Here is a 264246-nt window from a genome sequence, read left to right as displayed (position 1 = left end):
GGGAATGAAGTCGAGGGAGCCGGGCTATTCTCAGCAGTGCACACATGCAGGAAGAGAAGGAAAGAGCAAAGGGAAAACAGATGGAATGCAATTGCTAAAGAAGGCAAAAATCTTTCATTGTGAGGCCACAGAGTGGAAGAGGTGTTGGAGTGCCTTTCCTGGGAGATCCAGCACTAAACTGTCCATGGTCCTGGAAATCCTGCTCTTGCTTGAGCAGGGGAGTTGAAGCACTTGCACTCCAGAGTTTCTGGCCAAGTGGAAGAGTTTGCTGGGAGGGTTCAAGAGTCCTGGTGGGGAAGAGAGTTCATCAAGTGTGTACTGACATGAAAGACTTTACCAGAGCTGTGCCTGGGAGAGCTTTGATGTATCAGGTGATGGGTGTGTGTCATGTTCTGGCAGGTGTCCCATCCTGTGCTTCCTTTGCCAGACTGTTTTATTAGTTGTTTTTACATATCTGTGAGGGAAGGTGTTGTTGCACATACCCCACCCCAATGTCTTGTTGAGCTGTGAAATGTGCTTGGTGAGGATGTGAGATGACTGGAATTACAAAAGAACAGGGGGCGTCCCAGTCTTTGATGCAGGACAACTTTATTGAGGCAAAAGAATGAGAAGACAGGAGAAAGAAGAAGGGATCCAGTGTGACGAGCAAGTAGGGCAACCACCAGGCAAGGTGGAGCTGTTGCCAGAACCCCAAGTTGGTGGTGTCAAGGGTGGTGCCGAGGGTCCTTAGCAGATGTAGCCACCCCTTCTGCCATAGCAGCCCAGGCCACCCAGCCCATAGCCAAATCCACGGCCATAGCCAAGGCCATAGCCAAAGCCACCAAATCCACCAGAGATGGGCTGTCCCTGCACACTGAGTTCACTACCAACAGCAGCTGAGGAGGTGGATCCGACAGCGGTGTTCTGGGGGAAGGAGGTCATGATGGGTCCTGGCAGGGTGACCAGCACAGAGGAAGGCTGGATGACAACGCTGGAGTCCTGGCATTGCAGGGCACAGGGCTCGTTGCAGCTGTTGGCCAGCGGGGTGGGTCCGCAGGGCTGGCAGCGGTTGTAGCAGGCCATGGGTGTGGTGTGGAGGGTCCCTGGAAGAGAGAGGGGTGTGAGGCAGGGCAGGGGTGTGGGGGTGTGAGGGGCGGTGATGCAGGAGGGTGAGGGAGTGTGGAGGCTGTTGTGGGGCTGTGGGGAGGTGTGAGGGCTGCTGAGGCTGGGATCGAGCGTGCTGGAAGAGAAGGGCCTGGGGGTGCAGGATCAGGAGGGTCAGGGGCTTGAGGCTCACCTGGTTGTCAGCAGGAGCAGAAGCAGAAGGTGTGAGGAGAAGCGTGTGAGGGAGAGAGGCACTGAGACAGCTTTTATGCTGGTTGTGGAGGGGCGGGGCAGCCTTGGGCCCTGCCCTCGGGGCATTTTGGAGGAGCATCTCTTGGCTGGCCCAACCTTGCAAGTCATGAGCTGGGGAGTGTTTTCATTCATGCAATCCTGCAATTCTGTGCTCTCCCCTTGAGGCTGTGTCCATCTGACCTTGGTGGCAGAACCTCTTAATCCAGAGAATTGGTGACCATTATCTTGTTTATGACATTAGGACATGTGGAAGATTCAGCCAAATCTTAGGAGAATTGGGGTATTGTCAGTGAGGTCCTGCCATGGCATGTTGACAACAGGTCCCATCTGAATTCTTCTCTTCTGCCTGGAAGAGCTCCCAGCTCTCTCAGCTTCTCTTCGTTTTGAGGATACCCCAGTCCCATCAGTGTCATGGTCTCCCTGTCGTGTTCTTGGTCAATCATTTCTATCACCTTGTTCCAGTGTGGGGCCCCACCAGTGGTGGGGACCAGGACAGTCCACTCCCTCAACCTTTCTAAAGCACCGGCACATGGGTTTGAAGGGTGGATTAACAAATGGATGGGGAATTGTGCTTTTCATGTGTCTTGCTCTCCTTATCCTTCACCATTTTTCCTTTCCATGGGTCAGTCACAGTCCAGCACTGGGACTCCACAGTGTGACCTTGCTGGTCCCAGCTGAGACAAGTGCTACGGGATGAACCAACACAAGACTTTGGGGAGCATGGAAGGCCTTGCTAAATCACAGGGATTGCTTTCCCATCTCCAACAGGAAAGGCTAGGAATACAGACAGGCTCTGAGTGTTGGCAGCATGGTGGGGAGGCAGAGAACAGCATGGAAAGGGCAGTTCCTCACAAGCAGTGCTCCTGCAAAGCCAGACCAGCCTGACAGTGATGTGATGGTTCAGGACCCCTCTTCACAATGCTCCTGAAAACCAGAACACACCAATGCCATGGGGTGACCTCACTGATCACACCCTATGCCCCTAAAGCTTTGGTCACATCTTCAGCCCACCATGACACACGCCGTCAACACCTGCCTTTAACCTCTAAGACATTTCAAATCTCCTTCCAAGGTCAGATGGACATGGCCTCAAAAGAAGGACATGGAGTTGCAGAATTCCACACAGCAACGCCCACACCATGGCAGAGGAGGGAAGAGGACCACGCTGACCAACCATTAGTAATTACTGGGTTTTGCTTGCAAGAAGAGATTATTAAGACTAAAAGGATATGAGATATGAAACCTTATGGCTTGAATGTGGAATAAACAAATTGACATGACAGACCAACCTGGGAAAAAAGGGATCAAGCCGAGCTGGTTCTTTGTATAATGGATTTCTTAATGAGGACAAGGAATATGCTTTAAATGACAGAATACGACATGTCGTGTAAAGATGAGAAACCTGAATGGACCGTGACACCAGAACAAGTTCAACCAGGCCAGCCTCTACTTTTCCAGATCCTCTCTCTTGATCCCATTTAGGACACAAGACCATGAGCTCCCTTTCATCCATAGGAACACTCCTACGTGCTATAACATTTCCAAGCAATTGCAGAGTGACCTCCCCAGGACATCAGCAGCTCCCTCAGCATTCCTGGGTGCAACACAATGACTGATGGAAATCCAGTGGCACAGAACAGAGTCCCAGTCTTCAAAAGGCACCCACAAAACACAGCACACCAGTGCCACAAAATTACCTCAGTGATGATATCGCAACTCTGCTGTGCTCTGGTTGTTTATTCATCCTGACCTGTCATGTATTGAACATTCAAATCGTCCCAAATACCAACCCATGAAAGCGGCCGCCAAGGTCAGATGGAAATGGCCTCAGGAGCCGGTCATGACACTGCAGAATTCTGTGAAGGAAAACACTCCCCAAAAACACTCCCCACCTCATGACTCACCAACTGGGCCAGCCAAGAGCTTCAGCTTGCAAAATGCCCCAAGGCCACGGGACAAGGCTGTCCCGCCCCTCCATGACCAGCATAAAAGCTGGCCCCAGCACCTCTCTGCCCCACACACTTCTTCTGACACCTTCTCCTTCTGCTCCTGCATACAACAAGGTGAGCCTCAAGCCCCTGATCCTCCTGCTCCTGCACCCTGGCCCTTCTCTTCCAGCACGCTCAGCCCCAGCCTCAGCAGCCCTCACGCCTCCCCACAGCCCCACAACAGACTCCACACTCTCTCACCCTCCTGCATCACCGCCCCTTCAACCCCTCCACCCCTGCCCTGCCTCACTCCCCTCTCTCTTCCAGGGACCCTCCACACCACACCCATGGCCTGCTACAACCGCTGCCAGCCCTGCGGACCCACCCCGCTGGCCAACAGCTGCAACGAGCCCTGTGCCCTGCAATGCCAGGACTCCAGCGTTGTCATCAACCCTTCCCCTGTGCAGGTCACCCTGCCAGGACCCATCATGACCTCCTTCCCCCAGAACACCGCCGTCGGATCCACCTCCTCGGCTGCTGTTGGCACTGAACTCAGTGTGCAGGGACAGCCCATCTCTGGTGGATTTGGTGGCTTTGGCTATGGCCTTGGCTATGGCCGTGGATTTGGCTATGGGCTGGGAGGCCTGGGCTGCTATGGCAGAAGGGGTGGCTACATCTGCTAAGGACTCTCAGCACCACCCCTGACACCAGCCATCCACTCCCTGGAACACATCTCAGGCACTGAAGGCGCCTCTCTGGGCCGAGGCTCTCAAACTGGCTCAGCGCTTCCAGATCCTGCCCTCAGGACACCAAGCAAGGCAGCAGCCAAGGGGCCAGCCCGGGCTGCCTACAAGCATGGCCCATCTCCCTTCTTCATTTTCTTCCACTGGCTGCTCTGCATCGCCCCTTTGGCTCTGTCCAGTCCCCTCTGCTGCAAACCCCTTCTCCCAAGCCAGAGACCATTGGCCACCTCTGCTGGGCTGCTCCCAGTGTGGGGCAGGAAGGCTGTGATGCTCTGGCCAAACCTACTGCAAGCAAAGGACCTCGGCTGATGGTTGCCCTGATTGCACCTCAGCCCAGTTAACCTTCCACTGACTGCTCCTGCTTTTTCACTATTTTGTCGCAATAAAGTTTTTCTTGCATGACAACTACAGATGTCCGTTATCTGAATGGAGGTCGTAATGAAGTTGGTGTGAAACTTGTTTCCCTTTTAGTGCCCCATAGGAGAGCAGGAATCCAGAGTCCAAGTGTCTCCAGGAGAAGTTTAGGTTGGATATTAAGGAATATTCCTTCATGGTGAGGGTTGTCCTTCCTGTCACAGACTGCAGAGGGTAGTGGTGGAGTCATCATCCCTGCAGGGATTTAATATCCCTGTAGATGTGTCACTTGGGGACATGAGTAAGTGGTGGTCTTGGTGGTGTTGAGGGAAAGGTTAAACTTTATATTTTAAATTTAGATCTTTTTCAAGAAAAAGGTTTCTAAGATCTGGCTGTTTAGTGGTGGATTTCATAATCCTGCATTATCAGTTGGACTCAATTTCAAGGGTCTTTTCCTGCTGAACTGATTCCAGGAAGGTCGGTGGCACCTGTGCAAGGGAGCAGAGGCCAAATGAGAGTGGCAGCAGGGGAGAGGTGAGCCAGGTCTTTGGGGTCTTGAGTCGTGGAGAGTGCCCAGGGCTGAGGCCACTCCTCTTGGAGGATTTCTGTTCAGGAAATGGCCCTTGTCTGAGCTCTGTGTCAGCTCTGTCCCAGTGACTCGGCCTGGGCATGAGGAGAGAGCTGTGGCTGCTGTTGAAGTCAACCCTTTTGTGAAGCCTTTGAGGCTCCTTGCCATTTCACGCTCCCAGAGCAGCCGAGCAAGTCTGGGTTTCCTGAGAGTGCAGTGAGTGGGCTGCGAGTGGCTAAGGGGCTGTGCCCAGAGGCTGCAGATCAGTGGCCCAAAGTGCCAATAGAGGCAAGTCTCAAGGGAAGTAGGTCAAGAGTTGTATCCATGGGGCCAATCCTGTTCAACATCCTCACCAATGACATGGGCAGTGGGACTGTTGTCCCATCAGCAAGTTGGCAGATAATGGAGCGGCTGAGGGTTAAAGGAATCTCCTGAAGTTCAAGTAAGGGAAATGTGAAGTTCTTCATCTGGTCAGGAATGGCACTGGGCCCCAGGTCATGCAGGGGGCTGAGGCTGGAAAGATGCTTTGCTGAGCAGGACCCTGTGGTGCTGGTGGAGAGCAAAGGGACCACAAGGTCTCAATCCTTTCCTTCCTTGAAAAGGCATCACCACTGCCCGAGATAGGTTTCAGACAGTTCTTGTCATGAAGTTGGGAGAAGTGGCCTTTCCTCTCTTTAGCGCACTGGTGGGGTCCCGTGTGAGGTGGTGTGGGCAGTTCTGGGCTGCCCAGGGAAAGAAGCACAAGGGCTTAGTGAAACAAGTCTAGATCAGGGCTACCAAGATACTGAAATGGCTGGAGAATCATTCCTAGAGGATTGAGAGAGCTGAGACCGCCAGGGGACAAGGATGGACAGGAGGGTGTCATCAGTGTGTGCAAATCCCTGATGGCAGGGATTGAAGTTGAGGGAGCCCGGCTGTTCTCAGCAGTGCACACACAAGGGGGAAGAGCACAAGTGAAAACAGATGGAATTCCATGGGCAAAGAAGGCCAAAGAATCTTTGAGTGTGAGAGTGGTCACAGTGTGGAAAAGCGGATGGAGTTTCTGTCGTGGGAGATCCAAAACTGAGCTGGCCATGGTTCTGGAAATGCTGCCCTTGCATACTTTGCTTGAGCAGAGGAGAATGAAGCACTTGAACTCCGGAGCTCGTGCTCAAGTGGATGATGGTGTTCCTCCTGTTTGCTGGGCGGGTTCAAGAGTCCCACCGGGAAGAGATTTTGTCAAGTGTGTGCTGCCAGAGAGAGACTTTGCCAGAGCCATGCACAGGAGAGCATGGATGCGTCAAAGCGTAGTGGGTCCTAGGTTTGTGTCATGTTCTGGAAGGTGTCCCCTCCTCCCCTGCTTCCAGTGCCTGTCTTGGTTGTTACTGGTGTTGATATCTTTGCTAAGAGAGGTGTTGCCTGTCTTGGTGGTTACTGGTGTTGATATCTTTGCTAAGAGAGGTGTTTTGGTTCTTTTCCATCCACACCAATGGCCTGTCTGGCATTGTGCTGGGTGTGGATGTGAGCTCATTGGAATTCAAAAAGACAATGAGGCATCTCAGGCTTTGATGCAGGAAAACTTTATTGAGGCAAAAAAAAAAAGAACAGACAGGAGAAAGAAGGAATCCAGAGTGACGCACAAGCAGGGAGATCATCAGCTGAGGTACTTTGCTTGCAGGAACTGTTGCCAGAGCCCCAAACTGGTGGAGTTAAACGTGGTGCTGAGGGCCCTTAGCAGATGTAGCCACCCCTTCTGCCATAGCAGCCCAGGCCTCCCAGCCCATAGCCAAATCCACGGCCATAGCCAAGGCCATAGCCAAAGCCACCAAATCCACCAGAGATGGGCTGTCCCTGCACACTGAGTTCAGTGCCCACGGCAGCCGAGGAGGTGGATCCGACAGCGGTGTTCTGGGGGAAGGAGGTCATGATGGGTCCCGGCAGGGTGACCAGCACGGGGGAAGGGTTGATGACAACGTGGGAGTCCTGGCATTGCAGGGCACAGGGCTCGTTGCAGCTGTTGGCCAGCGGGGTGGGTCCGCAGGGCTGGCAGCGGTTGTAGCAGGCCATGGCTGTGGTGTGGAGGGTTCCTGGAAGAGAGAGGGGAGTGAGGCAGGGCAGGGGTGTGGGGGTGTGAGGGGCGGTGATGCAGGAGGGTGAGGGAGTTTGGAGTCTGTTGTGGGGCTGTGGGGAGGTGTGAGGGCTTCTGAGGCTGGGGCTGAGCGTCCTGGCAGAGAGGGGCCTGGGGGTGCAGGATCATGAGGGGTAGGGGCTTGAGACTCACCTGGTTGTCAGCAGGAGAAGGAGGAGAAGGTGTCAGGAGAAGTGTGTGAGGGAGAGAGGCTCTGGGCAGGCTTTTATGCTGGTCGTGGAGGGGCGGGACAGCCTTGTCCCATGGCCTTGGGGCATTTTGCAGGCTGCAGCTCATGGCTGTCCCAGCCTGGTGAGTCATGAGGTAGGGAGTGTTTTCGTTCCTGAAATTCTCTAGTTTCATGTTCTGCCCTTGAGTCTGTGCCCATCTGACCTTGGCGGCAGCTTTCATGAGTTGGTGTTTGGGAGGATTGGATTGTTCAATGTGTGTCAAGGAGGGCTGAATAAACAACCAGAGCCCTGGAGATTTGCAATGTCATCAGTGATGTCATGTTGTGGCTCTGGTGTGCTGTGCTTTGTGCGTGCCCTGTGAAGACTGGGCCCCTCTTCTGTGCCACTGGATGTCCATCAGTCTCTGTGTTGCCCCCAGGTACACTGAGGGATCTGCTGATGTCCGGGGGAGGTCGCTCTGCAATCGCTCAGAAAGCTCCTGGTGTCTGGGAATGCTTCCTGATGGATGAAAAAGAACTCATGCCCTTGTGTCTTGAATGGGATCAAGAGAGAGGATATTTAAAAGGGGAGGTTATTTAGGCTGAACTTGTTCCAGCGTTATGATCCATTTGCATTTCTCAAGTTTACATGACAATGTACTCTGCCATTTAAACTGTATTCTTTGACCTTGTTAAGAAATCCAATAAACAAACAACAAACTGGGCTTGATCCCTTTTTTTCCCAGGCTGGCTGTGACATCAATTCACTTATTCCGCATTCAAGCCACAAGTTTCATAACTCATAACCTGTAATTGTTAATGTTGTGTTCCTGTATGCAAACAACCGATAATTACTAACGGACCATCAGTGAGCTCCACTGTCCTTCTCTGATGAGGTAGGTGTGTGTGTATTTGTGGAATTGTGCAATTCCATGTCCTGCTCCTGAGGCCCTGTGCACCTGTGGCGGCAACTTTTAATTGCAAGTATTAAGAGGTCAAATTCTTTTGTTGATGGTTCACGTCAGGGGAGGCTGAAGATGTGACCCAAGCTTTGGAGAGGTGGGATGTCATCACTGAGGTCACCTTGTGGCCCTTGTGTGCCATGGTTTGTGGGTGCCTTCTGAAAAGTTACCCCCAATTTCTCACAGTGCTGACTGGCTGGTCTGGACTTTGCAGCTGTGCCAAGGAGGAGGTGTTGCACCTTCCATTGCCTTCCATCCGTCCATGCATTTATCCCAGTTGGCAAAGCCTGACATCAGACCTCACCTTTTTGTTTGGACATGCTCAGTGGGTGCTTGGGTGATGACACTCTTGCCTCAAAGGCTTTGATATCCAGGGCCGTTTGGGTCTTCACTTGGGCTGATTGCCATGGTCTGAGGCCACTTGGAACTGTCTGAATGAGGATTTGGAGGTTGCCCAGGGTTGTTGGAGGAGAACATTGCATAGTCCCCAACAAGCCAGGCAAGTCCAGGTTGTGTCAGTGCCCAGCATAGTGGCCTGAGAAATGTCTGAAGAGCTGGACCTGGAGGCTTGTGGTCAGTGTCCCGAAGTCCTGATGGAAGCCAGGCTCCAGTGCTGCAGCCCAGGAGTTGGATCCACTGGGCCAACACTGAAAACCTGACGGGTTCTGGACATTTGCTGGAGCTCAGCATGGGCAGATGCCAAGTGCTTTTTCTTGGGAGGAGTCATCCCAGGTAGGAAGGAATGTCTGGGTATCAGTTGGAACAATTCTTTTCTTCTCTGAAAAAGCCTTTGTGGTTCTGAGTTAGAAGAAATGGAGCAGGAGGTGTCCTTGTATCATTGTGGGAAAAGGGACTCCCAGTCTCCAGATCAGAACTGGGGAGAAGTGTTGTAATGAGGCAGTGGGAGGTGACTCTTGGTGTCTCCTGAACACTGGTGAGGTCCCATGTGAGGTGTTGTGGGCAGCCTTTGTCTCCACAGTGGGAAAATGGAGTTGATTTAGTGAATCAAGACCAGTTCAGGACCCCCAAGATTCCAAAGAGGCTGATGAATCATTTGTAGAGGAGAAACTGAGAGAGCTGGGACTCCCAGGGCACAAGGGTGGACAGGGGGGTGTCATCAGTGTGTGCAAATTCCTGATGGCAGGGAATGAAGTCGAGGGAGCCGGGCTATTCTCAGCAGTGCACACATGCAGGAAGAGAAGGAAAGAGCAAAGGGAAAACAGATGGAATGCAATTGCTAAAGAAGGCAAAAATCTTTCATTGTGAGGCCACAGAGTGGAAGAGGTGTTGGAGTGCCTTTCCTGGGAGATCCAGCACTAAACTGTCCATGGTCCTGGAAATCCTGCTCTTGCTTGAGCAGGGGAGTTGAAGCACTTGCACTCCAGAGTTTCTGGCCAAGTGGAAGAGTTTGCTGGGAGGGTTCAAGAGTCCTGGTGGGGAAGAGAGTTCATCAAGTGTGTACTGACATGAAAGACTTTACCAGAGCTGTGCCTGGGAGAGCTTTGATGTATCAGGTGATGGGTGTGTGTCATGTTCTGGCAGGTGTCCCATCCTGTGCTTCCTTTGCCAGACTGTTTTATTAGTTGTTTTTACGTATCTGTGAGGGAAGGTGTTGTTGCACATACCCCACCCCAATGTCTTGTTGAGCTGTGAAATGTGCTTGGTGAGGATGTGAGATGACTGGAATTACAAAAGAACAGGGGGCGTCCCAGTCTTTGATGCAGGACAACTTTATTGAGGCAAAAGAATGAGAAGACAGGAGAAAGAAGAAGGGATCCAGTGTGACGAGCAAGTAGGGCAACCACCAGGCAAGGTGGAGCTGTTGCCAGAACCCCAAGTTGGTGGTGTCAAGGGTGGTGCCGAGGGTCCTTAGCAGATGTAGCCACCCCTTCTGCCATAGCAGCCCAGGCCACCCAGCCCATAGCCAAATCCACGGCCATAGCCAAGGCCATAGCCAAAGCCACCAAATCCACCAGAGATGGGCTGTCCCTGGGCACTGAGTTCACTACCAACAGCAGCTGAGGAGGTGGATCCAACGGCGGTGTTCTGGGGGAAGGAGGTCATGATGGGTCCTGGCAGGGTGACCAGCACAGAGGAAGGCTGGATGACAATGCTGGAGTCCTGGCATTGCAGGGCACAGGGCTCGTTGCAGCTGTTGGCCAGCGGGGTGGGTCCGCAGGGCTGGCAGCGGTTGTAGCAGGCCATGGCTGTGGTGTGGAGGGTCCCTGGAAGAGAGAGGGGTGTGAGGCAGGGCAGGGGTGTGGGGGTGTGAGGGGCGGTGATGCAGAAGGGTGAGGGAGTGTGGAGGCTGTTGTGGGGCTGTGGGGAGGTGTGAGGGCTGCTGAGGCTGGGATCGAGCGTGCTGGAAGAGAAGGGCCTGGGGGTGCAGGATCAGGAGGGTCAGGGGCTTGAGGCTCACCTGGTTGTCAGCAGGAGCAGAAGCAGAAGGTGTGAGGAGAAGCGTGTGAGGGAGAGAGGCACTGAGACAGCTTTTATGCTGGTTGTGGAGGGGCGGGGCAGCCTTGGGCCCTGCCCTCGGGGCATTTTGGAGGAGCATCTCTTGGCTGGCCCAACCTTGCAAGTCATGAGCTGGGGAGTGTTTTCATTCATGCAATCCTGCAATTCTGTGCTCTCCCCTTGAGGCTGTGTCCATCTGACCTTGGTGGCAGAACCTCTTAATCCAGAGAATTGGTGACCATTATCTTGTTTATGACATTAGGACATGTGGAAGATTCAGCCAAATCTTAGGAGAATTGGGGTATTGTCAGTGAGGTCCTGCCATGGCATGTTGACAACAGGTCCCATCTGAATTCTTCTCTTCTGCCTGGAAGAGCTCCCAGCTCTCTCAGCTTCTCTTCATTTTGAGGATACCCCAGTCCCATCAGTGTCATGGTCTCCCTGTCGTGTTCTTGGTCAATCATTTCTATCACCTTGTTCCAGTGTGGGGCCCCACCAGTGGTGGGGACCAGGACAGTCCACTCCCTCAACCTTTCTAAAGCACCGGCACATGGGTTTGAAGGGTGGATTAACAAATGGATGGGGAATTGTGCTTTTCATGTGTCTTGCTCTCCTTATCCTTCACCATTTTTCCTTTCCATGGGTCAGTCACAGTCCAGCACTGGGACTCCACAGTGTGACCTTGCTGGTCCCAGCTGAGACAAGTGCTACGGGATGAACCAACACAAGACTTTGGGGAGCATGGAAGGCCTTGCTAAATCACAGGGATTGCTTTCCCATCTCCAACAGGAAAGTCTAGGAATACAGACAGGCTCTGAGTGTTGGCAGCATGGTGGGGAGGCAGAGAACAGCATGGAAAGGGCAGTTCCTCACAAGCAGTGCTCCTGCAAAGCCAGACCAGCCTGACAGTGATGTGATGGTTCAGGACCCCTCTTCACAATGCTCCTGAAAACCAGAACACACCAATGCCATGGGGCGACCTCACTGATCACACCCTATGCCCCTAAAGCTTTGGTCACATCTTCAGCCCACCATGACACACGCCGTCAACACCTGCCTTTAACCTCTAAGACATTTCAAATCTCCTTCCAAGGTCAGATGGACATGGCCTCAAAAGAAGGACATGGAGTTGCAGAATTCCACACAGCAACGCCCACACCATGGCAGAGGAGGGAAGAGGACCACGCTGACCAACCATTAGTAATTACTGGGTTTTGCTTGCAAGAAGAGATTATTAAGACTAAAAGGATATGAGATATGAAACCTTATGGCTTGAATGTGGAATAAACAAATTGACATGACAGACCAACCTGGGAAAAAAGGGATCAAGCCGAGCTGGTTCTTTGTATAATGGATTTCTTAATGAGGACAAGGAATATGCTTTAAATGACAGAATACGACATGTCGTGTAAAGATGAGAAACCTGAATGGACCGTGACACCAGAACAAGTTCAACCAGGCCAGCCTCTACTTTTCCAGATCCTCTCTCTTGATCCCATTTAGGACACAAGACCATGAGCTCCCTTTCATCCATAGGAACACTCCTACGTGCTATAACATTTCCAAGCAATTGCAGAGTGACCTCCCCAGGACATCAGCAGCTCCCTCAGCATTCCTGGGTGCAACACAATGACTGATGGAAATCCAGTGGCACAGAACAGAGTCCCAGTCTTCAAAAGGCACCCACAAAACACAGCACACCAGTGCCACAAAATTACCTCAGTGATGATATCGCAACTCTGCTGTGCTCTGGTTGTTTTTTCGTCCTGACCTATGTATTGAACATTCAAATCGTCCCAAATACCAACCCATGAAAGCGGCCGCCAAGGTCAGATGGAAATGGCCTCAGGAGCCGGTCATGACATTGCAGAATTCTGTGAAGGAAAACACTCCCCAAAAACACTCCCCACCTCATGACTCACCAACTGGGCCAGCCAAGAGCTTCAGCTTGCAAAATGCCCCAAGGCCACGGGACAAGGCTGTCCCGCCCCTCCACGACCAGCATAAAAGCCGGCCCCAGCACCTCTCTCCCTCACACACTTCTTCTGACACCTTCTCCTTCTGCTCCTGCTCACAACCAGGTGAGCCTCAAGCCCCTGATCCTCCTGCTCCTGCACCCTGGCCCTTCTCTTCCAGCACGCTCAGCCCCAGCCTCAACAGCCCTCACGCCTCCCCACAGCCCCACAACAGCCTCCACACTCCCTCACCCTCCTGCATCACCGCCCCTTCAACCCCTCCACCCCTGACCTGCCTCTCTCCCCTCTCTCTTCCAGGGACCCTCCACACCACACCCATGGCCTGCTACAACCGCTGCCAGCCCTGCGGACCCACCCCGCTGGCCAACAGCTGCAACGAGCCCTGTGCCCTGCAATGCCAGGACTCCAGCGTTGTCATCCAGCCTTCCTCTGTGCTGGTCACCCTGCCAGGACCCATCATGACCTCCTTCCCCCAGAACACCGCCGTCGGATCCACCTCCTCGGCTGCTGTTGGCACTGAACTCAGTGTGCAGGGACAGCCCATCTCGGGTGGATTTGGTGGCTTTGGCTCTGGCCTTGGCTACGGCCGTGGATTTGGCTATGGGCTGGGAGGCCTGGGCTGCTATGGCAGAAGGGGTGGCTACATCTGCTAAGGACTCTCAGCACCACCCCTGACACCAGCCATCCACTCCCTGGAACACATCTCAGGCACTGAAGGCGCCTCTCTGGGCCGAGGCTCTCAAACTGGCTCAGCGCTTCCAGCTCCTGCTCTCAGGCCACCAAGCAAGGCAGCAGCCAAGGGGCCAGCCCGGGCTGCCTGCAAGCATGGCCCATCTCCCTTCTTCCTTTTCTTCCACTGGCTGCTCTGCATCGCCCCTTTGGCTCTGTCCAGTCCCCTCTGCTGCAAACCCCTTCTCCCAAGCCAGAGACCATTGGGCACCTCTGCTGGGCTGCTCCCAGTGTGGGGCAGGAAGGCTGTGATGCTCTGGCCAAACCTACTGCAAGCAAAGGACCTCGGCTGATGGTTGCCCTGATTGCACCTCAGCCCAGTTAACCTTCCACTGACTGCTCCTGCTTTTTCACTATTTTGTCGCAATAAAGTTTTTCTTGCATGACAACTACAGATGTCCGTTATCTGAATGGAGGTCGTAATGAAGTTGGTGTGAAACTTGTTTCCCTTTTAGTGCCCCATAGAAGAGCAGGAATCCAGAGTCCAACAGCCTCCAGGTGAAGTTTAGGTTGGATATTAAGGAATATTCCTTCATGGAGATGGTTGTCCTTCCTGTCACAGACTGCAGAGGGTAGTGGTGGAGTCATCATCCCTGCAGGGATTTAATATCCCTGTAGATGTGTCACTTGGGGACATGAGTAAGTGGTGGTCTTGGTGGTGTTGAGGGAAAGGTTAAACTTTATATTTTAAATTTAGATCTTTTTCAAGAAAAAGGTTTCTAAGATCTGGCTGTTTAGTGGTGGATTTCATAATCCTGCATTATCAGTTGGACTCAATTTCAAGGGTCTTTTCCTGCTGAACTGATTCCAGGAAGGTCGGTGGCACCTGTGCAAGGGAGCAGAGGCCAAATGAGAGTGGCAGCAGGGGAGAGGTGAGCCAGGTCTTTGGGGTCTTGAGTCGTGGAGAGTGCCCAGGGCTGAGGCCACTCCTCTTGGAGGATTTCTGTTCAGGAAATGGCCCTTGTCTGAGCTCTGTGTCAGCTCTGTCCCAGTGACTCGGCCTGGGCATGAGGAGAGAGCTGTGGCTGCTGTTGAAGTCAACCCTTTTGTGAAGCCTTTGAGGCTCCTTGCCATTTCACGCTCCCAGAGCAGCCGAGCAAGTCTGGGTTTCCTGAGAGTGCAGTGAGTGGGCTGCGAGTGGCTAAGGGGCTGTGCCCAGAGGCTGCAGATCAGTGGCCCAAAGTGCCAATAGAGGCAAGTCTCAAGGGAAGTAGGTCAAGAGTTGTATCCATGGGGCCAATCCTGTTCAACATCCTCACCAATGACATGGGCAGTGGGACTGTTGTCCCATCAGCAAGTTGGCAGATAATGGAGCGGCTGAGGGTTAAAGGAATCTCCTGAAGTTCAAGTAAGGGAAATGTGAAGTTCTTCATCTGGTCAGGAATGGCACTGGGCCCCAGGTCATGCAGGGGGCTGAGGCTGGAAAGATGCTTTGCTGAGCAGGACCCTGTGGTGCTGGTGGAGAGCAAAGGGACCACAAGGTCTCAATCCTTTCCTTCCTTGAAAAGGCATCACCACTGCCCGAGATAGGTTTCAGACAGTTCTTGTCATGAAGTTGGGAGAAGTGGCCTTTCCTCTCTTTAGCGCACTGGTGGGGTCCCGTGTGAGGTGGTGTGGGCAGTTCTGGGCTGCCCAGGGAAAGAAGCACAAGGGCTTAGTGAAACAAGTCTAGATCAGGGCTACCAAGATACTGAAATGGCTGGAGAATCATTCCTAGAGGATTGAGAGAGCTGAGACCGCCAGGGGACAAGGATGGACAGGAGGGTGTCATCAGTGTGTGCAAATCCCTGATGGCAGGGATTGAAGTTGAGGGAGCCCGGCTGTTCTCAGCAGTGCACACACAAGGGGGAAGAGCACAAGTGAAAACAGATGGAATTCCATGGGCAAAGAAGGCCAAAGAATCTTTGAGTGTGAGAGTGGTCACAGTGTGGAAAAGCGGATGGAGTTTCTGTCGTGGGAGATCCAAAACTGAGCTGGCCATGGTTCTGGAAATGCTGCCCTTGCATACTTTGCTTGAGCAGAGGAGAATGAAGCACTTGAACTCCGGAGCTCGTGCTCAAGTGGATGATGGTGTTCCTCCTGTTTGCTGGGCGGGTTCAAGAGTCCCACCGGGAAGAGATTTTGTCAAGTGTGTGCTGCCAGAGAGAGACTTTGCCAGAGCCATGCACAGGAGAGCATGGATGCGTCAAAGCGTAGTGGGTCCTAGGTTTGTGTCATGTTCTGGAAGGTGTCCCCTCCTCCCCTGCTTCCAGTGCCTGTCTTGGTTGTTACTGGTGTTGATATCTTTGCTAAGAGAGGTGTTGTGGTTCTTTTCCATCCACACCAATGGCCTGTCTGGCATTGTGCTGGGTGTGGATGTGAGCTCATTGGAATTCAAAAAGACAATGAGGCATCTCAGGCTTTGATGCAGGAAAACTTTATTGAGGCAAAAAAAAAAAGAACAGACAGGAGAAAGAAGGAATCCAGAGTGACGCACAAGCAGGGAGATCATCAGCTGAGGTACTTTGCTTGCAGGAACTGTTGCCAGAGCCCCAAACTGGTGGAGTTAAACGTGGTGCTGAGGGCCCTTAGCAGATGTAGCCACCCCTTCTGCCATAGCAGCCCAGGCCTCCCAGCCCATAGCCAAATCCACGGCCATAGCCAAGGCCATAGCCAAAGCCACCAAATCCACCAGAGATGGGCTGTCCCTGCACATTGAGTTCAGTGCCCACGGCAGCCGAGGAGGTGGATCCGACAGCGGTGTTCTGGGGGAAGGAGGTCATGATGGGTCCCGGCAGGGTGACCAGCACGGGGGAAGGGTTGATGACAACGTGGGAGTCCTGGCATTGCAGGGCACAGGGCTCGTTGCAGCTGTTGGCCAGCGGGGTGGGTCCGCAGGGCTGGCAGCGGTTGTAGCAGGCCATGGCTGTGGTGTGGAGGGTTCCTGGAAGAGAGAGGGGAGTGAGGCAGGGCAGGGGTGTGGGGGTGTGAGGGGCGGTGATGCAGGAGGGTGAGGGAGTTTGGAGTCTGTTGTGGGGCTGTGGGGAGGTGTGAGGGCTTCTGAGGCTGGGGCTGAGCGTCCTGGCAGAGAGGGGCCTGGGGGTGCAGGATCATGAGGGGTAGGGGCTTGAGACTCACCTGGTTGTCAGCAGGAGAAGGAGGAGAAGGTGTCAGGAGAAGTGTGTGAGGGAGAGAGGCTCTGGGCAGGCTTTTATGCTGGTCGTGGAGGGGCGGGACAGCCTTGTCCCATGGCCTTGGGGCATTTTGCAGGCAGCAGCTTTTGCCTGTCCCAGCCTGGTGAGTCATGAGGTAGGGAGTGTTTTCGTTCCTGAAATTCTCTAGTTTCATGTTCTGCCCTTGAGTCTGTGCCCATCTGACCTTGGCGGCAGCTTTCATGAGTTGGTGTTTGGGAGGATTGGATTGTTCAATGTGTGTCAAGGAGGGCTGAATAAACAACCAGAGCCCTGGAGATTTGCAATGTCATCAGTGATGTCATGTTGTGGCTCTGGTGTGCTGTGCTTTGTGCGTGCCCTGTGAAGACTGGGCCCCTCTTCTGTGCCACTGGATGTCCATCAGTCTCTGTGTTGCCCCCAGGTACACTGAGGGATCTGCTGATGTCCGGGGGAGGTCGCTCTGCAATCGCTCAGAAAGCTCCTGGTGTCTGGGAATGCTTCCTGATGGATGAAAAAGAACTCATGCCCTTGTGTCTTGAATGGGATCAAGAGAGAGGATATTTAAAAGGGGAGGTTATTTAGGCTGAACTTGTTCCAGCGTTATGATCCATTTGCATTTCTCAAGTTTACATGACAATGTACTCTGCCATTTAAACTGTATTCTTTGACCTTGTTAAGAAATCCAATAAACAAACAACAAACTGGGCTTGATCCCTTTTTTTCCCAGGCTGGCTGTGACATCAATTCACTTATTCCGCATTCAAGCCACAAGTTTCATAACTCATAACCTGTAATTGTTAATGTTGTGTTCCTGTATGCAAACAACCGATAATTACTAACGGACCATCAGTGAGCTCCACTGTCCTTCTCTGATGAGGTAGGTGTGTGTGTATTTGTGGAATTGTGCAATTCCATGTCCTGCTCCTGAGGCCCTGTGCACCTGTGGCGGCAACTTTTAATTGCAAGTATTAAGAGGTCAAATTCTTTTGTTGATGGTTCACGTCAGGGGAGGCTGAAGATGTGACCCAAGCTTTGGAGAGGTGGGATGTCATCACTGAGGTCACCTTGTGGCCCTTGTGTGCCATGGTTTGTGGGTGCCTTCTGAAAAGTTACCCCCAGTTTCTCACAGTGCTGACTGGCTGGTCTGGACTTTGCAGCTGTGCCAAGGAGGAGGTGTTGCACCTTCCATTGCCTTCCATCCGTCCATGCATTTATCCCAGTTGGCAAAGCCTGACATCAGACCTCACCTTTTTGTTTGGACATGCTCAGTGGGTGCTTGGGTGATGACACTCTTGCCTCAAAGGCTTTGATATCCAGGGCCGTTTGGGTCTTCACTTGGGCTGATTGCCAAGGTCTGAGGCCACTTGGAACTGTCTGAATGAGGATTTGGAGGTTGCCCAGGGTTGTTGGAGGAGAACATTGCATAGTCCCCAACAAGCCAGGCAAGTCCAGGTTGTGTCAGTGCCCAGCATAGTGGCCTGAGAAATGTCTGAAGAGCTGGACCTGGAGGCTTGTGGTCAGTGTCCCGAAGTCCTGATGGAAGCCAGGCTCCAGTGCTGCAGCCCAGGAGTTGGATCCACTGGGCCAACACTGAAAACCTGACGGGTTCTGGACATTTGCTGGAGCTCAGCATGGGCAGATGCCAAGTGCTTTTTCTTGGGAGGAGTCATCCCAGGTAGGAAGGAATGTCTGGGTATCAGTTGGAACAATTCTTTTCTTCTCTGAAAAAGCCTTTGTGGTTCTGAGTTAGAAGAAATGGAGCAGGAGGTGTCCTTGTATCATTGTGGGAAAAGGGACTCCCAGTCTCCAGATCAGAACTGGGGAGAAGTGTTGTAATGAGGCAGTGGGAGGTGACTCTTGGTGTCTCCTGAACACTGGTGAGGTCCCATGTGAGGTGTTGTGGGCAGCCTTTGTCTCCACAGTGGGAAAATGGAGTTGATTTAGTGAATCAAGACCAGTTCAGGACCCCCAAGATTCCAAAGAGGCTGATGAATCATTTGTAGAGGAGAAACTGAGAGAGCTGGGACTCCCAGGGCACAAGGGTGGACAGGGGGGTGTCATCAGTGTGTGCAAATTCCTGATGGCAGGGAATGAAGTCGAGGGAGCCGGGCTATTCTCAGCAGTGCACACATGCAGGAAGAGAAGGAAAGAGCAAAGGGAAAACAGATGGAATGCAATTGCTAAAGAAGGCAAAAATCTTTCATTGTGAGGCCACAGAGTGGAAGAGGTGTTGGAGTGCCTTTCCTGGGAGATCCAGCACTAAACTGTCCATGGTCCTGGAAATCCTGCTCTTGCTTGAGCAGGGGAGTTGAAGCACTTGCACTCCAGAGTTTCTGGCCAAGTGGAAGAGTTTGCTGGGAGGGTTCAAGAGTCCTGGTGGGGAAGAGAGTTCATCAAGTGTGTACTGACATGAAAGACTTTACCAGAGCTGTGCCTGGGAGAGCTTTGATGTATCAGGTGATGGGTGTGTGTCATGTTCTGGCAGGTGTCCCATCCTGTGCTTCCTTTGCCAGACTGTTTTATTAGTTGTTTTTACATATCTGTGAGGGAAGGTGTTGTTGCACATACCCCACCCCAATGTCTTGTTGAGCTGTGAAATGTGCTTGGTGAGGATGTGAGATGACTGGAATTACAAAAGAACAGGGGGCGTCCCAGTCTTTGATGCAGGACAACTTTATTGAGGCAAAAGAATGAGAAGACAGGAGAAAGAAGAAGGGATCCAGTGTGACGAGCAAGTAGGGCAACCACCAGGCAAGGTGGAGCTGTTGCCAGAACCCCAAGTTGGTGGTGTCAAGGGTGGTGCCGAGGGTCCTTAGCAGATGTAGCCACCCCTTCTGCCATAGCAGCCCAGGCCACCCAGCCCATAGCCAAATCCACGGCCATAGCCAAGGCCATAGCCAAAGCCACCAAATCCACCAGAGATGGGCTGTCCCTGCACACTGAGTTCACTACCAACAGCAGCTGAGGAGGTGGATCCGACAGCGGTGTTCTGGGGGAAGGAGGTCATGATGGGTCCTGGCAGGGTGACCAGCACAGAGGAAGGCTGGATGACAACGCTGGAGTCCTGGCATTGCAGGGCACAGGGCTCGTTGCAGCTGTTGGCCAGCGGGGTGGGTCCGCAGGGCTGGCAGCGGTTGTAGCAGGCCATGGGTGTGGTGTGGAGGGTCCCTGGAAGAGAGAGGGGTGTGAGGCAGGTCAGGGGTGTGGGGGTGTGAGGGGCGGTGATGCAGGAGGGTGAGGGAGTGTGGAGGCTGTTGTGGGGCTGTGGGGAGGTGTGAGGGCTGCTGAGGCTGGGATCGAGCGTGCTGGAAGAGAAGGGCCTGGGGGTGCAGGATCAGGAGGGTCAGGGGCTTGAGGCTCACCTGGTTGTCAGCAGGAGCAGAAGCAGAAGGTGTGAGGAGAAGCGTGTGAGGGAGAGAGGCACTGAGACAGCTTTTATGCTGGTTGTGGAGGGGCGGGGCAGCCTTGGGCCCTGCCCTCGGGGCATTTTGGAGGAGCATCTCTTGGCTGGCCCAACCTTGCAAGTCATGAGCTGGGGAGTGTTTTCATTCATGCAATCCTGCAATTCTGTGCTCTCCCCTTGAGGCTGTGTCCATCTGACCTTGGTGGCAGAACCTCTTAATCCAGAGAATTGGTGACCATTATCTTGTTTATGACATTAGGACATGTGGAAGATTCAGCCAAATCTTAGGAGAATTGGGGTATTGTCAGTGAGGTCCTGCCATGGCATGTTGACAACAGGTCCCATCTGAATTCTTCTCTTCTGCCTGGAAGAGCTCCCAGCTCTCTCAGCTTCTCTTCGTTTTGAGGATACCCCAGTCCCATCAGTGTCATGGTCTCCCTGTCGTGTTCTTGGTCAATCATTTCTATCACCTTGTTCCAGTGTGGGGCCCCACCAGTGGTGGGGACCAGGACAGTCCACTCCCTCAACCTTTCTAAAGCACCGGCACATGGGTTTGAAGGGTGGATTAACAAATGGATGGGGAATTGTGCTTTTCATGTGTCTTGCTCTCCTTATCCTTCACCATTTTTCCTTTCCATGGGTCAGTCACAGTCCAGCACTGGGACTCCACAGTGTGACCTTGCTGGTCCCAGCTGAGACAAGTGCTACGGGATGAACCAACACAAGACTTTGGGGAGCATGGAAGGCCTTGCTAAATCACAGGGATTGCTTTCCCATCTCCAACAGGAAAGGCTAGGAATACAGACAGGCTCTGAGTGTTGGCAGCATGGTGGGGAGGCAGAGAACAGCATGGAAAGGGCAGTTCCTCACAAGCAGTGCTCCTGCAAAGCCAGACCAGCCTGACAGTGATGTGATGGTTCAGGACCCCTCTTCACAATGCTCCTGAAAACCAGAACACACCAATGCCATGGGGTGACCTCACTGATCACACCCTATGCCCCTAAAGCTTTGGTCACATCTTCAGCCCACCATGACACACGCCGTCAACACCTGCCTTTAACCTCTAAGACATTTCAAATCTCCTTCCAAGGTCAGATGGACATGGCCTCAAAAGAAGGACATGGAGTTGCAGAATTTCACACAGCAACGCCCACACCATGGCAGAGGAGGGAAGAGGACCACGCTGACCAACCATTAGTAATTACTGGGTTTTGCTTGCAAGAAGAGATTATTAAGACTAAAAGGATATGAGATATGAAACCTTATGGCTTGAATGTGGAATAAACAAATTGACATGACAGACCAACCTGGGAAAAAAGGGATCAAGCCGAGCTGGTTCTTTGTATAATGGATTTCTTAATGAGGACAAGGAATATGCTTTAAATGACAGAATACGACATGTCGTGTAAAGATGAGAAACCTGAATGGACCGTGACACCAGAACAAGTTCAACCAGGCCAGCCTCTACTTTTCCAGATCCTCTCTCTTGATCCCATTTAGGACACAAGACCATGAGCTCCCTTTCATCCATAGGAACACTCCTACGTGCTATAACATTTCCAAGCAATTGCAGAGTGACCTCCCCAGGACATCAGCAGCTCCCTCAGCATTCCTGGGTGCAACACAATGACTGATGGAAATCCAGTGGCACAGAACAGAGTCCCAGTCTTCAAAAGGCACCCACAAAACACAGCACACCAGTGCCACAAAATTACCTCAGTGATGATATCGCAACTCTGCTGTGCTCTGGTTGTTTATTCATCCTGACCTGTCATGTATTGAACATTCAAATCGTCCCAAATACCAACCCATGAAAGCGGCCGCCAAGGTCAGATGGAAATGGCCTCAGGAGCCGGTCATGACACTGCAGAATTCTGTGAAGGAAAACACTCCCCAAAAACACTCCCCACCTCATGACTCACCAACTGGGCCAGCCAAGAGCTTCAGCTTGCAAAATGCCCCAAGGCCACGGGACAAGGCTGTCCCGCCCCTCCATGACCAGCATAAAAGCTGGCCCCAGCACCTCTCTGCCCCACACACTTCTTCTGACACCTTCTCCTTCTGCTCCTGCATACAACAAGGTGAGCCTCAAGCCCCTGATCCTCCTGCTCCTGCACCCTGGCCCTTCTCTTCCAGCACGCTCAGCCCCAGCCTCAGCAGCCCTCACGCCTCCCCACAGCCCCACAACAGACTCCACACTCTCTCACCCTCCTGCATCACCGCCCCTTCAACCCCTCCACCCCTGCCCTGCCTCACTCCCCTCTCTCTTCCAGGGACCCTCCACACCACACCCATGGCCTGCTACAACCGCTGCCAGCCCTGCGGACCCACCCCGCTGGCCAACAGCTGCAACGAGCCCTGTGCCCTGCAATGCCAGGACTCCAGCGTTGTCATCAACCCTTCCCCTGTGCAGGTCACCCTGCCAGGACCCATCATGACCTCCTTCCCCCAGAACACCGCCGTCGGATCCACCTCCTCGGCTGCTGTTGGCACTGAACTCAGTGTGCAGGGACAGCCCATCTCTGGTGGATTTGGTGGCTTTGGCTATGGCCTTGGCTATGGCCGTGGATTTGGCTATGGGCTGGGAGGCCTGGGCTGCTATGGCAGAAGGGGTGGCTACATCTGCTAAGGACTCTCAGCACCACCCCTGACACCAGCCATCCACTCCCTGGAACACATCTCAGGCACTGAAGGCGCCTCTCTGGGCCGAGGCTCTCAAACTGGCTCAGCGCTTCCAGATCCTGCCCTCAGGACACCAAGCAAGGCAGCAGCCAAGGGGCCAGCCCGGGCTGCCTACAAGCATGGCCCATCTCCCTTCTTCATTTTCTTCCACTGGCTGCTCTGCATCGCCCCTTTGGCTCTGTCCAGTCCCCTCTGCTGCAAACCCCTTCTCCCAAGCCAGAGACCATTGGCCACCTCTGCTGGGCTGCTCCCAGTGTGGGGCAGGAAGGCTGTGATGCTCTGGCCAAACCTACTGCAAGCAAAGGACCTCGGCTGATGGTTGCCCTGATTGCACCTCAGCCCAGTTAACCTTCCACTGACTGCTCCTGCTTTTTCACTATTTTGTCGCAATAAAGTTTTTCTTGCATGACAACTACAGATGTCCGTTATCTGAATGGAGGTCGTAATGAAGTTGGTGTGAAACTTGTTTCCCTTTTAGTGCCCCATAGGAGAGCAGGAATCCAGAGTCCAAGTGTCTCCAGGAGAAGTTTAGGTTGGATATTAAGGAATATTCCTTCATGGTGAGGGTTGTCCTTCCTGTCACAGACTGCAGAGGGTAGTGGTGGAGTCATCATCCCTGCAGGGATTTAATATCCCTGTAGATGTGTCACTTGGGGACATGAGTAAGTGGTGGTCTTGGTGGTGTTGAGGGAAAGGTTAAACTTTATATTTTAAATTTAGATCTTTTTCAAGAAAAAGGTTTCTAAGATCTGGCTGTTTAGTGGTGGATTTCATAATCCTGCATTATCAGTTGGACTCAATTTCAAGGGTCTTTTCCTGCTGAACTGATTCCAGGAAGGTCGGTGGCACCTGTGCAAGGGAGCAGAGGCCAAATGAGAGTGGCAGCAGGGGAGAGGTGAGCCAGGTCTTTGGGGTCTTGAGTCGTGGAGAGTGCCCAGGGCTGAGGCCACTCCTCTTGGAGGATTTCTGTTCAGGAAATGGCCCTTGTCTGAGCTCTGTGTCAGCTCTGTCCCAGTGACTCGGCCTGGGCATGAGGAGAGAGCTGTGGCTGCTGTTGAAGTCAACCCTTTTGTGAAGCCTTTGAGGCTCCTTGCCATTTCACGCTCCCAGAGCAGCCGAGCAAGTCTGGGTTTCCTGAGAGTGCAGTGAGTGGGCTGCGAGTGGCTAAGGGGCTGTGCCCAGAGGCTGCAGATCAGTGGCCCAAAGTGCCAATAGAGGCAAGTCTCAAGGGAAGTAGGTCAAGAGTTGTATCCATGGGGCCAATCCTGTTCAACATCCTCACCAATGACATGGGCAGTGGGACTGTTGTCCCATCAGCAAGTTGGCAGATAATGGAGCGGCTGAGGGTTAAAGGAATCTCCTGAAGTTCAAGTAAGGGAAATGTGAAGTTCTTCATCTGGTCAGGAATGGCACTGGGCCCCAGGTCATGCAGGGGGCTGAGGCTGGAAAGATGCTTTGCTGAGCAGGACCCTGTGGTGCTGGTGGAGAGCAAAGGGACCACAAGGTCTCAATCCTTTCCTTCCTTGAAAAGGCATCACCACTGCCCGAGATAGGTTTCAGACAGTTCTTGTCATGAAGTTGGGAGAAGTGGCCTTTCCTCTCTTTAGCGCACTGGTGGGGTCCCGTGTGAGGTGGTGTGGGCAGTTCTGGGCTGCCCAGGGAAAGAAGCACAAGGGCTTAGTGAAACAAGTCTAGATCAGGGCTACCAAGATACTGAAATGGCTGGAGAATCATTCCTAGAGGATTGAGAGAGCTGAGACCGCCAGGGGACAAGGATGGACAGGAGGGTGTCATCAGTGTGTGCAAATCCCTGATGGCAGGGATTGAAGTTGAGGGAGCCCGGCTGTTCTCAGCAGTGCACACACAAGGGGGAAGAGCACAAGTGAAAACAGATGGAATTCCATGGGCAAAGAAGGCCAAAGAATCTTTGAGTGTGAGAGTGGTCACAGTGTGGAAAAGCGGATGGAGTTTCTGTCGTGGGAGATCCAAAACTGAGCTGGCCATGGTTCTGGAAATGCTGCCCTTGCATACTTTGCTTGAGCAGAGGAGAATGAAGCACTTGAACTCCGGAGCTCGTGCTCAAGTGGATGATGGTGTTCCTCCTGTTTGCTGGGCGGGTTCAAGAGTCCCACCGGGAAGAGATTTTGTCAAGTGTGTGCTGCCAGAGAGAGACTTTGCCAGAGCCATGCACAGGAGAGCATGGATGCGTCAAAGCGTAGTGGGTCCTAGGTTTGTGTCATGTTCTGGAAGGTGTCCCCTCCTCCCCTGCTTCCAGTGCCTGTCTTGGTTGTTACTGGTGTTGATATCTTTGCTAAGAGAGGTGTTGCCTGTCTTGGTGGTTACTGGTGTTGATATCTTTGCTAAGAGAGGTGTTGTGGTTCTTTTCCATCCACACCAATGGCCTGTCTGGCATTGTGCTGGGTGTGGATGTGAGCTCATTGGAATTCAAAAAGACAATGAGGCATCTCAGGCTTTGATGCAGGAAAACTTTATTGAGGCAAAAAAAAAAAGAACAGACAGGAGAAAGAAGGAATCCAGAGTGACGCACAAGCAGGGAGATCATCAGCTGAGGTACTTTGCTTGCAGGAACTGTTGCCAGAGCCCCAAACTGGTGGAGTTAAACGTGGTGCTGAGGGCCCTTAGCAGATGTAGCCACCCCTTCTGCCATAGCAGCCCAGGCCTCCCAGCCCATAGCCAAATCCACGGCCATAGCCAAGGCCATAGCCAAAGCCACCAAATCCACCAGAGATGGGCTGTCCCTGCACACTGAGTTCAGTGCCCACGGCAGCCGAGGAGGTGGATCCGACAGCGGTGTTCTGGGGGAAGGAGGTCATGATGGGTCCCGGCAGGGTGACCAGCACGGGGGAAGGGTTGATGACAACGTGGGAGTCCTGGCATTGCAGGGCACAGGGCTCGTTGCAGCTGTTGGCCAGCGGGGTGGGTCCGCAGGGCTGGCAGCGGTTGTAGCAGGCCATGGCTGTGGTGTGGAGGGTTCCTGGAAGAGAGAGGGGAGTGAGGCAGGGCAGGGGTGTGGGGGTGTGAGGGGCGGTGATGCAGGAGGGTGAGGGAGTTTGGAGTCTGTTGTGGGGCTGTGGGGAGGTGTGAGGGCTTCTGAGGCTGGGGCTGAGCGTCCTGGCAGAGAGGGGCCTGGGGGTGCAGGATCATGAGGGGTAGGGGCTTGAGACTCACCTGGTTGTCAGCAGGAGAAGGAGGAGAAGGTGTCAGGAGAAGTGTGTGAGGGAGAGAGGCTCTGGGCAGGCTTTTATGCTGGTCGTGGAGGGGCGGGACAGCCTTGTCCCATGGCCTTGGGGCATTTTGCAGGCAGCAGCTTTTGCCTGTCCCAGCCTGGTGAGTCATGAGGTAGGGAGTGTTTTCGTTCCTGAAATTCTCTAGTTTCATGTTCTGCCCTTGAGTCTGTGCCCATCTGACCTTGGCGGCAGCTTTCATGAGTTGGTGTTTGGGAGGATTGGATTGTTCAATGTGTGTCAAGGAGGGCTGAATAAACAACCAGAGCCCTGGAGATTTGCAATGTCATCAGTGATGTCATGTTGTGGCTCTGGTGTGCTGTGCTTTGTGCGTGCCCTGTGAAGACTGGGCCCCTCTTCTGTGCCACTGGATGTCCATCAGTCTCTGTGTTGCCCCCAGGTACACTGAGGGATCTGCTGATGTCCGGGGGAGGTCGCTCTGCAATCGCTCAGAAAGCTCCTGGTGTCTGGGAATGCTTCCTGATGGATGAAAAAGAACTCATGCCCTTGTGTCTTGAATGGGATCAAGAGAGAGGATATTTAAAAGGGGAGGTTATTTAGGCTGAACTTGTTCCAGCGTTATGATCCATTTGCATTTCTCAAGTTTACATGACAATGTACTCTGCCATTTAAACTGTATTCTTTGACCTTGTTAAGAAATCCAATAAACAAACAACAAACTGGGCTTGATCCCTTTTTTTCCCAGGCTGGCTGTGACATCAATTCACTTATTCCGCATTCAAGCCACAAGTTTCATAACTCATAACCTGTAATTGTTAATGTTGTGTTCCTGTATGCAAACAACCGATAATTACTAACGGACCATCAGTGAGCTCCACTGTCCTTCTCTGATGAGGTAGGTGTGTGTGTATTTGTGGAATTGTGCAATTCCATGTCCTGCTCCTGAGGCCCTGTGCACCTGTGGCGGCAACTTTTAATTGCAAGTATTAAGAGGTCAAATTCTTTTGTTGATGGTTCACGTCAGGGGAGGCTGAAGATGTGACCCAAGCTTTGGAGAGGTGGGATGTCATCACTGAGGTCACCTTGTGGCCCTTGTGTGCCATGGTTTGTGGGTGCCTTCTGAAAAGTTACCCCCAGTTTCTCACAGTGCTGACTGGCTGGTCTGGACTTTGCAGCTGTGCCAAGGAGGAGGTGTTGCACCTTCCATTGCCTTCCATCCGTCCATGCATTTATCCCAGTTGGCAAAGCCTGACATCAGACCTCACCTTTTTGTTTGGACATGCTCAGTGGGTGCTTGGGTGATGACACTCTTGCCTCAAAGGCTTTGATATCCAGGGCCGTTTGGGTCTTCACTTGGGCTGATTGCCATGGTCTGAGGCCACTTGGAACTGTCTGAATGAGGATTTGGAGGTTGCCCAGGGTTGTTGGAGGAGAACATTGCATAGTCCCCAACAAGCCAGGCAAGTCCAGGTTGTGTCAGTGCCCAGCATAGTGGCCTGAGAAATGTCTGAAGAGCTGGACCTGGAGGCTTGTGGTCAGTGTCCCGAAGTCCTGATGGAAGCCAGGCTCCAGTGCTGCAGCCCAGGAGTTGGATCCACTGGGCCAACACTGAAAACCTGACGGGTTCTGGACATTTGCTGGAGCTCAGCATGGGCAGATGCCAAGTGCTTTTTCTTGGGAGGAGTCATCCCAGGTAGGAAGGAATGTCTGGGTATCAGTTGGAACAATTCTTTTCTTCTCTGAAAAAGCCTTTGTGGTTCTGAGTTAGAAGAAATGGAGCAGGAGGTGTCCTTGTATCATTGTGGGAAAAGGGACTCCCAGTCTCCAGATCAGAACTGGGGAGAAGTGTTGTAATGAGGCAGTGGGAGGTGACTCTTGGTGTCTCCTGAACACTGGTGAGGTCCCATGTGAGGTGTTGTGGGCAGCCTTTGTCTCCACAGTGGGAAAATGGAGTTGATTTAGTGAATCAAGACCAGTTCAGGACCCCCAAGATTCCAAAGAGGCTGATGAATCATTTGTAGAGGAGAAACTGAGAGAGCTGGGACTCCCAGGGCACAAGGGTGGACAGGGGGGTGTCATCAGTGTGTGCAAATTCCTGATGGCAGGGAATGAAGTCGAGGGAGCCGGGCTATTCTCAGCAGTGCACACATGCAGGAAGAGAAGGAAAGAGCAAAGGGAAAACAGATGGAATGCAATTGCTAAAGAAGGCAAAAATCTTTCATTGTGAGGCCACAGAGTGGAAGAGGTGTTGGAGTGCCTTTCCTGGGAGATCCAGCACTAAACTGTCCATGGTCCTGGAAATCCTGCTCTTGCTTGAGCAGGGGAGTTGAAGCACTTGCACTCCAGAGTTTCTGGCCAAGTGGAAGAGTTTGCTGGGAGGGTTCAAGAGTCCTGGTGGGGAAGAGAGTTCATCAAGTGTGTACTGACATGAAAGACTTTACCAGAGCTGTGCCTGGGAGAGCTTTGATGTATCAGGTGATGGGTGTGTGTCATGTTCTGGCAGGTGTCCCATCCTGTGCTTCCTTTGCCAGACTGTTTTATTAGTTGTTTTTACATATCTGTGAGGGAAGGTGTTGTTGCACATACCCCACCCCAATGTCTTGTTGAGCTGTGAAATGTGCTTGGTGAGGATGTGAGATGACTGGAATTACAAAAGAACAGGGGGCGTCCCAGTCTTTGATGCAGGACAACTTTATTGAGGCAAAAGAATGAGAAGACAGGAGAAAGAAGAAGGGATCCAGTGTGACGAGCAAGTAGGGCAACCACCAGGCAAGGTGGAGCTGTTGCCAGAACCCCAAGTTGGTGGTGTCAAGGGTGGTGCCGAGGGTCCTTAGCAGATGTAGCCACCCCTTCTGCCATAGCAGCCCAGGCCACCCAGCCCATAGCCAAATCCACGGCCATAGCCAAGGCCATAGCCAAAGCCACCAAATCCACCAGAGATGGGCTGTCCCTGCACACTGAGTTCACTACCAACAGCAGCTGAGGAGGTGGATCCGACAGCGGTGTTCTGGGGGAAGGAGGTCATGATGGGTCCTGGCAGGGTGACCAGCACAGAGGAAGGCTGGATGACAACGCTGGAGTCCTGGCATTGCAGGGCACAGGGCTCGTTGCAGCTGTTGGCCAGCGGGGTGGGTCCGCAGGGCTGGCAGCGGTTGTAGCAGGCCATGGGTGTGGTGTGGAGGGTCCCTGGAAGAGAGAGGGGTGTGAGGCAGGGCAGGGGTGTGGGGGTGTGAGGGGCGGTGATGCAGGAGGGTGAGGGAGTGTGGAGGCTGTTGTGGGGCTGTGGGGAGGTGTGAGGGCTGCTGAGGCTGGGATCGAGCGTGCTGGAAGAGAAGGGCCTGGGGGTGCAGGATCAGGAGGGTCAGGGGCTTGAGGCTCACCTGGTTGTCAGCAGGAGCAGAAGCAGAAGGTGTGAGGAGAAGCGTGTGAGGGAGAGAGGCACTGAGACAGCTTTTATGCTGGTTGTGGAGGGGCGGGGCAGCCTTGGGCCCTGCCCTCGGGGCATTTTGGAGGAGCATCTCTTGGCTGGCCCAACCTTGCAAGTCATGAGCTGGGGAGTGTTTTCATTCATGCAATCCTGCAATTCTGTGCTCTCCCCTTGAGGCTGTGTCCATCTGACCTTGGTGGCAGAACCTCTTAATCCAGAGAATTGGTGACCATTATCTTGTTTATGACATTAGGACATGTGGAAGATTCAGCCAAATCTTAGGAGAATTGGGGTATTGTCAGTGAGGTCCTGCCATGGCATGTTGACAACAGGTCCCATCTGAATTCTTCTCTTCTGCCTGGAAGAGCTCCCAGCTCTCTCAGCTTCTCTTCGTTTTGAGGATACCCCAGTCCCATCAGTGTCATGGTCTCCCTGTCGTGTTCTTGGTCAATCATTTCTATCACCTTGTTCCAGTGTGGGGCCCCACCAGTGGTGGGGACCAGGACAGTCCACTCCCTCAACCTTTCTAAAGCACCGGCACATGGGTTTGAAGGGTGGATTAACAAATGGATGGGGAATTGTGCTTTTCATGTGTCTTGCTCTCCTTATCCTTCACCATTTTTCCTTTCCATGGGTCAGTCACAGTCCAGCACTGGGACTCCACAGTGTGACCTTGCTGGTCCCAGCTGAGACAAGTGCTACGGGATGAACCAACACAAGACTTTGGGGAGCATGGAAGGCCTTGCTAAATCACAGGGATTGCTTTCCCATCTCCAACAGGAAAGGCTAGGAATACAGACAGGCTCTGAGTGTTGGCAGCATGGTGGGGAGGCAGAGAACAGCATGGAAAGGGCAGTTCCTCACAAGCAGTGCTCCTGCAAAGCCAGACCAGCCTGACAGTGATGTGATGGTTCAGGACCCCTCTTCACAATGCTCCTGAAAACCAGAACACACCAATGCCATGGGGCGACCTCACTGATCACACCCTATGCCCCTAAAGCTTTGGTCACATCTTCAGCCCACCATGACACACGCCGTCAACACCTGCCTTTAACCTCTAAGACATTTCAAATCTCCTTCCAAGGTCAGATGGACATGGCCTCAAAAGAAGGACATGGAGTTGCAGAATTCCACACAGCAACGCCCACACCATGGCAGAGGAGGGAAGAGGACCACGCTGACCAACCATTAGTAATTACTGGGTTTTGCTTGCAAGAAGAGATTATTAAGACTAAAAGGATATGAGATATGAAACCTTATGGCTTGAATGTGGAATAAACAAATTGACATGACAGACCAACCTGGGAAAAAAGGGATCAAGCCGAGCTGGTTCTTTGTATAATGGATTTCTTAATGAGGACAAGGAATATGCTTTAAATGACAGAATACGACATGTCGTGTAAAGATGAGAAACCTGAATGGACCGTGACACCAGAACAAGTTCAACCAGGCCAGCCTCTACTTTTCCAGATCCTCTCTCTTGATCCCATTTAGGACACAAGACCATGAGCTCCCTTTCATCCATAGGAACACTCCTACGTGCTATAACATTTCCAAGCAATTGCAGAGTGACCTCCCCAGGACATCAGCAGCTCCCTCAGCATTCCTGGGTGCAACACAATGACTGATGGAAATCCAGTGGCACAGAACAGAGTCCCAGTCTTCAAAAGGCACCCACAAAACACAGCACACCAGTGCCACAAAATTACCTCAGTGATGATATCGCAACTCTGCTGTGCTCTGGTTGTTTATTCATCCTGACCTGTCATGTATTGAACATTCAAATCGTCCCAAATACCAACCCATGAAAGCGGCCGCCAAGGTCAGATGGAAATGGCCTCAGGAGCCGGTCATGACACTGCAGAATTCTGTGAAGGAAAACACTCCCCACCTCATGACTCACCAACTGGGCCAGCCAAGAGCTTCAGCTTGCAAAATGCCCCAAGGCCACGGGACAAGGCTGTCCCGCCCCTCCATGACCAGCATAAAAGCTGGCCCCAGCACCTCTCTGCCCCACACACTTCTTCTGACACCTTCTCCTTCTGCTCCTGCATACAACAAGGTGAGCCTCAAGCCCCTGATCCTCCTGCTCCTGCACCCTGGCCCTTCTCTTCCAGCACGCTCAGCCCCAGCCTCAGCAGCCCTCACGCCTCCCCACAGCCCCACAACAGACTCCACACTCCCTCACCCTCCTGCATCACCGCCCCTTCAACCCCTCCACCCCTGCCCTGCCTCACTCCCCTCTCTCTTCCAGGGACCCTCCACACCACACCCATGGCCTGCTACAACCGCTGCCAGCCCTGCGGACCCACCCCGCTGGCCAACAGCTGCAACGAGCCCTGTGCCCTGCAATGCCAGGACTCCAGCGTTGTCATCAACCCTTCCCCTGTGCAGGTCACCCTGCCAGGACCCATCATGACCTCCTTCCCCCAGAACACCGCCGTCGGATCCACCTCCTCGGCTGCTGTTGGCACTGAACTCAGTGTGCAGGGACAGCCCATCTCTGGTGGATTTGGTGGCTTTGGCTATGGCCTTGGCTATGGCCGTGGATTTGGCTATGGGCTGGGAGGCCTGGGCTGCTATGGCAGAAGGGGTGGCTACATCTGCTAAGGACTCTCAGCACCACCCCTGACACCAGCCATCCACTCCCTGGAACACATCTCAGGCACTGAAGGCGCCTCTCTGGGCCGAGGCTCTCAAACTGGCTCAGCGCTTCCAGATCCTGCCCTCAGGACACCAAGCAAGGCAGCAGCCAAGGGGCCAGCCCGGGCTGCCTACAAGCATGGCCCATCTCCCTTCTTCATTTTCTTCCACTGGCTGCTCTGCATCGCCCCTTTGGCTCTGTCCAGTCCCCTCTGCTGCAAACCCCTTCTCCCAAGCCAGAGACCATTGGCCACCTCTGCTGGGCTGCTCCCAGTGTGGGGCAGGAAGGCTGTGATGCTCTGGCCAAACCTACTGCAAGCAAAGGACCTCGGCTGATGGTTGCCCTGATTGCACCTCAGCCCAGTTAACCTTCCACTGACTGCTCCTGCTTTTTCACTATTTTGTCGCAATAAAGTTTTTCTTGCATGACAACTACAGATGTCCGTTATCTGAATGGAGGTCGTAATGAAGTTGGTGTGAAACTTGTTTCCCTTTTAGTGCCCCATAGGAGAGCAGGAATCCAGAGTCCAAGTGTCTCCAGGAGAAGTTTAGGTTGGATATTAAGGAATATTCCTTCATGGTGAGGGTTGTCCTTCCTGTCACAGACTGCAGAGGGTAGTGGTGGAGTCATCATCCCTGCAGGGATTTAATATCCCTGTAGATGTGTCACTTGGGGACATGAGTAAGTGGTGGTCTTGGTGGTGTTGAGGGAAAGGTTAAACTTTATATTTTAAATTTAGATCTTTTTCAAGAAAAAGGTTTCTAAGATCTGGCTGTTTAGTGGTGGATTTCATAATCCTGCATTATCAGTTGGACTCAATTTCAAGGGTCTTTTCCTGCTGAACTGATTCCAGGAAGGTCGGTGGCACCTGTGCAAGGGAGCAGAGGCCAAATGAGAGTGGCAGCAGGGGAGAGGTGAGCCAGGTCTTTGGGGTCTTGAGTCGTGGAGAGTGCCCAGGGCTGAGGCCACTCCTCTTGGAGGATTTCTGTTCAGGAAATGGCCCTTGTCTGAGCTCTGTGTCAGCTCTGTCCCAGTGACTCGGCCTGGGCATGAGGAGAGAGCTGTGGCTGCTGTTGAAGTCAACCCTTTTGTGAAGCCTTTGAGGCTCCTTGCCATTTCACGCTCCCAGAGCAGCCGAGCAAGTCTGGGTTTCCTGAGAGTGCAGTGAGTGGGCTGCGAGTGGCTAAGGGGCTGTGCCCAGAGGCTGCAGATCAGTGGCCCAAAGTGCCAATAGAGGCAAGTCTCAAGGGAAGTAGGTCAAGAGTTGTATCCATGGGGCCAATCCTGTTCAACATCCTCACCAATGACATGGGCAGTGGGACTGTTGTCCCATCAGCAAGTTGGCAGATAATGGAGCGGCTGAGGGTTAAAGGAATCTCCTGAAGTTCAAGTAAGGGAAATGTGAAGTTCTTCATCTGGTCAGGAATGGCACTGGGCCCCAGGTCATGCAGGGGGCTGAGGCTGGAAAGATGCTTTGCTGAGCAGGACCCTGTGGTGCTGGTGGAGAGCAAAGGGACCACAAGGTCTCAATCCTTTCCTTCCTTGAAAAGGCATCACCACTGCCCGAGATAGGTTTCAGACAGTTCTTGTCATGAAGTTGGGAGAAGTGGCCTTTCCTCTCTTTAGCGCACTGGTGGGGTCCCGTGTGAGGTGGTGTGGGCAGTTCTGGGCTGCCCAGGGAAAGAAGCACAAGGGCTTAGTGAAACAAGTCTAGATCAGGGCTACCAAGATACTGAAATGGCTGGAGAATCATTCCTAGAGGATTGAGAGAGCTGAGACCGCCAGGGGACAAGGATGGACAGGAGGGTGTCATCAGTGTGTGCAAATCCCTGATGGCAGGGATTGAAGTTGAGGGAGCCCGGCTGTTCTCAGCAGTGCACACACAAGGGGGAAGAGCACAAGTGAAAACAGATGGAATTCCATGGGCAAAGAAGGCCAAAGAATCTTTGAGTGTGAGAGTGGTCACAGTGTGGAAAAGCGGATGGAGTTTCTGTCGTGGGAGATCCAAAACTGAGCTGGCCATGGTTCTGGAAATGCTGCCCTTGCATACTTTGCTTGAGCAGAGGAGAATGAAGCACTTGAACTCCGGAGCTCGTGCTCAAGTGGATGATGGTGTTCCTCCTGTTTGCTGGGCGGGTTCAAGAGTCCCACCGGGAAGAGATTTTGTCAAGTGTGTGCTGCCAGAGAGAGACTTTGCCAGAGCCATGCACAGGAGAGCATGGATGCGTCAAAGCGTAGTGGGTCCTAGGTTTGTGTCATGTTCTGGAAGGTGTCCCCTCCTCCCCTGCTTCCAGTGCCTGTCTTGGTGGTTACTGGTGTTGATATCTTTGCTAAGAGAGGTGTTGTGGTTCTTTTCCATCCACACCAATGGCCTTTCTGGCATTGTGCTGGGTGTGGATGTGAGCTCATTGGAATTCAAAAAGACAATGAGGCATCTCAGGCTTTGATGCAGGAAAACTTTATTGAGGCAAAAAAAAAAAGAACAGACAGGAGAAAGAAGGAATCCAGAGTGACGTACAAGCAGGGAGACCATGAGCTTGAGGTGCTTTGCTTGCAGGAACTGTTGCCAGAGCCCCAAGCTGGTGGTGTTAAACGTGGTGCTGAGGGCCCTTAGCAGATGTAGCCACCCCTTCTGCCATAGCAGCCCAGGCCTCCAAGCCCATAGCCAAATCCACGGCCATAGCCAAGGCCATAGCCAAAGCCACCAAATCCACCAGAGATGGGCTGTCCCTGCACACTGAGTTCAGTGCCAACAGCAGCCGAGGAGGTGGATCCGACAGCGGTGTTCTGGGGGAAGGAGGTCATGATGGGTCCTGGCAGGGTGACCAGCACGGGGGAAGGGTTGATGACAACGTGGGAGTCCTGGCATTGCAGGGCACAGGGCTCGTTGCAGCTGTTGGCCAGCGGGGTGGGTCCGCAGGGCTGGCAGCGGTTGTAGCAGGCCATGGGTGTGGTGTGGAGGGTCCCTGGAAGAGAGAGGGGAGTGAGGCAGGGCCAGGGTGTGAGGGGCTGTGATGCAGGAGGGTGACGGAGTGTGGAGTCTGTTGTGGGGCTGTGGGGAGGCGTGAGGGCTGCTGAGGCTGGGGCCAAGTGTGCTGGAAGAGAGGGTCCAGGAGGGCAGGAGCAGGAGGGTCAGGGGCTTGAGACTCACCTTCTCTTCAGCACAGGAGGAGAAGGCGTGAGGAGAAGTGTGTGAGGGAGAGAGGCACTGGGCCGATTTTATGCTGGTCGTGGAGGGGCGGGACAGCCTTGTCCCATGGCCTTGGGGCATTTTGCAGGCAGCAGCTCTTTCGTGGCCCAGGATCGTGAGTCATGAGGTGGGGAGTGTTCTCCTTCGTGAATTCTGCAATTCCATGTCCTGCTCTTCTGTTTGTGTCCATCTGACCTTGGCAGCAGCTTTTAATTGGGAGCTGGTAATTGACAGGGATTTGATTGTTCAGTGTATGTCAGGAAGGGCTGAATCAACAACCAGCACCCAAAAAGGTACAATGCCATCAGTGAGGTCATTTATTGGCACTCATGTACTGTGGTTTGTGGGTGCCTTGTGATGACTGGGCTCCTCTTCCATGCCAATGGATGACCATCAGTCATTGCATTGCACCCAGGAATGCCAAGGGAGGTGTTGATGTCCTGGGGAGGTCACTCTGGAAGAGTTTGGAAAGGTCACGGTACCTGGGAGCAGTTCCGGATAGAGGAAAGAGAGCTCATGACCTTGTGTCTTGAATGGGATCAAGAGAGATGATCTGGAAAATGAGAGGCTGTTCAGGCTGAACTTGTTCCACTGTTATGGTCTATTTGTATTTTGGAATTTACATGACAGTATACTGTGACATGTAAAGAGTATTCCTTGACCTCATTCAGAAATCCAACAAACGCGGCCCGATCCCTTTTTTCCCTGGTTGGCCTGTGACATCAATTACTGTTTTCCGCGTTCAAGCCACAAGTTTTCATAACTTATAACTTGTAAGTCTTAATGTGTTGTTCCTGTGACAACAACATTAATTACTAACGGAGAACCAGTGAGTTCCTCTTCCCTTCTTTGTCATGGTGCAGTTGTTCCTCTGTGGAATTGTGCAATTTCACGTTCTTCTCCTGAGGCCGTCTCCATCTGACCTTGGTGGTAGGTTTTAGTTGTGAGAATTAGAGACCAATGTGCTGTTGTTGATTGTGCGTGTCACGACACATAGAAGATTCAATCACAGCTTAGGAGAATTGGGCTGTCATCACTGAGGTCATGCCATGACATATGTACAAAATGGTCCATTTTGCATCCTTGCCTCCTGACTCAAGGAACTCCCAGCTTCTCCTCATCTTAAGGATATCCCAGTCCTGTCAGTGTCGTGGTCTCCCCGCACCGGTCTTGGTCAACCATGCCCATGTCCTTGTTCCTCTGTGGAGCCCCACCAGTGGTGGGGAACAGGAGGGTCATCTCCCTCAACCTGCTTGTATTTCTTTTCCCAATCCTGTCAGGGTAACTGCTGGAGCTTTTCTCTGCAAAGTATACAGGGCCACCTTACGATCAATTTATGAAATTTCAGCCCAGAACACCAAACATGTCCCGGGCAGCATAGAAAGAGGTGTAGCCAGGAGGAATGGCTGAGGAACCAACTGATGACATGAGACAACACCCAAATTCCGATAGGCTTTGTTTGCACCTTCTACATTCAAGAAAAAAACAGTACCAATCCATTGGCCTCTACTTCTCTGAATTAAAATCTGCGGCCAAGGTCAGATGGACACGGACTCAAGGGAATTGCAGAATTGTGGGAAGGAAAACACTCCCCAAATCATGACTCACCAGGCTGGGCAGGCCAAGAGCTGCTGCCTGCAAAACGCCCTAAAGCCATGGGACAAGGTTGTCCCGACCCTCCACAACCAGCATAAAAGCCGGCCCAGTGCCTCTCTCCCTCACACACTTCTCCTCACGCCTTCTCCTCCAGCTCCTGCTGACAACAAGGTGAGTCTCAAGCCCCTGATCCTCCTGCTCCTGCACCCCTGGCCCCTCTCTGCCAGCACACTCGGCCCCAGCCTCAGAAGCCCTCACGCCTCCCCACAGCCCCATAACAGACTCCACACTCCCCACATCCCTCCCGCATCACTGCCCCTCACACCCCCACACCCTGGCCCTGCCTCACTCCCCTCTCTCTTCCAGGGACCCTCCACACCACACCCATGGCCTGCTACGACCGCTGCCGACCCTGTGGACCCACCCCGCTGGCCAACAGCTGCAACGAGCCCTGTGCCCTGCAATGCCAGGACTCCCACGTTGTCATCAACCCTTCCCCTGTGCTGGTCACCCTGCCAGGACCCATCATGACCTCCTTCCCCTAGAACACCGCCGTCGGATCCACCTCCTCGGCTGCTGTTGGCAGTGAACTCAGTGCCCAGGGACAGCCCATCTCTGGTGGATTTGGTGGCTTTGGCTATGGCCTTGGCTACGGCCGTGGCTTTGGCTATGGGCTGGGAGGCCTGGGCTGTTATGGCAGAAGGGGTGGCTACATCTGCTAAGGGCCCTCAGCACCACCTCTGACATCACCAGCTCGGGGCTCTGGCAACAGCTCCTGCAAGCAAAGCACCTTGGTTGATGGTCGCCCTACTTGCACCTCACATTGTATTCCTTTCACTTTTTTCTCCTGCCTCTTCATTCCTTTGCCTCAGTAAAGTTTTTCTGCATCAAAGCCTGAGACTCCTCGTCTTGTTTTTTTATTCCCATGGCCTCACATCCTTACCCAGCACATTCCACAGCTCAACAGGACATTGGGGTACATGGAACAGACGAACAACACCTTTCCTCACAAATATGTAAAAAGAAGTAATAACAAAGTCTGGCACGGGAAGCAGAGGAGGGGACACCCTCCAGAACATGTCACACTCACCTTACCTGATACACCAAAGCCTTGGACACGTTAATGCTCTCCTGGGTACAGCTCTGGTAAATCTTTCCATGCCAGCACACACTTGATAAACTCTCTTCCCACCAGTACTCTTGAACCCTTCCAGCAAAAAGAGTCACAAAATCTTCTGCTTGGGCAGAAACTCTGGAGTGCAAGTGCTTCAACTGCCCTGCTGAAGCAAGAGCAGGAATTCCAGAACCATGGACAGTTCAGGTTTGGCTCTCCCAGGACAGCGACTCCACCACCACCAACTCTTTCACTCTGTGGCCACCACCACAGTGAAAGATTCTTGCCTTCTTTGCCCAGGGAATTCCATCTGTTTTCACTTGCCCCCAAGGCCTCTTGTCCTGCAAGTGTGCACTGCTGAGAACAGCCGGGCTCCTTCACTTCATTCCCTGCCATCAGGGATTTGCACACACTGATGACACGCCCCCATCCACCCTCATCTCCTGGGAGTCCCAGCTTTCTCAGCCTCTCCTCTATGAAAGATTCTCCAGCCCCTTTGGAGTCTTGTTGTCCTGAGATGGTCTGGATTCACTACATCTACTTCATTTTCACCCTGAGGAGCCCAGAACTGCCCACAACACCTCCCATGGGACCTCAGCAGTGCTGAGCAGACCACATAAGCCACTTCTCCCTGCTTGGTCATAACACTTTTCCCAATACTACCCTGGATATATGGGGTCCCTTTTCCCACACAGGGACACCTCCTGGTCCTTTCCTTCTCAATCAGAACCACAAAGGCTTTTTCTCAAAATAAAACTATTGTTCCAGCAGAAACCTAGACATTCCTTCCTACCCAGGAAGACTCCTCCCAAGAAAAAGCACTTGGCAGCTGCCCTTACAGAACGCCATCGGATGTCCAGCACCTGTCAGGTTTTCAGTGTTGGCCCAGTGGATCCAACTCCTGGGCTACAGCACTGGAGCCTGGTTTCCATCTGGACTTTGGGACACTGACCACAAGCCTCCGGGTCCAGCCCTTCAGACCTTTCTCAGTCCACTACACTGGCCACTGGCACAACCTGGACTTGCCTGGCTTGTTGGGGACCATGCAATGCTCTCCTCCAAAAACCCTGGGCGACCTCCAAATCCTCTTTCTGACAATCACAAGTGGCCTCATCTGTTGGCACACAGCCTCCGTAAAGGTCCAAAAGGGCCCGGATATCAAAAGCTTAAGAGCAAGAGGAGCACCAAGACACCCACAGAGCAGTCTACAGAAAAGGTCAGGTCTAGTGCCAAGCTTGGGCAGGTGGGAGCAATGTGACGAGGGATGAAATGTGAGGGAAGAGGCAACACCTCCAGTACAGCTGCAAATCCCAGAGCAGCCTGACAGGGCTGGGAGGGAATCTCCTCTTCAAAACTGTCTTGGGGTGACTTCATGATGTGTATCCCGTATCACTGCTCTATGCCCAGAAATTAATTCTTGTACCTTTCTATGCCTTTAAACTGAGCCTTAGAGGAGGAAGGAAAAACTGAGCAAAACTTTTTCAAAGCAGTTTGCAGCTTGTTCAAGGTCACACAGAGATAGCAACTTTTTTTCAGCTGCGGCAGGGGAGGGAGGAGGCACCCGGTTTGCTGCTTCCCTGTCAGCTTCTGGCCAGTTTCAGCTTCTTTATCTCCAAAGGGAGACTGAGAGTTGAACTTTCTTTCCTTCCCTGGAATTTTGGATTTTTTCCCTTTTTCTGTGGACTGCTTCAATATCAGAACACATCGGGAGGACTTTCCACCAAGCACAGAGGGCCTGGCGCTGGGCCAGGCCCCAGCCCTGAGGAGACCAAAGGGAGGACTCTAACACTTTCCCAGGTATTTTCTCCACAGTCAAAGATTTTATCATTTAGCATTATTTTCCTTTTCCCGTGTGTTTGTTAAAATAAATAGTTTTCATCTCCTTCACTTTCCTTCACGGAAAATTTATTCTTTCCTGAACCTGGTGGGGGAGGGGTGGTGACCTGCCTTCTCTCAGAGGATATATTTCTAAATTTGGCCAAACCGGCACAAAAACACATCCACAAACCACAATACATGAATGTCATGCAGTGACCTCACCCATGACAACCCCACCTCTCCAATGCTTTGGTTGTTTATTCAGCCCTCCCTGACACTCAACTTCCATGCAAACCCTCCCAAATACCAACACACACCTTAAAAGCAGCTGCCAAGATTAGAAGGAAAAGGAGTCAAGAGCAGGACATGGAATCATAGAATTCCATAAAGAAACACCCACGTCATGACAGAAAAGGAAAGAGGGGCTTGCTGACCATGAGTTAGTAATTATTGGGTTTTGCTAACAGGAACAAAATATTAAGACTTCCAAGTTATACCTTGTGGCTTGAATGTGGAATAAGTGAAGTCATGTCACAGAACAACTTGGGAAAAAAAGGGATCAGGCCAGGTTTATTGTTTGTTTCTTGATTTCTGAATGAGGTCAGGAAATACTTATTCGGCAGAGTACTTTGTCATGCAAAGTTGAGAAATCCAAATGGACAATAACAATGGAGCAAGTACAGCCTGAACAGCTTCTACGTTTCCAGATCCTCTCCCTTGACCCCATTCAAGACACAAGGGGATGAACTGTCTTTCATCGTTCAGGAACTGCTCCCAGGCACCGTGACCTTTCCAAGCAGTTGCAGAGTGACCTCCCCAAGACATCAGCAGCTCCCTCAGCATTCCTGGGTGCAACACAATGACTGATGGACATCCATTGGCACAGAAGAGGAGCCCAGTCATCACAAGGCAACCACAAACCACAGCACACCAGTGCCATGAAATGACCTCACTGATGACATCGCAATTCTCTGGAGCTCTGGTTGTTTATTCAGTCCTCCCTGACACACACTGAACAATCCAATCCTCCCAAAGGCAACCACTCACTTTAAAGGTGCCACCAAGGTCAGATGGACTCAGGGGGAGGACATGGAATTGCAGAATTCTGTGAAGGAAAATACTCCCCACCTCATGACTCACCAGGCTGAGCCAGCCATGAGCTGCAGCCTGCAAAATGTCCCAAGGCAAAGGGACAGGGCTGTCCCGCCCCTCCATGACCAGCATAAAAGCCAGCTCAGTGCCTCTCTCCCTCACACACTTCTCCTCACGCCTTCTGCTTCTCCTGTGCTGACAACAAGGTGAGTCCCAAGCCCCTGATCCTCCTGCTCCTGCACCCCCAGGCCCCTCTCTTACACCACACTCATCCCCCCTCAGCAGCCCTCACGCCTCCCCACAGCCCCACAACAGACTCCCCCTCAAACCCCCATGACCCTGCCCTGCCTCATTCCCCTCTCTCTTCCAGGGACCCTCCACACCACACCCATGGCCTGCTACAACCGCTGCCAGCCCTGCGGACCCACCCCGCTGGCCAACAGCTGCAACGAGCCCTGTGCCCTGCAATGCCAGGACTCCAGCGTTGTCATCAACCCTTCTCCTGTGCTGGTCACCCTGCCAGGACCCATCATGACCTCCTTCCCCCAGAACACCGCCGTCGGATCCACCTCCTCGGCTGCTGTTGGCAGTGAACTCAGTGTGCAGGGACAGCCCATCTCTGGTGGATTTGGCTTCGGCCTTGGCTATGGCTATGGGCTGGGAGGCCTGGGCTGTTATGGCAGAAGGGGTGGCTACATCTGCTAAGGGCTCTCAGTACCAGCCCTGACACCACCAGCTTGGTGCTCTGGCAAAAGCTCCTGCAAGCAAAGCACCTTGGCTGATGGTCGCCCTACTTCTACCTCACACCAGATCCCTTCTACTTGTTTCTCTTGTCTTTTCCATGGTTTGCCTCAATAAAGATTTCCTGCATCAAACCTGAGCTGTCTCCTCATCTTTCTGAATTCCGATGGTCTCACCTCCTCCCCCAGCACAATGCCAGAAATAAACAAACCATTAGGGTGAATGGAAAGGGGGCTCAACACCTTTCTTAGAAAATATGAGACCGTGAGTAACAATCAAGACTGGCATGGGAAGCAGGGATTGAGGGGTGACACAAGCCCATCACCTACTGTACCAAAGTCTTTGACACAAGAAATTTCTCTTGCTCATGGCTCTCTCAAAGTGTCTCTGTGCCAGGACACACTCGAAAATCTCTCTTCCCAGCAGGACACTCTAACCTTCCCAAATAATAAAATAGGAACCTCATCCACTTAGGCAGGAACTCTGGAGTTCAATTGGTTCATTCTCTTCTGCTTGATCAGAGTCAGCTAAAGCCAGGTTTCCAGGACCTTGGACAGTTCAGTGTTGGATCTCCCAGGACAGACTCCACCACCTTCTTTTACTCTGGGACAAAACTCACACTGAAAAAGGCTTTTCTGCCTTGCCCATGGAATTCCATCTGTTTTCACTTGTGCCCAAGGCCTCTTGTCCTCCACATGTGCACTGCTAAGAACTGCTGGGCTGCCTCGACTTCATTCTCTGCCATCAGGAATTTGCACACACTGATGACACCCCCTTGTCGATCCGTGTCTCCTGGGAGTCTCAGCTCTCGCAGTCTCTCCTCTAGGAATGATCCTCCAGACCTTTTGGAATCTTACTGGCCCTGAACTGCTTTTCTTTCACTAAATCTACTTCATTTACACATGGCAAGCCCAGAACTGTTCAGAACACCTCACGTGGGACCTCACCAATGTTCAGGAGACACCCAGAGTCACCTCCCATGGCCTCATCACAACACTTCTCCCCAGTCCTGATCTGGAGACCGGGGGTCCCTTTTCCCACAATGGTACAGGGACAACTCCTGCTCCATTCATAAGATATGAAACTTTACGGCTTGAATACAGAATAAGTGAATTGAAGTCACAGACCAGCCTTGGTAAAAAAGGAATCGGACACCATTAGTTGTTTGTTTTTTGAATCTCTTAATGATGTCAAGAAATACAATGAAACGGTTCATTGTCATGTAATTTTCACAAATCCAAATGGACCATAAAAATGAAACGAATCCATCCTAACTAGGGCCTGGTTTTCCAGTTCCTCTCTCTTGATCTCATTCAAGACAAAAGGGGATGAGCTGAGTCCTCACATGGCACCCACAAACCACAGCACACAAATGCCGCAATATGACCTCACTGAAGATATCGCACATCTCCTGGGCTCTGGTTGTTTATTCAGCCCTTCCTGACACACACGGAACAATCAAAAGCTCCCAGAGACCAACTCTCACTTTAAAGCTACCTCCAAGGACAGATAGACATGTTTCAAGAGTAGGACATGACACTGCCAAATTGTGGGAACGAAAACGCTCCCAAACTGAGGACTTACGAGACTCAGCCAACCAAGAGCTGCTGCCTAAAAAATGCCCCAAGAGCAGGGGACAAGGCTGTCCCATCTCTCTAGGACCAGCATAAAAGCCGGCCCAGCGCTTCTCTCCCTCACACACTTCTCCTCACACCTTCTCCTCCTGCTCCTGCTGACAACCAGGTGAGCATCAAGTCTCTGACCCTCCTCCTCCCACACCCCTGGACCCCTCTCTGCCAGCACGCTCGATCCCAGCCTCAGCAGCCCTCACGCCTCCCCACAGCCCCCCAACAGCCTCCACAATCCCGTGGCCGTCCAGCACCGCGGTCCCTCGCACCCCTACACCCCTCTGCCCTGTCTCAATTCTCTCCTTGCCTGCAGGAACAAGGTCCCTGGAAAGGTGTTTACAAAGGAAAAGGGAAAAAATGCACTGGCAGGGCAGGTCCCAATACCTGGCAGAGCTGCAAAGCCCAGACTAGCCTGACAGGGCTGTGAGGAAAACAGGCCCCTCTTCTAAATGCAACCACAACCAGTGGCAGAGGGTGACCGATGACACCCCACCCCTTCAAAGCTTGGGTCGCTTCTTCAAACTGCCCTGACATGCCTCCTCAGCAAAAGAATATTTCTCTAATACTCCCACTTAAAAGCAGCCGCGAAGGTCAGACGGACACGGTCTCAAGAGCAGGACATCAAACTGCACAGATGTGGGAAGGAAAACACTCCCTGCCTGAAGATTCACCAGTCTGGGCCAGGCAAAAGCTGCTGCCTGAAAAATGCCTCAAGGGCATCGGCCGAGGCTGGCCCGCCCCTCCACAACCAGCATAAAAGCCGACTCAGTGCCTGTCTCCCTCACACACTTCTCCTCACACCTTCTCCTCCTGCTCCTGCCGACAACAAGGTGAGTCTCAAGTCCCTGACAGTCCTGCTCCTGCACCCTTGACCCCTCTCTGCCAGCATGCTCGGCCCCAGCCTCAGCAGCCCTCACACCTCCCCACAGCCCCCCAACAGCCTCCACAATCCCATGGCCCTCCAGCACCATGGTCCCTCGCACCCCCACACCCCTCTGCCCTGTCTCAATTCTCTCTCTTCCAGGGACCCTCCACACCACACCCATGGCCTGCTACAACCTCTGCCAACCCTGCGGACCCACCCCGCTGGCCAACAGCTGCAACGAGCCCTGTGCCCTGCAATGCCAGGACTCCAGCGTCGTCACCAACCCTTCCCCGGTGCTGGTCACCCTGCCAGGACCCATCATGACCTCCTTCCCCCAGAACACCGCCGTCGGATCCACCTCCTCGGCTGCTGTTGGCACTGAACTCAGTGTGCAGGGACAGCCCATCTCTGGTGGATTTGGTGGCTTTGGCTACGGCCTTGGCTACGGCCGTGGATTTGGCTATGGGCTGGGAGGCCTGGGCTGCTATGGCAGAAGGGGCGGCTACATCTGCTAAGGGCCCTCAGCACCAGCCCTGACACCACCAGCTCGGTGCTGTGGCAACAGCTCCTGCAAGCAAAGCACCTCGACTGATGGTCACCCTTATTGTACCTCACACCATTTCCCTTCCACTTGTTTCTCCTGCCTTATACTTCTTTTGCCTCAATAAAGTATCCTTGTAACATAGCCTGAGACGTCTCCTCCTCCTTTGTTCTACCAGAGCTCTTGCAATTTCACCTAGCACAAAGTCAGGAGTCAACAGCCCATCAGTGTGGGTGCAAAAGGGGCCACAAGACCTCTCCTTGGATATCTGTCAACAGCAGAACCATCCACTGGGTTTCCAGAATAGAGCTCAAGCCCTTCCTTTTCCCAAAGCCTTGGACACACCAATGCACTTGTGCCCATATCTCCAACACAACCTCTCCATGGCAGCAAACATTTGTCCAACTCCTCTCCACCGGGAATCTCTGAACATGCCAGCGCTGGAATCCAGGAGTGCACAAGGAACCTGGGGGAATCAATTAGTTCAAGCTGACCTGGTGCCCAGACAAAGCAACCAGCCTTCCCTCAGCTGCTCCTCACAGAAATGGTTCTGTAGATTCTTCACCAACATCCTTGTTCTTTGGACATCCTCGAGCACCTCAATATCTTTCTTGCTCTGAGGAGCCTAAAACTGAGCTCAGATTCAGGGTGTGGCCTCACCAGTATCCAATACAGTGGGACAGTCACTGCCATGGACTTGCTGGCCCCACTATAGGTGATAAAAGCCAGGATGCTATTGGTTTTCATGGCCATGGGGATACATTGGACCATGTGCAGCGACCTGTCGACCAGCACTCCCTGATCCTTTTCCCATGGGCAGCTTTCTAGTCACTCCTTCCCAAGCCTGGAGATTTAAGTATTTACTACATTCCAAGTAAAAATCATCCACAGCCTTTCCCTCATTTACTGAGGAGGTCACATCATCACCTCAGGTGATGAGGTTGGTCAAGAAGGATCTGACTTTGCTAAACTCAGGCTGGCTGGGCCTGATCACCTGGTTGTCCTGCAGGGGCCATTAAATACTCTCAAGATGATCTGCTCCAGCAGCTTCTGCAGCACTGGCCTCAGACTGATAGGCCTGGAGTTGCCCAGACTCTTCTTCTGGCCCTTCTTCTAGGGGAGAATCCCATTTGCAAGCCTCCATCAACTGGGACCTCCCCAGTCAGCCAGGACTGCTGGCAAAGAATAGCAAGTGGCTTGAGAGCAGTTCCACCAGCTCCCTCAGAGCCCTTGGGTGTATCCATTCAGTGCCACAGACAAGTCTATCACTGACCATTCTCATTGGATTGGGAGGGCTTCATTCTGCTCCCTGGTGAGGAACTTTCTCCCTCAGCAGGACTCTGTGCCCATCCCAGGAAGCACAATCACACCAAAGGGAATCACTAGTGCTCAAGGAACCTCTTGGACGTGACCAAAGACTCATCGTAGAATGGTTTGGCTTGGAAAGGACCTTGCGGACTCTCTCATTCCAGCCCCTGCCGTGGACAAAGACATCTTCCACTATCCCAGGTTGCTCCAAGCCCTGGCCAACCCAGCCTCAAACACTACCGGGGTCGTGGCAGTCATAGCTTCTCTGGGCAACCTGTGCCAGGGCCTCATCCCCCACACAGGGAAGAATTTCCTCCCAGTATCCCATCCTACCCTCTGGCAGTGGGAAGAAATTTCCCCTTGTCCCATCCCCCTCTGTTTGTGTAGGAGATCGTGGAATCCAACCCAACCTGCTCAAGCAGGAACTGCTCAACAAGGCTGCCCATGACCACGTAAACTCAAGGTTTAGTAACTCAAGGCCATTTTCACTTGTGCCATCACTTGCTAAAAGGGAGAAAAGAGCAACAAGAGTCTCGCAAAAGAACTTTTCAGAAAGCTGTGGAGAGAGAGATCTCTCCTCTGGCTGCTTTGTCTGCATCTAAAAATCCACAGATCATACAACCACTACTCAAAAGTCTTGTTCTCCAGATCCCTCAGCAGCTGTTCCTTGAACGTGTCATACCAGAAACACCAGGGTGTCAAAGCCAGAGCAGAAGCAATGAGAAAGGCCGGTCAGAAGGACAAGTCTGGCCACCTGGTGGTGATGTGGGGAGGAATGACCATGATGGAAGGATCAACTCCTCACACATGGCAGAGCTGCAAAGCCCAGACCAGTCGGACAAGGATGCAATAGAATGGGGCCCATTCATACAACACACCCACAAACCAAACCACACAAGAGCAACAGGATGGCCACTCTGATGACACCGCTAAGTTATTGTTGTCTATTCTGCATTCTCTGACATGCATCTTCCATGCAAATCCTGCCAAATAAAAAACTTTCATTTCAAAGCTGAAGGTCATATGGACACGGCATCAAGAGCAGGACATCAAACTGCCAAATTGAGGGGAAGGAAAACACTCCCCAGCTCATGACTCACCAGACTCGGCAGGCCAAGAGCTGCGGCCTCCAAAATGCCCCAAGGCCATGGGACAAGGCTGTCCCACCCCTCCACAACCAGCATAAAAGCCGGCCCAGAGCCTCTCTCCCTCACACACTTCTCCTCACGCCTTCTCCTTCTGCTCCTGCTGAAAACAGGGTGAGTCTCAAGCCCCCTGACCTTCCTGCTCCTGCACTCCCTAACCCCTCTCTGCCAGCATTCTTGGCCCCAGCCTCAGCAGCCCTCACGCCTCCCCACAGCCCCACAACAGCCTCCACACTCCCTCACCCTCCTGCATCACCGCCCCTCACACCCCCACACCCCTGCCCTGCCTCACTCCCCTCTCTCTCTTCCAGGGATCCTCCACACCACACCCATGGCCTGCTACGACCTCTGCCGCCCCTGCGGACCCACCCCGCTGGCCAACAGCTGCAACGAGCCCTGTGCCCTGCAATGCCAGGACTCCCACGTTGTCATCAACCCTTCCCCTGTGCTGGTCACCCTGCCAGGACCCATCATGACCTCCTTCCCCCAGAACACCGCCGTCGGATCCACCTCCTCAGCTGCTCTTGGCAGTGAACTCAGTGCCCAGGGACAGCCCATCTCTGGTGGATTTGGTGGCTTTGGCTACGGCCTTGGCTATGGCTATGGGCTTGGAGGCCTGGGCTGTTACGGCAGAAGGGGTGGCTACATCTGCTAAGGGCTCTCAGCACCACTCCTGACCCCACCAGCTCAGTGCTCTGGCAACAGCTCCCACAAGTAAAGCAGGAGATGGTTGCCCTAACTGCACCGCTGATCAACTTCCTTCAAATTCTTTCTCCTTTCTCTTCAGTTTTTTTTTTGCCTCAATAAAGCTCTGTTGCATCAAAGCCTTAGATGCTTCCTCTGGTTTTGAATTCCAGTGGTCTCATATCCTCACCCAACACAATGGCAGGAATGAACAGGCCATTGGGGTGGATGGCGGAGAGGCAAAACACCTTCCTTAGTAAAGATGTCACCATCAGTACCAACCAGGATCAGCAAGGGATGTAAGGGAGGCGTGGGACGACCTTCCAGAACATGACACAAGCCCATCACCTGATACATCAAAGGCTTTGACACATCAATGCTCTCCTGTGCATGTCTCTGGCAAAGCCACTCCATGGCAGCACATACTTGACAAAGTCTCCTCCCAGCAGGACCCTCTAACCCTCACTGCAAACAGAAAAACAACATCATCCACTTGGACAGGAACCCTGGGGAACCCTCAAGCAAGACAAGGATTTCCAGGACCAGGAACAGTTCAGGTCTGGATCATCAAGGACAGACACTCCACCACCTCTTCCCATCTCTGACTACCCTCACAATGAAAAGTTCTTGCCTTTTGTGCCCATGGAATTCCATCTGTTTTCACTTTCTGCCCTTGCCCTCTTTTCCCTCATGCTTGCATTGCTGAGATCAGCCAGGCTCCCTCAACTTCATCCCCTGCAAACAGGAATTTGCACACACTGATGATGCCCCCCTGTCCAGCCTTGTCTCCTGGGAGTCCCATGTATCTCAATCCTCTGTGAAAGATTCTCCAGCCCTTACTTTACCTTGGTGGTCTTGCACCGGTCTTGCTTCAATAAGTCCATGGGCTTCCTCCCCTGGGGAGCCCAGAAGTGCCTGCACACACCCACCTGAATATTGAGGATGTTGATCAGTGTTGGCTCCATGGATAAGACTCTTGACCTACTTCCCTTGAGACTTGACTGCACCTGGACTTTGGATCGCAAGGCTCTTGGTCCAGAACGTTACACATTATATAAACATAACAGTTGACTTCAGTGATCACTTACATGACCTGTACATTCTGAGATAGTCTGGGATGATGCCATAGGAGACACTGTAAAAACCCTTGGTAAAAGCTGGAGGTAAACACCAGCCATGTCTCTCCCATCATCCACAGTTAGCTGTTCTTCTCTGTAGGTAACACAGAGGTCACTAATACAGGATTTTGCCTTCCAAAATTCATGCTAACTTCTCATTATCTTCTTCTCTGACCTGCTCTTGGCAGTGCTTTGCAGAAGAAAAAAATTGTCCCATCCTTGTCTGCAGGAACAAGGTCTCTGGAAAGCCATGGACAAGGTGGGAGGGAGTAAAAGTACTGGAACGGGCAGGTCCTAATGTCTGGCACAGCCGCAAAGGCCAGACACGCCTGGCAGGGTGAAGAGGGCCCCTCTTCACAAAACACCCACAAACTAAATCACACAGGTGCCAAAGGGTGACCTCACTGATGACACCCATATTTTTCCTAAGCTTTTGTTGTTTATTCTGGTTTCTCTGATGCCCATCTTCAATGAAAACCTTCCCAAACACCAACTCTCACTTTAACGCTGCCACCAAGGTCAGATGGACACCGACTCAAGGGCAGGATATGGAGTTGTACAGTTGCTAGAAGGAAAACATTCCTCACCTCATGAATCGCAAGGCTGGGCCAGGCAAAACTGATGATTTCCATTCAGGTACCTTGAAAGAGTTACAAGGTTACTCTCTTTTTCTGAAAATTTAACATATCCAGTTCCTTCAACTGCTCCTCACATGTCTTCTTCTTCTTATCCTTCACTGGCTGCCATGAACAAGCACAAGACTTTGGGGAGCATGGGAGGCTTCCCAAAATACCTAAATGGGATTGCCTGCCCATCTCCAGTGTGTGGATACAAATATTGCTGCTAGCAAGATTTTTTCCCGCTTCTTTCCAGTCCCGTGAGATACTTTTCTCTCTCACAGAAGATATTTGTAGACTTCTATAGAATAGGAACACCTGCGGCCTTGCAAAGCCTTGTTTATAGTACAGTAGAAAAATATTTTGACAACGGATGTTTTAGGAATTTAGCCAATCACCCCAAGGGATGGCTGATCCTTTGGCTAATTGGATTATGAAGAAAAAAGTCTATAAAAGAGTTGTAAAATAGTTAAATAAATCAATCTTGCTGCACAACTCCTGCCTGTTGGATCTCTCTTTGCCTCCCTACCACTGCGGGACACCATGATACCAGTGGGAAAAGCCTGGCATATAGACAGGTTTGGAAAGTTGGAAACATGGAAAGGAGGGAGAGAATGAAATGGAAGGGGACAGCCCACACCCCCAGAAGAGCTGCAAAGCCCAGACCAGCCTGATGTGGCTCTGGGGAAATGAGGCACCTCTTCACAAGACAGCAACAAACCACAGCACACAGGGCGATCTCACTGATGACATCTCATCTCTACAAAGCTTTCATCATGACTTCAAACGCTCCTTGAAAAACATCATCATCATCAGGTTTGATCACTGAAACTCACACATTAAAGTTGCCATCAAGGTCAGATGGACACAGCTTCAAGAGCAGGACATGACACTGAAGAGTTGCAAGAAGGAAAACACTCCCAACATCATCACTCACCAGGCTGGGCCAGGAAAGAGCTGCTGCCTGCAAAATGCCCCAAGGCCATGGGACAAGGCTGTCCCGCCCCTCCACAACCAGCATAAAAGCCGGCCCAACGCCTCTCTCCCTCACACACTTCTCACACCTTCTCCTTCTGCTCCTACAGACAACTAGGTGACCTTCAAGACCCTGACCCTCCTGCTCCAGGCCCCCTGGCCCTCTCTGCCAGCACACTCAGGCCCCAGCCTCAGCAGCCTTCACACCTCCCCACAGCCCCACAACAGCCTCCACACTCCGTCACCCTCCTGCATCACTGCCCCTCACACCCTGGCCCTGCCTCACTCCCCTCTCTCTTCCAGGAAACCTCCACACCACACCCATGGCCTGCTACAACCGCTGCCAGCCCTGCGGACCCACCCCGCTGGCCAACAGCTGCAACGAGCCCTGTGCCCTGCAATGCCAGGACTCCAGCGTTGTCATCAACCCTTCCCCTGTGCTGGTCACCCTGCCAGGACCCATCATGACCTCCTTCCCCCAGAACACCGCTGTCGGATCCACCTCCTTGGCTGCTCTCGGCAGTGAACTCAGTGTGCAGGGACAGCCCATCTCTGGTGGATTTGGTGGCTTTGGCTACGGCCGTGGCCTTGGCTATGGGCTGGGAGGCCTGGGCTGCTATGGCAGAAGGGGTGGCTACATCTGCTAAGGACCCTTGGCACCACCCCTGACACCAGCCATCCACTCCCTGGAGCACATCTCAGGCATTGAGAACGCCTCTCTGAGCCAAGCCTCTCAAACTAGCTCCGAGCTTCCAGCTCCTGCCCTCAGGACACCAAGCAAGGCAGCAGCCAAAGGGCCGGCCCAGGCTGCCTGCAAGCATGGCCCATCTCCCTTCCTCTTCTCCCACTGCCTGCTCTGCATCGCCCCTTTGGCTCTGTCCAGTCCCCTCTGCTGCAAACCCCTTCTCCCAAGCCAGAGACCATTGGGCACCTCTGCTGGGCTGCTCCCAGTGTGGGGCAAGAAGCCATTGATGCTCTGGCCAAACCTACTGCAAGCAAAGGACCTTGGCTGATGATTGCCCTACCTGCACCTCGGACCAGCTCCTTTCTAGTGGATGCTCATGACCTTTCACTGTTCTTTCGCCTCAATAAAATTCTCTTGTCTCACAGCCTGAGATGTCTCCTCTTCCCTCACGGGCACACACTGGCACACTTTACTCTTCCGGTTTATCCCATAAAGTCTTCACTTTCTTGATACCAGGTCTGGCTACACTAATGCAGGTCCATCCCTACTGCTGATACAAGCCCCTCCTGGGCGGTGTGTTCACATTGTCTGGACACCATTTACTCCAGCCCCACATCCTCTTCCATGACGATCTCCATATCAGCTCAAGTAGGTCCATAGCATCCTTATTTTCAGGTCCCAGAATTGAAAGCACAACTCCAGTCTCACCAGAGCAGAGTAGAGGGTCAGAATCACCCCCTCACCTCTTGCCCTTGCTGTGGGGATGAGCCCAGGACATGGGGGGGTTTTTCTTCAGCACATTCACATGGCTGGGTCACATCCAGTTCTTCATCCAACAACATCCCAAGTCCTTCTCTGCGGGCATACTCTCAATCAACTCATCACCAAGCCAATATCCATTACTGACATTGCTCTGATCCAGATGCAGGATCTTGCACTTTGTCCTGTTGACCTTCATGAGCTTCACACCAGCCCCTCTACCCAGCCCCTCTACCCAGCCCATCCAGAACCCTCTGGATGCCATCCCTAGCCTCAGACCATCAACCTCACCACTCACCTTGGTGTCACCCCAATCTTCCCAAGGGGGGCACTCAAACCCACTCTCCATGTCCCTGGAAAAGATGGGAAGTTATAATGGTTCCAGTATGAGTCTGTGGGTCACCACTCATCCCTGTTCTTCACACAGGGGCATGGAGACATTGACCACAACTCTTTGAGTGAGACCATCCTGCCCATTTCTTATCCACCAACAAGTCCAACCATCAAGTCCACATCTCTCCAGGTTACAGACAAGGATGTTGTCTGCAACAGGAACAAAAGGTTTGCACAAGTCCAGCTACATGATACTGGTCCCTCTTCCCTCATCCACCCATGCTGGAACCAATACCAACTCACCAATCTGTTGCCAAGGTCAGATGGACACTGCCTCTAGAGCATGACATGGAATTTCAGAGCTGTGGGAAGCAAAACACTCCCCTCCCAACCTCACGACTCACCAGGCTGTGCAAGGCAACAGCTTCTGCCTGGAAAACGTCCCAATGTGATGGGCCAAGGCTATCCCAAACGTTCAGCCCCGCATCATCCTCAAGGCTGTACTCTTGATCTTCTCCAGCAGAGTCTTCTCCTCCTTATTTCCAGTAACTCAGAGATGAACAGAGTTCACCAGTATAACCAGTGAGTAGCAGAGGGGCAGAATCTCCTGCAACTGGATTGGAGAAATCACAAATATGCAGGATGCAGGCAGGGTGATGTGAGGGCATTGAGAGCAGCCCCAAGGAGGAGCACTTGGAGTGTTGGTAGATGATGAATTGGATGTGTCCCAGCCATGTGCGCTCGCCAACCAGAAACCCTCCATGTCCTGGGTTCATCCCCACAGCGTGGGCAGGACAAGAGAGAGGGGGAACCTCACCATCTCCTCTCTTATACTAAGACCAGAGTTCTGTGTTGAACTCTGAGCCCCCAAAGACAAGGAAGACATGGAACCTGCTTGAGTGGATCTGTAGATGGGCCTGGAAGATGATGAGAGTCAGGAAGTTATACTGGTTCCAGGATGAGTCTGTGGGTCACCACTCATCCCTGTTCTCCACACAGGAACATGGAGCTGTTGGTGTCCAGAAAAGTAAACACGCCACCCAGACGGGCTTGTATCAGAGGCAGGGATAGACCTGCATTAGTGTATCCAGGCCTGTGATTCAGTAGCTGAAGGGTTTGTGTGATGATGCACTGGAAGAGCAAATTGTGCCAGTTGGTAGTAGAATGGGGAAACATTTCCTAAAAGAGGTACTGGTGCACTTTCTCACCCACCCCAGTGGGTGAACCCTAACCCTAACCCTAACCCAATCCTGGCTTATTGCTGAGTGAGATTAGAAGAGTCTTCAGGGAAGAAAGAAGAAGGAGTCATCTTAAAATATGATGCAGGAAAACTTTATTGAGTTAGAACACAGAAAGGTCATGAACAGCAAATGGAAGGGAGCCAGGCTGAGGTGCAAGTAGAGTGGCCATCAGCCAAGGTCCTTTGGTTACAGGAGGTTTTGCCAGATCATCAATGCCTTCCAGCCCCACAGTGGGTGGTTGGTGTTAAGGGTGGTGCCGAGGGCCCTTAGCAGATGTAGCCGCCCCTTCTGCCATAGCAGCCCAGGCCTCCCAGCCCATAGCCATAGCCAAGGCCATAGCCAAAGCCACCAAATCCACCAGAGATGGGCTGTCCCTGCACACTGAGTTCAGTGCCCACGGCAGCCGAGGAGGTGGATCCGACGGCGGTGTTCTGGGGGAAGGAGGTCATGATGGGTCCCGGCAGGGTGACCAGCACGGGGGAAGGGTTGATGACAACGTGGGAGTCCTGGCATTGCAGGGCACAGGGCTCGTTGCAGCTGTTGGCCAGCGGGGTGGGTCCGCAGGGCTGGCAGCGGTTGTAGCAGGCCATGGGTGTGGTGTGGAGGGTCCCTGGAAGAGAGAGGGGAGTGAGGCAGGGCCAGGGTGTGAGGGGCTGTGATGCAGGAGGGTGAGGGAGTGTGGAGGCTGTTGTGGGGCTGTGGGGAGGCGTGAGGGCTGCTGAGGCTGGGGCCAAGTGTGCTGGAAGAGAGGGTCCAGGAGGGCAGGAGCAGGAGGGTCAGGGGCTTGAGACTCACCTTGTCTTCAGCACAGGAAGAGAAGGCGTGAGGAGAAGTGTGTGAGGGAGAGAGGCACTGGGCCGATTTTATGCTGGTCGTGGAGGGGCGGGACAGCCTTGTCCCATGGCCTTGTGGCATTTTGCAGGCAGCAGCTCTTTCGTGGCCCAGGATCGTGAGTCATGAGGTGGGGAGTGCTCTCCTTCGTGAATTCTGCAATTCCATGTCCTGCTCTTCTGTTTGTGTCCATCTGACCTTGGCAGCAGCTTTTAATTGGGTGCTGGTAATAGACGGGGATTTGATTGTTCAGTGTATGTCAGGAAGGGCTGAATCAACAACCAGCACCCAAAAAAGGTACAATGTCATCAGTGAGGTCATTTTGTGGCACTCATGTGCTGTGGTTTGTGGGTGCCTTGTGATGACTGGGCTTCTCTTCCATGCCAATGGATGTCCATCAGGCATTGCATTGCACCCAGGAATGCCAAGGGAGGTGTTGATGTCCTGGGGAGGTCACTCTGGAAGAGTTTGGAAAGGTCACGGTACCTGGGAGCAGTTCCGGATAGAGGAAAGAGAGCTCATGACCTTGTGTCTTGAATGGGATCAAGAGTGAAGATCTGGAAAACGAGAGGCTGTTCAGGCTGAACTTGTTCCACTGTTATGGTCTATTTGTATTTTGAAATTTACATGACAGTATACTGTGACATGTAAAGAGTATTCCTTGACCTCATTCAGAAATCCAACAAACGCGGCCCGATCCCTTTTTTCCCTGGTTGGCCTGTGACATCAATTACTGTTTTCCGCGTTCAAGCCACAGGTTTTCATAACTTATAACTTGTAAGTCTTAATGTGTTGTTCCTGTGACAACAACATTAATTACTAACGGAGAACCAGTGAGTTCCTCTTCCCTTCTTTGTCATGGTGCAGTTGTTCCTCTGTGGAATTGTGCAATTTCACGTTCTTCTCCTGAGGCCGTCTCCATCTGACCTTGGTGGTAGGTTTTAGTTGTGAGAATTAGAGACCAATGTGCTGTTGTTGATTGTGCGTGTCACGACACATAGAAGATTCAATCACAGCTTAGGAGAATTGGGCTGTCATCACTGAGGTCATGCCATGACATATGTACAAAATGGTCCATTTTGCATCCTTGCCTCCTGACTCAAGGAACTCCCAGCTTCTCCTCATCTTAAGGATATCCCAGTCCTGTCAGTGTCGTGGTCTCCCCGCACCGGTCTTGGTCAACCATGCCCATGTCCTTGTTCCTCTGTGGAGCCCCACCAGTGGTGGGGAACAGGAGGGTCATCTCCCTCAACCTGCTTGTATTTCTTTTCCCAATCCTGTCAGGGTAACTGCTGGAGCTTTTCTCTGCAAAGTATACAGGGCCACCTTACGATCAATTTATGAAATTTCAGCCCAGAACACCAAACATGTCCCGGGCAGCATAGAAAGAGGTGTAGCCAGGAGGAATGGCTGAGGAACCAACTGATGACATGAGACAACACCCAAATTCCGATAGGCTTTGTTTGCACCTTCTACATTCAAGAAAAAAACAGTACCAATCCATTGGCCTCTACTTCTCTGAATTAAAATCTGCGGCCAAGGTCAGATGGACACGGACTCAAGGGAATTGCAGAATTGCAGGGAGGAAAACACTCCCCAAATCATGACTCACCAGGCTGGGCAGGCCAAGAGCTGCTGCCTGCAAAACGCCCTAAAGCCATGGGACAAGGTTGTCCCGACCCTCCACAACCAGCATAAAAGCCAGCCCAGTGCCTCTCTCCCTCACACACTTCTCCTCACGCCTTCTCCTCCAGCTCCTGCTGACAACAAGGTGAGTCTCAAGCCCCTGATCCTCCTGCTTCTGCACCCCTGGCCCCTCTCTGCCAGCACACTCGGCCCCAGCCTCAGAAGCCCTCACGCCTCCCCACAGCCCCATAACAGACTCCACACTCCCCACATCCCTCCCGCATCACCGCCCCTCACACCCCTCACACCCTGGCCCTGCCTCACTCCCCTCTCTCTTCCAGGGACCCTCCACACCACACCCATGGCCTGCTACGACCTCTGCCGACCCTGTGGACCCACCCCGCTGGCCAACAGCTGCAACGAGCCCTGTGCCCTGCAATGCCAGGACTCCCACGTTGTCATCAACCCTTCCCCTGTGCTGGTCACCCTGCCAGGACCCATCATGACCTCCTTCCCCCAGAACACCGCCGTCGGATCCACCTCCTCAGCTGCTGTTGGCAGTGAACTCAGTGCCCAGGGACAGCCCATCTCTGGTGGATTTGGTGGCTTTGGCTATGGCCTTGGCTACGGCCGTGGCTTTGGCTATGGGCTGGGAGGCCTGGGCTGCTATGGCAGAAGGGGTGGCTACATCTGCTAAGGGCCCTCAGCACCACCTCTGACATCACCAGCTCGGGGCTCTGGCAACAGCTCCCACAAGCAAAGCACCTTGGTTGATGGTCGCCCTACTTGCACCTCACATTGTATTCCTTCCACTTTTTTCTCCTGCCTCTTCATTCCTTTGCCTCAGTAAAGTTTTTCTGCATCAAAGCCTGAGACTCCTCGTCTTGTTTTTTTATTCCCATGGCCTCACATCCTTACCCAGCACATTCCACAGCTCAACAGGACATTGGGGTACATGGAACAGACGAACAACACCTTTCCTCACAAATATGTAAAAAGAAGTAATAACAAAGTCTGGCACGGGAAGCAGAGGAGGGGACACCCTCCAGAACATGTCACACTCACCTTACCTGATACACCAAAGCCTTGGACACGTTAATGCTCTCCTGGGTACAGCTCTGGTAAATCTTTCCATGCCAGCACACACTTGATAAACTCTCTTCCCACCAGTACTCTTGAACCCTTCCAGCAAAAAGAGTCACAAAATCTTCTGCTTGGGCAGAAACTCTGGAGTGCAAGTGCTTCAACTGCCCTGCTCAAGCAAGAGCAGGAATTCCAGAACCATGGACAGTTCAGGTTTGGCTCTCCCAGGACAGCGACTCCACCACCACCAACTCTTTCACTCTGTGGCCACCACCACAGTGAAAGATTCTTGCCTTCTTTGCCCAGGGAATTCCATCTGTTTTCACTTGCCCCCAAGGCCTCTTGTCCTGCAAGTGTGCACTGCTGAGAACAGCCGGGCTCCTTCACTTCATTCCCTGCCATCAGGGATTTGCACACACTGATGACACGCCCCCATCCACCCTCATCTCCTGGGAGTCCCAGCATCCTCAGCCTCTCCTCTATGAAAGATTCTCCAGCCCCTTTGGAGTCTTGTTGTCCTGAGATGGTCTGGATTCACTACATCTACTTCATTTTCACCCTGAGGAGCCCAGAACTGCCCACAACACCTCCCATGGGACCTCAGCAGTGCTGAGCAGACCACATAAGCCACTTCTCCCTGCTTGGTCATAACACTTTTCCCAATACTACCCTGGATATATGGGGTCCCTTTTCCCACACAGGGACACCTCCTGGTCCTTTCCTTCTCAATCAGAACCACAAAGGCTTTTTCTCAAAATAAAACTATTGTTCCAGCAGAAACCTAGACATTCCTTCCTACCCAGGAAGACTCCTCCCAAGGAAAAGCACTTGGCAGCTGCCCTTACAGAACGCCATCGGATGTCCAGCACCTGTCAGGTTTTCAGTGTTGGCCCAGTGGATCCAACTCCTGGGCTACAGCACTGGAGCTTGGCTTCCATCTGGACTTTGGGACACTGACCACAAGCCTCCGGGTCCAGCCCTTCAGACCTTTCTCAGTCCACTACACTGGCCACTGGCACAACCTGGACTTGCCTGGCTTGTTGGGGACCATGCAATGCTCTCCTCCAAAAACCCTGGGCGACCTCCAAATCCTCTTTCTGACAATCACAAGTGGCCTCATCTGTTGGCACACAGCCTCCGTAAAGGTCCAAAAGGGCCCGGATATCAAAAGCTTAAGAGCAAGAGGAGCACCAAGACACCCACAGAGAAGTCTACAGAAAAGGTCAGGTCTAGTGCCAAGCTTGGGCAGGTGGGAGCAATGTGACGAGGGATGAAATGTGAGGGAAGAGGCAACACCTCCAGTACAGCTGCAAATCCCAGAGCAGCCTGACAGGGCTGGGAGGGAATCTCCTCTTCAAAACTGTCTTGGGGTGACTTCATGATGTGTATCCCGTATCACTGCTCTATGCCCAGAAATTAATTCTTGTACCTTTCTATGCCTTTAAACTGAGCCTTAGAGGAGGAAGGAAAAACTGAGCAAAACTTTTTCAAAGCAGTTTGCAGCTTGTTCAAGGTCACACAGAGATAGCAACTTTTTTTCAGCTGCGGCAGGGGAGGGAGGAGGCACCCGGTTTGCTGCTTCCCTGTCAGCTTCTGGCCAGTTTCAGCTTCTTTATCTCCAAAGGGAGACTGAGAGTTGAACTTTCTTTCCTTCCCTGGAATTTTGGATTTTTTCCCTTTTTCTGTGGACTGCTTCAATATCAGAACACATCGGGAGGACTTTCCACCAAGCACAGAGGGCCTGGCGCTGGGCCAGGCCCCAGCCCTGAGGAGACCAAAGGGAGGACTCTAACACTTTCCCAGGTATTTTCTCCACAGTCAAAGATTTTATCATTTAGCATTATTTTCCTTTTCCCGTGTGTTTGTTAAAATAAATAGTTTTCATCTCCTTCACTTTCCTTCACGGAAAATTTATTCTTTCCTGAACCTGGTGGGGGAGGGGTGGTGACCTGCCTTCTCTCAGAGGATATATTTCTAAATTTGGCCAAACCGGCACAAAAACACATCCACAAACCACAATACATGAATGTCATGCAGTGACCTCACCCATGACAACCCCACCTCTCCAATGCTTTGGTTGTTTATTCAGCCCTCCCTGACACTCAACTTCCATGCAAACCCTCCCAAATACCAACACACACCTTAAAAGCAGCTGCCAAGATTAGAAGGAAAAGGAGTCAAGAGCAGGACATGGAATCATAGAATTCCATAAAGAAACACCCACGTCATGACAGAAAAGGAAAGAGGGGCTTGCTGACCATGAGTTAGTAATTATTGGGTTTTGCTAACAGGAACAAAATATTAAGACTTCCAAGTCATACCTTGTGGCTTGAATGTGGAATAAGTGAAGTCATGTCACAGAACAACTTGGGAAAAAAAGGGATCAGGCCAGGTTTATTGTTTGTTTCTTGATTTCTGAATGAGGTCAGGAAATACTTATTCGGCAGAGTACTTTGTCATGCAAAGTTGAGAAATCCAAATGGACAATAACAACGGAGCAAGTACAGCCTGAACAGCTTCTACTTTTCCAGATCCTCTCCCTTGACCCCATTCAAGACACAAGGGGATGAACTGTCTTTCATCGTTCAGGAACTGCTCCCAGGCACCGTGACCTTTCCAAGCAATTGCAGAGTGACCTCCCCAAGACATCAGCAGCTCCCTCAGCATTCCTGGGTGCAACACAATGACTGATGGACATCCATTGGCACAGAAGAGGAGCCCAGTCATCACAAGGCAACCACAAACCACAGCACACCAGTGCCATGAAATGACCTCACTGATGACATCGCAATTCTCTGGAGCTCTGGTTGTTTATTCAGTCCTCCCTGACACACACTGAACAATCCAATCCTCCCAAAGGCAACCTCTCACTTTAAAGGTGCCACCAAGGTCAGATGGACTCAGGGGGAGGACATGGAATCGCAGAATTGCAGGAAGGAAAATACTCCCCACCTCATGACTCACCAGGCTGGGCCAGCCAAGAGCTGCAGCCTGCAAAATGCCCCAAGGCAAAGGGACAGGGCTGTCCCGCCCCTCCATGACCAGCATAAAAGCCAGCTCAGTGCCTCTCTCCCTCACACGCTTCTCCTCACACCTTCTGCTTCTCCTGTGCGGACTACCAGGTGAGCCTCAAGCCCCTGACCCTCCTGCTCCTGCACCCCCAGGCCCCTCTCTGCCAGCACACTCAGCCCCAGTCTCAGCAGCCCTCACTCCTCCCCACAGCCCCACAACAGCCTCCACACTCCCCCTCAAACCCCCATGACCCTGCCCTGCCTCACTCCCCTCTCTCTTCCAGGGACCCTCCACACCACACCCATGGCCTGCTACGACCTCTGCCGACCCTGTGGACCCACCCCGCTGGCCAACAGCTGCAACGAGCCCTGTGCCCTGCAATGCCAGGACTCCCGCGTTGTCATCCAGCCTTCCTCTGTGCTGGTCACCCTGCCAGGACCCATCATGACCTCCTTCCCCCAGAACACCGCCGTCGGATCCACCTCCTCGGCTGCTGTTGGTAGTGAACTCAGTGCCCAGGGACAGCCCATCTCTGGTGGGTTTGGCTTTGGCCTTGGCTATGGCTATGGGCTGGGAGGCCTGGGCTGCTATGGCAGAAGGGGTGGCTACATCTGCTAAGGGCTCTCAGTACCAGCCCTGACACCACCAGCTTGGTGCTCTGGCAAAAGCTCCCACAAGCAAAGCACCTTGGCTGATGGTCGCCCTACTTCCACCTCACACCAGATCCCTTCCACTTGTTTCTCTTGTCTTTTCCATCGTTTGCCTCAATAAAGATTTCCTGCATCAAACCTGAGCTGTCTCCTCATCTTTCTGAATTCCGATGGTCTCACCTCCTCCCCCAGCACAATGCCAGAAATAAACAAACCATTAGGGTGAATGGAAAGGGGGCTCAACACCTTTCTTAGAAAATATGAGACCGTGAGTAACAATCAAGACTGGCATGGGAAGCAGGGATTGAGGGGTGACACAAGCCCATCACCTACTGTACCAAAGTCTTTGACACAAGAAATTTCTCTTGCTCATGGCTCTCTCAAAGTGTCTCTGTGCCAGGACACACTCGAAAATCTCTCTTCCCAGCAGGACACTCTAACCTTCCCAAATAATAAAATAGGAACCTCATCCACTTAGGCAGGAACTCTGGAGTTCAATTGGTTCATTCTCTTCTGCTTGATCAGAGTCAGCTAAAGCCAGGTTTCCAGGACCTTGGACAGTTCAGTGTTGGATCTCCCAGGACAGACTCCACCACCTTCTTTTACTCTGGGACAAAACTCACACTGAAAAAGGCTTTTCTGCCTTGCCCATGGAATTCCATCTGTTTTCACTTGTGCCCAAGGCCTCTTGTCCTCCACATGTGCACTGCTAAGAACTGCTGGGCTGCCTCGACTTCATTCTCTGCCATCAGGAATTTGCACACACTGATGACACCCCCTTGTCGATCCGTGTCTCCTGGGAGTCTCAGCTCTCACAGTCTCTCCTCTAGGAATGATCCTCCAGACCCTTTGGAATCTTACTGGCCCTGAACTGCTTTTCTTTCACTAAATCTACTTCATTTACACATGGCAAGCCCAGAACTGTTCAGAACACCTCACGTGGGACCTCACCAATGTTCAGGAGACACCCAGAGTCACCTCCCATGGCCTCATCACAACACTTCTCCCCAGTCCTGATCTGGAGACCGGGGGTCCCTTTTCCCACAATGGTACAGGGACAACTCCTGCTCCATTCATAAGATATGAAACTTTACGGCTTGCATACAGAGTAAGTGAATTGAAGTCACAGACCAGCCTTGGTAAAAAAGGAATCGGACACCATTAGTTGTTTGTTTTTTGAATCTCTTAATGATGTCAAGAAATACACTTAAAATGAAACGGTTCATTGTCATGTAATTTTCACAAATCCAAATGGACCATAAAAATGAAACGAATCCATCCTGACCAGTACCTGGCTTTCCAGTTCCTCTCTCTTGATCTCATTCAAGACAAAAGGGGATGAGCTGAGTCCTCACACGGCACCCACAAACCACAGCACACAAATGCCGCAATATGACCTCACTGAAGACATCGCACATCTCCTGGGCTCTGGTTGTTTATTCAGCCCTCCCTGACACACACGGAACAATCAAAAGCTCCCAGAGACCAACTCTCACTTTAAAGCTGCCTCCAAGGACAGATGGACATGTTTCAAGAGTAGGACATGACACTGCCAAATTGTGGGAACGAAAACGCTCCCAAACTGAGGACTTACGAGACTCAGCCAACCAAGAGCTGCTGCCTAAAGATGCCCCAAGAGCAGGGGACAAGGCTGTCCCATCTCTCTAGGACCAGCATAAAAAACTGGCCCAGTGCTTCTCTCCCTCACACGCTTCTCCTCACACCTTCTCCTCCTTCTCCTGCTGACAACCAGGTGAGCATCAAGTCCCTGACCCTCCTCCTCCGGCACGCCTTGGCTCCTCTCTGCCAGCACGCTCGATCCCAGCCTCAGCAGCCCTCACGCCTCCCCACAGCCCCACAACAGCCTCCACACTCCCTCACCCTCCTGCATCACCACCCCTCACACCCCCACACCCTGCCCTGCCTCACTCCTCTCTCTCTTCCAGGGACCCTCCACACCACACCCATGGCCTGCTACAACCGCTGCCGCCCCTGTGGACCCACCCCGCTGGCCAACAGCTGCAACGAGCCCTGTGCCCTGCAATGCCAGGACTCCCACGTTGTCATCAACCCTTCCCCCATGCTGATCACCCTGCCAGGACCCATCATGACCTCCTTCCCCCAGAACACCGCTGTCGGATCCACCTCCTCGGCTGCTCTTGGCAGTGAACTCAGTGCCCAGGGACAGCCCATCTCTGGTGGATTTGGTGGCTTTGGCTATGGCCGTGGATTTGGCTATGGGCTGGGTGGCCTGGGCTGCTATGGCAGAAGGGGTGGCTACATCTGCTAAGGACCCTCAGCACCAGCGCTGACACCACCAGCTTGGTGCTCGGGCAACAGCTCCCACAAGGAAAGCATCTCAGCTGATGGTCACTCTACTTGCATGTCACACCAGATTCCTTCCACTGTCTGCTCCTGTCTCTTCATTCCTTCTGCCTAATAAAGTTCTCTTGCATCCCAACACAACAGATCTCTCCTTTTTTTCTTCCAGTAGTCTCACAATCTCACTTTACACAAACCAGGGCTGCACAGACTCTCAGGGAAGGTGGAAAAGAACCACAAAAATTGTCATAGCAAAGATGGCCCCTCCAATACAAACACAGAAAGCCAGGGGGAAACACAGGGGTGGGAAATTCCAGAACAAGTCACAAGCCCATCACTTGCTGCAACAAAGGCTTTGACATAACAATGCCTTGCTCAGTGTTCTGGCAAAGTCACTCTGTGCATAATTCCCTTACTCCTGTCTTGTCTCTATTTCTAGGAGGCCTCTCAAGGCATCAAGCACACACTTGACAATCTCTCTTTCCAGAGGGACTCTCAAACCCTCCAAAAAAGCAGTTAACGACATCATCAACTTTTAGAGAAACTCAGGAGTGCAAGTGCTTCCATCCCCTCTGTTTAAGCAGGCCTACCCAGAGAAGGATGTCCAGGAGCATGGCCATTGGGCATGGATCTCCCAGGACAGAGACTGCTCCACCTCTTCCACTTTGTCACCACCCTCACACTGAAAAAGGATTCTCTGCTCTGCCCATGAAATGCCACCTGTTTTCATTCATGCCCTTGCCCTCTTTTTCTTTACATGTGCTGAGAACAGCCAGGCTGCCTCGACTTTGTTTCCTGCCATCAGAGATTTGCACACATTTATGACATTCCCCTGTCCATCCTTGTCTCCTGAGAGTCCTGAGAGCTCTCCAGCCTCTCTAGGAAAGACTCTCCAACACTTGCATTATCCATGTGGTCCAGAACTGATCTTGTTTCACTAAATCCATGGGCTTCTTTCCCAGGGTAGGCCAGAACTGCTCGCACCAACCCACATTATTGTTGAGGAGGCTGAACAGCATTGGCTCCAGGAACACAACTCTTGAGCCAGCATCACTTGAGACTTGATTTCATCTGGACTTTGGATCACAAGCCTCCTGGCCCAGCCTGTTAAATATTTGATAAATAATAGCAGTTCACCTCACTGACCGTTTACACCACCTGTACATTCTTGGATAGTTTGGAATGATGCAGTAGGAGACAGTGTCAAAGACAATGCTAAGAGGTGGAGGTAAACACAAGCCATGGCTCTCGCATCATTAACAATAAGATTTTCTTCTCTGTAGGTAACACAGAAGTCACTAAGATACAATTTTGCCCTCCAAAATCAACTCTAACCGCTCCTTTTCACCTTCTTGTCCAACCTGCACTGACAATGCTTTCCAGGTGAAAATAATTGTCCCATCCTTGTCTGCAGGAACAAGGTCCCTGGAAAGGTGTTTACAAAGGAAAAGGGAAAAAATGCACTGGCAGGGCAGGTCCCAATACCTGGCAGAGCTGCAAAGCCCAGACTAGCCTGACAGGGCTGTGAGGAAAACAGGCCCCTCTTCTAAATGCAACCACAACCAGTGGCAGAGGGTGACCGATGACACCCCACCCCTTCAAAGCTTGGGTCGCTTCTTCAAACTGCCCCGACATGCCTCCTCAGCAAAAGAATATTTCTCTAATACTCCCACTTAAAAGCAGCCGCGAAGGTCAGACGGACACGGTCTCAAGAGCAGGACATCAAACTGCACAGATGTGGGAAGGAAAACACTCCCTGCCTGAAGATTCACCAGTCTGGGCCAGGCAAAAGCTGCTGCCTGAGAAATGCCCCAAGGGCATCGGCCGAGGCTGGCCCGCCCCTCCACAACCAGCATAAAAGCCGACTCAGGGCCTGTCTCCCTCACACACTTCTCCTCACACCTTCTCCTTCTACTCCTGCTCACAACCAGGTGAGTCTCAAGTACCTGACCCTCCTGCTCCTGCACCCCTGGCACCTCTCTTCCAGCATGCTCGGCCCCAGCCTCAGCAGCCCTTACACCTCCCCACAGCCCCACAACAGCCTCCACACTCCCTCACCCTCCTGCATCACTGCCCCTCACACCCCCACACCCCCCTGCCCTGTCTCAATCCTCCCTCTCTTCCAGGGATCCTCCACACCACACCCATGGCCTGCTACAACCTCTGCCAGCCCTGCGGACCCACCCCGCTGGCCAACAGCTGCAACGAGCCCTGTGCCCTGCAATGCCAGGACTCCAGCGTCGTCACCAACCCTTCCCCGGTGCTGGTCACCCTGCCAGGACCCATCATGACCTCCTTCCCCCAGAACACCGCAGTTGGATCCACCTCCTCGGCTGCCGTGGGCACTGAACTCAGTGTGCAGGGACAGCCCATCTCTGGTGGATTTGGTGGCTTTGGCTACGGCCTTGGCTATGGCCGTGGCTTTGGCTATGGGCTGGGTGGCCTGGGCTGCTATGGCAGAAGGGGCGGCTACATCTGCTAAGGGCCCTCAGCACTACCCCTGACACCACCAGCTCGGTGCTGTGGCAACAGCTCCTGCAAGCAAAGCACCTCGACTGATGGTACCCTTATTGTACCTCACACCATCTCCCTTCCACTTGTTTCTCCTGCCTTATACTTCTTTTGCCTCAATAAAGTATCCTTGTAACATAGCCTGAGACGTCTCCTCCTCCTTTGTTCTACCAGAGCTCTTGCAGTTTCACCTAGCACAAAGTCAGGAGTCAACAGCCCATCAGTGTGGGTGCAAAAGGGGCCACAAGACCTCTCCTGGGATATCTGTCAACAGCAGAACCATCCACTGGGTTTCCAGAATAGAGCTCAAGCCCTTCCTTTTCCCAAAGCCTTGGACACACCAATGCACTTGTGCCCATATCTCCAACACAACCTCTCCATGGCAGCAAACATTTGTCCAACTCCTCTCCACCGGGAATCTCTGAACATGCCAGCGCTGGAATCCAGGAGTGCACAAGGAACCTGGGGGAATCAATTAGTTCAAGCTGACCTGGTGCCCAGACAAAGCAACCAGCCTTCCCTCAGCTGCTCCTCACAGAAATGGTTCTGTAGATTCTTCACCAACATCCTTGTTCTTTGGACATCCTCGAGCACCTCAATATCTTTCTTGCTCTGAGGAGCCTAAAACTGAGCTCAGATTCAGGGTGTGGCCTCACCAGTATCCAATACAGTGGGACAGTCACTGCCATGGACTTGCTGGCCCCACTATAGGTGATAAAAGCCAGGATGCTATTGGTTTTCATGGCCATGGGGATACATTGGACCATGTGCAGTGACCTGTCGACCAGCACTCCCTGATCCTTTTCCCATGGGCAGCTTTCTAGTCACTCCTTCCCAAGCCTGGAGATTTAAGTATTTACTACATTCCAAGTAAAAATCATCCACAGCCTTTCCCTCATTTACTGAGGAGGTCACATCATCACCTCAGGTGATGAGGTTGGTCAAGAAGGATCTGACTTTGCTAAACTCAGGCTGGCTGGGCCTGATCACCTGGTTGTCCTGCAGGGGCCATTAAATACTCTCAAGATGATCTGCTCCAGCAGCTTCTGCAGCACTGGCCTCAGACTGATAGGCCTGGAGTTGCCCAGACTCTTCTTCTGGCCCTTCTTCTAGGGGAGAATCCCATTTGCAAGCCTCCATCAACTGGGACCTCCCCAGTCAGCCAGGACTGCTGGCAAAGAATAGCAAGTGGCTTGAGAGCAGTTCCACCAGCTCCCTCAGAGCCCTTGGGTGTATCCATTCAGTGCCACAGACAAGTCTATCACTGACCATTCTCATTGGATTGGGAGGGCTTCATTCTGCTCCCTGGTGAGGAACTTTCTCCCTCAGCAGGACTCTGTGCCCATCCCAGGAAGCACAATCACACCAAAGGGAATCACTAGTGCTCAAGGAACCTCTTGGACGTGACCAAAGACTCATCGTAGAATGGTTTGGCTTGGAAAGGACCTTGCGGACTCTCTCATTCCAGCCCCTGCCGTGGACAAAGACCTCTTCCACTATCCCAGGTTGCTCCAAGCCCTGGCCAACCCAGCCTCAAACACTACCGGGGTTGCGGCAGTCACAGCTTCTCTGGGCAACCTGTGCCAGGGCCTCATCCCCCACACAGGGAAGAATTTCCTCCCAGTATCCCATCTAACCCTACCCTCCGGCAGTGGGAAGAAATTTCCCCTTGTCCCATCCCCCTCTGTTTGTGTAGGAGATCGTGGAATCCAACCCAACCTGCTCAAGCAGGAACTGCTCAACAAGGCTGCCCATGACCACGTAAACTCAAGGTTTAGTAACTCAAGGCCATTTTCACTTGTGCCATCACTTGCTAAAAGGGAGAAAAGAGCAACAAGAGTCTCGCAAAAGAACTTTTCAGAAAGCTGTGGAGAGAGAGAAGATCTCTCCTCTGGCTGCTTTGTCTGCATCTAAAAATCCACAGATCATACAACCACTACTCAAAAGTCTTGTTCTCCAGATCCCTCAGCAGCTGTTCCTTGAACGTGTCATACCAGAAACACCAGGGTGTCAAAGCCAGAGCAGAAGCAATGAGAAAGGCCGGTCAGAAGGACAGGTCTGGCCACCTGGTGGTGATGTGGGGAGGAATGACCATGATGGAAGGATCAACTCCTCACACATGGCAGAGCTGCAAAGCCCAGACCAGTCGGACAAGGATGCAATAGAATGGGGCCCATTCATACAACACACCCACAAACCAAACCACACAAGAGCAACAGGATGGCCACTCTGATGACACCGCTAAGTTATTGTTGTCTATTCTGCATTCTCTGACATGCATCTTCCATGCAAATCCTGCCAAATAAAAAACTTTCATTTCAAAGCTGAAGGTCATATGGACACGGCATCAAGAGCAGGACATCAAACTGCCAAATTGAGGGGAAGGAAAACACTCCCCAGCGCATGACTCACCAGACTCGGCAGGCCAAGAGCTGCGGCCTCCAAAATGCCCCAAGGCCATGGGACAAGGCTGTCCCACCCCTCCACAACCAGCATAAAAGCCGGACAAGAGCCTCTCTCCCTCACACACTTCTCCTCACGCCTTCTCCTTCTGCTCCTGCTGACAACAGGGTGAGTCTCAAGCCCCCTGACCCTCCTGCTCCTGCACTCCCTAACCCCTCTCTGCCAGCATTCTTGGCCCCAGCCTCAGCAGCCCTCACGCCTCCCCACAGCCCCACAACAGCCTCCACACTACCTCACCCTCCTGCATCACTGCCCCTCACACCCCCACACCCCTGCCCTGCCTCACTCCCCTCTCTCTCTTCCAGGGATCCTCCACACCACAGCCATGGCCTGCTACAACCGCTGCCAGCCCTGCGGACCCACCCCGCTGGCCAACAGCTGCAACGAGCCCTGTGCCCTGCAATGCCAGGACTCCCACGTTGTCATCAACCCTTCCCCTGTGCTGGTCACCCTGCCAGGACCCATCATGACCTCCTTCCCCCAGAACACCGCTGTCGGATCCACCTCCTCAGCTGCTCTTGGCAGTGAACTCAGTGCCCAGGGACAGCCCGTCTCTGGTGGATTTGGTGGCTTTGGCTACGGCCTTGGCTATGGCTATGGGCTGGGAGGCCTGGGCTGTTACGGCAGAAGGGGTGGCTACATCTGCTAAGGGCTCTCAGCACCACTCCTGACCCCACCAGCTCAGTGCTCTGGCAACAGCTCCCACAAGTAAAGCAGGAGATGGTTGCCCTAACTGCACCGCTGATCAACTTCCTTCAAATTCTTTCTCCTTTCTCTTCAGTTTTTTTTTTGCCTCAATAAAGCTCTGTTGCATCAAAGCCTTAGATGCTTCCTCTGGTTTTGAATTCCAGTGGTCTCATATCCTCACCCAACACAATGGCAGGAATGAACAGGCCATTGGGGTGGATGGCGGAGAGGCAAAACACCTTCCTTAGTAAAGATGTCACCATCAGTACCAACCAGGATCAGCAAGGGATGTAAGGGAGGCGTGGGACGACCTTCCAGAGCATGACACAAGCCCATCACCTGATACATCAAAGGCTTTGACACATCAATGCTCTCCTGTGCATGTCTCTGGCAAAGCCACTCCATGGCAGCACATACTTGACAAAGTCTCCTCCCAGCAGGACCCTCTAACCCTCACTGCAAACAGAAAAACAACATCATCCACTTGGACAGGAACCCTGGGGAACCCTCAAGCAAGACAAGGATTTCCAGGACCAGGAACAGTTCAGGTCTGGATCATCAAGGACAGACACTCCACCACCTCTTCCCATCTCTGACTACCCTCACAATGAAAAGTTCTTGCCTTTTGTGCCCATGGAATTCCATCTGTTTTCACTTTCTGCCCTTGCCCTCTTTTCCCTCATGCTTGCATTGCTGAGATCAGCCAGGCTCCCTCAACTTCATCCCCTGCAAACAGGAATTTGCACACACTGATGATGCCCCCCTGTCCAGCCTTGTCTCCTGGGAGTCCCATGTATCTCAATCCTCTGTGAAAGATTCTCCAGCCCTTACTTTACCTTGGTGGTCTTGCACCGGTCTTGCTTCAATAAGTCCATGGGCTTCCTCCCCTGGGGAGCCCAGAAGTGCCTGCACACACCCACCTGAATATTGAGGATGTTGATCAGTGTTGGCTCCATGGATAAGACTCTTGACCTACTTCCCTTGAGACTTGACTGCACCTGGACTTTGGATCGCAAGGCTCTTGGTCCAGAACGTTACACATTATATAAACATAACAGTTGACTTCAGTGATCACTTACATGACCTGTACATTCTGAGATAGTCTGGGATGATGCCATAGGAGACACTGTAAAAACCCTTGGTAAAAGCTGGAGGTAAACACCAGCCATGTCTCTCCCATCATCCACAGTTAGCTGTTCTTCTCTGTAGGTAACACAGAGGTCACTAATACAGGATTTTGCCTTCCAAAATTCATGCTAACTTCTCATTATCTTCTTCTCTGACCTGCTCTTGGCAGTGCTTTGCAGAAGAAAAAAATTGTCCCATCCTTGTCTGCAGGAACAAGGTCTCTGGAAAGCCATGGACAAGGTGGGAGGGAGTAAAAGTACTGGAACGGGCAGGTCCTAATGTCTGGCACAGCCGCAAAGGCCAGACACGCCTGGCAGGGTGAAGAGGGCCCCTCTTCACAAAACACCCACAAACTAAATCACACAGGTGCCAAAGGGTGACCTCACTGATGACACCCATATTTTTCCTAAGCTTTTGTTGTTTATTCTGGTTTCTCTGATGCCCATCTTCAATGAAAACCTTCCCAAACACCAACTCTCACTTTAACGCTGCCACCAAGGTCAGATGGACACCGACTCAAGGGCAGGATATGGAGTTGTACAGTTGCTAGAAGGAAAACATTCCTCACCTCATGAATCGCAAGGCTGGGCCAGGCAAAACTGATGATTTCCATTCAGGTACCTTGAAAGAGTTACAAGGTTACTCTCTTTTTCTGAAAATTTAACATATCCAGTTCCTTCAACTGCTCCTCACATGTCTTCTTCTTCTTATCCTTCACTGGCTGCCATGAACAAGCACAAGACTTTGGGGAGCATGGGAGGCTTCCCAAAATACCTAAATGGGATTGCCTGCCCATCTCCAGTGTGTGGATACAAATATTGCTGCTAGCAAGATTTTTTCCCGCTTCTTTCCAGTCCCGTGAGATACTTTTCTCTCTCACAGAAGATATTTGTAGACTTCTATAGAATAGGAACACCTGCGGCCTTGCAAAGCCTTGTTTATAGTACAGTAGAAAAATATTTTGACAACGAATGTTTTAGGAATTTAGCCAATCACCCCAAGGGATGGCTGATCCTTTGGCCAATTGGATTATGAAGAAAAAAGTCTATAAAAGAGTTGTAAAATAGTTAAATAAATCAATCTTGCTGCACAACTCCTGCCTGTTGGATCTCTCTTTGCCTCCCTACCACTGCGGGACACCATGATACCAGTGGGAAAAGCCTGGCATATAGACAGGTTTGGAAAGTTGGAAACATGGAAAGGAGGGAGAGAATGAAATGGAAGGGGACAGCCCACACCCCCAGAAGAGCTGCAAAGCCCAGACCAGCCTGATGTGGCTCTGGGGAAATGAGGCACCTCTTCACAAGACAGCAACAAACCACAGCACACAGGGCGATCTCACTGATGACATCTCATCTCTACAAAGCTTTCATCATGACTTCAAACGCTCCTTGAAAAACATCATCATCATCAGGTTTGATCACTGAAACTCACACATTAAAGTTGCCATCAAGGTCAGATGGACACAGCTTCAAGAGCAGGACATGACACTGAAGAGTTGCAAGAAGGAAAACACTCCCAACATCATCACTCACCAGGCTGGGCCAGGAAAGAGCTGCTGCCTGCAAAATGCCCCAAGGCCATGGGACAAGGCTGTCCCGCCCCTCCACAACCAGCATAAAAGCCGGCCCAACGCCTCTCTCCCTCACACACTTCTCACACCTTCTCCTTCTGCTCCTACAGACAACTAGGTGACCTTCAAGACCCTGACCCTCCTGCTCCAGGCCCCCTGGCCCTCTCTGCCAGCACACTCAGGCCCCAGCCTCAGCAGCCTTCACACCTCCCCACAGCCCCACAACAGCCTCCACACTCCGTCACCCTCCTGCATCACTGCCCCTCACACCCTGGCCCTGCCTCACTCCCCTCTCTCTTCCAGGAAACCTCCACACCACACCCATGGCCTGCTACAACCGCTGCCAGCCCTGCGGACCCACCCCGCTGGCCAACAGCTGCAACGAGCCCTGTGCCCTGCAATGCCAGGACTCCAGCGTTGTCATCAACCCTTCCCCTGTGCTGGTCACCCTGCCAGGACCCATCATGACCTCCTTCCCCCAGAACACCGCTGTCGGATCCACCTCCTTGGCTGCTCTCGGCAGTGAACTCAGTGTGCAGGGACAGCCCATCTCTGGTGGATTTGGTGGCTTTGGCTACGGCCGTGGCCTTGGCTATGGGCTGGGAGGCCTGGGCTGCTATGGCAGAAGGGGTGGCTACATCTGCTAAGGACCCTTGGCACCACCCCTGACACCAGCCATCCACTCCCTGGAGCACATCTCAGGCATTGAGAACGCCTCTCTGAGCCAAGCCTCTCAAACTAGCTCCGAGCTTCCAGCTCCTGCCCTCAGGACACCAAGCAAGGCAGCAGCCAAAGGGCCGGCCCAGGCTGCCTGCAAGCATGGCCCATCTCCCTTCCTCTTCTCCCACTGCCTGCTCTGCATCGCCCCTTTGGCTCTGTCCAGTCCCCTCTGCTGCAAACCCCTTCTCCCAAGCCAGAGACCATTGGGCACCTCTGCTGGGCTGCTCCCAGTGTGGGGCAAGAAGCCATTGATGCTCTGGCCAAACCTACTGCAAGCAAAGGACCTTGGCTGATGATTGCCCTACCTGCACCTCGGACCAGCTCCTTTCTAGTGGATGCTCATGACCTTTCACTGTTCTTTCGCCTCAATAAAATTCTCTTGTCTCACAGCCTGAGATGTCTCCTCTTCCCTCACGGGCACACACTGGCACACTTTACTCTTCCGGTTTATCCCATAAAGTCTTCACTTTCTTGATACCAGGTCTGGCTACACTAATGCAGGTCCATCCCTACTGCTGATACAAGCCCCTCCTGGGCGGTGTGTTCACATTGTCTGGACACCATTTACTCCAGCCCCACATCCTCTTCCATGACGATCTCCATATCAGCTCAAGTAGGTCCATAGCATCCTTATTTTCAGGTCCCAGAATTGAAAGCACAACTCCAGTCTCACCAGAGCAGAGTAGAGGGTCAGAATCACCCCCTCACCTCTTGCCCTTGCTGTGGGGATGAGCCCAGGACATGGGGGGGTTTTTCTTCAGCACATTCACATGGCTGGGTCACATCCAGTTCTTCATCCAACAACATCCCAAGTCCTTCTCTGCGGGCATACTCTCAATCAACTCATCACCAAGCCAATATCCATTACTGACATTGCTCTGATCCAGATGCAGGATCTTGCACTTTGTCCTGTTGACCTTCATGAGCTTCACACCAGCCCCTCTACCCAGCCCATCCAGAACCCTCTGGATGCCATTCCTAGCCTCAGACCATCAACCTCACCACTCACCTTGGTGTCACCCCAATCTTCCCAAGGGGGGCACTCAAACCCACTCTCCATGTCCCTGGAAAAGATGGGAAGTTATAATGGTTCCAGCATGAGTCTGTGGGTCACCACTCATCCCTGTTCTTCACACAGGGGCATGGAGACATTGACCACAACTCTTTGAGTGAGACCATCCTGCCCATTTCTTATCCACCAACAAGTCCAACCATCAAGTCCACATCTCTCCAGGTTACAGACAAGGATGTTGTCTGCAACAGGAACAAAAGGTTTGCACAAGTCCAGCTACATGATACTGGTCCCTCTTCCCTCATCCACCCATGCTGGAACCAATACCAACTCACCAATCTGTTGCCAAGGTCAGATGGACACTGCCTCTAGAGCATGACATGGAATTTCAGAGCTGTGGGAAGCAAAACACTCCCCTCCCAACCTCACGACTCACCAGGCTGTGCAAGGCAACAGCTTCTGCCTGGAAAACGTCCCAATGTGATGGGCCAAGGCTATCCCAAACGTTCAGCCCCGCATCATCCTCAAGGCTGTACTCTTGATCTTCTCCAGCAGAGTCTTCTCCTCCTTATTTCCAGTAACTCAGAGATGAACAGAGTTCACCAGTATAACCAGTGAGTAGCAGAGGGGCAGAATCTCCTGCAACTGGATTGGAGAAATCACAAATATGCAGGATGCAGGCAGGGTGATGTGAGGGCATTGAGAGCAGCCCCAAGGAGGAGCACTTGGAGTGTTGGTAGATGATGAATTGGATGTGTCCCAGCCATGTGCGCTCGCCAACCAGAAACCCTCCATGTCCTGGGTTCATCCCCACAGCGTGGGCAGGACAAGAGAGAGGGGGAACCTCACCATCTCCTCTCTTATACTAAGACCAGAGTTCTGTGTTGAACTCTGAGCCCCCAAAGACAAGGAAGACATGGAACCTGCTTGAGTGGATCTGTAGATGGACCTGGAAGATGATGAGAGTCAGGAAGTTATACTGGTTCCAGGATGAGTCTGTGGGTCACCACTCATCCCTGTTCTCCACACAGGAACATGGAGCTGTTGGTGTCCAGCCAAAGTAAACACGCCACCCAGACGGGCTTGTATCAGAGGCAGGGATAGGCCTGCATTAGTGTATCCAGGCCTGTGATTCAGTAGCTGAAGGGTTTGTGTGATGATGCACTGGAAGAGCAAATTGTGCCAGTTGGTAGTAGAATGGGGAAACATTTCCTAAAAGAGGTACTGGTGCACTTTCTCACCCACCCCAGTGGGTGAACCCTAACCCTAACCCTAACCCAATCCTGGCTTATTGCTGAGTGAGATTAGAAGAGTCTTCAGGGAAGAAAGAAGAAGGAGTCATCTTAAAATATGATGCAGGAAAACTTTATTGAGTTAGAACACAGAAAGGTCATGAACAGCAAATGGAAGGGAGCCAGGCTGAGGTGCAAGTAGAGTGGCCATCAGCCAAGGTCCTTTGGTTACAAGAGGTTTTGCCAGATCATCAATGCCTTCCAGCCCCACAGTGGGTGGTTGGTGTTAAGGGTGGTGCTGAGAGCCCTTAGCAGATGTAGCCACCCCTTCTGCCATAGCAGCCCAGGCCTCCCAGCCCATAGCCATAGCCAAGGCCGAAGCCAAATCCACCAGAGATGGGCTGTCCCTGGGCACTGAGTTCACTGCCAAGAGCAGCCGAGGAGGTGGATCCGACGGCGGTGTTCTGGGGGAAGGAGGTCATGATGGGTCCTGGCAGGGTGACCAGCACAGGAGAAGGGTTGATGACAACGTGAGAGTCCTGGCATTGCAGGGCACAGGGCTCGTTGCAGCTGTTGGCCAGCGGGGTGGGTCCGCAGGGCTGGCAGCGGTTGTAGCAGGCCATGGGTGTGGTGTGGAGGGTCCCTGGAAGAGAGAGGGGAGTGAGGCAGGGCCAGGGTGTGAGGGGCTGTGATGCAGGAGGGTGAGAGAGTGTGGAGTCTGTTGTGGGGCTGTGGGGAGGCGTGAGGGCTGCTGAGGCTGGGGCCAAGTGTGCTGGAAGAGAGGGTCCAGGAGGGCAGGAGCAGGAGGGTCAGGGGCTTGAGACTCACCTTCTCTTCAGCACAGGAGGAGAAGGTGTGAGGAGAAGTGTGTGAGGGAGAGAGGCACTGGGCCGATTTTATGCTGGTCGTGGAGGGGCGGGACAGCCTTGTCCCATGGCCTTGTGGCATTTTGCAGGCAGCAGCTCTTTCGTGGCCCAGGATCGTGAGTCATGAGGTGGGGAGTGCTCTCCTTCGTGAATTCTGCAATTCCATGTCCTGCTCTTCTGTTTGTGTCCATCTGACCTTGGCAGCAACTTTTAATTGGGTGCTGGTAATAGACGGGGATTTGATTGTTCAGTGTATGTCAGGAAGGGCTGAATCAACAACCAGTACCCAAAAAAGGTACAATGTCATCAGTGAGGTCATTTTGTGGCACTCATGTGCTGTGGTTTGTGGGTGCCTTGTGATGACTGGGCTCCTCTTCCGTGCCAATGGATGTCCATCAGGCATTGCATTGCACCCAGGAATGCCAAGGGAGGTGTTGATGTCCTGGGGAGGTCACTCTGGAAGAGTTTGGAAAGGTCACGGTACCTGGGAGCAGTTCCGGATAGAGGAAAGAGAGCTCATGACCTTGTGTCTTGAATGGGATCAAGAGAGATGATCTGGAAAATGAGAGGCTGTTCAGGCTGAACTTGTTCCACTGTTATGGTCTATTTGTATTTTGGAATTTACATGACAGTATACTGTGACATGTAAAGAGTATTCCTTGACCTCATTCAGAAATCCAACAAACGCGGCCCGATCCCTTTTTTCCCTGGTTGGCCTGTGACATCAATTACTGTTTTCCGCGTTCAAGCCACAAGTTTTCATAACTTATAACTTGTAAGTCTTAATGTGTTGTTCCTGTGACAACAACATTAATTACTAACGGAGAACCAGTGAGTTCCTCTTCCCTTCTTTGTCATGGTGCAGTTGTTCCTCTGTGGAATTGTGCAATTTCACGTTCTTCTCCTGAGGCCGTCTCCATCTGACCTTGGTGGTAGGTTTTAGTTGTGAGAATTAGAGACCAATGTGCTGTTGTTGATTGTGCGTGTCACGACACATAGAAGATTCAATCACAGCTTAGGAGAATTGGGCTGTCATCACTGAGGTCATGCCATGACATATGTACAAAATGGTCCATTTTGCATCCTTGCCTCCTGACTCAAGGAACTCCCAGCTTCTCCTCATCTTAAGGATATCCCAGTCCTGTCAGTGTCGTGGTCTCCCCGCACCGGTCTTGGTCAACCATGCCCATGTCCTTGTTCCTCTGTGGAGCCCCACCAGTGGTGGGGAACAGGAGGGTCATCTCCCTCAACCTGCTTGTATTTCTTTTCCCAATCCTGTCAGGGTAACTGCTGGAGCTTTTCTCTGCAAAGTATACAGGGCCACCTTACGATCAATTTATGAAATTTCAGCCCAGAACACCAAACATGTCCCGGGCAGCATAGAAAGAGGTGTAGCCAGGAGGAATGGCTGAGGAACCAACTGATGACATGAGACAACACCCAAATTCCGATAGGCTTTGTTTGCACCTTCTACATTCAAGAAAAAAACAGTACCAATCCATTGGCCTCTACTTCTCTGAATTAAAATCTGCGGCCAAGGTCAGATGGACACGGACTCAAGGGAATTGCAGAATTGTGGGAAGGAAAACACTCCCCAAATCATGACTCACCAGGCTGGGCAGGCCAAGAGCTGCTGCCTGCAAAACGCCCTAAAGCCATGGGACAAGGTTGTCCCGACCCTCCACAACCAGCATAAAAGCCGGCCCAGTGCCTCTCTCCCTCACACACTTCTCCTCACGCCTTCTCCTCCAGCTCCTGCTGACAACAAGGTGAGTCTCAAGCCCCTGATCCTCCTGCTCCTGCACCCCTGGCCCCTCTCTGCCAGCACACTCGGCCCCAGCCTCAGAAGCCCTCACGCCTCCCCACAGCCCCATAACAGACTCCACACTCCCCACATCCCTCCCGCATCACTGCCCCTCACACCCCCACACCCTGGCCCTGCCTCACTCCCCTCTCTCTTCCAGGGACCCTCCACACCACACCCATGGCCTGCTACGACCGCTGCCGACCCTGTGGACCCACCCCGCTGGCCAACAGCTGCAACGAGCCCTGTGCCCTGCAATGCCAGGACTCCCACGTTGTCATCAACCCTTCCCCTGTGCTGGTCACCCTGCCAGGACCCATCATGACCTCCTTCCCCCAGAACACCGCCGTCGGATCCACCTCCTCGGCTGCTGTTGGCAGTGAACTCAGTGCCCAGGGACAGCCCATCTCTGGTGGATTTGGTGGCTTTGGCTATGGCCTTGGCTACGGCCGTGGCTTTGGCTATGGGCTGGGAGGCCTGGGCTGTTATGGCAGAAGGGGTGGCTACATCTGCTAAGGGCCCTCAGCACCACCTCTGACATCACCAGCTCGGGGCTCTGGCAACAGCTCCTGCAAGCAAAGCACCTTGGTTGATGGTCGCCCTACTTGCACCTCACATTGTATTCCTTTCACTTTTTTCTCCTGCCTCTTCATTCCTTTGCCTCAGTAAAGTTTTTCTGCATCAAAGCCTGAGACTCCTCGTCTTGTTTTTTTATTCCCATGGCCTCACATCCTTACCCAGCACATTCCACAGCTCAACAGGACATTGGGGTACATGGAACAGACGAACAACACCTTTCCTCACAAATATGTAAAAAGAAGTAATAACAAAGTCTGGCACGGGAAGCAGAGGAGGGGACACCCTCCAGAACATGTCACACTCACCTTACCTGATACACCAAAGCCTTGGACACGTTAATGCTCTCCTGGGTACAGCTCTGGTAAATCTTTCCATGCCAGCACACACTTGATAAACTCTCTTCCCACCAGTACTCTTGAACCCTTCCAGCAAAAAGAGTCACAAAATCTTCTGCTTGGGCAGAAACTCTGGAGTGCAAGTGCTTCAACTGCCCTGCTCAAGCAAGAGCAGGAATTCCAGAACCATGGACAGTTCAGGTTTGGCTCTCCCAGGACAGCGACTCCACTACCACCAACTCTTTCACTCTGTGGCCACCACCACAGTGAAAGATTCTTGCCTTCTTTGCCCAGGGAATTCCATCTGTTTTCACTTGCCCCCAAGGCCTCTTGTCCTGCAAGTGTGCACTGCTGAGAACAGCCGGGCTCCTTCACTTCATTCCCTGCCATCAGGGATTTGCACACACTGATGACACGCCCCCATCCACCCTCATCTCCTGGGAGTCCCAGCTTTCTCAGCCTCTCCTCTATGAAAGATTCTCCAGCCCCTTTGGAGTCTTGTTGTCCTGAGATGGTCTGGATTCACTACATCTACTTCATTTTCACCCTGAGGAGCCCAGAACTGCCCACAACACCTCCCATGGGACCTCAGCAGTGCTGAGCAGACCACATAAGCCACTTCTCCCTGCTTGGTCATAACACTTTTCCCAATACTACCCTGGATATATGGGGTCCCTTTTCCCACACAGGGACACCTCCTGGTCCTTTCCTTCTCAATCAGAACCACAAAGGCTTTTTCTCAAAATAAAACTATTGTTCCAGCAGAAACCTAGACATTCCTTCCTACCCAGGAAGACTCCTCCCAAGAAAAAGCACTTGGCAGCTGCCCTTACAGAACGCCATCGGATGTCCAGCACCTGTCAGGTTTTCAGTGTTGGCCCAGTGGATCCAACTCCTGGGCTACAGCACTGGAGCCTGGTTTCCATCTGGACTTTGGGACACTGACCACAAGCCTCCGGGTCCAGCCCTTCAGACCTTTCTCAGTCCACTACACTGGCCACTGGCACAACCTGGACTTGCCTGGCTTGTTGGGGACCATGCAATGCTCTCCTCCAAAAACCCTGGGCGACCTCCAAATCCTCTTTCTGACAATCACAAGTGGCCTCATCTGTTGGCACACAGCCTCCGTAAAGGTCCAAAAGGGCCCGGATATCAAAAGCTTAAGAGCAAGAGGAGCACCAAGACACCCACAGAGCAGTCTACAGAAAAGGTCAGGTCTAGTGCCAAGCTTGGGCAGGTGGGAGCAATGTGACGAGGGATGAAATGTGAGGGAAGAGGCAACACCTCCAGTACAGCTGCAAATCCCAGAGCAGCCTGACAGGGCTGGGAGGGAATCTCCTCTTCAAAACTGTCTTGGGGTGACTTCATGATGTGTATCCCGTATCACTGCTCTATGCCCAGAAATTAATTCTTGCACCTTTCTATGCCTTTAAACTGAGCCTTAGAGGAGGAAGGAAAAACTGAGCAAAACTTTTTCAAAGCAGTTTGCAGCTTGTTCAAGGTCACACAGAGATAGCAACTTTTTTTCAGCTGCGGCAGGGGAGGGAGGAGGCACCCGGTTTGCTGCTTCCCTGTCAGCTTCTGGCCAGTTTCAGCTTCTTTATCTCCAAAGGGAGACTGAGAGTTGAACTTTCTTTCCTTCCCTGGAATTTTGGATTTTTTCCCTTTTTCTGTGGTCTGCTTCAATATCAGAACACATCGGGAGGACTTTCCACCAAGCACAGAGGGCCTGGCGCTGGGCCAGGCCCCAGCCCTGAGGAGACCAAAGGGAGGACTCTAACACTTTCCCAGGTATTTTCTCCACAGTCAAAGATTTTATCATTTAGCATTATTTTCCTTTTCCCGTGTGTTTGTTAAAATAAATAGTTTTCATCTCCTTCACTTTCCTTCACGGAAAATTTATTCTTTCCTGAACCTGGTGGGGGAGGGGTGGTGACCTGCCTTCTCTCAGAGGATATATTTCTAAATTTGGCCAAACCGACACAAAAACACATCCACAAACCACAATACATGAATGTCATGCAGTGACCTCACCCATGACAACCCCACCTCTCCAATGCTTTGGTTGTTTATTCAGCCCTCCCTGACACTCAACTTCCATGCAAACCCTCCCAAATACCAACACACACCTTAAAAGCAGCTGCCAAGATTAGAAGGAAAAGGAGTCAAGAGCAGGACATGGAATCATAGAATTCCATAAAGAAACACCCACGTCATGACAGAAAAGGAAAGAGGGGCTTGCTGACCATGAGTTAGTAATTATTGGGTTTTGCTAACAGGAACAAAATATTAAGACTTCCAAGTCATACCTTGTGGCTTGAATGTGGAATAAGTGAAGTCATGTCACAGAACAACTTGGGAAAAAAAGGGATCAGGCCAGGTTTATTGTTTGTTTCTTGATTTCTGAATGAGGTCAGGAAATACTTATTCGGCAGAGTACTTTGTCATGCAAAGTTGAGAAATCCAAATGGACAATAACAATGGAGCAAGTACAGCCTGAACAGCTTCTACGTTTCCAGATCCTCTCCCTTGACCCCATTCAAGACACAAGGGGATGAACTGTCTTTCATCGTTCAGGAACTGCTCCCAGGCACCGTGACCTTTCCAAGCAATTGCAGAGTGACCTCCCCAAGACATCAGCAGCTCCCTCAGCATTCCTGGGTGCAACACAATGACTGATGGACATCCATTGGCACAGAAGAGGAGCCCAGTCATCACAAGGCAACCACAAACCACAGCACACCAGTGCCATGAAATGACCTCACTGATGACATCGCAATTCTCTGGAGCTCTGGTTGTTTATTCAGTCCTCCCTGACACACACTGAACAATCCAATCCTCCCAAAGGCAACCACTCACTTTAAAGGTGCCACCAAGGTCAGATGGACTCAGGGAGAGGACATGGAATTGCAGAATTGCAGGAAGGAAAATACTCCCCACCTCATGACTCACCAGGCTGGGACAGCCATGAGCTGCAGCCTGCAAAATGTCCCAAGGCAAAGGGACAGGGCTGTCCCGCCCCTCCATGACCAGCATAAAAGCCAGCTCAGTGCCTCTCTCCCTCACACGCTTCTCCTCACGCCTTCTGCTTCTCCTGTGCTGACAACAAGGTGAGTCCCAAGCCCCTGATCCTCCTGCTCCTGCACCCCCAGGCCCCTCTCTTACACCACCCTCATCCCCCCTCAGCAGCCCTCACGCCTCCCCACAGCCCCACAACAGACTCCCCCTCAAACCCCCATGACCCTGCCCTGCCTCATTCCCCTCTCTCTTCCAGGGACCCTCCACACCACACCCATGGCCTGCTACAACCGCTGCCAGCCCTGCGGACCCACCCCGCTGGCCAACAGCTGCAACGAGCCCTGTGCCCTGCAATGCCAGGACTCCAGTGTTGTCATCAACCCTTCTCCTGTGCTGGTCACCCTGCCAGGACCCATCATGACCTCCTTCCCCCAGAACACCGCCGTCGGATCCACCTCCTCGGCTGCTGTTGGCAGTGAACTCAGTGCCCAGGGACAGCCCATCTCTGGTGGATTTGGCTTCGGCCTTGGCTATGGCTATGGGCTGGGAGGCCTGGGCTGTTATGGCAGAAGGGGTGGCTACATCTGCTAAGGGCTCTCAGTACCAGCCCTGACACCACCAGCTTGGTGCTCTGGCAAAAGCTCCTGCAAGCAAAGCACCTTGGCTGATGGTCGCCCTACTTCTACCTCACACCAGATCCCTTCCACTTGTTTCTCTTGTCTTTTCCATGGTTTGCCTCAATAAAGATTTCCTGCATCAAACCTGAGCTGTCTCCTCATCTTTCTGAATTCCAATGGTCTCACCTCCTCCCCCAGCACAATGCCAGAAATAAACAAACCATTGGGGTGAATGGAAAGGGGGCTCAACACCTTTCTTAGAAAATATGAGACCGTGAGTAACAATCAAGACTGGCATGGGAAGCAGGGATTGAGGGGTGACACAAGCCCATCACCTACTGTACCAAAGTCTTTGACACAAGAAATTTCTCTTGCTCATGGCTCTCTCAAAGTGTCTCTGTGCCAGGACACACTCGAAAATCTCTCTTCCCAGCAGGACACTCTAACCTTCCCAAATAATAAAATAGGAACCTCATCCACTTAGGCAGGAACTCTGGAGTTCAATTGGTTCATTCTCTTCTGCTTGATCAGAGTCAGCTAAAGCCAGGTTTCCAGGACCTTGGACAGTTCAGTGTTGGATCTCCCAGGACAGACTCCACCACCTTCTTTTACTCTGGGACAAAACTCACACTGAAAAAGGCTTTTCTGCCTTGCCCATGGAATTCCATCTGTTTTCACTTGTGCCCAAGGCCTCTTGTCCTCCACATGTGCACTGCTAAGAACTGCTGGGCTGCCTCGACTTCATTCTCTGCCATCAGGAATTTGCACACACTGATGACACCCCCTTGTCGATCCGTGTCTCCTGGGAGTCTCAGCTCTCACAGTCTCTCCTCTAGGAATGATCCTCCAGACCCTTTGGAATCTTACTGGCCCTGAACTGCTTTTCTTTCACTAAATCTACTTCATTTACACATGGCAAGCCCAGAACTGTTCAGAACACCTCACGTGGGACCTCACCAATGTTCAGGAGACACCCAGAGTCACCTCCCATGGCCTCATCACAACACTTCTCCCCAGTCCTGATCTGGAGACCGGGGGTCCCTTTTCCCACAATGGTACAGGGACAACTCCTGCTCCATTCATAAGATATGAAACTTTACGGCTTGAATACAGAATAAGTGAATTGAAGTCACAGACCAGCCTTGGTAAAAAAGGAATCGGACACCATTAGTTGTTTGTTTTTTGAATCTCTTAATGATGTCAAGAAATACAATGAAACGGTTCATTGTCATGTAATTTTCACAAATCCAAATGGACCATAAAAATGAAACAAATCCATCCTGACCAGTACCTGGCTTTCCAGTTCCTCTCTCTTGATCTCATTCAAGACAAAAGGGGATGAGCTGAGTCCTCACATGGCACCCACAAACCACAGCACACAAATGCCGCAATATGACCTCACTGAAGATATCGCACATCTCTTGGGCTCTGGTTGTTTATTCAGCCCTTCCTGACACACACGGAACAATCAAAAGCTCCCAGAGACCAACTCTCACTTTAAAGCTACCTCCAAGGACAGATAGACATGTTTCAAGAGTAGGACATGACACTGCCAAATTGTGGGAACGAAAACGCTCCCAAACTGAGGACTTACGAGACTCAGCCAACCAAGAGCTGCTGCCTGAAAAATGCCCCAAGAGCAGGGGACAAGGCTGTCCCATCTCTCTAGGACCAGCATAAAAGCCGGCCCAGCGCTTCTCTCCCTCACACACTTCTCCTCACACCTTCTCCTCCTGCTCCTGCTGACAACCAGGTGAGCATCAAGTCTCTGACCCTCCTCCTCCCACACCCCTGGACCCCTCTCTGCCAGCACGCTCGATCCCAGCCTCAGCAGCCCTCACGCCTCCCCACAGCCCCCCAACAGCCTCCACAATCCCGTGGCCGTCCAGCACCGCGGTCCCTCGCACCCCTACACCCCTCTGCCCTGTCTCAATTCTCTCCTTGCCTGCAGGAACAAGGTCCCTGGAAAGGTGTTTACAAAGGAAAAGGGAAAAAATGCACTGGCAGGGCAGGTCCCAATACCTGGCAGAGCTGCAAAGCCCAGACTAGCCTGACAGTGCTGTGAGGAAAACAGGCCCCTCTTCTAAATGCAACCACAACCAGTGGCAGAGGGTGACCGATGACACCCCACCCCTTCAAAGCTTGGGTCGCTTCTTCAAACTGCCCCGACATGCCTCCTCAGCAAAAGAATATTTCTCTAATACTCCCACTTAAAAGCAGCCGCGAAGGTCAGACGAGCACGGTCTCAAGAGCAGGACATCAAACTGCACAGATGTGGGAAGGAAAACACTCCCTGCCTGAAGATTCACCAGTCTGGGCCAGGCAAAAGCTGCAGCCCGCAAAATGCCCCAAGGCCATGGGACAAGGCTGTCCCGCCCCTCCACAACCAGCATAAAAGCCGGCCCAGTGCCTCTCTCCCTCACACACTTCTCCTCACACCTTCTCCTCCTGCTCCTGCCGACAACAAGGTGAGTCTCAAGTCCCTGACAGTCCTGCTCCTGCACCCTTGACCCCTCTCTGCCAGCATGCTCGGCCCCAGCCTCAGCAGCCCTCACACCTCCCCACAGCCCCACAACAGCCTCCACAATCCCATGGCCCTCCAGCACCATGGTCCCTCGCACCCCCACACTCCTCTGCCCTGTCTCAATTCTCTCTCTTCCAGGGACCCTCCACACCACACCCATGGCCTGCTACGACCTCTGCCGACCCTGTGGACCCACCCCGCTGGCCAACAGCTGCAACGAGCCCTGTGCCCTGCAATGCCAGGACTCCAGCGTCGTCACCAACCCTTCCCCGGTGCTGATCACCCTGCCAGGACCCATCATGACCTCCTTCCCCCAGAACACCGCCGTCGGATCCACCTCCTCGGCTGCTGTTGGCACTGAACTCAGTGTGCAGGGACAGCCCATCTCTGGTGGATTTGGTGGCTTTGGCTATGGCCTTGGCTATGGCCGTGGATTTGGCTACGGGCTGGGAGGCCTGGGCTGCTATGGCAGAAGGGGCGGCTACATCTGCTAAGGGCCCTCAGCACCAGCCCTGACACCACCAGCTCGGTGCTGTGGCAACAGCTCCTGCAAGCAAAGCACCTCGACTGATGGTCACCCTTATTGTACCTCACACCATTTCCCTTCCACTTGTTTCTCCTGCCTTATACTTCTTTTGCCTCAATAAAGTATCCTTGTAACATAGCCTGAGACGTCTCCTCCTCCTTTGTTCTACCAGAGCTCTTGCAGTTTCACCTAGCACAAAGTCAGGAGTCAACAGCCCATCAGTGTGGGTGCAAAAGGGGCCACAAGACCTCTCCTGGGATATCTGTCAACAGCAGAACCATCCACTGGGTTTCCAGAATAGAGCTCAAGCCCTTCCTTTTCCCAAAGCCTTGGACACACCAATGCACTTGTGCCCATATCTCCAACACAACCTCTCCATGGCAGCAAACATTTGTCCAACTCCTCTCCACCGGGAATCTCTGAACATGCCAGCGCTGGAATCCAGGAGTGCACAAGGAACCTGGGGGAATCAATTAGTTCAAGCTGACCTGGTGCCCAGACAAAGCAACCAGCCTTCCCTCAGCTGCTCCTCACAGAAATGGTTCTGTAGATTCTTCACCAACATCCTTGTTCTTTGGACATCCTCGAGCACCTCAATATCTTTCTTGCTCTGAGGAGCCTAAAACTGAGCTCAGATTCAGGGTGTGGCCTCACCAGTATCCAATACAGTGGGACAGTCACTGCCATGGACTTGCTGGCCCCACTATAGGTGATAAAAGCCAGGATGCTATTGGTTTTCATGGCCATGGGGACACATTGGACCATGTGCAGCGACCTGTCGACCAGCACTCCCTGATCCTTTTCCCACGGGCAGCTTTCTAGTCACTCCTTCCCAAGCCTGGAGATTTAAGTATTTACTACATTCCAAGTAAAAATCATCCACAGCCTTTCCCTCATTTACTGAGGAGGTCACATCATCACCTCAGGTGATGAGGTTGGTCAAGAAGGATCTGACTTTGCTAAACTCAGGCTGGCTGGGCCTGATCACCTGGTTGTCCTGCAGGGGCCATTAAATACTCTCAAGATGATCTGCTCCAGCAGCTTCTGCAGCACTGGCCTCAGACTGATAGGCCTGGAGTTGCCCAGACTCTTCTTCTGGCCCTTCTTCTAGGGGAGAATCCCATTTGCAAGCCTCCATCAACTGGGACCTCCCCAGTCAGCCAGGACTGCTGGCAAAGAATAGCAAGTGGCTTGAGAGCAGTTCCACCAGCTCCCTCAGAGCCCTTGGGTGTATCCATTCAGTGCCACAGACAAGTCTATCACTGACCATTCTCATTGGATTGGGAGGGCTTCATTCTGCTCCCTGGTGAGGAACTTTCTCCCTCAGCAGGACTCTGTGCCCATCCCAGGAAGCACAATCACACCAAAGGGAATCACTAGTGCTCAAGGAACCTCTTGGACGTGACCAAAGACTCATCGTAGAATGGTTTGGCTTGGAAAGGACCTTGCGGACTCTCTCATTCCAGCCCCTGCCGTGGACAAAGACATCTTCCACTATCCCAGGTTGCTCCAAGCCCTGGCCAACCCAGCCTCAAACACTACCGGGGTCGTGGCAGTCACAGCTTCTCTGGGCAACCTGTGCCAGGGCCTCATCCCCCACACAGGGAAGAATTTCCTCCCAGTATCCCATCTAACCCTACCCTCCGGCAGTGGGAAGAAATTTCCCCTTGTCCCATCCCCCTCTGTTTGTGTAGGAGATCGTGGAATCCAACCCAACCTGCTCAAGCAGGAACTGCTCAACAAGGCTGCCCATGACCACGTAAACTCAAGGTTTAGTAACTCAAGGCCATTTTCACTTGTGCCATCACTTGCTAAAAGGGAGAAAAGAGCAACAAGAGTCTCGCAAAAGAACTTTTCAGAAAGCTGTGGAGAGAGAAAAGATCTCTCCTCTGGCTGCTTTGTCTGCATCTAAAAATCCACAGATCATACAACCACTACTCAAAAGTCTTGTTCTCCAGATCCCTCAGCAGCTGTTCCTTGAACGTGTCATACCAGAAACACCAGGGTGTCAAAGCCAGAGCAGAAGCAATGAGAAAGGCCGGTCAGAAGGACAGGTCTGGCCACCTGGTGGTGATGTGGGGAGGAATGACCATGATGGAAGGATCAACTCCTCACACATGGCAGAGCTGCAAAGCCCAGACCAGTCGGACAAGGATGCAATAGAATGGGGCCCATTCATACAACACACCCACAAACCAAACCACACAAGAGCAACAGGATGGCCACTCTGATGACACCGCTAAGTTATTGCTGTCTATTCTGCATTCTCTGACATGCATCTTCCATGCAAATCCTGCCAAATAAAAAACTTTCATTTCAAAGCTGAAGGTCATATGGACACGGCATCAAGAGCAGGACATCAAACTGCCAAATTGAGGGGAAGGAAAACACTCCCCAGCTCATGACTCACCAGACTCGGCAGGCCAAGAGCTGCGGCCTCCAAAATGCCCCAAGGCCATGGGACAAGGCTGTCCCACCCCTCCACAACCAGCATAAAAGCCGGCCCAGAGCCTCTCTCCCTCACACACTTCTCCTCACGCCTTCTCCTTCTGCTCCTGCTGACAACAGGGTGAGTCTCAAGCCCCCTGACCCTCCTGCTCCTGCACTCCCTAACCCCTCTCTGCCAGCATTCTTGGCCCCAGCCTCAGCAGCCCTCACGCCTCCCCACAGCCCCACAACAGCCTCCACACTACCTCACCCTCCTGCATCACCGCCCCTCACACCCCCACACCCCTGCCCTGCCTCACTCCCCTCTCTCTCTTCCAGGGATCCTCCACACCACACCCATGGCCTGCTACGACCGCTGCCGCCCCTGCGGACCCACCCCGCTGGCCAACAGCTGCAACGAGCCCTGTGCCCTGCAATGCCAGGACTCCCACGTTGTCATCAACCCTTCCCCTGTGCTGGTCACCCTGCCAGGACCCATCATGACCTCCTTCCCCCAGAACACCGCTGTCGGATCCACCTCCTCAGCTGCTCTTGGCAGTGAACTCAGTGCCCAGGGACAGCCCGTCTCTGGTGGATTTGGTGGCTTTGGCTACGGCCTTGGCTATGGCTATGGGCTTGGAGGCCTGGGCTGTTACGGCAGAAGGGGTGGCTACATCTGCTAAGGGCTCTCAGCACCACTCCTGACCCCACCAGCTCAGTGCTCTGGCAACAGCTCCCACAAGTAAAGCAGGAGATGGTTGCCCTAACTGCACCGCTGATCAACTTCCTTCAAATTCTTTCTCCTTTCTCTTCAGTTTTTTTTTTGCCTCAATAAAGCTCTGTTGCATCAAAGCCTTAGATGCTTCCTCTGGTTTTGAATTCCAGTGGTCTCATATCCTCACCCAACACAATGGCAGGAATGAACAGGCCATTGGGGTGGATGGCGGAGAGGCAAAACACCTTCCTTAGTAAAGATGTCACCATCAGTACCAACCAGGATCAGCAAGGGATGTAAGGGAGGCGTGGGACGACCTTCCAGAGCATGACACAAGCCCATCACCTGATACATCAAAGGCTTTGACACATCAATGCTCTCCTGTGCATGTCTCTGGCAAAGCCACTCCATGGCAGCACATACTTGACAAAGTCTCCTCCCAGCAGGACCCTCTAACCCTCACTGCAAACAGAAAAACAACATCATCCACTTGGACAGGAACCCTGGGGAACCCTCAAGCAAGACAAGGATTTCCAGGACCAGGAACAGTTCAGGTCTGGATCATCAAGGACAGACACTCCACCACCTCTTCCCATCTCTGACTACCCTCACAATGAAAAGTTCTTGCCTTTTGTGCCCATGGAATTCCATCTGTTTTCACTTTCTGCCCTTGCCCTCTTTTCCCTCATGCTTGCATTGCTGAGATCAGCCAGGCTCCCTCAACTTCATCCCCTGCAAACAGGAATTTGCACACACTGATGATGCCCCCCTGTCCAGCCTTTTCTCCTGGGAGTCCCATGTATCTCAATCCTCTGTGAAAGATTCTCCAGCCCTTACTTTATCTTGGTGGCCTTGCAGTGGTCTTGGGCTTCCTCTCCTGGGGAGCCCAGAAGTGCCTGCACACACCCACCTGAATATTGAGGATGTTGATCAGTGTTGGCTCCATGGATAAGACTCTTGACCTACTTCCCTTGAGACTTGACTGCACCTGGACTTTGGATCGCAAGGCTCTTGGTCCAGAACGTTACACATTATATAAACATAACAGTTGACTTCAGTGATCACTTACATGACCTGTACATTCTGAGATAGTCTGGGATGATGCCATAGGAGACACTGTAAAAACCCTTGGTAAAAGCTGGAGGTAAACACCAGCCATGTCTCTCCCATCATCCACAGTTAGCTGTTCTTCTCTGTAGGTAACACAGAGGTCACTAATACAGGATTTTGCCTTCCAAAATTCATGCTAACTTCTCATTATCTTCTTCTCTGACCTGCTCTTGGCAGTGCTTTGCAGAAGAAAAAAATTGTCCCATCCTTGTCTGCAGGAACAAGGTCTCTGGAAAGCCATGGACAAGGTGGGAGGGAGTAAAAGTACTGGAACGGGCAGGTCCTAATGTCTGGCACAGCCGCAAAGGCCAGACACGCCTGGCAGGGTGAAGAGGGCCCCTCTTCACAAAACACCCACAAACTAAATCACACAGGTGCCAAAGGGTGACCTCACTGATGACACCCATATTTTTCCTAAGCTTTTGTTGTTTATTCTGGTTTCTCTGATGCCCATCTTCAATGAAAACCTTCCCAAACACCAACTCTCACTTTAACGCTGCCACCAAGGTCAGATGGACACCGACTCAAGGGCAGGATATGGAGTTGTACAGTTGCTAGAAGGAAAACATTCCTCACCTCATGAATCGCAAGGCTGGGCCAGGCAAAACTGATGATTTCCATTCAGGTACCTTGAAAGAGTTACAAGGTTACTCTCTTTTTCTGAAAATTTAACATATCCAGTTCCTTCAACTGCTCCTCACATGTCTTCTTCTTCTTATCCTTCACTGGCTGCCATGAACAAGCACAAGACTTTGGGGAGCATGGGAGGCTTCCCAAAATACCTAAATGGGATTGCCTGCCCATCTCCAGTGTGTGGATACAAATATTGCTGCTAGCAAGATTTTTTCCCGCTTCTTTCCAGTCCCGTGAGATACTTTTCTCTCTCACAGAAGATATTTGTAGACTTCTATAGAATAGGAACACCTGCGGCCTTGCAAAGCCTTGTTTATAGTACAGTAGAAAAATATTTTGACAACGAATGTTTTAGGAATTTAGCCAATCACCCCAAGGGATGGCTGATCCTTTGGCCAATTGGATTATGAAGAAAAAAGTCTATAAAAGAGTTGTAAAATAGTTAAATAAATCAATCTTGCTGCACAACTCCTGCCTGTTGGATCTCTCTTTGCCTCCCTACCACTGCGGGACACCATGATACCAGTGGGAAAAGCCTGGCATATAGACAGGTTTGGAAAGTTGGAAACATGGAAAGGAGGGAGAGAATGAAATGGAAGGGGACAGCCCACACCCCCAGAAGAGCTGCAAAGCCCAGACCAGCCTGATGTGGCTCTGGGGAAATGAGGCACCTCTTCACAAGACAGCAACAAACCACAGCACACAGGGCGATCTCACTGATGACATCTCATCTCTACAAAGCTTTCATCATGACTTCAAACGCTCCTTGAAAAACATCATCATCATCAGGTTTGATCACTGAAACTCACACATTAAAGTTGCCATCAAGGTCAGATGGACACAGCTTCAAGAGCAGGACATGACACTGAAGAGTTGCGAGAAGGAAAACACTCCCAACATCATCACTCACCAGGCTGGGCCAGGAAAGAGCTGCTGCCTGCAAAATGCCCCAAGGCCATGGGACAAGGCTGTCCCGCCCCTCCACAACCAGCATAAAAGCCGGCCCAACGCCTCTCTCCCTCACACACTTCTCACACCTTCTCCTTCTGCTCCTACAGACAACTAGGTGACCTTCAAGACCCTGACCCTCCTGCTCCAGGCCCCCTGGCCCTCTCTGCCAGCACACTCAGGCCCCAGCCTCAGCAGCCTTCACACCTCCCCACAGCCCCACAACAACCTCCACACTCCGTCACCCTCCTGCATCACTGCCCCTCGCACTCCCACACCCCTGCCCTGCCACACACCCCTCTCTCTTCCAGGAAACCTCCACACCACAGCCATGGCCTGCTACAACCGCTGCCAGCCCTGCGGACCCACCCCGCTGGCCAACAGCTGCAACGAGCCCTGTGCCCTGCAATGCCAGGACTCCCACGTTGTCATCAACCCTTCCCCTGTGCTGGTCACCCTGCCAGGACCCATCATGACCTCCTCCCCCCAGAACACCGCTGTCGGATCCACCTCCTTGGCTGCTCTCGGCAGTGAACTCAGTGTGCAGGGACAGCCCATCTCTGGTGGATTTGGTGGCTTTGGCTACGGCCGTGGCCTTGGCTATGGGCTGGGAGGCCTGGGCTGCTATGGCAGAAGGGGTGGCTACATCTGCTAAGGACCCTTGGCACCACCCCTGACACCAGCCATCCACTCCCTGGAGCACATCTCAGGCATTGAGAACGCCTCTCTGAGCCAAGCCTCTCAAACTAGCTCCGAGCTTCCAGCTCCTGCCCTCAGGACACCAAGCAAGGCAGCAGCCAAAGGGCCGGCCCAGGCTGCCTGCAAGCATGGCCCATCTCCCTTCCTCTTCTCCCACTGCCTGCTCTGCATCGCCCCTTTGGCTCTGTCCAGTCCCCTCTGCTGCAAACCCCTTCTCCCAAGCCAGAGACCATTGGGCACCTCTGCTGGGCTGCTCCCAGTGTGGGGCAAGAAGCCATTGATGCTCTGGCCAAACCTACTGCAAGCAAAGGACCTTGGCTGATGATTGCCCTACCTGCACCTCGGACCAGCTCCTTTCTAGTGGATGCTCATGACCTTTCACTGTTCTTTCGCCTCAATAAAATTCTCTTGTCTCACAGCCTGAGATGTCTCCTCTTCCCTCACGGGCACACACTGGCACACTTTACTCTTCCGGTTTATCCCATAAAGTCTTCACTTTCTTGATACCAGGTCTGGCTACACTAATGCAGGTCCATCCCTACTGCTGATACAAGCCCCTCCTGGGCGGTGTGTTCACATTGTCTGGACACCATTTACTCCAGCCCCACATCCTCTTCCATGACGATCTCCATATCAGCTCAAGTAGGTCCATAGCATCCTTATTTTCAGGTCCCAGAATTGAAAGCACAACTCCAGTCTCACCAGAGCAGAGTAGAGGGTCAGAATCACCCCCTCACCTCTTGCCCTTGCTGTGGGGATGAGCCCAGGACATGGGGGGGTTTTTCTTCAGCACATTCACATGGCTGGGTCACATCCAGTTCTTCATCCAACAACATCCCAAGTCCTTCTCTGCGGGCATACTCTCAATCAACTCATCACCAAGCCAATATCCATTACTGACATTGCTCTGATCCAGATGCAGGATCTTGCACTTTGTCCTGTTGACCTTCATGAGCTTCACACCAGCCCCTCTACCCAGCCCATCCAGAACCCTCTGGATGCCATTCCTAGCCTCAGACCATCAACCTCACCACTCACCTTGGTGTCACCCCAATCTTCCCAAGGGGGGCACTCAAACCCACTCTCCATGTCCCTGGAAAAGATGGGAAGTTATAATGGTTCCAGCATGAGTCTGTGGGTCACCACTCATCCCTGTTCTTCACACAGGGGCATGGAGACATTGACCACAACTCTTTGAGTGAGACCATCCTGCCCATTTCTTATCCACCAACAAGTCCAACCATCAAGTCCACATCTCTCCAGGTTACAGACAAGGATGTTGTCTGCAACAGGAACAAAAGGTTTGCACAAGTCCAGCTACATGATACTGGTCCCTCTTCCCTCATCCACCCATGCTGGAACCAATACCAACTCACCAATCTGTTGCCAAGGTCAGATGGACACTGCCTCTAGAGCATGACATGGAATTTCAGAGCTGTGGGAAGCAAAACACTCCCCTCCCAACCTCACGACTCACCAGGCTGTGCAAGGCAACAGCTTCTGCCTGGAAAACGTCCCAATGTGATGGGCCAAGGCTATCCCAAACGTTCAGCCCCGCATCATCCTCAAGGCTGTACTCTTGATCTTCTCCAGCAGAGTCTTCTCCTCCTTATTTCCAGTAACTCAGAGATGAACAGAGTTCACCAGTATAACCAGTGAGTAGCAGAGGGGCAGAATCTCCTGCAACTGGATTGGAGAAATCACAAATATGCAGGATGCAGGCAGGGTGATGTGAGGGCATTGAGAGCAGCCCCAAGGAGGAGCACTTGGAGTGTTGGTAGATGATGAATTGGATGTGTCCCAGCCATGTGCGCTCGCCAACCAGAAACCCTCCATGTCCTGGGTTCATCCCCACAGCGTGGGCAGGACAAGAGAGAGGGGGAACCTCACCATCTCCTCTCTTATACTAAGACCAGAGTTCTGTGTTGAACTCTGAGCCCCCAAAGACAAGGAAGACATGGAACCTGCTTGAGTGGATCTGTAGATGGACCTGGAAGATGATGAGAGTCAGGAAGTTATACTGGTTCCAGGATGAGTCTGTGGGTCACCACTCATCCCTGTTCTCCATACAGGAACATGGAGCTGTTGGTGTCCAGCCAAAGTAAACACGCCACCCAGACGGGCTTGTATCAGAGGCAGGGATAGGCCTGCATTAGTGTATCCAGGCCTGTGATTCAGTAGCTGAAGGGTTTGTGTGATGATGCACTGGAAGAGCAAATTGTGCCAGTTGGTAGTAGAATGGGGAAACATTTCCTAAAAGAGGTACTGGTGCACTTTCTCACCCACCCCAGTGGGTGAACCCTAACCCTAACCCTAACCCAATCCTGGCTTATTGCTGAGTGAGATTAGAAGAGTCTTCAGGGAAGAAAGAAGAAGGAGTCATCTTAAAATATGATGCAGGAAAACTTTATTGAGTTAGAACACAGAAAGGTCATGAACAGCAAATGGAAGGGAGCCAGGCTGAGGTGCAAGTAGAGTGGCCATCAGCCAAGGTCCTTTGGTTACAAGAGGTTTTGCCAGATCATCAATGCCTTCCAGCCCCACAGTGGGTGGTTGGTGTTAAGGGTGGTGCTGAGGGCCCTTAGCAGATGTAGCCGCCCCTTCTGCCATAGCAGCCCAGGCCTCCCAGCCCATAGCCATAGCCAAGGCCGAAGCCAAATCCACCAGAGATGGGCTGTCCCTGGGCACTGAGTTCACTGCCAAGAGCAGCCGAGGAGGTGGATCCGACAGCGGTGTTCTGGGGGAAGGAGGTCATGATGGGTCCTGGCAGGGTGACCAGCACAGGAGAAGGGTTGATGACAACGTGGGAGTCCTGGCATTGCAGGGCACAGGGCTCGTTGCAGCTGTTGGCCAGCGGGGTGGGTCCGCAGGGCTGGCAGCGGTTGTAGCAGGCCATGGCTGTGGTGTGGAGGGTCCCTGGAAGAGAGAGGGGAGTGAGGCAGGGCCAGGGTGTGAGGGGCTGTGATGCAGGAGGGTGAGGGAGTGTGGAGTCTGTTGTGGGGCTGTGGGGAGGCGTGAGGGCTGCTGAGGCTGGGGCCAAGTGTGCTGGAAGAGAGGGTCCAGGAGGGCAGGAGCAGGAGGGTCAGGGGCTTGAGACTCACCTTGTCTTCAGCACAGGAAGAGAAGGCGTGAGGAGAAGTGTGTGAGGGAGAGAGGCACTGGGCCGATTTTATGCTGGTCGTGGAGGGGCGGGACAGCCTTGTCCCATGGCCTTGTGGCATTTTGCAGGCAGCAGCTCTTTCGTGGCCCAGGATCGTGAGTCATGAGGTGGGGAGTGCTCTCCTTCGTGAATTCTGCAATTCCATGTCCTGCTCTTCTGTTTGTGTCCATCTGACCTTGGCAGCAACTTTTAATTGGGTGCTGGTAATAGACGGGGATTTGATTGTTCAGTGTATGTCAGGAAGGGCTGAATCAACAACCAGTACCCAAAAAAGGTACAATGTCATCAGTGAGGTCATTTTGTGGCACTCATGTGCTGTGGTTTGTGGGTGCCTTGTGATGACTGGGCTCCTCTTCCATGCCAATGGATGTCCATCAGGCATTGCATTGCACCCAGGAATGCCAAGGGAGGTGTTGATGTCCTGGGGAGGTCACTCTGGAAGAGTTTGGAAAGGTCACGGTACCTGGGAGCAGTTCCGGATAGAGGAAAGAGAGCTCATGACCTTGTGTCTTGAATGGGATCAAGAGAGAAGATCTGGAAAACGAGAGGCTGTTCAGGCTGAACTTGTTCCACTGTTATGGTCTATTTGTATTTTGGAATTTACATGACAGTATACTGTGACATGTAAAGAGTATTCCTTGACCTCATTCAGAAATCCAACAAACGCGGCCCGATCCCTTTTTTCCCTGGTTGGCCTGTGACATCAATTACTGTTTTCCGCGTTCAAGCCACAAGTTTTCATAACTTATAACTTGTAAGTCTTAATGTGTTGTTCCTGTGACAACAACATTAATTACTAACGGAGAACCAGTGAGTTCCTCTTCCCTTCTTTGTCATGGTGCAGCTGTTCCTCTGTGGAATTGTGCAATTTCACGTTCTTCTCCTGAGGCCGTCTCCATCTGACCTTGGTGGTAGGTTTTAGTTGTGAGAATTAGAGACCAATGTGCTGTTGTTGATTGTGCGTGTCACGACACATAGAAGATTCAATCACAGCTTAGGAGAATTGGGCTGTCATCACTGAGGTCATGCCATGACATATGTACAAAATGGTCCATTTTGCATCCTTGCCTCCTGACTCAAGGAACTCCCAGCTTCTCCTCATCTTAAGGATATCCCAGTCCTGTCAGTGTCGTGGTCTCCCCGCACCGGTCTTGGTCAACCATGCCCATGTCCTTGTTCCTCTGTGGAGCCCCACCAGTGGTGGGGAACAGGAGGGTCATCTCCCTCAACCTGCTTGTATTTCTTTTCCCAATCCTGTCAGGGTAACTGCTGGAGCTTTTCTCTGCAAAGTATACAGGGCCACCTTACGATCAATTTATGAAATTTCAGCCCAGAACACCAAACATGTCCCGGGCAGCATAGAAAGAGGTGTAGCCAGGAGGAATGGCTGAGGAACCAACTGATGACATGAGACAACACCCAAATTCCGATAGGCTTTGTTTGCACCTTCTACATTCAAGAAAAAAACAGTACCAATCCATTGGCCTCTATTTCTCTGAATTAAAATCTGCGGCCAAGGTCAGATGGACACGGACTCAAGGGAATTGCACAATTGCAGGGAGGAAAACACTCCCCAAATCATGACTCACCAGGCTGGGCAGGCCAAGAGCTGCTGCCTGCAAAACGCCCTAAAGCCATGGGACAAGGTTGTCCCGACCCTCCACAACCAGCATAAAAGCCAGCCCAGTGCCTCTCTCCCTCACACACTTCTCCTCACGCCTTCTCCTCCAGCTCCTGCTGACAACAAGGTGAGTCTCAAGCCCCTGATCCTCCTGCTTCTGCACCCCTGGCCCCTCTCTGCCAGCACACTCGGCCCCAGCCTCAGAAGCCCTCACGCCTCCCCACAGCCCCACAACAGACTCCACACTCCCCACATCCCTCCCGCATCACCGCCCCTCACACTCCCACACCCTGGCCCTGCCTCACTCCCCTCTCTCTTCCAGGGACCCTCCACACCACACCCATGGCCTGCTACGACCTCTGCCGACCCTGTGGACCCACCCCGCTGGCCAACAGCTGCAACGAGCCCTGTGCCCTGCAATGCCAGGACTCCCACGTTGTCATCAACCCTTCCCCTGTGCTGGTCACCCTGCCAGGACCCATCATGACCTCCTTCCCCCAGAACACCGCCGTCGGATCCACCTCCTCAGCTGCTATTGGTAGTGAACTCAGTGCCCAGGGACAGCCCATCTCTGGTGGATTTGGTGGCTTTGGCTATGGCCTTGGCTATGGCCGTGGCTTTGGCTATGGGCTGGGAGGCCTGGGCTGCTATGGCAAAAGGGGTGGCTACATCTGCTAAGGGCCCTCAGCACCACCTCTGACATCACCAGCTCGGGGCTCTGGCAACAGCTCCCACAAGCAAAGCACCTTGGTTGATGGTCGCCCTACTTGCACCTCACATTGTATTCCTTCCACTTTTTTCTCCTGCCTCTTCATTCCTTTGCCTCAGTAAAGTTTTTCTGCATCAAAGCCTGAGACTCCTCGTCTTGTTTTTTTATTCCCATGGCCTCACATCCTTACTCAGCACATTCCACAGCTCAACAGGACATTGGGGTACATGGAACAGACGAACAACACCTTTCCTCACAAATATGTAAAAAGAAGTAATAACAAAGTCTGGCACGGGAAGCAGAGGAGGGGACACCCTCCAGAACATGTCACACTCACCTTACCTGATACACCAAAGCCTTGGACACGTTAATGCTCTCCTGGGTACAGCTCTGGTAAATCTTTCCATGCCAGCACACACTTGATAAACTCTCTTCCCACCAGTACTCTTGAACCCTTCCAGCAAAAAGAGTCACAAAATCTTCTGCTTGAGCAGAAACTCTGGAGTGCAAGTGCTTCAACTGCCCTGCTCAAGCAAGAGCAGGAATTCCAGAACCATGGACAGTTCAGGTTTGGCTCTCCCAGGACAGCGACTCCACCACCACCAACTCTTTCACTCTGTGGCCACCACCACAGTGAAAGATTCTTGCCTTCTTTGCCCAGGGAATTCCATCTGTTTTCACTTGCCCCCAAGGCCTCTTGTCCTGCAAGTGTGCACTGCTGAGAACAGCCGGGCTCCTTCACTTCATTCCCTGCCATCAGGGATTTGCACACACTGATGACACGCCCCCATCCACCCTCATCTCCTGGGAGTCCCAGCATCCTCAGCCTCTCCTCTATGAAAGATTCTCCAGCCCCTTTGGAGTCTTGTTGTCCTGAGATGGTCTGGATTCACTACATCTACTTCATTTTCACCCTGAGGAGCCCAGAACTGCCCACAACACCTCCCATGGGACCTCAGCAGTGCTGAGCAGACCACATAAGCCACTTCTCCCTGCTTGGTCATAACACTTTTCCCAATACTACCCTGGATATATGGGGTCCCTTTTCCCACACAGGGACACCTCCTGGTCCTTTCCTTCTCAGTCAGAACCACAAAGGCTTTTTCTCAAAATAAAACTATTGTTCCAGCAGAAACCTAGACATTCCTTCCTACCCAGGAAGACTCCTCCCAAGAAAAAGCACTTGGCAGCTGCCCTTACAGAACGCCATCGGATGTCCAGCACCTGTCAGGTTTTCAGTGTTGGCCCAGTGGATCCAACTCCTGGGCTACAGCACTGGAGCCTGGCTTCCAGCTGGACTTTGGGACACTGACCACAAGCCTCCGGGTCCAGCCCTTCAGACCTTTCTCAGTCCACTACGCTGGGCACTGGCACAACCTGGACTTGCCTGGCTTGTTGGGGACCATGCAATGCTCTCCTCCAAAAACCCTGGGCGACCTCCAAATCCTCTTTCTGACAATCACAAGTGGCCTCATCTGTTGGCACACAGCCTCCATAAAGGTCCAAAAGGGCCCGGATATCAAAAGCTTAAAAGCAAGAGGAGCACCAAGACACCCACAGAGCAGTCTACAGAAAAGGTCAGGTCTAGTGCCAAGCTTGGGCAGGTGGGAGCAATGTGACGAGGGATGAAATGTGAGGGAAGAGGCAACACCTCCAGTACAGCTGCAAATCCCAGAGCAGCCTGACAGGGCTGGGAGGGAATCTCCTCTTCAAAACTGTCTTGGGGTGACTTCATGATGTGTATCCCATATCGCTGCTCTATGCCCAGAAATTAATTCTTGTACCTTTCTATGCCTTTAAACTGAGCCTTAGAGGAGGAAAGAAAAACTGAGCAAAACTTTTTCAAAGCAGTTTGCAGCTTGTTCAAGGTCACACAGAGATAGCAACTTTTTTTCAGCTGCGGCAGGGGAGGGAGGAGGCACCCGGTTTGCTGCTTCCCTGTCAGCTTCTGGCCAGTTTCAGCTTCTTTATCTCCAAAGGGAGACTGAGAGTTGAACTTTCTTTCCTTCCCTGGAATTTTGGATTTTTTCCCTTTTTCTGTGGTCTGCTTCAATATCAGAACACATCGGGAGGACTTTCCACCAAGCACAGAGGGCCTGGCGCTGGGCCAGGCCCCAGCCCTGAGGAGACCAAAGGGAGGACTCTAACACTTTCCCAGGTATTTTCTCCACAGTCAAAGATTTTATCATTTAGCATTATTTTCCTTTTCCCGTGTGTTTGTTAAAATAAATAGTTTTCATCTCCTTCACTTTCCTTCACAGAAAATTTATTCTTTCCTGAACCTGGTGGGGGAGGGGTGGTGACCTGCCTTCTCTCAGAGGATATATTTCTAAATTTGGCCAAACCGACACAAAAACACATCCACAAACCACAATACATGAATGTCATGCAGTGGCCTCACCCATGACAACCCCACCTCTCCAATGCTTTGGTTGTTTATTCAGCCCTCCCTGACACTCAACTTCCATGCAAACCCTCCCAAATACCAACACACACCTTAAAAGCAGCTGCCAAGATTAGAAGGAAAAGGAGTCAAGAGCAGGACATGGAATCATAGAATTCCATAAAGAAACACCCACGTCATGACAGAAAAGGAAAGAGGGGCTTGCTGACCATGAGTTAGTAATTATTGGGTTTTGCTAACAGGAACAAAATATTAAGACTTCCAAGTCATACCTTGTGGCTTGAATGTGGAATAAGTGAAGTCATGTCACAGAACAACTTGGGAAAAAAAGGGATCAGGCCAGGTTTATTGTTTGTTTCTTGATTTCTGAATGAGGTCAGGAAATACTTATTCGGCAGAGTACTTTGTCATGCAAAGTTGAGAAATCCAAATGGACAATAACAACGGAGCAAGTACAGCCTGAACAGCTTCTACTTTTCCAGATCCTCTCCCTTGACCCCATTCAAGACACAAGGGGATGAACTGTCTTTCATCGTTCAGGAACTGCTCCCAGGCACCGTGACCTTTCCAAGCAATTGCAGAGTGACCTCCCCAAGACATCAGCAGCTCCCTCAGCATTCCTGGGTGCAACACAATGACTGATGGACATCCATTGGCACAGAAGAGGAGCCCAGTCATCACAAGGCAACCACAAACCACAGCACACCAGTGCCATGAAATGACCTCACTGATGACATCGCAATTCTCTGGAGCTCTGGTTGTTTATTCAGTCCTCCCTGACACACATTGAACAATCCAATCCTCCCAAAGGCAACCTCTCACTTTAAAGGTGCCACCAAGGTCAGATGGACTCAGGGGGAGGACATGGAATCGCAGAATTGCAGGAAGGAAAATACTCCCCAGCTCATGACTCACCAGGCTGGGCCAGCCAAGAGCTGCAGCCTGCAAAATGTCCCAAGGCAAAGGGACAAGGCTGTCCCGCCCCTCCATGACCAGCATAAAAGCCAGCTCAGTGCCTCTCTCCCTCACACGCTTCTCCTCACGCCTTCTGCTTCTCCTGTGCTGACAACCAGGTGAGCCTCAAGCCCCTGACCCTCCTGCTCCTGCACCCCCAGGCCCCTCTCTGCCAGCACACTCAGCCCCAGTCTCAGCAGCCCTCACGCCTCCCCACAGCCCCACAACAGCCTCCACACTCCCCCTCAAACCCCCATGACCCTGCCCTGCCTCACTCCCCTCTCTCTTCCAGGGACCCTCCACACCACACCCATGGCCTGCTACGACCTCTGCCGACCCTGTGGACCCACCCTGCTGGCCAACAGCTGCAACGAGCCCTGTGCCCTGCAATGCCAGGACTCCAGCATTGTCATCCAGCCTTCCTCTGTGCTGGTCACCCTGCCAGGACCCATCATGACCTCCTTCCCCCAGAACACCGCCGTCGGATCCACCTCCTCGGCTGCTGTTGGTAGTGAACTCAGTGCCCAGGGACAGCCCATCTCTGGTGGGTTTGGCTTTGGCCTTGGCTATGGCTATGGGCTGGGAGGCCTGGGCTGCTATGGCAGAAGGGGTGGCTACATCTGCTAAGGGCTCTCAGTACCAGCCCTGACACCACCAGCTTGGTGCTCTGGCAAAAGCTCCCGCAAGCAAAGCACCTTGGCTGATGGTCGCCCTACTTCTACCTCACACCAGATCCCTTCCACTTGTTTCTCTTGTCTTTTCCATGGTTTGCCTCAATAAAGATTTCCTGCATCAAACCTGAGCTGTCTCCTCATCTTTCTGAATTCCGATGGTCTCACCTCCTCCCCCAGCACAATGCCAGAAATAAACAAACCATTGGGGTGAATGGAAAGGGGGCTCAACACCTTTCTTAGAAAATATGAGACCGTGAGTAACAATCAAGACTGGCATGGGAAGCAGGGATTGAGGGGTGACACAAGCCCATCACCTACTGTACCAAAGTCTTTGACACAAGAAATTTCTCTTGCTCATGGCTCTCTCAAAGTGTCTCTGTGCCAGGACACACTCGAAAATCTCTCTTCCCAGCAGGACACTCTAACCTTCCCAAATAATAAAATAGGAACCTCATCCACTTAGGCAGGAACTCTGGAGTTCAATTGGTTCATTCTCTTCTGCTTGATCAGAGTCAGCTAAAGCCAGGTTTCCAGGACCTTGGACAGTTCAGTGTTGGATCTCTCAGGACAGACTCCACCACCTTCTTTTACTCTGGGACAAAACTCACACTGAAAAAGGCTTTTCTGCCTTGCCCATGGAATTCCATCTGTTTTCACTTGTGCCCAAGGCCTCTTGTCCTCCACATGTGCACTGCTAAGAACTGCTGGGCTGCCTCGACTTCATTCTCTGCCATCAGGAATTTGCACACACTGATGACACCCCCTTGTCGATCCGTGTCTCCTGGGAGTCTCAGCTCTCACAGTCTCTCCTCTAGGAATGATCCTCCAGACCCTTTGGAATCTTACTGGCCCTGAACTGCTTTTCTTTCACTAAATCTACTTCATTTACACATGGCAAGCCCAGAACTGTTCAGAACACCTCACGTGGGACCTCACCAATGTTCAGGAGACACCCAGAGTCACCTCCCATGGCCTCATCACAACACTTCTCCCCAGTCCTGATCTGGAGACCGGGGGTCCCTTTTCCCACAATGGTACAGGGACAACTCCTGCTCCATTCATAAGATATGAAACTTTACGGCTTGAATACAGAATAAGTGAATTGAAGTCACAGACCAGCCTTGGTAAAAAAGGAATCGGACACCATTAGTTGTTTGTTTTTTGAATCTCTTAATGATGTCAAGAAATACACTTAAAATGAAATGGTTCATTGTCATGTAATTTTCACAAATCCAAATGGACCATAAAAATGAAACAAATCCATCCTGACCAGTACCTGGCTTTCCAGTTCCTCTCTCTTGATCTCATTCAAGACAAAAGGGGATGAGCTGAGTCCTCACACGGCACCCACAAACCACAGCACACAAATGCCGCAATATGACCTCACTGAAGACATCGCACATCTCCTGGGCTCTGGTTGTTTATTCAGCCCTCCCTGACACACACGGAACAATCAAAAGCTCCCAGAGACCAACTCTCACTTTAAAGCTGCCTCCAAGGACAGATGGACATGTTTCAAGAGTAGGACATGACACTGCCAAATTGTGGGAACGAAAACGCTCCCAAACTGAGGACTTACGAGACTCAGCCAACCAAGAGCTGCTGCCTAAAGATGCCCCAAGAGCAGGAGACAAGGCTGTCCCATCTCTCTAGGACCAGCATAAAAAACTGGCCCAGTGCTTCTCTCCCTCACACGCTTCTCCTCACACCTTCTCCTCCTTCTCCTGCTGACAACCAGGTGAGCATCAAGTCCCTGACCCTCCTCCTCCGGCACGCCTTGGCTCCTCTCTGCCAGCACGCTCGATCCCAGCCTCAGCAGCCCTCACGCCTCCCCACAGCCCCACAACAGCCTCCACACTCCCTCACCCTCCTGCATCACCGCCCCTCACACCCCCACACCCCTGCCCTGCCTCACTCCTCTCTCTCTTCCAGGGACCCTCCATACCACAGCCATGGCCTGCTACAACCGCTGCCAGCCCTGCGGACCCACCCCGCTGGCCAACAGCTGCAACGAGCCCTGTGCCCTGCAATGCCAGGACTCCCACGTTGTCATCAACCCTTCCCCCATGCTGATCACCCTGCCAGGACCCATCATGACCTCCTTCCCCCAGAACACCGCTGTCGGATCCACCTCCTCGGCTGCTCTTGGCAGTGAACTCAGTGCCCAGGGACAGCCCATCTCTGGTGGATTTGGTGGCTTTGGCTATGGCCTTGGCTATGGCCGTGGATTTGGCTATGGGCTGGGTGGCCTGGGCTGCTATGGCAGAAGGGGTGGCTACATCTGCTAAGGACCCTCAGCACCAGCGCTGACACCACCAGCTTGGTGCTCGGGCAACAGCTCCCACAAGGAAAGCATCTCAGCTGATGGTCACTCTACTTGCATGTCACACCAGATTCCTTCCACTGTCTGCTCCTGTCTCTTCATTCCTTCTGCCTAATAAAGTTCTCTTGCATCCCAACACAACAGATCTCTCCTTTTTTTCTTCCAGTAGTCTCACAATCTCACTTTACACAAACCAGGGCTGCACAGACTCTCAGGGAAGGTGGAAAAGAACCACAAAAATTGTCATAGCAAAGATGGCCCCTCCAATACAAACACAGAAAGCCAGGGGGAAACACAGGGGTGGGAAATTCCAGAACAAGTCACAAGCCCATCACTTGCTGCAACAAAGGCTTTGACATAACAATGCCTTGCTCAGTGTTCTGGCAAAGTCACTCTGTGCATAATTCCCTTACTCCTGTCTTGTCTCTATTTCTAGGAGGCCTCTCAAGGCATCAAGCACACACTTGACAATCTCTCTTTCCAGAGGGACTCTCAAACCCTCCAAAAAAGCAGTTAACGACATCATCAACTTTTAGAGAAACTCAGGAGTGCAAGTGCTTCCATCCCCTCTGTTTAAGCAGGCCTACCCAGAGAAGGATGTCCAGGAGCATGGCCATTGGGCATGGATCTCCCAGGACAGAGACTGCTCCACCTCTTCCACTTTGTCACCACCCTCACACTGAAAAAGGATTCTCTGCTCTGCCCATGAAATGCCACCTGTTTTCATTCATGCCCTTGCCCTCTTTTTTTTTACATGTGCTGAGAACAGCCAGGCTGCCTTGACTTTGTTTCCTGCCATCAGAGATTTGCACACATTTATGACATTCCCCTGTCCATCCTTGTCTCCTGAGAGTCCTGAGAGCTCTCCAGCCTCTCTAGGAAAGACTCTCCAACACTTGCATTATCCATGTGGTCCAGAACTGATCTTGTTTCACTAAATCCATGGGCTTCTTTCCCAGGGTAGGCCAGAACTGCTCGCACCAACCCACATTATTGTTGAGGAGGCTGAACAGCATTGGCTCCAGGAACACAACTCTTGAGCCAGCATCACTTGAGACTTGATTTCATCTGGACTTTGGATCACAAGCCTCCTGGCCCAGCCTGTTAAATATTTGATAAATAATAGCAGTTCACCTCACTGACCGTTTACACCACCTGTACATTCTTGGATAGTTTGGAATGATGCAGTAGGAGACAGTGTCAAAGACAATGCTAAGAGGTGGAGGTAAACACAAGCCATGGCTCTCGCATCATTAACAATAAGATTTTCTTCTCTGTAGGTAACACAGAAGTCACTAAGATACAATTTTGCCCTCCAAAATCAACTCTAACCGCTCCTTTTCACCTTCTTGTCCAACCTGCACTGACAATGCTTTCCAGGTGAAAATAATTGTCCCATCCTTGTCTGCAGGAACAAGGTCCCTGGAAAGGTGTTTACAAAGGAAAAGGGAAAAAATGCACTGGCAGGGCAGGTCCCAATACCTGGCAGAGCTGCAAAGCCCAGACTAGCCTGACAGGGCTGTGAGGAAAACAGGCCTCTCTTCTAAATGCAACCACAACCAGTGGCAGAGGGTGACCGATGACACCCCACCCCTTCAAAGCTTGGGTCGCTTCTTCAAACTGCCCCGACATGCCTCCTCAGCAAAAGAATATTTCTCTAATACTCCCACTTAAAAGCAGCCGCGAAGGTCAGACGAGCACGGTCTCAAGAGCAGGACATCAAACTGCACAGATGTGGGAAGGAAAACACTCCCTGCCTGAAGATTCACCAGTCTGGGCCAGGCAAAAGCTGCTGCCTGAGAAATGCCCCAAGGGCATCGGCCGAGGCTGGCCCGCCCCTCCACAACCAGCATAAAAGCCGACTCAGGGCCTGTCTCCCTCACACACTTCTCCTCACACCTTCTCCTTCTACTCCTGCTCAAAACCAGGTGAGTCTCAAGTACCTGACCCTCCTGCTCCTGCACCCCTGGCACCTCTCTTCCAGCATGCTCGGCCCCAGCCTCAGCAGCCCTTACACCTCCCCACAGCCCCACAACAGCCTCCACACTCCCTCACCCTCCTGCATCACTGCCCCTCACACCCCCACACCCCCCTGCCCTGTCTCTATCCTCCCTCTCTTCCAGGGACCCTCCACACCACACCCATGGCCTGCTACAACCTCTGCCAGCCCTGCGGACCCACCCCGCTGGCCAACAGCTGCAATGAGCCCTGTGCCCGCCAGTGCCAGGACTCCAGCGTCATCACCAACCCTTCCCCGGTGCTGGTCACCCTGCCAGGACCCATCATGACCTCCTTCCCCCAGAACACCGCTGTTGGATCCACCTCCTCGGCTGCCGTGGGCACTGAACTCAGTGTGCAGGGACAGCCCATCTCTGGTGGATTTGGTGGCTTTGGCTACGGCCTTGGCTACGGCCGTGGATTTGGCTATGGGCTGGGAGGCCTGGGCTGCTATGGCAGAAGGGGCGGCTACATCTGCTAAGGGCCCTCAGCACCAGCCCTGACACCACCAGCTCAGTGCTGTGGCAACAGCTCCTGCAAGCAAAGCACCTCGACTGATGGTACCCTTATTGTACCTCACACCATCTCCCTTCCACTTGTTTCTCCTGCCTTATACTTCTTTTGCCTCAATAAAGTATCCTTGTAACATAGCCTGAGACGTCTCCTCCTCCTTTGTTCTACCAGAGCTCTTGCAGTTTCACCTAGCACAAAGTCAGGAGTCAACAGCCCATCAGTGTGGGTGCAAAAGGGGCCACAAGACCTCTCCTGGGATATCTGTCAACAGCAGAACCATCCACTGGGTTTCCAGAATAGAGCTCAAGCCCTTCCTTTTCCCAAAGCCTTGGACACACCAATGCACTTGTGCCCATATCTCCAACACAACCTCTCCATGGCAGCAAACATTTGTCCAACTCCTCTCCACCGGGAATCTCTGAACATGCCAGCGCTGGAATCCAGGAGTGCACAAGGAACCTGGGGGAATCAATTAGTTCAAGCTGACCTGGTGCCCAGACAAAGTAACCAGCCTTCCATCAGCTGCTCCTCACAGAAATGGTTCTGTAGATTCTTCACCAACATCCTTGTTCTTTGGACATCCTCGAGCACCTCAATATCTTTCTTGCTCTGAGGAGCCTAAAACTGAGCTCAGATTCAGGGTGTGGCCTCACCAGTATCCAATACAGTGGGACAGTCACTGCCATGGACTTGCTGGCCCCACTATAGGTGATAAAAGCCAGGATGCTATTGGTTTTCATGGCCATCTGGGGACACATTGGACCATGTGCAACAACCTGTCGACCAGCACTCCCAGATCCTTTTCCCACAGGCAGCTTTCTAGTCACTCCTTCCCAAGCCTGGAGATTTAAGTATTTACTACATTCCAAGTAAAAATCATCCACAGCCTTTCCCTCATTTACTGAGGAGGTCACATCATCACCTCAGGTGATGAGGTTGGTCAAGAAGGATCTGACTTTGCTAAACTCAGGCTGGCTGGGCCTGATCACCTGGTTGTCCTGCAGGGGCCATTAAATACTCTCAAGATGATCTGCTCCAGCAGCTTCTGCAGCACTGGCCTCAGACTGATAGGCCTGGAGTTGCCCAGACTCTTCTTCTGGCCCTTCTTCTAGGGGAGAATCCCATTTGCAAGCCTCCATCAACTGGGACCTCCCCAGTCAGCCAGGACTGCTGGCAAAGAATAGCAAGTGGCTTGAGAGCAGTTCCACCAGCTCCCTCAGAGCCCTTGGGTGTATCCATTCAGTGCCACAGACAAGTCTATCACTGACCATTCTCATTGGATTGGGAGGGCTTCATTCTGCTCCTTGGTGAGGAACTTTCTCCCTCAGCAGGACTCTGTGCCCATCCCAGGAAGCACAATCACACCAAAGGGAATCACTAGTGCTCAAGGAACCTCTTGGACGTGACCAAAGACTCATCGTAGAATGGTTTGGCTTGGAAAGGACCTTGCGGACTCTCTCATTCCAGCCCCTGCCGTGGACAAAGACATCTTCCACTATCCCAGGTTGCTCCAAGCCCTGGCCAACCCAGCCTCAAACACTACCGGGGTTGCGGCAGTGACAGCTTCTCTGGGCAACCTGTGCCAGGGCCTCATCCCCCACACAGGGAAGAATTTCCTCCCAGTATCCCATCTAACCCTACCCTCCGGCAGTGGGAAGAAATTTCCCCTTGTCCCATCCCCCTCTGTTTATGTAGGAGATCGTGGAATCCAACCCAACCTGCTCAAGCAGGAACTGCTCAACAAGGCTGCCCATGACCACGTAAACTCAAGGTTTAGTAACTCAAGGCCATTTTCACTTGTGCCATCACTTGCTAAAAGGGAGAAAAGAGCAACAAGAGTCTCGCAAAAGAACTTTTCAGAAAGCTGTGGAGAGAGAGAAGATCTCTCCTCTGGCTGCTTTGTCTGCATCTAAAAATCCACAGATCATACAACCACTACTCAAAAGTCTTGTTCTCCAGATCCCTCAGCAGCTGTTCCTTGAACGTGTCATACCAGAAACACCAGGGTGTCAAAGCCAGAGCAGAAGCAATGAGAAAGGCCGGTCAGAAGGACAGGTCTGGCCACCTGGTGGTGATGTGGGGAGGAATGACCATGATGGAAGGATCAACTCCTCACACATGGCAGAGCTGCAAAGCCCAGACCAGTCGGACAAGGATGCAATAGAATGGGGCCCATTCATACAACACACCCACAAACCAAACCACACAAGAGCAACAGGATGGCCACTCTGATGACACCGCTAAGTTATTGTTGTCTATTCTGCATTCTCTGACATGCATCTTCCATGCAAATCCTGCCAAATAAAAAACTTTCATTTCAAAGCTGAAGGTCATATGGACACGGCATCAAGAGCAGGACATCAAACTGCCAAATTGAGGGGAAGGAAAACACTCCCCAGCTCATGACTCACCAGACTCGGCAGGCCAAGAGCTGCGGCCTCCAAAATGCCCCAAGGCCATGGGACAAGGCTGTCCCACCCCTCCACAACCAGCATAAAAGCCGGCCCAGAGCCTCTCTCCCTCACACACTTCTCCTCACACCTTCTCCTTCTGCTCCTGCTGACAACAGGGTGAGTCTCAAGCCCCCTGACCCTCCTGCTCCTGCACTCCCTAACCCCTCTCTGCCAGCATTCTTGGCCCCAGCCTCAGCAGCCCTCACACCTCCCCAAAGCCCCACAACAGCCTCCACACTCCCTCACCCTCCTGCATCACTGCCCCTCACACCCCCACACCCCTGCCCTGCCTCACTCTCCTCTCTCTCTTCCAGGGATCCTCCACACCACACCCATGGCCTGCTACGACCTCTGCCGCCCCTGCGGACCCACCCCGCTGGCCAACAGCTGCAACGAGCCCTGTGCCCTGCAATGCCAGGACTCCCACGTTGTCATCAACCCTTCCCCTGTGCTGGTCACCCTGCCAGGACCCATCATGACCTCCTTCCCCCAGAACACTGCCGTCGGATCCACCTCCTCAGCTGCTCTTGGCAGTGAACTCAGTGCCCAGGGACAGCCCGTCTCTGGTGGATTTGGTGGCTTTGGCTACGGCCTTGGCTATGGCTATGGGCTTGGAGGCCTGGGCTGTTACGGCAGAAGGGGTGGCTACATCTGCTAAGGGCTCTCAGCACCACTCCTGACCCCACCAGCTCAGTGCTCTGGCAACAGCTCCCACAAGTAAAGCAGGAGATGGTTGCCCTAACTGCACCGCTGATCAACTTCCTTCAAATTCTTTCTCCTTTCTCTTCAGTTTTTTTTTTTGCCTCAATAAAGCTCTGTTGCATCAAAGCCTTAGATGCTTCCTCTGGTTTTGAATTCCAGTGGTCTCATATCCTCACCCAACACAATGGCAGGAATGAACAGGCCATTGGGGTGGATGGCGGAGAGGCAAAACACCTTCCTTAGTAAAGATGTCACCATCAGTACCAACCAGGATCAGCAAGGGATGTAAGGGAGGCGTGGGACGACCTTCCAGAGCATGACACAAGCCCATCACCTGATACATCAAAGGCTTTGACACATCAATGCTCTCCTGTGCATGTCTCTGGCAAAGCCACTCCATGGCAGCACATACTTGACAAAGTCTCCTCCCAGCAGGACCCTCTAACCCTCACTGCAAACAGAAAAACAACATCATCCACTTGGACAGGAACCCTGGGGAACCCTCAAGCAAGACAAGGATTTCCAGGACCAGGAACAGTTCAGGTCTGGATCATCAAGGACAGACACTCCACCACCTCTTCCCATCTCTGACTACCCTCACAATGAAAAGTTCTTGCCTTTTGTGCCCATGGAATTCCATCTGTTTTCACTTTCTGCCCTTGCCCTCTTTTCCCTCATGCTTGCATTGCTGAGATCAGCCAGGCTCCCTCAACTTCATCCCCTGCAAACAGGAATTTGCACACACTGATGATGCCCCCCTGTCCAGCCTTTTCTCCTGGGAGTCCCATGTATCTCAATCCTCTGTGAAAGATTCTCCAGCCCTTACTTTATCTTGGTGGCCTTGCAGTGGTCTTGGGCTTCCTCCCCTGGGATGCCCAGAAGTGCCTGCACACACCCACCTGAATATTGAGGATGTTGATCAGTGTTGGCTCCATGGATAAGACTCTTGACCTACTTCCCTTGAGACTTGACTGCACCTGGACTTCGGATCGCAAGGCTCTTGGTCCAGAACGTTACACATTATATAAACATAGCAGTTGACTTCAGTGATCACTTACATGACCTGTACATTCTGAGATAGTCTGGGATGATGCCATAGGAGACACTGTAAAAACCCTTGGTAAAAGCTGGAGGTAAACACCAGCCATGTCTCTCCCATCATCCACAGTTAGCTGTTCTTCTCTGTAGGTAACACAAAGGTCACTAATTCAGGATTTTGCCTTCCAAAATTCATGCTAACTTCTCATTATCTTCTTCTCTGACCTGCTCTTGGCAGTGCTTTGCAGAAGAAAAAAATTGTCCCATCCTTGTCTGCAGGAACAAGGTCTCTGGAAAGCCATGGACAAGGTGGGAGGGAGTAAAAGTACTGGAACGGGCAGGTCCTAATGTCTGGCACAGCCGCAAAGGCCAGACATGCCTGGCAGGGTGAAGAGGGCCCCTCTTAACAACACACCCACAAACTAAATCACACAGGTGCCAAAGGGTGACCACACTGATGACACCCATATTTTTCTTAAGTTTTTGTTGTTTATTCTGGTTTCTCTGATGCCCATCTTCAATGAAAACCTTCCCAAACACCAACTCTCACTTTAAATCTGCCACCAAGGTCAGATGGACACGGAGGCACCTCTTCACAAAACACCAACATACCACAGCACATAGGGCGATCTCACTAATGACACCCCATCTCCACAAAGCTTTCATCATGACTTCAAGGCTCCTTGAAAAACATCATCATCACCAGGTTTGGTCACTGAAACTCACACATTAAAGCTGCAATCAAGGTCAGATGGACACAGCCTCAAGAGAAGGACAAGACACTGAAGAGTTGCGAGAAGGAAAACACTCCCAACATCATCACTCACCAGGCTGCGCCACGAAACAGCTGCTGCCCGCAAAATGCCCCAAGGCCATGGGACAAGGCTGTCCCGCCCCTCCACAACCAGCATAAAAGCCAGCCCAGTGCCTCTCTCCCTCACACACTTCTCCTCACACCTTCTCCTTCTGCTCCTGCTTACAACCAGGTGAGCATCAAGCCCCTGACACTCCTGCTCCGGCACCCCCTGACCCCTCTCTGCCAGCACGCTCGGCCCCAGCCTCAGCAGCCCTCACGCCTCCCCACAGCCCCACAACAGCCTCCACACTCCCTCACCCTCCTGCATCACCGCCCCTCACACCCCCACACCCCGGCCCTGCCTCACTCCTCTCTCTCTTCCAGGGACCCTCCATACCACACCCATGGCCTGCTACAACCGCTGCCAGCCCTGCGGACCCACCCCGCTGGCCAACAGCTGCAACGAGCCCTGTGCCCTGCAATGCCAGGACTCCCACGTTGTCATCAACCCTTCCCCCGTGCTGATCACCCTGCCGGGACCCATCATGACCTCCTTCCCCCAGAACACCGCTGTCGGATCCACCTCCTCAGCTGCTGTTGGCAGTGAACTCAGTGCCCAGGGACAGCCCATCTCTGGAGGCTTTGGTGGCTTTGGCTATGGCCTTGGCTATGGGCTGGGAGGCCTGGGCTGCTATGGCAGAAGGGGTGGCTACATCTGCTAAGGGCTCTCAGCACCAGCCCTGACACCACCAGCTCGGTGCCCTGGCAACAGCTCCTGCAAGCAAAACACATCAGCTGATGCTTGCTAGACTTGCACCTCAGACCAGCTCTTTTCAAAGTCTTTCTCTTCTCTCTTCATTCTTTTGTCTCAATAAAGCTCTGTTGCATCAAAGCCTTACACGCCTCCTCTTCTTTTGGAATTCGGCCTCACATCCTCACCCGGATTTCCAGGGCCGGAAATGAACAGGCCATTGGGGTGGATGCAAAAGGGCACAACACATTTCTTAGGAAATCTGTCCCTAAGAGTAACCACCAAGACTGGCACGGGAAACAGGGGAGAGGGGGGACCTTCCAGAACATGACCCAAGCCCATCACTTGCTATACCAAAGCCTTTGACACATCAATGCTCTCTTGCCCATCAACGGTTCTGCGTAAATCTCTCCATGCCAGCACACACCTGACAGAATCTCTTCCCAGCAGCAATCTCAAGCCCTCCCAGCAAAGAGGGGGATTATATCATCCACTTAGGCAGGATCTCTGCAGTGCCAGTGCCTCCATCCCCTCTGCTCAAGCAGGCCCAACAAGAGCAGGATTTCCAGATCCATGGACTGCTCAGGTTTGGATCTCCCAGGGCACACACCTCTTCAACTTTGTGTCCACCCTCACCTTGAAAAATGCTTGCATTCTTTGCCACGGAATTCCATCTGGTTTCCCTTATGCCCTTGTGCTCTTGTCCTTTATGGCTGCACTGCTGAGAACAGCGGGGCTCCTTCACTGCATTCTCTGCCATCAGGGACTTGCACACACTGATGACACCCCCATCCATCCTCGTCTCCTGGGAGTCCCAGCTTTCTCAGGCTACGCTCCAGGAAAGATTCTCCAGCCCCCTTAGAATCTTGGTGGCCCTGAACTGGTCTAGTTTCAAGAAGTCCAGGAGCTTCTTCCAAGAAGTTTCTGAAAACTCTCCTTAACACTGGTGATGCCTTTTTAAGTACGGGTTGATTGAGACCTTGTGGTCCCTTTGTTCTCCACCAGCACCACAGGGTCCTGCTCAGCCAAGCTGCTACCCACTCTCTCAGCCCACACCATGACCTGGAGCCCAGTGCTATTCCTGCCCAGATGCGGAACTTCACATTTCCTCCTCCTGAACTTCAGGAGATTCCTTTAACCCTCAGTCTCCACGTCCCTCTCACTCGCGGCACAACCATCCATTGCCTCAGCCGCTCCATCATCTGCCAACTCTCTGAGGGGCCAACAATCCCACTGCCCATGTCGTTGGTGAGAATGTTGAACAGGCTTGGCCTCATGGATATGATTCCGCACCTACTTCCCTTGAGACTTGGCTCCCTCTGGACTTTATGCCACTGATCAGCAGCCTCTGGGCACAGCCCCTCAGCCACTCACAGCCCACTCACTGCACTCTCAGGAAATCCAGGCTTGCTCGGCTGCTCTGGGAGTGGACAATGGCAAGGAGCCTCAAAGCCTTCACAAAAGGGTTGACTTCAAGAGCAGTACCAGCTCTCTCCTCATGCCCACAGGGACAGAGCTGACACAGAGCTCAGACAAGCACCATTTCCTCCAGGGAAATCCTCCAAGAGGAGTGGCCTCAGCACCGGACACTTGACACAACTCAAGACAACAAAGACCTGGCTCACCTCTCCCCTTCGGCTGCTCCCATCTACCCTCACCTCCCTTGAACACGTGACACCAACATCCATGGAATCAGTTCAGCTGAAAAAGACGCTTGACATTGAGTCCAACTGTAAACCAAGCTTTGTGGAGGCCACCAATCTTAGAAACATTTTATTTGGAGAAGACCCAAATGTAAACTATCATCCAGTCCAACCCTTCCCCCATCACTTCCAAGTCCACCATGAAACATATCCCCACAGGCCACATCTCCGCAGCTTCTAAATGCCTCCAGCAATGGTGACTGCACCACTGTCCTGAGCAGCCATTGAGAGGGCTTGACAACTCTTTCCATGAAGTAATTTTCCCTAATAAAAACTCCGCCTCTGCTGGGGAAACTCCATCCCCTCTTCTCCTATGGCTCAGGAAAAGGGAGACAAGGCTAACATCAAAGGATTTCCATTCAGGTACCTCTAGAGAGCAGAAGGCCAACCCTCTTTTTCTCAAAATTGAACATCCCAACTTCCTTCAGCTGCTCCTCCTCATGGGTCTCGTTCTCCTTATCCTTCACGCGTTTTCCTTTCCACGTGTAAGAGCCCAGCCCAGCTCTGTGACCTCCACATGGCCCAGGTAAGATGAGCACTAGGGATGAACCAACACAAGACTGTGGTGAGCATGGGAGGCCACCCTAAATCCCAGGAATTCCTTTCTCATGTCCAACAGGAAAGGAGAAGCATATAGACAGGCCTGGAGACATGGAGCCAAGGTGGGGACGGAGAGAACGTGATGAAAGCTTCCAGATCTCTCATCCCAAGTACACCTGCAAATCCCAACCAGCCTGACAGAGCTGGCATGGAACGGGGCTGCTCTTCCCAGCACAACCACAAACCCAAAAACACGAGTTCCACAGGCTGACCTCACTGATGACATCCCACTGTCCAAAGCTCCTGTCACGTCTCCAGCCCTCCCTGAAAAACATCATCATCACCCAACTTTGGTCTTTATTACTTGCTTTTAAAAGCTGCCGCCAAGGTCACATGGACGCGGCTTTAAGAGCAGGACATGACACTGCCGAATTGTGGGAAGGAAAACACTCTCCAGCTCATGACTCGCCAGGCTGGGCAGGCCAAGAGCTGCAGCCCGCAAAATGCCCCAAGGCCATGGGACAAGGCTGTCCCGCCCCTCCACAACCAGCATAAAAGCCGGCCCAGTGCCTCTCTCCCTCACACACTTCTCCTCACACCTTCTCCTCCTGCTCCTGTTGACAACAGGTGAGCATCAAGTCCCTGACCCTCCTGCTTCTGCACCCCTGGCCCCTCTCTGCCAGCACGCTCGGCCCCAGCCTCAGCAGCCCTCACGCCTCCCCACAGCCCCACAACAGCCTCCACACTCCCTCACCCTCCTGCATCACCGCCCCTCACACCCCCACACCCCGGCCCTGCCTCACTCCCCTCTCTCTTCCAGGGACCCTCCACACCACAGCCATGGCCTGCTACAACCGCTGCCAGCCCTGCGGACCCACCCCGCTGGCCAACAGCTGCAACGAGCCCTGTGCCCTGCAATGCCAGGACTCCCACGTTGTCATCAACCCTTCCCCCGTGCTGATCACCCTGCCGGGACCCATCATGACCTCCTTCCCCCAGAACACCGCTGTCGGATCCACCTCCTCAGCTGCTGTTGGCAGTGAACTCAGTGCCCAGGGACAGCCCATCTCTGGAGGCTTTGGTGGCTTTGGCTATGGCCTTGGCTATGGGCTGGGAGGCCTGGGCTGCTATGGCAGAAGGGGTGGCTACATCTGCTAAGGGCTCTCAGCACCAGCCCTGACACCACCAGCTCGGTGCCCTGGCAACAGCTCCTGCAAGCAAAACACATCAGCTGATGCTTGCTAGACTTGCACCTCAGACCAGCTCTTTTCAAAGTCTTTCTCTTCTCTCTTCATTCTTTTGTCTCAATAAAGCTCTGTTGCATCAAAGCCTTACACGCCTCCTCTTCTTTTGGAATTCGGCCTCACATCCTCACCCGGATTTCCAGGGCCGGAAATGAACAGGCCATTGGGGTGGATGCAAAAGGGCACAACACATTTCTTAGGAAATCTATCCCTAAGAGTAACCACCAAGACTGGCACGGGAAACAGGGGAGAGGGGGGACCTTCCAGAACATGACCCAAGCCCATCACTTGCTATACCAAAGCCTTTGACACATCAATGCTCTCTTGCCCATCAACGGTTCTGCGTAAATCTCTCCATGCCAGCACACACCTGACAGAATCTCTTCCCAGCAGCAATCTCAAGCCCTCCCAGCAAAGAGGGGGATTATATCATCCACTTAGGCAGGATCTCTGCAGTGCCAGTGCCTCCATCCCCTCTGCTCAAGCAGGCCCAACAAGAGCAGGATTTCCAGATCCATGGACTGCTCAGGTTTGGATCTCCTAGGGCACACACCTCTTCAACTTTGTGTCCACCCTCACCTTGAAAAATGCTTGCATTCTTTGCCACGGAATTCCATCTGGTTTCCCTTATGCCCTTGTGCTCTTGTCCTTTATGGCTGCACTGCTGAGAACAGCGGGGCTCCTTCACTGCATTCTCTGCCATCAGGGACTTGCACACACTGATGACACCCCCATCCATCCTCGTCTCCTGGGAGTCCCAGCTTTCTCAGGCTACGCTCCAGGAAAGATTCTCCAGCCCCCTTAGAATCTTGGTGGCCCTGAACTGGTCTAGTTTCAAGAAGTCCAGGAGCTTCTTCCAAGAAGTTTCTGAAAACTCTCCTTAACACTGGTGATGCCTTTTTAAATACGGGTTGATTGAGACCTTGTGGTCCCTTTGTTCTCCACCAGCACCACAGGGTCCTGCTCAGCCAAGCTGCTACCCACTCTCTCAGCCCACACCATGACCTGGAGCCCAGTGCTATTCCTGCCCAGATGCGGAACTTCACATTTCCTCCTCCTGAACTTCAGGAGATTCCTTTAACCCTCAGTCTCCACGTCCCTCTCACTCGCGGCACAACCATCCATTGCCTCAGCCGCTCCATCATCTGCCAACTCTCTGAGGGGCCAACAATCCCACTGCCCATGTCGTTGGTGAGAATGTTGAACAGGCTTGGCCTCATGGATATGATTCCGCACCTACTTCCCTTGAGACTTGGCTCCCTCTGGACTTTATGCCACTGATCAGCAGCCTCTGGGCACAGCCCCTCAGCCACTCACAGCCCACTCACTGCACTCTCAGGAAACCCAGGCTTGCTCGGCTGCTCTGGGAGTGGACAATGGCAAGGAGCCTCAAAGCCTTCACAAAAGGGTTGACTTCAAGAGCAGTACCAGCTCTCTCCTCATGCCCACAGGGACAGAGCTGACACAGAGCTCAGACAAGCACCATTTCCTCCAGGGAAATCCTCCAAGAGGAGTGGCCTCAGCACCGGACACTTGACACAACTCAAGACAACAAAGACCTGGCTCACCTCTCCCCTTCGGCTGCTCCCATCTACCCTCACCTCCCTTGAACACGTGACACCAACATCCATGGAATCAGTTCAGCTGAAAAAGACGCTTGACATTGAGTCCAACTGTAAACCAAGCTTTGTGGAGGCCACCAATCTTAGAAACATTTTATTTGGAGAAGACCCAAATGTAAACTATCATCCAGTCCAACCCTTCCCCCATCACTTCCAAGTCCACCATGAAACATATCCCCACAGGCCACATCTCCGCAGCTTCTAAATGCCTCCAGCAATGGTGACTGCACCACTGTCCTGAGCAGCCATTGAGAGGGCTTGACAACTCTTTCCATGAAGTAATTTTCCCTAATAAAAACTCCGCCTCTGCTGGGGAAACTCCATCCCCTCTTCTCCTATGGCTCAGGAAAAGGGAGACAAGGCTAACATCAAAGGATTTCCATTCAGGTACCTCTAGAGAGCAGAAGGCCAACCCTCTTTTTCTCAAAATTGAACATCCCAACTTCCTTCAGCTGCTCCTCCTCATGGGTCTCGTTCTCCTTATCCTTCACGCGTTTTCCTTTCCACGTGTAAGAGCCCAGCCCAGCTCTGTGACCTCCACATGGCCCAGGTAAGATGAGCACTAGGGATGAACCAACACAAGACTGTGGTGAGCATGGGAGGCCACCCTAAATCCCAGGAATTCCTTTCTCATGTCCAACAGGAAAGGAGAAGCATATAGACAGGCCTGGAGACATGGAGCCAAGGTGGGGACGGAGAGAACGTGATGAAAGCTTCCAGATCTCTCATCCCAAGTACACCTGCAAATCCCAACCAGCCTGACAGAGCTGGCATGGAACGGGGCTGCTCTTCCCAGCACAACCACAAACCCAAAAACACGAGTTCCACAGGCTGACCTCACTGATGACATCCCACTGTCCAAAGCTCCTGTCACGTCTCCAGCCCTCCCTGAAAAACATCATCATCACCCAACTTTGGTCTTTATTACTTGCTTTTAAAAGCTGCCGCCAAGGTCACATGGACGCGGCTTTAAGAGCAGGACATGACACTGCTGAATTGTGGGAAGGAAAACACTCTCCAGCTCATGACTCGCCAGGCTGGGCAGGCCAAGAGCTGCAGCCCGCAAAATGCCCCAAGGCCATGGGACAAGGCTGTCCCGCCCCTCCACAACCAGCATAAAAGCCGGCCCAGTGCCTCTCTCCCTCACACACTTCTCCTCACACCTTCTCCTCCTGCTCCTGTTGACAACAGGTGAGCATCAAGTCCCTGACCCTCCTGCTTCTGCACCCCTGGCCCCTCTCTGCCAGCACGCTCGGCCCCAGCCTCAGCAGCCCTCACGCCTCCCCACAGCCCCACAACAGCCTCCACACTCCCTCACCCTCCTGCATCACCGCCCCTCATACCCCCACACCCCGGCCCTGCCTCACTCCCCTCTCTCTTCCAGGGACCCTCCACACCACAGCCATGGCCTGCTACAACCGCTGCCAGCCCTGCGGACCCACCCCGCTGGCCAACAGCTGCAACGAGCCCTGTGCCCTGCAATGCCAGGACTCCCACGTTGTCATCAACCCTTCCCCCGTGCTGATCACCCTGCCGGGACCCATCATGACCTCCTTCCCCCAGAACACCGCTGTCGGATCCACCTCCTCAGCTGCTGTTGGCAGTGAACTCAGTGCCCAGGGACAGCCCATCTCTGGAGGCTTTGGTGGCTTTGGCTATGGCCTTGGCTATGGGCTGGGAGGCCTGGGCTGCTATGGCAGAAGGGGTGGCTACATCTGCTAAGGGCTCTCAGCACCAGCCCTGACACCACCAGCTCGGTGCTCTGGCAAAAGCTCCTGCAAGCAAAACACATCAGCTGATGCTTGCTAGACTTGCACCTCAGACCAGCTCTTTTCAAAGTCTTTCTCTTCTCTCTTCATTCTTTTGTCTCAATAAAGCTCTGTTGCATCAAAGCCTTACACGCCTCCTCTTCTTTTGGAATTCGGCCTCACATCCTCACCCGGATTTCCAGGGCCGGAAATGAACAGGCCATTGGGGTGGATGCAAAAGGGCACAACACATTTCTTAGGAAATCTATCCCTAAGAGTAACCACCAAGACTGGCACGGGAAACAGGGGAGAGGGGGGACCTTCCAGAACATGACCCAAGCCCATCACTTGCTATACCAAAGCCTTTGACACATCAATGCTCTCTTGCCCATCAACGGTTCTGCGTAAATCTCTCCATGCCAGCACACACCTGACAGAATCTCTTCCCAGCAGCAATCTCAAGCCCTCCCAGCAAAGAGGGGGATTATATCATCCACTTAGGCAGGATCTCTGCAGTGCCAGTGCCTCCATCCCCTCTGCTCAAGCAGGCCCAACAAGAGCAGGATTTCCAGATCCATGGACTGCTCAGGTTTGGATCTCCCAGGGCACACACCTCTTCAACTTTGTGTCCACCCTCACCTTGAAAAATGCTTGCATTCTTTGCCACGGAATTCCATCTGGTTTCCCTTATGCCCTTGTGCTCTTGTCCTTTATGGCTGCACTGCTGAGAACAGCGGGGCTCCTTCACTGCATTCTCTGCCATCAGGGACTTGCACACACTGATGACACCCCCATCCATCCTCGTCTCCTGGGAGTCCCAGCTTTCTCAGGCTACGCTCCAGGAAAGATTCTCCAGCCCCCTTAGAATCTTGGTGGCCCTGAACTGGTCTAGTTTCAAGAAGTCCAGGAGCTTCTTCCAAGAAGTTTCTGAAAACTCTCCTTAACACTGGTGATGCCTTTTTAAGTACGGGTTGATTGAGACCTTGTGGTCCCTTTGTTCTCCACCAGCACCACAGGGTCCTGCTCAGCCAAGCTGCTACCCACTCTCTCAGCCCACACCATGACCTGGAGCCCAGTGCTATTCCTGCCCAGATGCGGAACTTCACATTTCCTCCTCCTGAACTTCAGGAGATTCCTTTAACCCTCAGTCTCCACGTCCCTCTCACTTGCGGCACAACCATCCATTGCCTCAGCCGCTCCATCATCTGCCAACTCTCTGAGGGGCCAACAATCCCACTGCCCATGTCGTTGGTGAGAATGTTGAACAGGCTTGGCCTCATGGATATGATTCCGCACCTACTTCCCTTGAGACTTGGCTCCCTCTGGACTTTATGCCACTGATCAGCAGCCTCTGGGCACAGCCCCTCAGCCACTCACAGCCCACTCACTGCACTCTCAGGAAACCCAGGCTTGCTCGGCTGCTCTGGGAGTGGACAATGGCAAGGAGCCTCAAAGCCTTCACAAAAGGGTTGACTTCAAGAGCAGTACCAGCTCTCTCCTCATGCCCACAGGGACAGAGCTGACACAGAGCTCAGACAAGCACCATTTCCTCCAGGGAAATCCTCCAAGAGGAGTGGCCTCAGCACCGGACACTTGACACAACTCAAGACAACAAAGACCTGGCTCACCTCTCCCCTTCGGCTGCTCCCATCTACCCTCACCTCCCTTGAACACGTGACACCAACATCCATGGAATCAGTTCAGCTGAAAAAGACGCTTGACATTGAGTCCAACTGTAAACCAAGCTTTGTGGAGGCCACCAATCTTAGAAACATTTTATTTGGAGAAGACCCAAATGTAAACTATCATCCAGTCCAACCCTTCCCCCATCACTTCCAAGTCCACCATGAAACATATCCCCACAGGCCACATCTCCGCAGCTTCTAAATGCCTCCAGCAATGGTGACTGCACCACTGTCCTGAGCAGCCATTGAGAGGGCTTGACAACTCTTTCCATGAAGTAATTTTCCCTAATAAAAACTCCGCCTCTGCTGGGGAAACTCCATCCCCTCTTCTCCTATGGCTCAGGAAAAGGGAGACAAGGCTAACATCAAAGGATTTCCATTCAGGTACCTCTAGAGAGCAGAAGGCCAACCCTCTTTTTCTCAAAATTGAACATCCCAACTTCCTTCAGCTGCTCCTCCTCATGGGTCTCGTTCTCCTTATCCTTCACGCGTTTTCCTTTCCACGTGTAAGAGCCCAGCCCAGCTCTGTGACCTCCACATGGCCCAGGTAAGATGAGCACTAGGGATGAACCAACACAAGACTGTGGTGAGCATGGGAGGCCTCCCTAAATCCCAGGAATTCCTTTCTCATGTCCAACAGGAAAGGAGAAGCATATAGACAGGCCTGGAGACATGGAGCCAAGGTGGGGACGGAGAGAACGTGATGAAAGCTTCCAGATCTCTCATCCCAAGTACACCTGCAAATCCCAACCAGCCTGACAGAGCTGGCATGGAACGGGGCTGCTCTTCCCAGCACAACCACAAACCCAAAAACACGAGTTCCACAGGCTGACCTCACTGATGACATCCCACTGTCCAAAGCTCCTGTCACGTCTCCAGCCCTCCCTGAAAAACATCATCATCACCCAACTTTGGTCTTTATTACTTGCTTTTAAAAGCTGCCGCCAAGGTCACATGGACGCGGCTTTAAGAGCAGGACATGACACTGCCGAATTGTGGGAAGGAAAACACTCTCCAGCTCATGACTCGCCAGGCTGGGCAGGCCAAGAGCTGCAGCCCGCAAAATGCCCCAAGGCCATGGGACAAGGCTGTCCCGCCCCTCCACAACCAGCATAAAAGCCGGCCCAGTGCCTCTCTCCCTCACACACTTCTCCTCACACCTTCTCCTCCTGCTCCTGTTGACAACAGGTGAGCATCAAGTCCCTGACCCTCCTGCTTCTGCACCCCTGGCCCCTCTCTGCCAGCACGCTCGGCCCCAGCCTCAGCAGCCCTCACGCCTCCCCACAGCCCCACAACAGCCTCCACACTCCCTCACCCTCCTGCATCACCGCCCCTCACACCCCCACACCCCGGCCCTGCCTCACTCCCCTCTCTCTTCCAGGGACCCTCCACACCACAGCCATGGCCTGCTACAACCGCTGCCAGCCCTGCGGACCCACCCCGCTGGCCAACAGCTGCAACGAGCCCTGTGCCCTGCAATGCCAGGACTCCCACGTTGTCATCAACCCTTCCCCCGTGCTGATCACCCTGCCGGGACCCATCATGACCTCCTTCCCCCAGAACACCGCTGTCGGATCCACCTCCTCAGCTGCTGTTGGCAGTGAACTCAGTGCCCAGGGACAGCCCATCTCTGGAGGCTTTGGTGGCTTTGGCTATGGCCTTGGCTATGGGCTGGGAGGCCTGGGCTGCTATGGCAGAAGGGGTGGCTACATCTGCTAAGGGCTCTCAGCACCAGCCCTGACACCACCAGCTCGGTGCCCTGGCAACAGCTCCTGCAAGCAAAACACATCAGCTGATGCTTGCTAGACTTGCACCTCAGACCAGCTCTTTTCAAAGTCTTTCTCTTCTCTCTTCATTCTTTTGTCTCAATAAAGCTCTGTTGCATCAAAGCCTTACACGCCTCCTCTTCTTTTGGAATTCGGCCTCACATCCTCACCCGGATTTCCAGGGCCGGAAATGAACAGGCCATTGGGGTGGATGCAAAAGGGCACAACACATTTCTTAGGAAATCTATCCCTAAGAGTAACCACCAAGACTGGCACGGGAAACAGGGGAGAGGGGGGACCTTCCAGAACATGACCCAAGCCCATCACTTGCTATACCAAAGCCTTTGACACATCAATGCTCTCTTGCCCATCAACGGTTCTGCGTAAATCTCTCCATGCCAGCACACACCTGACAGAATCTCTTCCCAGCAGCAATCTCAAGCCCTCCCAGCAAAGAGGGGGATTATATCATCCACTTAGGCAGGATCTCTGCAGTGCCAGTGCCTCCATCCCCTCTGCTCAAGCAGGCCCAACAAGAGCAGGATTTCCAGATCCATGGACTGCTCAGGTTTGGATCTCCCAGGGCACACACCTCTTCAACTTTGTGTCCACCCTCACCTTGAAAAATGCTTGCATTCTTTGCCACGGAATTCCATCTGGTTTCCCTTATGCCCTTGTGCTCTTGTCCTTTATGGCTGCACTGCTGAGAACAGCGGGGCTCCTTCACTGCATTCTCTGCCATCAGGGACTTGCACACACTGATGACACCCCCATCCATCCTCGTCTCCTGGGAGTCCCAGCTTTCTCAGGCTACGCTCCAGGAAAGATTCTCCAGCCCCCTTAGAATCTTGGTGGCCCTGAACTGGTCTAGTTTCAAGAAGTCCAGGAGCTTCTTCCAAGAAGTTTCTGAAAACTCTCCTTAACACTGGTGATGCCTTTTTAAGTACGGGTTGATTGAGACCTTGTGGTCCCTTTGTTCTCCACCAGCACCACAGGGTCCTGCTCAGCCAAGCTGCTACCCACTCTCTCAGCCCACACCATGACCTGGAGCCCAGTGCTATTCCTGCCCAGATGCGGAACTTCACATTTCCTCCTCCTGAACTTCAGGAGATTCCTTTAACCCTCAGTCTCCACGTCCCTCTCACTCGCGGCACAACCATCCATTGCCTCAGCCGCTCCATCATCTGCCAACTCTCTGAGGGGCCAACAATCCCACTGCCCATGTCGTTGGTGAGAATGTTGAACAGGCTTGGCCTCATGGATATGATTCCGCACCTACTTCCCTTGAGACTTGGCTCCCTCTGGACTTTATGCCACTGATCAGCAGCCTCTGGGCACAGCCCCTCAGCCACTCACAGCCCACTCACTGCACTCTCAGGAAACCCAGGCTTGCTCGGCTGCTCTGGGAGTGGACAATGGCAAGGAGCCTCAAAGCCTTCACAAAAGGGTTGACTTCAAGAGCAGTACCAGCTCTCTCCTCATGCCCACAGGGACAGAGCTGACACAGAGCTCAGACAAGCACCATTTCCTCCAGGGAAATCCTCCAAGAGGAGTGGCCTCAGCACCGGACACTTGACACAACTCAAGACAACAAAGACCTGGCTCACCTCTCCCCTTCGGCTGCTCCCATCTACCCTCACCTCCCTTGAACACGTGACACCAACATCCATGGAATCAGTTCAGCTGAAAAAGACGCTTGACATTGAGTCCAACTGTAAACCAAGCTTTGTGGAGGCCACCAATCTTAGAAACATTTTATTTGGAGAAGACCCAAATGTAAACTATCATCCAGTCCAACCCTTCCCCCATCACTTCCAAGTCCACCATGAAACATATCCCCACAGGCCACATCTCCGCAGCTTCTAAATGCCTCCAGCAATGGTGACTGCACCACTGTCCTGAGCAGCCATTGAGAGGGCTTGACAACTCTTTCCATGAAGTAATTTTCCCTAATAAAAACTCCGCCTCTGCTGGGGAAACTCCATCCCCTCTTCTCCTATGGCTCAGGAAAAGGGAGACAAGGCTAACATCAAAGGATTTCCATTCAGGTACCTCTAGAGAGCAGAAGGCCAACCCTCTTTTTCTCAAAATTGAACATCCCAACTTCCTTCAGCTGCTCCTCCTCATGGGTCTCGTTCTCCTTATCCTTCACGCGTTTTCCTTTCCACGTGTAAGAGCCCAGCCCAGCTCTGTGACCTCCACATGGCCCAGGTAAGATGAGCACTAGGGATGAACCAACACAAGACTGTGGTGAGCATGGGAGGCCTCCCTAAATCCCAGGAATTCCTTTCTCATGTCCAACAGGAAAGGAGAAGCATATAGACAGGCCTGGAGACATGGAGCCAAGGTGGGGACGGAGAGAACGTGATGAAAGCTTCCAGATCTCTCATCCCAAGTACACCTGCAAATCCCAACCAGCCTGACAGAGCTGGCATGGAACGGGGCTGCTCTTCCCAGCACAACCACAAACCCAAAAACACGAGTTCCACAGGCTGACCTCACTGATGACATCCCACTGTCCAAAGCTCCTGTCACGTCTCCAGCCCTCCCTGAAAAACATCATCATCACCCAACTTTGGTCTTTATTACTTGCTTTTAAAAGCTGCCGCCAAGGTCACATGGACGCGGCTTTAAGAGCAGGACATGACACTGCCGAATTGTGGGAAGGAAAACACTCTCCAGCTCATGACTCGCCAGGCTGGGCAGGCCAAGAGCTGCAGCCCGCAAAATGCCCCAAGGCCATGGGACAAGGCTGTCCCGCCCCTCCACAACCAGCATAAAAGCCGGCCCAGTGCCTCTCTCCCTCACACACTTCTCCTCACACCTTCTCCTCCTGCTCCTGTTGACAACAGGTGAGCATCAAGTCCCTGACCCTCCTGCTTCTGCACCCCTGGCCCCTCTCTGCCAGCACGCTCGGCCCCAGCCTCAGCAGCCCTCACGCCTCCCCACAGCCCCACAACAGCCTCCACACTCCCTCACCCTCCTGCATCACCGCCCCTCACACCCCCACACCCCGGCCCTGCCTCACTCCCCTCTCTCTTCCAGGGACCCTCCACACCACAGCCATGGCCTGCTACAACCGCTGCCAGCCCTGCGGACCCACCCCGCTGGCCAACAGCTGCAACGAGCCCTGTGCCCTGCAATGCCAGGACTCCCACGTTGTCATCAACCCTTCCCCCGTGCTGATCACCCTGCCGGGACCCATCATGACCTCCTTCCCCCAGAACACCGCTGTCGGATCCACCTCCTCAGCTGCTGTTGGCAGTGAACTCAGTGCCCAGGGACAGCCCATCTCTGGAGGCTTTGGTGGCTTTGGCTATGGCCTTGGCTATGGGCTGGGAGGCCTGGGCTGCTATGGCAGAAGGGGTGGCTACATCTGCTAAGGGCTCTCAGCACCAGCCCTGACACCACCAGCTCGGTGCTCTGGCAAAAGCTCCTGCAAGCAAAACACATCAGCTGATGCTTGCTAGACTTGCACCTCAGACCAGCTCTTTTCAAAGTCTTTCTCTTCTCTCTTCATTCTTTTGTCTCAATAAAGCTCTGTTGCATCAAAGCCTTACACGCCTCCTCTTCTTTTGGAATTCGGCCTCACATCCTCACCCGGATTTCCAGGGCCGGAAATGAACAGGCCATTGGGGTGGATGCAAAAGGGCACAACACATTTCTTAGGAAATCTATCCCTAAGAGTAACCACCAAGACTGGCACGGGAAACAGGGGAGAGGGGGGACCTTCCAGAACATGACCCAAGCCCATCACTTGCTATACCAAAGCCTTTGACACATCAATGCTCTCTTGCCCATCAACGGTTCTGCGTAAATCTCTCCATGCCAGCACACACCTGACAGAATCTCTTCCCAGCAGCAATCTCAAGCCCTCCCAGCAAAGAGGGGGATTATATCATCCACTTAGGCAGGATCTCTGCAGTGCCAGTGCCTCCATCCCCTCTGCTCAAGCAGGCCCAACAAGAGCAGGATTTCCAGATCCATGGACTGCTCAGGTTTGGATCTCCCAGGGCACACACCTCTTCAACTTTGTGTCCACCCTCACCTTGAAAAATGCTTGCATTCTTTGCCACGGAATTCCATCTGGTTTCCCTTATGCCCTTGTGCTCTTGTCCTTTATGGCTGCACTGCTGAGAACAGCGGGGCTCCTTCACTGCATTCTCTGCCATCAGGGACTTGCACACACTGATGACACCCCCATCCATCCTCGTCTCCTGGGAGTCCCAGCTTTCTCAGGCTACGCTCCAGGAAAGATTCTCCAGCCCTCTTAGAATCTTGGTGGCCCTGAACTGGTCTAGTTTCAAGAAGTCCAGGAGCTTCTTCCAAGAAGTTTCTGAAAACTCTCCTTAACACTGGTGATGCCTTTTTAAATACGGGTTGATTGAGACCTTGTGGTCCCTTTGTTCTCCACCAGCACCACAGGGTCCTGCTCAGCCAAGCTGCTACCCACTCTCTCAGCCCACACCATGACCTGGAGCCCAGTGCTATTCCTGCCCAGATGCGGAACTTCACATTTCCTCCTCCTGAACTTCAGGAGATTCCTTTAACCCTCAGTCTCCACGTCCCTCTCACTCGCGGCACAACCATCCATTGCCTCAGCCGCTCCATCATCTGCCAACTCTCTGAGGGGCCAACAATCCCACTGCCCATGTCGTTGGTGAGAATGTTGAACAGGCTTGGCCTCATGGATATGATTCCGCACCTACTTCCCTTGAGACTTGGCTCCCTCTGGACTTTATGCCACTGATCAGCAGCCTCTGGGCACAGCCCCTCAGCCACTCACAGCCCACTCACTGCACTCTCAGGAAACCCAGGCTTGCTCGGCTGCTCTGGGAGTGGACAATGGCAAGGAGCCTCAAAGCCTTCACAAAAAGGTTGACTTCAAGAGCAGTACCAGCTCTCTCCTCATGCCCACAGGGACAGAGCTGACACAGAGCTCAGACAAGCACCATTTCCTCCAGGGAAATCCTCCAAGAGGAGTGGCCTCAGCACCGGACACTTGACACAACTCAAGACAACAAAGACCTGGCTCACCTCTCCCCTTCGGCTGCTCCCATCTACCCTCACCTCCCTTGAACACGTGACACCAACATCCATGGAATCAGTTCAGCTGAAAAAGACGCTTGACATTGAGTCCAACTGTAAACCAAGCTTTGTGGAGGCCACCAATCTTAGAAACATTTTATTTGGAGAAGACCCAAATGTAAACTATCATCCAGTCCAACCCTTCCCCCATCACTTCCAAGTCCACCATGAAACATATCCCCACAGGCCACATCTCCGCAGCTTCTAAATGCCTCCAGCAATGGTGACTGCACCACTGTCCTGAGCAGCCATTGAGAGGGCTTGACAACTCTTTCCATGAAGTAATTTTCCCTAATAAAAACTCCGCCTCTGCTGGGGAAACTCCATCCCCTCTTCTCCTATGGCTCAGGAAAAGGGAGACAAGGCTAACATCAAAGGATTTCCATTCAGGTACCTCTAGAGAGCAGAAGGCCAACCCTCTTTTTCTCAAAATTGAACATCCCAACTTCCTTCAGCTGCTCCTCCTCATGGGTCTCGTTCTCCTTATCCTTCACGCGTTTTCCTTTCCACGTGTAAGAGCCCAGCCCAGCTCTGTGACCTCCACATGGCCCAGGTAAGATGAGCACTAGGGATGAACCAACACAAGACTGTGGTGAGCATGGGAGGCCTCCCTAAATCCCAGGAATTCCTTTCTCATGTCCAACAGGAAAGGAGAAGCATATAGACAGGCCTGGAGACATGGAGCCAAGGTGGGGACGGAGAGAACGTGATGAAAGCTTCCAGATCTCTCATCCCAAGTACACCTGCAAATCCCAACCAGCCTGACAGAGCTGGCATGGAACGGGGCTGCTCTTCCCAGCACAACCACAAACCCAAAAACACGAGTTCCACAGGCTGACCTCACTGATGACATCCCACTGTCCAAAGCTCCTGTCACGTCTCCAGCCCTCCCTGAAAAACATCATCATCACCCAACTTTGGTCTTTATTACTTGCTTTTAAAAGCTGCCGCCAAGGTCACATGGACGCGGCTTTAAGAGCAGGACATGACACTGCCGAATTGTGGGAAGGAAAACACTCTCCAGCTCATGACTCGCCAGGCTGGGCAGGCCAAGAGCTGCAGCCCGCAAAATGCCCCAAGGCCATGGGACAAGGCTGTCCCGCCCCTCCACAACCAGCATAAAAGCCGGCCCAGTGCCTCTCTCCCTCACACACTTCTCCTCACACCTTCTCCTCCTGCTCCTGTTGACAACAGGTGAGCATCAAGTCCCTGACCCTCCTGCTTCTGCACCCCTGGCCCCTCTCTGCCAGCACGCTCGGCCCCAGCCTCAGCAGCCCTCACGCCTCCCCACAGCCCCACAACAGCCTCCACACTCCCTCACCCTCCTGCATCACCGCCCCTCACACCCCCACACCCCGGCCCTGCCTCACTCCCCTCTCTCTTCCAGGGACCCTCCACACCACAGCCATGGCCTGCTACAACCGCTGCCAGCCCTGCGGACCCACCCCGCTGGCCAACAGCTGCAACGAGCCCTGTGCCCTGCAATGCCAGGACTCCCACGTTGTCATCAACCCTTCCCCCGTGCTGATCACCCTGCCGGGACCCATCATGACCTCCTTCCCCCAGAACACCGCTGTCGGATCCACCTCCTCAGCTGCTGTTGGCAGTGAACTCAGTGCCCAGGGACAGCCCATCTCTGGAGGCTTTGGTGGCTTTGGCTATGGCCTTGGCTATGGGCTGGGAGGCCTGGGCTGCTATGGCAGAAGGGATGGCTACATCTGCTAAGGGCTCTCAGCACCAGCCCTGACACCACCAGCTCGGTGCCCTGGCAACAGCTCCTGCAAGCAAAACACATCAGCTGATGCTTGCTAGACTTGCACCTCAGACCAGCTCTTTTCAAAGTCTTTCTCTTCTCTCTTCATTCTTTTGTCTCAATAAAGCTCTGTTGCATCAAAGCCTTACACGCCTCCTCTTCTTTTGGAATTCGGCCTCACATCCTCACCCGGATTTCCAGGGCCGGAAATGAACAGGCCATTGGGGTGGATGCAAAAGGGCACAACACATTTCTTAGGAAATCTATCCCTAAGAGTAACCACCAAGACTGGCACGGGAAACAGGGGAGAGGGGGGACCTTCCAGAACATGACCCAAGCCCATCACTTGCTATACCAAAGCCTTTGACACATCAATGCTCTCTTGCCCATCAACGGTTCTGCGTAAATCTCTCCATGCCAGCACACACCTGACAGAATCTCTTCCCAGCAGCAATCTCAAGCCCTCCCAGCAAAGAGGGGGATTATATCATCCACTTAGGCAGGATCTCTGCAGTGCCAGTGCCTCCATCCCCTCTGCTCAAGCAGGCCCAACAAGAGCAGGATTTCCAGATCCATGGACTGCTCAGGTTTGGATCTCCCAGGGCACACACCTCTTCAACTTTGTGTCCACCCTCACCTTGAAAAATGCTTGCATTCTTTGCCACGGAATTCCATCTGGTTTCCCTTATGCCCTTGTGCTCTTGTCCTTTATGGCTGCACTGCTGAGAACAGCGGGGCTCCTTCACTGCATTCTCTGCCATCAGGGACTTGCACACACTGATGACACCCCCATCCATCCTCGTCTCCTGGGAGTCCCAGCTTTCTCAGGCTACGCTCCAGGAAAGATTCTCCAGCCCCCTTAGAATCTTGGTGGCCCTGAACTGGTCTAGTTTCAAGAAGTCCAGGAGCTTCTTCCAAGAAGTTTCTGAAAACTCTCCTTAACACTGGTGATGCCTTTTTAAATACGGGTTGATTGAGACCTTGTGGTCCCTTTGTTCTCCACCAGCACCACAGGGTCCTGCTCAGCCAAGCTGCTACCCACTCTCTCAGCCCACACCATGACCTGGAGCCCAGTGCTATTCCTGCCCAGATGCGGAACTTCACATTTCCTCCTCCTGAACTTCAGGAGATTCCTTTAACCCTCAGTCTCCACGTCCCTCTCACTCGCGGCACAACCATCCATTGCCTCAGCCGCTCCATCATCTGCCAACTCTCTGAGGGGCCAACAATCCCACTGCCCATGTCGTTGGTGAGAATGTTGAACAGGCTTGGCCTCATGGATATGATTCCGCACCTACTTCCCTTGAGACTTGGCTCCCTCTGGACTTTATGCCACTGATCAGCAGCCTCTGGGCACAGCCCCTCAGCCACTCACAGCCCACTCACTGCACTCTCAGGAAACCCAGGCTTGCTCGGCTGCTCTGGGAGTGGACAATGGCAAGGAGCCTCAAAGCCTTCACAAAAAGGTTGACTTCAAGAGCAGTACCAGCTCTCTCCTCATGCCCACAGGGACAGAGCTGACACAGAGCTCAGACAAGCACCATTTCCTCCAGGGAAATCCTCCAAGAGGAGTGGCCTCAGCACCGGACACTTGACACAACTCAAGACAACAAAGACCTGGCTCACCTCTCCCCTTCGGCTGCTCCCATCTACCCTCACCTCCCTTGAACACGTGACACCAACATCCATGGAATCAGTTCAGCTGAAAAAGACGCTTGACATTGAGTCCAACTGTAAACCAAGCTTTGTGGAGGCCACCAATCTTAGAAACATTTTATTTGGAGAAGACCCAAATGTAAACTATCATCCAGTCCAACCCTTCCCCCATCACTTCCAAGTCCACCATGAAACATATCCCCACAGGCCACATCTCCGCAGCTTCTAAATGCCTCCAGCAATGGTGACTGCACCACTGTCCTGAGCAGCCATTGAGAGGGCTTGACAACTCTTTCCATGAAGTAATTTTCCCTAATAAAAACTCCGCCTCTGCTGGGGAAACTCCATCCCCTCTTCTCCTATGGCTCAGGAAAAGGGAGACAAGGCTAACATCAAAGGATTTCCATTCAGGTACCTCTAGAGAGCAGAAGGCCAACCCTCTTTTTCTCAAAATTGAACATCCCAACTTCCTTCAGCTGCTCCTCCTCATGGGTCTCGTTCTCCTTATCCTTCACGCGTTTTCCTTTCCACGTGTAAGAGCCCAGCCCAGCTCTGTGACCTCCACATGGCCCAGGTAAGATGAGCACTAGGGATGAACCAACACAAGACTGTGGTGAGCATGGGAGGCCACCCTAAATCCCAGGAATTCCTTTCTCATGTCCAACAGGAAAGGAGAAGCATATAGACAGGCCTGGAGACATGGAGCCAAGGTGGGGACGGAGAGAACGTGATGAAAGCTTCCAGATCTCTCATCCCAAGTACACCTGCAAATCCCAACCAGCCTGACAGAGCTGGCATGGAACGGGGCTGCTCTTCCCAGCACAACCACAAACCCAAAAACACGAGTTCCACAGGCTGACCTCACTGATGACATCCCACTGTCCAAAGCTCCTGTCACGTCTCCAGCCCTCCCTGAAAAACATCATCATCACCCAACTTTGGTCTTTATTACTTGCTTTTAAAAGCTGCCGCCAAGGTCACATGGACGCGGCTTTAAGAGCAGGACATGACACTGCCGAATTGTGGGAAGGAAAACACTCTCCAGCTCATGACTCGCCAGGCTGGGCAGGCCAAGAGCTGCAGCCCGCAAAATGCCCCAAGGCCATGGGACAAGGCTGTCCCGCCCCTCCACAACCAGCATAAAAGCCGGCCCAGTGCCTCTCTCCCTCACACACTTCTCCTCACACCTTCTCCTTCTGCTCCTGCTGACAACAGGTGAGCATCAAGTCCCTGACCCTCTTGCTTCTGCACCCCTGGCCCCTCTCTGCCAGCATGCTCGGTCCCAGCCTCAGCAGCCCTCACGCCTCCCCACAGCCCCACAACAGCCTCCACACTCCCTCACCCTCCTGCATCACCGCCCCTCACACCCCCACACCCCTGCCCTGCCTCACTCCCCTCTCTCTTCCAGGGACCCTCCACACCACACCCATGGCCTGCTACAACCGCTGCCAGCCCTGCGGACCCACCCCGCTGGCCAACAGCTGCAACGAGCCCTGTGCCCTGCAATGCCAGGACTCCCACGTTGTCATCAACCCTTCCCCCGTGCTGGTCACCCTGCCGGGACCCATCATGACCTCCTTCCCCCAGAACACCGCTGTCGGATCCACCTCCTCGGCTGCTGTTGGCAGTGAACTCAGTGCCCAGGGACAGCCCATCTCTGGAGGCTTTGGTGGCTTTGGTTATGGCCTTGGCTATGGGCTGGGAGGCCTGGGCTGCTATGGCAGAAGGGGTGGCTACATCTGCTAAGGGCTCTCAGCACCAGCCCTGACACCACCAGCTCGGTGCCCTGGCAACAGCTCCTGCAAGCAAAACACATCAGCTGATGCTTGCTAGGCTTGCACCTCAGACCAGCTCTTTTCAAAGTCTTTCTCTTCTCTCTTCATTCTTTTGTCTCAATAAAGCTCTGTTGCATCAAAGCCTTACACGCCTCCTCTTCTTTTGGAATTCGGCCTCACATCCTCACCCGGATTTCCAGGGCCGGAAATGAACAGGCCATTGGGGTGGATGCAAAAGGGCACAACACCTTTCTTAGGAAATCTATCCCTAAGAGTAACCACCAAGACTGGCACGGGAAACAGGGGAGAGGGGGGACCTTCCAGAACATGACCCAAGCCCATCACTTGCTATACCAAAGCCTTTGACACATCAATGCTCTCTTGCCCATCAACGGTTCTGCGTAAATCTCTCCATGCCAGCACACACCTGACAGAATCTCTTCCCAGCAGCAATCTCAAGCCCTCCCAGCAAAGAGGGGGATTATATCATCCACTTAGGCAGGATCTCTGCAGTGCCAGTGCCTCCATCCCCTCTGCTCAAGCAGGCCCAACAAGAGCAGGATTTCCAGATCCATGGACTGCTCAGGTTTGGATCTCCCAGGGCACACACCTCTTCAACTTTGTGTCCACCCTCACCTTGAAAAATGCTTGCATTCTTTGCCACGGAATTCCATCTGGTTTCCCTTATGCCCTTGTGCTCTTGTCCTTTACGGCTGCACTGCTGAGAACAGCGGGGCTCCTTCACTGCATTCTCTGCCATCAGGGACTTGCACACACTGATGACACCCCCATCCATCCTCGTCTCCTGGGAGTCCCAGCTTTCTCAGGCTACGCTCCAGGAAAGATTCTCCAGCCCCCTTAGAATCTTGGTGGCCCTGAACTGGTCTTGTTTCAAGAAGTCCAGGAGCTTCTTCCAAGAAGTTTCTGAAAACTCTCCTTAACGCTGGTGATGCCTTTTTAAATACGGGTTGATTGAGACCTTGTGGTCCCTTTGTTCTCCACCAGCACCACAGGGTCCTGCTCAGCCAAGCTGCTACCCACTCTCTCAGCCCACACCATGACCTGGAGCCCAGTGCTATTCCTGCCCAGATGCGGAACTTCACATTTCCTCCTCCTGAACTTCAGGAGATTCCTTTAACCCTCAGTCTCCACGTCCCTCTCACTTGCGGCACAACCATCCATTGCCTCAGCCGCTCCATCATCTGCCAACTCTCTGAGGGGCCAACAATCCCACTGCCCATGTCGTTGGTGAGAATGTTGAACAGGCTTGGCCTCATGGATATGATTCCGCACCTACTTCCCTTGAGACTTGGCTCCCTCTGGACTTTATGCCACTGATCAGCAGCCTCTGGGCACAGCCCCTCAGCCACTCACAGCCCACTCACTGCACTCTCAGGAAACCCAGGCTTGCTCGGCTGCTCTGGGAGTGGACAATGGCAAGGAGCCTCAAAGCCTTCACAAAAGGGTTGACTTCAAGAGCAGCACCAGCTCTCTCCTTATGCCCACAGGGACAGAGCTGACACAGAGCTCAGACAAGCACCATTTCCTCCAGGGAAATCCTCCAAGACGAGGGGCGTCAGCACCGGACACTTGACACAACTCAAAACACCAAAGACCTGGCTCACCTCTCCCCTTCTGCTGCTCCCACCTACCCTCTCCTCCCTTGAACAGGTGACACCAACATCCATGGAATCAGTTCAGCTGAAAAAGACTCTCGTCCTTCCTGCGCCTGCACCCCTGGCCCCTCTCTGCCAGCACACCTAGCCCCAGCCTCAGCAGCCCTCACACATCCCCGCAGCCCCACAACAGCCTCCACACTCCCTCACCCTCCTGCATCACCGCCCCTCACACCCCCACACCCCTGCCCTGCCTCACTCCCCTCTCTCTTCCAGGGACCCTCCACACCACACCCATGGCCTGCTACAACCGCTGCCAGCCCTGCGGACCCACCCCGCTGGCCAACAGCTGCAACGAGCCCTGTGCCCTGCAATGCCAGGACTCCCACGTTGTCATCAACCCTTCCCCCGTGCTGATCACCCTGCCGGGACCCATCATGACCTCCTTCCCCCAGAACACCGCTGTCGGATCCACCTCCTCAGCTGCTGTTGGCAGTGAACTCAGTGCCCAGGGACAGCCCATCTCTGGAGGCTTTGGTGGCTTTGGCTATGGCCTTGGCTATGGGCTGGGAGGCCTGGGCTGCTATGGCAGAAGGGGTGGCTACATCTGCTAAGGGCTCTCAGCACCAGCCCTGACACCACCAGCTCGGTGCTCTGGCAAAAGCTCCTGCAAGCAAAACACATCAGCTGATGCTTGCTAGACTTGCACCTCAGACCAGCTCTTTTCAAAGTCTTTCTCTTCTCTCTTCATTCTTTTGTCTCAATAAAGCTCTGTTGCATCAAAGCCTTACACGCCTCCTCTTCTTTTGGAATTCGGCCTCACATCCTCACCCGGATTTCCAGGGCCGGAAATGAACAGGCCATTGGGGTGGATGCAAAAGGGCACAACACATTTCTTAGGAAATCTATCCCTAAGAGTAACCACCAAGACTGGCACGGGAAACAGGGGAGAGGGGGGACCTTCCAGAACATGACCCAAGCCCATCACTTGCTATACCAAAGCCTTTGACACATCAATGCTCTCTTGCCCATCAACGGTTCTGCGTAAATCTCTCCATGCCAGCACACACCTGACAGAATCTCTTCCCAGCAGCAATCTCAAGCCCTCCCAGCAAAGAGGGGGATTATATCATCCACTTAGGCAGGATCTCTGCAGTGCCAGTGCCTCCATCCCCTCTGCTCAAGCAGGCCCAACAAGAGCAGGATTTCCAGATCCATGGACTGCTCAGGTTTGGATCTCCCAGGGCACACACCTCTTCAACTTTGTGTCCACCCTCACCTTGAAAAATGCTTGCATTCTTTGCCACGGAATTCCATCTGGTTTCCCTTATGCCCTTGTGCTCTTGTCCTTTATGGCTGCACTGCTGAGAACAGCGGGGCTCCTTCACTGCATTCTCTGCCATCAGGGACTTGCACACACTGATGACACCCCCATCCATCCTCGTCTCCTGGGAGTCCCAGCTTTCTCAGGCTACGCTCCAGGAAAGATTCTCCAGCCCCCTTAGAATCTTGGTGGCCCTGAACTGGTCTAGTTTCAAGAAGTCCAGGAGCTTCTTCCAAGAAGTTTCTGAAAAGTCTCCTTAACACTGGTGATGCCTTTTTAAATACGGGTTGATTGAGACCTTGTGGTCCCTTTGTTCTCCACCAGCACCACAGGGTCCTGCTCAGCCAAGCTGCTACCCACTCTCTCAGCCCACACCATGACCTGGAGCCCAGTGCTATTCCTGCCCAGATGCGGAACTTCACATTTCCTCCTCCTGAACTTCAGGAGATTCCTTTAACCCTCAGTCTCCACGTCCCTCTCACTCGCGGCACAACCATCCATTGCCTCAGCCGCTCCATCATCTGCCAACTCTCTGAGGGGCCAACAATCCCACTGCCCATGTCGTTGGTGAGAATGTTGAACAGGCTTGGCCTCATGGATATGATTCCGCACCTACTTCCCTTGAGACTTGGCTCCCTCTGGACTTTATGCCACTGATCAGCAGCCTCTGGGCACAGCCCCTCAGCCACTCACAGCCCACTCACTGCACTCTCAGGAAACCCAGGCTTGCTCGGCTGCTCTGGGAGTGGACAATGGCAAGGAGCCTCAAAGCCTTCACAAAAAGGTTGACTTCAAGAGCAGTACCAGCTCTCTCCTCATGCCCACAGGGACAGAGCTGACACAGAGCTCAGACAAGCACCATTTCCTCCAGGGAAATCCTCCAAGAGGAGTGGCCTCAGCACCGGACACTTGACACAACTCAAGACAACAAAGACCTGGCTCACCTCTCCCCTTCGGCTGCTCCCATCTACCCTCACCTCCCTTGAACACGTGACACCAACATCCATGGAATCAGTTCAGCTGAAAAAGACGCTTGACATTGAGTCCAACTGTAAACCAAGCTTTGTGGAGGCCACCAATCTTAGAAACATTTTATTTGGAGAAGACCCAAATGTAAACTATCATCCAGTCCAACCCTTCCCCCATCACTTCCAAGTCCACCATGAAACATATCCCCACAGGCCACATCTCCGCAGCTTCTAAATGCCTCCAGCAATGGTGACTGCACCACTGTCCTGAGCAGCCATTGAGAGGGCTTGACAACTCTTTCCATGAAGTAATTTTCCCTAATAAAAACTCCGCCTCTGCTGGGGAAACTCCATCCCCTCTTCTCCTATGGCTCAGGAAAAGGGAGACAAGGCTAACATCAAAGGATTTCCATTCAGGTACCTCTAGAGAGCAGAAGGCCAACCCTCTTTTTCTCAAAATTGAACATCCCAACTTCCTTCAGCTGCTCCTCCTCATGGGTCTCGTTCTCCTTATCCTTCACGCGTTTTCCTTTCCACGTGTAAGAGCCCAGCCCAGCTCTGTGACCTCCACATGGCCCAGGTAAGATGAGCACTAGGGATGAACCAACACAAGACTGTGGTGAGCATGGGAGGCCACCCTAAATCCCAGGAATTCCTTTCTCATGTCCAACAGGAAAGGAGAAGCATATAGACAGGCCTGGAGACATGGAGCCAAGGTGGGGACGGAGAGAACGTGATGAAAGCTTCCAGATCTCTCATCCCAAGTACACCTGCAAATCCCAACCAGCCTGACAGAGCTGGCATGGAACGGGGCTGCTCTTCCCAGCACAACCACAAACCCAAAAACACGAGTTCCACAGGCTGACCTCACTGATGACATCCCACTGTCCAAAGCTCCTGTCACGTCTCCAGCCCTCCCTGAAAAACATCATCATCACCCAACTTTGGTCTTTATTACTTGCTTTTAAAAGCTGCCGCCAAGGTCACATGGACGCGGCTTTAAGAGCAGGACATGACACTGCCGAATTGTGGGAAGGAAAACACTCTCCAGCTCATGACTCGCCAGGCTGGGCAGGCCAAGAGCTGCAGCCCGCAAAATGCCCCAAGGCCATGGGACAAGGCTGTCCCGCCCCTCCACAACCAGCATAAAAGCCGGCCCAGTGCCTCTCTCCCTCACACACTTCTCCTCACACCTTCTCCTTCTGCTCCTGCTGACAACAGGTGAGCATCAAGTCCCTGACCCTCTTGCTTCTGCACCCCTGGCCCCTCTCTGCCAGCATGCTCGGTCCCAGCCTCAGCAGCCCTCACGCCTCCCCACAGCCCCACAACAGCCTCCACACTCCCTCACCCTCCTGCATCACCGCCCCTCACACCCCCACACCCCTGCCCTGCCTCACTCCCCTCTCTCTTCCAGGGACCCTCCACACCACACCCATGGCCTGCTACAACCGCTGCCAGCCCTGCGGACCCACCCCGCTGGCCAACAGCTGCAACGAGCCCTGTGCCCTGCAATGCCAGGACTCCCACGTTGTCATCAACCCTTCCCCCGTGCTGGTCACCCTGCCGGGACCCATCATGACCTCCTTCCCCCAGAACACCGCTGTCGGATCCACCTCCTCGGCTGCTGTTGGCAGTGAACTCAGTGCCCAGGGACAGCCCATCTCTGGAGGCTTTGGTGGCTTTGGTTATGGCCTTGGCTATGGGCTGGGAGGCCTGGGCTGCTATGGCAGAAGGGGTGGCTACATCTGCTAAGGGCTCTCAGCACCAGCCCTGACACCACCAGCTCGGTGCCCTGGCAACAGCTCCTGCAAGCAAAACACATCAGCTGATGCTTGCTAGACTTGCACCTCAGACCAGCTCTTTTCAAAGTCTTTCTCTTCTCTCTTCATTCTTTTGTCTCAATAAAGCTCTGTTGCATCAAAGCCTTACACGCCTCCTCTTCTTTTGGAATTCGGCCTCACATCCTCACCCGGATTTCCAGGGCCGGAAATGAACAGGCCATTGGGGTGGATGCAAAAGGGCACAACACCTTTCTTAGGAAATCTATCCCTAAGAGTAACCACCAAGACTGGCACGGGAAACAGGGGAGAGGGGGGACCTTCCAGAACATGACCCAAGCCCATCACTTGCTATACCAAAGCCTTTGACACATCAATGCTCTCTTGCCCATCAACGGTTCTGCGTAAATCTCTCCATGCCAGCACACACCTGACAGAATCTCTTCCCAGCAGCAATCTCAAGCCCTCCCAGCAAAGAGGGGGATTATATCATCCACTTAGGCAGGATCTCTGCAGTGCCAGTGCCTCCATCCCCTCTGCTCAAGCAGGCCCAACAAGAGCAGGATTTCCAGATCCATGGACTGCTCAGGTTTGGATCTCCCAGGGCACACACCTCTTCAACTTTGTGTCCACCCTCACCTTGAAAAATGCTTGCATTCTTTGCCACGGAATTCCATCTGGTTTCCCTTATGCCCTTGTGCTCTTGTCCTTTACGGCTGCACTGCTGAGAACAGCAGGGCTCCTTCACTGCATTCTCTGCCATCAGGGACTTGCACACACTGATGACACCCCCATCCATCCTCGTCTCCTGGGAGTCCCAGCTTTCTCAGGCTACGCTCCAGGAAAGATTCTCCAGCCCCCTTAGAATCTTGGTGGCCCTGAACTGGTCTTGTTTCAAGAAGTCCAGGAGCTTCTTCCAAGAAGTTTCTGAAAACTCTCCTTAACGCTGGTGATGCCTTTTTAAATACGGGTTGATTGAGACCTTGTGGTCCCTTTGTTCTCCACCAGCACCACAGGGTCCTGCTCAGCCAAGCTGCTACCCACTCTCTCAGCCCACACCATGACCTGGAGCCCAGTGCTATTCCTGCCCAGATGCGGAACTTCACATTTCCTCCTCCTGAACTTCAGGAGATTCCTTTAACCCTCAGTCTCCACGTCCCTCTCACTTGCGGCACAACCATCCATTGCCTCAGCCGCTCCATCATCTGCCAACTCTCTGAGGGGCCAACAATCCCACTGCCCATGTCGTTGGTGAGAATGTTGAACAGGCTTGGCCTCATGGATATGATTCCGCACCTACTTCCCTTGAGACTTGGCTCCCTCTGGACTTTATGCCACTGATCAGCAGCCTCTGGGCACAGCCCCTCAGCCACTCACAGCCCACTCACTGCACTCTCAGGAAACCCAGGCTTGCTCGGCTGCTCTGGGAGTGGACAATGGCAAGGAGCCTCAAAGCCTTCACAAAAGGGTTGACTTCAAGAGCAGCACCAGCTCTCTCCTTATGCCCACAGGGACAGAGCTGACACAGAGCTCAGACAAGCACCATTTCCTCCAGGGAAATCCTCCAAGACGAGGGGCGTCAGCACCGGACACTTGACACAACTCAAAACACCAAAGACCTGGCTCACCTCTCCCCTTCTGCTGCTCCCACCTACCCTCTCCTCCCTTGAACAGGTGACACCAACATCCATGGAATCAGTTCAGCTGAAAAAGACTCTCGTCCTTCCTGCGCCTGCACCCCTGGCCCCTCTCTGCCAGCACACCTAGCCCCAGCCTCAGCAGCCCTCACACATCCCCGCAGCCCCACAACAGCCTCCACACTCCCTCACCCTCCTGCATCACCGCCCCTCACACCCCCACACCCCTGCCCTGCCTCACTCTCCTCTCTCTTCCAGGGACCCTCCACACCACACCCATGGCCTGCTACAACCGCTGCCAGCCCTGCGGACCCACCCCGCTGGCCAACAGCTGCAACGAGCCCTGTGCCCTGCAATGCCAGGACTCCCACGTTGTCATCAACCCTTCCCCCGTGCTGATCACCCTGCCGGGACCCATCATGACCTCCTTCCCCCAGAACACCGCTGTCGGATCCACCTCCTCAGCTGCTGTTGGCAGTGAACTCAGTGCCCAGGGACAGCCCATCTCTGGAGGCTTTGGTGGCTTTGGCTATGGCCTTGGCTATGGGCTGGGAGGCCTGGGCTGCTATGGCAGAAGGGGTGGCTACATCTGCTAAGGGCTCTCAGCACCAGCCCTGACACCACCAGCTCGGTGCTCTGGCAAAAGCTCCTGCAAGCAAAACACATCAGCTGATGCTTGCTAGACTTGCACCTCAGACCAGCTCTTTTCAAAGTCTTTCTCTTCTCTCTTCATTCTTTTGTCTCAATAAAGCTCTGTTGCATCAAAGCCTTACACGCCTCCTCTTCTTTTGGAATTCGGCCTCACATCCTCACCCGGATTTCCAGGGCCGGAAATGAACAGGCCATTGGGGTGGATGCAAAAGGGCACAACACATTTCTTAGGAAATCTATCCCTAAGAGTAACCACCAAGACTGGCACGGGAAACAGGGGAGAGGGGGGACCTTCCAGAACATGACCCAAGCCCATCACTTGCTATACCAAAGCCTTTGACACATCAATGCTCTCTTGCCCATCAACGGTTCTGCGTAAATCTCTCCATGCCAGCACACACCTGACAGAATCTCTTCCCAGCAGCAATCTCAAGCCCTCCCAGCAAAGAGGGGGATTATATCATCCACTTAGGCAGGATCTCTGCAGTGCCAGTGCCTCCATCCCCTCTGCTCAAGCAGGCCCAACAAGAGCAGGATTTCCAGATCCATGGACTGCTCAGGTTTGGATCTCCCAGGGCACACACCTCTTCAACTTTGTGTCCACCCTCACCTTGAAAAATGCTTGCATTCTTTGCCACGGAATTCCATCTGGTTTCCCTTATGCCCTTGTGCTCTTGTCCTTTATGGCTGCACTGCTGAGAACAGCGGGGCTCCTTCACTGCATTCTCTGCCATCAGGGACTTGCACACACTGATGACACCCCCATCCATCCTCGTCTCCTGGGAGTCCCAGCTTTCTCAGGCTACGCTCCAGGAAAGATTCTCCAGCCCCCTTAGAATCTTGGTGGCCCTGAACTGGTCTAGTTTCAAGAAGTCCAGGAGCTTCTTCCAAGAAGTTTCTGAAAAGTCTCCTTAACACTGGTGATGCCTTTTTAAATACGGGTTGATTGAGACCTTGTGGTCCCTTTGTTCTCCACCAGCACCACAGGGTCCTGCTCAGCCAAGCTGCTACCCACTCTCTCAGCCCACACCATGACCTGGAGCCCAGTGCTATTCCTGCCCAGATGCGGAACTTCACATTTCCTCCTCCTGAACTTCAGGAGATTCCTTTAACCCTCAGTCTCCACGTCCCTCTCACTCGCGGCACAACCATCCATTGCCTCAGCCGCTCCATCATCTGCCAACTCTCTGAGGGGCCAACAATCCCACTGCCCATGTCGTTGGTGAGAATGTTGAACAGGCTTGGCCTCATGGATATGATTCCGCACCTACTTCCCTTGAGACTTGGCTCCCTCTGGACTTTATGCCACTGATCAGCAGCCTCTGGGCACAGCCCCTCAGCCACTCACAGCCCACTCACTGCACTCTCAGGAAACCCAGGCTTGCTCGGCTGCTCTGGGAGTGGACAATGGCAAGGAGCCTCAAAGCCTTCACAAAAAGGTTGACTTCAAGAGCAGTACCAGCTCTCTCCTCATGCCCACAGGGACAGAGCTGACACAGAGCTCAGACAAGCACCATTTCCTCCAGGGAAATCCTCCAAGAGGAGTGGCCTCAGCACCGGACACTTGACACAACTCAAGACAACAAAGACCTGGCTCACCTCTCCCCTTCGGCTGCTCCCATCTACCCTCACCTCCCTTGAACACGTGACACCAACATCCATGGAATCAGTTCAGCTGAAAAAGACGCTTGACATTGAGTCCAACTGTAAACCAAGCTTTGTGGAGGCCACCAATCTTAGAAACATTTTATTTGGAGAAGACCCAAATGTAAACTATCATCCAGTCCAACCCTTCCCCCATCACTTCCAAGTCCACCATGAAACATATCCCCACAGGCCACATCTCCGCAGCTTCTAAATGCCTCCAGCAATGGTGACTGCACCACTGTCCTGAGCAGCCATTGAGAGGGCTTGACAACTCTTTCCATGAAGTAATTTTCCCTAATAAAAACTCCGCCTCTGCTGGGGAAACTCCATCCCCTCTTCTCCTATGGCTCAGGAAAAGGGAGACAAGGCTAACATCAAAGGATTTCCATTCAGGTACCTCTAGAGAGCAGAAGGCCAACCCTCTTTTTCTCAAAATTGAACATCCCAACTTCCTTCAGCTGCTCCTCCTCATGGGTCTCGTTCTCCTTATCCTTCACGCGTTTTCCTTTCCACGTGTAAGAGCCCAGCCCAGCTCTGTGACCTCCACATGGCCCAGGTAAGATGAGCACTAGGGATGAACCAACACAAGACTGTGGTGAGCATGGGAGGCCACCCTAAATCCCAGGAATTCCTTTCTCATGTCCAACAGGAAAGGAGAAGCATATAGACAGGCCTGGAGACATGGAGCCAAGGTGGGGACGGAGAGAACGTGATGAAAGCTTCCAGATCTCTCATCCCAAGTACACCTGCAAATCCCAACCAGCCTGACAGAGCTGGCATGGAACGGGGCTGCTCTTCCCAGCACAACCACAAACCCAAAAACACGAGTTCCACAGGCTGACCTCACTGATGACATCCCACTGTCCAAAGCTCCTGTCACGTCTCCAGCCCTCCCTGAAAAACATCATCATCACCCAACTTTGGTCTTTATTACTTGCTTTTAAAAGCTGCCGCCAAGGTCACATGGACGCGGCTTTAAGAGCAGGACATGACACTGCCGAATTGTGGGAAGGAAAACACTCTCCAGCTCATGACTCGCCAGGCTGGGCAGGCCAAGAGCTGCAGCCCGCAAAATGCCCCAAGGCCATGGGACAAGGCTGTCCCGCCCCTCCACAACCAGCATAAAAGCCGGCCCAGTGCCTCTCTCCCTCACACACTTCTCCTCACACCTTCTCCTTCTGCTCCTGCTGACAACAGGTGAGCATCAAGTCCCTGACCCTCTTGCTTCTGCACCCCTGGCCCCTCTCTGCCAGCATGCTCGGTCCCAGCCTCAGCAGCCCTCACGCCTCCCCACAGCCCCACAACAGCCTCCACACTCCCTCACCCTCCTGCATCACCGCCCCTCACACCCCCACACCCCTGCCCTGCCTCACTCCCCTCTCTCTTCCAGGGACCCTCCACACCACACCCATGGCCTGCTACAACCGCTGCCAGCCCTGCGGACCCACCCCGCTGGCCAACAGCTGCAACGAGCCCTGTGCCCTGCAATGCCAGGACTCCCACGTTGTCATCAACCCTTCCCCCGTGCTGGTCACCCTGCCGGGACCCATCATGACCTCCTTCCCCCAGAACACCGCTGTCGGATCCACCTCCTCGGCTGCTGTTGGCAGTGAACTCAGTGCCCAGGGACAGCCCATCTCTGGAGGCTTTGGTGGCTTTGGTTATGGCCTTGGCTATGGGCTGGGAGGCCTGGGCTGCTATGGCAGAAGGGGTGGCTACATCTGCTAAGGGCTCTCAGCACCAGCCCTGACACCACCAGCTCGGTGCCCTGGCAACAGCTCCTGCAAGCAAAACACATCAGCTGATGCTTGCTAGACTTGCACCTCAGACCAGCTCTTTTCAAAGTCTTTCTCTTCTCTCTTCATTCTTTTGTCTCAATAAAGCTCTGTTGCATCAAAGCCTTACACGCCTCCTCTTCTTTTGGAATTCGGCCTCACATCCTCACCCGGATTTCCAGGGCCGGAAATGAACAGGCCATTGGGGTGGATGCAAAAGGGCACAACACCTTTCTTAGGAAATCTATCCCTAAGAGTAACCACCAAGACTGGCACGGGAAACAGGGGAGAGGGGGGACCTTCCAGAACATGACCCAAGCCCATCACTTGCTATACCAAAGCCTTTGACACATCAATGCTCTCTTGCCCATCAACGGTTCTGCGTAAATCTCTCCATGCCAGCACACACCTGACAGAATCTCTTCCCAGCAGCAATCTCAAGCCCTCCCAGCAAAGAGGGGGATTATATCATCCACTTAGGCAGGATCTCTGCAGTGCCAGTGCCTCCATCCCCTCTGCTCAAGCAGGCCCAACAAGAGCAGGATTTCCAGATCCATGGACTGCTCAGGTTTGGATCTCCCAGGGCACACACCTCTTCAACTTTGTGTCCACCCTCACCTTGAAAAATGCTTGCATTCTTTGCCACGGAATTCCATCTGGTTTCCCTTATGCCCTTGTGCTCTTGTCCTTTACGGCTGCACTGCTGAGAACAGCGGGGCTCCTTCACTGCATTCTCTGCCATCAGGGACTTGCACACACTGATGACACCCCCATCCATCCTCGTCTCCTGGGAGTCCCAGCTTTCTCAGGCTACGCTCCAGGAAAGATTCTCCAGCCCCCTTAGAATCTTGGTGGCCCTGAACTGGTCTAGTTTCAAGAAGTCCAGGAGCTTCTTCCAAGAAGTTTCTGAAAAGTCTCCTTAACACTGGTGATGCCTTTTTAAATACGGGTTGATTGAGACCTTGTGGTCCCTTTGTTCTCCACCAGCACCACAGGGTCCTGCTCAGCCAAGCTGCTACCCACTCTCTCAGCCCACACCATGACCTGGAGCCCAGTGCTATTCCTGCCCAGATGCGGAACTTCACATTTCCTCCTCCTGAACTTCAGGAGATTCCTTTAACCCTCAGTCTCCACGTCCCTCTCACTCGCGGCACAACCATCCATTGCCTCAGCCGCTCCATCATCTGCCAACTCTCTGAGGGGCCAACAATCCCACTGCCCATGTCGTTGGTGAGAATGTTGAACAGGCTTGGCCTCATGGATATGATTCCGCACCTACTTCCCTTGAGACTTGGCTCCCTCTGGACTTTATGCCACTGATCAGCAGCCTCTGGGCACAGCCCCTCAGCCACTCACAGCCCACTCACTGCACTCTCAGGAAACCCAGGCTTGCTCGGCTGCTCTGGGAGTGGACAATGGCAAGGAGCCTCAAAGCCTTCACAAAAAGGTTGACTTCAAGAGCAGTACCAGCTCTCTCCTCATGCCCACAGGGACAGAGCTGACACAGAGCTCAGACAAGCACCATTTCCTCCAGGGAAATCCTCCAAGAGGAGTGGCCTCAGCACCGGACACTTGACACAACTCAAGACAACAAAGACCTGGCTCACCTCTCCCCTTCGGCTGCTCCCATCTACCCTCACCTCCCTTGAACACGTGACACCAACATCCATGGAATCAGTTCAGCTGAAAAAGACGCTTGACATTGAGTCCAACTGTAAACCAAGCTTTGTGGAGGCCACCAATCTTAGAAACATTTTATTTGGAGAAGACCCAAATGTAAACTATCATCCAGTCCAACCCTTCCCCCATCACTTCCAAGTCCACCATGAAACATATCCCCACAGGCCACATCTCCGCAGCTTCTAAATGCCTCCAGCAATGGTGACTGCACCACTGTCCTGAGCAGCCATTGAGAGGGCTTGACAACTCTTTCCATGAAGTAATTTTCCCTAATAAAAACTCCGCCTCTGCTGGGGAAACTCCATCCCCTCTTCTCCTATGGCTCAGGAAAAGGGAGACAAGGCTAACATCAAAGGATTTCCATTCAGGTACCTCTAGAGAGCAGAAGGCCAACCCTCTTTTTCTCAAAATTGAACATCCCAACTTCCTTCAGCTGCTCCTCCTCATGGGTCTCGTTCTCCTTATCCTTCACGCGTTTTCCTTTCCACGTGTAAGAGCCCAGCCCAGCTCTGTGACCTCCACATGGCCCAGGTAAGATGAGCACTAGGGATGAACCAACACAAGACTGTGGTGAGCATGGGAGGCCACCCTAAATCCCAGGAATTCCTTTCTCATGTCCAACAGGAAAGGAGAAGCATATAGACAGGCCTGGAGACATGGAGCCAAGGTGGGGACGGAGAGAACGTGATGAAAGCTTCCAGATCTCTCATCCCAAGTACACCTGCAAATCCCAACCAGCCTGACAGAGCTGGCATGGAACGGGGCTGCTCTTCCCAGCACAACCACAAACCCAAAAACACGAGTTCCACAGGCTGACCTCACTGATGACATCCCACTGTCCAAAGCTCCTGTCACGTCTCCAGCCCTCCCTGAAAAACATCATCATCACCCAACTTTGGTCTTTATTACTTGCTTTTAAAAGCTGCCGCCAAGGTCACATGGACGCGGCTTTAAGAGCAGGACATGACACTGCCGAATTGTGGGAAGGAAAACACTCTCCAGCTCATGACTCGCCAGGCTGGGCAGGCCAAGAGCTGCAGCCCGCAAAATGCCCCAAGGCCATGGGACAAGGCTGTCCCGCCCCTCCACAACCAGCATAAAAGCCGGCCCAGTGCCTCTCTCCCTCACACACTTCTCCTCACACCTTCTCCTTCTGCTCCTGCTGACAACAGGTGAGCATCAAGTCCCTGACCCTCTTGCTTCTGCACCCCTGGCCCCTCTCTGCCAGCATGCTCGGTCCCAGCCTCAGCAGCCCTCACGCCTCCCCACAGCCCCACAACAGCCTCCACACTCCCTCACCCTCCTGCATCACCGCCCCTCACACCCCCACACCCCTGCCCTGCCTCACTCCCCTCTCTCTTCCAGGGACCCTCCACACCACACCCATGGCCTGCTACAACCGCTGCCAGCCCTGCGGACCCACCCCGCTGGCCAACAGCTGCAACGAGCCCTGTGCCCTGCAATGCCAGGACTCCCACGTTGTCATCAACCCTTCCCCCGTGCTGGTCACCCTGCCGGGACCCATCATGACCTCCTTCCCCCAGAACACCGCTGTCGGATCCACCTCCTCGGCTGCTGTTGGCAGTGAACTCAGTGCCCAGGGACAGCCCATCTCTGGAGGCTTTGGTGGCTTTGGTTATGGCCTTGGCTATGGGCTGGGAGGCCTGGGCTGCTATGGCAGAAGGGGTGGCTACATCTGCTAAGGGCTCTCAGCACCAGCCCTGACACCACCAGCTCGGTGCCCTGGCAACAGCTCCTGCAAGCAAAACACATCAGCTGATGCTTGCTAGGCTTGCACCTCAGACCAGCTCTTTTCAAAGTCTTTCTCTTCTCTCTTCATTCTTTTGTCTCAATAAAGCTCTGTTGCATCAAAGCCTTACACGCCTCCTCTTCTTTTGGAATTCGGCCTCACATCCTCACCCGGATTTCCAGGGCCGGAAATGAACAGGCCATTGGGGTGGATGCAAAAGGGCACAACACCTTTCTTAGGAAATCTATCCCTAAGAGTAACCACCAAGACTGGCACGGGAAACAGGGGAGAGGGGGGACCTTCCAGAACATGACCCAAGCCCATCACTTGCTATACCAAAGCCTTTGACACATCAATGCTCTCTTGCCCATCAACGGTTCTGCGTAAATCTCTCCATGCCAGCACACACCTGACAGAATCTCTTCCCAGCAGCAATCTCAAGCCCTCCCAGCAAAGAGGGGGATTATATCATCCACTTAGGCAGGATCTCTGCAGTGCCAGTGCCTCCATCCCCTCTGCTCAAGCAGGCCCAACAAGAGCAGGATTTCCAGATCCATGGACTGCTCAGGTTTGGATCTCCCAGGGCACACACCTCTTCAACTTTGTGTCCACCCTCACCTTGAAAAATGCTTGCATTCTTTGCCACGGAATTCCATCTGGTTTCCCTTATGCCCTTGTGCTCTTGTCCTTTACGGCTGCACTGCTGAGAACAGCAGGGCTCCTTCACTGCATTCTCTGCCATCAGGGACTTGCACACACTGATGACACCCCCATCCATCCTCGTCTCCTGGGAGTCCCAGCTTTCTCAGGCTACGCTCCAGGAAAGATTCTCCAGCCCCCTTAGAATCTTGGTGGCCCTGAACTGGTCTTGTTTCAAGAAGTCCAGGAGCTTCTTCCAAGAAGTTTCTGAAAACTCTCCTTAACGCTGGTGATGCCTTTTTAAATACGGGTTGATTGAGACCTTGTGGTCCCTTTGTTCTCCACCAGCACCACAGGGTCCTGCTCAGCCAAGCTGCTACCCACTCTCTCAGCCCACACCATGACCTGGAGCCCAGTGCTATTCCTGCCCAGATGCGGAACTTCACATTTCCTCCTCCTGAACTTCAGGAGATTCCTTTAACCCTCAGTCTCCACGTCCCTCTCACTTGCGGCACAACCATCCATTGCCTCAGCCGCTCCATCATCTGCCAACTCTCTGAGGGGCCAACAATCCCACTGCCCATGTCGTTGGTGAGAATGTTGAACAGGCTTGGCCTCATGGATATGATTCCGCACCTACTTCCCTTGAGACTTGGCTCCCTCTGGACTTTATGCCACTGATCAGCAGCCTCTGGGCACAGCCCCTCAGCCACTCACAGCCCACTCACTGCACTCTCAGGAAACCCAGGCTTGCTCGGCTGCTCTGGGAGTGGACAATGGCAAGGAGCCTCAAAGCCTTCACAAAAGGGTTGACTTCAAGAGCAGCACCAGCTCTCTCCTTATGCCCACAGGGACAGAGCTGACACAGAGCTCAGACAAGCACCATTTCCTCCAGGGAAATCCTCCAAGACGAGGGGCGTCAGCACCGGACACTTGACACAACTCAAAACACCAAAGACCTGGCTCACCTCTCCCCTTCTGCTGCTCCCACCTACCCTCTCCTCCCTTGAACAGGTGACACCAACATCCATGGAATCAGTTCAGCTGAAAAAGACTCTCGTCCTTCCTGCGCCTGCACCCCTGGCCCCTCTCTGCCAGCACACCTAGCCCCAGCCTCAGCAGCCCTCACACATCCCCACAGCCCCACAACAGCCTCCACACTCCCTCACCCTCCTGCATCACCGCCCCTCACACCCCCACACCCCTGCCCTGCCTCACTCCCCTCTCTCTTCCAGGGACCCTCCACACCACACCCATGGCCTGCTACAACCGCTGCCAGCCCTGCGGACCCACCCCGCTGGCCAACAGCTGCAACGAGCCCTGTGCCCTGCAATGCCAGGACTCCCACGTTGTCATCAACCCTTCCCCCGTGCTGATCACCCTGCCGGGACCCATCATGACCTCCTTCCCCCAGAACACCGCTGTCGGATCCACCTCCTCAGCTGCTGTTGGCAGTGAACTCAGTGCCCAGGGACAGCCCATCTCTGGAGGCTTTGGTGGCTTTGGCTATGGCCTTGGCTATGGGCTGGGAGGCCTGGGCTGCTATGGCAGAAGGGGTGGCTACATCTGCTAAGGGCTCTCAGCACCAGCCCTGACACCACCAGCTCGGTGCTCTGGCAAAAGCTCCTGCAAGCAAAACACATCAGCTGATGCTTGCTAGACTTGCACCTCAGACCAGCTCTTTTCAAAGTCTTTCTCTTCTCTCTTCATTCTTTTGTCTCAATAAAGCTCTGTTGCATCAAAGCCTTACACGCCTCCTCTTCTTTTGGAATTCGGCCTCACATCCTCACCCGGATTTCCAGGGCCGGAAATGAACAGGCCATTGGGGTGGATGCAAAAGGGCACAACACATTTCTTAGGAAATCTATCCCTAAGAGTAACCACCAAGACTGGCACGGGAAACAGGGGAGAGGGGGGACCTTCCAGAACATGACCCAAGCCCATCACTTGCTATACCAAAGCCTTTGACACATCAATGCTCTCTTGCCCATCAACGGTTCTGCGTAAATCTCTCCATGCCAGCACACACCTGACAGAATCTCTTCCCAGCAGCAATCTCAAGCCCTCCCAGCAAAGAGGGGGATTATATCATCCACTTAGGCAGGATCTCTGCAGTGCCAGTGCCTCCATCCCCTCTGCTCAAGCAGGCCCAACAAGAGCAGGATTTCCAGATCCATGGACTGCTCAGGTTTGGATCTCCCAGGGCACACACCTCTTCAACTTTGTGTCCACCCTCACCTTGAAAAATGCTTGCATTCTTTGCCACGGAATTCCATCTGGTTTCCCTTATGCCCTTGTGCTCTTGTCCTTTATGGCTGCACTGCTGAGAACAGCGGGGCTCCTTCACTGCATTCTCTGCCATCAGGGACTTGCACACACTGATGACACCCCCATCCATCCTCGTCTCCTGGGAGTCCCAGCTTTCTCAGGCTACGCTCCAGGAAAGATTCTCCAGCCCCCTTAGAATCTTGGTGGCCCTGAACTGGTCTAGTTTCAAGAAGTCCAGGAGCTTCTTCCAAGAAGTTTCTGAAAAGTCTCCTTAACACTGGTGATGCCTTTTTAAATACGGGTTGATTGAGACCTTGTGGTCCCTTTGTTCTCCACCAGCACCACAGGGTCCTGCTCAGCCAAGCTGCTACCCACTCTCTCAGCCCACACCATGACCTGGAGCCCAGTGCTATTCCTGCCCAGATGCGGAACTTCACATTTCCTCCTCCTGAACTTCAGGAGATTCCTTTAACCCTCAGTCTCCACGTCCCTCTCACTCGCGGCACAACCATCCATTGCCTCAGCCGCTCCATCATCTGCCAACTCTCTGAGGGGCCAACAATCCCACTGCCCATGTCGTTGGTGAGAATGTTGAACAGGCTTGGCCTCATGGATATGATTCCGCACCTACTTCCCTTGAGACTTGGCTCCCTCTGGACTTTATGCCACTGATCAGCAGCCTCTGGGCACAGCCCCTCAGCCACTCACAGCCCACTCACTGCACTCTCAGGAAACCCAGGCTTGCTCGGCTGCTCTGGGAGTGGACAATGGCAAGGAGCCTCAAAGCCTTCACAAAAAGGTTGACTTCAAGAGCAGTACCAGCTCTCTCCTCATGCCCACAGGGACAGAGCTGACACAGAGCTCAGACAAGCACCATTTCCTCCAGGGAAATCCTCCAAGAGGAGTGGCCTCAGCACCGGACACTTGACACAACTCAAGACAACAAAGACCTGGCTCACCTCTCCCCTTCGGCTGCTCCCATCTACCCTCACCTCCCTTGAACACGTGACACCAACATCCATGGAATCAGTTCAGCTGAAAAAGACGCTTGACATTGAGTCCAACTGTAAACCAAGCTTTGTGGAGGCCACCAATCTTAGAAACATTTTATTTGGAGAAGACCCAAATGTAAACTATCATCCAGTCCAACCCTTCCCCCATCACTTCCAAGTCCACCATGAAACATATCCCCACAGGCCACATCTCCGCAGCTTCTAAATGCCTCCAGCAATGGTGACTGCACCACTGTCCTGAGCAGCCATTGAGAGGGCTTGACAACTCTTTCCATGAAGTAATTTTCCCTAATAAAAACTCCGCCTCTGCTGGGGAAACTCCATCCCCTCTTCTCCTATGGCTCAGGAAAAGGGAGACAAGGCTAACATCAAAGGATTTCCATTCAGGTACCTCTAGAGAGCAGAAGGCCAACCCTCTTTTTCTCAAAATTGAACATCCCAACTTCCTTCAGCTGCTCCTCCTCATGGGTCTCGTTCTCCTTATCCTTCACGCGTTTTCCTTTCCACGTGTAAGAGCCCAGCCCAGCTCTGTGACCTCCACATGGCCCAGGTAAGATGAGCACTAGGGATGAACCAACACAAGACTGTGGTGAGCATGGGAGGCCACCCTAAATCCCAGGAATTCCTTTCTCATGTCCAACAGGAAAGGAGAAGCATATAGACAGGCCTGGAGACATGGAGCCAAGGTGGGGACGGAGAGAACGTGATGAAAGCTTCCAGATCTCTCATCCCAAGTACACCTGCAAATCCCAACCAGCCTGACAGAGCTGGCATGGAACGGGGCTGCTCTTCCCAGCACAACCACAAACCCAAAAACACGAGTTCCACAGGCTGACCTCACTGATGACATCCCACTGTCCAAAGCTCCTGTCACGTCTCCAGCCCTCCCTGAAAAACATCATCATCACCCAACTTTGGTCTTTATTACTTGCTTTTAAAAGCTGCCGCCAAGGTCACATGGACGCGGCTTTAAGAGCAGGACATGACACTGCCGAATTGTGGGAAGGAAAACACTCCAGCTCATGACTCGCCAGGCTGGGCAGGCCAAGAGCTGCAGCCCGCAAAATGCCCCAAGGCCATGGGACAAGGCTGTCCCGCCCCTCCACAACCAGCATAAAAGCCGGCCCAGTGCCTCTCTCCCTCACACACTTCTCCTCACACCTTCTCCTTCTGCTCCTGCTGACAACAGGTGAGCATCAAGTCCCTGACCCTCTTGCTTCTGCACCCCTGGCCCCTCTCTGCCAGCATGCTCGGTCCCAGCCTCAGCAGCCCTCACGCCTCCCCACAGCCCCACAACAGCCTCCACACTCCCTCACCCTCCTGCATCACCGCCCCTCACACCCCCACACCCCTGCCCTGCCTCACTCCCCTCTCTCTTCCAGGGACCCTCCACACCACACCCATGGCCTGCTACAACCGCTGCCAGCCCTGCGGACCCACCCCGCTGGCCAACAGCTGCAACGAGCCCTGTGCCCTGCAATGCCAGGACTCCCACGTTGTCATCAACCCTTCCCCCGTGCTGGTCACCCTGCCGGGACCCATCATGACCTCCTTCCCCCAGAACACCGCTGTCGGATCCACCTCCTCGGCTGCTGTTGGCAGTGAACTCAGTGCCCAGGGACAGCCCATCTCTGGAGGCTTTGGTGGCTTTGGTTATGGCCTTGGCTATGGGCTGGGAGGCCTGGGCTGCTATGGCAGAAGGGGTGGCTACATCTGCTAAGGGCTCTCAGCACCAGCCCTGACACCACCAGCTCGGTGCCCTGGCAACAGCTCCTGCAAGCAAAACACATCAGCTGATGCTTGCTAGACTTGCACCTCAGACCAGCTCTTTTCAAAGTCTTTCTCTTCTCTCTTCATTCTTTTGTCTCAATAAAGCTCTGTTGCATCAAAGCCTTACACGCCTCCTCTTCTTTTGGAATTCGGCCTCACATCCTCACCCGGATTTCCAGGGCCGGAAATGAACAGGCCATTGGGGTGGATGCAAAAGGGCACAACACCTTTCTTAGGAAATCTATCCCTAAGAGTAACCACCAAGACTGGCACGGGAAACAGGGGAGAGGGGGGACCTTCCAGAACATGACCCAAGCCCATCACTTGCTATACCAAAGCCTTTGACACATCAATGCTCTCTTGCCCATCAACGGTTCTGCGTAAATCTCTCCATGCCAGCACACACCTGACAGAATCTCTTCCCAGCAGCAATCTCAAGCCCTCCCAGCAAAGAGGGGGATTATATCATCCACTTAGGCAGGATCTCTGCAGTGCCAGTGCCTCCATCCCCTCTGCTCAAGCAGGCCCAACAAGAGCAGGATTTCCAGATCCATGGACTGCTCAGGTTTGGATCTCCCAGGGCACACACCTCTTCAACTTTGTGTCCACCCTCACCTTGAAAAATGCTTGCATTCTTTGCCACGGAATTCCATCTGGTTTCCCTTATGCCCTTGTGCTCTTGTCCTTTACGGCTGCACTGCTGAGAACAGCAGGGCTCCTTCACTGCATTCTCTGCCATCAGGGACTTGCACACACTGATGACACCCCCATCCATCCTCGTCTCCTGGGAGTCCCAGCTTTCTCAGGCTACGCTCCAGGAAAGATTCTCCAGCCCCCTTAGAATCTTGGTGGCCCTGAACTGGTCTTGTTTCAAGAAGTCCAGGAGCTTCTTCCAAGAAGTTTCTGAAAACTCTCCTTAACGCTGGTGATGCCTTTTTAAATACGGGTTGATTGAGACCTTGTGGTCCCTTTGTTCTCCACCAGCACCACAGGGTCCTGCTCAGCCAAGCTGCTACCCACTCTCTCAGCCCACACCATGACCTGGAGCCCAGTGCTATTCCTGCCCAGATGCGGAACTTCACATTTCCTCCTCCTGAACTTCAGGAGATTCCTTTAACCCTCAGTCTCCACGTCCCTCTCACTTGCGGCACAACCATCCATTGCCTCAGCCGCTCCATCATCTGCCAACTCTCTGAGGGGCCAACAATCCCACTGCCCATGTCGTTGGTGAGAATGTTGAACAGGCTTGGCCTCATGGATATGATTCCGCACCTACTTCCCTTGAGACTTGGCTCCCTCTGGACTTTATGCCACTGATCAGCAGCCTCTGGGCACAGCCCCTCAGCCACTCACAGCCCACTCACTGCACTCTCAGGAAACCCAGGCTTGCTCGGCTGCTCTGGGAGTGGACAATGGCAAGGAGCCTCAAAGCCTTCACAAAAGGGTTGACTTCAAGAGCAGCACCAGCTCTCTCCTTATGCCCACAGGGACAGAGCTGACACAGAGCTCAGACAAGCACCATTTCCTCCAGGGAAATCCTCCAAGACGAGGGGCGTCAGCACCGGACACTTGACACAACTCAAAACACCAAAGACCTGGCTCACCTCTCCCCTTCTGCTGCTCCCACCTACCCTCTCCTCCCTTGAACAGGTGACACCAACATCCATGGAATCAGTTCAGCTGAAAAAGACTCTCGTCCTTCCTGCGCCTGCACCCCTGGCCCCTCTCTGCCAGCACACCTAGCCCCAGCCTCAGCAGCCCTCACACATCCCCGCAGCCCCACAACAGCCTCCACACTCCCTCACCCTCCTGCATCACCGCCCCTCACACCCCCACACCCCTGCCCTGCCTCACTCTCCTCTCTCTTCCAGGGACCCTCCACACCACACCCATGGCCTGCTACAACCGCTGCCAGCCCTGCGGACCCACCCCGCTGGCCAACAGCTGCAACGAGCCCTGTGCCCTGCAATGCCAGGACTCCCACGTTGTCATCAACCCTTCCCCCGTGCTGATCACCCTGCCGGGACCCATCATGACCTCCTTCCCCCAGAACACCGCTGTCGGATCCACCTCCTCAGCTGCTGTTGGCAGTGAACTCAGTGCCCAGGGACAGCCCATCTCTGGAGGCTTTGGTGGCTTTGGCTATGGCCTTGGCTATGGGCTGGGAGGCCTGGGCTGCTATGGCAGAAGGGGTGGCTACATCTGCTAAGGGCTCTCAGCACCAGCTCTGACACCACCAGCTCGGTGCTCTGGCAAAAGCTCCTGCAAGCAAAACACATCAGCTGATGCTTGCTAGACTTGCACCTCAGACCAGCTCTTTTCAAAGTCTTTCTCTTCTCTCTTCATTCTTTTGTCTCAATAAAGCTCTGTTGCATCAAAGCCTTACACGCCTCCTCTTCTTTTGGAATTCGGCCTCACATCCTCACCCGGATTTCCAGGGCCGGAAATGAACAGGCCATTGGGGTGGATGCAAAAGGGCACAACACATTTCTTAGGAAATCTATCCCTAAGAGTAACCACCAAGACTGGCACGGGAAACAGGGGAGAGGGGGGACCTTCCAGAACATGACCCAAGCCCATCACTTGCTATACCAAAGCCTTTGACACATCAATGCTCTCTTGCCCATCAACGGTTCTGCGTAAATCTCTCCATGCCAGCACACACCTGACAGAATCTCTTCCCAGCAGCAATCTCAAGCCCTCCCAGCAAAGAGGGGGATTATATCATCCACTTAGGCAGGATCTCTGCAGTGCCAGTGCCTCCATCCCCTCTGCTCAAGCAGGCCCAACAAGAGCAGGATTTCCAGATCCATGGACTGCTCAGGTTTGGATCTCCCAGGGCACACACCTCTTCAACTTTGTGTCCACCCTCACCTTGAAAAATGCTTGCATTCTTTGCCACGGAATTCCATCTGGTTTCCCTTATGCCCTTGTGCTCTTGTCCTTTATGGCTGCACTGCTGAGAACAGCGGGGCTCCTTCACTGCATTCTCTGCCATCAGGGACTTGCACACACTGATGACACCCCCATCCATCCTCGTCTCCTGGGAGTCCCAGCTTTCTCAGGCTACGCTCCAGGAAAGATTCTCCAGCCCCCTTAGAATCTTGGTGGCCCTGAACTGGTCTAGTTTCAAGAAGTCCAGGAGCTTCTTCCAAGAAGTTTCTGAAAAGTCTCCTTAACACTGGTGATGCCTTTTTAAATACGGGTTGATTGAGACCTTGTGGTCCCTTTGTTCTCCACCAGCACCACAGGGTCCTGCTCAGCCAAGCTGCTACCCACTCTCTCAGCCCACACCATGACCTGGAGCCCAGTGCTATTCCTGCCCAGATGCGGAACTTCACATTTCCTCCTCCTGAACTTCAGGAGATTCCTTTAACCCTCAGTCTCCACGTCCCTCTCACTCGCGGCACAACCATCCATTGCCTCAGCCGCTCCATCATCTGCCAACTCTCTGAGGGGCCAACAATCCCACTGCCCATGTCGTTGGTGAGAATGTTGAACAGGCTTGGCCTCATGGATATGATTCCGCACCTACTTCCCTTGAGACTTGGCTCCCTCTGGACTTTATGCCACTGATCAGCAGCCTCTGGGCACAGCCCCTCAGCCACTCACAGCCCACTCACTGCACTCTCAGGAAACCCAGGCTTGCTCGGCTGCTCTGGGAGTGGACAATGGCAAGGAGCCTCAAAGCCTTCACAAAAAGGTTGACTTCAAGAGCAGTACCAGCTCTCTCCTCATGCCCACAGGGACAGAGCTGACACAGAGCTCAGACAAGCACCATTTCCTCCAGGGAAATCCTCCAAGAGGAGTGGCCTCAGCACCGGACACTTGACACAACTCAAGACAACAAAGACCTGGCTCACCTCTCCCCTTCGGCTGCTCCCATCTACCCTCACCTCCCTTGAACACGTGACACCAACATCCATGGAATCAGTTCAGCTGAAAAAGACGCTTGACATTGAGTCCAACTGTAAACCAAGCTTTGTGGAGGCCACCAATCTTAGAAACATTTTATTTGGAGAAGACCCAAATGTAAACTATCATCCAGTCCAACCCTTCCCCCATCACTTCCAAGTCCACCATGAAACATATCCCCACAGGCCACATCTCCGCAGCTTCTAAATGCCTCCAGCAATGGTGACTGCACCACTGTCCTGAGCAGCCATTGAGAGGGCTTGACAACTCTTTCCATGAAGTAATTTTCCCTAATAAAAACTCCGCCTCTGCTGGGGAAACTCCATCCCCTCTTCTCCTATGGCTCAGGAAAAGGGAGACAAGGCTAACATCAAAGGATTTCCATTCAGGTACCTCTAGAGAGCAGAAGGCCAACCCTCTTTTTCTCAAAATTGAACATCCCAACTTCCTTCAGCTGCTCCTCCTCATGGGTCTCGTTCTCCTTATCCTTCACGCGTTTTCCTTTCCACGTGTAAGAGCCCAGCCCAGCTCTGTGACCTCCACATGGCCCAGGTAAGATGAGCACTAGGGATGAACCAACACAAGACTGTGGTGAGCATGGGAGGCCACCCTAAATCCCAGGAATTCCTTTCTCATGTCTAACAGGAAAGGAGAAGCATATAGACAGGCCTGGAGACATGGAGCCAAGGTGGGGACGGAGAGAACGTGATGAAAGCTTCCAGATCTCTCATCCCAAGTACACCTGCAAATCCCAACCAGCCTGACAGAGCTGGCATGGAACGGGGCTGCTCTTCCCAGCACAACCACAAACCCAAAAACACGAGTTCCACAGGCTGACCTCACTGATGACATCCCACTGTCCAAAGCTCCTGTCACGTCTCCAGCCCTCCCTGAAAAACATCATCATCACCCAACTTTGGTCTTTATTACTTGCTTTTAAAAGCTGCCGCCAAGGTCACATGGACGCGGCTTTAAGAGCAGGACATGACACTGCCGAATTGTGGGAAGGAAAACACTCTCCAGCTCATGACTCGCCAGGCTGGGCAGGCCAAGAGCTGCAGCCCGCAAAATGCCCCAAGGCCATGGGACAAGGCTGTCCCGCCCCTCCACAACCAGCATAAAAGCCGGCCCAGTGCCTCTCTCCCTCACACACTTCTCCTCACACCTTCTCCTTCTGCTCCTGCTGACAACAGGTGAGCATCAAGTCCCTGACCCTCTTGCTTCTGCACCCCTGGCCCCTCTCTGCCAGCATGCTCGGTCCCAGCCTCAGCAGCCCTCACGCCTCCCCACAGCCCCACAACAGCCTCCACACTCCCTCACCCTCCTGCATCACCGCCCCTCACACCCCCACACCCCTGCCCTGCCTCACTCCCCTCTCTCTTCCAGGGACCCTCCACACCACACCCATGGCCTGCTACAACCGCTGCCAGCCCTGCGGACCCACCCCGCTGGCCAACAGCTGCAACGAGCCCTGTGCCCTGCAATGCCAGGACTCCCACGTTGTCATCAACCCTTCCCCCGTGCTGGTCACCCTGCCGGGACCCATCATGACCTCCTTCCCCCAGAACACCGCTGTCGGATCCACCTCCTCGGCTGCTGTTGGCAGTGAACTCAGTGCCCAGGGACAGCCCATCTCTGGAGGCTTTGGTGGCTTTGGTTATGGCCTTGGCTATGGGCTGGGAGGCCTGGGCTGCTATGGCAGAAGGGGTGGCTACATCTGCTAAGGGCTCTCAGCACCAGCCCTGACACCACCAGCTCGGTGCCCTGGCAACAGCTCCTGCAAGCAAAACACATCAGCTGATGCTTGCTAGACTTGCACCTCAGACCAGCTCTTTTCAAAGTCTTTCTCTTCTCTCTTCATTCTTTTGTCTCAATAAAGCTCTGTTGCATCAAAGCCTTACACGCCTCCTCTTCTTTTGGAATTCGGCCTCACATCCTCACCCGGATTTCCAGGGCCGGAAATGAACAGGCCATTGGGGTGGATGCAAAAGGGCACAACACCTTTCTTAGGAAATCTATCCCTAAGAGTAACCACCAAGACTGGCACGGGAAACAGGGGAGAGGGGGGACCTTCCAGAACATGACCCAAGCCCATCACTTGCTATACCAAAGCCTTTGACACATCAATGCTCTCTTGCCCATCAACGGTTCTGCGTAAATCTCTCCATGCCAGCACACACCTGACAGAATCTCTTCCCAGCAGCAATCTCAAGCCCTCCCAGCAAAGAGGGGGATTATATCATCCACTTAGGCAGGATCTCTGCAGTGCCAGTGCCTCCATCCCCTCTGCTCAAGCAGGCCCAACAAGAGCAGGATTTCCAGATCCATGGACTGCTCAGGTTTGGATCTCCCAGGGCACACACCTCTTCAACTTTGTGTCCACCCTCACCTTGAAAAATGCTTGCATTCTTTGCCACGGAATTCCATCTGGTTTCCCTTATGCCCTTGTGCTCTTGTCCTTTATGGCTGCACTGCTGAGAACAGCGGGGCTCCTTCACTGCATTCTCTGCCATCAGAGACTTGCACACACTGATGACACCCCCATCCATCCTCGTCTCCTGGGAGTCCCAGCTTTCTCAGGCTACGCTCCAGGAAAGATTCTCCAGCCCCCTTAGAATCTTGGTGGCCCTGAACTGGTCTAGTTTCAAGAAGTCCAGGAGCTTCTTCCAAGAAGTTTCTGAAAAGTCTCCTTAACACTGGTGATGCCTTTTTAAATACGGGTTGATTGAGACCTTGTGGTCCCTTTGTTCTCCACCAGCACCACAGGGTCCTGCTCAGCCAAGCTGCTACCCACTCTCTCAGCCCACACCATGACCTGGAGCCCAGTGCTATTCCTGCCCAGATGCGGAACTTCACATTTCCTCCTCCTGAACTTCAGGAGATTCCTTTAACCCTCAGTCTCCACGTCCCTCTCACTCGCGGCACAACCATCCATTGCCTCAGCCGCTCCATCATCTGCCAACTCTCTGAGGGGCCAACAATCCCACTGCCCATGTCGTTGGTGAGAATGTTGAACAGGCTTGGCCTCATGGATATGATTCCGCACCTACTTCCCTTGAGACTTGGCTCCCTCTGGACTTTATGCCACTGATCAGCAGCCTCTGGGCACAGCCCCTCAGCCACTCACAGCCCACTCACTGCACTCTCAGGAAACCCAGGCTTGCTCGGCTGCTCTGGGAGTGGACAATGGCAAGGAGCCTCAAAGCCTTCACAAAAAGGTTGACTTCAAGAGCAGTACCAGCTCTCTCCTCATGCCCACAGGGACAGAGCTGACACAGAGCTCAGACAAGCACCATTTCCTCCAGGGAAATCCTCCAAGAGGAGTGGCCTCAGCACCGGACACTTGACACAACTCAAGACAACAAAGACCTGGCTCACCTCTCCCCTTCGGCTGCTCCCATCTACCCTCACCTCCCTTGAACACGTGACACCAACATCCATGGAATCAGTTCAGCTGAAAAAGACGCTTGACATTGAGTCCAACTGTAAACCAAGCTTTGTGGAGGCCACCAATCTTAGAAACATTTTATTTGGAGAAGACCCAAATGTAAACTATCATCCAGTCCAACCCTTCCCCCATCACTTCCAAGTCCACCATGAAACATATCCCCACAGGCCACATCTCCGCAGCTTCTAAATGCCTCCAGCAATGGTGACTGCACCACTGTCCTGAGCAGCCATTGAGAGGGCTTGACAACTCTTTCCATGAAGTAATTTTCCCTAATAAAAACTCCGCCTCTGCTGGGGAAACTCCATCCCCTCTTCTCCTATGGCTCAGGAAAAGGGAGACAAGGCTAACATCAAAGGATTTCCATTCAGGTACCTCTAGAGAGCAGAAGGCCAACCCTCTTTTTCTCAAAATTGAACATCCCAACTTCCTTCAGCTGCTCCTCCTCATGGGTCTCGTTCTCCTTATCCTTCACGCGTTTTCCTTTCCACGTGTAAGAGCCCAGCCCAGCTCTGTGACCTCCACATGGCCCAGGTAAGATGAGCACTAGGGATGAACCAACACAAGACTGTGGTGAGCATGGGAGGCCACCCTAAATCCCAGGAATTCCTTTCTCATGTCCAACAGGAAAGGAGAAGCATATAGACAGGCCTGGAGACATGGAGCCAAGGTGGGGACGGAGAGAACGTGATGAAAGCTTCCAGATCTCTCATCCCAAGTACACCTGCAAATCCCAACCAGCCTGACAGAGCTGGCATGGAACGGGGCTGCTCTTCCCAGCACAACCACAAACCCAAAAACACGAGTTCCACAGGCTGACCTCACTGATGACATCCCACTGTCCAAAGCTCCTGTCACGTCTCCAGCCCTCCCTGAAAAACATCATCATCACCCAACTTTGGTCTTTATTACTTGCTTTTAAAAGCTGCCGCCAAGGTCACATGGACGCGGCTTTAAGAGCAGGACATGACACTGCCGAATTGTGGGAAGGAAAACACTCTCCAGCTCATGACTCGCCAGGCTGGGCAGGCCAAGAGCTGCAGCCCGCAAAATGCCCCAAGGCCATGGGACAAGGCTGTCCCGCCCCTCCACAACCAGCATAAAAGCCGGCCCAGTGCCTCTCTCCCTCACACACTTCTCCTCACACCTTCTCCTCCTGCTCCTGTTGACAACAGGTGAGCATCAAGTCCCTGACCCTCCTGCTTCTGCACCCCTGGCCCCTCTCTGCCAGCACGCTCGGCCCCAGCCTCAGCAGCCCTCACGCCTCCCCACAGCCCCACAACAGCCTCCACACTCCCTCACCCTCCTGCATCACCGCCCCTCACACCCCCACACCCCGGCCCTGCCTCACTCCCCTCTCTCTTCCAGGGACCCTCCACACCACAGCCATGGCCTGCTACAACCGCTGCCAGCCCTGCGGACCCACCCCGCTGGCCAACAGCTGCAACGAGCCCTGTGCCCTGCAATGCCAGGACTCCCACGTTGTCATCAACCCTTCCCCCGTGCTGATCACCCTGCCGGGACCCATCATGACCTCCTTCCCCCAGAACACCGCTGTCGGATCCACCTCCTCAGCTGCTGTTGGCAGTGAACTCAGTGCCCAGGGACAGCCCATCTCTGGAGGCTTTGGTGGCTTTGGCTATGGCCTTGGCTATGGGCTAGGAGGCCTGGGCTGCTATGGCAGAAGGGGTGGCTACATCTGCTAAGGGCTCTCAGCACCAGCCCTGACACCACCAGCTCGGTGCTCTGGCAAAAGCTCCTGCAAGCAAAACACATCAGCTGATGCTTGCTAGACTTGCACCTCAGACCAGCTCTTTTCAAAGTCTTTCTCTTCTCTCTTCATTCTTTTGTCTCAATAAAGCTCTGTTGCATCAAAGCCTTACACGCCTCCTCTTCTTTTGGAATTCGGCCTCACATCCTCACCCGGATTTCCAGGGCCGGAAATGAACAGGCCATTGGGGTGGATGCAAAAGGGCACAACACATTTCTTAGGAAATCTATCCCTAAGAGTAACCACCAAGACTAGCACGGGAAACAGGGGAGAGGGGGGACCTTCCAGAACATGACCCAAGCCCATCACTTGCTATACCAAAGCCTTTGACACATCAATGCTCTCTTGCCCATCAACGGTTCTGCGTAAATCTCTCCATGCCAGCACACACCTGACAGAATCTCTTCCCAGCAGCAATCTCAAGCCCTCCCAGCAAAGAGGGGGATTATATCATCCACTTAGGCAGGATCTCTGCAGTGCCAGTGCCTCCATCCCCTCTGCTCAAGCAGGCCCAACAAGAGCAGGATTTCCAGATCCATGGACTGCTCAGGTTTGGATCTCCCAGGGCACACACCTCTTCAACTTTGTGTCCACCCTCACCTTGAAAAATGCTTGCATTCTTTGCCACGGAATTCCATCTGGTTTCCCTTATGCCCTTGTGCTCTTGTCCTTTATGGCTGCACTGCTGAGAACAGCGGGGCTCCTTCACTGCATTCTCTGCCATCAGGGACTTGCACACACTGATGACACCCCCATCCATCCTCGTCTCCTGGGAGTCCCAGCTTTCTCAGGCTACGCTCCAGGAAAGATTCTCCAGCCCCCTTAGAATCTTGGTGGCCCTGAACTGGTCTAGTTTCAAGAAGTCCAGGAGCTTCTTCCAAGAAGTTTCTGAAAAGTCTCCTTAACACTGGTGATGCCTTTTTAAGTACGGGTTGATTGAGACCTTGTGGTCCCTTTGTTCTCCACCAGCACCACAGGGTCCTGCTCAGCCAAGCTGCTACCCACTCTCTCAGCCCACACCATGACCTGGAGCCCAGTGCTATTCCTGCCCAGATGCGGAACTTCACATTTCCTCCTCCTGAACTTCAGGAGATTCCTTTAACCCTCAGTCTCCACGTCCCTCTCACTCGCGGCACAACCATCCATTGCCTCAGCCGCTCCATCATCTGCCAACTCTCTGAGGGGCCAACAATCCCACTGCCCATGTCGTTGGTGAGAATGTTGAACAGGCTTGGCCTCATGGATATGATTCCGCACCTACTTCCCTTGAGACTTGGCTCCCTCTGGACTTTATGCCACTGATCAGCAGCCTCTGGGCACAGCCCCTCAGCCACTCACAGCCCACTCACTGCACTCTCAGGAAACCCAGGCTTGCTCGGCTGCTCTGGGAGTGGACAATGGCAAGGAGCCTCAAAGCCTTCACAAAAAGGTTGACTTCAAGAGCAGTACCAGCTCTCTCCTCATGCCCACAGGGACAGAGCTGACACAGAGCTCAGACAAGCACCATTTCCTCCAGGGAAATCCTCCAAGAGGAGTGGCCTCAGCACCGGACACTTGACACAACTCAAGACAACAAAGACCTGGCTCACCTCTCCCCTTCGGCTGCTCCCATCTACCCTCACCTCCCTTGAACACGTGACACCAACATCCATGGAATCAGTTCAGCTGAAAAAGACGCTTGACATTGAGTCCAACTGTAAACCAAGCTTTGTGGAGGCCACCAATCTTAGAAACATTTTATTTGGAGAAGACCCAAATGTAAACTATCATCCAGTCCAACCCTTCCCCCATCACTTCCAAGTCCACCATGAAACATATCCCCACAGGCCACATCTCCGCAGCTTCTAAATGCCTCCAGCAATGGTGACTGCACCACTGTCCTGAGCAGCCATTGAGAGGGCTTGACAACTCTTTCCATGAAGTAATTTTCCCTAATAAAAACTCCGCCTCTGCTGGGGAAACTCCATCCCCTCTTCTCCTATGGCTCAGGAAAAGGGAGACAAGGCTAACATCAAAGGATTTCCATTCAGGTACCTCTAGAGAGCAGAAGGCCAACCCTCTTTTTCTCAAAATTGAACATCCCAACTTCCTTCAGCTGCTCCTCCTCATGGGTCTCGTTCTCCTTATCCTTCACGCGTTTTCCTTTCCACGTGTAAGAGCCCAGCCCAGCTCTGTGACCTCCACATGGCCCAGGTAAGATGAGCACTAGGGATGAACCAACACAAGACTGTGGTGAGCATGGGAGGCCACCCTAAATCCCAGGAATTCCTTTCTCATGTCCAACAGGAAAGGAGAAGCATATAGACAGGCCTGGAGACATGGAGCCAAGGTGGGGACGGAGAGAACGTGATGAAAGCTTCCAGATCTCTCATCCCAAGTACACCTGCAAATCCCAACCAGCCTGACAGAGCTGGCATGGAACGGGGCTGCTCTTCCCAGCACAACCACAAACCCAAAAACACGAGTTCCACAGGCTGACCTCACTGATGACATCCCACTGTCCAAAGCTCCTGTCACGTCTCCAGCCCTCCCTGAAAAACATCATCATCACCCAACTTTGGTCTTTATTACTTGCTTTTAAAAGCTGCCGCCAAGGTCACATGGACGCGGCTTTAAGAGCAGGACATGACACTGCCGAATTGTGGGAAGGAAAACACTCTCCAGCTCATGACTCGCCAGGCTGGGCAGGCCAAGAGCTGCAGCCCGCAAAATGCCCCAAGGCCATGGGACAAGGCTGTCCCGCCCCTCCACAACCAGCATAAAAGCCGGCCCAGTGCCTCTCTCCCTCACACACTTCTCCTCACACCTTCTCCTCCTGCTCCTGTTGACAACAGGTGAGCATCAAGTCCCTGATCCTCCTGCTTCTGCACCCCTGGCCCCTCTCTGCCAGCATGCTCGGTCCCAGCCTCAGCAGCCCTCACGCCTCCCCACAGCCCCACAACAGCCTCCACACTCCCTCACCCTCCTGCATCACCGTCCCTCACACCCCCACACCCCTGCCCTGCCTCACTCCCCTCTCTCTTCCAGGGACCCTCCACACCACAGCCATGGCCTGCTACAACCGCTGCCAGCCCTGCGGACCCACCCCGCTGGCCAACAGCTGCAACGAGCCCTGTGCCCTGCAATGCCAGGACTCCCACGTTGTCATCAACCCTTCCCCCGTGCTGATCACCCTGCCGGGACCCATCATGACCTCCTTCCCCCAGAACACCGCTGTCGGATCCACCTCCTCAGCTGCTGTTGGCAGTGAACTCAGTGCCCAGGGACAGCCCATCTCTGGAGGCTTTGGTGGCTTTGGCTATGGCCTTGGCTATGGGCTGGGAGGCCTGGGCTGCTATGGCAGAAGGGGTGGCTACATCTGCTAAGGGCTCTCAGCACCAGCCCTGACACCACCAGCTCGGTGCCCTGGCAACAGCTCCTGCAAGCAAAACACATCAGCTGATGCTTGCTAGACTTGCACCTCAGACCAGCTCTTTTCAAAGTCTTTCTCTTCTCTCTTCATTCTTTTGTCTCAATAAAGCTCTGTTGCATCAAAGCCTTACACGCCTCCTCTTCTTTTGGAATTCGGCCTCACATCCTCACCCGGATTTCCAGGGCCGGAAATGAACAGGCCATTGGGGTGGATGCAAAAGGGCACAACACATTTCTTAGGAAATCTATCCCTAAGAGTAACCACCAAGACTGGCACGGGAAACAGGGGAGAGGGGGGACCTTCCAGAACATGACCCAAGCCCATCACTTGCTATACCAAAGCCTTTGACACATCAATGCTCTCTTGCCCATCAACGGTTCTGCGTAAATCTTTCCATGCCAGCACACACTTGACAGAATCTCTTCCCAGCAGCAATCTCAAGCCCTCCCAGCAAAGAGGGGGATTATATCATCCACTTAGGCAGGATCTCTGCAGTGCCAGTGCCTCCATCCCCTCTGCTCAAGCAGGCCCAACAAGAGCAGGATTTCCAGATCCATGGACTGCTCAGGTTTGGATCTCCCAGGGCACACACCTCTTCAACTTTGTGTCCACCCTCACCTTGAAAAATGCTTGCATTCTTTGCCACGGAATTCCATCTGGTTTCCCTTATGCCCTTGTGCTCTTGTCCTTTATGGCTGCACTGCTGAGAACAGCGGAGCTCCTTCACTGCATTCTCTGCCATCAGGGACTTGCACACACTGATGACACCCCCATCCATCCTCGTCTCCTGGGAGTCCCAGCTTTCTCAGGCTACGCTCCAGGAAAGATTCTCCAGCCCCCTTAGAATCTTGGTGGCCCTGAACTGGTCTAGTTTCAAGAAGTCCAGGAGGTTCTTCCAAGAAGTTTCTGAAAACTCTCCTTAACACTGGTGATGCCTTTTTAAGTACGAGTTGATTGAGACCTTGTGGTCCCTTTGTTCTCCACCAGCACCACAGGGTCCTGCTCAGCCAAGCTGCTACCCACTCTCTCAGCCCACACCATGACCTGGAGCCCAGTGCTATTCCTGCCCAGATGCGGAACTTCACATTTCCTCCTCCTGAACTTCAGGAGATTCCTTTAACCCTCAGTCTCCACGTCCCTCTCACTCGCGGCACAACCATCCATTGCCTCAGCCGCTCCATCATCTGCCAACTCTCTGAGGGGCCAACAATCCCACTGCCCATGTCGTTGGTGAGAATGTTGAACAGGCTTGGCCTCATGGATATGATTCCGCACCTACTTCCCTTGAGACTTGGCTCCCTCTGGACTTTATGCCACTGATCAGCAGCCTCTGGGCACAGCCCCTCAGCCACTCACAGCCCACTCACTGCACTCTCAGGAAACCCAGGCTTGCTCGGCTGCTCTGGGAGTGGACAATGGCAAGGAGCCTCAAAGCCTTCACAAAAGGGTTGACTTCAAGAGCAGTACCAGCTCTCTCCTCATGCCCACAGGGACAGAGCTGACACAGAGCTCAGACAAGCACCATTTCCTCCAGGGAAATCCTCCAAGAGGAGTGGCCTCAGCACCGGACACTTGACACAACTCAAGACAACAAAGACCTGGCTCACCTCTCCCCTTCGGCTGCTCCCATCTACCCTCACCTCCCTTGAACACGTGACACCAACATCCATGGAATCAGTTCAGCTGAAAAAGACGCTTGACATTGAGTCCAACTGTAAACCAAGCTTTGTGGAGGCCACCAATCTTAGAAACATTTTATTTGGAGAAGACCCAAATGTAAACTATCATCCAGTCCAACCCTTCCCCCATCACTTCCAAGTCCACCATGAAACATATCCCCACAGGCCACATCTCCGCAGCTTCTAAATGCCTCCAGCAATGGTGACTGCACCACTGTCCTGAGCAGCCATTGAGAGGGCTTGACAACTCTTTCCATGAAGTAATTTTCCCTAATAAAAACTCCTCCTCTGCTGGGGAAACTCCATCCCCTCTTCTCCTATGGCTCAGGAAAAGGGAGACAAGGCTAACATCAAAGGATTTCCATTCAGGTACCTCTAGAGAGCAGAAGGCCAACCCTCTTTTTCTCAAAATTGAACATCCCAACTTCCTTCAGCTGCTCCTCCTCATGGGTCTCGTTCTCCTTATCCTTCACGCGTTTTCCTTTCCACGTGTAAGAGCCCAGCCCAGCTCTGTGACCTCCACATGGCCCAGGTAAGATGAGCACTAGGGATGAACCAACACAAGACTGTGGTGAGCATGGGAGGCCACCCTAAATCCCAGGAATTCCTTTCTCATGTCCAACAGGAAAGGAGAAGCATATAGACAGGCCTGGAGACATGGAGCCAAGGTGGGGACGGAGAGAACGTGATGAAAGCTTCCAGATCTCTCATCCCAAGTACACCTGCAAATCCCAACCAGCCTGACAGAGCTGGCATGGAACGGGGCTGCTCTTCCCAGCACAACCACAAACCCAAAAACACGAGTTCCACAGGCTGACCTCACTGATGACATCCCACTGTCCAAAGCTCCTGTCACGTCTCCAGCCCTCCCTGAAAAACATCATCATCACCCAACTTTGGTCTTTATTACTTGCTTTTAAAAGCTGCCGCCAAGGTCACATGGACGCGGCTTTAAGAGCAGGACATGACACTGCCGAATTGTGGGAAGGAAAACACTCTCCAGCTCATGACTCGCCAGGCTGGGCAGGCCAAGAGCTGCAGCCCGCAAAATGCCCCAAGGCCATGGGACAAGGCTGTCCCGCCCCTCCACAACCAGCATAAAAGCCGGCCCAGTGCCTCTCTCCCTCACACACTTCTCCTCACACCTTCTCCTCCTGCTCCTGTTGACAACAGGTGAGCATCAAGTCCCTGACCCTCCTGCTTCTGCACCCCTGGCCCCTCTCTGCCAGCACGCTCGGCCCCAGCCTCAGCAGCCCTCACGCCTCCCCACAGCCCCACAACAGCCTCCACACTCCCTCACCCTCCTGCATCACCGCCCCTCACACCCCCACACCCCGGCCCTGCCTCACTCCCCTCTCTCTTCCAGGGACCCTCCACACCACAGCCATGGCCTGCTACAACCGCTGCCAGCCCTGCGGACCCACCCCGCTGGCCAACAGCTGCAACGAGCCCTGTGCCCTGCAATGCCAGGACTCCCACGTTGTCATCAACCCTTCCCCCGTGCTGGTCACCCTGCCGGGACCCATCATGACCTCCTTCCCCCAGAACACCGCTGTCGGATCCACCTCCTCAGCTGCTGTTGGCAGTGAACTCAGTGCCCAGGGACAGCCCATCTCTGGAGGCTTTGGTGGCTTTGGCTATGGCCTTGGCTATGGGCTGGGAGGCCTGGGCTGCTATGGCAGAAGGGGTGGCTACATCTGCTAAGGGCTCTCAGCACCAGCCCTGACACCACCAGCTCGGTGCCCTGGCAACAGCTCCTGCAAGCAAAACACATCAGCTGATGCTTGCTAGACTTGCACCTCAGACCAGCTCTTTTCAAAGTCTTTCTCTTCTCTCTTCATTCTTTTGTCTCAATAAAGCTCTGTTGCATCAAAGCCTTACACGCCTCCTCTTCTTTTGGAATTCGGCCTCACATCCTCACCCGGATTTCCAGGGCCGGAAATGAACAGGCCATTGGGGTGGATGCAAAAGGGCACAACACATTTCTTAGGAAATCTATCCCTAAGAGTAACCACCAAGACTGGCACGGGAAACAGGGGAGAGGGGGGACCTTCCAGAACATGACCCAAGCCCATCACTTGCTATACCAAAGCCTTTGACACATCAATGCTCTCTTGCCCATCAACGGTTCTGCGTAAATCTCTCCATGCCAGCACACACCTGACAGAATCTCTTCCCAGCAGCAATCTCAAGCCCTCCCAGCAAAGAGGGGGATTATATCATCCACTTAGGCAGGATCTCTGCAGTGCCAGTGCCTCCATCCCCTCTGCTCAAGCAGGCCCAACAAGAGCAGGATTTCCAGATCCATGGACTGCTCAGGTTTGGATCTCCCAGGGCACACACCTCTTCAACTTTGTGTCCACCCTCACCTTGAAAAATGCTTGCATTCTTTGCCACGGAATTCCATCTGGTTTCCCTTATGCCCTTGTGCTCTTGTCCTTTATGGCTGCACTGCTGAGAACAGCGGGGCTCCTTCACTGCATTCTCTGCCATCAGGGACTTGCACACACTGATGACACCCCCATCCATCCTCGTCTCCTGGGAGTCCCAGCTTTCTCAGGCTACGCTCCAGGAAAGATTCTCCAGCCCCCTTAGAATCTTGGTGGCCCTGAACTGGTCTAGTTTCAAGAAGTCCAGGAGCTTCTTCCAAGAAGTTTCTGAAAACTCTCCTTAACACTGGTGATGCCTTTTTAAGTACGGGTTGATTGAGACCTTGTGGTCCCTTTGTTCTCCACCAGCACCACAGGGTCCTGCTCAGCCAAGCTGCTACCCACTCTCTCAGCCCACACCATGACCTGGAGCCCAGTGCTATTCCTGCCCAGATGCGGAACTTCACATTTCCTCCTCCTGAACTTCAGGAGATTCCTTTAACCCTCAGTCTCCACGTCCCTCTCACTCGCGGCACAACCATCCATTGCCTCAGCCGCTCCATCATCTGCCAACTCTCTGAGGGGCCAACAGTCCCACTGCCCATGTCGTTGGTGAGAATGTTGAACAGGCTTGGCCTCATGGATATGATTCCGCACCTACTTCCCTTGAGACTTGGCTCCCTCTGGACTTTATGCCACTGATCAGCAGCCTCTGGGCACAGCCCCTCAGCCACTCACAGCCCACTCACTGCACTCTCAGGAAACCCAGGCTTGCTCGGCTGCTCTGGGAGTGGACAATGGCAAGGAGCCTCAAAGCCTTCACAAAAGGGTTGACTTCAAGAGCAGCACCAGCTCTCTCCTCATGCCCACAGGGACAGAGCTGACACAGAGCTCAGACAAGCACCATTTCCTCCAGGGAAATCCTCCAAGAGGAGTGGCCTCAGCACCGGACACTTGACACAACTCAAGACAACAAAGACCTGGCTCACCTCTCCCCTTCGGCTGCTCCCATCTACCCTCACCTCCCTTGAACACGTGACACCAACATCCATGGAATCAGTTCAGCTGAAAAAGACGCTTGACATTGAGTCCAACTGTAAACCAAGCTTTGTGGAGGCCACCAATCTTAGAAACATTTTATTTGGAGAAGACCCAAATGTAAACTATCATCCAGTCCAACCCTTCCCCCATCACTTCCAAGTCCACCATGAAACATATCCCCACAGGCCACATCTCCGCAGCTTCTAAATGCCTCCAGCAATGGTGACTGCACCACTGTCCTGAGCAGCCATTGAGAGGGCTTGACAACTCTTTCCATGAAGTAATTTTCCCTAATAAAAACTCCGCCTCTGCTGGGGAAACTCCATCCCCTCTTCTCCTATGGCTCAGGAAAAGGGAGACAAGGCTAACATCAAAGGATTTCCATTCAGGTACCTCTAGAGAGCAGAAGGCCAACCCTCTTTTTCTCAAAATTGAACATCCCAACTTCCTTCAGCTGCTCCTCCTCATGGGTCTCGTTCTCCTTATCCTTTACGCGTTTTCCTTTCCACGTGTAAGAGCCCAGCCCAGCTCTGTGACCTCCACATGGCCCAGGTAAGATGAGCACTAGGGATGAACCAACACAAGACTGTGGTGAGCATGGGAGGCCACCCTAAATCCCAGGAATTCCTTTCTCATGTCCAACAGGAAAGGAGAAGCATATAGACAGGCCTGGAGACATGGAGCCAAGGTGGGGACGGAGAGAACGTGATGAAAGCTTCCAGATCTCTCATCCCAAGTACACCTGCAAATCCCAACCAGCCTGACAGAGCTGGCATGGAACGGGGCTGCTCTTCCCAGCACAACCACAAACCCAAAAACACGAGTTCCACAGGCTGACCTCACTGATGACATCCCACTGTCCAAAGCTCCTGTCACGTCTCCAGCCCTCCCTGAAAAACATCATCATCACCCAACTTTGGTCTTTATTACTTGCTTTTAAAAGCTGCCGCCAAGGTCACATGGACGCGGCTTTAAGAGCAGGACATGACACTGCCGAATTGTGGGAAGGAAAACACTCTCCAGCTCATGACTCGCCAGGCTGGGCAGGCCAAGAGCTGCAGCCCGCAAAATGCCCCAAGGCCATGGGACAAGGCTGTCCCGCCCCTCCACAACCAGCATAAAAGCCGGCCCAGTGCCTCTCTCCCTCACACACTTCTCCTCACACCTTCTCCTCCTGCTCCTGTTGACAACAGGTGAGCATCAAGTCCCTGACCCTCCTGCTTCTGCACCCCTGGCCCCTCTCTGCCAGCACGCTCGGCCCCAGCCTCAGCAGCCCTCACGCCTCCCCACAGCCCCACAACAGCCTCCACACTCCCTCACCCTCCTGCATCACCGCCCCTCACACCCCCACACCCCGGCCCTGCCTCACTCCCCTCTCTCTTCCAGGGACCCTCCACACCACAGCCATGGCCTGCTACAACCGCTGCCAGCCCTGCGGACCCACCCCGCTGGCCAACAGCTGCAACGAGCCCTGTGCCCTGCAATGCCAGGACTCCCACGTTGTCATCAACCCTTCCCCCGTGCTGGTCACCCTGCCGGGACCCATCATGACCTCCTTCCCCCAGAACACCGCTGTCGGATCCACCTCCTCAGCTGCTGTTGGCAGTGAACTCAGTGCCCAGGGACAGCCCATCTCTGGAGGCTTTGGTGGCTTTGGCTATGGCCTTGGCTATGGGCTGGGAGGCCTGGGCTGCTATGGCAGAAGGGGTGGCTACATCTGCTAAGGGCTCTCAGCACCAGCCCTGACACCACCAGCTCGGTGCCCTGGCAACAGCTCCTGCAAGCAAAACACATCAGCTGATGCTTGCTAGACTTGCACCTCAGACCAGCTCTTTTCAAAGTCTTTCTCTTCTCTCTTCATTCTTTTGTCTCAATAAAGCTCTGTTGCATCAAAGCCTTACACGCCTCCTCTTCTTTTGGAATTCGGCCTCACATCCTCACCCGGATTTCCAGGGCCGGAAATGAACAGGCCATTGGGGTGGATGCAAAAGGGCACAACACATTTCTTAGGAAATCTATCCCTAAGAGTAACCACCAAGACTGGCACGGGAAACAGGGGAGAGGGGGGACCTTCCAGAACATGACCCAAGCCCATCACTTGCTATACCAAAGCCTTTGACACATCAATGCTCTCTTGCCCATCAACGGTTCTGCGTAAATCTCTCCATGCCAGCACACACCTGACAGAATCTCTTCCCAGCAGCAATCTCAAGCCCTCCCAGCAAAGAGGGGGATTATATCATCCACTTAGGCAGGATCTCTGCAGTGCCAGTGCCTCCATCCCCTCTGCTCAAGCAGGCCCAACAAGAGCAGGATTTCCAGATCCATGGACTGCTCAGGTTTGGATCTCCCAGGGCACACACCTCTTCAACTTTGTGTCCACCCTCACCTTGAAAAATGCTTGCATTCTTTGCCACGGAATTCCATCTGGTTTCCCTTATGCCCTTGTGCTCTTGTCCTTTATGGCTGCACTGCTGAGAACAGCGGGGCTCCTTCACTGCATTCTCTGCCATCAGGGACTTGCACACACTGATGACACCCCCATCCATCCTCGTCTCCTGGGAGTCCCAGCTTTCTCAGGCTACGCTCCAGGAAAGATTCTCCAGCCCCCTTAGAATCTTGGTGGCCCTGAACTGGTCTAGTTTCAAGAAGTCCAGGAGCTTCTTCCAAGAAGTTTCTGAAAACTCTCCTTAACACTGGTGATGCCTTTTTAAGTACGGGTTGATTGAGACCTTGTGGTCCCTTTGTTCTCCACCAGCACCACAGGGTCCTGCTCAGCCAAGCTGCTACCCACTCTCTCAGCCCACACCATGACCTGGAGCCCAGTGCTATTCCTGCCCAGATGCGGAACTTCACATTTCCTCCTCCTGAACTTCAGGAGATTCCTTTAACCCTCAGTCTCCACGTCCCTCTCACTCGCGGCACAACCATCCATTGCCTCAGCCGCTCCATCATCTGCCAACTCTCTGAGGGGCCAACAGTCCCACTGCCCATGTCGTTGGTGAGAATGTTGAACAGGCTTGGCCTCATGGATATGATTCCGCACCTACTTCCCTTGAGACTTGGCTCCCTCTGGACTTTATGCCACTGATCAGCAGCCTCTGGGCACAGCCCCTCAGCCACTCACAGCCCACTCACTGCACTCTCAGGAAACCCAGGCTTGCTCGGCTGCTCTGGGAGTGGACAATGGCAAGGAGCCTCAAAGCCTTCACAAAAGGGTTGACTTCAAGAGCAGCACCAGCTCTCTCCTCATGCCCACAGGGACAGAGCTGACACAGAGCTCAGACAAGCACCATTTCCTCCAGGGAAATCCTCCAAGAGGAGTGGCCTCAGCACCGGACACTTGACACAACTCAAGACAACAAAGACCTGGCTCACCTCTCCCCTTCGGCTGCTCCCATCTACCCTCACCTCCCTTGAACACGTGACACCAACATCCATGGAATCAGTTCAGCTGAAAAAGACGCTTGACATTGAGTCCAACTGTAAACCAAGCTTTGTGGAGGCCACCAATCTTAGAAACATTTTATTTGGAGAAGACCCAAATGTAAACTATCATCCAGTCCAACCCTTCCCCCATCACTTCCAAGTCCACCATGAAACATATCCCCACAGGCCACATCTCCGCAGCTTCTAAATGCCTCCAGCAATGGTGACTGCACCACTGTCCTGAGCAGCCATTGAGAGGGCTTGACAACTCTTTCCATGAAGTAATTTTCCCTAATAAAAACTCCGCCTCTGCTGGGGAAACTCCATCCCCTCTTCTCCTATGGCTCAGGAAAAGGGAGACAAGGCTAACATCAAAGGATTTCCATTCAGGTACCTCTAGAGAGCAGAAGGCCAACCCTCTTTTTCTCAAAATTGAACATCCCAACTTCCTTCAGCTGCTCCTCCTCATGGGTCTCGTTCTCCTTATCCTTCACGCGTTTTCCTTTCCACGTGTAAGAGCCCAGCCCAGCTCTGTGACCTCCACATGGCCCAGGTAAGATGAGCACTAGGGATGAACCAACACAAGACTGTGGTGAGCATGGGAGGCCACCCTAAATCCCAGGAATTCCTTTCTCATGTCCAACAGGAAAGGAGAAGCATATAGACAGGCCTGGAGACATGGAGCCAAGGTGGGGACGGAGAGAACGTGATGAAAGCTTCCAGATCTCTCATCCCAAGTACACCTGCAAATCCCAACCAGCCTGACAGAGCTGGCATGGAACGGGGCTGCTCTTCCCAGCACAACCACAAACCCAAAAACACGAGTTCCACAGGCTGACCTCACTGATGACATCCCACTGTCCAAAGCTCCTGTCACGTCTCCAGCCCTCCCTGAAAAACATCATCATCACCCAACTTTGGTCTTTATTACTTGCTTTTAAAAGCTGCCGCCAAGGTCACATGGACGCGGCTTTAAGAGCAGGACATGACACTGCCGAATTGTGGGAAGGAAAACACTCTCCAGCTCATGACTCGCCAGGCTGGGCAGGCCAAGAGCTGCAGCCCGCAAAATGCCCCAAGGCCATGGGACAAGGCTGTCCCGCCTCTCCACAACCAGCATAAAAGCCGGCCCAGTGCCTCTCTCCCTCACACACTTCTCCTCACACCTTCTCCTCCTGCTCCTGTTGACAACAGGTGAGCATCAAGTCCCTGACCCTCCTGCTTCTGCACCCCTGGCCCCTCTCTGCCAGCACGCTCGGCCCCAGCCTCAGCAGCCCTCACGCCTCCCCACAGCCCCACAACAGCCTCCACACACCCTCACCCTCCTGCATCACCGCCCCTCACACCCCCACACCCCGGCCCTGCCTCACTCCCCTCTCTCTTCCAGGGACCCTCCACACCACAGCCATGGCCTGCTACAACCGCTGCCAGCCCTGCGGACCCACCCCGCTGGCCAACAGCTGCAACGAGCCCTGTGCCCTGCAATGCCAGGACTCCCACGTTGTCATCAACCCTTCCCCCGTGCTGATCACCCTGCCGGGACCCATCATGACCTCCTTCCCCCAGAACACCGCTGTCGGATCCACCTCCTCAGCTGCTGTTGGCAGTGAACTCAGTGCCCAGGGACAGCCCATCTCTGGAGGCTTTGGTGGCTTTGGCTATGGCCTTGGCTATGGGCTGGGAGGCCTGGGCTGCTATGGCAGAAGGGGTGGCTACATCTGCTAAGGGCTCTCAGCACCAGCCCTGACACCACCAGCTTGGTGCTCTGGCAAAAGCTCCTGCAAGCAAAACACATCAGCTGATGCTTGCTAGACTTGCACCTCAGACCAGCTCTTTTCAAAGTCTTTCTCTTCTCTCTTCATTCTTTTGTCTCAATAAAGCTCTGTTGCATCAAAGCCTTACACGCCTCCTCTTCTTTTGGAATTCGGCCTCACATCCTCACCCGGATTTCCAGGGCCGGAAATGAACAGGCCATTGGGGTGGATGCAAAAGGGCACAACACCTTTCTTAGGAAATCTATCCCTAAGAGTAACCACCAAGACTGGCACGGGAAACAGGGGAGAGGGGGGACCTTCCAGAACATGACCCAAGCCCATCACTTGCTATACCAAAGCCTTTGACACATCAATGCTCTCTTGCCCATCAACGGTTCTGCGTAAATCTCTCCATGCCAGCACACACCTGACAGAATCTCTTCCCAGCAGCAATCTCAAGCCCTCCCAGCAAAGAGGGGGATTATATCATCCACTTAGGCAGGATCTCTGCAGTGCCAGTGCCTCCATCCCCTCTGCTCAAGCAGGCCCAACAAGAGCAGGATTTCCAGATCCATGGACTGCTCAGGTTTGGATCTCCCAGGGCACACACCTCTTCAACTTTGTGTCCACCCTCACCTTGAAAAATGCTTGCATTCTTTGCCACGGAATTCCATCTGGTTTCCCTTATGCCCTTGTGCTCTTGTCCTTTATGGCTGCACTGCTGAGAACAGCGGGGCTCCTTCACTGCATTCTCTGCCATCAGGGACTTGCACACACTGATGACACCCCCATCCATCCTCGTCTCCTGGGAGTCCCAGCTTTCTCAGGCTACGCTCCAGGAAAGATTCTCCAGCCCCCTTAGAATCTTGGTGGCCTTGAACTGGTCTAGTTTCAAGAAGTCCAGGAGCTTCTTCCAAGAAGTTTCTGAAAACTCTCCTTAACACTGGTGATGCCTTTTTAAGTACGGGTTGATTGAGACCTTGTGGTCCCTTTGTTCTCCACCAGCACCACAGGGTCCTGCTCAGCCAAGCTGCTACCCACTCTCTCAGCCCACACCATGACCTGGAGCCCAGTGCTATTCCTGCCCAGATGCGGAACTTCACATTTCCTCCTCCTGAACTTCAGGAGATTCCTTTAACCCTCAGTCTCCACGTCCCTCTCACTCGCGGCACAACCATCCATTGCCTCAGCCGCTCCATCATCTGCCAACTCTCTGAGGGGCCAACAATCCCACTGCCCATGTCGTTGGTGAGAATGTTGAACAGGCTTGGCCTCATGGATATGATTCCGCACCTACTTCCCTTGAGACTTGGCTCCCTCTGGACTTTATGCCACTGATCAGCAGCCTCTGGGCACAGCCCCTCAGCCACTCACAGCCCACTCACTGCACTCTCAGGAAACCCAGGCTTGCTCGGCTGCTCTGGGAGTGGACAATGGCAAGGAGCCTCAAAGCCTTCACAAAAGGGTTGACTTCAAGAGCAGCACCAGCTCTCTCCTCATGCCCACAGGGACAGAGCTGACACAGAGCTCAGACAAGCACCATTTCCTCCAGGGAAATCCTCCAAGAGGAGTGGCCTCAGCACCGGACACTTGACACAACTCAAGACAACAAAGACCTGGCTCACCTCTCCCCTTCGGCTGCTCCCATCTACCCTCTCCTCCCTTGAACACGTGACACCAACATCCATGGAATCAGTTCAGCTGAAAAAGACGCTTGACATTGAGTCCAACTGTAAACCAAGCTTTGTGGAGGCCACCAATCTTAGAAACATTTTATTTGGAGAAGACCCAAATGTAAACTATCATCCAGTCCAACCCTTCCCCCATCACTTCCAAGTCCACCATGAAACATATCCCCACAGGCCACATCTCCGCAGCTTCTAAATGCCTCCAGCAATGGTGACTGCACCACTGTCCTGGGCAGCCATTGACCAGGCTTGACAACTCTTTTCATGAAGTAATTTTCCCTAATAAAAACTCCGCCTCTGCTGGGGAAACTCCATCCCCTCTTCTATGGCTCAGGAAAAGGGAGACAAGGCTAACATCAAAGGATTTCCATTCAGGTACCTCTAGAGAGCAGAAGGCCAACCCTCTTTTTCTCAAAATTGAACATCCCAACTTCCTTCAGCTGCTCCTCCTCATGGGTCTCGTTCTCCTTATCCTTCACGCGTTTTCCTTTCCACATGTAAGAGCTCAGCCCAGCTCTGTGACCTCCACATGGCCCTGGTAAGATGAACACTAGGGATGAACTAACACAAGACTGTGGTGAGCATGGGAGGCCTCCCTAAATCCCAGGAATTCCTTTCTCATGTCCAACAGGAAAGGAGAAGCATATAGACAGGCCTGGAGACATGGAGCCAAGGTGGGGACGGAGAGAACGTGATGAAAGCTTCCAGATCTCTCATCCCAAGTACACCTGCAAATCCCAACCAGCCTGACAGAGCTGGCATGGAACGGGGCTGCTCTTCCCAGCACAACCACAAACCCAAAAACACGAGTTCCACAGGCTGACCTCACTGATGACATCCCACTGTCCAAAGCTCCTGTCACGTCTCCAGCCCTCCCTGAAAAACATCATCATCACCCAACTTTGGTCTTTATTACTTGCTTTTAAAAGCTGCCGCCAAGGTCACATGGACGCGGCTTTAAGAGCAGGACATGACACTGCCGAATTGTGGGAAGGAAAACACTCTCCAGCTCATGACTCGCCAGGCTGGGCAGGCCAAGAGCTGCAGCCCGCAAAATGCCCCAAGGCCATGGGACAAGGCTGTCCCGCCCCTCCACAACCACCATAAAAGCCGGCCCAGTGCCTCTCTCCCTCACACACTTCTCCTCACACCTTCTCCTTCTGCTCCTGCTGACAACAGGTGAGCATCAAGTCCCTGACCCTCTTGCTTCTGCACCCCTGGCCCCTCTCTGCCAGCATGCTCGGTCCCAGCCTCAGCAGCCCTCACGCCTCCCCACAGCCCCACAACAGCCTCCACACTCCCTCACCCTCCTGCATCACCGCCCCTCACACCCCCACACCCCTGCCCTGCCTCACTCCCCTCTCTCTTCCAGGGACCCTCCACACCACACCCATGGCCTGCTACAACCGCTGCCAGCCCTGCGGACCCACCCCGCTGGCCAACAGCTGCAACGAGCCCTGTGCCCTGCAATGCCAGGACTCCCACGTTGTCATCAACCCTTCCCCCGTGCTGATCACCCTGCCGGGACCCATCATGACCTCCTTCCCCCAGAACACCGCTGTCGGATCCACCTCCTCAGCTGCTGTTGGCAGTGAACTCAGTGCCCAGGGACAGCCCATCTCTGGAGGCTTTGGTGGCTTTGGCTATGGCCTTGGCTATGGGCTGGGAGGCCTGGGCTGCTATGGCAGAAGGGGTGGCTACATCTGCTAAGGGCTCTCAGCACCAGCCCTGACACCACCAGCTCGGTGCCCTGGCAACAGCTCCTGCAAGCAAAACACATCAGCTGATGCTTGCTAGACTTGCACCTCAGACCAGCTCTTTTCAAAGTCTTTCTCTTCTCTCTTCATTCTTTTGTCTCAATAAAGCTCTGTTGCATCAAAGCCTTACACGCCTCCTCTTCTTTTGGAATTCGGCCTCACATCCTCACCCGGATTTCCAGGGCCGGAAATGAACAGGCCATTGGGGTGGATGCAAAAGGGCACAACACCTTTCTTAGGAAATCTATCCCTAAGAGTAACCACCAAGACTGGCACGGGAAACAGGGGAGAGGGGGGACCTTCCAGAACATGACCCAAGCCCATCACTTGCTATACCAAAGCCTTTGACACATCAATGCTCTCTTGCCCATCAACGGTTCTGCGTAAATCTCTCCATGCCAGCACACACCTGACAGAATCTCTTCCCAGCAGCAATCTCAAGCCCTCCCAGCAAAGAGGGGGATTATATCATCCACTTAGGCAGGATCTCTGCAGTGCCAGTGCCTCCATCCCCTCTGCTCAAGCAGGCCCAACAAGAGCAGGATTTCCAGATCCATGGACTGCTCAGGTTTGGATCTCCCAGGGCACACACCTCTTCAACTTTGTGTCCACCCTCACCTTGAAAAATGCTTGCATTCTTTGCCATGGAATTCCATCTGGTTTCCCTTATGCCCTTGTGCTCTTGTCCTTTATGGCTGCACTGCTGAGAACAGCGGGGCTCCTTCACTGCATTCTCTGCCATCAGGGACTTGCACACACTGATGACACCCCCATCCATCCTCGTCTCCTGGGAGTCCCAGCTTTCTCAGGCTACGCTCCAGGAAAGATTCTCCAGCCCCCTTAGAATCTTGGTGGCCCTGAACTGGTCTAGTTTCAAGAAGTCCAGGAGCTTCTTCCAAGAAGTTTCTGAAAACTCTCCTTAACACTGGTGATGCCTTTTTAAGTACGGGTTGATTGAGACCTTGTGGTCCCTTTGTTCTCCACCAGCACCACAGGGTCCTGCTCAGCCAAGCTGCTACCCACTCTCTCAGCCCACACCATGACCTGGAGCCCAGTGCTATTCCTGCCCAGATGCGGAACTTCACATTTCCTCCTCCTGAACTTCAGGAGATTCCTTTAACCCTCAGTCTCCACGTCCCTCTCACTCGCGGCACAACCATCCATTGCCTCAGCCGCTCCATCATCTGCCAACTCTCTGAGGGGCCAACAATCCCACTGCCCATGTCGTTGGTGAGAATGTTGAACAGGCTTGGCCTCATGGATATGATTCCGCACCTACTTCCCTTGAGACTTGGCTCCCTCTGGACTTTATGCCACTGATCAGCAGCCTCTGGGCACAGCCCCTCAGCCACTCACAGCCCACTCACTGCACTCTCAGGAAACCCAGGCTTGCTCGGCTGCTCTGGGAGTGGACAATGGCAAGGAGCCTCAAAGCCTTCACAAAAGGGTTGACTTCAAGAGCAGTACCAGCTCTCTCCTCATGCCCACAGGGACAGAGCTGACACAGAGCTCAGACAAGCACCATTTCCTCCAGGGAAATCCTCCAAGAGGAGTGGCCTCAGCACCGGACACTTGACACAACTCAAGACAACAAAGACCTGGCTCACCTCTCCCCTTCGGCTGCTCCCATCTACCCTCACCTCCCTTGAACACGTGACACCAACATCCATGGAATCAGTTCAGCTGAAAAAGACTCTCGTCCTTCCTGCGCCTGCACCCCTGGCCCCTCTCTGCCAGCACACCTAGCCCCAGCCTCAGCAGCCCTCACACATCCCCACAGCCCCACAACAGCCTCCACACTCCCTCACCCTCCTGCATCACCACCCCTCACACCCCCACACCCTGGCCCTGCCTCACTCCCCTCTCTCTTCCAGGGACCCTCCACACCACACCCATGGCCTGCTACAACCGCTGCCAGCCCTGCGGACCCACCCCGCTGGCCAACAGCTGCAACGAGCCCTGTGCCCTGCAATGCCAGGACTCCTGTGTCATCATCAACCCTTCCACCGTGCTGGTCACCCTGCCAGGACCCATCATGACCTCCTTCCCCCAGAACACCGCTGTTGGATCCACCTCCTCGGCTGCTGTTGGCAGTGAACTCAGTGCCCAGGGACAGCCCATCTCTGGTGGATTTGGTGGATTTGGCTATGGGCTGGGAGGCCTGGGCTGCTATGGCAGCATGGGTAGCTACATCTGCTAAGGTCCTCTCGGCACCACCCTGCCACCACCAGCTCAGGACTCTGGTAACAGCTCCAGCAAGCAAAGCACATCAGCTGATGATCACCCTCCTTTCTCCTCACACTGGATTCCTTCATCTTCTTTTCCCTGGCTTTTAATTCTTTTGCCTCAATGAAGTTGTCCTGCATCAAAGCCTAAGATTTCTCCTCTTCTTTTCAATTCCATTGGTCTCACATCCTTACCCAGATCAGCGCCATGGGTTGGACAGAAAATGGGCACAACACCTTTCTAAAGAAGCATGCCCCCAGCAGTACAACCCAATCTTACATTGGAAGCAGGGTTGAAGGGTGATCTTCCATTACATGACCAAAACACATCACCTGCCATACCAAAGGCTTTGACACATCAATGCTCTCCTGCTCATTGCTCTGGGAAAGTCTCTCCATGCCAACATACCCTTGACAATCGCTGTTTCCAGCAGAACTCTGAAACCATCCAAACAGTCACAAAATCATCCACTTTTGGAGAAACTCAGAAGTGCAAATGCTTCCATCCCCTCTGCTCAAGTAAGGCTACCCAGAGAAGGATTTCCAGGACCATGGACAGTTCAGGTTTTGATCTCCCAGGACAGAGAGACTCCTGCACCTCTTCCACTCTGTGACTGCCCTCACACTAAAAAATGATTCTCTGCTCTGCCCATGGAATTCCATCTGTTTTCACTTGTGCTGTTACCCTATTATCCTTCACATGTGCAGCACTGAGAACAGATGTGATCCCTTGGCTTCATTCCCTGCCATCAGGGATTTACGCACACTGGTAACAACCCCCTGTCCAGCCTTGTCTCCTGGGTGTCCCAGCTCTCTCAGTCCTCTGTGAGAGAACCTCCAGCCCTTTAGGCATCTTGGTAGCCCTGAACTGGCCTTGTTTCACTAAGTCTGTGGGCTTCTTCCCCTGGTGAGCTTAGAACTTCCCACATCAACTCACTTCATTGTTGAGGATGTTGAACTTTGTTGGCCCCATGGATATGACTCTTGAGCTACTTCATTTGAGATTTGACTCCAACTTGACTTTGGATCACAAGGCTCCGGGTCATGTTGTCTAAATGTTGTATAAATATAGCAGTCCACCTCACTGACTTTTTACACCACCTGTACATCCTTGCATAGTCTGGGATGATGCAGTAGGAGACAGTGTCAAAGACTTCGGTAAGAGGTGGAGGTGAACACCAGCCATGGCTCTCTCATCATCCAGAGCAAGATTTTTTCCTCTGTAGGTAACACAAAAGTCAGTAAGACATGAATTTGCCCTCCAAAATCCACCACCTTGCACGACTGGCAGTTGGAAATGCTTTGTAGGGGAAAAAAATTGTTCCATCCTTGTCTGCAGGAACAAGGTCCCTGGAAAGCCATGGGCAAGGTGGGAGGGACTAAATGCGCTGGAAGGAGCAGGTCCTACTGCCCGGCACAGCAGCAACGCCCAGACCAGCCTGACAGGGCTGTAAAGGAATGGGGTCCCTCTCTAAAATGCAACCACAAACCAAAGCGCACCAGTCCCATGGCTTGACCTCACTGACGACATCCCAATTTTCTTAGGCATTTGTGGTTCATTCTGCATGTATATCCATGTAAATCCTCCAAAATACCAATTTTCACTTTAAAGCTGCCGCCAAGGGCAGATGGATACGGTCTCAAGAGCAGGACATGGAATTGTAGAGTTGCATAAAGGAAAACACTCCCCACCTCATGACTCACCATCCTGGGCCAGACCAAATTGATGTTACAATTTCCATTCAGACACCTTGAGAGAGTAAAAAGGTCAACCCTCTTTTCCTGAAAATTGAACGTCCCCAGTTCCTTCAACTGCTCCTCATGTGTCTTCTTCTTATCCTTCTTCAGTTGTCCTTCCCAGGTGTCACTCAGAGCCGAGCAATGGGACCCCACAGTGTGATCTTGCTGGGCCCAGCTGAAATGAGCGCTACAAATGAATAAACACAAGACATTGGAGAGCATGGAGACCTTCCTAAATCACAGGGATTGGTTTCCCATATCCAGCAGGAGACACCTGGTATATAGAAAGGTTTAGAAACTTGGCAACATGGTAGAGAGAGAGAGAATGTGATGGAAGGGGACAGCCCTCACCCCCAGAATAGCTGCAAAGCCCAGATGAGCCGGACATCACTGTGGGGGAATAAGGAACCTCTTCACCCCACACCCACAAAACCACAGCACACCAGGACCATGGGGTGACCTTACTGATGACACCCTCCATCTACAAAGCTCTGGTCATGTCTCCAGCCCTTCCTGAAAAACAGCAGCAGCAGCAGCCTTTGGTCTCTACTACTTGCATTTAAAAGCTGCCGCCAAGGTCACATGGACACGGCTTTAAGAGCAGGACATGACTCTGCAGAGTAGAGCAATAGAAAACACTCCCCTCCTCATGACTTGCCACTCTGGGCTACCCAAGAACTGCTGCCTGCAAAAGGCCCCAAGGCAATGGGACAAGGCTGTCCCGCCCCTCCACAACCAGCATAAAAGCCGGCCCAGTGCCTCTCTCCCTCACACACTTTTGGGCCTTCTGCTCCTGCTGACAACCAGGTGAGCATCAAGCCCCTGACCCTCCTGCACCCCCGGGCTCCTCTCTGCCAGCACGCTCAGCCCCAGCCTCAGCAGCCCTCATGCCTCCCCAAAGCCCCACAACAGCCTCCACACTCCCTCACCCTCCTGCATCACCGCCCCTCACACCCTCACACCCCTGCCCTGCCTCACTCCCCTCTCTCTTCCAGGGACCCTCCACACCACACCCATGGCCTGCTACAACCGCTGCCAGCCCTGCGGACCCACCCCTCTGGCCAACAGCTGCAATGAGCCCTGTGCCCTGCAATGCCAGGACTCCCGTGTTGTCATCCAGCCTTCCCCTGTGCTGGTCACCCTGCCAGGACCCATCATGACCTCCTTCCCCCAGAACACCGCTGTCGGATCCACCTCTTCGGCTGCTGTTGGCAGTGAACTCAGTGCCCAGGGACAGCCCATCTCTGGTGGATTTGGCCTTGGCTATGGGCTGGGAGGCCTGGGCTGCTATGGCAGAAGAGGTGGCTACATCTGCTAAGGGCTCTCAGCACCATCCCTGACACCACCAGCTCGGTGCCCTGGCAGCAGCTCCTGCAAGGAAAACACATCAGCTGATGGTCGCCCTAATTGCACCTCACACTGGATCCTGTCAACTTCTTCTTTCTCATCATTCTTTCACTTCAATAAATTTTTCTTGCATCAGAACCTGAGTTGCCTCTTCTTTTTGAATTCCAACGGTCTCACATCCTCACCCTGCGCAATGCCTGCACTCAACCGGCCATTGTCTTGAATACAAAAGGAGCAAAGAACATTTCATATTAAATAGGTCACCACCAGTAACAACCAAGGCTGACATGGGAAACGGGGGAGAGAGGAGACCTTCCAGAACATGACACAATCCCATCACCTGCTACACCAAAGGCTTTGACACAACAATTCTCTCCATGGCACTGCTCTGCCCAAGTCTCTCTATGTCCACGCACACTTGAAAAATTCTCTCCCCATCAGAACTCTTGAATCCTCCCAGTCAACAGAGGAACAAGAGCATCCACTTGGGCAGGAACTCTGGAGTGCCAGTGCTTCCATCCCCTCTGCTCAAGCAGGCCCAGCAAGAGCAGGATTTCCAGGACTAGGGTCAGTTCAGTTTTGGAGCTCTCAGGAGATGGACCCCATCATCTCCTACATTCTGTGACCACCCACACCCACAGAAAAATTCTTGCCTCCTTTGCCCATGGAATTCCATCTGTTTTCACTTGTGCACTTCCCCCTTTTCCTTCATGTGTGTAGTGCTGAGAACAGCTGGGCTCCCACACACTCGTGACACCCCCTGAACATCCTTGTCTCCTGAGAGTCGCAGCTCTCGCAGTTTCTCCTCTAGGAAAGATTCTCCAGCCCTTGCAGTATCTGGTGGTCCTCAACTGGTCTTTGTTCATGTGGCAGGACACGTCTACCCCCTCTCTACCACAGATGGCTGGTACACATGCAAGAGATAACTCAGGCGGGTCACAGGCCCAGCATGGGGTATCTCTGGCACCAAAAGGGCTCAGGCCCCCAGCTAAGAATCAACATCCCAAATGCGGCAAGAGATGAAAGAGATATTCTTGACCAAAGGACATGGTTCTTATGTCCACAAAAGCACACACAATTATCACAGAGGAAGAAGTCTCTTTCACATTCCTCTGGAACGTGTGAGATTTCTCCCCAAAGCTGGATGCAGATTTGAGGCTACTTTTCCGGAAATTGAGGGAAAGGACTTCGATGTGTACCCCATCAAGAATTGGATGGTAAGAAACACGGAATCCTAAGTTACACTATTTCTTAGTTAGCTGTAATTTTAATGGTACCTTTAAATCCACGTGTATATACTAGTATTGTCTTTTTGTTTTATCCCTGTGTAGTAATAGTCTAAGTCTTATGTTTGTTAGTTTTGTGTCTATTAACAAATAATTCATTTTATAATAGACCAAATCAGCCATTTTTAAAGAACTTGGGGATGAGAGTGGATTTTGGGGTGTTGGCCACCTCAATAAGGCGACTGCCTGCTGCCAGAGGTCTGGGCAACAGACAGGATTTAAACTTACATCATCCATTCATCACAGTTCACTACCCCCTTGGGCTTCTTCACCTGTGGAGACCGGAACTGTCCACACCATCCCACATGCGAACCCACCAGTGCTCTAAAAGGAAGACCTCTCCTAATATCAGGGGAAGAATTTTCTGAAATCTGTCATGGACACTGGTGACACACTTTGAAGTAAAGCTCCACTGTGACCTTTGTTCTCCACCAGCATTACAGGGTCATGCTCAGCCAAGCTGCTTTCCAGACTCTCAGCCCACAGCATGAGCCAGGGCCAAGTGCTATCCCTGTCCAGATGCAGAACTTCACATCTCCCGCTCTTGAAATGCAGGAGATTCCTTTAACCCTCAGCCTCCAGGTCTCTCTGACTGGAGGAATAACCAAGTTGTGCCTCAGCCACTCCATCATCTACCAACTCGCTGAGGGGATAACAGTCCAACTGCCCATGTGGAATAGAAGAGTCCAGGCACTCAAACCTGGCAGAGATGCAAAGCCCAGACCAGTCTGACAGACCTGGGATAGTCTGGGGCCCCTCTTCACAACACACCCACAAACACAAAAACATGAGTTCCACAGGCTGACCTCACTGATGACACCCCATCTCTCCAAAGTGTTGGTCACATCTTCAGTCTCCTTGGACATGTGCCATGAACACCAAACTTTGCTCTCAAATATTTACACTTTAAAGGAGGAATGACTGTAATGGAAGGGGCAGCTCCTTATGCATGGCACAACAGCAAAGGCCAGGACAGCCTGAAAGGGCTGCGATGGAACGGGGCCCCTCTTCACAACACACCCACAAACTAAACCACACAAGTACACAAAATGACCTCACTGATGACACCCATATTTTTCCTAGGCTTCTGTTGTATATTCTGGTTTCTCTGACACACAACTTCCATGCAAATCCTCCCAAATACCAACTCTCACTTAAAAGTTGCCGCCAAGGGCAGATGGACATGGCCTCAAGAGCAGGACATGGCACTGCAGAATTGTCGGAAGGAAAACATTCCCCACATCATGACTCGCCAGGCTGAGCCAGACAAAACTGATGTTATGATTTCCATTCAGGTACCTCTAGAAAGCAACAAGGTCAACCCTCTTTTTCTGAGAAGTGAATGTCCCCAGTTCTGTCAGCAGCACCTCACACATCTTGTTCTCTTTATCCTTCACCAGCTACTAATGAACCAACAGAAGACCTATGGGAGTATGGGAGGCATCCCTAAATCACAGGAATTACTTTCCCATCTCCAGCGGGAAAAGCCTGGCATACATACAGGTTTAGGAAGTTGGCAACAGGGTAGGGAGAGAGAGAATGTGATGGAAGGGGACAGCCATCACCCCCAGAAGAGCTGCAAAGCCCAAATGAGCCTGACGTGGCTGTGGGGGAATGAGGTCCCTCTTCATCACACACCCACAAAGCCACAGCACACCACTGACACGCTGATGACATCCCACCTCTCCAAAGCTCTGGTCATGTCTTCAGTACTCCTTGACAAACATCACCACCAGCAGCCTTTAGTCTCTAATACTCGCATTTAAAAGCTACTGCCAAGGTCATGACCTCAACAGCAGGACATGACACGGCAGAGTTGTGGGAAGGAAAACACTCCCCACCTCAGGACTCGCCAGGCCTGAAAAATGCCCCAAGGCCATGGGACAAGGCTGTCCCGCCCCTCCACAACCACCATAAAAGCCGGCCCAGAGCCTCTCTCCTTCACACACTTCTCCTCACACCTTCTCCTTCTGCTCCTGCTGAAAACCAGGTGAGTCTCAAGCCCCTGACCCTCATGATCCTGCACCCCCTGACCTCTCTCTGCCAGCACGCTCAGCCCCAGCCTCAGCAGCCCTCACGCCTCCCCACAGCCCCACAACAGCCTCCACACTCCCTCACCCTCCTGCATCACCGCCCCTCACACCCCCACACCCCTGCCCTGCCTCACTCTCCTCTCTCTTCCAGGGACCCTCCACACCACACCCATGGCCTGCTACAACCGCTGCCAGCCCTGCGGACCCACCCCGCTGGCCAACAGCTGCAACGAGCCCTGTGCCCTGCAATGCCAGGACTCCCGTGTTGTCATCAACCCTTCTCCTGTGCTGGTCACCCTGCCAGGACCCATCATGACCTCCTTCCCCCAGAACACCGCCGTCGGATCCACCTCCTCGGCTGCTGTTGGCAGTGAACTCAGTGCCCAGGGACAGCCTATCTCTGCAGGCTTTGGCTTCGGCCTTGGCTATGGCCGTGGATTTGGCTACGGGCTGGGAGGCCTGGGCTGCTATGGCAGAAGAGGTGGCTACATCTGCTAAGGGCCCTCAGCACCATCCCTGACACCATCAGCTTGGTGCTCTGGTAACAGGTCCTGCAAGCATAGTAATTTGCATGATGGTCGCCCTACTTGAACCTCCCACGGGTTCCCTTCTTCTCGCTGCTCCTGTCTATTCATTCTTTTGTGTCAATAAAGTTTTCCTGCAGCAAAGCCTGAGGTGCCTCCTCTTCTTCTACCAGAGCTCTTGCGGCTCCACCCAGCACAGGTACTTTGTTCCCTGCAGTCTCTGTGACACCATCTTCACTTTCAGTGGGGTGCCAGGACTACCCACAGAAGGAGTGCCCATGTCCTTGTCCCCTCTTCCTGCAAGGGCCTTGGTAACCATGGTTTCCAGGTCATCACACACCTTTCTCTGGGTTCCTCAGCTGACCCAGGTGATGGTCATTGTTGCATTGTCCATCTGGCTGGACAGTCCCCATTCCACCTCTCTGGGAGTCTCCAGGCCAGAACCTCACCTGGTTATGAGCTCTTCAACAGATCCCTGATGGAGATCCCCCTTCCCCTCCTCACTGCAGAGTCCCATTCAGGGGGTCTCTGGGCCACCCTCCTCCCCGTTCAGGCTCCCTGGATCATCCATGCCAGTGACCCCAAGCCAACAACCCTCTGCTCTGAGGTCACACAGCGAGTCCCCATTATGACTCGACTCCCACCAAGTCACTGTGGATTCCTGTGGCACAGCATGGAGACCTGGGAACAAGGTGCAGGAACAAGCCTGTGACCCTGCTGAGAAGATGGTGTCCCTCGTACCACCTTCCTGCCTCTTTGCCCCCCAGTTTTGACATTCCAACATGGATTTTTGGGTCATAAGGATCTTTGGCCTCCCCAAATTAAATTGCTTCTCACCAGTGACGTTCACTCTTTCTCCTCCTTTGATGTGTTTTTTTTCACTGTACAAAGGCTCCCAGCAAACAGGTGAGCTCTGGGCTGACACACGAGTTCAAAGTCTCCAGGGCTACTGGCAGCACTAAAATATTCATCAAAAGCAAATTAAAATAACATCTCTGGAGCAGCTGGAGCCCAGGGAGATGGAGAACTCCATGCACAGCTGGATTTGGTTCAAAGAGGAAGAGTTTGCTGAGGAACAAAGCCCTTCCCTAAAACCAAAACTAAACACCCCCTGCCTCTGAGCTGGGAAAGGAGAGAGGGAATGGGTTTGGATCTGTTTGGCCCTTTTATTTCTTGATTTTGTGTAAATAGTGCATTTCCTCTGGTTGGCCTTAAGGCACGAACTTCAGCTTATCTTAAAGTCTAATCCATAAAAAGACAAATTTAAGTAATCCGTACTCTTATATTCATTCACCTTGGAGTTCATCCAGCTTGACATCAACCCTTGGACTGAAACAGGAGCAGAATTTCACCTTCCCAAGGTCCTGGGACATGCCTGAGCAGCCAGGCCCAGCGGGATGTCTGCCTCATCCTCCGGAGCCTGTCTCATCCCAAACCTGCGCCAGAGACGCTCTTTTTGGGCACAGTCAGCTCACGTGCGTTCCAGGGAGCACTGGGAGGAGGCTCAGATCCACACTGCCCTGTGCCCACATTCCTCTCTCCCATTCACCCTGAGAAATCCAGGTCCCTCAGGCTGCCCCCTGCCCAGTTCTCTGCACTCCATCCAAGGACACCCCAACCAGGTGAGGTGTGCTGGAGGGAAAACAGGTGGCACCTCTTCCAGTGTCTCTCCTGATGGGATTCACACCCACCCAGCCAGGATCCCACTCCCAAAATAATGCCAAACCCCATCATGGAGCAGTGGCAGGTCGGTCTCCCTCCCCCCGAGGTCTGGACTTGACCAGACCAAATACAAAATGATGATGAGAAGGACATTCTCATGCCACAGCTGCTCCCAATCCCATGAAAAGGGTTTCTTGGAATATCTGTGGCCATCTCCCCCATCCCCATCTTCCCCCTCTGTGCTTTTGGATAACTCCCATTGCCAAAGGGCTGCACATTGTGGGAAGCAACCCCCAATCCCTATGGAGACTGGCACAGGCCACCCTGTGGGACAAGGCCTGGAAAAGAGGTCACTGCTGATGTGCTGCTCCCTAAAAAAGAGCCGCAAAGCTGGAATTTTAGCGGGAAAGGGATACTTAGAGTTGGCGTGTCTCACCTGGGCTCCTGGAGCTTGGCTGCAGCTGTAAAGCATCATCCATCCCCAGACAGCTTCCACCTGGGACAGGCTGCACCTGGGAATCTCATTCCCATCTGCCCCACTTTCCTACGGGCATGGGGAGGGCAGAGCAGGGAGTGGGGCTGGACCCAAAACCAGGCCCGTTCCAGAGAAATAGGTCACCCACAAGCAAGCTTCGTTAGGGAAACAGCGCCTCACATGAAGCAGCGGTTCTCCAACAGGATCTGGCCAAGCCACCCAAGCTTTATCCTGACGGCTGGAAGGTCCTGGGATGTCCTCTGGAACATGTCACACAGACGCCCTGCCCAGATGAGCTAATGGGTCTGCTCCAGGCTTTGATCCTTAAATCCCAAGGCCTTGTTAGATAATATCAGAAGCCTGGGTGATATTTCATTAACAAACGAGTCCATCCCATGTGGTCGCAACAACTTTATCCCTTTCCCCTGTGATCTTCCTTCGTGCTCCAACAGCTCTTTGGTAATTAGCCCCAAAATTAGCATATTTAAGCTCCAAAATTACTACATTTAATGCAACACCGTGGTTATTCAAGTGCTGTCACAGCAGCTCTTGGCTGCGCCACCTTCCAGCAATTCCTTGGCTGAAATACGGGTTTATCCCTAATTAGTCTCCCAAAACTTGCAGGAGGCAGCAGGAAGATCTTATCCTCCCACCAGCACATGGAAAATCTTCCTTGGCTTTCCCCCCCATCCCTGGGAGTGTTCAAGGCCACGTTGGAGCAACCTGGTCTAGTGGAAGGTGTCCCTGCCCACGGAAGGGTGGTTGGAACAGGATGATTTTTATTTACAGGAATGATTTTATTCCAACTCAAACCCTTTTATTCCATAATTTCACCACGAAGTGAGATGGAAGCGTGGATGCAGCTGGATCTGATTCATCCCAACATCAACATGAGGTTTTTTTTCTTGCCAACCCTCAGTGTCTCAGGAAGGATGTAGGACAGACGTGAAATTAGCTGGCATGGAGAAAGAGCTTCAGTGTCCATCCCTGGCTCTGTGGGTGAGATCAGCCAGGGAATCCTGTAAAACAGCAGGTGGGAACAAAACCAGGACTCCTGGGAGGGGGATTTTGGAGCTGGGAAAGGCCTGGAAGGGCTGGGCACATGGTGGGACTCAGCCAGCTGGGAGAGGGGACAGGCACTTCCATGGGACACAGGCACAAGGTGACATCTTTTAATGTGCAAGGTGGGAAAAATGACCCCCCCACCCCAGCTCCCAGGAAGGAGATCCCCAAGGATTCTGAGATTCTCCCAAAGGAAAATGGCACATTTCCAGGTCTCACCCAGGAGAAAAGGAGTTAAAAACTGATATTCTACTACTCCTTGACACTGGGGCTATCCAGGGCTTTGGGGGAGGAAAATGGGAATTCCTATCAGGGTCTCCCTTAATTCCACTTTCAAAATTTTAATTTAGAGCAAAGCCCTGGCTTTGCCTCACAGAAATCCCAAAGGAAAAGCCAGCTGGAAGTGGGGGTGGAGAAGGTGCCTTCAAAACCATCTGGGGGAAAGCTCTGCTCATTTTTAATCTCGGCTTAAGTGCATTAAAAGTGATTAAAGCGTTTTCACATCAAAATCCCTTTTGATGACCCTCCTTTGGAAGAGGGGGAACTGGGAACCCCCTTTCCCTGCACCCCCTTCCCTTTCCTGCATCCCCTTCCTTGCTTCTGCACCCCTTCCCATGAATCCCCTCAAAACCTCTGCACCCCCTTCCCTTCCCCCTGCACCCTCTTTCCTGCCCTTGCACCCCCCTCCCATCCACCCTTCCCTGTCCCTGTACCTCCATTCCCTTCCTTGCACCACCTTTTCCTTCCCCCCTTCCTTTTCCCTGCACCTCCTTCCCTCCCCCTGCACCTCATTTCCCCACCCGCACCCCCTTCTCTTTCCCTGCACCTCTTCCTTCCTTGCAGCCCCTTCCTTTATCCCTCTTCCCCGTCCCTAAATCCCCTCCCCTGCTCCCTCGCCTTTCCCCTATCCCCGGGCAAGGACTACATTTCCCAATGAGCCAAGCGGCAGCGCCCCGTGACGGCAGCGGAAGAAGCCGAGCGCAGCCGAACCGAGACGAGCCCTCACCGGGCCGACACGAACCGAGACGAGCGAAGACGAACTCAGCCGAGTCCTCAACGAGCTGACCCGAGTGACCTCGAATTCAGCCGAGGCCCCGCCGAGCCGAGCGGAAACGAACGGAACCGAACCTAGCCGAGACCCGACTGAGCCCCGCCGAGTAGACACGAGCACAGCCGAATCCAGCCGAGCCCCCAACGAGCCGAGCCCGTGTAGCCGAACACAGCCGAGCCTCCACCGACCTAACCCGAACCTGCACCGAGCCGAGCGCAGCCGAACTTAACCGAGCGCAGCCGAGTGCACCCGAGTGGCCCCGAATCCAGCCGAGGGTGAGACGCGCCCCTCACCCCATTAAGGGATATTTGGGGGGGACAGGAGCCCCCCCAGGCCTGAGGGGAGGAGAAGCGGGGCGTCCCCAAAGTGGGGGGACAGGACGGTGGGGAGGGCAGGCGTGCGGGGGCGTGGGAGGTTGTGGGTTGGGAGGAGGTGCGGCGGGGAGACTGGGGTGCAGGAGTGGGATTTGGGGTGCAGGGGAGGTAGGGGGCTTAGGACTGGGTGCAGAGCTGGGATTTGGGGTGCAGTGCTGGGGTTTGAGGGGCAGGGGAGGTGTGGGATGCAATGCTGCGTGCAGACCTGGGATTTGGGGTGCAGGGGAGGTTTAGGTTGCAAACACAGGACTTGGGGTGCAGGGGGGAAATCTGGGGTTCAGGGGGAGATCTGGGATGCAGACCCGGGTCGCAGAGGGAGATTTGGGGTACAGAAAGAAATCTGAGGTGTAGGAGGAGATTTGGGGTGTGCAGACCCAAGACTTGGAGTTCAGGAATAGATCTGGGGTGCAACGGGAGATTTGGGGTTTGGGAGGCGATTTGGGGGTGCACAGGGAGATTTGGGGCACACATTTTGGGGTGCAGGTGCCCCTCCCTTTCCAGAGGCCGGGCAGTGCCACGTGGCAGGTTTGGCCCCAGCCCAGGTGGCCTCCAGCTGAGGAGTTTCAGCCCTGTCACAGCCAAACACGCCCCTTTTTCCACTTCCCTTTTTGCCAGAAATGCAGAAATTTCCCCCCCAAAACCTGATCCCACCTGCCTGGGATGCGGATGATGCTCATGGGTGCCCACACCAGGGTGGACCATCCTGAGGTGCACCCTGAGGTGATCCCAGCTTGTCCCCCCAGCTCCTCCCTGCAGGGTTTTGGCCATGACAGAGGTGACCAAGCGCATCCTGGTGACAGGTGGCACCGGCTTGGTGGGCAGAGCCATCGAGAAGGTGGTGGCTGATGGAGAGGGGCGGCCGGACGAGGAGTGGATCTTCGTGTCCTCCCGAGACGCTGACTTGACGTGAGTTGGGTTTTTCCTTGGAAGCCCCTGAATTTGCTCTATTGACCCAAACAAACCCCAAAATTTCCCCTCCCAGAATTTGCTTTTTCCTTGGAAAGACCCCAATCTGCTCTGTTGACCTCACCAAATCCCAAATTTTCCCATCCCAAGATGGGGATTTTCCTTAGAAACCCCCCAATCTGCCCCCACCAAACCCCAACACATCCCCTCCCAGTAAAATGGGTTTTTCCTCAGAAAAACCCCAATTTGCTCTGCTGACCCCACTGAATCCCCAGAATTTCCCATTCCAGGAGCAGCTCCGAGACCAAAGCCCTGTTTGAGAGGCACAAGCCCACCCACGTCATCCACCTGGCTGCCATGGTCGGAGGCCTCTTCAAAAACATCCGCTCCAACCTGGATTTTTGGGTGAGCACCCACGGAATGGGCACTGTCGGGATCCCTGTGGGTGCTGCACTCCCTAAACTGGGATATGGGGCACATAGGGATGTGGCTTGCTCTGTTCCCGGAGCCAAACCAGAGCTCCAATGGTTTCTGGAGTTATTAAGGAGTTGTTGTTGAAGGGATTTGGGGATCCCTGAGCCCATGATCCTGATAAATCGCCCCTTTCCCAGAGGACAAACATCCACATCAACGACAACGTCCTGCACTCAGCGCACGAGACAGGGGTGCAGAAGGTGGTCTCCTGCCTCTCCACCTGCATCTTCCCGGACAAGACCACCTATCCCATCGATGAGACCATGGTGAGAATTCTCATTCCCACGCAAAATCCAGGGAAAGTCCCTGCCCTGCTTCATTTATCTGCTCTGATATTCCCAGATCCACAATGGGCCACCTCATAGCTCCAACTTCGGCTACTCCTATGCCAAGAGGATGATTGACGTCCAAAATAGGTGAGTTGGGGACATGGGAGCACCCACTGGTTTTCAAGGCAAGGGGAATCCACTGGGATTTCCAGGATTTAAATGACGCCGCGGTGGAAGCTGGGGAGGGCTCAGCAGGTGAAGCTGCTGCTGGCTGGGGTTTTTTGGGGGCACATCAGTGCAGGAGGGGGGCTTGACAGCCCACCCACCATCCCCTCCCTGCTCTCATCCAGGGGTTATTCCGAGCAGCACGGCCGACGCTTCACCGCCGTCATTCCCACCAATGTCTTTGGGCCACACGACAACTTCAACATTGAGGATGGCCACGTCCTTCCGGGGCTCATCCACAAGGTCTACCTGGCCAAACGTGAGGGTGGCAGGACTTCCAGGGATTTTTTGGGGGAAAACTGGGTGTGGTTTCCTTCCCACCTGCTCCATGGGGTGGTTGAAGGTGGCTGTGGTGGTCATGGCTCCTTCCTCCTGCAGAGTCCGGCTCTGCTCTGACCGTCTGGGGAACGGGTGAGCCCAGGAGACAGTTCATCTATTCCCTGGTAGGTGTGGCCTTGGGAAGCGGGGAATGGGGCTGGAGGACCCACTGGTGGGACCAAAGAGGGGTCTGAAGCCCCCTGGTTTGGCCTGGGCCATCCCCAGAGTGTGTCCCCTTGGGATGGGAGGGCTGGGGGACATCAGTGACCCCCCTTCAAGAGTTGTCTGCTCTTCCACAGGACCTGGCCCGGCTCTTCCTTTGGGTCCTGCGGGAATACGATGAGGTGGAACCAATCATTTTGTCAGGTAAGCCCTGGCTGCCCCCCCAGAAACCCCCTCTCCACGAAGGAACAGCCACGATCCTTTCCTTCTCCACAGTGGGAGAGGAAGATGAAGTCTCCATCCGGGAAGCGGCAGAGGCCATCACAGAGGCCATGGAATTCAGAGGAGAGCTCGTTGTATCCTTCACTGCAGGCTGAACCCCCCTTTCCACCAGCTCCCCTGGGAGATACCATGATCCAGAGGATCCTTCCCATGCAAGGAGCAAAAGCAAGGCCTTTTTTTCCTCCTTAATCCTTCCCATCCCAGTTTGACACCACCAAGTCCGATGGGCAGTTCAAGAAGACAGCCAGCAATGCCAAGCTCCGGCGGTACCTGCCCGGATTCCAATTCACACCTTTCAGGAAAGGTGAGATGGGGGGGCCTCCAGGAGACACTGGAGGTCCTACCCCCTGCTGTCAGCTGTGGTGGCATCAAGGTGGTCCATCTTTTCTGGATGGGGAATGAGGGTGGTGGAACACTGGCATGGGTTGGCCAGGGAGGTGGTGTTTTCTCCATCCCTGGAAATATCCAAGGTCAGGTTGGATGGGGCATGGAGCAACCTGGTCTCTTGGGAGGTGTCTTCTTGCATGGCGGTTGGATGAGAAGACCTAAAAAGTCCCTTCCAACCCAGCCTATCCCTTGATTAAATGACCAAAATCCATTCCCAGTCCCCAAACCTATCCCATGGTTCTATGACCAAAATTCATTCCCAGTTCCCAAACCCATTCTGTGATTCTATGACCAAAATTCATTCCCAGTCCCCAAACCCATCCCATGATTCCATGACCAAAATCCATTTCCAGTCCCCAAACCCCTCCCATGATTCTATGGCCAAACTCCAGTTCCAATCCCCAAGCCCATCCCATAATTCTATGATCAAAATGCTTTCCCAGTCCCCAAACCCATCCCATAATTCTATTACCAAAATCCACTCCCAATCCCCAAACCCATCCCACCTTATCCCTCCACAGCTGTGAAGGAAACCTGTGCCTGGTTCAACGCCAACTATGCCAACGCCAGGAAGTGACGGGCACCGGGACTGGCATCACCCGGCACCGGGATCATCCTCTTCAACTCAGGGTTGTCCTTTGCTGGGGCAGAGGACAGGGCTGGGGGGTGACAGTGACATTTCCAAAGTAAAAATGGGAGCCCGGGGAGCAGCTCCCACATTCCTGCCCCACTGCTGGGAGCAGCGCGGGATGCCCAGGGCAGGGGGGAGGAAGGTTGGGGCATCCCAAAACGATCCCAAATTAAGTGGTAGGAGCCAACTGGAGCCATCCAAGAGGGTGGTGGCTCTGAGTTGTTAACGAGCTACACTAATTACCTGCAATTAGGCATAATAAAGGGAAGGCAGTCAGGATTCCAGGGCATGGAAATGGCAGCAGGGAATTTGCTGTTGTTCTTGGCACATGGGCATGATCCCACAGCCCCCCAGGCTCAGGACAGGGGAGACCAGAATGGGAAAGACTCCAGCTGTAAATGTGGCATTTATTAAAATATATGCAAATAGCATAAAATGGGTGGGACAATGAACATCCGCCCTGTACGTACAGCCAGTGGCATCCTTAGGGTCCATGTTCTCCACCAGGATCTGGAAGGGTCATAAAAAGGGTTAAAACCCCTCAGGGAGGGGGTAGAGGGTCAAAAATGGGGAGATGAATCCATGGCCAAGCTACTGCTGGTGGTGTGGATGTGGCAGAATTCCTGCCCGGGAATGGCTTTCTTCCGGCACCGCTGCCCGGCCCTGGTGAGTCCCTGGCATGGGGACCTACAGAGGAGACACCCATCAGCACCCCAGGAAGCCACCAGCAGTGGGGTGTCCCCCTGAGGTGACACCAAGCCCTGGACAAGGGACATTCTGGGTGGTTGGTGCTCACATGTTGGCCCTCGGGCTGCAGGGTTTGGGCTCCCAGCACTTCCCAACATCCATGACCAGCTCTGGTGTCACCTGGTTTGGGAAGAATTGACTTCCTGTAGATGTCCCTTGTCCCCTGGGGTGCCTAGGCCATCCTTTAGGACACCCTCTTCCACCCCAGATTCTTCCCTGTGTGTCATGTCTTCAGCCCTGTCCACCTCCCAGTGGGTTGTCCCACACCCAGAGGTGCCACCATGGTGAGGACACCCCAACCTTGAAGGACCTGACCCTCAGGGAAACCCAGCTGGCCCCCAAGAGCAGGTTTTGGGGGGACCAGCTTGGGGACATCCCACCCAGCATCTTACCCCACACAAGCTCAGCGTTGTCCTCCGGCCACCGGGGACAGGTGACACCCGCCCTGCAAATCCAGGAATGTTCCCGGCCACCTCTTGGGGCTGCTCCAGGAACGAGGGCTCTGAAAGAATACGGCCTGGGTGGAGACACCCTCCCAGTGCTTCTGTCCCTAGGTGGAGGATGGGGACACTCTGGAGAGGTGGCACGTGCCCTGGCAGAGCTTGGGGACGCTCTGGGATAACGCACATGTCCCAGCACAAGATGGGGATATGTCAGGGCTTTGGATCTGTGTCCTTACAGCCACCACACCTCCCACCTTGTGGGTGCCTCTCACCTCGCACGCAGCTCATCTCCATCTTGTCCAGCTCCTCCTGCAGCAGCTCCATATCACATTCCCTGCGTGGGAAGAAGGAAAACCGGAGTCCCATCACCTTGGTGGCTTCTGTGTCACCACGACCATGGCATTCATGCACCACTCCAGCCTCTCCACACCCTTCTCCAAGCAGAAATAGGTCAGCGAGCTGTGATGAGGTACCCAGAAGCTGTAGGAAAGCCATCAAGATGTGTCCTGTCCTTTCCTGGGAATGTCTGCCAGAGGGCTCCAGGATGGAACATCCAAGATGGGACATCCAGGATGGGGATCTAAGAATGGGACAACCAGGATGGCAGAAATAGGGTAGGGAGTTGGAATGAGGTGCCCCAAAGCCAGAGGAAAGCCATCAAGGTATGTCCCATGCTTCCCTGGAGACCTCTGCCAGATGGTCCCAGGATGGAAGATCCAGGGTGGGAAATCCAGGGTGAGGCACCAAGGATGGGACACCCAGGATGGGACATGTAAGCAGAAACAGGGCAAGGAGCTGGGATTAGGGGCCCAAAAGCCATAGGAAAACCATCAAGATGTGTCCTGTCCCTTCCTGGGAACTTCTGCCAGATGGCTCCAGGGTGGAAAATCCAGGGTGGGGCACGAAGGATGGGACCCATCAGGTCCCAAGGGTTCCATGCCACCTCCTCAGCCATCTCCTACCTCTCCGGGGTGGAGGTGAGCTGGTACTGGGGCTCTTCCTGGGGAACCACCAGCCGGATCCTTCTGGCACCATGGCAGGCGGATGCCACCAGCCAATGCCCTGTGGGAAAACAAGAGGCTGGGAGAGGACAGAGCACCCCCAGCGTTGTGTGTCCCCAACCGGATGTCCCCACACTTCTCCCCACCTGCCACAGCAAGGACCAGGAGGGTGGAGATTGCCGGGATGCCGAGAGTGCTGGAAGCTAGGAAGAGGAGGAAGAGGAGGATGGTTCGGAGCGGCGCCGGCACCAGTAGGAGAACCAGGAGCACGAAGTATGAGCTTTGTGGGATGCAGGAGGAGGTGGCACTTTGGCTCTGACCTGTGGGATGGGGGAAGAAGAGCCTGGTGTTGGCACCCACCAGCTCCCCTCAATCCTCCAGCACCCATTCCCGCTCACCATCTGGGTCAGGGATGGCTTTGAGGTGCTCCAGGTGCTTTTCCAGCCGGCTTCGTGCATCTTCCAAGACCATCAGCATCAGCTCCAGGCTCTGGTTGACCCTCCGCAGCTTCTCCATCACCTCCTGAAGGACCAGGTTGCTCTCTGCATGTGGAAAAGATGGATACAGCAGTGGGATGAGCTGGGGAAGATGCACCCCAGTGTAAAAAAAGCTGGGAATGGGATTTGAAAAAAAGCTGGGAATGGGATTTGCTGTGTTCCCACCTAGTTGGGGATGAACATCCTGAGTTCTTTCCTGCTCCTGATAGAGGTTGAATGGGACAACCTGGTGTCCTTCCCGGAGCTCTGCAGCCCCACAGCTGCTCACATTCCCTGTGGGGAGGGACAAGAGGTTGGATCAGTCCCAAAGTGGGATATGGGAATGTCCCAGCATCCCAACCCTGGCTCGTACCCATCCAGTGGGTGATGTCCTCCATGAGCTGGACCACGGGGGTCTCATCCAGCGCTGACCTCATCCAGGTCTCCCACAGATCCTCCTGAGGTGAATATTAGGGGGTGGTGATGGGGGAATGCTGGTTCTCCCCATGGCTACCCCAAAACAAGCCCTCAGCACCCCTGGGTGCTCCCAGCACAGGATGGGGGGACAGAGGAGTGGGTTTGGGGTGTAAAATGGAAAAAGGTGTGAACTCGCCCCACGATTTCGCCTTCACCCCCCAAAAACCATCCCCACACCAGGCAAAGTGGCTGCCCAGGGTGGGGGAACCTGGGAACCCCCATTTCCCAGCCAGAGGGAGTCCCACAGCCACACCGGATGGTGACAGGAGTCCAGGTGTGACATCTCATGTGGCTTCATCCTGGAACTGGTTATCACCCGTGGTTGTCTTGAGGGGGATGTGTATGGGGAACCCCAGCTCTGGGGGAGGGGTCCCCACCTTCTCGGGGGGGGCAGCAAGGCCCAGCCACCCCAAAAACCCAGCAGTGGTGCAGAGGAGCAGCACAGCCCAGGAGCTCTGGAACAGCATGATGGGAATGGGGGGAGTCCTGTAAGGAAAAGAGGTGGGGTGAAGCCCCCCGTACCCATGGACAAATTAAAGGACCCCCCACCCCAAATTTGGGGGACCCACCCCACTCAGGGGACCTTCCATAGTCCCAGGGATGCCGGTGGGTGGGGGTACTGTGAGAAGTAGAGGGTGAGGAGCACCCTGGAGTGGGAAGTAGCACCCACATCCACGGGCAAATTTGGGGACCCCCCCATAAACCCGGGAATATCGGCGGGTGGGGGTCCTTTGGGGGGAGGAGAATGGGGACCACCTCCCACACCCACGGACAACTGTAGGGACCTCCCCCACCCCCAATTTACTCCCCACCCCCCTGGTAGGGACCCCGCAGTGGCCCCAGGGGTGCTGGGGCTCAGCTGAGCGCTGCGGGGAAGGTTTGGAAAGGTTTAGGAATAATCGGGAATGGTCGGGAACCCCTTTCGGGACCCCCACGCGTGGACCTGAGCGAACCACGTAGCGCCCACGCGCCTGCGCAGTGACCCCTCGCTGCCCCTCCGCCCCGCCCCTTAAAGGAGGCTTCGCCAATAGGAGAGAGGGGTGTGGCTGGGATCGACCAATCAGCGCAGGGGGGTGTGGCTCTGGGGGCGTGGCCGCGGGTAGCGATGGAGGCGTCCGAGCTCTGGGTCGGGTTCGTGGGCGCCGGGCGTATGGCCGGGGGACTCGTCAGGGGGCTGCTGCAGGCAGGTACGGGCTGGGGGACGACCGGGGGGTCCCCGGCACACGGGAAGGGGAGGGGACATGGGGACAGTCCTGGTCTGGCGTCTCCCCGGCGTCCCTGCGCGCCCTGTGGCGCGGGGAAGTGTGGGGACGTGGGGGCAGCTTTTGTCTGGACGCTCCTTGCACTCCCTTCCCTGTTGTCCAGTGGAGGGACATGGGGTCAGTCGCGTCCTGGCCCATTCCCAAAGTCCCAGCCCGCCCCTGGGTCCCTGTCCTCCAGTGCAGGGACATGGGGACAGCCCTGTCCTGGCCCGTTCCCAGAGTCCCAGCCCTTCCACTATGGGGGTTCCTGTCCTGCACTGGAGGGACATGGGGACAGCCCTTTCCTGCCGCTCTCCCCGGGAACCCTGCCCTCCCTGGTGTCCCTGTCCCACAGATCAGTGTGGGGACACGGGGACAGCCCTGTCCTGCCTCTCTCCCTTACATCCCTGTCCCACAGATAATGATGGCACAGCCCTGTCCCTGCTCCCCGTGTGTCCCAGATTGTCCCTGTCCCATAGCACAGTGTGGGGACAGCCCTGCCCGTTTGGGGCCACCTCCATTGTCACTGCACCATGACACAAGTGGGTGTCAGTGCTAGCCACACCAGCAGGATCCATCCCCAGCCCCCTTTGCTCCATGTCCCCCAGTGGGATCGTGCTGGGATTGGAGGAATCACATCCCGGTGAAAATCGGGGTGTCTGGGCTGTGCTGGGGTGTCCCCCACACCCTGGGGCCACCCTGGCCGCTCATCCCATTCCCTGTGTTTCCCAAGGGAAGGTCCCAGCCAGCAACATCCTGGCCAGTGCTCCCTCGGACAAAAACCTGGATGCTTGGCAGGTGAGTGGGGCCGTGGGGGTGGGAGATGTTGGGGTGTCCCTCAATGTGGGGGTCAGAGCACTCTTTCCCTCCCCGACTGGGTTTGGCTTATCCTTCCCAAGTCTGGGTGAGATCCAGGCAGAGCCTTGGTGGCTTTGTGGCCAGAACAGGTCCCCAGGCCATGTTCCTGCCTCTGGATGTGCTGTTACCATGGGGGCACTGGTTTTGGGGGTGCCAGGCTGTGACCCCTCTCCCTGTCCCCGGGCAGGAGTTGGGCTGCCGGACCACACACTGCAACCTGGAGGTGGTGCACAGGAGCACCCTGGTCTTCCTGGCCACCAAACCCCACATCCTGCCGGGTGTCCTGGAGGAGATCCGTCCTGCCGTGGGCTCCCACCACATCGTCGTGTCGCTGGTGGCTGGTGTCACCATCCAGACACTACAGCGGGTGAGACTTCTCCTTTTCCTTCTCTTCCTTTCTCCTTCTTTTCCTTTTCTCCTTCTCTTCCTTTTCTCCTTCTTCCCTTCCTTCTTCTCTCCTCCTTCTCCTCTCCTTTCTTTTTCCTCCTCCTCCTCCCCCTCCTTCTCCTCACCTTTCTTTTTCCTCCTTCTCCTCCTCCTTCTCTTCCTCCTCTTCCACCTCCTCCTTCTTTTCTCCTTTCTTTTTCCTCATTCTCATCCTTACCTTCCTTCTCCTCCTTTTCCTTCTCTCATTCTCCTTCTCCCCTTCTCATCTTTCTCTTCCTTCTCCTTCTCCTCCTTTCCTCCTCCTCTTCCTCCTTTCCTCCTCCTCCTTCTCTCCTCCTCCTCCATTTGCACCCAGGCCTGTGCAGGACACACTGCTGTGGCCTTGTCCCCACCCGGCTGCACCTCCAGCTCCCTCCCCGTGCTCCTCACTTCTCTGCCAGCCCAATGGGTGACACCCACTGGTGTCTCCGTCACCCTTGGGTACTTTGCATGGCTGGCACCCCTTCTCCCATCCCCATCTTTTCCCAGCTCCTCCCACCCTGGACCAAAGTGCTGCGGATCATGCCCAACCTGCCCTGCGTGGTGCAGGCGGGAGCCATGGTCTTCTCCCGGGGCAGCAACGCGGGTGACGAGGAAGCCGCGCTCCTCAAGAGCCTCCTGTCCTCCTGCGGCCTCTGCGAGGAGGTTCCTGAATCCTACATCGACATCCACACCGGGCTCAGCGGCAGCGGCGTGGCCTACGTAAGCCAGTGGGACACGGGATGCTATCTTGGGATTTGGGGTCCACCCCTTGCTCCAGGCTCACCCCTGGATGCTCCTCTCTTCCCAGGTGTACCTGTTTGCCGAGGCGCTGGCCGAGGGTGCGGTGAAGATGGGAATGCCGGGTGCCTTGGCCAGCAGGATCGCGGCGCAGACACTGCTGGTGAGTCCCTGGCACACCCTGGCATCGCTCCCCTTCCCTCCTGCCTCCATTGGGATGAGGGAGGAGGTGCTGGATGCCGCTCTGCCTCAGTTTCCCCTCCTGGAAGCAAAAAATGAGGCCACCAGAAGGGCGAAGGGCACGGTGGTGGGACAGTCCGTTGCTGTGGGGCCGTTGGGATGGTGATGCCATCCTACCATGGAGAGGGGAATTTGGGAACTCCCAAATCTCACCTTCTTTCCAACCCATCCTGGTGTCCCGTAGGGCGCAGCGAAGATGCTGCTGGAGACAGGGGAGCACCCGGCGAAGCTGCGGGGGGACGTCTGCACGCCCGGGGGCACCACGATCTATGCCCTGTACCAGCTGGAGAAGGGAGCGCTCCGGGCCACCGTCATGGATGCTGTGGAGGCGGCCACCAATCGGGCATGTGACATGGCCAAGGACTAGTGGACGAGCCCCTTCTGGGACAGGAGGGGTGATGGGGACCAAAGCGAGCTCCTCTGAGGAGTAGGAGGGACCCTGACATCTTCAGAACTTGGACGGGGGTGGGAGGTGGTGTGGACATGTGTTACCTCTGCAGGGCTGGAACCAAATAAACATGGCCAGAGCAATGGGGGGTGTGGATTTTTGTGGTCCGTTTGGTCCTAGGGGGCTGTGGAAGCCACCATGGTCTGGAAGAGGTCAACCAGCCAAAAAAACTCCACTATGATCCTTCCCTGGCACCAGGGAACAGGATGGAAACCCAGATCTGCTCCCAGCTCTGGGGATATTGAGGAGGTAGAAACTCAAACTTGCCCATCCAGAGAGGATCTGAGCCTTTTCCATGCCCTTATTAAGCTCTGTTTGTCTCCTGGCACCTGCACGGATGCAATGAGTGATGATTTGGGAACTGCTTTGAGGATGAAAAGGTTTTTTCTGGGCAAAACATCGCTGGTGGGAACATCTGGATGCTGAGCCCTGACTCTGGATAAGGACCTGGAGTGACAGGAATGGCTTCCCACTGCCAGAGGGCAGGGATAGATGGGATATTGGGAAGGAATTCCTCCCTGGGAGGGTGGTGAGGGGCTGGAATGGAATTCCCAGAGAAGCTGTGGCTGCCCCATCCCTGGAAGTGTCCCAGGCCAGGTTGGATGGGGCTTGGAACAACCTGGGACAGTGGAAGGTGTCCCTGCCCATGGCAGAGGGTTGGATTTTGATGGCCTTGGCAGGTCCCTCCCAAGCCAAACCATTCCACGATTTGATATTCTTACCCCACCAAACCAGTTCAAAGATCTCCAGCCCGGCACCTTCTGTTGATCTTCACATTTTTGTCACACAACGGAAGCCTCCTTTAATTCACAAACTCCTGCTTGAAATGAGCCACATCCCAAACTCCAAAATCTTTTTATGGGGTCATTTTGGTGAAAAAGATGATCAAAATAAACAGAAATGTGGTTTTACATGATTACACCCTGTTGGCGTGGAGAAGGCCACACTGAGAGGACACAACCCCGTGAAGGTCCCCCTGGTGCCACCCCAAATCCCTCTGGGATGGCTCCATGTGACAGTTCACAGATGACAACCTCCACGTGGGAATAAAAATCCATTTAATTTCCATAAACTCTGCAGTGAGGAGACAAAAACCCAACAAGTAAAAACCCCCACCCGCCCACTGACATGGGGCCCGGCAGCACCAAGGAGTTCATTTAATTTCCCTCTTCCAATAATTTGGCTAAACACCCTAAAATTTCATCCAAATCAGGGCAGGAGCTGCTAAATTCCTATCAGATACCTCCAGTATTCCAAGGCAGTTCCAGGAGCCCTCCCTGCTCCAACCTCACCTCACTGAGATGTGTCCTCCAGCCCCAGCCACCCCACAAACCCCGTGGGGAACACCTCAGCCCCCATCCCTGGAGCCTTCAGCTCCACGAGGATGCTTGGGGGATGGTACCTGGTTCAGCAGGTCTCCATGGTCCAGGTGTTCCCAGCTGTGATGGGAATGATGGAGGTGACCCATCATGATCCAGGGAGCCGCATCTTTGTGGATGCCACCCAAGTATTCCAAGAAGGAAGTTGTCTTAAACCAGCCCCAAACCATCCTGGGTTAACAGGATTCCATTTCAGCAGTGGGAAGAGCATCACCAGCCTCTTCCAAGGTGAAATATTTCCCCTGCAGCACCTCAGGAGTGGTCCCTGTCCAGCTGGATGTGCCCACCTCAGCCACGCTCCAGGATTTGGGGATTTTTCAGTGTAACATCCCCCATTACCCCAGGGACACTGAGCAGGTCCTTCCCTTGCCCCTTCTCCCCATGGAATTGGGCAATTTGGGGTGGGGCATCCACCCCCTTCTGGCAGTGCCAGTGACCAGGGGCCACAAGGGACATAAAAAATAGCACCTCCTAAATATATTTAGGTAAGCAACAACCCTAGAATTCAAGTTGTTGCACAAAAATCCCCTAAATTGTGACCCACAGGCACCTGGGCTTCCTGATCCCCAGGGAATCACGGTCACAGAGGGTGAGTGGCACCTCCACCGCCATCCCCCTGGGACAACTGGGGTGTCCCCAGCTCTGTGGCCAACCAGGGGTGGTCGGTAGCCAAAAAGTGGGGGTCGCCCCTGCCCTAGGATTGGGGGCTGCGGCCGCGGCGCAGCCGCTGGGCCATGGAGATGAGGGAGCGGAGCTGCACCAGCTTCAGTGGCCCCACTTCCCGGGGGTCCTGTCCCTCCAGCCAGCGCAGCGCCGTCTCCAGCCCCTGGATGGCTTCCTGAGCCGTGGGCAGCAAAGGATCTCCTCCTTCCCCACCCCTTTTGCCACCAGCTGCTTCCTCCTCCTCATCCTCCTCCACCCCACAGCCCTCGGCGCCCTCCTCCTCGGCGTCCTCCTCGCCATCATCATCCTCCTCTGCACCCGGAGCTGCGTCATCCAAGTGTAACCAGTCGGACACTTCCTCAGGAGCCAAGCGCTTGAAGGCCAAGGCAGCCAGGTGGGTGAGGTCACTGAAGACCTTGCTGTCCCCTCCGCCTTCCTCCCCTCCCAGGGTGTCCCCGTGCTCCTCCTCACCGGGCTGGGGCTCGAAGGCGGCGCGCAGCCCCAGCAGCCAGCACTTCTCGATCGATCCGGGTGGGATGAGATCCCAGGAGAGGCCGGCCAGGTACAACATGTCCTTGAGGAGGAAGGACCGCACGAAGTCCGCGGGACCACCGGGGCCACTGCAGGACACGGCCAAGCGCAGCAATTCCCGCTTGTAGAGCTGCTTGAAGGCCGACACCACCCCTTGCTCCAGCAGCGCCGGGATTCGGCCTCCCGCTCCGGCCAAGCCGCTCCCAGAGGAACCCTTGGAGAGGAAGAGCGCGCGGATGGACCCATCCGGAGTCTGGAGCGGCGGGGAATCCTCAGCCCCTGATCCAGAGCGGGATGGAGCGGAGCTGAGCAGCAGCACGGCCTTCTGCTGCAGGCAGCTCCGGCGCAGGTACCGCTTGACCCCCGGCACGAAGTCCTCGAAGAACCAAGCCCGCAGAAGTGCTGGTGCCAGCCGGGCCCTGGGGCTGTAGCGGTAGCAAGCTGGGAATTTCTCCTGGTTGTGATGCCGGAGGCTGGCGGGATCGCGGACACCCCCAACCACCAAGGGCTTGAGTTTGTGGGAGCCGGTCAAGTTGGCGGCCAGCAGCACCGTGACGCGCTCGCCGCAGGCCGGCCGCCGCCGTGATGCCGAGATCCCAGCACCGGGAAGAAGCTTCCAGAAGAGCCTGGTGATGTTGGCGTTGTAGATCTGCTCATCCCCGTAGCCGCCGGCATCGGGCAGGACCTCGGCGCGGGCGGCCGGAGCGCGCTCGGGCTCGGCGGGGAGGCCGCCCTCGCCGTAGATGCGTTGGCTGGAGATGCCGTGGCGCTTCTGCCACCGCCAGAACCAGCCGTGGCTCGCCTTGAAGGTGCATTCCGGCCCATAGATCTGCCGGGCGAAGGCTTCCGCCTGCGCCTGGATGAGGGGTCCGGAGAGCGGGACGCCGTGCTGGCGCAGGGCGAGGAACCAGGCATAGACGGCGCGGTCAATCTCCTCCTCGTTGGCCAAGCGCATCTTCTTGCGTTGGGTGCCCACCTCGCCGCCGAGCTGCTCCAGGAACCAGCGCAGCTTCGCCTCGTCCTTCAGCCACCCCCTGAGCGTGCCCCCCGGCACCCCGAAAGCCCGGCACACCGACGCCTGGCGCTCGCCCTTCTTCACCCTCTCGATGGCCTGGAGCTTGTCCTTGATGGAGTAGGCGCGACGAAGCGACATCTTCACCGACACCCCCCCGGGTGATGCGCTGCTGCCTCCGCCTCCACCTCCTCCTCCTCCTCCTCCTGCCCGCCGCCCTCCCGCCATTCCCCCGCCCTCCTCCGGCTCCCCCCCGGGCATGGAGCGACCCCCGCATCCATGGGAATGGGGGGCGCGTTATAACCGGGGAGGGATGCGGGGATGGGGTGGGGGGGGCGCGGCGGCGCCTTTGTCTCCTCTCCAATCCCCCGCATGCGCGCACCCCCCCCCCCCCCAACCACTACGTTGCTCCACTCCCCCCCCTTTTCCTCGCCAAGTTGGATTCTTCCTCCTAGCTCCACCGGCGCCTGTGGGTTGTACCACTCTGCGAAAAGGGAGGTGAGCGCCACCCCGCTGCCTCCCCCCCCCCTCCGCTTTCCCCGCTGAGCTGTTCCACTTGGCTTTCACGGGAGGGAGAAGCGGTGCGCGGAGGGAGACAGCGCGCCGCACGCACAGTTCGGGGGCTCCCCCTCCCCGTAACTCCTCCCGTAACAGGGGATCAGCCCGGGGGAGGGAGGGAAGCAGTGTGGGGGAAGCAGCGAGGTGGTGCACCTCCCTTTTCGCAGAGTGGTACAACCCACGGGCGCTGGCGGAGGTATGAGAACGAATCCAACTTGGCAAGGAAAAGGGGGGGGGGCAGCGCAACCTAATTGTTACGGGTGGGTGGTCCGCGCATCCCGCTTCCACCGCCCCGTGATGTTCCACATGTTCCTTTTATTGTGGGGGGAGACAGGTCCCGCACTGTATATGCTACACGTAGTCTCCCCATCGCGCACCCCCTTCGCCACCCCCCCCCCGGCGCCACGTGTGGTACGCGCCTCCCCCATAACCCTCCGCGCGCCGCACGCTGCCCCCCTTTATCCCGGCGGCGGCCGAAGGGAGCGGAGGGGTTTTGAGGGGGTCAACGCTGTCGGTGAGTCCTGGTTTCCAGCCCCTTCCAGGCCCTAGGAATTCTTATACCCGCACTTAGGGTCCTTTACCCTTCTCCCTGAGCCTCGGCAGTGGAAGTTTCGGGGGTCTCCGGAGCGTCCTTTACACCTCTAGGGCGGGAGGTGGCGGGGCTCCTCAGGATATTTGGGGGTAAGGGGCTCAGGGGCCCCTTCATGGTCTTTAGGGTCCCTTTGTCATCTCAGAATCCCCAAGAAGGAGGTTGTGGTCACCCCCTTTATTATCTTTAGGGCACTTTCCCGTGGAAAGAGAGATTTGGGGGTCCTGTAATTGGGAATAGGGCTCCTTCCCTCAGTGGTGGGAAGGAGGGAGTTCTGGGGGCCTTTCCTTGTATGTGGGGGTGTCTTACCCTGTTAAAGCTTTAGGGAAGGGAGTTTGGGGAGTTCCCCCATCCTCTGTGGCATCCCTTCCTTCCCCCTAGAGTCCTGAAGGAGAAAATTTAGGCTGCCCTTGGTTTTTGGGATAACTTTTCCTTGCTTAGACTCTTAAGGAATGCTGGAGCAACCCCTCCTTCCCAATGTCTTAAGTCTCTTTTCCTTTAGTAGGTCTGGGAAGGGAGTCATGGGAGTTCCTAAGGCTCCTGAAGGAAAAGATTTAGGGATGCCCTTGTTTCCTGAGACTGCCTTCCCCACTTAAAAGCCCAGGGAATATTGGGGTGACACCCCCAATTCCCAATGTTTTAGGCCTCTGGGAAGGAGTGTGTGGAAGCCCTCCTGTATTCCCTGTGGGGTCTCTCCTCCCCTCACATCCCAAAAAGAAGGATGTGGGAGATCTCTTCATTATCTGGGGGATCCCTTTCCAGGCACAGGGGGGATTTTAGGATTCTCCATGTCTTTGGGGTCTCTTTCCCAGGATTTAGGAACTCTCTGTTACAGGTAAGGGGTGGGTGGATTCATGCTGGGGGTCTCCCTAAACCTTTGGGGTTTTCCACAGCTTGTGGGGACACATTCTCTGTTTTTTGGGAATATTCCTGACGTATTAAAGCCTTCACCTCCTGGTAGGGAGGGGAATATAGGGATCTCACACATCCCCAGGTGCCTTGAGGATCTGCTCCTCCCCCCATTCCTTGGATTTTTTGTCCAGTCACTTGCTGCAAAGGGAAACTGGAGCTGCTGCCGTGTCCTGGCACAGAGCAACTGATCCATCCCATATCCCAGCCCCCTTGGCTGCCTTTTCAAACTTATCCTGGAGCTGAAAACCCTGGAAAATCAGCTCCTGTAGGTGCAGCTGGGCTCTGCTTATCTCACCTGTCCTTCTTTTCCTTGTGCTGCTGTTCCCAAACTTCCATTGCCTTGGTGGGGTTTGTCCTCTCCCTGTTTTTTTTTCGTCTCGATGCTCAGGAGGGAGGGATCCATTTCCAGACTATTTTGGGAACGGGCAGAGCCTGCTGTTGTGCTCCATGGGGTTTTTGAAGGATTACATCCCTGACTAAACTTGCTGAGGCTGCCACATTGGTGTTCCCAGAAATCCCACATGGATTTGTTCTGTCGCATTCAGGTCACTGATGATTTGGAATTGATTGGGATCCCGATGGTCACAATCCTTAGGGATGAGAAATTCCCTTTTCTGAGCTGTCTGCCTGTAATTCTTTCCTCTCCGTTTCCAGGTGTGGCCCATTTCTCCTTGACCTTCAGGTAGGACTTCTCCTCACCTGAGCTGTTTATTCCCGACTCTTTTTTCCTATTTCTCCAGGTGACACATTCCCTGTCTTTCCCTACTGCTGATTTCCCGTATCCAGGATTATCTCATTAGGAATCAGCAGCTTGGAGCGGAAAGTTGTGGTTTTAGGTGATCAAGGATGGGAATTGTTGTGTTTTCCTGGAATGTGGAGCTTTGTGTCATAGCAAAGGTGATGCTGAGGGTCTGACTTGGGGGAAGAGCCAATTTTAGGGAATGAAACCAGCAGGAATTTGGGAAGAGCCAATTTTAGGGAATGAAACCAGCAGAGGAGCTGGTTTAAAATGAATAGACACTGGTGTTAATATTTTGATTTCCCTGATAGATCTTGAACTCATCCTGAATTTCTGGGCTCTGATATTTCCCAGTGGAGAGAGAACATTCCCAAAACCACTGTGTGGTTTTTAATCCTAAAACTTTGTGTTTGAGGAGGTAAAAATGGCATTTTTGGGTGGAAAACGTTGAAAGGTGATGGTTTGTGTGATTAAAATCCCTTTTGCCCAGGTTCCTCCAGGAAAACTGATGGACACAGAAGAGAAATGACACTTTTTTTCCCCAATTTTTCCTTGTTTAGAAGCTTTATTTCCTTGAAAACTTGGGATTTATCAGGACTAAACATGAAGTTTGGCCTCTCATGGAAGCAAAAACGTGCTGCAGGAATGTTGGGAATTATTTTGGTGTAAAATCAACCAAAAATTTGGATTCTGAGCTCCATCAATACGTGCCAGGATTGGGATGGCAGGTTGGGAATTCTCTGGCTGCTGGGATGGGAAAATCCTTTTGGATAACATCACAATAATGTTCTTTTCCTTGTTATTGAAAATGAAAATAAACTTGTTTTTTGTGGTGTCGGTTCACAAACTTCATGGAGTTCTGGAAAGTTCATCAGCTCTAAACTTAAATATGTTAATGAGTTAATCCATTAATTATTAATTAAATCATTAGGCTGAGGAGCTGCTGCATCCATAGAAATTGGAATTTTTCTCTAATTTTATCCTGTTTTTTTTAATGCTGGCATAGGAGCTAAAAAAGTAAGTACCCTCTAATTGTTATGTGTTCTTTTGGGAATGCTGAAAAATCTGGGAATATCAGCACTGCTGGGATATTTATTAGACAAATTACTGCAGAGTTTTCTTAGAAATAATTTAATTTTAAAGGGTTTTTTAAATTAATTTCAGCTCTGTTAAAACAGTTCTTTGTTTGGAGGGAATCCCCTGGTAACTCCTCATTATAGAATTCCTATGGAATTCCTGCTCCATAATTCACCTCATCCATGGAGGCTGCAATTCCAGGGCTTGGAGCTGCTTAAAAACTGGAGCAAAACCATCTGAAATAAATAAATAAAAAATTAATAGTTGGGGGGAAAATTTAACATTTAATTTTAAAAATTCAAATTTTAAATTTAGTTTTGAAAAAACTTAAATTTTAGGAATTTTTGTGGTGCAAAATCCTTCGGAATTACAAAAATCCCAGAAATTTTAGTTCTTTTTTTGTGCAAATTCAGCTCTAATTAAAAAAGTATAATAAACCCCTTATTTTAGGGGTTTTTTGGGTGCAAAATCCAACTAAATCCTGACTTTTTCCACCTACAAGAAGTTCTTGTTGAAGTAGTAGAACATTCCTGGTAAAATAATCCCATTTTTCCTTGGAATCACTCAAAGAAATGGGAAATTTGGGACAAGCAGAGTGTGTCCTAAATGGGATTTTCTGCTTAGAAGTCCTAAAAATTCCAATTTATTGTCCTATTAACTCACTGTTGGTGGGGAATTTTGCTTTCCCATGGATTTTGGGCTGCAGTATTCCTGGACTGCTGCTCTTTGGGAATATGTGGAAGGGAATTAATGCCCAACACGTGGAATTTATGTCATTTAATTCTTTTCCAGCCTGGAAAATTAATATTTAGTGGAAATTTTTGCTTTATTCTAATCAAATTGAAATTATTTTCAATCATTTGCTTTTATTATACTTTTTAAATTTATTATGTTATTTAGTTACTATAATTAAATTTATTTCTATTTAAAGGTCCTAACAAGAATTTATATCTCCCTACAATAAAAGAGAAAAACTTAAATATAAAAATTCAAAATAAGCTTCAATTTTGATTTTTTTTTTAAATTCTGAATTGAAAACTCAAGTTTTAAGCATTTTTAGCTGAATCGGTTTCCCAACTCAAGGAAAAAAAAAAGAAAAATCTCCTTTTGCTATTCCTCATGATTTGTGTAATTGGAATATAAAATTTGGTATTTTAAACTCTGTAAATTTAAGATTTTAGAGGCAAAAGTTCAGTTTATTAATTTATAAATTGCAATTGAAATAGTCAGGAGGCAAAAAAAGCATTTATGTGGAAATTTTAAATTACATTTTCAAGTAAAAGCAATAAATTTTAAAATTAAATTTTAAAATTAAATTGGAATTCAAAGCCAAGCATTTGACTTGAGGCTTCCAAAATTTTCCAGGAGCCTTTGGAATTACAAACCTTTGAGGACATTGCATCTCTCTGGGAATTCTATTTGGCAACCTGCCACAGATCAATTTTTTATTAATTAATTATTGAATTAATCACGAGATTTGCAGCTCCTGGACAAACGTAATTTGCCAATAACTTGGATTTTATCCTGAAATTATATCCCAGTTTTTCAGCAGCTGCTTTTTAGTAGGAAAAGCCAACCAGGAGTAAACAACAACCTCCAAAATCTCAAAAATTGGAGCCAGTTTTCCCAAAATTTTGCCTAATTGGGAATAACTAACAAATAATTAATGACTAATCCACTAACTTGGAATAATATCTTCTAATTCCCAAGGATTTGAACAAAATCCTATGGTTTTTTCCTGCCTGTTGCCTTAAAATTTGGAATAACGGGGAGAATTCTTGGCACAACAGCAGGAGTATTTTAGGAGGAAGGTGGTTTCGGCTGCGTTGAATTCCTTGGACCTCAAACTTATCCCAAAAGGGAAAAATAAATGGAATATTGGAGCTCTTTTCCCAGGGATATTAATGGATATAAAAAAATCTCCTGCATGCCCTTGCTTTGCTTTTGCTGCCACTACATTGTTGTGCTTATCTCTTCATGCTGCCAATTTTTTCGGGAAGATGAGGACACGGAAAACTCCCTGCTCCGTGGACAAAGTTTGGCTGGAAAAGCACCGGCACAACGAAGCCGAGCGGGAAGCGCCGGAGCCCGAGGCCGTCAACGGGATCTGCCACGAGGATTCCTTGGAGGGGGAGTTCAAGGGGGACCCAAAAAAACCCAGGAATGGCAAAAAGCAACGGAAACGGAAGCGCTCCCCGAAACCCAAAGCTCAGGATTCCAAGCTGGACGCGATCCTGGCGGGAATGTCGGCGGAGCACGTGTGGTTTGACAAGCCCTTGTACGACCGTGCTGAGAACGTCTACAGGAAAAAACTAGCGGATTCCCAGAGTCGGGAATCTCCTGAGACTGGAAAAATGGCTCAGGAATCCCCTGCCGTGGCCACGTCCAAATCCAGCCAAGATATTCCCAAGCCAAGGATGCTCCCGGTGTGTTCCCACGGGAGCCTGGCCGCCTGTCACCACGTTGTCCAAGGGGTTTGGATCAACAAGCTTGACTTCGATAAGGCCGAGAGGGCGTTTATGGAAAAATCCCAGTTTTTCCTTCCTCCCAGTGTCCTGGCCATCCCATCCGTGTGCGCGAATTCCAGGCTGGGAACTCCGGATGAGGGCTACGGCACTGCCTTGCCCACTCCTGCCACGCCAGGCTTGGCTCCCGCCATTCCCAACTCCTCCGTGGCCTCCATTCCCAGTTTGCCCAGCTCCGACCAGCAGACGGTCAATGGGAAGCCACAGATTTCCAACTGGGAAGTTCTGGCATCCGAGGTTTGGCTGGAAAAACCTCTTTATGATGATGCTGAGAAGAATTTTTATGAGAAGATGTTGGATGGACACCCTTCAGATAAAATCCAACAGTGGCAACGCGGCTGCCCGGAAGCATCCAAGACCCACAACCTTGGGAAGCAAATGGGAATCAGCACCAATCCTCAGCTTCCCAGTTCTCCCAAGGAAAATGCCACCTGCTGCTTTTTCCTGCACAAGGACAGCGAATCGGTGTGGCTGAACAAGGTGACCTACGACAGGGCCGAATCCCGATATTTCGCCCTGGAAGCGGCCAGAGCAGCAGAGAAGACTGGGATCCAGGAATCTGCTGCAGAAAATCCCTCCCATCCAGCTGCTCCGAGCATTCCTGCTCCGGAAATGAAGTAGGAGAAGTTTCTTTGGGGGTAAAACCCATGCAAAAAACCGGCCGGGTCAGGATTGAGCTGGAAGGAATTTGCATGTGGAGAAGACTGGGTGGACTTGGAGATGCTCCTTGTGGGCAGGGAGCTGGGGGGAAAATCTTTCAAGGAATTCTCCTGAGGAATTCCGGTGGATAAAGGCTGCGTTTGTGTGGAGCCAGAGGTGAAAATGTTGAGAGGCAGGGCTGGGAAGTGAGCTCAGTATCCCCCGTTTTTGCATGGATACAGCACCATCCTCCTTTCCATCCTCTTATTCCATATAAAAATCAGCCTCATAACCGGTATCCAGCTTGAAGAAGGTTTGGGAATGACTGGAATACAGTTTAGGGAATCACTCTTGTGGGAGCATGTGCTGTAGTTTGGTTTTTTGAGGGAATTTATATCCAGTCTGTTAATCTTTGGAATGCCCTTGGATCCTCTCCAAAGGCTTAGATGTGTGCAGAGCTAAGGTAGAGACTGATATTCCTGGGAGAAAAAGACTCTTGGAGTATCTGTCCTTATTTCCTGACACTTCGGATCCATGAGTTTTGTTGGGATTTGTTGGAAAGCTTTTAGGATCTTTGTATCAAGGGATTTAGAGGTCAAATACTTTTTGCTTGGTCCTGTTTGGGATTAATTTCCCTTTACTTGGTCAGAACTGGGTATTTGGGAAAATCCACGTGTCTCTGTAAAAATGTGGGATAAATTTGCCTGTATTTGGGATTTTCTGCGAATGATCTTGATTGGAATTCCAGGAGGTCCTGGAGATTTGGGTGTGGAGAGTGGTTTTGGTGCAGGTCCTGTGTCTCTTTTGAGTGGGTGGGTGAGATAAGAAGGGATTTGATTTCGGGAAAATCAGCTTTGGCTTCTACAGAAGTGTTTTATGGGAAACTCTGGGATTTGGGATGGCAAGGAGAAGGTTTGTGGAGCCTGCTCCAGTTGTGGTTTCCTTGTGCTGCTCTATCCCTGCTCTCCACCTCAAACTTCTGCTTGCTCTGTCCCTGTCCCCTGCTGGAATTCAGGGATTTTCTTCTTTTCGAGGGCTCTGTTTCCCTTCAAATTAAGAATTTAATCCACCTTTGGAAGCTGCTCCATAAAAATCCTCCATTTCCCAGCAGGATTTGGGGTGTTTTGTGCTGTTTTTCCGTGTAGTGCCAGGTCCGTCACATCCAAGTGTTGCCTTGCTGATTTTCATCACAGATTTCCCAGAAAACTTGAGGATGCCCTATCCCTGGAAGTATCCAGGGAAAAGCTGGATGAGGCTTGGAGCAACCTGGGATAGTGGAAGATGTCCCACGGCAGGGGGGTGGAACTAAATGATCTTTATGGTCTTTTCCTACCCAAACCATTCCATGATTTCTATTCCCTTTTTATTCTCCTACACAAGACATTTTCCTTAGCATGAACTAGAAAATCCTGGTTTTTTGGGGTTTTTTTTGTGGAATAAGGTCTGGATCAGCTGATTCGTCCCATCCCCACTCCACATCCGGGTCAGGCAGGTGGGTGATTAATCTGTCCTGGCTTTTTAAGAGGATCCTGGATACTTACATCCACAGCCAAGCTGAGCTGCAGGCACAGAAACCACTCCTGACGAGCTGTTAACCTTCAATCCTTGCAGGAATTCACGTTTTGTGGATATTTCCCCCCCCTTTTCCCAGGAAAATGGCTGTGGATTACTTCTTGCACGACAAGATCTGGTTTGAGAAGTACAAATACGACGACGCCGAGCGAAGGTTCTACGAGCAGATGAACGGCCCCATGGGTGGCTCCTCCCGCCAGCAGGTAATTCCCATTCCCAGGAATTCCAGAGTAAGTCAAAGGACATGATCCACCTGGAATTTTGTGGGATTTCCACTCTCGGTGCTGTTTTATTCCAAGTCTTCCTGGAGCTCTCTAAGCTGTTCATGACCCTTTTTGTCTGGTTTGGGGTTTTTCTTCCCACCATTTTCCGTAGAACCTGAAGGATTTGATCCCAAGGAACTGGGAGATCAGGTGCCTTTCTAACAGGTGAACCTGTCCTAGCTTCCAGCAGTTATCCTTAATTTTTCCAGGCTGCTGGGATCTGTGGGGGCACAGTTTGAGCTGGAAATCCCCAAATCCCCAATTTTATTGGCAAAGAGTTGTCCTGTCCCCCTTCATCCAGGGAAAACTCTGCTTTGCTTCCATTTTGGAGCAGCAAAGCTTTCCTTTGGGATATTCCAAGGGAATACACATAACCTGAAGTTTGAAGAGAGGCACCACAGCTCCAGAGATGGTTTCTTTGGGGGGATTTTTTTTATCCCTCTCTTTGTACCCCTGGAAATATTCCAGGTGTTCCAGTGGAAGACTCTGTCATGGTACCGGTGAGTTGGGATGGGGAAGGTGGAGGGGGAAGCGTGATCCTGCTGAGCTGAAGTACTTCTAGCTTCGATATTATCCCCAAATTATTCCTGTTCCAAGGTTCAGAGCTTTCCTAACCTCTTCCTGCTCCTAACTGCTCGTGCCTTTGGAATGATGAGTGTTCAGTGCCTCTTTCTGAGAGTTTACAAGGAATTACTTGCTTAAATAATAACTTTTAGAACATTGTGGCTATTCCTGCTGCCCATCCTGGCTTAGGTGTTTGCACAGCACCTGGGAGAAGGGAATAAAAAAGATTGGGAAGCTCTGGATGAGTGCTGGAAGCAGATTTTGGAGTGAAAACCTCTTGGAACAGTTCAACTATTTCAAGGCACATCAGGAGCTTCCAGTGAAGGAGTTCAGCTTGGGAAAGGTGGTTTGAAGGATCTCTGGAGATCCTGCAGCAATTTATCAGCCACTTTTCCTATGGAAAAATATCCCCACACTCCTTAAAACCTTCTTGGAAGCAGCAGGAAGTGGGACCCACCTGGATGTGTCCAGAGTGTTCTCCTTTATTTTCTATTTACCTCAGGATTTGGGGCTTGTGGGAGGTTTCATGTCTCGGATTTTGCTGGTGGGGGTTGCAGTCTGGGAGAGGCAAGGAGTGAATGGATCATGGAATTCCCAGGGAGGGAATCTTGAAATCCAGGCTAAGGCATGGCAGCAGGAGCAGACGGAAAAAATTCCTGGTGTTCTGGATTGCACCTCTCTGGATAGAGTGCTGGAGTCAGGGTTGTTACTTCCTGCCTGAACTCAGGTAATATTATGGAAAAATCCTGCCTGAAGCTGGATTTTTAAGGAGTTCTGGAGTCACTCCAACCCTCTGGCAGCTTCCCAAACCTTTCAGGGTAATCACAGGGAATTTAAAAGCTCTTTGACTGGATGATCTTTCAGGACACATGACCAGGGATTGCAGTCGGTGCCACCCGATTTAGCCCCAGTCCTTGCAGCAAAAATCGCTGAATCATGGAAAGGAAAATTCCCAATTCCCCCCGCTCTTCCCTCCTTTTGTTGGGGTTTTTTTTTTTTTGAACTTCCCTACTGATTTTTTTTCCCCCATGTTTTAATATTTTTTTTTTAAAAAGAAACTCTTGGTTCTTTCTGCGCTGTTTGCAGGAGAACGGAGCCAGCACGATCCTCCGCGACATTGCCAGAGCCAGGGAGAATATCCAGAAATCGCTGGCCGGAGTGAGTACCCAAGCTCTCACTAGCTGGCTGCCTGCATCCATATTTTTTTTTTTTTTGTGGAATTCTAATCCCATAGATTGTTTGGCTTCTTGGTTGGAAGTTAGAGGAGAAGACCAAGGTGTGCAGCGCCGTGTCCCACCAGCTCCATCCTGTCCCGGTGCGCTGCTTGCTGGCAGCGCTGCCAAAACTGGATTTGGGTGAAAAGAATTCCTTGAATTGGGCTTTTCCTTCCTTCCTTTTTTTTTTTTTTTTTTTTTCTTTCTCCTGGTGGGATGTTCCCATGGGTCTTAACTAACAGGTTCCAACTCCCAAGCACTGGAGTGTGTGGCTCTTTTTTGGGATACACTGGGCTGCCACCTTCTCTTCCCTGTTTTGCTTCCAGTTTAGGGTATGTGCCAAAAAAAAAAAAAAAAAAAGTGTTTTCCATCTGCTGTATCCAGGGAATTCAGCTTGGTTACAAGCTCCAAGGCTGGAGCATCCTGGAGGAGCTCAGGAATATCCTTTGTGGAGGTGTTTTTGTGCTGAGTGCAGACAAGAGCGTTAAAAACCTTTCTTTTTGTAAAAGGAAGTTAAAATATTAATAAGTGGAGTTGTTTTATGGGAAAGGAAAATCCATGGAATACAGCCCAGGTGTCTTGATCTCCCTACCTCTGCAGTAGGACTCCCAAAGGAATCCATCTGTTATTTGGTCTCATAATTCCCTCTTGGAATGTTTAACACCCTCAGTTTCTGTCTTGATCAGCCCAGTATCAGGGAACAACAAAGAATTCCCCCTTTCCCAAGGGGAATATTCCATATTCCTCCTTACACCAGGAGAAAGGAACCAGACATTTGGGATAAATATAAGGAATCGGTATTTCAGCCAACAGCTTAAGGAAAATTTTCCTGACTCACTTTATAAGGAAAAAAAACATGGATAAAGGAGGCCCCCATCCCAAACAGGATCAAAGAACTCTGCACAAAAATTCCTTTGGGAAGAACTTTTGGAATTGGGCAAGGGGCAGGGAATCTAAACCCAAATCACCTGGAAGTGCTGCTCATCCTCATCTTCCAGAATGGTTTGCCAAAGATGAGGAATTTCTTCCCTGACTCCTGTTAAAGAGCTTTTTTTGGGAGAGAATCCCAGAAGTTTGGATCATCCAGGTGCTGTAACAGGGAACTGGCAAAGCACCAGCCCAAAGCCAGGACAGGAATTTTGGGATATAAATTGTTTGCAGATGTTTTTGGGGATTAGTGCTGGATGTAAAAAATTCCTCTGCTGGATTTTTTTTTCGTTCCTGGGAGAGGGGGTTGGATCTTCCACTGAAAAATAATTGGAATACTTGGCTTTTGTAGCTTGCATCCCTCAAGGATCATCATTAAACTTGGATAACCAGGCTTGACTGTAGAACATTCCTAAACTTAAACTTATTCCTTACATTCCCAAAACCCGAATTTACACTGTGTGATCCGGAGAAAAGCAGGAAGAACGTTTTTATTGCAAGATTTTTGCCTTTCCTTCCTCCAGAGTTATTGTCAGGGGTCTTTAGATGTGGCAAGGGAAGAATTGGCTCTGAAAAGATGGGACAATGGGAGTTTTGGCCTTTTTGCTGGGAATTTCAGGCTGGGATTGTGTCATAAAACGCAGGAATGAGTACTTGGAATGGTCGAGGCCTCCGGAAAAACGGGATAAAGCTCTGCCACTGGAAACATTTGTTTGCACATCCCTTTCATCCAGCTTTGCATGGCCGTCCCAGATTTTAGCAGTTTCCAGTTGGCTCCATGGCTGGAGATTCCCTGGATCCTGAGTTGTTCCCTGATCCAGGGAGGTGATCCTGCCCTTCTCCTCTGCCCAGGTGAGGCCTCAGCTGGAAAACTGGGTCCAGCTCTGGTCTCCTGGGGAGAAGACAGGCCTGGAATGAGTCTAGGAATATGATGAGTCTAGGAATATGATGGAGCTCCTGGATTATGAGGAAAAGCAGGAAGTGGAACAGGAAATTCCACCTGAACATGAGGAAAATCTTTATTGTCTCTGATATTTTTAATGTATTTTAGGGAGTCAGACTTCAGGGAATAACATATGTTTATATCCCAAGGTACCCTTCATAATTCCCAGGGATTTATTTTGCTTGGATGATTAAATTTATGCACAATCCTGGTGAGATTCCAGCTTTCCCAAACACTTGAACTGTCCAAAATATTTGGAATAGGCTGCAACTCTGAGGTGGGTTCAGCACAAAAATTAAAAAAAAGAAGGATTTAAGGGCTTTATCCAAGCAGAGAGTGTACAGGAAATGAGGAAAGCGATGCTGTGGAACTCCCCACCTTTGGAATTCTGAATTCTTATCCCTGATAAAATTCATGGATACTTGTGTGGAGCTGGAAGTTGGAAGAGGGAATAGTTTTTGTGTGCTCTAATGGAGGTGTGCTATCCACATTCCCAAATCTTGGAGCGTCCTGTCCTCAGGGAAGATCCCAGTGTCATAAAGGCAATTTTCTCATAATTTTTGAACTCATCCCAGGATTTGGGGCTTGGTTGTGCCTCTTGCATTGTCTTATGGGTTCCAGTTAAGATCTCTTGATTGCTTGAGCTTGGGACAGGCATCCCTTGCTCTTCCCATGCTCTTCCCTCTTTTTTTTTTTGAGGAATTGTTACGAACAGGGAAGAGAAATGTCCTCTTCCTGTGCTGGCAATGTTGAGGCACCTCCAATCCTTGTGGGAATTTTGAGTCCCTCACAAGAAGGACATTTAGGGGCTGGAGCATTTCCAGGGAATGGAAGGGAATGGATTGGGAAGGGTCCAGAGCACCAGGAGCAGCTGAGGGAGCTGGGAGGGCTCAGCCTGGAAACAAAGGAGGCTCAGGGGGAACCTTCTGACTTCCACAAATCCCTGACTGGATTCCCAAGTGGGAATCCAGGATCTGCTCCCAGGGAATGAGGGACAGGATGAAAGGAAACCCCACCAGAGGGCAGATTTAGCTGGAATATTGGGAAAATTCCTCATGGAAAGGGACTGTCCAGCCCTGGCACAGGGGTGGAGTCCCCATCCACGCAGGGATTTTGTGGATGTGGCACTTGGGGACGCTCTCAGTGGTGACCCTGGGGGAACATTTGGACTCGATGGGCTCAGAAGGGTTTTCCCACTTCGTAATTCCATGATTTCCATCCTTGGAGCATCAGGGCTGGCATGGTGTGATGAGCCCATGGTGCTGCATGAGCTCCCTGCAGGCACCGAGATGTTCACGGAGAAGATCCCAGAATTCCTGGGGGGAATGTTTGCGTGCAGTGTGAGGCTGTTTCCCACCGCTCCGTAACTTTTCCTTGCATGCGGATCTTCCCTGCGCTTGAGTTCTTTCTGGAATAGTGAAACCCTTTCCCATCTTCCCAAACCTTTTCCCCCCCTGCAGCAGAAGACGCCTGCTCGGAGCAAGGAAGCTCCTTGTGCCCATCCCAAGAAACAATCGAGACGCTCCGCTGTAAGTGAGCCGTGCATGGATGGAGCCTTTGGAAAAATGGGAGAGGATTTGGTGGGACAAGGATGGAGCACGTTCTCCTTCCTCGGTGTTTGGCACCCAGATAAACCTGGATAATGGGATCTGATAACAGGGAGTTGTCCCAGCTCCGTGTCCAGGGATCTGCGCTCACCTTCCTGAGCCTGAATCCACGGCTGAGGTGTCGGAGGTGGAATTTTTTCCTGCTCTTTTGGTATCTCCCAGCCTCATCCCTGGAAGTGTCCAAGGCCAGGTTGGACAGGGCTTGGAGCAGCCTGGGATCGTGGAAGGTGTTAGACTGGATGATCCTTAAAATCCCTTCCAACCCAAACCGTTCCATGATTCACACCTTTCCTTGTGCCTCACATTCTTCATCTTACCCCTGCTTTTCCCTCTCCATCTGCTGAGATTGCATGTTGGAATTATGTGCAGGGTCAAAGAGAATAAATTATTCTCTCTTTTCACTTAGAAATGACAATTCAGGGGCAAATCCCATTATTTTCTTTGCCTTTGCTGCCTGGAATTGATGGATAAGGAACCTCCTTAACATTAAAAAAAAAAAAAAAGCTCTTTTTTTGCTGTCAAAAAATCCATTGGAAGCCAGAGTGGAATAATTATTCCCTCAGGATGTGTTAAAGCAGGTTGAAATTGTCAGGAATTAAAAGCTGGCTTGGGGAAGGTGGGAGTAGAAATCCTGGCATCTTTCCAGCTTTCCCAGTGTTACTTTAGGCAGGTCATTCCTGTCCCTCAGTGGGTTGGGAGAGGAGACTGAGAGACTCCCAAGAATTTTTTTAAAGGGCTCAGTATGAAATTTTTGTATAAATTTTGGGTGGTTTTTGTGGCATTTTGGGATCTGAGAGTGGGAGAAGTGATTTTATCCTTTGCTCCTTGGTGCCAGCTGAAATTCCTCGGGATTTAGTCCATGCTTCATTTTCTAGAGCTGCTCCATTAGTTCCTATCCTAATTTAGAGAAAATACCCTTGGTTTTAGTTCAGCTCCTAAATTTTCTCCCTCCCCGAGGACATGACTCTGCTTTGCTTCATGGAATTTTCGGGAAGAGGGGAAACAACTCGCTTTCATCCCGGTTTTCCTCGTTGCAGAGCGCAAGCACAACCTCCTCGGGGGCTGCTGGTGACCAAAATGAGCTCCTGTCCCGAATTTCCCACCTGGAAGTGGAAAACCAGAACCTCCGCAGTGGTGAGTGGGAGAATCCTTGTCCTGGCTGGAGACCTGACACGAAACTGGGAATTTAAGGTCATTTTTCCTATTTTTTTCCCTTCTTTTTCCAGTTGTTGCAGACCTCCAGATGGCCATTTTCAAGTTGGAAAGCCGCCTGAACGCTCTGGAGAAATCCTCAACTTCCCACCAGCCTTCACCTGTTCCTCCGACCCAGGTGAGCCTTGGAAAAATGCTGGAATTTTTCTCTAGGAATTCAAATTACAGCCGGATCAAAGATCCATGTGGACAAACGTCCTGTTTCGATAAATCCATATGAATGTCGCAGTGTGTGGGGATTGTTCCGCGTCCTGAGCAGTGGGGATTCCCATTCCTGAGCTTTTTTGGCTGCTCTGCTCCAACTCCAGGTTAACCTTTTCCCTCTTTTCCCTTAAAAAAATTCGGATCCGGTGAAGAAAGTGGAACCATTCAGCATTCCCTCCAAAAAAGTGGAGCTCCCGGCCAAGAAAGCCGAGCCGGCTGCTGCCGAGGACGATGAGGATGATGACATCGACCTTTTTGGGAGCGATGATGAGGAGGAAGACCAGGAAGCTGCCAAAGTCCGGGAAGAGCGGCTCCGGCAGTACGCGGAGAAGAAAGCCAAGAAGCCAGGACTCATCGCCAAATCTTCCATCCTGCTGGATGTGAAGCCGGTGAGTGATTGGAATTTGGGAAGCTCTGGGAGTGAGGCTGGGAATCCTCTCTCATCCAAGTGGGTGGTGGTAGAATTCCAAACAAGGGGCTTGGAGCGAGGTGGGATTTGTTGCCATGGAATCCTAGAATGGGTTTGGATGGATGGGACCTTGAATCCCATCTTATTCCATGGGCAGGGACACATTCCCCTATCCCAGGTTGCTCCAAGTGGCCTTGGACACTTCCAGGGATGGGGCAGCCACAGCTTCTCTGGGAATCCTATTCCAGGGCCTCCTCATCCTCCCAGGGAGGAATTTTTTCCCAGTATCTCATCTAATCTCACCCTATCCCAGTTGGAAATCATTCCCCCTTGTCCTGTCCCTCCATCCCTTATCCAAAGTCCCTCTCCAGCTCTCCTGGATCCCGTTGAGGCACTGGAAAGGGCTCCAAGGTCTTCTGGAGCCTTCTCCAGCCAAGGAAGGAAACTTTGGATCAGCTGTGACATTCCCAGAGGTGTCACAGTGTCACTTGGATATCCCTTGGAGCTGCTGTTGATCTCCAGGAAAACGCTAAAACCTCCCAATTCCCGCTTTTCCAGTGGGACGATGAGACCGACATGGCCAAGATGGAGGAGTGCGTCCGCTCCATCCACATGGATGGGTTGGTGTGGGGAGCTTCCAAACTGGTCCCAGTTGGATACGGCATCAAGAAACTCCAAATCCAATGCGTGGTGGAGGATGAGAAAGTCGGGACAGACATCCTGGAGGAGGAGATCACCAAGTTTGAGGACTACGTAAGTCTGGGAGCTGGATACTGGGAGGAGTTGGAAAGGGACCCATGGGAAGGGGTTAACTCCAGTGTGTTTTCCTGGGAACACCTGGATGACTCCAGCTTTTGTCCCCTTCCAGGTGCAGAGCGTGGACATTGCTGCTTTTAACAAGATTTAGAAGGAAAAACTGTATCCCCCTCATCTGAACCCGGAACTAATAAAGATGAACATTGGGCGTGCATGTAGGGTCGTGGGTTTTTCCTTCAGGTGCAGCTTCTCCAGAGGGATTTGGTGGGAGATTTTGGGATATTTGAGCAGCCTGGGCTACTGGAAGGTGTCCTCCCCTATGGCAGCGGCTTGGAATGAGAGATATTTAAGGTCTCCTAACCCAAACCATTCCATGATTTCCTCATCATTGGTGGAAGGAAAGATCTTGAGACGAGGACTTTGAATTTGGGGCTGGAATGAAGGTCTGAGGGTGTTTCCAGCCACCTTTCCCAAGGTTTAGAGACCCAGTCACTCCCTACAAAAAAACCAGGATGAATAACCAGGAAGAATTCAGGAATTGCTCGTTTGGGATGGATTTCATCCCTATTTTCCTGTTGATTCCCTGCCCCCGTCACTTCAGCTGAGCATGGCCTGGGGAGAGGACAGGTGACGTTCCTGACTTTGGGAACACGAGGTCTGTTCCAGTGCCAGAGTCCAAGGTCCGGGGTCACGTGGTGCCAGTACCAAGGACATGGGAAACTCCATGGGCTTGTGCTGCAGGTTGTCCTTTGCCCCAGTGTTTTGTCACTTGGTGTGTGACACGTGTCCCATGCAGGGTCCTGCCACCCCCAGAGCAGTGCTGGGAGTGCCACTTGTCCCCTGTGCTGCCACCCTGAGTCCCTGGTGTTCCAGGTGCTGGCACAGCTGGTGCCACGTGTGCCCTCTGTGTCCCCCCCACTGTGCTGCCACATATGTGCCCCATTTCTGCCATGTCACCCCCCCCCCCCCGTGTCCCCTGTGTGTGCTGCCATTCCTGGTCCCTCTTGTCCCCCGTCACCATCTCTGTGTCACCCTTGTCCCCTGTGTGCTGCCATTCCCGTGTGCCCCGTGTCCCCTCTGCTGCCATCCTATGTGTCTTGTGTGTGCCCCATGTACTGCCATCCCTGTCCCGTGTGCCACCACCCCTGTGCCCCGTGTCCTCCGTATGCCACCACCCCTGTGCCCCGTGTCCCGGGTCTATCGCCATCCCTGTGTTTTGCCATCCCTGTCCCATGTCCTCTGTGTCACCATCTCCGTGTCCCCCGTGTGCTGCGATCCCTGGCGCCCTGTCCCTGTGTGTCCCGCGTGTCCCACTGTCCCTGTATCCCCCCTCTGCTGCCATCCCGGTGTCCCCCATGTGCCGCCATCCCCGCGCCACGTGTCCACTGTGCGCAGCCACCCGGCGTGTCCAGCTGTGTCACCAACCCTGTCCCGCGTCCCCCTTGTCCTGCCATCCCCGCGTCCCCCTTGTCCTGCCATCCCCGCTGCCCCGTGTCGCCATCCCCGCTTCCCCCCACCCCGTGCTTCCGTATCCCTCCTATTTCCCCGCTCCTCCCCCGCCCCTCCCCGTGTCCCCTCCCTTGTCGCCGTGTCCCCGCCCCGCCATGGCGCCGCTGGCGGACCTGTACCAGGTGTCCATGGCCTACGGGCACTGGCGGGCCGGGCGACACCGCGCCCCGGCCGCCGCCGAGCTCTTCTTCCGCCGCCCGCCCTTCCGCGGCTCCTTCGCGCTCGGGGCCGGCCTGGCTGAGGGGCTGCGGGGGCTCCGAGCCTTCCGCTTCTCCGCTGCCGGTGCGTGGGGACAGCGGGGGACAAGAGGGGGACACAGGGGAAGGACAGGGTTGTAGGGAGGAGTGGTAGGCGAGGGGAGCCTCCCAGTGGGACTTGGAGGGACAGGGGAACAACTCCAGGGGGCAGCGCGGGACAGAGGATGGGGAAGGGACGGGAGGAGCGTTGTGGGCAGGTGTCTTGGGCGAGGAAAGGGGGAGGGAGAGGGGGAACAACTCAAGGGGACAGGGGGGAGGATGAGGAAGTGACAGGAGAAGCGCTGTGGGGAGCGGTGGGGGGAGAGGGAGAGAGGAACCTTCCCAGGGAGACTTTGGAGGGACAAGGGAACAACTCCAGGGGAGAGGATGAGGGAAGGACAGCGGGGAGCGGTGGGAGAAGAGGGGAAATTCCCCCCGGGGGAGGATGGTGGAGCAACTCAAGGGGACTTGTAAGGGACAGGACAGCTCCCAGAGGGGTCTGGGGGCTACTTCAGGGGGACAGGAACACCTCTCAGAGTGATCTGGGGATGGGAACCCCCCAGGAGCATTAGGGGGGGACAGAGGAACCCCTCAAGGGGACCTGCAGGGGACCAGGACAGTTCACACAGGGACTTGAGGGGCATAAGGACATCTCTCAGCTGAGTTCTGTGGTGGGGGAGAGGGACAACATTTGAGGGGGACTTGGGGGACAGGAGGTCCCCCTGGGGGACCTGCAGGGGATTAGGACAACTGATAGAGGGACAGGGACATCCCTCAGAGGGACCTGGGGGACAGGGAGACCCTTCAGAGGACACAGAGTGGGGATGGACACAAAGAGCCCTCAGGGAAACTTGGAGGGGACACCGGGACACCCTTCAGAGATGTCCCTCAGAGGGGACTTGGGCCACCCCACCCTGTCTCGCTCTGTGCTGGGGGTGCCGTCACCCACCTGGCCATGGGAGGCTTGGTGTCCCCCCCCCCGTGTCCTCTGTCCCTGGTGTCACCGTGCTGTCCCCGCAGACGTTGCGTACCTGCGCTCCGTCCTGCCCAGCACCACGGATGACGCCTTCTTTGACTACCTGGCCACCCTGGACGCCTCTGAGGTGACCGTCACCGCCATTCCTGAGGGCTCCGTCGTCTTTGCCAGGGTGGGACCCTCCTCCATCCTCTTTCCTGACCATCCCACCTCTCCTAGCTCCCAGCCCTCCTCTTTTCCTTGACTCTGGGACCCCTTTGAACCCCGGTCCTGCCTTTCGAGCCCCCATTGCCCCCATTTTCCCTGACCCTGGGAGCCCCTGGACCTCCATTCCTGCCTTTCCAACCCCCAGATCGCCCTTTCCTCAACACCATGGACCCCCTGAACCCCCTTTGTGGCCATCCTGGGCATCCCCACCCTGTGAGCCCTTTCCTGGGCTCAGGGACTATCTGGATCCTTACTCTGGGCAATAGGATCCCCCTGCACCCCCTTCCCTGGGATCCCCTTGTATGCCCTTTTCCTTCACCAATATCCCCCTCCAACCCCTTTCCTGGGCATCCCACCTTTCCCAGGCCCAGGCCTTCCCTTTTCCTTGACTCTGGGAGCCCTTGGACTCCCATTCCTGCCTTTCCCAGCTCCGGAGGGGCTGGGATGTCACTGCTGTTCCCGCAGGTGCCGTTCCTGCAGGTGAAGGGGCCGCTCCTGGTGGTGCAGCTGCTGGAGACCACTTTGCTGTGCCTGGTCAACTACGCCAGGTATTTTGGGATGGGGATGATCCCAAAGCTCCTGGAAGCTGGAGAGGGGCAGGGAAGGGAGTGCAGCACCCCCCAGTCCAGGGGGAGATGTGAGGCTGGGGACACCCTGGTCCTGGGGGTACCATGACCCCACAAATCCCCCGCTGGAATTTAACTGCTGGAATTCTACCAGTTGAATTTAACTACCAGAGGGTGTCCCAGTGTCCCCCCCCAAGTTTTCCTGAGGGCTTTCCATGTCCAGCCCACCCTGTGGTCCCCTGAAGGGTCTCCCTGTCCCAAAGGTTGTACTGAGAGATTTCCTGGTCTCCTACAGGTCCCCCAGAGAGGTTCCCATGTCCCCCCCAGGGCCCCTTGGTCAACTCCACATCCCTCTCCACTGAGTTCCGTGGTGATCCCTGCCCTGTCCGAGCAGGGAGGGTCCTGGAGCCCCTTTCCCTTGGCTCTGTGTGACCTGTCCCCTTTGTCCCCCAGCCTGGTGGCCACCAATGCTGCCAGATTCCGCCTCCTCGCCGGCCCGGACATGAAGCTCGTGGAGATGGGGCTGCGCCGCGCGCAGGGGCCGGACGGAGCCCTCTCGGCATCCAAATATTCCTACATCGGGGGTGAGTCCCGCCCCGTGGTGCCCGGTGCCACCGCGGCCCTGCCATCACCTGGGTGTCCCCCCCATCCCTCCTCGCAGGCTTCGACTGCACCAGCAACATCCTGGCGGGAAAACTCTACGGAATTCCGGTGCGCGGCACCATCGCCCACTCCTTCATCATGTCCTTCAGGTGCCTGGAGGAGGTGCAGCCACGGGTGAGCGGTGCCTGGGATGGGATGGGATGGGATGAGGATAGGGATGGGAGTGCAGGTGAGGGTGGGATAGGGATGGGATAGGGATCTCATGGGGGTGGGGATGTAGAGGGGAATAGGAATGGAGATGGGAATGGGTTGGGATGGGATGGGAATGCAGACAGGAATGAGAGTGGGATGGATGGGAATGGAACACTCCACGTGTTCCCACACTGCTGGCACCTTGGATAATGCCATGGACTGTGCAAATCCCACATTCTCCTGGCAGGAGCTGCCGCCTCGGGCTGGAGGAGATCCCATGGACCTCGCAGCCCTGGCCGTGTCCTGGCTGCAGCGAGTCTGTGACCTGCTCCAAACTCCTCCTGCCAAGGCCAACCAGGGCGAGCTGGCCGCCTTCGTGTCCTATGCTGTCACCTTCCCGTGTGACTTCCAGGGATTGCTGGACACCTACTGTGTCAGGAGGTGAGGACGCCAGGACTTTGCCACCATGGGACAGGGGGTGGATGAGTCCCTCCTTGTTGGTGGCCTTGAAGTAGGAATGTTGGCTGGAAACGTTGCTGGATCCACCCTGGATCTGTGTCCTGCTTGTCATTAACAATTTCCTTGCCCATACCAGGAGTGGCTTGCCCAATTTCTGTGCTGTGGCCTTGGCGCTGCACCAGCTGGGATACCGGGCCATCGGAGTGCGCCTGGACAGCGGGGACCTGGCCCAGCAATCCAAGGAAATCCGGCGAGTTTTCCGAGCCTGCGGAGCTCAGTGAGTCCCACGGCAGCCCTGGGATGGATGTCACCAATCCCTGTTATCCTCACCTGCACCCAGCCCCTCATCCTGCCAGGATTTGGGAGCCCTCACAGCTCTGGGGTGCTGCGAGTGGATCCATGGATCCTCCCAAATCCTGCTCCTTCCAGCTTCCAGGTGCCCTGGTTTGAGACCATCCCCATCGCTGTCAGCAATGACATCAGCGAGCAGAGCCTGGAGGAGTTTAGGAGGGAGGTGAGGAACCTGCTGGCACAGCTGGGAAGTCACCTGGGTGGTGCTGGCAGGGCTGGAATGTCACCTGGGCTGTCCCTGGTGCTGGCAGGGCTGGAATGTTGATGGTCTCTGTCTTCTCCGCTGCCTCAGGGGAGCGAGATCGACATGATCGGCATCGGGACCAACCTGGTGACGTGTCCCCTGCAGCCATCGCTGGGCTGTGTCTACAAGGTACAGGTGGCAGCCTAAATCCCAGATATCCCAATCCTCTGAGCCACTTCCAGGTGCTCTGCACCTGCTCCATGGCCATCCAGCGCCGCTGGAGTCATGGAACTACAAAATAGTTTGCCTTGGAAGGGATTTTTGAAGATCATCCACCACCCATGGGCAGGGACACCTTCCACTATCCCAGGTTGTTCCAAGCCCCATCCAACCTGGCCTTGGACACTTCAGGGATGGAGCAGCCACAGCTTCTCTGGGAATTCCATTCCAGCCCCTCACCACCCTCCCAGGGAAGAATTCCTTCCCAATATCCCATCTAACCCTGCTCTCCGGCAGTGGGAAGCCATTCCCTGTGTCCTGTCCCTCCATCCCTTGTCCCAAGTCCCTCTCCAGCTCTCCTGGAGCCCCTTTAGGCCCTGGAAAGGGCTCTGAGGTTCTCCAGGCTGGACATTCCCAGCTCTCCCAGCCTGGCTCCATGGCTGAGGGTCTCCAGCCCTTGGAGCATCTCTGTGGCCTCCTCTGGACTCACTCCAGCAGCTCCACGTCCTTCTGCTGTTGGAGACCCCAGAGCTGGAGGCAGCTGTGCAGGTGGGGGTCTCACCTGAGCGGGGCAGAGGGGCAGAATTCTTCCCTCTCCTCCTGCCCACACTGGGGTCAGCCAAGGACATGGGGAGGTTCCAGGTGCCAGTGTTGGGTCATGGCCAATTCTTTTCCCTCCAGAAGCCCCAAGTTCTCCACAGGCAGAATGCCCGATTTTGGGATGGTTTTTAGGGGTTTTTATTTGTTTTTTTCCAGCTGATTTGCATCGGTGGCCTCCCCAGAGAGGTCACAGGTGCCCATCCCTTCCCTTCCCTTCTCCCACAGCTGGTGGAGGTCAATGGCTCCCCATGCCTGAAGCTCACAGAGGATGAGGAGAAGATGACAATCCCAGGGATGAAGACGATCTATCGGCTCTATGACGCTGCTGGTGAGTCTGGAGACCTTTCCCAGAGTTCTGGGGGAATCTCCTGCTCCATAACCCTCTTCCTGCTGTCCTCCTGGCAGGTCACCCCTTCATGGACCTCATGGCCCTGGAAGAGGAGCCGTCGCCCAGCGCAGGGCAGGAGCTGGGGATCCGTGTCCTGGGGCGGCTTGGGGAGACCACCAAGGTCATTCCCAGCACTGTGGAGCCCCTCCATCGGACCTACTTCAGAGATGGCCAGGTCAGGGGTGGTCCCATCTCCTGGGGCCGTCTCGCTGGGGTGATGGATCTCTCTTCCACGCTGGGTGATGGATCAAGGGCGGTGGTGGCTTCTGAGATGTGCCAACAACTCTGGTGCCAGCTTGGACACGGTGGCTCATTGGGATTGGTGCTGGGTGGTGGCTTCCCACATGGATCTTCCCACATGGACCCCCATTCCTGCAGGTGTGTGAGCCCCTGCCCAGCCTGCCTGAGGTGAGGACCCACGCCCAAGTGTCCCTGAACCTGCTCAGCCCCGCTCACCGCCGGCTCCACGAGCCACAGCCCTACCCGGTACGTCCAGCACTTCCCACGTTCCCACTTGGGAATGCCACTTGGAATCGGTGGCCTGAGCAGAGCCACCACAGAGCTGCTCCCTGACCCCTCTTGTTCCCATCCCAGGTGGCCATGACGGAACGGCTGCACCGGCTCTTCCTGGAGCTGCGTCAGGGCAGCCACTGAGAGGTCCCTGCTCGTCCCCAGCTCCTGCTCCGTGCTTTTTTGGGAAGCCCAGGTGACCCGTTGGGAATTAGCTGCTCTAATTCAGACCTTTCCGCTGCCTGGTGCTAACCCGAGGAATGCGCAGGACCTGGGAGAGCGCCCTGGGGGTCCCAGCAGGGAAGCTGGGAACACAGGGATGGGGAAGGCAGAGCTGTCCCTGCGTCCCCTGGAGGTGACAGTCCTGTGCCCAACTTGGTGGCCCTGCCAGCCTTGTGCCTTATCATGGTGGCCCTGCCACTCCTGTGCCTTCCTTGGTGGCCCTGCCAGCCCTGTGCTCTCTCTGGTGGCCTCCCCATCCCGAAACTCCTTGGTGGCACCAGAACGAAGTCTGGGGTGCCACCAAAAGGGTGACATGGGACACCCATGGGAGATCATCTTTGCTTTGGCAATTCTAAGCTTCAGCTCTGTGGCCACATTCCAACTCTTTCCATTCTGGCCGAGTTCCTGGGGATGTGGAGGCCGGCTCCAGGCTGATCCCACCTCCAGGTTGATCCTGCTTCAGGTTGATCCCAGCACCTGCAGTCTAACCCCAGTTCCCACAGAAAACATGGCACTAACCCACACTGAGCTTCACACTAAGCAAAAAATTTAAATAAAGGCCTTTTCCCACCACGGCTCCTAACCGACCCTAAATCCAGTGGAAAAACCCTTTGGAGCTCCATTGGGAGTGGGAAGATGAGAGGGGAAATCCCCAGGGATCAGACCTGTGGGTTCCCTGTCCACCCTCCCCTCCATGGCTTGGATCTTGACAGCAAATTACAGGGAGTAATTAAGAGCTTAATGAAGCGTGGCCTGATGGTCACGGATTTCTGGGAATTCCAACAGCACTGTATCCCATTTTAAGACAGGAAAAAAAAACTCCAGGAAAGCCAGGATCAGTTTGGTATAAGTTAGATTTTTTTTTTTTTTAAGAGCAAAGCACCAAAGAGAAAGAGTCCATTGTACCTGAGTAGAGATGTTCCTGAGTTTTTGGGAGAGGAGGAATGAAGAACAAGGAGAGTGACCTGTGCCAGCCTTTGGCACCCTCATGGCTAAGATGCAATTCCTGATGTTCAGGAACCATTTTGGTGGGCAGAGAAAAGCTCCCAGATGTCTTTGCACTTTCTCCTCAGGTATTTATGGATATTGAGGAGATTTCCTGAGCCTTTTCTTCTCCAGGCTGGGCAAATTCCAGCTCCCTCAGCCTCTCCTCGTAGGAGATGCTCCAGTCCCTTCATCATCTCTGTGGTTTTTCCTTGGATTTTGTCTCTCTTGTACTGGGCAGCTCCAAACTGGACCCAGTATTCCAGGTGTGACCGATCACAGCTGAGCAGAGAGAAAGAATCCCTTGGAATGGATTGCACTTGGAATGCCAAAAGGATCCCAAACCACGCGTCCCAAGCCACCAGGACCGATCCAAAGCTCCAGGCTTTGTTAAAATTTCTGCACTTGGCATTAAAGAGGGGGGAAAAAAGAGCAGGAACAGGGTTAAACCTGCACATCTGGGACTCCTGGATGCTTTCCTTGGGGTTTTGTGGAATCTGGGCATCCCACTGACTCCAGGCACAACTTCCCACGTAACGGCAGAGAAGCCCCGAGTTTACAAATTTATTTAACTTAAGGAACACCAGTTCCCACCCAAACCCTAAACCTTCCTGCAGTCACAGCAGGAAAGCCCAGAGTGCTCATTTTTTTTTTTTTTTTTTTCCATTTTTGCCCTTGGAATTCCAGAACTTGGAAGCAGACGCTAAAAGTGAGGTTGGAACACTGAATTCTGTGCGGATTTTGCCAAAAAGAGGAAGCAGCAGAAGCCCAGATGTTGCTCCTCTGCTCAGTCCTCCTTCCAGTTTTGTTCTTGGAAAAATACCTATTTTTAAAGCATAGCTTCAGCTCAGGATATCCATGATTGGAAATAAGGGAGAGTGGGGAAAAGTGCCAGTTAGTGCTGGATTAGGGAAGTGCAGGGAACTGAGGGACACAGGTGTGGAAAATCCATCCCGGGCCCTCTCAACCACACCTGGTTCTCCTCACAAATCCAGGATGTTTTAGGAAAGGTTGTGGTCTCCTGGTAAACCTGTGGGTGATTCCTTGTGTTTTGATTTCTGTTGGTCCCCAGCTTTGGAGGGAAGGGACAGCAGGGAAAAAAAGATGTGGGAAGGCTCCAGCTGCAGAGTACCCAGAGAGGGAGAACTGTGGAATGTGGGGAACGAGAATGAATTTGAGCATCAATAATTCCAAGTCCAGCTGTGCCCACGTCCCAACTACCACTGTGAAAAAGCCAGGATTTAACAAACCCAGCCTGACTTGGATAATTTGACACCAGGAGAGGTGAGAAGAGGCAGCCCAGAGCATCCAGACTCGGATGCTTCCACCTTCAGGGATGATCCAAGCTCCCGTTCCTGACGTTGCTCGGTGACATCATCCCGGGACGGTGTCACTTGTAAAGTGCCATTTTCCTGCTCTGGTACAGGTACATGTAGGCATCACAAAAGAGGCGTTTGGCCACCCCATCCATGTCCCGAGGCTGCTCCAGGGCCAGCACAGCCAGGGGCAAGTCCAGGTATTTGGCAACTTCTGGGCACAGCGTCACTGTGGGAATGTTGAAGCCGTTTTCACCACCTAAGGCGGAAAAGGAGGAGGAAAATCCCAAATCAGATCCCAAAGGGATGAGTTCCTACAGCTCCAGCAGATCCCAGCACGCTCAACAGTCATGCAGAACCTCAGCTGGGAGATGTGGAGGCCAAAAGCAATGGAAGAGGCCAGATGAGGGGAGAGTGTTCAACCTGAAGGAGCTCCAGGAGAGCTGGAAAGGGACTTGGGACAAGGGATGGAATATCAGGACATAGGGAATGGCTTCCCACTGCCGGAGGGCAGGGATAGATGGGATATTGGGAAGGAATTCTTCCCTGGGAGGGTGGTGAGGGGCTGGAATGGGATTCCCAGAGAAGCTGTGGCTGCCCCTGGATCCCTGGAAGTGTCCAAGGCCAGGTTGGGTGGGGCTTGGAGCAACCTGGGATAGTGGAAGGTGCCCATGGAAGGGGCTGGACCTGGATGGCCTTTAAGGTCCCTTCCAACTCAAACCATGATTCCCTCATAAAAACAAAGTGGGGAAGGACAGGAGAACAATCCATGCCCACAAGCTGAGCCAGCTGGGATAGGATCCTAAATCCCTTGTTTGACCACAGCCAGAAGCTGGAAGCACCTGGAAAAACTCCCACCTGCTTGGCTTGGCCACTCTGGAATCCAATGGAAGCCAAACCCAGAGAGAGCCTAAACCGGAGAGGAAAAGGGGGATTCAGCAGCCCCTGGCAGCTTCCTACATCCCATATCCCACATCCCATTCCCATTCCCTCACCGTGCCGGTCAGCCATGCTGTCGAAGAACATCCAGTGCTCGTTCCCAGGGCCGTATTTCACGAAGGACACGTAGTGACTGGTCTCGATGCAGAGCACTGCAAACAGCTCCAGCTTCTCCCGGGGGACCTGCTGGCAGCCCCGGGTGCTCCAGCTCTGGAATTCCTCTGGAATGTGCAGCCTTCTGGGTTTGTGCGCTTTGCGGTGGCGATGGGAGTGAACCTGAGGAGAGGGGACAGGGTGGCATTGGTGGAACCGGCCTTGACCCAACAGAAGATGGGGCAGAGGTCAGATTCCCGATTTATTCCCTGCTGATGTGATTCCCGTGCTCCCTGCTTGCCTGGGAATGGTATTGTGGGAACAGCCTGGCAGCAGGAAGCTAAAACGGGAATGTCACCCTCCGAGAGGCAGAAACTGTGGGAATGCTCATGGAGAGGCAGCAGAGAAAGATCAGCACTCGGTTCCTGAAGGATTAATCCTTATTTATGGAACAGGTTGTCCAGAGAAGCCGTGGATGTCCCATCCCTGGAATTGTTCAAGGCCAGGTAGGACAGGACTTGGAGCAACCTGGGATAGTGAGTTCCAGGGGGTGGAACTGGATGAGCTTCAAGGTCCTTTCCAATCCAAGCCTTTCAATGATTCCATGATTATTTAGGCTCTGTAGAAGCAGAGGGTTCACAACCTCTGGCTCATGGTGGGAATGACCCTCAGGAAAAGGCTGCTCCATGCCCAACCTATGCAGCTGCAGGGACAGCCAGGGAAATGTGGGGATTTTGGGAGGGTTCATCCTGCTGACAGCTTCCAAGATGGATGTTGGGAACATCCATGGAAAATACCTGTCTGGAGCAGGAGCTGCAGAACTGCTTCAGGCCTGTGGCTGCAAACACCTTGTCCTTGAAACACTCCGAGCATTCCAGAGTGGCAACATCTCCACACAGGCAGCATTCCCTGGGACCTGCCGGGCAAACAGAGCTCAGAGGGAGTGTCTCCTCCAGATTCCACCTAAAATCCAGCTTTTCCTGCCAAAACTGGGATTCAGGGAAGAAGAATCCCACCCCAGAGAGCCCAGAGCTGTTGCTCACAGTCCATCATCCATAACTTACTGTCCAGCAGCAGATCTGTTATATCCAGCTCCAAGGAAGGGATGATTTTGCTGAACATTTTATATTCCTTCCCAAAACGTGGCATTTGGATAATGAAGCAAGATGGGATCTGGGGGAAAAAAAAAAAAAAAAGGAAGGGAGTCACCCTGAAGAAGAGCCAAATCCCAGAGATTTCTCTCTAAATTTGCTGTCATTATTCACAGGACAAAAGGGAAACAGGGAAAGCAGAGGCCTTTTCCTAAGTCATGTGTGGATTCAGTGTTGGATATAAACCATCCAAGGCCTCACAGGTACTTTGGGGAGCAGGAAAAGCAGGAAAGCAGAAGGAAACTGGACTCACCTCCACCAGCTTCAGATCCGAGGACAGGAAGGAGCGTTCCACCAACTGCTGCACGTCGGGAACCACCAGATCCTCCTGTTTATCCATAAATATCTGGTAGCAGTAACATTCCTGCTCCTTCTGGCCTCCTGACCTGCAAGGAGAGGTCTTGGGATTGGGGATGTGGCGACACAAAAATTGGAGCTTCCCAAGGTTTGTCCTGGGAGAGCTCCTGGGCTCAAGGCACCGAGGGTCGTTTGGTGCGACACAAAGCACATTTTCCACCCAAAAATACCGAATTTGTGCCAGGGGAAGAGGAGATAAGTAGGAACTTTGTCCTTGTTAGCCCTTTGGAGCACCACATCCTGCTCCTATGAGCAAAATTCCATTTCCCCTTGACACAAATATAAAAACTAGTTTAACATTTAAATTGACAAATGGATGCTTTGATGATTAATTTCAAAATGCATCCAGTAAGCCAAACTCAAGGTGAGTTGTGTGCAGATCTCCCACAATCCCTAAAAAGAGAGCAGGGAAAGGATTTCCTTGGGATGACCCCGTGCAGGGGAGCTGCAGCACAGAGCCCTCTTTGTGCTCGGCCTTTCCCAGCACTCCACGATCCACGGCTCGAGCGGCGGCTCCACAAAGGAGCACAGAACTCCCAACAATTCCCTTTCTGTGCTCCCAAACAGCACAGTTATTTTTGGCTTCCTCCAGCCTCTCATCCTCTTTGTAGAGTCCCAAAAAACTGGGACTGCATCCATGGACTGCCTGTTTGAGAGGCTGTGGGAGCTGAGCCAGCTTGGCAGCCTTGGACACATCCCAAATTCATCCAAAAGCTGTCGGATATTGCTGGATCTGCCCTGAAGTCGGACATCACCTTTCTCGAACCCCTTCTGGCTCTCCCTGAGGCTGGAACAAGGTTTTTATCCCAATTTTCTGAAGGCAGCACCCTCCAGGGAAAGCTCAGAAGTGTCTTTTCCCAGATGGGAAGATCACGACCAGCAGGATCAGAGTCTGTTCCCAAGGGAAAGCAGAAGGAGCTGCACAAAACTCAAGAGCTGTGATTCCAAAAAACTTTGGTGGAAAGGCACAAGTGACCCCCAGGGATTGTGAGGTGGAAAATTAATGAGCCTGGCCTTGGGAATTGCATCCCTCAGCTCTGAAAACTTACTGGAGCTTCAATAGTGGCTCAATTCCCAGGATCTGCTGCATTATGAGATTGAGGAACTCCTCAGGATCTGGAAAGTGAAGAAAGGATGGATCAGACCATGCCAAGAACTGCCTTGTCCCACTGCATCCAAGAGCTGCCAGATAAACATGAGCCAATTCCATGAACCTGGAATTTCCTCTTCAGGTTAGGGGACAACTGGGATAAAGGCTGAGAGCAATTGGTTCAGGCACAAATCCCAAGGGGAACATGGAAAAATGCGAACCAGCCTTCAGAGACTGCACTTCCATGGAATTCCAGGATGGTTTGGGTGGGAAGGGACCTTCAAGATCATGGAATTCCAACTCCTTCCATGGGCAGGGACATCTTCCCCTATCCCAGGTTGCTCCAAGCCCCACCCAACCTGGCCTTGGACACTTCCAGGGATGGGGCAGCCACAGATTCTCCGGGAATTCCATTCCAGGGCCTCACCACCCTCACAGCCAAGAATTCCTTCCCAATATCCCATCTATCTCTGCCCTCTGGCAGTGGGAAGTCATTCCCTGTGTCCTGTCCCTCCATCCCTCGTCCCAAGTCCCTCTCCAGCTCTCCTGGAGCCCCTTTAGGCACTGGAAGGGTACAGAGAGATTTAAAAACTGAAAGGATTTTCCAAGTGAATTTCTACATCAATTAACATCAGCACCTAATTAAAGCACATTCCTGGGAGAAGCACAAAGGGAAGTTGCCAGCTGGTGCCTGGATGAGGCAAAACACAGGGAAGCAGCTGGGGAAAGGTGCCAGAGAGCTCCTCACCTTTCTCAGCGTTGGTAAAGCTGGAGCACTGGCCCTTGTCCGTGAGCTGCTCCCGGAGGTGCATCACGCTGCTGGCCCGGACAAAGCCAGTCCTGGGAACAACAACCAGCTGCAGGTGAGGGAAATCATGGAATGGCTGGGCTTGGAAGAGATCTTAAACTTCATCCAGTTCAACCCACTGCCATGGGCAGGGATAGCACCAATGAGATGAGGTTGCTCCAAGCCCTGTCCTGGGACACTTCCAGGGATGGGGCAGCCACAGCTCCTCTGGGAATTCCATTCCAGGGCCTCACCCGCCCCTTGTCCTGTCCCTCCATATCCCTTGTCCCAAGTCCCTCTCCAGCACTCCTGGAGCCCCTTGAGGGACTGGAAGCTGGATGGTTTCCCCTCATCCAGCCTGGCATTGCATGCCAACTTTGGGACCAGCTGCTCAGCAAGGCAAGGCTGCTGCTTCACCAACTCCAGGGTTCCATCCAGAGGTTGTTGGAACCCCAGGAATCCCCCTTCCTTCCTTTTACCGGGAAGTGCAGCTCCCAAGGCTTCCTTCTGAGCACAAGAGCTGTGACAGTCCCACATCTCAGGGAAAGGAACAACTGGAAGAATCACAGGATCATGGAATGGTTTGGGTTGGACGGGATCTTAAAGATCATCTAATTCCAATCCCCTGCCAGGGGCAGGGAGACCTTCCACTATCCCAGGTTGCTCCAAGCCCTGTCCAACCTTCCCAAATCCAGAGCTGCTCTGGGAATTCCATTCCAGCCCCTCACCACCGTCCCAGTCAAGAATTCCTTCCCAAAATCCCATCTCAATCCATGCTCTGGCAGTTTAAAACCATTCCTGCTTGTCCTGAACACCTTTGGATGTGGCTGCCAGGTTTCCCTCAGTGCCAGGTAATTCCTTCAGGGCAGCAGGGAAGGAATGAAGGCAAGATGGGACAACTTCCAGCATTCCCTACACTCACCTTCGGAGGGGATTGACAATCTCATCCCGCAGAATTCCCTGGACATTCCTGTCACACTGTGGGAAGGGCATGAAGAGCATGGAGTCCAGCACGGATGTGCAGGAGAAGAGGCTGTGGGAAGAGTGGGATGGGTTTGAGTTTGAGGGCTTGGAAACAACAGGTGGAACCAAAATGTGGTTGGCTGGTGACAGTCAATGGCTTTGATGCCCAACAATCCATGCATGGAATTACAGGGAAGTGAGGGAAGCACATCTGAACAGTGAGGCACATCTGGAGAAATGAACACTGGGAGAAAGCAATGGAACAGCGCGGGGAGAAGGAAATTCCTACTTTGCAGCCAAAACTGCTCAGGGAAAGGCACCACTGAGTCTTTTCCTCTCCAAGCAGGGAAGTTGGGACCTCCTGGGTGGGTTGTCTGGAATGATTCCAGCCAGAACTTCCAGGGACAGAGTCAGCATGATCCAAGTCCAGAAAACTACGAGCTCTCAGCACCCTGAATGACAGACACAGGAGTCTTCAGGGCTGGAAAACCTGCTGGATTTGGGAAGGAGATCCAAAAGCAGCCTAGAGGTTTCATCTCCACAGTTACATCCTGCTCTACACCAGGTAAACTTCCAGCCAACTTGGAAATCCAGGGAAGTGCTGCAGTTTGGGGCTCTGCCCAATTAAAAAGTCACTCATTTAATGAGACTCCACCACCCAAGCAGGTCCTTACCTGAAGAGAGCTGCATCCATGTAGCAGGAATTACAATGGCCTTGGATGCCCTTCATCCGCCCTCGGAGGACACGGACTGCTGCCTCATTCCTGAGGGGAGGAGAACTCTCTGGAGCCTGTGGAAGAACTTCTTGTCCTCCTGCAAGAAAAGGAATTTCCTTCACCTTCTCATCAGGGTCAACTCTGCCCTTCCTTGACACCCCAAAAGTCTGAGATGAGTCTGTAACTCTCAAATTTAAGGTGGCTTCTCAATCCTGCTTTACATAAATCACAATCTTTCAGATGTGTGGGATGTTCCTTATGGAATCATTTAGGTTGGAAAAGACCTCTAGGACCATCGAGTCCAACTGTTAACCCAGCCAAGGATGTGGTGTGCTGTAAACACCAAAAAACAATGCTTGAAGAAAGGGAAGAAACAGTGCCCACGGGGTTTCTCCATGTCCTTCTGCCATCGCAGCCCCGTTTTCCTGCTTCCCAGAGGACTCACTGTAATCCCCGAGGGATAAGTCAGAGTTGGGAAAGCTCTGGAAGCGCATGTCAGGCTGGCAGGAATTCAGCCTCACGAAGAGGCCGCGCTTTGGGGCGCAGTGGAAGTAGGACTTGCCCAGCCACTCTCCAGCTGTGACCCCCTTGTCTTCATCCTGGGAAAACAGCACCAGGGAAGAGCCTGAGAGCGGGATTTATGGAATTATGGTTGGAAAAGAGATCTGAGATCGAGTCTAACAATGCAATGCTGCCAAGGCCACCACCAGATCGTGTCCCCAAGTGCCACATCCACAGGGATGGGGACCCCACCCCTGCCCTGGGCAGCTGTGCTAGGGCTGGACAACCCCATCCATAAAGGAATTTTCCCAACATCCAACCCAAATCTCCCCTGGAGCAATTTGAGGGTGTTTCCTCATGCCCTGTCCCTTGTTCCCACCAGGCCTCACCCTCCTGCCAGGAAGTTGTGGAGAGTGAGAAGGTTCCTGAGCCTCCTTTTCTCCAGGCTGAGCCCTCCCAGCTCCCTCAGCCACTCCTGCTGCTCCAGACCCTTCCCAACTCCATTCCCTCCCTTATCCTGCACATGGGGATCCCAAAATTCCATCCCCCGCATTCAGCCACTGGCACCAGCACTCCCAGGTCCTTTTCCAGCTTTCCAGCCTCACCAGTTCAACTCCAGCCATTTTGTCCTTGATTTGGGGCAGGTAGCCCAACCAGCGGATGATTCCCGAAACTTGATTCCCTTTGTCCAAGGTGATCTGGACCATGGAGTTCACTTCCAGGGGTGAATTCCCACTTTCTCTCTCCTCGCTGCTCTCGCTGATCTCTCGTTTCATTTGGCTTGGTTTTCCAAAGCCCACATCAGAGTCGAACGTTGGGAAAAAACCTGTTGGGCAACACAAACCATCAGGAGAGGTGGGAATTCAATCCTCTGGATCTAATTCCAGGTCTGTTTTGGAAATTCCAGACTACACACACCAGCAGGAAGCTGAGCAGCAGGGACACAAGGTGCAATTCCCAACGTTCCAAGCTGGTCTGACAGTATGAGAGGGAAGGACCCTGCTCCTTGTTTCCCTGCTCAAAGCTTCACATTCCAACCTCTCGCTGGCCCTGGAGCTAATCCAGCCCTTCCCAGACTACTGGAATGGCAGCAGGGGGTTTATTTCCTAATTGTTCTACTGATTCCTTGTCTTGTCCAACAATTCCCACCATTGCTGCTGGCACCTGAGCCTTTCCCACCAGGATGAAGCTCCTGCTCCATCTTTTACAGCTGAAATAAAGGCCCTTTAACCAGTGGTGCCTCTTCCCTGAGGGATTTCTCTGCTACAATTGGATTCTCCTCACAAATGAGATCCAGCTTCAGCTGCCTCATGCAAAGAGTTCTGTGTGGAACTTGAGATTTTTCCGTAAATCCCAATCATTTAAGACCAGCTGGAAGTTTTACTGGAATTTCAGCTCCTCAGTACCCTCCAGAGAGGGAATAAATCCCCTCTGATTCCCCAGAATGTGATCAGGAGAGACACATCCAAAGATCACCTACTTTGCAAGCTCTCCTTCACAACAGAATCCATGGGGATTTCCCTGAAAATGTCGGTCGTTCCTTCTTCTTCCTGAAAGGAGGGAAAACTCCATCAGCTAGGGAAAAAAAGCCACCAGCTAGGGAAAAAAAATCCATCAGCTAAACACTGGAATATGACGGAATTTTTTAAACATGCCTGGGAAGTTTGCATGTAACCTCACATCCCTTTTGGACATCCCCTCTACTTCTCTTTCACGTCCCACCATAATGTGTTGTTTTTCTTGTTCTTTTTTAAAAAAAATCCCAAAAAAACCCATGGAAAAGCTGCTCTTACCGGACAAACCTTCACAAACCACTGGCTCCCTTCCCTGTAAACTGCCATGGCAATTCCTTTGGTGAGAATCTCATCCACATAGAAGCTGACGGCGTCTCCCACTTTCACGGGGACCACCTCCTCTGTGTCCTGCTTTCCCGGCTTCTGCTTCCCATAATCGTTGCCTGATGTGGGAATAAACTGGACTTTGCTGAAGGGCAGGAAGACCCCACAGTTCCTCTTGCACTTGAAGTACTCGGTGCCGTGGTAGGATCCGTCGCTTCTCCCTCTGTTTTCCCCCTCTCCCTGAAAACACGCCGGGAAGGGATGTTACACACAGAAAATTCCATGGAAAAAATAAGGAATTCGCTGCCATAGGCCCCTTACCTGCAATTCCACCCCGAAAAACACCGGAGTCAGCACAGCCAAGCTGGGCTTGTAGACGCTCCCGATGTAGCGCACGACTCCCGGGAAAAATTCTCGCTCCACCTCCACCATCACGTTTTGACCCGGCACGGCTCGGAGAGCTCCTTCCAGGCTCAGCCTCTCCAGGAAAAAATTCAAGCGCTCGCTGTGGCTTCCGATGGCCAGGAGGAACCCGGCGGCTTCCTGGCGCACGGGCTGCAGGACTTCCAGGTTGATGGTGACCGTGGAGCTGTCGTCCAGCATGATGACCTTCAGGAAGCAAGCCGGAGGCCCATCCTCGGAAAAATTCCGCAGGTAGCTCCTCTCGCTGCAGAAGCACAAGTTGCCAGCTTGGAAGTATTTGCTTCCATAGGCACAGTCCTCCATCAGGATGTAGAAGCAGTTCCCGTCTGCTGCTGGAGGCAGGAGGTTGGACATGGCGGCTTCCCTGGGTTGGGAGAGTCACAGCAATGGGGATTTGTGAATGCTGGCGCAGAATTCCCGAATAATCTGGGGTTGGAAGAGGTTTTAGGCTCAACCTCAGGCTCAAAGCCTCGCCCAGGTGAGTTTGAGCGTCTCCTGAAGCCTCCCTGCTCCCTTTTTCCAGGTGTTTCATCACCCTCTTGGTGATTCAAAATTCCATCTAACCCAGTTTCCCACATTCCTGCTCATCCCTGTTCCCTCACTGTGCTTCCATGGGAAACGTCCAGCTCTGCCTTCTCCACTAAACCCTCCCACGATGAGGCTGTACAAAAAAAACCCCCACGGAATGGTTTGGGTTGGGATGGACCTTAAAGATCATCTCATTCCATGGGCACCTTCCCCTATCCCAGGTTGCTCCAAGCTCCATCCAACCACACCTGGAATAATTCCAGGGATGGAAAGGCTGCTCCAGCTCGTCCAACCTGTTCTAACACCGTCCAGCCTCATTAAATTCCACGTTTTCTTTCCTTCCTCACAGGAGTGAGGCAAAGGATCAATCCTGCCTTTAAAAATTCCTTGGGAAAGGGATTCCCACTCTGTCACTGCAGCTCCTCCGTCTTGCTACAGCACATGAATATTCAAAACATATGCAAATCACCTAGTGAGGTACTAAAGATCTCCAGCTTTCCTAACAAATATTTAATTATTTATTATATAATTTGTATTAGAAGAAATGCAAATATTTGGAAGCAGGAATATATTTTGGTGCTCATTTTCTTGGGTAAGTTCTGACAGTAAAAATTCTGGTGGTTAAAATTCCAGGAGTTAAATTCCAGCAGTTAAATTCAACTGGTAGAATTCCAATAGTTAAACTCAACTGGTAGAATTCCAGTTCAATTCCAGTAGTTAAATTCTAATTGTTAAATTCCAGTAGTAATTAAAATCTACTTTTTATTAAATTAAATTCCACTTTTTACCCCTCTCCATCTCTCCTTCGAGGATTCCACGAAAAATTAGGATCCCAAATTTTTGTTTCAACATAAAGGGTGAGTAAAGAAAAAAAATTTAAAAAATAAACTCTTTTCCTCACTAAAAGCCCAAAATAAATTGATTTTCCTGATGAAATCTCCAAGAATAAACTATTTAATTAATCAAAACCCCAAGAATAAACTGTTTTTCTCATTAAAAACCCCAAGAATAAGTTTTCCTCATCAAGCCTGTTTTCTGCACAAAAGTTCCAGAAGAAACCACCTCCCTCAGCAAAACAACATAAATAAACCATTTTCCTCATAAAAAGCAAAAAATAAACACCTTTTTATCACAAAACCCACAAGAATAAATCATTTTCCTCATCATAAAGCAAGAACAAACCATTTTATTCATCAAACCCCAAGAATAAACCGTTTTCCTCATCAAAACCCCCCAAGAATAAGTAATTTTCCTCATCAAAAACACACAAATAAACCATTTTCTTCCTCAAAAGCCAAAATTAAACATTTTTTTCTCACAAAAAACTCAAAACCAAACCATTTTCCTCATCAAAGACTACGAATAAATCCTGTTCCTCATTTTCAAAAAAAACAAAAGTAATTTCTTTTCCTCATCCAAACCCCGGAATAAACCCTTTTTCTCATCAAAAAACCCGATAATAAACGATTTTTTTCACGAAGCCGCAAGAACAAACAGCTTTTTAAAAGAAAATAAACAAGCTAATTTCCTCACCAAAACCCCCAAATAAACCATTTTCCTCGCGAAAACACAGGGACAAACCCTTGTCCTCATCAAACCCAAGTGTAACGCGGGTATTTAAACCAGAATATTCCCCATTTCCCCCGATTTCTGGGAATAAATCCCCGTTCCCAGCGCTCTGAGCGGGCTGTGGGTTCGACCCCTCGCCTCACCGTCTCCGCTGCCGCTCCGGCCCCGGCACTTCCGCGTCCGGGCGCGCGCGCGCGGCCCGGCAGCCAATGGGGAGCGGCGGGGGGCGGCCGGCAGCCAATGGGAAGGAAGGGGTGGGGCCAGAAGGAGGGAGGGGGCGTGGCTCCACCGTAGGTTCCGCCCCCTGCTGGATGGGCGGGGGGAGGGCGGGAACTGCGTGAGGGGCGGCGGGAGGGGGGTGTCCCCATGGACCCAAATTTCTGTGGATTCGCCTGTGTTTCCATGGACCCAAATCCCTATGGATCCGTGAATTTGCGTCCCCATGGACCCATGTCCCTATGGATCCGTGTGTGTGTCCCCATGGACCCAAATCCCTGTGGATTCGCCTGTGTTTCCATGAACCCATGTCCCTATGGATTTGTGTGTCTCCTCATGGTGCCATGTCCCTATGGATCTCTGTGTGTCCCCATGGACCCAAATCCCCGTGGATTCACGTGTGTTTCCATGGACCCAAATCCCTATGGATCCATGTGTGCATGTCCTCATGGACCCATGTCCCTATGGACCTGTGTGTGTCCCCATGACCCCATGTGTGTCCTCATGGACCCGTGTGTGTCCCCGTGTCCCCATGTCATTGTGCCATGTGGCCCCATGGCCCTGTGATCCTGCATCCCTGTGTCCCTCTGCCTTGTGTCCTGTGTCCCCTTCCTGGGTGGCCTTGCCTGCCACAACACACCCCCAAGTGTCCCCACTGCTGCTGGGACAAGGGTGACACACTGGATCCAGGATGACCAAGCCACCTCCCATGGGACATCACCCACCCCGGGAACACTGAGGTGGCAGCAGAGCTGGGAAGGGACAGCAGGTCACAGCAGCGGGGTATAAATATTGGCTAAATAGATTTATTTTCATACAAAGAATACACAGGTCCCCCCTGCCGGGACACCCCGACCCCAGGGGACACCCCAAGATGTCCCCAGCCACTGCCAGGCCGGCCACCACCTCCATTGGCTTTACTGGCAGGATCTGTCCCTGATCCCAGAGCCTGGTGACAACTCTGGGTCACCCTCTGGGGCCACCTGGATGCCGGTATTGACCTGGCGCTTGCTCAGGGCAACCTGTCACAGGCCACCCTGCCCTGTGGGACACCCCCAGACTTGGTCCCCTGCTCCCTTGGTCCCATGCTGGGACATCTCTGGACATTTTGGGGTTCCCCTTGTGCCCTAATACTGTGGCTGGTACAGACACCCCCTCCCCCCACGCCGTATGTACACGCTGGATAAAAGAAGAAAATACAGGTATTTATAGCAGGGGAGCAAAATACCCCCCTAACCCCCCCAAAAGTGTCCCCTGTGTCCCCATCCTGGTGCCTCACCACCAGCCAGTCCTGTCACCTGTGCCCAGGATGGAGGTGGCCGGTCCTGCCCCATCCTGGGCTGGCTGGGCCCCTGTGCCTCAGTTTCCCCATCAATCATGGGGCTGCCATGGGATGGTGGGACATTGAGAACGTCAGGTGAGGAGGAGCCACTGTGGCCACCCCGTGAGGACAAGGATGTGGCCACGAGCCCCAAGGAACATGGGATGAAGCTGGAGGCAGCTGGGATTGAAGCCCGTGTCCCACCTCCCACCTCACCCCTGTCACAGGCACAGCTACCCAAGGTCCCCTTTCATCCCCGAATTTGTCACGCCGCTGTCACCCAGCCCTGGGCATGGTGGGAGGTCTGGATGTGGCCACCCCACCTCCCTTTGTGGCAGGAGAGGAGGTGGCTGGGGGAGCTCCTCAGCTCGAGTCCCTCCAGCTCAGCTGCGTTTGGTGACCATCTGCCGGTCCCTCTTCTTCTTCTCCATCAACCTGGTGGGGAGCAGGTTGGTGGCCTCAGGGACCCTCCCAAGAGGGACCTCCCAAAGCCACAGGGAGGGGACAACTCACTTGCGGTTGCGGACTTCAGTGAGCTCCATGAGCCGCTCCTGGGCTGCCCGGAGCTCATCCAGGCGCTGCTGGTAGCGGGAATCGCAGCCGTTGGTGCGCTCGTAGCCGGAGACCTGGCTGGAGAGCTCGCTGGCACGGTCCCGGAGCTGCTGGATGGATGAGTAGAGGTTCTCCTCATCTTCCTCCTGCTCCAAAACAAGCGTGTGAGGCTGGTGGGGCGGGCAGGATACCCCAAAGAGTTGGTCCCCCTTGTTCCAGGTTTCCCAAGCCGCCTGGGCCACCTGCCTTGGCGTTGATGATCTCGATGTGGATGAGGAGGGAGGCGAGCTCCAGGTCCTCGGTGTAGCTGTTCTTCAACGGCACCGACCGGTAGCCTGGACACAACATCACAACATGAACTCAGCACCACAGCAGGGTCTGAGCCCCTCACCATGGCCAGGACCCCAGGGTGATGATGCTGATGACAATTGCAGAAGATCTTTAAAGGTCCCTTTCAACCCAAACCTTTCTATGACTCCATGATCTATGATGGAGATGATGATGACGACGATGATGATAATGATTGCAGGGGGGTTGGACTAGATGACCTTTAAAGGTCCCTTCCAATCCAAACCCTTCTATGATTCCATGATCTATGATGGAGATGATGATGGTTGCAGGGGGGGTTGGACAAGATGATTTCTAAAAGCCCCTTTCAACCCAAACCCTTCTATGATTCCATGATCTATGATGGAGATGATGATGATGGAAGGACCATACCTGTTTTGAGGCCCTTGACGGGGAATGTGGCTTGTGCCAAGAAGTTGGGGTCACTGAACATGTCTTCCTCGTACACCACAAAGCGGAGGAAGGCGAACTCAGGGTTGTTGATGTCGAAGACGAACTGCTTGAAGAGCCAGACAGGGTTGAAGCCATTGTCAGCTGTGGGAGAGAGCACAAAAGCCGGTCCCATCACCCACATGTCCTCTCAAGAGGACCCCAGAAGGCACAATCAGGGTTGTCCCCAAGGGTGGGGACATCACCCGTGTGGTCCCTCACCTACAACATCTGTCTTGTTCTTGCTGTTGTCATACTCGGAGCCACAAACCTCCACCTCCACAAAGGGGCACACGATGCTCCTCCCGTTCTTGGGCAGGTGCCGGGCACCAAGGATCTGTGGGAGAAAGGGGAGGAAGAGGATGGTGAGGTCCAGCCGCACTGGATGAGGAAGGACTCCGAAGAGTAACAAGCTCCATGGAGCAAATACGTGGCTGGAACATGTAAAAACCATCCCTGGTTGACCCAAAAATAAGGAAGGAGTTCCCATCTTGATGGTGACCACCTCAAGGTGGTTTTGCTGTCCTTGCCCACTTGCCTGCAGCTGGACTGTGATGGGCTCCACAATCTTCAGGCTGTTCTTGTCAAAGGGGTCGAAGGTCTCGTCCCTCATGATGTCTGGCTGCAGGACGTAGCCGCTGCGGCCACCAAGCATGAAGAGCGCCTGGTTCAGCTGCATCGGTTTGTCTGTGGCCGTGGGGACAAAGAAGATCTGAGAGTGGGGTTCAGGGACCTCCCTGAGATCATTGGGTAGAAGGTCCTGCCCTGCAAACCCAACTAAGAGTCCCTAACCCTGGTTGGAGCAGGGATGCAGCTGAGTTTTGCATGACTCATCCAAGGACTGCATGGAGATGTCCCTACCAGGATGAGGGCAAAGACTGGAGAGCATCCAAACCACCCGTGTCCCCATCAGGATGAGACAAAGGTTGGAGAACATCCAAACCACCTCCATCAGGATGAGGACAAAGCTTGGAGAGATCATCCAAACCATCTCCTCTATCCCTATCAGGGTGAGGACAAAAATTGGAGAGATCACTTGAACCACCTCCTGTGTTCCCATCAGGATGAGGAAAAGGCTGAAGGGCATCTAATCCACTCGTGTCCCCATGAGGATGGAGAAAAAGGTTGGAGAGATCACCCAAACCACCTCCAACAAGACGACCCAGGGCAGAAGCATTGGGGATGGGAATTTTGAGACAACCTTCAGGGATGAGCCCAACAACAACCCCAGGAGCAGGACTTACCGGGCGTCTGGAAGTTGAGGGCCACAAGCTGGCTCCCGCAGATCCACATGGGCAGTGGGTCATAGTTGGAGGAGTCCAGGCGCTGTCCTTTGGGATAGATGCGGCTGAGCTGGCGGCGGTTGTACTGCAGGAACTTCTTGCCCTTGCTGCGGTTGGCGTATTTCTCCGCCTTGGTCTCCGGGAAGGAGGACATGTCCCGGTAACACGCCTTGTCCGTGCCAATCTCTGCAAGCACCGAGTGGCCATCAGGGAAGGAATGACATCTGGATGGTTCCTCCCATCTCTCTCTTCCCACACTCATCCCATTCTCCAGGACTTACTGTCCTCATCGAACGGCACCGGCCGGCAATACACGACGAGCTCCGAGAGCTCCAGTGCGATCTTCTTCCTCCGTTCCATGATCTTCCCTTCTTGCATCTGCATGAGGGAAAACAGGAGCTGCAAGTCTCCCCACGGACTCTTCCTCTGGAGATAGTAGGAACAATCTCCATGAGAAAGGGACCATCCAGCCCCATCCTCTGCGTCCCCTCACCCTGGCGTCGGCGTTCTGCGTGGCCTCCCGGATCTTGGCCACCCACTCGCTGAGTTCCTCCTGCGTGTCCGCGGCCACGTCCAGTGACTGGGCTGCGTGGGACATCTGCTGGGAATGGATGGTGAAGACAAATGGTTTGGAGCTCCTCCCGTCTTTGGAGATAACTATAAGGACATCAGAGGGGGGCTTTACTCGAAGACATTCCCAACGGATGGCTCTGTGGAGCAAACGAAACCTCAGCGGTCCCACTCCCAGGCCCCCACCAGCCCCTCCTGGCACCCCACCATCCATCAGGATCCTCCTCCTCTGAGGATCCCATTTTTTTAATGTGTGGCTTCAGGTTTCCCTGCTGAAACACGCCCATGGAATCAAGGGGAAATGTCCCCTGGATCATCTGGACATCCCAATTCCTCCAAATTCCCCCCAAATCCTTAAGTAGGGATACTCACCGATGTGGCAGGATGGGACATCAATGAAGCCCTTCAGGAAGTTCCCCAGGGGGCTGTTTTCTGATGACTGCAAGAGAGGAAGGAAGAGGGAAAATGTGGGAGGCCTGTGGGTTACAGGAAGCCACCCTCGAGCCCTCTGAGTCGGACAAATCCAAGCAAAAGAAGGGAAAAAACGCCCAGGAGCATCACCCAAAGAGCTAGGTTGGAGCAGGACCAGGAGCATCCCCCAGCATCTGGATAAGGATCTGGGCTGGTACAGGGCTGGGAGCATCCCTCAGCCTCTGGATGAGTGTCCAAGCTGGCACGAGGCTGGGAGCATCCTCCAGCTTCCAAAAAAGGGTCTAAGCTGGAGTGGGACCAGGAGCATCCCACAGCCTCTGGATAAGGGTCTGTCTTGGCACGGGATCAGGAGCATCCCCCAGATTCTGGATAAAGGTCTGGGTTGGAGCGGGACCAGGAGCATCCCCCGACTCTGTGGGACCGGGAGCATCACTCAGATTCTGGATAAGGGTCTGGGCTGGAGCAGGGCTGGGAGCATCCTCCAGTTTCCAGGAAAGGATCCAAGCTGGAGCGTAGCCAAGATTATCACCCAGCCTCCAGACAGAGATCAGGGCTGGAGCAGGACTGGAAGCATCCTCCAGCTTCCAGTAAATTGTCCAAGTGGGAGTGGGGCCAAGAATATCCCTCAGCCCCTGAATAAGAATCTGGACTGGAGCAGGAGCATGAGCATCTCCCAGCCTCAGGATAAGTGTCTGGGCTGGAGCAGGACCAGGAACATTCCTCAGACTCTGGGTAAGGATCTGAGCTTGTACAAGACTTGGACTATCCTGCAGCTTCCAGAAAAGAGACCAAGCTGGAGTGGGGCTGGGAGCATCCCACAGCCTCTGGATAAAGATATGGGCTGGAACAGGACCAGGAGCATTTCCCAACTTTCAGAAATAGATACAAGTTGGAGTAGGGCCAGGAATATCCCCCAGCCTCTGGATAAGGGTCTGGGCTGGAGCAGGACCATGAGCATCCCCCAGCCTCTGAATAAGGATCCAAGCTGGAGCAGGACCATGAGCATCCCACAGCCTCAGGATAAGGATCTGGACTTGCTCAAGACTCCTGGGAGCTTCCAGTGTCCTTGCTCCCAGGGTCCCGGGGAGGTGGCACTCACAGCCTCATCCTGCTCCTGCCCCTGGGTGCCGACGATCTCCTCCACGTAGTTGGCTGGGAACCAGAGCTGCTTCTTGCCCCCGTAGTCCCCCCGCCACCTGCAAAGGGGTGAGAGGATCAAGGCGAGCGGATGGATTTTGGGGAGGGGGGGACAGCGGTGTCCCTGCTGCATGTGGTGCCGGGGGGTGGGTGGAGAAGGGGTGGGGGGACAGAGAAGGAGGCTGAGTTAAATCCCGCCGTGGGAATACCCAGGGTGTCCCCTCCACCTCCCACCCATGGTGACACCCAAGTGACCGCCCTCACCAGCCGCCGTCCTGCTTGTCCACGTTGTGGATGATGGCCTGTTTGCAGAACGACAGCTCATCCTCCCGTTGTGCCTTGTAGTCATACAGAGCCTTCACCGTGCACTGGGGACACCGGGAAGAGGGACACGTGTGTCACCACCCAGCATCCAGCTCCCTCCTCAGCCCCCAAGGTATGGGATCCTGAGGGTCTGACACCCCAAACTGTAGAATCATAGGGTGTTAAGGGGTTGGAATGGACCTTAAAGGTCATCTCAGCACAACCCATCCCACCACAGGCAGAGACACCTTCCACTATCCCAGGTTGCTCCAAGCCCCATCCAACCTGGCCTGCAACACTTCCAGGGACAGGGCATCCACAACTTCTCTATCCCGGTGTCTCACCACCCTCACAAAAAATTCCTTCCCAATATCTAACCTAAATGTCCCCTCTTTCAATTTGTATTCATTACTCCTCATCCTATCACTACAGCTCCTGACAAAAAGTCCCTCTTCAGCTTCCAAATTGCTCATGCCAGTGGGATGGGTTAGAGGGGACAGGAGGGCTGGAGGTGCCTGTGGTCCTGCAGGATCACCACGTTCAGAGCAGATCAGGTTCATTTTCTGGGACCTCCCAGTGGTTTCTCTTGGTGCACTGAAGGGTTAATCCCCTGATATTACCACATTCCCTGGAAAAAAACCTCTGGGTTAAGTTTTCCTGTGTGTGGTGTTGTCCTGCTGCAAAGGGACCATTAAGGCACCAGCAAAGCTGGACCATGGGATTGTAGAATCACAGGAAAGGAAACTTAGGGCTCCAGTCCAGCCTCTTCCAGGGTCAACTCCAAGACCAATCCAGTCTCAAAAACCTTCAAGGCTGGTGATTGGGTCAGCTTCAAGATGCACCTAATCCCAAAAACCTCCAAGGGTGGAGACTGGGTAAACTCCAAGACCAATCCAGTCTCAAAAACCTCTGAGAATGGAGACTGCACCACCTGAGAACTGACCCTAGACCTGTTTTTTTGGGATTCCCCAGTGCAAAGGGATTTCCTTGCTGTTGGGGCAAACTTCTTCCAGGTCCCTGCTCCAGGCTGGGGTCTCTCCAGTCCTGTCCCACCACCACTGTGACAATGCTGTCACTGAAGCTTAGACTGTCCCCAGATGACGGTGATGTGGGCTGGGTCCAGCTCCAGCATCACTTGAGGGCCAGAAAAACACAGCACAACATCACTTCTCGGGTCAGCGGTGGTGGGAGGTGTGGTGGATCTGGGGAAGGACCACCCAGGAACCCCATGTCATGTCCCACCAGCCACCACCTCCCAGGACACCAGCTCAGCCCCTTACCCTGGCCATTGGCATCTTGTTGGCCTCTACGTAGAAATGGGGGGTCCGCACCTCATACAGGGCTCCATAGTCCAGCTCCTGCAAGGAGAAATTCCTGAGGGGGTCACGTGGATGTGGGCAGGGGTTATGAGGAGATGAGAGGAGGTTGAGCAGGACCTAATATCCCCTTGCAACTTGTTGGAAAAGGGAATTATGGTGGAGTTTAAATGCTGAGTAATGACTGTGGAATGAGCTTGGCCAGTTCTGGTTGGGCTCCAACCAAAATTCTGGAAGATGGTGGAGCTGAGGACAGAGCTTGGTTGCCCGTGGCACAGAACCTCTACCATCCCCACTGCTGGGAGAACTCACAGTGGTGCCCATCTTCTCCAGGGTCTCCTCATTGATGGGGTAGCGCAGCTTCATCTTGCGGTAGAGCGGGTGCTTCTCGTAGTAGCTGATGAGGTCCACAAGGCTCTCGAACTCGGCCGAGCTGCCCAGCATGAAGAGCCGCCCTTCCTGCTGGATGCGGCAGTGCTTGATCTTCCCCTCTGCCCTGGGGCCAGGAGAGACGGGAATGGGATGGGTGAGGGGTGGCTGGATCCTGGTTCGGTGATGGGGATGGGCGAGAGGGTTTCCCCTTTGCAACACCATCATGTGACCCACCGTGTCGCCCACAGCAAAGCTCTGCCACCTTGCTTGGGGTCACAACAGACAGTCCTCAGCTTGGCCAAGTCCAAATGGCCTCGTGGTGGCCACACTCACCGGAAGGAGATGGCATAGGAGTTGGGTTCGCTGCGCTTCCGCACCAGGAATGCTCCATCCCGCGGGACCCGCATCAGCATGTGCTCGGCCTGGAGACGCGTCAAGCTGGCGTGGTACCACCTAGGCAGGGAGAACATGGAGATGGGGAGCTGGCATCAGCATCTCCACACCCTGCTGGGTCTGGAGGAGGCTGATGGGCCCATGGGATTGAGGGGATGGGGATTGGAAGGATCCTCACTCTTTGCTCTCATGGGCGTTTGGTTGGGGGACGGGGTCGGTGAGGCGCATCTCGAACTCGTTGCAGCGCAGCGGCACCTCCCTGTAGTGGCAGATGAGGCTGTAGAGGCTGTCGAAGACCAGGTTGTCCGTCAGGTAGAACTTGGTGGCCCCAGCCTCCTGCCGCGAGTGGATCCGGCAGTGCTGCACGCGGCTGGACCTCCTGCCATGGGGGTGGGAGAAAGCAAAGTCAATCCCAGTTCACATCCCCACCATCCCGCACTTTGGGGTCTACATGCTGCACAAAAAGGTGACATTTCTCCCAAAAAAGCCATTCCAGCCACCAAACCAGGCACTGACTGGACTGTCACCCAGGCAGGGTGGGATCCTGCCTCTCTGCTGGAGCTCCTACCAGAAGGACAGGGTGTAGTCTCCCACGAAGGTCTCGCTCTCGCGCACCAGGAAGGTGCCGTCCTTGCCGCCCGTCTCGGTGCAGTACTCGTGCAGCAGCTTCTCCGCGATCTGTCGCCCGTCACGGCCACCCCCGAGCTTCCCATGGAACCACTTCTCCGTGAAGTGCAGCTCGTTGTTGTTGAACTCCTGCAAGTTCATTCCCAAGTGGGTGTTGCCACCCTGTCACCCTCCCCACAGAGTTGTCACCCTGCCCTGTGGACGTGTCCTGTCCATCACGCACCTCCTTCTGCTCCACCTCCTCTTCATCCTCGTTGAACTGGTAGCGGGATGTCTCCTCCGAGTAGTAAATCTTGTTGCTTGTCAGCACAAAATAATGAGGGCTCCAGGTCTGGGAAGGAGGAAGAGCATCACTGGGGTGAGAAGGAGGATGACATGGAGGGATGGAGCTTTGAGATGGGGTTTTTAATTCCTCCCATCCCCCACAGCATGGCAGTGGTCCAGGAGAGCCCATGCCAATCCCCAATGTCTGACATTGACCCTTACGTGGTCGATGGGGTCTTCAAGGTAGAGAATTCCATTCTTGATGGAGTTGCTGATGTCGTTCTCTGAGTAACTGGCGGTGGAGACCTCCTCGTACAGGTTCCCTTCGACCAGTTTCTTGTGCTGGGGGACACCCAGGGAGGGGAGCTCAGTGGTGGCCATGGCGTGCCCATCACATCGAGCTCCCAAACCTTAGGATCAACCTCCCACAGGTCCCTTCCCACCACCCCTTGTTCTCCTTGGCCATCTTTTGATGTAGAACCCAACACAATCTGTGTCCCTCCTGCAAAGAGGGGTTTTGCCTGCTCCTCACCTTGATTAGGATTTTCTTCTTGAGCTGGGTGGGCGAGGGCAACTCATCGGCGTTGATGTCCACTGGCTTGGTGAGGAGCATGTCCCCAAAAACCTTCTTGAAGTGGGAGGCCATGTTCCTCTGCTGGACGATGCTGCAGTGGTCCTCGATGGAGAGGATGACAGGGAACCTGGAGCAAGCAGGTGGGAATGGTGGCCTCAGATAAAGGTGAGGAAAAGATTGCCAGAACTTGGGAATCACTGGGGGATCTGGGGCTTACTCGGAGGTGACAAAGGCGTGCTCCTTGATGGTGTGCAGCACATCCAGGAATTTGATCTTGGAGGTGAGCGTGTGGCCATGGTAGATGATGGGGAGATCATCCGGGCCATCCCAGCAATCCACTGAGAAGGAAAACACCTTGGTTAATTCATGTTTGCCACCAACTACGTGGTGGGAACCATTTTTTTGAGACCCCAAAGGACAGTGAAAGACCTTCTGCCCTGGTACCACGGGATGGGGGCAGGGAATGGTCTGTTTGATGGGACATGAGGGATTCCAGCATCCCTGTGAAGGGCTGGTGGGACTCACGCTCGATGCAGCGGCAGCCCATCCGCAGGCACCGGGCATACGCTTCCAGGGAGGACTCACTGGAGAACTGATCTCCTGTCAGGTACCTGCAGAGGAGAGACAAAGATGAAGGGATGCTCATGATTGTTCCTGAGAAAAGCCCATGTGAGGAAAACTCCTTACGTGTTGTGGGATGAGGAGATCCAGTACTGGGACAAGGGGTGGTTCATCTCCTCGGGCACAACGCGCTCGTACTTAGCATCCATCACCATGTTTTCCTTGGAGAAGAGGTATGTGAGGAACTGGGGGGGGAGAAGCAGAGAGGTCAGAGTCTGATGGGGCTGGGGAGATCCCTGTGGGGACACTGCCTGGGGCCACCCACCTCATCCAGCTGGAAGGAGGGATCCGACGCCTCGTTGGAGCTCTCCTTGAGGTAGGAGCACATGTAGTCCCGCACCAAGCCCACGTCACTGGCCCAGGATTCCTGGGATACAAACATGGCTGTTGTTAGCGGGGGTGGAACTGGGCTGGAGCATCCCATGGGGGCTCCCTAAGCTGCAGAGTTCTCGGGGAAACCCCACCTTCTGGTCGTGCAGCAGGAACTTCTGGAAGTCGTAGAGGGACACTTGGCACAGCTCGGGGCGGTCCACGTTCCTGGGACAAGGAGCATCCACCAGTGAGGACCAGGAGAAGGAACTGGGATAGATCAAGTCAAGGCCTCCAGTGCCCACCTGCAGCTCAGCCTCCCCATGACCCCCACTCTTGCCAGTCCCTCCCCCTTGTGACTGGGAGAGGCCAGCACCAGCTGGAATGTGCAGCGTTGTCCAAGGATACTGGGAGGAGGGCAGGGTGACAAGTCCCTACATCCCTGGCAGCCATCACATCTCCCATCCCTGCTTCCATCCTCTCTCCCATTCCCACTCCACTGTCTGCTCACCTCTTCTCCCATCCCTGCTCCTATCTTTGCTTCCATCCCAGCTCCCATCGTTGCTCCCATGCCTTCTGCACCCACGTTCCCATCCTTTCTTCCATCCCTGCTCCCTCTCCTATCCCTTCTCCCTGCTCTGCCCCACAGTCTGGAAGTATTTCCTTCTCCATGGATCCAACTCCTGGAATATTGATTGGGATGGGAGCTGGGAACTCACCGCAGGGGGAAGGAGAGCTCCAGCTGCTCGATGACCTGGAAAGCAGAGGAGGGGTCCAGGCTTAGCTGGCGGGGAACACATCACACCAGGATGGGGACATTTGGGAGGCCAATCTACGGATCTTACCGACTTCTGGGCATCAAACATCAGGTTTTTGTAGAACTGGATGAAGTGGGAAAAAGTCATCTCATTCCTGGCTTCCACTTCCTGTGGGAGATGGGGCTGGATGAGAGTGGTGCCACCCAATCGGAGCCAGGGACACCAGGATGGCTCCAGCCCATCTGGGGTGGGTTGAAGAGCATCTCCCTCATAGCTGGGATGTCCGGAGGGTCCTTACCACGAGTTTATCCCTCAGGAATCTCATGTTGGGAACTCGGTAGTTAACCTGGGGCAACATCGCCTTCAGGTCCTTCACCGTGATGCTGCCAGAGGGAAAACTAGAGTCAGGGCACTGCCAGACTGCTGGATGGCTCCCAGCTCCCAATACCAAGGGTGCCACCCCAAATCTTGGTGCTTGGCATGGGGATCCCACCCTCCTGTCCTGTGGATCCCTGCAGTGGCTCAGGAGCCAGGGAAATTGTGGATGCCCCATCCCGGGAAGCGTCCAAGGCCAGGTTGGATGGGGCTTGGAGCAACCTGGTCTAGTGGAAGGTGGAACTGGATGATTTTTAGTGTCCTTTCCAACCCAAACCGTTCCGTGATTCCATGTTTCTGAGATGAATTATGTGGTGTCTGGACGAGTGTGAGCAGAGAGACAAGGAGAGGAAAAATCCAAGAACCAATCAGGAACTCTAAGCCATCATCCCACTTGGAGATGATGCCCATTCCCATCCCCATAATAATTTAAGTCCAAATTCCCTTGGTTTTGGGGTTTTCCTGTCTTGGGAAGATAATTATGGGCTGCATTAATGGCCTGGCCCCTCTGGCACTGGTGGAAATGTGGCATCAGGGTCCCTGTGGTCCTCACAGTGACAAGGTCATGACCTGCACCCAAATCTCTGATTTTCGGTGCCTTCAAGCATCCCAAACCCCCTGGTTCCTTGTCCCACAAACCTCACCCCCAGTCTGGCTCAACCTCCAGATTTGGGATGCAGCTGGGGGAATATGGTCCTGTCCAGCTGAACCCACCGTGCTGGTGCTCACCTGCCTTCCCGTGCTCGGTCCATCCCATCAAACTGCTTCCGTAGCCACCTGGGAAGGAAGGGATGGACAGAAAGTGCTCAATCCCAAAGAGGACCAAGCCCAGGGTGGGTTTTCTCCCCAAAACAGGGACCAGGAAATGGGATCTGGTGGTCCTTCCTCACCTCTCAATCTGCAGCGGGGTCTGGGCTCTCTGGGTGTCAGCCACCAGCCAGTTGAGCCCCGTTATCCACAGGTTGATGTCCTCCTCGCAGAAAGCTGGAGGAGGAAGAGCAGGGTGGTGAGGTTGGGATGGGAATGATGGGATGCTGGGAAGGGCGTGGGACCCCAAATATGGACACAGGGAATGGGGAAGGACCCAACTCACCAGCCACGCTGAGCGTCCGCAGCCTGAAGTCCATCCCGTAGAGGATGATGAAGCACATGGTGAAGTCCAGCTTGCGAGCATCCTCGGGGTAGCGCTCGAAATCCCGGGAATTCTTTCCCAGGCGGATCTCCTTGATCTCCCGAATGTCGACTATGGGGAGAGAGAAACATGGAACTGTCCCCTGCCACCACAGTCCCAGATGAGGGGCTCAGGGAAGTGGGAATTCCAAAAGACCATGTGTCCTCTGGAGAACCTTGTCCCCAGGATGGGACACCCCCAGGAGCATGTGATGGAACTGTGGGTGCTGTGGCCACTTGTCTTTGAGGGAGACATGTCCCCAGTGTCCTCCAGTGATGTGTGATGGCACCATAGGTATGGCACGTCCTTTGGGGAACCGTGTTCCCAGGATGGGGTGTCCCTGTGGCACTGCCCATTGGAGTGGGATGGCACCGAGGTGCCAAGGCCACGTGTCCTCCAGGGATCCGTGTCCCAGGATGTCCCCAGGATGGGGTGTCCCTGCACTGCTGCTGCAGCTGAGTGACACCACCACGGATGCCATGGCCATGTGTCCTCCAGAGATCCGTGTCCCAGGATGTCCCCAGGATGAGGTCCCTGCAGTGCTGCTACAGCTGTGTGACAAGACCAGGATGCCATGGCCACGTGTCCTCCAGGGATCCACATCCCAGGATGTCCCCAGGATGGGGTGTTCCCTGCAGTGCTGCTGCAGCTGAGTGACACCACCATGGGTGCCACGGAGAAGCGTCATCCAGGGATCTGTGTCCCAAGGACAGGGTGTCCCTGCAGCCCTGCCTCCATGTGCCTGATGGTGCCTCATCCCTGCGTCTCCAGGAACCGGTGTCCCCAGGACATGGCATCCTGACAGGGCTGCCCACTCCTTTCCCAGTTTTGTGGCTGCCACGCGTCCTCCAGGCTCATCCTACCCCATCCCAACCAGCAAATCTCCAGTCGCCTCGTCTTCCCCATGCCAAACCCTGTGCCGGGATAGGCTGAGCTTGTGTTTTCATTGGAGAACTCTTCCCAAAAGTGGCAATTTGGAGCCCTGGCAGCTGGGACCGCAGGGTGTTGCTTTCCTGCTGCTCTGCTCCCTCATTATCCTGCTAAATAAAGCTCCAATGGTGGCGGCAGGGCTGGGTTTCCGGACCACGCTCTTCCTCACTGCTACTCCACCAAGGGAGATTTCCAATTTTCCCAGTGGGCACATCCCACTGGGAGCAAGAATAATAACATAATATTCGGAACAATGCACAAAATTGTTCTTGATCCCACAACCATCACCCCCTGGGCAGGTTTGTCCTCTGGGAATGAGCCACCAACACCGGAAAGGGCTTTGTGTGACCCAGGGCAGCCGGACCACCTCGCCAGGGGTATTGTCCTGCCGAGGAAATGGGTCATTTCCTGGAGAATTTCCAGCCTGACTGCGTTTCCGATGTGGTGGTAGGGAAGGCTGCAGACGTGCCTCGGTGGAAACCCTCAGTTGAATCCAAAGGGGAATCCAAAGGGGAAAGAAAAGCTGAATGCAGAGAGGAATAAGGGATGGGGGAGGAATCGGGCTGATTAAGCAAGAAAAGAGGGGAAGAATAGTTTTTCTTGGCGGAAAAGCTCCAGGAAACAGTGGAGGCTTTATCCAGCCTTCTTTTGCTGGATGACCGCAAGCCAAATTTCATGGATCAGGGTGGGATTTTAGCACAAGTGACATACAGGAGCTCTGCACCCCAGCACGAGCTTTGTTTTGGGGCAAGATCTAGAGGAATGAAACTCCGTTGTCTCCGCATGGCTCCCATGGCTTGAAGCAAACCCTCTTCCATAAAAACAGGCAGATTTGGGGGATAAAAAGGGGTTTATAGGTTAAAAAACAGCCTCTCAACCCCAAACTTCCCCATCCACAAGGTGCCAGGGAGGGGTGAGAAGCCATTGGCTACCAGGGCTTTGCTAACAAGTTGTAATGCTGCTATTCCTTGGATTTAATTCCTCCAGAATCCGGCCTTGCACCTGAACTCTGGGTTCTGTTCCTAATCCCAGGATGGTTTGTGTTGGAAGGGACCTTCAAGATCATGGAATTCCAGCCTCCACCATGGGCAGGGACACCTCCCACTATCCCAGGTTGCTCCAAGCCCCACCCAACCTGGCCTTGGACACTTCCAAGGATGGAGCAGCCACAGCTTCCCTGGAAAACCTGTGCCAGGGCCTCACCACCCGAACAGCCAAGAATTCCTTCCCAATATCCCACCTATCCCTGCCCTCTGGCAGTGGGAAGCCATTCCCTGTGTCCTGTCCCTCCATCCCTTATCCCAAGTCCCTCTCCAGCTCTCCTGGAGCCCCTTTAGGCCCTGGAAGGGGCTCTGAGGTCTCCCTGGATCCTTTCCTTCTCCAGGCTGGACATTCCCAGCTCTCCCAGCCTGGCTCCATGGCTGAGGGGCTCCAGCCCTTAGAGCATCTCCATGGCCTCCTCTGGATTCGCTCCAGCAGCTCCACATCCTTCTGCTGTTGGAGACCCCAGAGCTGGAGGCAGCTGTGCAGGTGGGGGTCTCACCTGAGCGGGGCAGAGGAGCAGAATTCCCCCTTTCCTGCTGCCCACATTATGGGATCAGCCCACGACATGGGGGAATTACTGGGCTGTCAGCACCAGTTTTTCGTCCACCAACACCCCCAAATCCTTCTTCCCAGGGCAAACAGCTCATTCCCATGAAAAACCAGGGTAAGAGGGAGCGGCGCGGGGCTGCACAATACACCCGAGCAGCAGCTTCCTGGAAACCACATCTGCAGCGGATTTGCCTCGATCCTGTCAGGACTCTGTCTCCAAACTCCTCCCCGCATTGTCTCCATTGTCCCGGGCGATTAAAACACTCTGGAAGTCGGTTCCAGCTGCGAAAATCCCTTTTCTTTTCTAATGCAAAGCAACGAGCGTGGTGCAAAAAAGATTTGGAATGGTGGGAAGATGATGGAGGAGCAGGTTCTGCCCAGTGGGATTTTAGGGATGCTGAGAGCCTGGGAGTTTTTTCAGGCATTAGGAGGGAAGTAAAGGGAAGGGAGGGAATGGTTGTGCTGGGAATTCCTGCTGACCTAGACACCTCAGTCATCCCTTCTTGCAGGATGTGGCAGCTCAGACTCTCCTGGACAGGGGGAATTGGGAGACTGTATCCCACCGGGATCCCTGTCGTGTGATTTAAAAGCTGGAATAAAATATTTCCTCCTGGTCCAACAGCGATAAATCCCAACTGGATTTTCTTCTCCCCTAAAAGTCCTGTTTCTAATTATTTGCCATTAACAAGGCTGGAGGTGTCATCAAACCATCTGTCCAAAATCCTCTTGGATTTTCCACACTGCCTTCACCCCTATTTCCTTTTAATTTCTTGTAAAGATCTCTTTTTTGGGCTGTTTTCCACCAGATTCCTTGCTCTGGGAACTGGGGTCTGCTGAGGGCGACAAGGTGGAAGTTCTCCAGGATGAGGTTAATTTTGGTGGCCATGCTCCAGGCAATCCCAGGCATGGACACATGGACACATGGACACATGGACACATGGACACGTGTCCAGAGGACGCTTAACGAACCGTGTAATTATCCTGGAGGTCCAGGGAAAGGCCAGGATCCATGTCCTGGCCCTGACAGTCCCTAACAGAGACATCAGCACTTCCCACTAATCCCTCTCCAAGCGGGATGCCGGCTTGAAGGGAGGGATTTCAAATGGTCCGGGCAGGCGTGAGGTCTGGGAGATCCTGGCACTTCCATAAGATCACGGAAAGTTGGAAGATGTGAGCACAGAGAGATGGAGCAGGGGGTGAGGATGCTCCAGCCCAGCACCAGGATGGGGATTTCTCCCGCTCCTAACTGGGAAAAGCGAATGGTGGGATAGGATAGCAGGATTGCACCATTTCCAGAAGGATTTTCCTCCTTTTTTCACCCTTCTGGATGGCCTTGGAGGATGCCTGCTCATTCCCATGGGGAAGATTGAGCTGTTGTATGGGAAAAGACAGATCCTAAGGCTCCAGAGGGGAAACTGAGGCACAGCATCGTGAGCAACCTGAGATCCTGACCCGGCAGCGCACGGCGCTTCCGGAAAAAACAAGGAGCTGGAAATGTGTTATTTCCATGACTGGATAACGAGCTCTTCTCCATGAGGACCTAAAACACCTCTCCAAAGCTGGGTGCCCTTCATCCCATCGCCTCCTGCTCCCACAAATCTGCTCCTGTATCCTGGCACGGATCCTGCTCATGGCTGCGCTCTGCTCTGAGTACCACCCTCCTTCCCGGCTCAAAGCTGGAATTCAGCCTCAGCACCAGCCCTCCAAGCAGGAGCTGAACCTTCCTGGGGATTTTTGAGGGAGTCATTGGTGATTTTGGAGGAGGCCCTCCAGGAAAAAGGCACCTCCCAAACCTCTGGGATGGGCTTTGCCATCATCCAGGTGAGGTGATATCCCAAAACTGAGTTCCTGCCCTGCACGGGGATGTGGGATGAGGTGATGGTGTAGCTCCATGTCACCCCAGTCCTGGGTTTCATCCACTGGATTTTTTTAGCTCAATTAAAGCTTTGAGGTAATGAGCACCAAGACATGGAGCCCCAAGAATCCCCAGTGTTGGGAGAATGCCCCAATAACCTCCCAACCACCAGTGAATCCACATGGAAAGGTGATTTTTATGGATGCTCCAGTGGGATTTTGGAGTTAAAAGCACCGTGAGCAGGCACAGCGGTGACCATTCCTTTCCCTCCTTCCCAGGGAGGATATAAATCCCTGTGGATGAAACGGGAGCAGCTTGATCCCACAGAGCAACTTCCAAGGTGAGATGGAGGAGGTGAGGGTTGCTCAGCCCAGCAGCTCCTGCTTTTATGGGAATCACCCCGTGGCCAGGCCCTGACACTGTAGGACATTGCATAGCAGGGAACATCCCACCGTGGTAGGACATCCCACTCTGTGGGCTGGAATTCCACAAACAGTCACCCCACCATGGCAGGACATCCCAACACATCCAGGAACCCCACAACCAGCTACCCCTCCATGGAAGGACATCCCACCACAGCCAGGAACCCCACAACCAGCTCCCCCACAACCAGCTACCCCACCATGGAAGGACATCCCACCACAGCCAGGAGCCCCACAGTCGGGCACCCCACCACAGTAGAACATCCTGCCATGGCCACAAACCCCACAACCAGATCTCCCCATGGTAGGACATCCCAACACAACCAGGAACCCCAGAGACAGGCACCCCACCACTGCAGGACACCCCAAGACACCCAGGCACCCCACAACTAGTCACCCCACTACAGCAGGACAGGCACCCCACCACTGCAGGACACCCCACTACACCCAGGCACCCCACCACTGCAGGACACCCCACAAAACCCAGGCACCCCAGCACATCCAGGTACCCCACAACCAGTTACCGCCTATGTTAGAACACCCCAACACATCCAGGTACCCCACAATCAGTCCCCCCACTAAAGCAGGACACCCCAACACACCCAGGCACCCCACAATCAGTCCCCCCACTAAAGCAGGACACCCCAACACATCCGGACACCCCAACACTTCCAGGCACCCCACAATCAGTCCCCCCACTAAAGCAGGACACCCCAACATATCCAGGCACCCCACAACCACTTACCCTACTATAGCGGGACACCCCAACACGCCCAGAACCCCCCCAGCCAGTGACCCCAGCACAGCTCAGTGTTCCACCAGCACATCCCCAGCCCCCCAGCACCACTGCCACCGATACGCCCCTGTCCCCCCAATCCTCCCTGTCCTCCCCAGTCCTCCTGGTCCCCCCAATCCTCCCTGTCCCCCCCAGTGCTCCTGGTCCCCCCGATACTCACTGTCCCCCTCCACCTTCTCGGGTGTCCTGCTCCAGATGATCTGGCGCGTCTCCAGCTTCACCTGGAAGGTTCTTCTCTCCGGCCTCTGCGACTTCTTCTGGTAGAACAAGGTGAGGACGGTGCCCATCTCCAGGCAGCGCAGGATCCTGCCCATGTCCCCCGGCTCCATCCTGGCGTCCTCCAAGAAGCCATTGACGCTGTTGAGCCTGGCCATGGACATCTTCACTGCTCGGCCATCGCCCGGCGGAGCCGCACAGCCGGGGTTGTCTCATGCAGGAAAGGACGGAACCAAAGGGCCGAAAGCTTCCCTGGGGGATTTTTCTGGGATCGCCCCGGGCGTGGGTTTCCTCTACGGACGAGCGGAGCACGGCCAGGACACGCAGCCGGGATTGGCGACAGCGGGGAGGAGGAAAAGGCCGGGCTGGAGGTACCGTGACCTTCGTGTCACCAAGGCTGGATCCGGCCCTGGCGTTGGCATCCAGCGGCGGTGGGAAAAGATGGACAACGCCGGCCTTGCTCGCGGTTGAGTATTTTTTGGACGTGGAGAGGGAAAAATCCAGCCCAAAAAAAAAAATTAAAAAAAAAAAAAAAAAGCCAAGTCACCCCAAAAGTGATGGTGGCAGCGTTGAGGTGGGAAAAATCCACCCACCCCCTCCCCGCCCCGGCCTCCGGGCCAAGCGGGGCCGGGGTTGGGAATGGGGTGCGGCGAAAGGGTGTAGGGAGGTGTTTGGGAAGCCTTGGGGAGCAGCGGGATCGCGGTGGGAAAGGATGTGGGATGCGGGGTTGGGGTGGTTGGTGGTGGGTGGGGAGGTGGGAAGAGGTGGGGGGGTGTGCGTGTGTGTGGGGGGTTCCCACCGTCCGCCCGCCCGCCGCCCCTTTTCCTGCTGCTCCTTAATTTCGGGCTGATGAAATGGACGCCCGGAGGAAACTGCAATCACACATGGCCGGAAAGAGATCAGAAAGGAATTTAAAAAAAAAAAAAAAAAAAAAAAGAAGCAGGATCTTGGAGAAAGGAAAATGCGAGCCGGAGTATGGGGGAAAAGATGGCTGAGGGTGACATCTAGAGGAATTCCGGAATGGGAATCACATTTGGGGGTGGGGGGTATCCCAGCGGCTGTGGGGCACCTTGCGATGGGGCTGACTGGGTGGAAAAGTGTGTGTGTGGGGGGGGGGGGGGGGTGGGGAAAAAAAGGGTTAAAGAAAAGCGGCTGCCATGGGTTTAGTTCCTGGCTGTCCCTGCTGTGACGCTGAGCTGGGAATGAAGCTCCAGGAATGACTGGGATTGGAGTCATTCCTGTCATGAGTTTTGCGCAGCCTCAACTTGATGGGAAAGGGCTGGGGAGTGCAGTGTGGGGAAACATCTGGAGAGAGGGGGGAAGGCAGCAGGTGACAGAGATTGGTGTCACAGCCCCTGTTTTGTCCCTTTGATGGATTCTGTG

General features: G+C 53.3%; 51 protein-coding genes across 69 annotated transcripts in view; 41 read left to right on the top strand and 10 right to left on the bottom strand.

Annotated features, from left to right (window-relative positions):
- Nucleotides 1-35026, bottom strand: part of LOC125317028 (feather beta keratin-like) — a 65669-nt gene extending 30643 nt beyond the window's left edge. Inside the window, exon 1 of the mRNA XM_048286621.1 lies at nucleotides 34994-35026. The gene's annotated coding sequence lies outside the window, so the exon portion shown is untranslated. The remainder of the gene's footprint in view (nucleotides 1-34993) is intronic.
- Nucleotides 3611-4049, top strand: LOC125317044 (feather beta keratin-like). Its single transcript, XM_048286643.1, has one exon. It carries the CDS (start codon nucleotides 3611-3613, stop codon nucleotides 3944-3946), a length of 336 nt encoding a protein of 111 aa, XP_048142600.1. The 3' UTR covers nucleotides 3947-4049.
- On the bottom strand, nucleotides 6457-10621 carry LOC125317032 (feather beta keratin-like). 2 transcript variants are annotated; one of them, XM_048286627.1, is made up of 2 exons: nucleotides 10586-10621; nucleotides 6457-6994 (listed from the first exon to the last, which is right to left on the bottom strand). In XM_048286627.1, the coding sequence occupies exon 2, from the start codon at nucleotides 6972-6974 to the stop codon at nucleotides 6639-6641; it is 336 nt and encodes a 111-aa protein (XP_048142584.1). In that variant the 5' UTR covers nucleotides 6975-6994; nucleotides 10586-10621; the 3' UTR covers nucleotides 6457-6638. The 2 variants fall into 2 exon arrangements, with proteins under 2 accessions (XP_048142584.1, XP_048142585.1); XM_048286628.1 differs by lacking the exon at nucleotides 10586-10621 and adding an exon at nucleotides 7189-7222.
- LOC125317035 (feather keratin B-4-like) lies at nucleotides 12917-13646 on the top strand. Its single transcript, XM_048286633.1, has one exon. The coding sequence runs from the start codon at nucleotides 12917-12919 to the stop codon at nucleotides 13250-13252; it is 336 nt and encodes a 111-aa protein (XP_048142590.1). The 3' UTR covers nucleotides 13253-13646.
- LOC125317033 (feather beta keratin-like) lies at nucleotides 15673-19878 on the bottom strand. Of its 2 annotated transcripts, none has more exons than XM_048286630.1 (2): nucleotides 19843-19878; nucleotides 15673-16251 (listed from the first exon to the last, which is right to left on the bottom strand). In XM_048286630.1, the coding sequence occupies exon 2, from the start codon at nucleotides 16229-16231 to the stop codon at nucleotides 15896-15898; it is 336 nt and encodes a 111-aa protein (XP_048142587.1). In that variant the 5' UTR covers nucleotides 16232-16251; nucleotides 19843-19878; the 3' UTR covers nucleotides 15673-15895. The 2 variants fall into 2 exon arrangements, with proteins under 2 accessions (XP_048142587.1, XP_048142588.1); XM_048286631.1 differs by lacking the exon at nucleotides 19843-19878 and adding an exon at nucleotides 16446-16479.
- Nucleotides 22177-22615, top strand: LOC125317045 (feather beta keratin-like). The gene has a single exon (XM_048286645.1). It carries the CDS (start codon nucleotides 22177-22179, stop codon nucleotides 22510-22512), a length of 336 nt encoding a protein of 111 aa, XP_048142602.1. The 3' UTR covers nucleotides 22513-22615.
- LOC125317031 (feather beta keratin-like) lies at nucleotides 24998-29187 on the bottom strand. Of its 2 annotated transcripts, none has more exons than XM_048286625.1 (2): nucleotides 29152-29187; nucleotides 24998-25560 (listed from the first exon to the last, which is right to left on the bottom strand). In XM_048286625.1, the coding sequence occupies exon 2, from the start codon at nucleotides 25538-25540 to the stop codon at nucleotides 25205-25207; it is 336 nt and encodes a 111-aa protein (XP_048142582.1). In that variant the 5' UTR covers nucleotides 25541-25560; nucleotides 29152-29187; the 3' UTR covers nucleotides 24998-25204. The 2 variants fall into 2 exon arrangements, with proteins under 2 accessions (XP_048142582.1, XP_048142583.1); XM_048286626.1 differs by lacking the exon at nucleotides 29152-29187 and adding an exon at nucleotides 25755-25788.
- On the top strand, nucleotides 29596-44571 carry LOC125317023 (feather beta keratin-like). 2 transcript variants are annotated; one of them, XM_048286609.1, is made up of 2 exons: nucleotides 29596-31260; nucleotides 44046-44571. In XM_048286609.1, the coding sequence occupies exons 1-2, from the start codon at nucleotides 31026-31028 to the stop codon at nucleotides 44399-44401; spliced, it is 591 nt and encodes a 196-aa protein (XP_048142566.1). In that variant the 5' UTR covers nucleotides 29596-31025; the 3' UTR covers nucleotides 44402-44571. The 2 variants fall into 2 exon arrangements, with proteins under 2 accessions (XP_048142566.1, XP_048142567.1); XM_048286610.1 differs by lacking the exon at nucleotides 29596-31260 and adding an exon at nucleotides 43098-43136.
- On the top strand, nucleotides 31473-44571 carry LOC125317029 (feather beta keratin-like). The gene is made up of 2 exons (XM_048286623.1): nucleotides 31473-31809; nucleotides 44403-44571. The coding sequence occupies exon 1, from the start codon at nucleotides 31473-31475 to the stop codon at nucleotides 31806-31808; it is 336 nt and encodes a 111-aa protein (XP_048142580.1). The 3' UTR covers nucleotide 31809; nucleotides 44403-44571.
- Nucleotides 34282-34788, bottom strand: LOC125317041 (feather beta keratin-like). The gene has a single exon (XM_048286640.1). It carries the CDS (start codon nucleotides 34786-34788, stop codon nucleotides 34453-34455), a length of 336 nt encoding a protein of 111 aa, XP_048142597.1. The 3' UTR covers nucleotides 34282-34452.
- Nucleotides 44572-46957: 2386 nt separating the features above from the next.
- On the top strand, nucleotides 46958-65401 carry LOC125317025 (feather beta keratin-like). 3 transcript variants are annotated; one of them, XR_007199928.1, is made up of 2 exons: nucleotides 46958-46994; nucleotides 47192-47704. XR_007199928.1 is itself a non-coding variant. In XM_048286614.1 (2 exons), the coding sequence occupies exon 2, from the start codon at nucleotides 64963-64965 to the stop codon at nucleotides 65296-65298; it is 336 nt and encodes a 111-aa protein (XP_048142571.1). In that variant the 5' UTR covers nucleotides 46965-46994; nucleotides 64944-64962; the 3' UTR covers nucleotides 65299-65401. The 3 variants fall into 3 exon arrangements, 2 of the variants coding, with proteins under 2 accessions (XP_048142571.1, XP_048142570.1); XM_048286614.1 differs by lacking the exon at nucleotides 47192-47704 and adding an exon at nucleotides 64944-65401 and having other exon boundaries at nucleotides 46965-46994; XM_048286613.1 differs by lacking the exons at nucleotides 46958-46994; nucleotides 47192-47704 and adding exons at nucleotides 64523-64747; nucleotides 64943-65401.
- Nucleotides 53368-53882, bottom strand: LOC125317050 (feather beta keratin-like). Its single transcript, XM_048286650.1, has one exon. The coding sequence runs from the start codon at nucleotides 53880-53882 to the stop codon at nucleotides 53559-53561; it is 324 nt and encodes a 107-aa protein (XP_048142607.1). The 3' UTR covers nucleotides 53368-53558.
- Nucleotides 59924-60510, top strand: LOC125317057 (feather beta keratin-like). The gene is made up of 2 exons (XM_048286659.1): nucleotides 59924-59954; nucleotides 60128-60510. The coding sequence occupies exon 2, from the start codon at nucleotides 60148-60150 to the stop codon at nucleotides 60460-60462; it is 315 nt and encodes a 104-aa protein (XP_048142616.1). The 5' UTR covers nucleotides 59924-59954; nucleotides 60128-60147; the 3' UTR covers nucleotides 60463-60510.
- Nucleotides 62218-62812, top strand: LOC125317048 (feather beta keratin-like). The gene is made up of 2 exons (XM_048286648.1): nucleotides 62218-62247; nucleotides 62441-62812. The coding sequence occupies exon 2, from the start codon at nucleotides 62461-62463 to the stop codon at nucleotides 62782-62784; it is 324 nt and encodes a 107-aa protein (XP_048142605.1). The 5' UTR covers nucleotides 62218-62247; nucleotides 62441-62460; the 3' UTR covers nucleotides 62785-62812.
- A 15399-nt stretch (nucleotides 65402-80800) lies between the features above and the next one.
- Nucleotides 80801-84549, top strand: LOC125317026 (feather beta keratin-like). 3 transcript variants are annotated; one of them, XM_048286616.1, is made up of 2 exons: nucleotides 80801-80836; nucleotides 84024-84549. In XM_048286616.1, exon 2 carries the CDS (start codon nucleotides 84044-84046, stop codon nucleotides 84377-84379), a length of 336 nt encoding a protein of 111 aa, XP_048142573.1. In that variant the 5' UTR covers nucleotides 80801-80836; nucleotides 84024-84043; the 3' UTR covers nucleotides 84380-84549. The 3 variants fall into 3 exon arrangements, with proteins under 3 accessions (XP_048142573.1, XP_048142572.1, XP_048142574.1); XM_048286615.1 differs by lacking the exon at nucleotides 80801-80836 and adding an exon at nucleotides 83078-83114; XM_048286617.1 differs by lacking the exon at nucleotides 80801-80836 and adding an exon at nucleotides 83818-83829.
- Nucleotides 84550-86948: 2399 nt separating this feature from the next.
- Nucleotides 86949-111180, top strand: LOC125317051 (feather beta keratin-like). 3 transcript variants are annotated; one of them, XM_048286654.1, is made up of 2 exons: nucleotides 86949-86980; nucleotides 110674-111180. In XM_048286654.1, exon 2 carries the CDS (start codon nucleotides 110693-110695, stop codon nucleotides 111008-111010), a length of 318 nt encoding a protein of 105 aa, XP_048142611.1. In that variant the 5' UTR covers nucleotides 86949-86980; nucleotides 110674-110692; the 3' UTR covers nucleotides 111011-111180. The 3 variants fall into 3 exon arrangements, with proteins under 3 accessions (XP_048142611.1, XP_048142610.1, XP_048142608.1); XM_048286653.1 differs by lacking the exon at nucleotides 86949-86980 and adding an exon at nucleotides 107834-107869; XM_048286651.1 differs by lacking the exon at nucleotides 86949-86980 and adding an exon at nucleotides 110443-110478 and having other exon boundaries at nucleotides 110673-111180.
- LOC125317056 (feather beta keratin-like) lies at nucleotides 99875-100478 on the top strand. Its single transcript, XM_048286658.1, has 2 exons — nucleotides 99875-99910; nucleotides 100084-100478. Exon 2 carries the CDS (start codon nucleotides 100104-100106, stop codon nucleotides 100416-100418), a length of 315 nt encoding a protein of 104 aa, XP_048142615.1. The 5' UTR covers nucleotides 99875-99910; nucleotides 100084-100103; the 3' UTR covers nucleotides 100419-100478.
- On the top strand, nucleotides 102181-102791 carry LOC125317024 (feather beta keratin-like). Its single transcript, XM_048286612.1, has 2 exons — nucleotides 102181-102203; nucleotides 102398-102791. Exon 2 carries the CDS (start codon nucleotides 102418-102420, stop codon nucleotides 102751-102753), a length of 336 nt encoding a protein of 111 aa, XP_048142569.1. The 5' UTR covers nucleotides 102181-102203; nucleotides 102398-102417; the 3' UTR covers nucleotides 102754-102791.
- On the top strand, nucleotides 104670-108586 carry LOC125317049 (feather beta keratin-like). The gene is made up of 2 exons (XM_048286649.1): nucleotides 104670-104716; nucleotides 108067-108586. The coding sequence occupies exon 2, from the start codon at nucleotides 108087-108089 to the stop codon at nucleotides 108408-108410; it is 324 nt and encodes a 107-aa protein (XP_048142606.1). The 5' UTR covers nucleotides 104670-104716; nucleotides 108067-108086; the 3' UTR covers nucleotides 108411-108586.
- On the top strand, nucleotides 104918-105329 carry LOC125317027 (feather beta keratin-like). The gene has a single exon (XM_048286618.1). It carries the CDS (start codon nucleotides 104932-104934, stop codon nucleotides 105265-105267), a length of 336 nt encoding a protein of 111 aa, XP_048142575.1. The 5' UTR covers nucleotides 104918-104931; the 3' UTR covers nucleotides 105268-105329.
- A 2925-nt stretch (nucleotides 111181-114105) lies between the features above and the next one.
- On the top strand, nucleotides 114106-114610 carry LOC125317052 (feather beta keratin-like). The gene has a single exon (XM_048286655.1). The coding sequence runs from the start codon at nucleotides 114123-114125 to the stop codon at nucleotides 114438-114440; it is 318 nt and encodes a 105-aa protein (XP_048142612.1). The 5' UTR covers nucleotides 114106-114122; the 3' UTR covers nucleotides 114441-114610.
- Nucleotides 114611-117535: 2925 nt separating this feature from the next.
- LOC125317055 (feather beta keratin-like) lies at nucleotides 117536-118040 on the top strand. Its single transcript, XM_048286657.1, has one exon. The coding sequence runs from the start codon at nucleotides 117553-117555 to the stop codon at nucleotides 117868-117870; it is 318 nt and encodes a 105-aa protein (XP_048142614.1). The 5' UTR covers nucleotides 117536-117552; the 3' UTR covers nucleotides 117871-118040.
- A 2925-nt stretch (nucleotides 118041-120965) lies between these two features.
- Nucleotides 120966-121470, top strand: LOC125317053 (feather beta keratin-like). Its single transcript, XM_048286656.1, has one exon. It carries the CDS (start codon nucleotides 120983-120985, stop codon nucleotides 121298-121300), a length of 318 nt encoding a protein of 105 aa, XP_048142613.1. The 5' UTR covers nucleotides 120966-120982; the 3' UTR covers nucleotides 121301-121470.
- Nucleotides 121471-124395: 2925 nt separating this feature from the next.
- LOC125317182 (feather beta keratin-like) lies at nucleotides 124396-124900 on the top strand. Its single transcript, XM_048286879.1, has one exon. The coding sequence runs from the start codon at nucleotides 124413-124415 to the stop codon at nucleotides 124728-124730; it is 318 nt and encodes a 105-aa protein (XP_048142836.1). The 5' UTR covers nucleotides 124396-124412; the 3' UTR covers nucleotides 124731-124900.
- A 2925-nt stretch (nucleotides 124901-127825) lies between these two features.
- Nucleotides 127826-128330, top strand: LOC125317181 (feather beta keratin-like). The gene has a single exon (XM_048286878.1). It carries the CDS (start codon nucleotides 127843-127845, stop codon nucleotides 128158-128160), a length of 318 nt encoding a protein of 105 aa, XP_048142835.1. The 5' UTR covers nucleotides 127826-127842; the 3' UTR covers nucleotides 128161-128330.
- A 2942-nt stretch (nucleotides 128331-131272) lies between these two features.
- On the top strand, nucleotides 131273-131766 carry LOC125317203 (feather beta keratin-like). The gene has a single exon (XM_048286907.1). The coding sequence runs from the start codon at nucleotides 131273-131275 to the stop codon at nucleotides 131588-131590; it is 318 nt and encodes a 105-aa protein (XP_048142864.1). The 3' UTR covers nucleotides 131591-131766.
- A 1765-nt stretch (nucleotides 131767-133531) lies between these two features.
- Nucleotides 133532-134019, top strand: LOC125317238 (feather beta keratin-like). Its single transcript, XM_048286952.1, has one exon. The coding sequence runs from the start codon at nucleotides 133532-133534 to the stop codon at nucleotides 133847-133849; it is 318 nt and encodes a 105-aa protein (XP_048142909.1). The 3' UTR covers nucleotides 133850-134019.
- Nucleotides 134020-136961: 2942 nt separating this feature from the next.
- Nucleotides 136962-137449, top strand: LOC125317187 (feather beta keratin-like). The gene has a single exon (XM_048286883.1). It carries the CDS (start codon nucleotides 136962-136964, stop codon nucleotides 137277-137279), a length of 318 nt encoding a protein of 105 aa, XP_048142840.1. The 3' UTR covers nucleotides 137280-137449.
- Nucleotides 137450-139220: 1771 nt separating this feature from the next.
- On the top strand, nucleotides 139221-139708 carry LOC125317244 (feather beta keratin-like). Its single transcript, XM_048286974.1, has one exon. It carries the CDS (start codon nucleotides 139221-139223, stop codon nucleotides 139536-139538), a length of 318 nt encoding a protein of 105 aa, XP_048142931.1. The 3' UTR covers nucleotides 139539-139708.
- A 2942-nt stretch (nucleotides 139709-142650) lies between these two features.
- On the top strand, nucleotides 142651-143138 carry LOC125317189 (feather beta keratin-like). Its single transcript, XM_048286887.1, has one exon. It carries the CDS (start codon nucleotides 142651-142653, stop codon nucleotides 142966-142968), a length of 318 nt encoding a protein of 105 aa, XP_048142844.1. The 3' UTR covers nucleotides 142969-143138.
- Nucleotides 143139-146080: 2942 nt separating this feature from the next.
- Nucleotides 146081-146574, top strand: LOC125317191 (feather beta keratin-like). Its single transcript, XM_048286888.1, has one exon. The coding sequence runs from the start codon at nucleotides 146081-146083 to the stop codon at nucleotides 146396-146398; it is 318 nt and encodes a 105-aa protein (XP_048142845.1). The 3' UTR covers nucleotides 146399-146574.
- A 1765-nt stretch (nucleotides 146575-148339) lies between these two features.
- On the top strand, nucleotides 148340-148827 carry LOC125317233 (feather beta keratin-like). Its single transcript, XM_048286948.1, has one exon. The coding sequence runs from the start codon at nucleotides 148340-148342 to the stop codon at nucleotides 148655-148657; it is 318 nt and encodes a 105-aa protein (XP_048142905.1). The 3' UTR covers nucleotides 148658-148827.
- A 2940-nt stretch (nucleotides 148828-151767) lies between these two features.
- Nucleotides 151768-152255, top strand: LOC125317201 (feather beta keratin-like). The gene has a single exon (XM_048286905.1). It carries the CDS (start codon nucleotides 151768-151770, stop codon nucleotides 152083-152085), a length of 318 nt encoding a protein of 105 aa, XP_048142862.1. The 3' UTR covers nucleotides 152086-152255.
- Nucleotides 152256-154026: 1771 nt separating this feature from the next.
- LOC125317350 (feather beta keratin-like) lies at nucleotides 154027-154344 on the top strand. Its single transcript, XM_048287120.1, has one exon. It carries the CDS (start codon nucleotides 154027-154029, stop codon nucleotides 154342-154344), a length of 318 nt encoding a protein of 105 aa, XP_048143077.1.
- A 3112-nt stretch (nucleotides 154345-157456) lies between these two features.
- On the top strand, nucleotides 157457-157944 carry LOC125317185 (feather beta keratin-like). The gene has a single exon (XM_048286881.1). It carries the CDS (start codon nucleotides 157457-157459, stop codon nucleotides 157772-157774), a length of 318 nt encoding a protein of 105 aa, XP_048142838.1. The 3' UTR covers nucleotides 157775-157944.
- A 2925-nt stretch (nucleotides 157945-160869) lies between these two features.
- LOC125317205 (feather beta keratin-like) lies at nucleotides 160870-161374 on the top strand. The gene has a single exon (XM_048286909.1). It carries the CDS (start codon nucleotides 160887-160889, stop codon nucleotides 161202-161204), a length of 318 nt encoding a protein of 105 aa, XP_048142866.1. The 5' UTR covers nucleotides 160870-160886; the 3' UTR covers nucleotides 161205-161374.
- Nucleotides 161375-164299: 2925 nt separating this feature from the next.
- On the top strand, nucleotides 164300-164804 carry LOC125317214 (feather beta keratin-like). The gene has a single exon (XM_048286919.1). It carries the CDS (start codon nucleotides 164317-164319, stop codon nucleotides 164632-164634), a length of 318 nt encoding a protein of 105 aa, XP_048142876.1. The 5' UTR covers nucleotides 164300-164316; the 3' UTR covers nucleotides 164635-164804.
- A 2925-nt stretch (nucleotides 164805-167729) lies between these two features.
- LOC125317168 (feather beta keratin-like) lies at nucleotides 167730-168234 on the top strand. The gene has a single exon (XM_048286865.1). It carries the CDS (start codon nucleotides 167747-167749, stop codon nucleotides 168062-168064), a length of 318 nt encoding a protein of 105 aa, XP_048142822.1. The 5' UTR covers nucleotides 167730-167746; the 3' UTR covers nucleotides 168065-168234.
- A 2925-nt stretch (nucleotides 168235-171159) lies between these two features.
- On the top strand, nucleotides 171160-171664 carry LOC125317167 (feather beta keratin-like). The gene has a single exon (XM_048286864.1). The coding sequence runs from the start codon at nucleotides 171177-171179 to the stop codon at nucleotides 171492-171494; it is 318 nt and encodes a 105-aa protein (XP_048142821.1). The 5' UTR covers nucleotides 171160-171176; the 3' UTR covers nucleotides 171495-171664.
- A 2925-nt stretch (nucleotides 171665-174589) lies between these two features.
- Nucleotides 174590-175094, top strand: LOC125317241 (feather beta keratin-like). Its single transcript, XM_048286956.1, has one exon. The coding sequence runs from the start codon at nucleotides 174607-174609 to the stop codon at nucleotides 174922-174924; it is 318 nt and encodes a 105-aa protein (XP_048142913.1). The 5' UTR covers nucleotides 174590-174606; the 3' UTR covers nucleotides 174925-175094.
- Nucleotides 175095-178033: 2939 nt separating this feature from the next.
- LOC125317101 (feather beta keratin-like) lies at nucleotides 178034-178521 on the top strand. The gene has a single exon (XM_048286759.1). It carries the CDS (start codon nucleotides 178034-178036, stop codon nucleotides 178349-178351), a length of 318 nt encoding a protein of 105 aa, XP_048142716.1. The 3' UTR covers nucleotides 178352-178521.
- Nucleotides 178522-183378: 4857 nt separating this feature from the next.
- LOC125317102 (feather beta keratin-like) lies at nucleotides 183379-183848 on the top strand. Its single transcript, XM_048286760.1, has one exon. The coding sequence runs from the start codon at nucleotides 183379-183381 to the stop codon at nucleotides 183679-183681; it is 303 nt and encodes a 100-aa protein (XP_048142717.1). The 3' UTR covers nucleotides 183682-183848.
- A 3352-nt stretch (nucleotides 183849-187200) lies between these two features.
- LOC125317100 (feather beta keratin-like) lies at nucleotides 187201-187703 on the top strand. The gene has a single exon (XM_048286758.1). It carries the CDS (start codon nucleotides 187201-187203, stop codon nucleotides 187525-187527), a length of 327 nt encoding a protein of 108 aa, XP_048142715.1. The 3' UTR covers nucleotides 187528-187703.
- A 3945-nt stretch (nucleotides 187704-191648) lies between these two features.
- On the top strand, nucleotides 191649-196120 carry GFUS (GDP-L-fucose synthase). Its single transcript, XM_048287098.1, has 11 exons — nucleotides 191649-192078; nucleotides 192921-193083; nucleotides 193374-193488; nucleotides 193695-193823; nucleotides 193900-193973; nucleotides 194177-194310; nucleotides 194430-194494; nucleotides 194669-194735; nucleotides 194808-194887; nucleotides 195018-195117; nucleotides 195722-196120. The coding sequence occupies exons 2-11, from the start codon at nucleotides 192944-192946 to the stop codon at nucleotides 195775-195777; spliced, it is 960 nt and encodes a 319-aa protein (XP_048143055.1). The 5' UTR covers nucleotides 191649-192078; nucleotides 192921-192943; the 3' UTR covers nucleotides 195778-196120.
- An 88-nt stretch (nucleotides 196121-196208) lies between these two features.
- On the bottom strand, nucleotides 196209-199758 carry LOC125317333. Its single transcript, XM_048287097.1, has 10 exons — nucleotides 199353-199758; nucleotides 198872-198956; nucleotides 198685-198792; nucleotides 198421-198564; nucleotides 198169-198342; nucleotides 197984-198083; nucleotides 197294-197355; nucleotides 196971-197080; nucleotides 196628-196698; nucleotides 196209-196518 (listed from the first exon to the last, which is right to left on the bottom strand). The coding sequence occupies exons 1-10, from the start codon at nucleotides 199440-199442 to the stop codon at nucleotides 196392-196394; spliced, it is 1071 nt and encodes a 356-aa protein (XP_048143054.1). The 5' UTR covers nucleotides 199443-199758; the 3' UTR covers nucleotides 196209-196391.
- Nucleotides 199759-200047: 289 nt separating this feature from the next.
- Nucleotides 200048-202991, top strand: PYCR3 (pyrroline-5-carboxylate reductase 3). Of its 2 annotated transcripts, none has more exons than XM_048286494.1 (6): nucleotides 200048-200162; nucleotides 200950-201014; nucleotides 201262-201441; nucleotides 202050-202202; nucleotides 202291-202383; nucleotides 202645-202991. In XM_048286494.1, exons 1-6 carry the CDS (start codon nucleotides 200081-200083, stop codon nucleotides 202825-202827), a joined length of 756 nt encoding a protein of 251 aa, XP_048142451.1. In that variant the 5' UTR covers nucleotides 200048-200080; the 3' UTR covers nucleotides 202828-202991. The 2 variants fall into 2 exon arrangements, with proteins under 2 accessions (XP_048142451.1, XP_048142450.1); XM_048286493.1 differs by having other exon boundaries at nucleotides 201990-202202.
- A 753-nt stretch (nucleotides 202992-203744) lies between these two features.
- TIGD5 (tigger transposable element derived 5) lies at nucleotides 203745-206754 on the bottom strand. The gene has a single exon (XM_048329217.1). The coding sequence runs from the start codon at nucleotides 206752-206754 to the stop codon at nucleotides 204982-204984; it is 1773 nt and encodes a 590-aa protein (XP_048185174.1). The 3' UTR covers nucleotides 203745-204981.
- A 722-nt stretch (nucleotides 206755-207476) lies between these two features.
- On the top strand, nucleotides 207477-223417 carry EEF1D (eukaryotic translation elongation factor 1 delta). 5 transcript variants are annotated; one of them, XM_048286487.1, is made up of 11 exons: nucleotides 207481-207565; nucleotides 210298-210308; nucleotides 212369-213510; nucleotides 215184-215307; nucleotides 217018-217089; nucleotides 220476-220544; nucleotides 221660-221756; nucleotides 221849-221952; nucleotides 222191-222427; nucleotides 223006-223200; nucleotides 223316-223417. In XM_048286487.1, exons 3-11 carry the CDS (start codon nucleotides 212369-212371, stop codon nucleotides 223352-223354), a joined length of 2079 nt encoding a protein of 692 aa, XP_048142444.1. In that variant the 5' UTR covers nucleotides 207481-207565; nucleotides 210298-210308; the 3' UTR covers nucleotides 223355-223417. The 5 variants fall into 5 exon arrangements, with proteins under 5 accessions (XP_048142448.1, XP_048142444.1, XP_048142446.1 ...); XM_048286489.1 differs by lacking the exon at nucleotides 217018-217089; XM_048286488.1 differs by lacking the exon at nucleotides 220476-220544 and having other exon boundaries at nucleotides 207483-207565.
- A 1374-nt stretch (nucleotides 223418-224791) lies between these two features.
- On the top strand, nucleotides 224792-230998 carry NAPRT (nicotinate phosphoribosyltransferase). Of its 2 annotated transcripts, none has more exons than XM_048286817.1 (13): nucleotides 224792-224994; nucleotides 225969-226051; nucleotides 226597-226679; nucleotides 227151-227281; nucleotides 227359-227474; nucleotides 227740-227933; nucleotides 228088-228228; nucleotides 228381-228465; nucleotides 228595-228675; nucleotides 229531-229633; nucleotides 229711-229868; nucleotides 230072-230179; nucleotides 230288-230998. In XM_048286817.1, exons 1-13 carry the CDS (start codon nucleotides 224808-224810, stop codon nucleotides 230345-230347), a joined length of 1530 nt encoding a protein of 509 aa, XP_048142774.1. In that variant the 5' UTR covers nucleotides 224792-224807; the 3' UTR covers nucleotides 230348-230998. The 2 variants fall into 2 exon arrangements, with proteins under 2 accessions (XP_048142774.1, XP_048142773.1); XM_048286816.1 differs by having other exon boundaries at nucleotides 225969-226096.
- A 263-nt stretch (nucleotides 230999-231261) lies between these two features.
- On the bottom strand, nucleotides 231262-243864 carry LOC125317137 (ubiquitin carboxyl-terminal hydrolase CYLD-like). 3 transcript variants are annotated; one of them, XM_048286813.1, is made up of 15 exons: nucleotides 243824-243864; nucleotides 241482-241947; nucleotides 241116-241400; nucleotides 240803-240872; nucleotides 239928-240148; nucleotides 239267-239420; nucleotides 238780-238918; nucleotides 238065-238175; nucleotides 237104-237195; nucleotides 236315-236381; nucleotides 235162-235294; nucleotides 234822-234930; nucleotides 234555-234673; nucleotides 233721-233940; nucleotides 231262-232984 (listed from the first exon to the last, which is right to left on the bottom strand). In XM_048286813.1, exons 2-15 carry the CDS (start codon nucleotides 241935-241937, stop codon nucleotides 232800-232802), a joined length of 2361 nt encoding a protein of 786 aa, XP_048142770.1. In that variant the 5' UTR covers nucleotides 241938-241947; nucleotides 243824-243864; the 3' UTR covers nucleotides 231262-232799. The 3 variants fall into 3 exon arrangements, with proteins under 3 accessions (XP_048142770.1, XP_048142771.1, XP_048142772.1); XM_048286815.1 differs by lacking the exon at nucleotides 243824-243864 and adding an exon at nucleotides 233584-233635 and having other exon boundaries at nucleotides 232898-232984; nucleotides 241482-243813; XM_048286814.1 differs by lacking the exon at nucleotides 243824-243864 and having other exon boundaries at nucleotides 241125-241400; nucleotides 241482-242955.
- An 818-nt stretch (nucleotides 243865-244682) lies between these two features.
- LOC125317084 (1-phosphatidylinositol 4,5-bisphosphate phosphodiesterase gamma-1-like) lies at nucleotides 244683-263651 on the bottom strand. Its single transcript, XM_048286722.1, has 32 exons — nucleotides 262808-263651; nucleotides 256974-257123; nucleotides 256771-256864; nucleotides 256610-256657; nucleotides 255804-255888; nucleotides 255593-255673; nucleotides 255467-255501; nucleotides 254903-254975; nucleotides 254704-254805; nucleotides 254505-254623; nucleotides 254343-254428; nucleotides 254035-254155; nucleotides 253776-253944; nucleotides 253466-253585; nucleotides 253203-253310; nucleotides 252921-253108; nucleotides 252531-252731; nucleotides 252293-252412; nucleotides 251900-252083; nucleotides 251552-251629; nucleotides 250233-250336; nucleotides 249931-250027; nucleotides 248772-248838; nucleotides 248323-248486; nucleotides 248111-248207; nucleotides 247791-248015; nucleotides 247085-247233; nucleotides 246769-246883; nucleotides 246490-246651; nucleotides 246016-246104; nucleotides 245731-245915; nucleotides 244683-245652 (listed from the first exon to the last, which is right to left on the bottom strand). Exons 1-32 carry the CDS (start codon nucleotides 263025-263027, stop codon nucleotides 245601-245603), a joined length of 3888 nt encoding a protein of 1295 aa, XP_048142679.1. The 5' UTR covers nucleotides 263028-263651; the 3' UTR covers nucleotides 244683-245600.
- Nucleotides 263652-264246: the final 595 nt, after the last annotated feature.

Source organism: Corvus hawaiiensis, chromosome 26 (assembly GCF_020740725.1).
Source record: "Corvus hawaiiensis isolate bCorHaw1 chromosome 26, bCorHaw1.pri.cur, whole genome shotgun sequence".
NCBI classification, from domain to species: Eukaryota; Metazoa; Chordata; class Aves; order Passeriformes; family Corvidae; genus Corvus; species Corvus hawaiiensis.
This window is presented reverse-complemented; position numbering and strand designations above follow the sequence as displayed.

What these genes read in the sequence shown, in the direction of transcription:
- LOC125317214 (XM_048286919.1), top strand. Translation starts at nt 164,317, where the DNA reads ATGGCCTGCTACAACCGCTGCCAGCCCTGCGGACCCACCCCGCTGGCC.
- LOC125317031 (XM_048286625.1), bottom strand. Translation starts at nt 25,540, where the DNA reads ATGGCCTGCTACAACCGCTGCCAGCCCTGCGGACCCACCCCGCTGGCC.
- GFUS (XM_048287098.1), top strand. Translation starts at nt 192,944, where the DNA reads ATGACAGAGGTGACCAAGCGCATCCTGGTGACAGGTGGCACCGGCTTG. An exon ending in ATCCCATCGATGAGACCATG is followed by an intron (nt 193,824 to 193,899) that starts GTGAGAATTCTC and finishes TGATATTCCCAG; the next exon opens with ATCCACAATGGGCCACCTCA. An exon ending in AATTCAGAGGAGAGCTCGTT is followed by an intron (nt 194,888 to 195,017) that starts GTATCCTTCACT and finishes TTCCCATCCCAG; the next exon opens with TTTGACACCACCAAGTCCGA.
- LOC125317027 (XM_048286618.1), top strand. Translation starts at nt 104,932, where the DNA reads ATGGCCTGCTACAACCTCTGCCAGCCCTGCGGACCCACCCCGCTGGCC.
- LOC125317350 (XM_048287120.1), top strand. Translation starts at nt 154,027, where the DNA reads ATGGCCTGCTACAACCGCTGCCAGCCCTGCGGACCCACCCCGCTGGCC.
- LOC125317244 (XM_048286974.1), top strand. Translation starts at nt 139,221, where the DNA reads ATGGCCTGCTACAACCGCTGCCAGCCCTGCGGACCCACCCCGCTGGCC.
- LOC125317053 (XM_048286656.1), top strand. Translation starts at nt 120,983, where the DNA reads ATGGCCTGCTACAACCGCTGCCAGCCCTGCGGACCCACCCCGCTGGCC.
- LOC125317182 (XM_048286879.1), top strand. Translation starts at nt 124,413, where the DNA reads ATGGCCTGCTACAACCGCTGCCAGCCCTGCGGACCCACCCCGCTGGCC.
- LOC125317181 (XM_048286878.1), top strand. Translation starts at nt 127,843, where the DNA reads ATGGCCTGCTACAACCGCTGCCAGCCCTGCGGACCCACCCCGCTGGCC.
- LOC125317189 (XM_048286887.1), top strand. Translation starts at nt 142,651, where the DNA reads ATGGCCTGCTACAACCGCTGCCAGCCCTGCGGACCCACCCCGCTGGCC.
- LOC125317238 (XM_048286952.1), top strand. Translation starts at nt 133,532, where the DNA reads ATGGCCTGCTACAACCGCTGCCAGCCCTGCGGACCCACCCCGCTGGCC.
- LOC125317025 (XM_048286614.1), top strand. Translation starts at nt 64,963, where the DNA reads ATGGCCTGCTACAACCTCTGCCAGCCCTGCGGACCCACCCCGCTGGCC.
- LOC125317032 (XM_048286627.1), bottom strand. Translation starts at nt 6,974, where the DNA reads ATGGCCTGCTACAACCGCTGCCAGCCCTGCGGACCCACCCCGCTGGCC.
- LOC125317041 (XM_048286640.1), bottom strand. Translation starts at nt 34,788, where the DNA reads ATGGCCTGCTACAACCGCTGCCAGCCCTGCGGACCCACCCCGCTGGCC.
- LOC125317035 (XM_048286633.1), top strand. Translation starts at nt 12,917, where the DNA reads ATGGCCTGCTACAACCGCTGCCAGCCCTGCGGACCCACCCCGCTGGCC.
- LOC125317233 (XM_048286948.1), top strand. Translation starts at nt 148,340, where the DNA reads ATGGCCTGCTACAACCGCTGCCAGCCCTGCGGACCCACCCCGCTGGCC.
- TIGD5 (XM_048329217.1), bottom strand. Translation starts at nt 206,754, where the DNA reads ATGCCCGGGGGGGAGCCGGAGGAGGGCGGGGGAATGGCGGGAGGGCGG.
- LOC125317033 (XM_048286630.1), bottom strand. Translation starts at nt 16,231, where the DNA reads ATGGCCTGCTACAACCGCTGCCAGCCCTGCGGACCCACCCCGCTGGCC.
- LOC125317201 (XM_048286905.1), top strand. Translation starts at nt 151,768, where the DNA reads ATGGCCTGCTACAACCGCTGCCAGCCCTGCGGACCCACCCCGCTGGCC.
- LOC125317137 (XM_048286813.1), bottom strand. Translation starts at nt 241,937, where the DNA reads ATGTCCAACCTCCTGCCTCCAGCAGCAGACGGGAACTGCTTCTACATC. An exon ending in ATTGTCAATCCCCTCCGAAG is followed by an intron (nt 237,196 to 238,064) that starts GTGAGTGTAGGG and finishes TGTTGTTCCCAG; the next exon opens with GACTGGCTTTGTCCGGGCCA. An exon ending in AACAGATCTGCTGCTGGACA is followed by an intron (nt 234,674 to 234,821) that starts GTAAGTTATGGA and finishes TTTGCCCGGCAG; the next exon opens with GTCCCAGGGAATGCTGCCTG.
- LOC125317044 (XM_048286643.1), top strand. Translation starts at nt 3,611, where the DNA reads ATGGCCTGCTACAACCGCTGCCAGCCCTGCGGACCCACCCCGCTGGCC.
- LOC125317203 (XM_048286907.1), top strand. Translation starts at nt 131,273, where the DNA reads ATGGCCTGCTACAACCGCTGCCAGCCCTGCGGACCCACCCCGCTGGCC.
- LOC125317333 (XM_048287097.1), bottom strand. Translation starts at nt 199,442, where the DNA reads ATGCTGTTCCAGAGCTCCTGGGCTGTGCTGCTCCTCTGCACCACTGCT. An exon ending in TTGCTGCCCCCCCCGAGAAG is followed by an intron (nt 198,957 to 199,352) that starts GTGGGGACCCCT and finishes TATTCACCTCAG; the next exon opens with GAGGATCTGTGGGAGACCTG. An exon ending in GGAGATGAGCTGCGTGCGAG is followed by an intron (nt 197,081 to 197,293) that starts GTGAGAGGCACC and finishes GTATTCTTTCAG; the next exon opens with AGCCCTCGTTCCTGGAGCAG.
- PYCR3 (XM_048286493.1), top strand. Translation starts at nt 200,081, where the DNA reads ATGGAGGCGTCCGAGCTCTGGGTCGGGTTCGTGGGCGCCGGGCGTATG. An exon ending in CAGGGGGCTGCTGCAGGCAG is followed by an intron (nt 200,163 to 200,949) that starts GTACGGGCTGGG and finishes GTGTTTCCCAAG; the next exon opens with GGAAGGTCCCAGCCAGCAAC. An exon ending in AAAACCTGGATGCTTGGCAG is followed by an intron (nt 201,015 to 201,261) that starts GTGAGTGGGGCC and finishes GTCCCCGGGCAG; the next exon opens with GAGTTGGGCTGCCGGACCAC.
- LOC125317055 (XM_048286657.1), top strand. Translation starts at nt 117,553, where the DNA reads ATGGCCTGCTACAACCGCTGCCAGCCCTGCGGACCCACCCCGCTGGCC.
- LOC125317167 (XM_048286864.1), top strand. Translation starts at nt 171,177, where the DNA reads ATGGCCTGCTACAACCGCTGCCAGCCCTGCGGACCCACCCCGCTGGCC.
- LOC125317191 (XM_048286888.1), top strand. Translation starts at nt 146,081, where the DNA reads ATGGCCTGCTACAACCGCTGCCAGCCCTGCGGACCCACCCCGCTGGCC.
- LOC125317168 (XM_048286865.1), top strand. Translation starts at nt 167,747, where the DNA reads ATGGCCTGCTACAACCGCTGCCAGCCCTGCGGACCCACCCCGCTGGCC.
- LOC125317051 (XM_048286654.1), top strand. Translation starts at nt 110,693, where the DNA reads ATGGCCTGCTACAACCGCTGCCAGCCCTGCGGACCCACCCCGCTGGCC.
- LOC125317102 (XM_048286760.1), top strand. Translation starts at nt 183,379, where the DNA reads ATGGCCTGCTACAACCGCTGCCAGCCCTGCGGACCCACCCCTCTGGCC.
- LOC125317045 (XM_048286645.1), top strand. Translation starts at nt 22,177, where the DNA reads ATGGCCTGCTACAACCGCTGCCAGCCCTGCGGACCCACCCCGCTGGCC.
- NAPRT (XM_048286816.1), top strand. Translation starts at nt 224,808, where the DNA reads ATGGCGCCGCTGGCGGACCTGTACCAGGTGTCCATGGCCTACGGGCAC. An exon ending in TGGAGGAGGTGCAGCCACGG is followed by an intron (nt 227,475 to 227,739) that starts GTGAGCGGTGCC and finishes TTCTCCTGGCAG; the next exon opens with GAGCTGCCGCCTCGGGCTGG. An exon ending in CGCTGGGCTGTGTCTACAAG is followed by an intron (nt 228,676 to 229,530) that starts GTACAGGTGGCA and finishes CTTCTCCCACAG; the next exon opens with CTGGTGGAGGTCAATGGCTC.
- LOC125317100 (XM_048286758.1), top strand. Translation starts at nt 187,201, where the DNA reads ATGGCCTGCTACAACCGCTGCCAGCCCTGCGGACCCACCCCGCTGGCC.
- LOC125317101 (XM_048286759.1), top strand. Translation starts at nt 178,034, where the DNA reads ATGGCCTGCTACAACCGCTGCCAGCCCTGCGGACCCACCCCGCTGGCC.
- LOC125317057 (XM_048286659.1), top strand. Translation starts at nt 60,148, where the DNA reads ATGGCCTGCTACGACCTCTGCCGACCCTGTGGACCCACCCCGCTGGCC.
- LOC125317048 (XM_048286648.1), top strand. Translation starts at nt 62,461, where the DNA reads ATGGCCTGCTACAACCGCTGCCGCCCCTGTGGACCCACCCCGCTGGCC.
- LOC125317205 (XM_048286909.1), top strand. Translation starts at nt 160,887, where the DNA reads ATGGCCTGCTACAACCGCTGCCAGCCCTGCGGACCCACCCCGCTGGCC.
- LOC125317023 (XM_048286609.1), top strand. Translation starts at nt 31,026, where the DNA reads ATGGAAATGGCCTCAGGAGCCGGTCATGACACTGCAGAATTCTGTGAA. An exon ending in CTGCTCCTGCATACAACAAG is followed by an intron (nt 31,261 to 44,045) that starts GTGAGCCTCAAG and finishes TCTCTCTTCCAG; the next exon opens with GGACCCTCCACACCACACCC.
- LOC125317029 (XM_048286623.1), top strand. Translation starts at nt 31,473, where the DNA reads ATGGCCTGCTACAACCGCTGCCAGCCCTGCGGACCCACCCCGCTGGCC.
- LOC125317056 (XM_048286658.1), top strand. Translation starts at nt 100,104, where the DNA reads ATGGCCTGCTACGACCTCTGCCGACCCTGTGGACCCACCCTGCTGGCC.
- LOC125317050 (XM_048286650.1), bottom strand. Translation starts at nt 53,882, where the DNA reads ATGGCCTGCTACAACCGCTGCCAGCCCTGCGGACCCACCCCGCTGGCC.
- LOC125317187 (XM_048286883.1), top strand. Translation starts at nt 136,962, where the DNA reads ATGGCCTGCTACAACCGCTGCCAGCCCTGCGGACCCACCCCGCTGGCC.
- LOC125317049 (XM_048286649.1), top strand. Translation starts at nt 108,087, where the DNA reads ATGGCCTGCTACGACCTCTGCCGCCCCTGCGGACCCACCCCGCTGGCC.
- EEF1D (XM_048286487.1), top strand. Translation starts at nt 212,369, where the DNA reads ATGAGGACACGGAAAACTCCCTGCTCCGTGGACAAAGTTTGGCTGGAA. An exon ending in AAACCAGAACCTCCGCAGTG is followed by an intron (nt 221,757 to 221,848) that starts GTGAGTGGGAGA and finishes TTCTTTTTCCAG; the next exon opens with TTGTTGCAGACCTCCAGATG. An exon ending in TCCTGCTGGATGTGAAGCCG is followed by an intron (nt 222,428 to 223,005) that starts GTGAGTGATTGG and finishes CCGCTTTTCCAG; the next exon opens with TGGGACGATGAGACCGACAT.
- LOC125317241 (XM_048286956.1), top strand. Translation starts at nt 174,607, where the DNA reads ATGGCCTGCTACAACCGCTGCCAGCCCTGCGGACCCACCCCGCTGGCC.
- LOC125317185 (XM_048286881.1), top strand. Translation starts at nt 157,457, where the DNA reads ATGGCCTGCTACAACCGCTGCCAGCCCTGCGGACCCACCCCGCTGGCC.
- LOC125317026 (XM_048286616.1), top strand. Translation starts at nt 84,044, where the DNA reads ATGGCCTGCTACGACCTCTGCCGACCCTGTGGACCCACCCCGCTGGCC.
- LOC125317024 (XM_048286612.1), top strand. Translation starts at nt 102,418, where the DNA reads ATGGCCTGCTACAACCGCTGCCAGCCCTGCGGACCCACCCCGCTGGCC.
- LOC125317084 (XM_048286722.1), bottom strand. Translation starts at nt 263,027, where the DNA reads ATGTCCATGGCCAGGCTCAACAGCGTCAATGGCTTCTTGGAGGACGCC. An exon ending in TTGAAGACCCCATCGACCAC is followed by an intron (nt 253,311 to 253,465) that starts GTAAGGGTCAAT and finishes CCTCCTTCCCAG; the next exon opens with ACCTGGAGCCCTCATTATTT. An exon ending in GGTGCCGTTCGATGAGGACA is followed by an intron (nt 248,016 to 248,110) that starts GTAAGTCCTGGA and finishes CGGTGCTTGCAG; the next exon opens with AGATTGGCACGGACAAGGCG.
- LOC125317052 (XM_048286655.1), top strand. Translation starts at nt 114,123, where the DNA reads ATGGCCTGCTACAACCGCTGCCAGCCCTGCGGACCCACCCCGCTGGCC.